Genomic DNA, 251,139 nt, shown 5'->3' on the forward strand with positions numbered 1-251,139 from the left:
CACCTAGGTGCTGAGCATGATGGGAAATGGTCAGTATGGCTGGTATTGTGTTACAAATCACTTTTGTGTTAATTGCAGGGGTAATAAAATGTCCTTCGATTGTATGAACAAATGGCAGCAGAACTGTGTTTTGCCTGTTCTGATGAAAAATTTACTCATCTAAACAGAACTCAACAAGGGTGGCGTACGGATGCTTGAGCATTGTAAGGGCAAGTATGGAGGGGTCGGGGAATTTTTTGCTGAATTTTGCTGAATTATTTTGTCTTGGCAAACAGCTACCCTCAGGCATGGATTGACTATCTCCTCCCACTGTTAAAAGGTAGAATTAATGAGTCTTTTGTTTTGTTAAAAGCAGGGATATTGCTCCTGTGTCAGTAGGTTTTCCCATGAGCTGGAAGCTGAAATTCACTAAGAGCTGAAATCACTAAAGGAACTGGGAAACCTTGAATAACCAGCAGAGAGGACCCAGCAGGGCCTACACATGGTGGGAGTCAGCAGAAGGGACTTGATGAGGCCTGGAGGTGTCAGGAGCCAGCAGGGTTGGTGCCTGCAGATGGCGGGAGTCAGTAGTGGAGACTTGGTGAGGCTCGGAAGTGGCAGGAGACAGCAGTGGAGGGGGTCCCAGGCGGTGGGAGCCAGCAGCAGTCAAGGCCTGCAGATGGCAGGAGAGAACGGCGGAGGGGACTGGTCAAGCCTGTGTCTGGCAGAAGCTTGCAGAGCCCCCCAACCGAGAGGTGAACACTGCAACTACGACGGTCAGTAGGGCAGGGGAAAGCGAGAAGGGGGGAGGCGAAGGACATACCCCACGTACTCTGGGGTGAGGTGGGTTCTGCTCATTGTGTTCATGAATTCTGTTTGCACTGTTTTCCCAAACCAGCGCTGTGTACCTTCCTTCCTTTTATTAAAAGATTTACTTTCTACACTCAGACTCTGTGCCTGCGAGAGGGGAAGTGTTGCCTTTTGCGGGTGCCCAGAAGATAGTGTGTGATTTCCCAGGTGCCTGGGAGGGGGCTTGAGCTGGTTTGGTGGTGTATTATTGACAGAAACCCCTCAATATAGAACCCAGCCCTTTGCTGCTGCCAGCTCTGCCTGGTAGAAGGGTTACACATACATGTGGCTGTATCTACTGAATAATAAAATTAAGATTTACTGCATCTCCCACTGTAAACTGATGTATATAGACTATCACCTTTCATAAAAAGTATGTTGTGTGGTGGATATAGATTGATTTAAACATATATATATATATATATATGCAGGCATCTTTAAAACATGAATTACAATATGGGCCAATTGTCATGGTGCAAGAAACTTGGTTCATTTAATAAGGTAGTGTCCAAAGTCTTATGAAACAGCCCTACAGAATTTGATAGAGATGACACCAGTAGGAGTCTATAGTATTTTTAAAAGATTATGCAGAAGTTACTTCCATGGTGAAATTCAATCCACCTACATAAATTCTAAATATTCAGACTCACATCAAGTGTGGAGCAGATGGTGAAATGAAATCCACCCAATTTCAACATAGGCCAGGGTGTGGAGTTAGTGTAGATTTGCTTCAGTAGGATACAGGCACTCCGTATCTTTAAAAGGCCTGATTCAAAGCCCACTGAAGTCAGTGGAACTCTCCATTGAAATAAATGGACTTTGAAGCCTACGTAGAGCCCTCACTTTAATTTGACCAGCTAGCATATGTTACAAGTACACTACCTGATTTACACTAAACTTTTAGAACGTACTAGATAGACTGTGTTGGCTAACACGATTTAGCAGCACACTTAACCTAGTTTATTCTTTCTCAAGTACCGAACTTGTATGTGAGTAGCTCAGTTAGAGTCAGTGGGACCACTCAATTGCTTAAAGTTAAAAAGGCACTCAATTGCTTTGCTTGTTCAGGGCCTTTATTTACAGCTCTTTTGTTCAATAAAAGGTAAAAAGCATTTTCCTACACTTTTCTCATCCATTTCTCCATACACGGGCAACTATTCAAATTATTCTTCATATGGAATGTTGGGGTGATTAGGTCTATACAAAGCCCTACACAGTTTTATTTTGTTTTATTTTAATGTCTGGGCTACCCCTTGGATTTTCCATCAAAGCATGCCATGTCACAGAAACATAATAAAGAGTGTCATTTCATTTTCTAATAGCGTATTTATTTTAACAGACTTTTTTTTTCCCCAAAGAAAATGTGGATCCAGATGAATTAGTAGCTGTTTCAAGAGCCCTATGGTAATGTGATTATTATTATTTCATTTCCTCTTAGTTTGAAACAAACAAAACCTTTCATTGATATCATATTGATTTTTTTTCAGACTCGGTTTAATATGAGCACATTTAATGCCGTCCTTCAGTTGACATTGATAGAGTCAAACTTTTGCTCAGATTTTACATAGCATGCTTAAAATGCATCAGCCCAGTATTCTATTTATCATGATTTCACATAGTTAGAATAATGTGAATTGCTTTGTAGTAAACATTGACATATAATTTTATTTGATGGGATTTTCTATTGTAAGAATTTTATTCAGCTCTGTAGCCAGGAGGTGTGGCCTCCCTCTGAGATTGATGCAGAGGGAGAGCCAAACCCCTCCTGGGGGTGGGAACCCAGGAAGGCAACACCTGACTGGAAGCAGGTAGGTGGGGCTAGGCCTTTAAAACCCAGGCCTGCTCGTTCAGTCAAGGGCCAGTGGCCGAGGGAGAAGGGTGCCTCTCCCTTGGTGCTTGAGCCCATGGCCACGCCCCACATCAACCCAGAGAAGAAGCTGCCGGATCTACCCACGACGAGGGGCCCTGCGGATCCGGAGGAGCTGCCTGAACCATACGAGCAGAGGGAGACCCCCAGGTCCTACGACCCAGAGGAAGGCCGTCGGGGCTGCCTACTACCTGGGACCCTGAGGACCTGCCATAGCTGCCTACTGCCTGGGACCCTGAGGACTTAGAGGAACTGCCCTCCGCAGAGGACCCCACACAGTTTCCAGACCTGTCACTAGTGGACGGTGTGGGACTCCTGCACGCCATCTACCCCAGCGACCCAGAGGGAGACGATTAGCCTCAGGTACTTCAGGGAGAGGGTAGGAGAAAGAAGCCGACTATGGTCCGGCTGAGCTGACACTCGCTGCTCAGGGCTGTTTCCCGCTGCCGGCCCATCCCTGGCTGAGGACTGGGCCACAGACTGTTTGCACGCCCTGTGGGGCAAGAGACTACTTCCCGAAAGGAGCGGCCTGAACCAAGGCTTGCCCTACTGAGGGCTGGAGGCATCCCCTTTAATTCGGACTCATCGAAGGGCATAGGGGCTGGGAGGTGTGGCCTCCGAGATTGACACAGAGGGAGAACCACCGGAGCTGCCCCCTACAGGGGATCTTCTACAAGCTCATATTCTTATGATGTAAAATCATGATGAGCAGGAGGAGTATTGAAGGAATCTTAATGTGTATTAAGTTTAATTTCAGGCTCAATTCTATATTTCCATTCAAGCTCATTAAAAGAAATTTGCCACCTTGTTACATCATGTTCACTAGGGTCCTACCCCTTCCTATTTCACTTTGTTTACACAGATGTTAGACATGTGGAAGGGGCCCTAAATTCAGAGCTACGTACAATTGTTTCCCATTGTCCTCCCCTCCCCACCCATCAGTCCAGTTTCTGTGTGTTTGTCACAATTTTGCTGTAAAATGCAATAGTATGAAAAGAGAATGGAGGGAAAGGCCCATAGAACTCAATAAAACAGATTCATTTGATAATTTAATAGATTATGCCTTTCATTCATAGATTTCAAGGCCACAAGAGACCATTATGATAATCTAATCTTACCTTCTATATAACACAGACCATAGAACTTCCACAAAGCATATCTTTTGAAAAAACATCCAATCTTGATTTTAAAAGTAAGTGATGGAGACCCCACCAAAAACTTTGGTAAATTTTTTCAATGGTTACTTACCTTCACTTTCAAATATATATGCACCTTATTTCCAGTCTGAATTTGTCTAGCTTTAACTTCCAGCCATTGGATCATGTTTATACCTTTCTCTGCTAGACTGAAGAGCCCATTATTAAATATTTGTTCCAGATATAGGTACTTATAGATTGCAATCAAGTCATCCTTTAACTTTCTCTTTAAGTGAAATAGATTGAGTTCATTAAATCTATCACTATAAAGCATGTTTTCTAATTCTTTAATCATCCTCATAGCTCTTCTCTGAACCCTCTCCTATTTATCAACATTCGTCTTGAATTGTGAGCACAGTATTCAAGTACCAATTACAGAGGTAAAAAAAATTCTCTACTCCTACTTGAGATTCTCCTGTTTATGCACTCCAGAGTCACATTACCTCCTCCAGCTGCTACCAACCTTCTAGCAACTTCCTCCTCCTGTGCTTCTCCCCCTCCCGTTAGGGAAGGCAGGGTTTAAGTACACCTGGACTAGCCCTTCATTGGGTCCAGGTGTCCCTAATTGCCCTGCAACAATCTCTCCCTTGCTTGCAGGAACCAGGGCTTTAGGCATTCTTAGGCTCACACTCTGGCCCTGGTATGCCTTTTTGCAGCCCTCTGGCCTGACCTTATCACACCACCTTTTGACTCCCAAATCTTCAGAGTCTCTGCTTTCTAGAATAGTCTCTCATCCTGTAAGTATGGTCTACAGTCTTCGTTCCTAGATGTAAACGTTTATATTTAGCCATATTAAAATACAGATTGTGTGTTTAAGGCACAGCCCTCAGCAAGGGATGGTAAGTAAGGTGAACTGAATCACTGTGCCTCAGACACCTCTCTGAGACTCAATTCCCTCCCTGCTTCCCCCTTGATCAGGTGGAATAGTAATTTGCTGTTGACCTATACCACTGGCAAATTGACATTCCCCACATCAGTTCAATTGTATTGGGTAGTACTTCAGAGCAGCAGGGCTATGTGAAGCAAGTGTTCTGTCCATTCCCTGTTTGCTCCCCATCACTCAGCAATAGGTATGTGTGCAGGACTTACTTATCCCTGTGTGCTGAAATGGAAGATTCAGGTAGTTCACTGAAGAATGTCAGGAAGTGGTGGTTCTTACTCGCCCTTACATGGTGTGTAGCCCAAGTCCCAATCTAACCTTCAGTTATTAGATAAATAATACTCTACATTTGCCATACTATGTAACATCTTCAGTCCTATGAGCACAAAGTGATTTACAAACATTAATAACTAATGCCTCACAACAACCAGTGAAGGTAGGTAAGCATTACTCTCACCATTTTTCATAAACTACTCTTGACTTAGTCTTGACATAGGATTTTGTTCAAGATGTGTCTGTAATTGATCTGTGAAGTAATCATGATCACACAATAACCAAATTCAATATCTTCATGGGAAGCAGTCAAATAAAAAGGTATAGTTTTTTTTGTTTTGTTAAACCAAAAGGGTAACTAAATCACTGGAACAACCAAACAAGAGTTGTGGTGGATTCTCCATCATTTTAAATCAAATCTGGACGTCTTTTTTTTAAAAAATGTGCTCAATCACAGGTTATTGGGCTTCATACAGGAATTCCTGAGTGCAATTTGATGGCCTGTGTTCTTCAGGAGGTCAGACTAGATGATTATAATGATCCCTTCTGGGCTTAAAAAAATCTATGAAAAACTTCAGAAAGGGGATTTTTTTTTTTTTTTTTAAAGCATGGGGGACCTTAATTAGAAAGAACCTTAAAATAAATGTTAAGGAATTAAAATCCCCAGGATCATTTCAGAAGCTACTGAAGTGTATCTCACTAGAGTTCGCTCTCCTAAACAAAAGGCAAACAAGAAGCAAATACGGAGTCAAGATTTTCAAAAATAAGAATGTAAAATTAAGCATCTAAATCCATAGCAATGTTCCTAAATTAGTTGTCAGATTTTCAAAAGTGTTGAGCACCTAGCAGCTCCCCCTGATCTTACTATCTGGAGGGGCCACACAGGGATGTGGGGAGGAAGGGATGGGGATCAGGTGTCTAGTCCGAGGGCTGGTTCACACTTACTGTGCGATTTGACGGCAGTCCACGGGAGTTACGCAAACTACGCAGAGTAGTTTGCATAACTGACGTCGACTGCTCTGCTTCCCTTCTGCGCGCTGTTCTCACTGCGCTGAGCCGACGACTATGCTACTTGAGGGGGTGGACTTGCTCAATCGATCAGGAAGTCGATTGAGCGGTCAGTGAGACCTGCTCACTCGATCAAGAAAGATCGATCTGGCAGTGGCGATTTTGCCGCCGTCAGTCTGAACATAGCCCCAGTTACATTCCTGGCTAGATACATAGGCAAGTACAGTTATCCCCAAGAGAGTTGCTTACTTTCAAACTGAAAGTCTGTGACACAACCAGGATGAAAATCCATATTTCCAAGCTCCCAAGTATCTTATTTAACAACAGGAGTATTCCTCCATGCTAAATAAGGTTTTAGAGATTTGCTGTAATGAAACCCAGATTGCTGATCTGCTCATGTAAATACATACAGCATTTAGGGATATTTTAAAACTTGCATTATTTGCACAACACAAAGAAGTCCCCAAAATGTCATTTCAAAGAACAAAACCATTTTGAAGTCCTACAAATATAAAAAGCAGTCAACACCAATATATATATATATTTTTTTTTTTTTTAAATCATCAAACAGATTTTTCTGAAAGTATGTAGACATGTAGCATGGATTCCCCTGTGTATCAAATTTTAACCTGGAGTGAATTTTTACAGCCAAATTGCAAGGCTTTGAATAGGAGTACCACTATAATTAACCTTAGTTGTCAATAAAAGCAATTCCTCTGTATCATGAATCCACATCTTACAACATTTCTGAATGCTGTAAACTTCTAGCATCACTGGACCACTGGAACAAATCCTTGACACCCCTTCCCCCCCCTCTTTTTAAATCCGTAATTTTGGGAACACAGTCTATGATCTAGAACTCATGTATTATAATTTGTTTTCTTTCTTTGAAATATAGGAGGACATAAACAGCATATAAATCATTTCATTTGTACTCTTCATCTCCCAGTTTCCTTTGTAGATAACCCAATTATCATTACAAAAGAAGGCATCATGGGGCACAGGTCACTTGCTGGTTTTAACTAGAGTAAATGGTAGATTTGAGGACTTCAGTAACTTAGCCAGAGGCTATGGGCCTATTGCAGGAGTGAGTGAGGTTCTGTGGCCTCTGATGTGCAGAACACTGGACTAGTTGATCACGATGGTCCCTTCTGGCCTTAAAGTCTATGAGTTTATAAGGCATTTAGAAAGTAGAACTACTGTTTGTATTGACAATGGTCTTTTGACCTGAAGGTCTGTGTATGCTTCTAACACTTCATATCTGAGAAATATTAAAGCAGTACAAATTTATTTTCAGTAGTACCTCGAACAGAACTACTGTCTCAGTCCCACCCCCCACTTTGCCCCTCTGTGTTCCACTCAAACTACCTCTTTCTCCATGCTCTCTGGGCATTTGTGAGGGAAGCAGTGAAAGTGTGGGAGAGACTCTGCTTGATCTTAGTTCTGGTGCCCGATGCCACAGAATGCTCGCCCCTAGCAAACTGGGAGGTGCAAATGCTCTGCAAGGATGGCACATGCAAAATCTAGTTAGCATGTAGGAATGGTATGGGGCTGGAGCATGCTCAGTACATACAAAACTGCAATTTCCAGATTTACATCTTGGCCAAATTTGAGCAAATTTTCATAAGGATGAAAAAGCCACATCCTTGACACAAAGGCCCCATCCCTGCCCTAGTTCAAGGCCCTGCTCCAGAGTACGGGGCACTACTTCTTCTCATTGAAATGGTTGCAATAATTTTTTTACCATGAGCAAAACAGCATATTTCTCTTATTTTTTGCTTGTAAATGGCTGAACCAGTTTTTTTCTGATGCTTTCTATAAACATTCAGTCTCAGACAGACATCTGGCATGGAGAATTTCTACCTGGCCAGTTAGTGTACAAAAACATAAGTAACTGAAAACAGGGTCAAATAATAGGTAGTGTTAGACCACCTTAACTGTAGGTATTGCTACCAGCTGCACCTTTAATGACTGCAGCAACTAGCAAAGAACTTTTTTTATAATTTTTCTAATTAAAAAGACACATTGTATTTAATAGTGTATCTTAAAGAACCAGGGCTCAAAATCTCCATCAAAATTGAAGTTTTTTCAGATGGCAAAACATTTATCAATTCAAAATGTTGTTATATACACCGCATGCATCAAAAGTATAGTTTTATATTGTATTAGCCTTTTTTCAGCTACAAGCCAAGACTAACAAGATTGGTCTTCTGCTAGGAATGTCCAATGATTCTGCATTGAAGCTTCTGGAGAAACATCTTGAGAAGCCAATGGGCAGTCGAATTGGGAAAAAAGTGGAAGACAAGACCCCAAGACAGTAAAGTTATGCTTTAATTTCAGGTGGAAAACCCACTGATCAATTAGCAAGAGTCTCTCTAGTTTTCCAAATCAGTGATTTGTCGTCAAATTACAAAGAGCAGACTCATTAACAGAATTCAGAACAGATTTTGTGAGAATTATGTACAGTTCTTTATACACTCAATAACGAAATAGTCCTATTGAACTGTGACACCTTCTTTACCGTGTTCTGGCATGCATTACCAGATATCTGTGTTGCACATAATCTTCCAAGTGCTTTTTCAAAGCATAAGAGTAAGATTTTTGTCTTAGAAGAAATTCTTCTGGCTATGTTAGTTTTTTGGTGCTACAGGATTCTGAATAGAGGAGCTGTAGTGAGCAACAGGAGATTTTGCCCTCTGCTTTTGGTCTCTGAAAGTTCTTAAGGCAGAGTTTTTCTTTAGGAACTGAGCATTGGTTTTGAGCTGAGATTCCTGAAAGAAGGGATGGCCTGTATACTGTTTGACCAACTTTGTCCTAGCACTGGTGCTTATGTGTAGACAAAGCATATTACACATACAACATATCCAGACTCTGTATCAGTGATTTCTTCTCCACTGGAAAGTGGACCTGCAGGGCCCTGACATGTGCTACCACTCAGCAGAGGGTCAACAATGGTGCCAGAGTGAGACTTTGGTGTCAGAAGAAGAAACAACAGTAATCCAAACTACCTATATAATAATATGAAGAGGTTAAGTTTCTAGAGGAGAAGCAAAAGCAGGTGGAACTGGGCTGGGAAGTATGAAAACTGTTCTATACAACCTTCTTCCATCCCATGTTGGTTGATTTTTCAATAGTAAATTGGTGCAGCACATACTGCTCATTCCAGCACCTTTAACTCTCCCTCCATGTCTTCTACCTTCTCCTTTAAACAGGAGTGTGGTACAGACTTTTTGGAGAAAAGCCAATGGCTACATGGTTCCTAAGTACACCTAGGGGAAGGGAGCTGAGGGAGCTCATGAAGACATGAGGGGAACCTGGATTCCCTCATTGTAGGATGTACTGGCTCCATTCTATAACAGATGAGAAACCTCTGCAAGTTGAAGATTACTGAATTTCCTGAATTCTTCTTCTCCTTCTGTGGACTTTTTCTGCAGGAGGGCATAATTGGGAACTTAACTGTAACAGTGTTAGTTATTTTTAGTTCAGGAAGATGATGAATATAATCTAACATATTTAGAAAAAACAAATCAGATTATTCAATGGGATAATTAAAGGGTCATATTTATTTTATGATGGTCATGAGAAGACAGTAACAATAAAAATTATATTTTTATCTTCCTGAATTTTGAAATACCAATTCACACTGCCACTTGGGAAAGAGAAGCCCAATCGATGCTATATGCATTCTTCCTGGCCAGGTTCTATAGCACGATCCTTTACTTCCCCAAAAGTTCATTTTGTTAGTATTCTTTATATTCTTATTTAAGGTATAACCCTTCGAAGCTGGGTTAGTTCCTTGTGCTTTACTGCCTGTCCATAACCTAGCAAGGCACTACCACTAACATGTTTTTCTACTTACACTGTGATAAACCTCAATAACTAGGGCTGTGCACGCTCACAGAGAGAAGAGGTAAGGGACTGGGGAATCTACTAATTCATTTTTCCAGGGGATTTTAACAGGGGTTTTCTGAAACCCCTTGAGTTTTCCTAGGTTGAACTATGTTATGTCCACTCTCCTTATTCTACTTTAAAAAGAGTAAATGTAATCCGTGGATTGGTTATGTCATAAAGCTTTTTGGCATTAGGTCACCAGTTCAAATCTAGGCCAGAGGTTACCAGGATGAATTAAAATAAATATTTGTATTAACATAGTTTTAAATGTAAATCAGATGTTTACTGTAAAGTACATACAATTTTATTTTTAAAAATAAACCTACTTAAAATTACATTTGAAATATGACAACCTATATGAAGACCTAAACTTGCTATAATTTATTAAAATAATTTAAATTAAATAAAAAAGCAGTACCTGCTTCCTACTGAAGTTTTCAGTGAAGTTCAACCACTGAACTGGAGGAAGTCACTGGCTCAGCACCTGAAACCAGAGTTTGTGTTGAAAGCACAGATCTTCCAAGTTCTTTAGGTGCCTAATTCCCAATGATTTCCCTTTGAAGATCTGGGCTAAGGTGCCTAATCAGCTTTTGATAGTACTAGCCCTTTCTGCAGGTAGAGAGAGAATATTTTCTTCATTTCAGTTTATTCTTCATTCTGATAACCAGCTCATTCAAAGCTGAGAAACAGACTAAGAGTTGAAAAAGCAGAAAAGCTTGTTTTCCTCTTCCATTTGATGAACAAAAATGATGCCCGAGAGGATGACATCTACTAGTTTTAAAATCTTGAAGAACATGGGCCCAGATCCTCAAAGGTATTTAGGTTCCTAACTTCCAATCTATTCACTAGCTACAGATAATAATTCCTTTGTTTAATAAATAGTTATTTTAAATGCAAAACATGTTTTGATAAACTTATTTTCCCCCTTATGCGTCCAGCACATTTAAGATATTTCTATTTAACTAATAACATTCACATGTTGTTTTTGTGCATTTTTAACTGAATTCCAGTTCCCATCAAATGTAACTTGACACAAATCACAAGTAAAAAAAAAATCTAATAAATAAGAAATGAGTCATTCATCATTTTCTAACATAAAAACTAAGAATCTGAATAAATGTGTGGTAAGCTATATAATTACTTTAATGTGTATAAATATAATGTATCTTCCTGGTTAGCTAAGGGAGGTATCTAATTTAGTACAAAGGCTATATTTATTTCCAAATCAACGTTTTAAGGGTTACCAGCAAATGAGAATCAACTTTTCTTTAGGAAATAACTAAAAAGTACAGATGCAAAACAAGATTAAAATCAGTAATTTAAATCAAGGATTCCTGCTTGCAGATTTAAATTATTATTAAAATCAGGGATGCTATTGTTTAACCTGCTTATGCCTAGTACTGGCTCTGATTAAAATCAGTGATTTAAATCACTCTGATTTAAATCAATCCACCCTGGAAGTTATCATCATCTCCTGGCTATTGGGTGACCTACATGAAACTGAACATGAATCCATGTGGCTGTTGGGAAACCTACGTTTGGTGGTCTTAGTCCAGTTCCCAGTGCCCATTTTGCAAAATCTCTGGTGAGAAGTGTTTATCACCTTTGTTGCAGATTTAACAAAGACTGAACTAACTTTTCAATGATACAAGTGCCTCCTCCAGATCAGAGTTGAGCTCTGTTGCACTGGCAGTGATGTAGGAAAGCTTACTCTACCACATCCTGTTCTGTGGATAAACGGAGGACAGGAGTCACCAGGGGTGTTAGTCTGGCACCTTTCGTAAACATGACATTCACCTTAAAATAGCACGATCAAAATGTGATTTTGAGCAGGTGGGTTTGGAAAAGCGTGAACTGTGTTGCTATACAGGAGCATCTCCAGTAGTGGGAAAATGCCATGGGCCATACTGCTCTTGGCTGCAATGGTGTAAATGAAGGAAGAACCTGATCCATGGAGAGCCGATTGTTGAAGGCTAAGGGGCTGCATAGAAAGGTTTTGTGAAAGCAATTTTTATTTCATAGTGTGACTATTTCTGTAAAGTAATTTAACGGTAGCAACAGCACCATGAAAAGTGTCAGCCAGAAACTGAATGTGGTAACCTTCCAGACACACTGCAAAGCCTATTATTTTCCAGATATTTTGGAAATGGATGGGCTGAGAGAGATGAGGGGTCAGGGCTGATCAGATGCTGGGTAATTATTATTTTATCTTCTTGTTGGACATTTTTAATTGTACATACATCTAGGTTTTTTTATATTGCATGCTTTGCATTTTGTAAAACACCTAAAGCTTTGGTTAAAGAAAATAATTCTCAATAAATAAAATAATTATGCAAATGTTAATAATGTTTACTTGCAAAGAAAGTACAAATCTATTACCCATAAAAAGTCAATACTTTATCCTCACTACATTATTTAACAAATGAAATCTAGATAAAACAGAAATACCCTTAGACTAAGGAAGTTTGGGGTAAAGATAAATGTTGACATTGCTATCTAATCCCAACACCATGCTATTTCACGTGCAAACTCCCTCAGATCATCCTTCTACCCCATCCCACGTTCCAAACAGCAGCAGTGCAGCTCAAGATTACTTTAAATGAGTCATAAACTGCATTACTATGCAAAACCTCATTATTGGATTTTGCAATTTCTATTGTTGATAATTCTTTAAAGAAATTAATCCCAACTGTTTATGACAATATACAATTTTATGGACTCAGAGTCCATACCCTTTTAGAGGTCACAAAACACTGGGGTTGATTCTCTTTTCTGATAAGTTTTCTTAATTATACTCTGGTGACATAAAGAGCTCCAATAAATCGGAACTGATTATAAAATATATCAGAGGAATGGATGGGTGAGGTTCAGTGGCCTAGGATGTGCAGCAGGTCAGATTAGATGATCAGGATCGCCCAATCTGGCCTTAAAAATCTACAAGTCTCCGAACTGGTGCCTGATATCTCGCTGTAAACATAAGGGGTTTTTGGTGGTAAAGACATACTCGCAGCCTAAGAGGGCTCCCCCAGTGGTACGAACTGCTTAGCACAACATAAAGCCTCTTCAACCGAGCCTTTGGCATAGGGGGAATACAGGGTGTAGGGCTGGGACAGGGTGTGACACAAAGGGAGGGGAAGAAAAGGGAGGGTGTCTGGAATATACAGTGCTTTGTCCGGCGGTTCTCCGTTTTCCATGGCCCAGATAGGCAGGGTTTAAGGTGAGGAGAGCACAGCTCTCCCACATTTGTTGCAAGAAGAGGGTCTGGGTAAAGAGCTGCAGCATAGCTCATAAATGATTGTTATTTTGAACGCCGAAGTTAATGAAATCAACATTGAGCTAATTTGTAATTATCCCCCCATCACTAATTAAATACAAAGCTACCTACAAGCCCTCCTCTCAAAATCTCTGCATGGCAGTTTGCATTATTTCCAGAAAAAAGCAAGCAAAACAAAGATGCTTTTTTTCTTGCAAGTTCAAGTGTAAAATGAGATGCCTTAAAATAACGAACACACCATTTTGAATCCGCTGCTTGTGAGAGTGCCTAGGGGCTAACACGCCTATAAATCCTCCCCTTGCTATGTTCCAGGATGGGAGCTCTGATGCATGGACACAAAACAACTTTGCTCAGTGACCTGTGGGTGAAGGGAATCCTTGCCAGCTCAGCAAATGACCCAGCACTGATACTTGCTGCTGTAACTGTTCACTCAGCAACCCTCCTCGTTTCCGTTATGCATCCTGACCATTTCTGGACCCACAGCTGGAGCCCGATCCCAGACAGGGTGATCAGACTTCTCAGGGAAATTCGGGGCTTTTTCTTGCTTATTACCCATCCGTCCACCCACGAGTTTTCACCCTGGCTCTCTAGTCCCAGCCTTTGAAAACATCTGCTGATAAATGAGGCCGCTGGTTTGCAAACAAACAAAACCTCCCTAACCAATAACAAACAGAGGCTCAAACTTCCTAACTGGCTGTTCAAAGAGCAGCTTGGCGATGGCGGGAGAGGTGCAAAGCCAAAGCAACCAAGCGCCGGGGCCGCCAATCTCCTCTCCCAGCAGGTGGCTCAGCTCGGTTGCCTCGCATCAGACAATGGATGCGATCGGCGCTTCCTACCGGTGCCTGGAGTTTGTTTGTTTCTCTTGCACATTCGTTTCCCTGGCGAGGAGGAAGAGGGGGCGGTTTCTCACCCACGCCCCCCCCCCAGCCCTTTCCTCACTCTGGTTTCTCCCCCATTACAAAACCACGACATCAAAGCAAGTTACCGGCCGATTTTTATTATTTGTTTGTCGTCTGGTCGTGCAATCCGCAAGGTGCCAGATAATTTCCCATCCCCGCCCCCGGCAGGGCTTAGAAGAGCTCAGCCTACATTTGCAAACAATTCACACCCGCCCCCAGTGACTCCCCTCTGGGTGCAGCAAACCCTCTTCTCTCGGGCGGCTGCTGCTGCCCAGCCTGTGGGCGGATGATGCCTGGTGGGGCAGGGCTGAGCTGCTGCGGGTAGTTGGGTTCCCATTGGCCGTACGGCCAGCGGGGAGAGACAGGGAGGAGAAGCTGCCAGGCGCAGGGAAGGCGCATACAGACACACACACACGCGCACACGCCGAGAGAGGCAGCGGCTGCTCCGGCTGGCATTGTTATCCTTGTGCGAGCGGAGGGGCTGCTCCAGGGGAGGGGAGGAGTGAGAAAGGGACTGGAACGGAGCATGCAGCAGAGCCGGAGCAGCGGCGCGGCCAGTGCACGGTGGGCTACCCGCTGCGAGGAGACCTGCCCGCCCTGAGCTCAGCTGCAAGGGAGGCGAGACGAGGACGCGCTCCAGGAGCAGGGGAGGCAGCGAAGGAGCCGCGGCAACACCCAGCAGCACTTCTCGTCCCCCCCTGCCTTTTGTTTGCCCATTCCCCTCCTCCTCCAGCCCATCCCCTTCTCTCCCTGCACCAAGGACGGGGACTCAGCGAGGGAGGGGGGGAGAAGCAGAGGAGCAGCCGCCTGACCCGCTGCTGAGTTTAACCCAGCCTCCGTCGCCTCCCCGCTGCACCCTGCACAGGAGCCAGCTAGAGCAGCCCCCGCAGCCGCGCCACGGGCTCGGCGCTAGCCCACGGGGGCCACCAGAAGCCCGCAGCCGCCCGTCCTTCGCCGATCCCCGGACTTGCTCCGCAGCCCGAGACCGCTGGTGGCTGCCGCTCTCGCCCCCGCCCCCCCGCAGCCTCCATGTGCCGGATAGCGGGAGAGCCGCCGCGGAGCTTGCTGCCGCCGCCGCTGCTGCTGCTCCTGCTGCTGGCGGCCCTGCAGCAGGTAAAGGCGGGGGCAGGCGGGGAGGGGGGCCCCGGGGTTGTGGCTCTTTGTTCCCCTGCTCGCGGCGATGCCGGAGAAGGGGCGGGGAGGGGGGCTCCGGGATCCGTCTCCTCTGCGCCGGCAAGGGGCTGCAGGGAGCAGGTGGCTGGTGTGAACGGCGAGCCGAGGGGTAGGTAGAAACAGGTTGGGGGTGGGGGGGATGCGAGCCGGGGTCCGAGCCTCCGGCGGGAAGAGAAGCCCGCGCCCCCTCCCCATGCCAGCCCGCCTCGCACGGGGACGGCGGAGGAGCTGGTGGCCCCTAGGGAAGGGATGCGAGCTGGTGGCTTAGTGCTTGGGAGAGCGAGAGCTGGTGCAGCTCTGCCGGGGGAAGGGAGTCCCCCCTGCCTGGGGGCTGGGGGCAGGAGCGGTGGTCTCCTGGGGTTGGGGGGGCGGGAGGGCAGGAGCTGGGGTCCCCTGGGCTTGGTAGGGCCGTGAGGGGAGCGAGGCATTATTGGGGGTCCCCTTGTGTTTGGTAGAGCTGGGCTAGGAGCTGGTGCCCTCTTTGCTGGGTGGAGGCTGGGTGGGGAGGGGGACTTTGTCTCTTCCCGCTGGGCTTGTCGGGGGCGCCACCCCCGAGGTGCTGTCGGTAGGGGGCAGTGCGGGAGCTCCGGTTTGGGGAGGGGTCTCCGGGGATCGCCCCCGGGTGGGCGTTGGGCTCTGCTAAGGAGGAGCGGGCGAAGCCGCCGCCGCCTTCCCCTCCGTGCCCGCTAATCCCTTCCCGGGAAGAATTAAATCAGCCGCAGCCTCGCCTGCCCCCGCCGCTGTTAAGGGGCGATTTCCATCGGGACAGGCCCGGGCTGCTCAGTGTGAACGCATATGGCGGGCCTGACACCTCTCCCGGGGGGGGCGCTAGCGCATGGGGGGCCGGGCAGTGTCTGCGGGTGGCAGAGGCGCCCCGGAGTGGCCAGGGCAGGATGTCTCTGGAGTAGGGGTGTGCTGTGCCGCGGGAGGGGGTGTGGCTCTGGAGCAGGAGTTGAGCTGTATTCCTGGGGGGGGTCCTGTGCAGCTTGTGTGGGGGGGGGGAGGGTGAGTTTGGGTGTCCCTAGAGTGGGTGAGTGTCTTTGGGATGGGGCTCCTCTGTGTGTGTGTTGAGCTGAGGGGGGATATCCTTTGGAGGTAGAGGGTGGAGTGTGTACTTGGGATAGGGTGAGCAGTGTGGGTGGCTGGGTCCCTAAACTGTGGGGTGGGTGTCCCCGCTGTATGTCCTCCTCAGTAAGGGTTTTGGTTGCTGCTGGCTCCGTAGAACTGGGTGGGTGAGCTTCAGAGTTAGGAATGGGAGTTCCTGAGGTGGGGTGGGGTTGCCCAAAGTTTGTGCCCTTGCTTGAGTAGGAGAGTGAGGGTGTCCCTGGGTGAGGTGTAGGGGATGAATGTTATCTGGGTTGTTAGCATTGCTGTGAGTTGAGTGAGTGTGAAGCTGCAGTGCAAGGGGCAGAGAGGGCAGTAAATCTGAGGGACAGATGGCACAGATCATCCCCCTTAATGGTATTTATGGTTGGGGCATTTCTGGCTCTCTGGGGGAGGGGAGCGCAGTGTGCAGGTACGAGGAGAAAGGGGTGTCATTAGCAGGTCAGTGTGTGCATGTTTGTGAGTGGAGCATGCTGTATGGCTGGCCTCCCCTGGTCATGCAGGGGCTGGTGGCTGGGTAAAAGGAGGCAAAGGCATAGCAGCAGCAGAGTCACTGTCCATGGTGCAGAGCCTGTATTACACCTTCTTTCCCTTGCTCTGCGCCACTGAAATGCATTAAACTCCCTTCTTGTTTTTCACGTAGTTCTCCTCTCTCTTCCCCCCAGTTTTTAGTCGCTTGTTTCTGCCGCCTCCCCCACATTCTCTACCCCTTTGCCCGAGTTTGATGGCTGCACCCCGCAGGGGAGGTGCTGAAACATTGATTCTAAACAGCTGGGGGATTTTCTCTAGCTTAAGAGGATGTTAGTTTCTCTCGTGACAGAAAAGTGTCTGACTGGGTGCCAAGGTTCCTTCCGTGTGAAACTGCTGCCCTTCTTGGAAATTTGTTTTAATATGTCATTAAAAAGGTTGGTTTGTTTTCTGGGGGGGCGGGAGAGTCTGGATGGCGGTTGTTTCTTTGTTATTAACTTGGCAGAACCATACCTGCAGCTTCTTTATGGGTGTTTTTGTGTGGCCTTTATTGTAAGTGCTTCTATTTCTGCTTCTGTTTGTACACTTTTATCTATTTATACACATATCACTTAGTACATTTTTAAAATATAAATTCTGATGTAGACTATTATTCCATCATCTTTTCACCCAGGGCTGATTTTTAAATTAAAACACAAACTATGAATTAAAGGACAGGAACTAGCTTAATTGCTTTTGTGTATCACTCAGCCTCAGTGGTATGTTACGGTTGGGAAATCCAATTTCCCCCTTATTTGGGTATCTGCTAATTCAGGTTAGAGCTGTTTTTAATAGGGTATAACAAAATTGGAATTTAGGTATGAAATCAGTTTCAAAAACTTGTCTGAACAAAAAAACCAAACATCCCTCCCCCCCACTTATGTACTACTAAGAAAACCTACAAGTCAGAGATACATTATAACTTCTTTTTTTATATTGACTGCTTTTGGTCAGTAAAAGTTAATTTGTCAGAGATTATTCTGAAATGTCCAGGATTCCTATTTCCTTTTAATTTGTTTATTTTGTCATTTCAAATCTTTGTTGTATTGAAGGCATATAAATTATTTCTACAAGTTATTGATGACTTCATTTGTCAGTGGTGTAGTGAAGCAGCCATGATTGAATTATTTGAAAAATCATTAGAACTGGAAAGATATAAGGAGTCAGCCCTGTGTAACTTCAGTTTATTTTTTAGAAAGGGGGGATTTAAGAGCAGATTCTAAACTCAGTTTTTCAGCAGCACATGCTTTCAGAACATTTGAGATTAGAAACTGGCCCTAAGTCTCTGCTGATGACCTATTTTAACACATCTCTAGCTGCAATGCAAAAGCTTCACATCAAAGAAAGAGGAAAAAAGAGAGGGTAAAAGAGAGATTTGCTTTACTATCAGAATCATTGGGGGAGTGGTAAATAATCAATAGGACAGGTCACTGATATGGAGTGGTCCGGATCACTTGGTAAACTGGGCAGACAAACAATATATGTTTTAATATGGCTGAATGTAAATGTATACATCTAGGAACAAGGAATGTAGGACATACATAATGGGGAACTCTGTTCTGGGAAGAGGAGACTGAAAAAAATTAGGGGTTGTGGTAGATTATCATCTGAACAGGAGCTAATATGATCCTTGGATGCATAAACAGGGGAATCCCTCAAGGAGGACTAGCGAGGTTATTTTACCTCTAAATTTGGCACTGGTGTGACTGCTGCTGGAATACTGGTGTCCACAATTCAAGAAGGATGTTCATAAATTGGAGAGGGTTCAGAGAAGAGCCAGGAGAATGATTAAAGGATTAGGAAGCATACCTTATAGTGATAGACTCAACGAGCTCAATCTATGTGGTTTAACAAAGAGAAAGTTAAGGGGTGACTTTGATTATTGTCTGTAAGTACAGATATTTAAAAATGGGCTCTTCTGTCTATCAGAGACATGTATAACATGATCTAGTGCTGGAAGTTGAAATTAGACAAATTAAGACTGGAAATAAGCACATACATTTTAACAGTGAGAGCAATTAACCATTGGAACAATTTGTCAAGGGTTGTGGAGGAGTCTCCATTGCTGACAATTTTTAAATTCAGATTGGCTCTTGTTCTATTATTTTTGGGAACTTCTATGGCTTGTGTGATACAGGACTAAGTCCCACTGATCCCTTCTGGTCTTGGAATCTATGAAAGCATCACCTGCTACCATTATGCTAAAACTGGGGATAAGGACAAAATTGAACTAGAAATAGGCAAGCTGGACATGGAATTTAAGAAATAAAGTGAGGGAGTGGCACTGTTGACAGGAATATAGCTAATCTTCAAACATTTGTTGGGAAGGGGATTAGCAATTAAGTACTCCATAAGGGGAACAGTCATGTTTAGTATATGAAAGTTGATTGGATGGCTGTGTGAATGGTGCTTAGACACTATGGTGCTGAGCATGTTAGAAAAAACAGATTTGTAATAATGGGCTATGGAGTCTTTCATCCCTAAGTTGATGGTTTGAACTCAACCTAGAATAACAGAATGGAAAGTTAATACTGTTTTAAGACCGTATTGGTTTTATTCCATTTCCTAGTAAATGTATCGTGGCAAAACTACCACCATAAGTGCCATCCCTATTAACCGCCTCAGCGAGATCCCAATGTTTGAACTCCTGTGTGGACTGAACTTCCTTCTTACCTCTAGCAATGGTCTCTTTAGGTCAGATTTAAGGCACATTGGTAGGGTGGGATAAGGAAGTGGCTGCTGCTGTTGTGTGTATTGTGTTTTTGGTTTTGTTTTGGTTTTTTTGTTGTGTATATATATATTTTTGTTGTTGTTGAAGGACTTCAGTCTCCAATACTGGGGCTGGTATATTTCAGAAATATTACTTCACTAACAATACATTAAAAGAACATGGTCAAAATGTGATTTGTATAACCACAAAAACTGGCTTGAGGTTTCAGGGGCAGGAGGAATGCCAGTAACTACTTTGAACTCATTTTTTTAAAAACTTACTAGACTTCAGCTGCATTGCTTTGAAAGTGAACAGAAAGCATTTTTCAAAAAACATTATTTAAAAACTCATTGAGATTCTGAATCAATAGTAGAATACTTGCCAGGTATAGACTTTCAAGATTTCCAGGTGGAAGGTTCTATGTAGGTGCAAAGCATAATTATTACTATTCCAAGTACCTCCACTTTTAAGGGTATGTGGAAAACTTTTAACTTGGTAAGATGTGATTTCAAGATTTGATTTTCTCCTGTGGAAGTTAGTAACATCACTAAAACCTATAATAATCCAGGGAGCTACAGTCCTTGCATGGTCTAGGTGTTAGTGATGTCATGAGCACTTCTTGGGGGAACTCAGAACTCTGCTTTTGGCAGAAAAGTAAAGGAAGAATCTGTTTTCTTTTTACAGTGTCTTATTCTTACCATTAAAAGATGTTTTGAGAAATGATTTGGGATCTGTAGCAGCTTTCTTCATTTATTTTACAGTACATAAGGTTGTCTTTAAGTCTGAAACTGACTTTTTGGAGATAAAATAATTGGGTATTGACACAAATAAATAATTTTGTACCTTTATGAATCCAGTTCATTTTGTCTTGGTGTTAAGATGATAGAGTTACATTGGCATTGTTTATGATGTTTATATTATATATGTACAGGAAGTTACAAGTAAGCTTATATAAATAAACCAGACATTTTCAATCTGTTAAAGACATAATGTTGTTTATAAAGCTTCTCTCTTCTTCCCTCTTCTTTCCCTTCAGCCCCCATTGTCACTCCCCCATACATACACGCATGCATGCTCTGGTGCTGTTTTGAAATACAAGCCAATGAATAAATTCAGCTTAAGATGTCATAATAGAAAATATGTTTGGGAACCGAATGAAGTGGCCTTATTTTAAAACTGCAGTTAATTTAAAACTGCACAGGATATGTATATCCAAACGTTTAGCTTCATCTCTTCATTGGGTTCATCTGGCTATTACTCAAGTCAATGGCAAACTCCCAATAACTGTATTGAGAGCCATGTCAGGTCCCATGTTAATACAGGTGATTTTTTTTCTTGAGCAAGTGAAACTTATAGAGCTCTTTAATTATTTTTAAAATATTTTAAAAGTACATAAACTGGAAATGTAAATTATTTGTAAAAACGTATTGTATGGGTATAAGAATAGCTTGAGGAAGTTGGGAGTAAAGCTATTTTTACTTAGTAGAGATGATCATGCATAAGTGACTCATGTTCTGCTTCTTTTCTCATCTTATGATTTTTTTGTGCTCATTTGTGAAAATGAATTATTCCCCCATGTGTGGTATAGTCTTTTAAATACCATATGATATTTTCCCAGTTTATATAGAGAATGTGGAATGCAATAGAATGTCTACAAACAGTATTTTGGATAAATGAAAGGTCAATAGCAAAACTGGGAGGTGATTTTAAACCAATCAGTTAATTTACGAAGTACAGCATCAAAGACTTTTTTAAATACATCTTGCTGAATAATGCTATTTTTTCATGTTCTGTTAATTTATATATAATTTTGAGAATTATATTTATATATTTGAGAATTATTATGGTATGTCTTTGTCCTCCTGCTTTCTTCTGTTAAAAATCAAAATACTTATTGATAGAATATTTAAGACTCCAATTCAATAAAGACTTATACACATGTTTAACTTGGTGCATGTGAGAAATCCCATTGGGACTATGCAAAGATGTGAAGTTAAACGTGCATAAACGTTTGCAGGATTGGAGCCTAAAAGTGATACTGTCAAATTGGACAACTCCCAAAGTACTGCATATCAATTTGTCCCTGTAAGGCTAGCTGATCAGCCCAGAGTTATTCATTTCCTTTTTTTGGGAGGTGAGGGAGTGGAAGTCAGAGGTATTAAATGACTTCTCTGACATGGCAAGATTTTAGTTACATTTCCTTTTGAAAAAGAAACCCTTTACGAAACAAGCCTGATATTATATCCATTTAAAAACTCATTACTAACAGTTTCATGAGTGCACAGGACCCCTGATTAGGATGGAGGAGGCTTCATTGTTCTCAATAAACATATAAAAATAATGGTCCTTTCTTCAGCCTGTGGTGCCCCAATCCTGCAAAGATGTGTTTAACTTAATTTTAGGAGGAAAAGATAGTATCCTTACTTATATACACGTAGTCGCATTAAACTCAGCGTGAAATTACTCGTGTATAAGTGTGGGATGTAAGAAGACAAGTCACAGATGAAGGGAGTTGTGTGTGGAAGGTATACCTTTTTTGCTTTAAAAATAATTATTATAATTAGATAAATTTAATTTCAACTATCCCCCCTCTGCCTCTCAGCCTAGGCTTGTTTAATTGGCTGATTAAATATTGGCCTTACTGGAGGGTTGGTCTTGAGGGAATATAAGAGGAAGGGGTAGCGTCCTTACATATGGATCAGTTCAAGGAAAATGTATATTGTATAAAAACCAGCTACTGAAAGACATTTTAGTTTGTCACTGACCTGAGAGGGATCAGTTTTGCTCTGGGTGCCACGATTACTCAACTTCACTTTACAATTCTTTTATCAATTCACAAGACAACACTGGAAACAGTACATACATCTACAAGCTAATCTGTATGATTAACAATTGTGTCTTATCCTGCTCTTCTTACTCACGTCCATCAGAGTTTGGCCTAAGTGAAGAGAGAAACTTTAGGCTTTCAATTTTTATAAATGATTTATGAGAACAGGGTTTGCAGCTTCCAAAATGGCAGGTCCATCACTGTAAGTCTTTTGAATGTTTTGCTTAAATTAGTGTTTAGTTTCAGTCAATATTTATGGATTTGATTTATAAACACACTCATAAAAGTCATATTTATCCTCTCCTCTAGGTGTGACTTGACATATTTAAAAAATACATTTATACAAACAGACTCCTCCAGGTACTCGACTTTTTCCCAATAATATATAATCATCACCCAGCAGCTGAACATAGTTCAGATCCTGTGATCTCCTTCTAATCCCTCAAAGCTAGGGAAAACAAATAGGCCTTGCCTATGCCCTTAAGATCAATTAAGTAGGACTATTTTAGATTTATACATTAACAGCAAAAATTTTTATTAGGGGGACATTATACATAATTACAAATCAGATTTAAGAAGTGGGTGTTTTTTCCTTTTAAAAAGCCAAACAAACAAACTGTGAATCAATTCAAAATAGTAGTTTTGTCTTTTACATTCTTTTAAGATATATAAAGATGGCCTCTAGCTTTTCCAAAAGTTGTCTTACTTTTTTTTTTTTTTAAATTGAAATATTGGGATCTTTAGTCTCTCTGTTTGAATGTGACCTTTGGCCTCTTTGGTGGATCAGATGTTTTAGAAGTTTCACCCTGTTCTCCCAGTTATAGGAAGGGAGAGCTGCAACTCGGATAACAGTCTCATGCTGCATTAGATACTCCAACAATGCACATATGCTGTGGCAAAGAGAGTGAAGTAAGATCCTGGTGTTTCTAGGGTGAAGGGGGGAAAAAGCAGGAAAATGGTGTTTGGAGTTCATTATGAATTGTAAAGCAGTAGTCAATGACTTTCTTTTTTGTTTGCATTCACTTTACAACAGGGATGGGTGGAAAGCAGTAGATGTTTTTTGTCATTTGGGGAAAAATAAGTATTTTCAAGAAAGTTTAATTGTTGGTTTAAGAATCAATTTTTTCTGATTTTTAAATCCCCTGTCTTAATGAGGTACAACACCAGATTAGATCTGAAGAACATTGATTGAAAACCAAATCAGCAGCATTTTAAATACAGCCAACTGACTGACCATGAGGAGGTTGCTCTGAAGCGGAATTTGGAAGCCTTGAGCTTGCAAAATAAAAACTTGAATGAAAGGAACATTTCTTCCACCAACTCAAGCCAACAGTGGAAAACAATGTCCTGATCCTGCAAAGAGTTATGCATATGTTTAGGTTTGAATTTATGAGTAGTCCCACAGGATGAAATCTTGGCCTGCATTAAAGTTAATGATAACATTCACGTTTATTTCAGTGGGGACAAGATTTCACTCATTGACTTTAATGGGACTGCTCACTTGTTTTGAAATTAAGCACATGCATAAGTGTTTGCAGGATTGGGGCCCAACAAATGTCTGGCCACAATTGCAAATTAATGTGTGATTATTAAGAAGAAAGAGCAGAAATACTTAATTGTTTGCTGTGTCTTACATTGCAACTTCCAATAAAGCATGGAAACCAGAAAGTGGACTTGATTAGAAACTAACCATATAGTTAGGGTAACGAATTATATCTGCAGTTAGCTTAGTAATGCAGGTTTTTATACCCAAGCTGTGTCCTCACTGTTTCTGCACTCACCTTTGCGTGTCTTGGGGCATATCCCATTTGAGTGACTTAACCTGCATCATCAGTGCAAAGTGGTGGGTGGGTTCCAGTTTGAATTAAAGTGGAACTCCAGCTCTAACCTATACTCCCAGCTGAGTAAGCTAGCCTGGACTTAAAGCACCTCCAAATCCTAGTAAAAGGTTTATGTATGTGGGTAGTGGAGGGGGCTGGGCTAAAGCCCAGATAAGAAGCTGGGTTAACGCTGCAGTGATGATACAGCCTTTGAGGCAAATTTTCATAGTGTTGCCTTTGTTCCAGGCTTTATAACGCCTCTAAAAGTCAGAAAGCTTTGTGCTGGTAACATGGTGTGTCATTTCTTTCTGTCTTAAAAGGTAAATTTTTCAGTAGTCTGATAGATGAATGTACAATTAATATTCTGCTTGAGATGGTCTTCAGGACTGTGCTAGTCACAGAAAAACCCTATAAATTACAACAATATACCTTATAATCTCCCTTACCTTCTTGCTTTTGGCCTAGACATTATGGGGAGGAAAGCAAATTTCAATATGGTCTTTATCATAAGATTTCGTACTTTTAGTTCAGATTGCTTTTCTGGGAAATATCATCTTTAAAACCCAACAATGATTTTCAGTACTCCTGGGCTGAACTTGATATGACCCAGATCTTGCCATGGCTCAAGCTTTAATGGACTTTATTTAATTGAAAATGCACAACACAAGTTTTGTTAAAAATTAGAAATCTGCCTCCCCTTGGGGTTTTATTCCCAAATAATGTTTATAGTGGACTGTGTTTGGGAACGGAGCTCTGTCTTTTGTTTCTGAATAAATTGAGGGGTTGCAAATGAAGGAATAAAGAGGCCTCTTTATTCATGTCCCCAAGTCTTTGTTTCATTGGGCATTGTTTCACTTTATAAGAGCTGGTTAGTACATATAGCTTGTTGGAAAGGCTGAAGGATTCCCAGGCACATAAGAGCAGACTTTTTTAAATCCAGTTATCTACTGAACTGCCCACCCAGGATTTATTTGTTTCAGGGATACCATGAAAAGCTATTTTCCTTTCTTTCCCTATTACATTTGCTTTGAAAGCACCTTTGCACAGTAGTTTAACAGTTCCTTTTTTAAATTATGGAAGCTATATGAAACCACTGTTTGAATTATAAAGCTGGGGAAATGGAAGATTCAGTCATAATTATTTTTGATTTACTAGTTTTTCAATATCTTAAAAAAACTTTATAAATCTGACACTTAGCTGAGCTTTCAGTACAGGTCGCTCAGCTTAGAGTTATAACTTTGTTTGCAGTCTTACATTTTATATATATATATGCATTTGTCATTTACATTTTGTTGTAAGCTCCATTTTTGTCTCTGAAGTGTAAAAGCATTTAAATAATTGTACATAGGTGGGAAATCTGCAGTGCACTTTAAGTCACAATTAAATCCAGTCCACAGTTTAAAGTTAATTCAACACAGATACACTTGACGTCTAGAAGCCCTCTTACAGGTGCTTACCCTGATGAAATGTACTACCTCACAAATGGATGGTAGGCTAATTAAAAAATAAAATCGGAGTATGCTGACAGATTTGCTGTTCTGGTACAACTCTTGAAATGAACCAGAATCAGCTGGAAGTAGGCTCAGCTGAATATTTCAAGAATTTCTCCAAGTGATACAATTTCTTGTAATAGGAGCTGGAATGCTTGCTACCAATATGTGCCAATGGAAAGAAGACGGTAGTACATTTATTCCAACTAAAGTGTGAAAAGACCTGTGAGACATAAAATGTATGAATATATCTGAGTCTGGTAAGACTAAGGGGAGTCAAATGTGTTATTCCATTATGATCACAAACACTTCTTATTTTGTTTTATATATTATTTTTTAACAAAGTAAGTGCTAGGATCATACAGAAGGTGGCCACAGTGGCTTAAACAGCATGAATGTTTTTTACCAACATGATTATGTGGCCACACGTAAACTGGAATTTGGCTCTGTGTGCCACTAATGTAAAAATTGAACCAAACAAAAAACCTAGTTCTTTACCTCATAAAATTGTATCTGGTTACTGATGACTATACAGAGTTGATAGGTTAACTCTTCAACTTTAAAACCTGCTTAGAAATAAAGGAGAAAGGTCTAAATGAAAATACCCATTTTAAATGTCTTTTGTGGAAATTATTTCCCCCAAACTGTGAAAATGATGTGTGATTTGGAAAAGGCTTTATTTTTACAAGTGAGATAGTAAACTCAGTTTCAGTGGTTAATATATTTTCCTGCTATGCTGATTTAATAATCGTTACTTCTCTCTTTTGATATTCCTTTAACATTGAAGGTGATGTAGAAGTGTGTGGCTTTTCTATGATCTCTGTTTAAATGTTAGCGTAAGTATAGGTTCAATTGATTAAAATGTTGCACTTGTGATTTTTTTTTTTACCCTAGCTATTTATCCACTGAGAGAATGCAGACTTTCAGAAAAGCACCCACCACCACACATTTTAAACTGGTGGTTAAATCTCTCCTCTCAAAAGTAACATATACATGTCTGAAAAAGTTGATGATCAGTTTTGTGCAAGGTTTATTTCCAGTGGAAGGAATGTTTTTGTTCCCTCTGTGATTCCACTTCAGTTTCAATGACTGTTTTAGTTGAAATGTTCAGTTGTTAGAAGAATCAAGATTGTGTGTTAGTTAGATCTTACGAGACAAGTGGGATTTGTTCCCTCCATTCCAGTTATCAAAAAGATTAACCCTTTGCCCTCAGAGTTCTAATTGCAGCTATTTAGAAACAAAGACGTTGGAGTAGCAAAATGGGGTTTATGCCAAGTGGAATGTTTCTCAGCTGAACGGGAGTATTGCAAGTATTACATAAATTTTGTCTTGCATTTCAGGCACCAATAAAAGCAACTTGTGAAGGCATATTATGCAAGACTGGATTTCCTGAAGACGTTTACAATGCAGTCATATCGAGGGGGTTAGACGAAGGACAGCCTCTTCTCAATGGTATTGTTAGAAGAGACATTCTGTTGTCTTATTATCTATAATCTTGAACATAAATTGGACTCAAGGGCTTTTTTAAACTTCTTAAATAAGATCAGAACATTTTTTTATTTCAGCTATATTACTTGAATTTTTTCTTCAACTTACTGTAATGAGACTTGAGGGAAAGTTTGTTGACCTTAACGGTAACTTGTGAGCCTCTCACTGACAATAATTTGGAGATATGTGAGTTCTTGCAAATCTTCCCTTGAATCTCCCCTAATGTACTCCTCAGCAAGGAATTCATACTGAACTGTATTTCTTATATATTCCCTCCCAATAATTACACTATTAGCATATGTCCCCACTGTGTTACTAGAACGGCCCTTACATGAGTGATCAGGGGATGGGGAATAAGGAGCGTTCCCCTTCCACTTTGCATGACCCATGAAGGGGCATAACTGCAGTCCCTGTTTTCAGGGTAGCACTGAGACAGTTCTCTTACTATTCCTTTGGAGGCCCACCTTGTTCCAAAGTGGGTGGGAAGAGGCACAGAGAGGGCAGAGCCATGGCTCCGTCCTTCTGTGTGTTGGCCAGTGGAGTTTACTGATCACATGGACATAGGGGAGTACGCTGTATCCCTTTAAGAGTTGTAGCAGTATGCCTGCTCCCCCCTGTGCACTGGGTCTCTGGGAGGAATTCTGTCAGTGTGGCTCCCCATTGCACCAACACAGAGCTAAGTCTGAATGTCACATGAAGCTAGCAAAGTCCTAATCTCGCAATGAGCTCTGCAAATGCAGACTCCTGTGCCTATACAGAATTCCATTAAAGCTTTCCATGGTCCTAGAGATCTTCTGGACTGGACTGGAAATTTAATATGCAGTTCTTTGTGTCCTGTTTTTTGGGAGATACCGATGTTGTTTCTTTTTTTAAAATGTGAAGTGGCATATTTGCTAAGTCTTTTAGTGTATAAAATTAGTTACATTTAAGTGGAATTGTAAGTGTCAGTAGATAGTTTCAAATTGTAAGAAAGACATACAAATTTTGCTGTTTTATAATAAGTGAATATCAAAGAAATTGCTTTTAGCTAATTTTAGAAATTGTGGAGTTGATCAATAGGATTAGTTTCAGGCAGTTTCAAATACATCTTAAATAAGGACTAATTTAATTCATTTCATTGTTTCTCTTCCATATGAATATGGCCACACAGATCAAAACATTTAAATGAAAAGATCTCTCTTAAATTAAGCTAAAATACAAATTGTTGCTTGAAACAAAAGCATTAGTCTTGATTTAGCAAACTGTATGTAGCAGTATCTCCCCATAATTATATTTTATGGACCTTGTTTTGTGTTTTTTATAACTATAATGGAAATTTGAATGCAGAAATCATTGATTAGCTTTAATGTATTAGAAACTGAGTTATTAAAGTATTCTGCTTCATTTCAAACAAGTAAACATTCTCCAATGCAGACTTTATTTTGTTAAAAGAGTAGCTTTGAAATTAATTTAATATATTGAAGTAAATATTTTGTCAAAGTGGGGTAATCTGGTATGAGTTGAGGGGATTTTTTTTAATTCCCCCCCATATGGGAAATGTTATATTTTTATTTATTACTTAATGCTTATTTTACAATAGCACCCACAGTTGTCACTGTGCTAGGTGCTGTACAAACACAACAGACAGCACTGTCTCTGCCCTGAAGAACCTACTGTTTAAGAAGACAAGTGCTTGTGGAAGGTTCCAATTTGGAAGCACTGGGGACAGAATGCTTCTAGTTAATTGTAAAACACAAATCACATAGACTATGTATTCTTCCCTATGCTGCCTTGGATAATTTCCTTGGCCATTCAGTCTTTACTCTCCTCTGAAACTTGTGACAAAGACTTTTCCTTTGATTTTTTTTTTTTTTTTTTTTTTTTTTTTTGGTAAGTTTTGGATACCTGTCTACTAAGAATTGAACTGAGATGTTGAACTCATTTCATAGCAACCATCTGATGGTAATGACTTTGTCTCAAATCCTGCATAGATTAGTAGTGACAATGCTATACAGATGAGACTTCCCCATTTGTTACCAGCTCCATTAGCCATTCAGTACACTACTGATTTTTACTTTTTAAGTGAATGTGTGAAGCGATATAGCCAATCTTCCCTTGAAAGATATTAAAATGTATGACATTTTAGGGAAATAAAAATTGAAAATATGTACAATGCATACAATATGTATCACATTACGAGATAGCATGAACTAGTTGAAAAATGACCTGGGGAATTTGTCTTAGTAGAATTATTGTAATGGTTAATTCTTTTGAAAATTTTGACATGTTTAAAAGCATATAATTTGCTGGTTTCACATAAACATACAGTCCATCATTGTATGGCTTTGACTTAAATGTAATTATACTTTCAATTTGAAATACTATTGTTATGAAAAGCCCATTTTCTGATTATTAAGTTAGATGCAGATGACAATTGAAGTTAAGTACAGTTGCATGACATTTGCTTCCTAAGGAAAACCTATGGATCTGATTCTGATCTCACTAGTAAATAGTCTCATATCAATAACACGGTTTTGGACTTACTAAAGATTCACTCTGTAATTATAAGTTTCCTATACGGTTGTAGAAATGAGAACATAGACAATTTTTTGGCTATGCACATTGATATCACAGGCACAGAGACTTTATTATCCTCTTAGCCAGAAGTAAAATAGACAATGATTCCTCAACTGTTTGTTTGTTTTCTTTCATAAAAATGTTGACTCAGAAAATTAGTTTAACACTTTTTTTTCATTCATTCTCTTTTGTCTTAATGGTTAGACAGCCAACATCTGTAAGGTTTCTAGTTTTAGAATATTATGTTCCCCTCCCTCCCAAAACTTAAATGAAAGTCAGACTTATGTGAATGTTGAATAGAGATTCTTGCCTGAGAGATCTTTCAGCTGCACATTCAGTAAGATACAACAGATGCAGGGAATCTCTTTTAAAATATTTATACATGGACATTTACTATACAGGATGTTGGGTGAGGTTCCACAGCCCATGAACCCACACTGGGGCCTGTATTTTCTGTATGGGTTTGTTTTGCCCCCTCTCCACCTTATTTCTGGGTTTCTTTACCTGTAGTCTGTTGTAAAGAGGTGGTAGGGAGATATTTGCAATATTGAATTTTTGTTTCATCTTTAAAAGTATTTACATTTTCCAGCAGATAGGCTTCTAATATAGTGTTTCCTAACCTGTAGGGCTGTCACAAATGTCAGACTGGTCTGAGATGTATGTGCAGGGGAACATGGGGAAGCCTGGGCAGAGGAGAAGAGAGGCTCAGTAAGGGCAGAGATGGCTGCATAGCTCTGCGTCCACTCCATGCTTTCACTGCATATGTTTTCTGTGGCAAGCCACCGATGGTGTAGGTGAGCTCAGATCAACTTCCTACGTCTGCAGAAAATTAGAAATCTCTGTGACAACTAAATGGTATAAAGAGCCTCTCACTCTTCTTCCAGTCCTTATTATGATTTGGCTGCAGTCAAAGCTGTGCGCTTTCTTGATAGAACTCGAGATTCACCCTAGAGCTTCTCTCACGACAATTCTCTGGTTTTCAGGGGCTAGAATCTAAAATTGATTCTTTTGAGGCTGTGTGATCTTTTGGCTAATAAGACTTCTTTACTGGAGGGCAAAACTGGGGTAGTAAAGTAAAAGCTAGAAACAATTCAAAAGCAATTCTAATTTGGAAGTTAAAGGTTAAAATAGTTAGAAAAGTTTGATATAAACAAATGAAAGCAAAAACCAGAGAGAAATAAAGTTCTACCCTGAATTTACTGCCAGCTCTGTCCTTGTCTTGACCCTTCGTGCCTGCATGCTGCAAGGAAGTATAATTAGTGATTAGGTGATATAACATATGCCTTGGACTACTTGGGGCAAAAGAGGGTAAGTTAAGGAGGGAGATTGATTTTAAATATTAATGTCCTTGCTAGTGGTGATTTGTCACATGAAGGTTTTTTAGTTTATCATGGGGAAAAATTAGCATTTTGTTTATTACAAATACATTTCTAGCCTGGTTAGCTAAATCTTTTGGATTCTATCCTGCAAATTACATGTGTGAGTAAAGTTGCATTTCCCCCGAAGTCTTTCATCTGAGTAAAATTACCTGGGTTCATGTTTTCAGAATCAGACCCTAAATTTACAGATACTTGACCTGTTAGTTTGTGTAATGCTTTTGAAGATACTTTATTTTTTGTCAGTCCTGTTATTGCACATGTACTCTAAGTTCCATGCTAAGAGGGTTCTTTGTCTAATCAAGATATTTTATGTGGTTTGTGTACTTATAATAATTTTCAGACTGGCACAGTTACAAAATGGTTGAGAAGAAGATATCATATTGTTTCATCTCAGTGACCAATGGTGATTGAGTGGATAAGATTATCTCCGTTTGTTTCTTCTTCAGGACATCATTACAGGGTACAGTTAAGGTTGTTTTAAGATCACAAGAATGGCCATGCTGGGGCAGACTAATGATCCATCTAGACCAGTATCCTGTCATTTGACAGTGTCAGGTGCCAGATGTTTTAATGGGAATGAATAGAACAGGGCAAAGTATCCAGTGATCCGTTACCTGTCGTCTAGTCCCAACTCCTGGCATTCAGAGGTTTAGGGCCATCTTGGCTAATAGCTATTGGTGGACTTCTCCTCCACTATCTTATCTAATTTTATTTAAGTGAATTATACTTCTGGCCAGTGTTACACAGAAAAGTTTTGTTTGTATATATGTGTGTGTTAACTAATGGCCTTTTTAAATAGGGGGTCTGAATTGTATAGTTGACTATAGCTAGTGATTTCTCTGAGTTTTAGTGGGGTTTTTTTTGTTTTTCTTTAAAATGTGTATAATGGTAAACATTGTTTGTGCAAACACTTCAGTTTTAACTGTTACTAACAAAGTTTTTTTTTTATTTTTTGTTTTGACATTTCCAGGTGTTTTTTTGTTTTTTTTTTTTATTTGTAATTAACTACTGAAAATATAAGTGTTGTTTTAAAAATTGGTTGGAGAATGGTAGATCAGCGTTATGAAAGAGGCTTTTTTTCTGTATGGTAACTTTCATTCTGCTCTACCCCTTTTTGGGAGAATCCTGTTACTTGGGGGCTGTTCCTTCGCTGTTGTTGATACCTCTCATTATCTCAGACTTTGTATGAGGTCCATGTTATGGAGCCTGGAAATGAAAGTGGAGGAGATGAATATAAAGAGACAGTTGGTTGCTGGCCTTATGCTCTGCTCCCATCACTTCCGGAAACTAGAGAAATAAACCAATTTGGGGTCCCTTGGAATTTCAACAGCCAGTCATGCGTTCCTTTGCAGACTGGGGTTGGAGTGAAATCCTTAATGCCATTTTTTCATTCCCCTGCTGGCTGAAGGAACACCTGCTGATTTATTTTCCTACTACTGCATCCCTCAGCTTTCCCATCTCAGACAAAGAGCAGCTACATTCTCCCAAGGTTCCTGAAGAGGATCCTTTTGCTGTTTTGAGGAACCCTATTTGTAGGCCCTCTGTGGAAAATATCATAGAGCATGGGGGAGTATGCCAATCAGTTAAAGGAAGAATCCAGTTGGCATGCAATTAAACAGCCCTCTACCTGTTTTCCCCCCACCCCAGGTACCCAAACAATGCAGTGTGATGAATCTGTTGAGCAATCATAGGTCAGCAGAGGGGCTGTGTCATGAACTGTTGTTGGTGAATATCCTGGTGCTCTTCTGTCTCCTGATTGCAGGGATATAGGTTGCCAGGAGGGCAAAGGGTCCGTGGCACTTGATCCTATACATCAATAGGACAGGGAAGCAGAGTTTCTGGATACCTTGAAAGGAGCATGGTAGTTGGAGTCAGCTGGCAGAGTGTGTTGGGATTCACGAGATGTCTAGACCTTTATTTATATAGTATTTGGAGCCTCTGACATCTAGTGTACAGTGACACCCATCATTTAGAAGGACCTGATGTCCCCCTGTTCCCCACCAGGGGCCAGAGATTACAGTAATCTTCTCTCTCTGGTTATAGGATTACTTGACATTTTTGGTGCAGGTGTATGTTCATTGTCTTTTATGCTGTGAACGAAACTACTCATCAGTAACTTTAGAAGAGAGAACGCCTTGTGCTGTGCTTAAAATTGGAGCCAATAACCCTTCTGTTAAGGCTTATCTTTACTTCTTTAAACAAGTATTCTCTTGTGAGTAGCATGTACTATTTTCCTGTGTGTTCCATCAGACTTAACATTAGAGCTGGTCAGGAGTTTTCTGTCAGAATAATTTTGCAACAGGAAATTCTATTTTCGCAGAATCCAAATTGTCCATGGGAAAATTTTAATTTTGTCAAAAAAATGTGTTTTCCATCAGGCAAATCAAAATGAGACTGCCTGCCTGGTAGGCTCTTGTCTATTTCATTTTCTGCCTATAGGGTGAAAGCGAAATTGACAAGAGCCTTCTATGCTGTTAGCTGGGAGCAGACTGCTGGGAGGTGAAGAAGCTGAGCACCATGGCTCTCCCTCTGCACTGCAGCCCAGTTGCCTGAGAGGCTGAGTGCCCCAAGCTGCCTCTGCAGCCTCTCAAAGCTTTTAACGTATTCTCAAACAGTTGACCTCTGGAAAACACGATATTCCCTTTTTGAAGCCAGAATTTCCTTCTTGTCCATTATGATGTGGTTCTCTGCTCTCATTCCAACCACCTTGCTTGACAGTTAAATATAAAATATATCCTAGAATATGTATAAAATATTTGTTCACCTTATTGAACAGCTGTAAAATATCTATATAAATTCAGCATTTTTTTTTTTTTTTTTTTTTGCTTTTAAGTTTATTTAAACTTTTACATCTATTTAAGTTTGGGTGTCAACTTTTCATTTCTTTACAGTACTAAACTGTTCATTGATGTCTTTTAATAACTGATCACAATAAAAGTAGAGAATACCATAGTACACAACAGTAATTAAATACATCATTTTGGATATACACAGTGGGATAAAATTAAGTCTTCATTTAAATTAATGAAATCCTATTGTCTTCATTGTGGCTTCTGGTTGTAACTGGAAGCTAAAATTTGGTCCTGTGAATTCATCCAATGTGTAAAGGGAGTAGTCATCTCTGTAATGTAGTAGCCCTTACTAACTTGAATTCTGAATAAAGACTTTTTGCCATTAGAATTTAAGCTCAAATATTGAACATTTAGCTTTCCTAAAATTCCAGTTTCATTGTTACATTTACTTGACAGAGAAAGGTAAATACTGAAAATAAAGAGAGGATACGAAAAGATGAAATGCTCTTTTCAATGAGTTATACAAGTGTCACATCAATCAGAATTTCTTTGTTTTCCTTGTCTCTTGTGAAATACCTGAGGCTAGAGACAGAAGTATTTGTTTAACCACATTTACCGCAGCCCCTTCTCTCCCCCCCCCCCCCCCCCCCCCCCCGCAAAAAAAAAAAAAAAAAAAACGCAAAACCAAACCACACTTCTGTTCCTGGATTTCAGTACGGTGGTCCATTTTGATATGATTAAAATATATTGATAGAGAAATAAATGTAAATCCTTTATTGTTGCAATGTGTTAGAATGTGTAAATTCTTATTAATTAAATTATTTAATTAAATTAATATTATTATATGTAATTATAAAATTAAATTATTAATATTAAATTATTAAATTCTTATTCATTAAGACTGGTTTTTTTTGCTTATGGTGAAATTATTTGTGGGGGGGGAAATGCTTCACGGTATTTAATTTCCTCTTTAACTGTATGAACAGATGCTTTTAAGGATCTAAAATACAGTGTTCTTCATATGTAAGAAAATATGACGTAAAAGGGCTAAATCCTCGCCTGTGCCCAATGAGCCCTGAGCACAGCTCAACAGGGGCCTGGAAAGTTGTTTGACTGATCTAAAGCCAGCTTTATACTCTTCCCAATGTCATTTAGAGCAGCCGAGGCTGCTCTAAACTATGCCAGCTGGTAATGGCTCTCAAAGGACCATTACACCTCCTGGGATCACTGGAGTGCAGCATTCTTCAGCTATCACCTCTGCGTTGGGGAAGGCTGTGTCTGTCAGAGTTTTGCACAGAAGTCAGAACACACAAGGCTGAGGATTTGGTCCTAAAAGTGGCAAATTTAATCATGGAGGCCTTCATTTAAAAAAAAAAAATATTTAAAAATAAATTAGAAAAATCCATTGTATTGGAAAGTGCCGAGCAAAAATGTAAGTAATTATGTATTCATATAATTCCTATGTAAAATCCTATTGATGTTCATATTGTGTGTATAATTATACATTCAGTTCTATCATGTAGAACTACAATGGCATCTTTGTTGTCTTGTCATCTTTCTAACAATCCAGGAGACAAACTTACTAATGCTTCTTATTGAACTGATAAGGAAATATCCTGTATTGCAGAACATATTACCATACTAAATATAACTGAATTCCAGTCGTAGCTAAATACTTAGTAACTAAATTAAATAATACTGTTACAATTTTTGACATCAATCAACAAAGAGAGTTATTTTGAGCCACTCCTTCAACTCAGTGGAGTGAGCCAGATTCATTCTTGGTGTAATTCCAGTGACTTCTATGGAGTTATACCAGAGATGAATTTGTCCTACTGTACCTACTACACATGTTGTACAGGCCACAGTATTATGTTGCTCTCTGTCATTAAGTTTCACATTATAGAATTTTTGTTTTACAAATTTTCTTTAAAAAGAAAAACTAGGAAACTCCATACAAAGAGCAACGTTAACAAGAAATTAAAGTTGAAGATTAAAGCATGCATATGTAAGGCAGTGTTAATATTGTGGTTGAATATATTTTGTTGATTTCCTTTTACGTATGCTTTATGATGCAGTCTTTAATTATATGTTCACACACTATTTTCACAGGACCCTACCTGTGCCAGGGCCCGATCCTGCAAATACTTGTGTGTGTTTTATTTACTATCATGAATAGGAATCTGGATGTCAATACACAGATTCATTCAGACAATATGTACTAAATGAAACAGGACTTGTCTAAACCAGTGTCTGATTTTGAGTCAAGTTGTAATTGCAAATTTCATAATGTAAATATGGAATAAATCTTTTGAAAGCTGTGGACTTTGAATTTACAGGGCTATAACTGAGGTTAGATTTTTGTCACTTATTATAGTGGCTAGACTTGGTGTAGTGAATGAGACCAGGGATCCACTCATTGGACAATGAACGTAAAAAATAAATATAATTAAGTTGCTTCCTTCACTGATTGCTATCCAGTTTATGCCCTATGGAAATAGATTTATATAACCATGTTGTTAAAGAATGCATTGTAATGCACACACTGTGTGAGACAGAGTAAAGGTTGCCTGGGAAAATTTAAAACACTGACAACTTGAAATTTAGTAATTTTTTAAAAATACAATAAAAGTAGTTTCAGGTAGGACGCCTGGTTGGGCCCCTTGCCAGTTCTTGTGGTTTTAGTCACATTTTATTATTTTTTAAAATGTTTTTTTGTCCTTTGTGCTGTACAAAATACCCATACAAACAGGGAGGACTGACTGACAGTACAGAGAAATTGGCTATAGAAAATGTTGTCAAATGTAAAAGTAAACTGACAAAAAGCACTTTCTTTAGTATTTCAGTATAGTTAGATAATGATACTGTTCAGATAGTGACTTGTGCTTAAGTAGATTGTGGCCTTTTAAAAATTATTTTAATGTATTTTTTATATAGCTGATAAATGTTTATTACAGAGGCAACTAGAGTCCTGCTAGCAGAGTAAAATGCAGAGTAGTAGCTGAAACTGTGAATGTGCTCAGTGTTAATGACTTGGATCTTGATCCTGCACCTTGTAGGTCAATGGGAGCTTTGCCATTGACTTCAGTGAGAGTAGGATCATGTCCTTGAAGAGCCATGGCCAAGTAGCTTAGGCAGGTAGGTAAAAGAAGAGCCATGATCAGTTGTGTTGAGATTATTCAAACCCCATTTAAAAAAGAAATTGTTCTTACTATTCCTAATCCATTCTGAGAGAGGTGGTAGGACTCCAGGGAAACTCATTAAACTGAGTTAACTCTTTCCGGGAAAGAGACACTCAAGATAAGTTGCACCACCCCTCGTTTGGAGAGATACTCGCAAGACTCAGGTCTCTTCCCAGACCTATTTAATGTTTAACATATATCCACTAGGAGAAACCGTGGGACTTCATGGGCTCATATGGCAAAACTTTGCTCTTACCTGTCTCATTTTTTTGCAACCTACAATATCAGCATGGAGATTTAATTATCCCATTATCTGGCTAAGATCAACAAGTCCATGAAGAATATGTGGTTGAAGCTGAATCCTAAGAAGACGGAAGTTTGCTTAGAGACAGAAGGGAAATAGTTTGAAGAACTTAGGGCCATAGTATTGCCTCCACTGATTAAGGATGCATAGCCACAAATCACTGTTAGGCTGCAGTTCTGGACTCGGCTCTGAAACTGAACTTTCACATACTAGTGTCTGTAAGAACTAGCTAGAAAACTGCCGCTTGTCAGTGCTGCTGATGACCTGGCTTCAGTAACATATACTTTCAGCGCATCATCTAGATCATAGCAATGCAATCTACCTCAGTATGAAAATATCAACTTTTGATAAAACTATAGCTGGTACAGAATTCAGCAATACGTTCTGCAGCAACCCAGGACGCTACAAGATATACATTAATTTGTATCTGCCATTAACGTGGCAGGAAGGGAAAAATATTGCAGACAGGCTAAGCAAATCAGTGATGGACTCTCATAGATTGTCCCTGGACCAAGGAGTGCTGCACCAGATCTTCTTCCAAAGGGCGATCCCAAAAGTTCAGCTGTTCATCAGTCACCTTGTCACAGGGCACTTCTTCAGCTGCCCTGTGTGCTGCACTGCCTTGACTTTTTCCATTGCCTCATAGTCAAAAACGTGCACAGGTGGTTTCCCTTTCACCACGCGTACTATTTATTCCACAGTTCTTTTGGAAGCAGAATGTGACACAGGCATATTGCAGCAGGAGCTTTCTGCACAGATTACTCACTGATCTCCTCTCTCCTGTTGCCTGTTCCTCCCACTTATGTCCTCCCAGTGACTGCCAGTTGTTTCAATAGCCTAGTAATTATCACCTGGGTGCCCCCAACAGAAGGTGGTTAACTGGTTTCACCTGACCTTGTAATCATCTCCATGGTGCAGCAATCTTAGTGACCAGGATGCTACAGCTAACACTCTGTCACACCCTGAACAAAATGCCACTCATTGTCTGCCCCTAGTGCTGAAAAGAGATAAGAGTTGGTGTAGGCCGTCTTCTCTGTCTCCTGTGAAGGAAAATTCACGTTTCATCTTCTTGCCATGACTTCTAGTACTGAGGGTCCTAACCAAGTTCAGGAGATAGAAAGGTTAGATCATCTTAATGGTCTCTTACTGGCCAATAGGAACAGAGAGAGGATTCAGCCATTACACAGCGCAAAGTGAAATGACACCAGCTAGAGATTTCCCTTGGAGAACTTCCTCTCTGTTGGGGGAATCTCCAGCCAGTGTAAAGCTGCCAGAGGCACCTCTCCTGCCTGTTGTGGCCCTCCTCTTCTCAACTGCTGCTGTCTTGGCTACAGATGTACCTCTCAGCAAAAGAGGAGGAATCTTGTTGGGGAAAAGAGGCAAGTGAGGGAAGGAAGGCATGGCAAAGTGAGGCTCCACTGTGGCTGATTCTTTGCTCGCATGAAGTCTTCTACTAGCACTATAATTTAAAACTGTCTCCCTGCAGCTGTAATTGATGCCAGGCCTGGACAGCTGAGGATTTGGAAGACATGATTTGCTTCCTGTCAGTTCTCAGCTCTACACGACACTATATTAAGACATAATGGAGAATTAAATCCATAGTTCTCAATTTTGTTGCAAATGGCAGTAACCAGTTCAATTACAACCTGAGTCTGGCTGTAGAGAATCTCTGAGAACCAAGGCACCTAGTCCATCACCAGGCCGGGATCATTCTTTATGATGGCATGGCTGATGAAAGGGGATAGATCCAGCTCTTAGCTGATCCAGCAGAATGAAACTGCTCTGATTCTTGTTAGCTTCTTTGTTGCCCACAGGGTTTTGTATAGGAACAATAAAAACGTAGTTTTCAATTTGCAGCCCTTTGGAAAAGCTGTGAGCAGAGAGAGAGATTCTTGAGCTGTCCACCTGCAGACTTAAACCTTGTCTTCAGAAGAAAGTTTTTTCTTGTTTGCAGTATTGCCTTCATAACCATAAGGACTACATTTTCTTTTTTGTTTTTAAATGAACGTTTAAACTCTGAAGACATTAATGACACCTGCCTGGGAAAGATTTCTATTTGCCACAGACAGGCAGGATAGCCAAGTCCTGTGTGTGTTTTAAATTGTGTGTGGTTTTAAAAGAACAAAAATCTCTAAAAGGCATAATTTGTAACAGAAAAGCTGACAGTAGCAATGGGATGTGTTAAATACAAAAGTGTTTAAAAAATTTGAATCTTGCAGTTAAACTATGAAACAAATGTATACTAATTTTTTTTCAGTGGAGATGAAGATAATAAACAGGCTTCAAATATTAAAGGCTAGATAGCCTTTGGTTAGAAAGCACTGCAGCTAATGGTGGAACACTACTTTTTCTATAATGTCCTCCAATTAGCTTTGTTCAAATACAAGTAAACTGGCAATCAAATGCAGGCAAAACATCCATCTGTAAAAACTTTGGGTTTATGCCTTTACATACCTCTGTTAAAATTGAAAAATATAGTTCTTGGTCATATTCAGTGAAATAATGGTCTTGTTAATAATGGTCTTGGAGCTATATCAAGTTGTTGCTGTAAAATGGGCTAATGAAAAGATTACAAAACTTGTCTTTGACTAATCTGTGAATGTTAAACATCACTAAAAGTCAAATCTAGAGACTGGGTTTGGATTTTTTGTTTGTTTGTTTGTTTGTTTCCCCAGAGCTTAACTTCTGGTTGTGCCCAATAGGGTTTGAGCCAAAACCGCACTGAAATAAATGGGAATAAAAATAGTAAAATTTGTATTCCATTTTTTTTGTATTATATCTAATGATGTTGTATAGCCTGCACATGGAGTAATTACTACAATAACTATAGACTCAACAAAATGAAACTTGACACTTAAAATGTCACCTGATATTTATGATGGGAGGTTTTGCATTGCAGAAGGAACACTGCTTTTGAATCTGACAATTTAATGTATAGTTGTTTGTATAGGTAGTTTGCAAATGTAGTTTGCTACAGAACAACACCTTAGAAGAAATACAGTGAGGGGAAGCTTGTGAAAAAAGGTAAATAAAGCTCTTGCAATTAAAATTTGGGTTTCAATTTAAAAAAAAAAAAAAAAACTTTTTTCAGTCCTGCTCTGCTCTGTGAGAATCATTGGCATGTTTTTCAGTCTTTCCTTATTCATATGCACATTAAGTTTGTTGAAAAAATAAAAGTGCAAGTGCGTGACAGTGGCAACTAACCATTAATTATGTCCCTCTTCTGCTCTGATTTATAGTCCATAGCATTTGTAATTCAACACTGCTTTCATAATAGGTTATTTGGAACCTAGTTTTATAAACAGTTCTTAGAAAGTGGTGTTATCAATGCCATTTATTATTGTTTGCTTCTTATTAGAATTAACATACAGTGTAATGCTTACTATTTAGACTTGCAAGCTCTTCAAAAATAGGATTTTGAGTCTATAGACTATAAAGCAATTAGCATGTTTTTGGTTTTTTTTTTTGGTGTTAAGGAAATAATAATGCCAATCAAAATCTGTAGTTCTCTAACTGAACATATGCCCTAATACTCAAAGAACAACACTTTCATTTCTTTCGTAATACAGTGCTGTAGTGCACACTTGCTTTTATAAAATTGATTAATTCAGTTCTCAAGAGATTGGTAATGGGGAATACAGCTTTCATTTCTAGGTCACCAGTTCAAATTCAATCTGTCAGTTGTATATGAAGGGACTTACTAACTGATGACTCTTCAGTAGCCTCTGTGAAAAAGTTTGTTGGTCTCAATCCAGTTTCTGGTAGACGTGTGTCCGTACCTCAAAAGCCACCATCCGTGAATTAGATGAGTATATTAGTTGTATAACTGAGTTCAGTGGGAAGTGGGATTGCATATGTGAGTAAGGCCCACTCACATGAGTAAAAAGTTCCAGAGGGGTAGCCATGTTAGTCTGTATACAGCAAAAACAACGAGAGTCCTGTAGCACTGTAAAGACTAACAAATTTATGCGGGCTTAAGCTTTCGTGGGCTGCAACCCACTTCATCAGCCCTGATTTGGTTTACTCTCCATATTTGGAAGGTTCCCGCCCACCCCTCCCTCCCCCCCCACCACATTAAGGGATAGAAATGTAATTTTAAAAAGAAACTTAGCTTCTCTAATATGGTTTTGCAGCAGTGTCATGATGATGAAAACACCTGAAGTATGCGATACTGTTCTTCCCTCCCAAAGCTCAGGGGTAGTTCAGTGCAGTGTGTGATGACGCTTCAGGATAGAGTGCTTCAGAACACATGGAAAATGGACAGTACTGACTGACTGCCTAATGTAAGATGTAAAGATTTATAAGATAATGGCGTAGCTGCTTCTTATTGGGGAAGAGTGTTGATATGCTGTCATTTTAGGTGCAATAGATCTGCAAAACTATGGTGAATGACTTGGTACCTCAGATGCAAACAGGATGACCTTTCCACTACCATTACCTTTTAATGAATGTGTAAATCACAGTTATTTGACAATCAGTGAACATCCTCATATGAAATATGAGACCCAAGTGTTCCATTTTAATCTCTTGAATGTTTTTTCTCCCCCAAAGTGTGAGCTTGCCTAGATTTGCACTGCAGACAAATCTGCAGTCTGTTCAGATTCTGTGCCATACCTCTAAAAGGTAAAACACAGAACTTGCAACCCATTGGGAAGCTAATGGGTTGGGGGTTGTATGGTGGCTTTAAGCTACCTTTTCACCCGCCCAATCCTGGGCTGTTCCAGAGGTTGAGAGGTCCGCAACATAATTTAGGTAGCTCTGGGGACCTGTCTAATTTATGGCAGCTTTTCGTGTTGCACAGTGGGCCTCAGTGACACATCTTTGCCCCAACACTCTTCTGACACCAGGGCTTTTGAAGGAGGTCTTTGAAAGCGCCTGCAGCTGTCTTCTGCAGTTCTGTGCTGGGGGAATATGGGGGTTTTAAGGCACAAATAGATGGATGCAGGCACCCAGAGTGTTTTGTAAGTAGTGAATGGCAATTGAGATGGGAAGATGAGTGCTTGAGATAACTGAATAGCTGTATTTTAGGAAATGATACGATTTATAATCAGTTTGAGTTTCTCTGAGGTTTAGAGCAACAACTAGAACTCTTCAGTTTTTCTTTTTAATTTATAGTCTTTAAAAATACTTGGAAATTCCTAGTATGGCTTTTTTTTTTTTTTAAGTAGTCTTAAAAAAAATCCTAAACTTTTCTTAATTATTTACTGTACATACCTTTACACAGCAGGACCTGATTCTTCTTTCACATCAGTAGTCTATAAAAGAGGTAACTCTTGAAATGTAAAACTGGTGTAAGTGAGAGGAGAATTAAGACCATGTTTTAAGAATAGTCTTATAAGTCAAATCAAACCTGATTATGGGACCAAGATTAGACACAGTGGGTTTCTTGTGCTTAGTTTTTTATTTCTTAAGAAAATTGCCTAACAAGGAAACACAACTTGCATAGAAAAAATATTCTGAAATAGATAATGTAGATGGTTTTACTATGTAATGTAAACCACATGTGTGAATATTGTATTGTATAAAGGACACTGATGCTGTTCTTTGGTTTGTTCAAGGATGAACTACATCGATTGTCTGAAGCTCTTGTGATTACTGCACTTGTGCGTGCATTTGAATATAGAATATAATAGATGTATATCCTAATAAACAGATTTTTTTGTGATACCTCTTTTTATTTTATTTTAATCTGGACCATTACCTCTACAGTCAAGTGAACTATTTCTTCCTTTCCTTTTTTAATCTCTGATGATAGAATAAAATCTCTTTATGTGGGTTTTCAGTTAATTGAAAGCTAGATATTTAATGAAATAGTATTGTTAGTATTGGAGTACTGATGTGCAACTGCTAATGTGAACATAAGTAACATTAGGGTTTCCTAGTGGTTTCCATGGATTTTTTTTATTTGTCCTTGACTTGTAATGAGCCTATCTCAATGCCAGTGGGCAGATCCCGATTCCAAAAGTAAAAGTTGACAGCTGTGGCCAGAGGGGCCTTTCTTGTGCGTATACTGTAGCTGTTGCCAATAATTTTAATTTCCTGAACAGATTTTTTTTTAAATTTGATTTTCATTGATGGGACCAAAATTAATGAAGGTAACATTTCTCTTTAACTCTTATTTTCTTTTTATTTACATGGTTTTGAAATGTGTTTTAAAATCCTGGGCTATACACCTTTAACACTGCAACAGGGACATAAATCAACCATCTTTTGACATGTGTTAAAGAATGGTTTCTGATGTGAATTAGTGACTGGCAGGCTGACCTTGGAAAGTTAATATGGGCCAAATTCCTAAAAGTGGTTTCCTATTTTGGGTATCCAGCTTTGGGGACACAGGGCTTGATTTTCAGAGGTGCTGGCTTTTGAAGTCTGTAGGCGTTGTTGGTGTTCAGGACCAATGAAATCAGGCCAAAGTGATTACATTTGGGCACTAAGGGAAATGGTGATACTCAAAGTTAGAGGCCACCTTGTAAAATATCTAAAACACCTAATACCTACAATATTATGTAAAATACCTAAGTATCCTCCCTCATGTAGTTTGCAGGGATTGATATTTGTGAAGCACTTTGAGAGGTGTTGTGTAAAGGTATTATTAACATTAAAATTGCATCTTTTGGCAGGTGAGGGAGGAGGAGGCCATGAAGAAGAAGAGATTTAGTAGTCCCCGGTGGTTCCCATAAAAAACCCTTATGTTGTTAGCTTCACCAGCAGTAACTTTTTTAATGCAGTTACAAGCAATAAAATACATTTTTTTAAAAGACCAAATATAAAAGTTTGTTATTCCTCAGTTACCTTTCATTGCTGATTGTTAGGAGTTTTATAGTTACAAATCAGTTTGCTGTTTTTGTCATCTTTATTGCAAGCTGCAATAAATTTGAGTAAAAGTGAAGCTGATTTTGTTACATAATTATTCAAGACATCAATAACAATTAGGTTATATTGGCTTCACTTTCATTAGGATTTCAGTTTTTCTTTCTAAAATAATTGACATAGCACAAAATGGTAAGAGCTCATTACTGACTGCAACTGTGTAGTCAGCACAAAAAATGTGATCAGAGCTTAAAATGCATTGTATTTTGTAGAAATTCATACTTAACACTGAAGGTTTGTTCCATACACAACATTGTTTCCCTTCTCTTTGGGATTGGCATAATGGTGCACTTCACTTGCCTTGGTCTTTGTCCATCCCTTTTTGTTCTCAGATAAGTTCTTTCTTTCATGCACCCGCCCACCAACAGTCAAGAAATTATGACCAAATTTGTGGTACCAAGTGCCACATTGACAAGTTGCTAGAAGCCTGAAGGCTTCAACTAAGTCTATTCTGCTCAGACTTCACCACTCATTCTAATTTACAAGTGTGCTTGCCACTCAGCAGAGCACAACATGGTGAGCAGAATAGACCTAAAGTATGGGAGCTGCCAGGTCCCTCCCAAGAAGAAAAGAATGAACCACATGAAAACCCCCTTTCAGAGAGAGCAGCACCCCACTAGCAGCCACTCCCTCCTTCACCTCACAGGAAGAAATGTCTGGCATTCTACGCCACAGCAACAAATGCCCATAACCATTTTTGTGTCTGAAGAATCTCCAGGGGTTGCTTGTCACTTGGAGGGATGATCAGGGTACTTGTTACATTTGATGCAGGGAAGGTTGGTTGGGGGAGGGGTTGGTTGGGTCCATCAATGGCTATAAGCCAGGATGGGCAGGGATTGCTGTTTCCCAGAAGCTGGGACGGGATGGAACTTCTCCATCCTGGAATAAAGGAAGTCCATGAAATGCCTTTTCTCTGCTTCTTGCATCTGAGCGTAATCTGCATGGTTGAGTGGGAACACTTGTGTAAAAGTGAGAAAATGGGCCCTGCAATGTGACAGTGTCTGGGTCCCCTTGTGCAAAATTAAGCGATGAGGAAAATGTTGAAGGCTGCACATAATGTGTGCAGGTCTGATGCTGCCACTTTTCCTTCACATTTAAGAGATCATTTTACTGTCAAGTTTGTGTCATTCATAATTGCATAATAGAAAAATTAAATTAGCAAAAACATTCAGAGTTTTTTCTTCCACCCCTCATATCCAACATGGTTATTAATATTGATATCTTTCTTTAAATTTGTGTGTGGGTTTAAATTACACCTTGTCTATATTTCGAAAGAAGGGAAGTATGACTTCTTGGGAAGTCATATGAATATTCATACTATTTTTTAAAAAAGTTAGAAGAAAGCTTACGAATTCACAGGTAAATTTTCAAGCGGCTATTCATTTTGATTGTCTGTTCATGTTTGGTCTGAGTTTGGGTGCCCAACTCAAGATACATAGAGCTTGATTTTCAAAGATGCCACAGAAGTGCTGAGAATCTGTAGCTGTATTTGACAGAATGAAACGTCTGAAAACCATGCTCAAAGTGTTTCAAGTTGGGTATCCAAAACTGGAGACACCTAAAATTAGTGGCCCCTTTTTGAAAATGTTGACCTTTTATCCACTATTTGTGGGGCAATGCAGTTGTTCCTTTAAATAACTTCATTTTTAAAATATTTTTTGAGTAACCCACTTGTGGTTTTTAAGTGTAAATATTGCATAGGTGCAGTAGCTCGAAAGGGTGCTCAGTGTGTTTTGTATTGGCACAGTGTTAAACAATAGGCCATTATAAAGTCCAGTGTAATGACATTCTCCATAAAACAGGGTGATATGTCTGTCTTTGACACCCAGCTGTAAGTATCGTTTTCCACAGATGCAACTGATAACATTCATTATAAAGATGTTACAATACATATAGGAGGTCAGCACATGGATGAAAGGCAGCTGGCTCAAACTCCACATTTGCCCTCCTGTGCTCCATTTGTCAAGGTAGTACAAAGCCTCAGCATCAAGTCATCATTAAGCATAAACAATCAGGTGTAGTACTGGTGGCAAAAACAGCCTTCACCTTGCTAGGAAGCGGCCCTTTTTACCATGAGGAGGATTTGGACACATCTGTCATGTCCTGATTGGACTACTGTAATTCACTGTAATTGGGGCTGATTATGGAAGCAACGTGGAGACTCCAGTAAATGCAAAAGGGGCAGGTTGCCATGAACCTTGTACTCCCATTCTCCATTTCCTGCACTGGTTCCCAGTCTGCTTCTGGTATCATTTCAAGGCCTTGATCCTGATCTGCAAGACCATCAGTGGATTAGGACCAAGTTACAACTGTAACCACACCTTCATCCTGAAACCACCTTAGGCTGTGACCTTTTGGGGCAATGCAGTTCACAAAAGCCACAGACAGCCTTGTTATTCATAGGGATCCAGTTCTGGATTAAGCTTCTGAAGGAAATTGGACTGACTTTGCATATAATCACTTTTCAGGCACAGTAACCTCTTTGAAAATTCTTTTCTCTCATAATAGAATAGAAAACCGCAGCAGAATCCCCTCACAACACCCCAAAACAAAATCCAGCTACAAATTCAACTGAAGCATAGTGTCAGAGGAAGAACAGAAAATCTCATGAAAACAAGAGGTTCAGAGTTCAACTGCTACCTCTTACATTTATATCCAAACGTTGTTGATTTTGATTTTTTTCCCCCCAACACCCAGTTTATAAGCAAAGAGTTGAGGATAACATTTCAACATTTGCCTGGAATTTTCTAGCTTATGTAGGCTTAAATCAGACCTCTAATAGTTTTTTTTTGTGGGGGATAGAGTTTGTGTGGTGACTGATACCAGTAAATGTCTATCTACATGAGTATGGTGTATGTGATTCTAAAATCTTTAATATAATTTGATTATTTTAAATATAACATATATACTTCAATTGCAGATCTATAATAAAGTATACATGAGAGAGTACAGCACAAATGAAGAGATAAATAAATGAAAATGCTCTTTGAATATTAAACATTAATACATTTAAAACAAATTATCTAAAAGGAGCAATAAGGAATCATAAACAGTGTGGTCTTTAGCTCTAGCTATCATCTTGATCTTTGTCAGATCTAGGGGGCAGAGAGAGAGTGTATGCGCGTGTACAGCATTTCCAACGGTCATTCTGCTTCAGCTATGCTGAGGTCATTAGCTCACCATGTGGAATTCTTCAAATATCACTAACTAGCTTCTAGGACAATAAAGGCAGAAAGTGGCTGTGGTTTATTTTGGTTCAATGAGTTTGTCTGTGGCCACATAGCAGAAATATGAAATAAGCAGGCCTGCATGCTTCAGGGAACCTGTAGTGGGTGTGATTTAAGAACTTATCTACGGGTGACAAGGCTTTCCAAATACATGTATAGATACTGAATCTCGTTTCTGCTATATCTTTTATTAGCTGCTAACAGCTAACCGTTTCATACATGCTATAACTTTAGTTAAAGTTAAATGGTAAAGGGAGGAAAACACATCCAATCTCATGTATGACCTAAAGCAAAGACCAAACTAAACTCAAAATACTTTTTGAAAAAATTGGCATGAGTATTAAAGAACATTAGAAGGAAAAAAAACAAACCCTTAAATCTTTGGGTTTTTGTGGTGTGTGTTTTTTTTGTTTTTTGTTTTTGTGTGTGTGAATATCACATGTATACAATTGCAGGATGAAGAGTCAGGGTCAGATTCTGCCACCCTTGCTTGTGTTGAGTTGTTACTTACTTTGCTGCTAGTTCCCTTGAGATCCATGAGACTGCAGAGTTGCATACTACTCATTGTGAGTAAGGGTGACAAAATCAGGCCTAAGAGAATAAAATACAGTTAAAGGAAATGACATAACATACAGAGGAAATCTCCACAACAAGAACATATATAATATGTTCCCATTTCTTTTGTCAGTGCCCATGGATAAAGCTACAATATAGATCTATTAATTTCGAAAAATGAGTAGAATAGTAAGATTATTATTGTGAAAGAATTTCAAATAATTTTTACTTAATGTCAGGTGTAGCCAGGTAGACCATCTCTACACATTGCCTTCTAAATGAGTCCTGCCATTAAAATGACCAAAGAAATATTTAAGGGGAGGAGAATATTATACTGCAGTCCAGCACATTTGACAGTGGAGAAAATATCACTCTCAATTTTAATTTTCAGCTAGTGTACTTTCTTCAAGAATTGAAATTGTTGATTGTATTATTAACTGAATGGTTTTCTCTTCTAAAGATTCACACTGGCTCATACAAAATTTTAAAAAATAAATGTAAGAAATGCTTTCCTTGGTTCATTTATAGGCTCTGGATTTTAGTTTTTTCTTTGAGTGAATGCATTGCTCATGACAACTGCTGGTTTAGGTATACTGCAAATTGATTTCTGTGCCCTGTAACTAACACTTAATGAACAGTGTTTTGCCTCAAATCTGCCATGGAGAAACCATCCAAAGGCGTGAGAGGGCATGTCATTCTTTATGCTTTTTTGACAGTTGACCTTTCTGCTGAGATTGGCTAACAGGGTTCCCAAAGGGATGTGTTTTTTGCAATATGCATATTCACAAATAGCTGGACTGAGACCATAAATTCACTTCAGACAGGCCTTTTAACAGTTGTTAACTTTAGGTTTCTATTGACACAGGTTGGAGCTGAACCAGTGACTTGCAGGAGAGAGATTCAGGCCCAGTTTGCCTCTGACTAGTTTTACACCAAGGTAGCATCATGTGATCCTCCTGATTTACCCTGATTTAAGTGAATGGAGAATCAAGCGCTCAATTTTCCACTTAACAGTCCTTTGAAACCCTTGGCTCATATGGAATTCTATATAATGTGGATACTTTTCAGTCTTGATTTATTCTTTATGGGAGTAAGTGTGCTGTTTCAGAGCTTCATTTGAGACATTTAGATAGCACTGGAGTGAGGATTGTTCTTACAGGGAACAGAAACTGAGCCTATCACTACTGGACAGGGAGGAAGAGCAGAAACAATAGGGGGAAACTGTCAGGACATGGAAGAAGCTTACAGATCTTTCTGGGCAAAATACCTCAAAAGGATTTTGTGAGGATAATTTTTGTTTGCAAAGTGTACAGAAGATGAAAAACACTATAGAAGTGCTGAGTACTATTATTTCTATCCTTGGTCTATCTGGTACACAGTATACACATCTTGTGAAGTCTGTTATCTTCTGGCCAGGGAACGCTGGTGAAATTCCACTAAGTGTTTGTTACATGTCAGCCAGATTCTCTTTAAAGAGCTGATGTTGCTTCATGGAAAATTTTGGAAGATGTTCTCTAGAGTGTGTTGTTCTTTACCTTGTTTTCTGTGTTTTCCTTCCCTTTTTCTACAGTAGAACCTCAGAGTTACAAATGCCTCGGGAACGGAGGTTGTTTGTAACTCTGAACAAAACATTACGGTTGTTCTTTCAAAAGTTCACAACTGAACATTGCCTTAATACAGCTTTGAAACTTCACTATGCAGAAGAAAAATGCTCCTTTTAACCATCTTAATTTAAATGAAACAAGTACAGAAACAGGTTTGTTACCTGGTCAAATTAAAAAAAAAAAATCCTTTTTTTTTTTAGTAGTTTATGTTTAACACAATACTATAGTGTATTTGCTTTTCTTTTCTTTCTTTTCTTTTTTTTTCCCAGTCTCTGCTGCTGCCTGATTACCTACTTCCAAATGAGGTGTGTGGTTGATTGGTCTGTTTGTAACTCTGAGGTTCTACTTTATATACAACTTCTCATGATAATATAACAAAACGTGTTTCTCAGAATGTATCTGCCCCCACTATTTGTTTTTCATTTGAAGGTCCAATAGTTTGGATATCATAATCCTCTGCATAACCATTAATTGAGAGTCGATTGAGCCTTTAGGCTCAGTCCTGAGTATGGGGTGTCACTTAACTATGGAAAAGTTCTGGGAAGAAATTATGACTGTCACAGTTCCTCTTCTGCAGGAAGTGGTAGGAGGGAGACGTTAGTTTTTCCCTTTTCAGGGTGCTGCTTGCTTCCCTTCCCCTTTTAAGGTACCTGGTTAAGTATTTTGGCCAGTGTATAGATTCATGGCTTCTCTCACTCCTTGCTTCTTCATTCATGTGCTGCAGAAGTGATCATGGATGGACAGCTATTTCCCTCCCCCCAACCTGCCCCTGGGATCTCCAAGCCACAGTGTGAGAGAGCTCTAACAGAGCTGGGGGATTCCAGGGATCTTTACTCTTCTGCACAGTTACGTTAGGATTAGTCAAAGCTTAGCCCTGTAATGTCAGAAACTGAGACTTTGTGATGCTATACACTGGAGCAAGGACTGCCTTACTCTGTTTTGGAGCAGGGATCGTCTTATACTGTTTTGTAAAGTGTTATGTGTATTTAGGTGCAATGTAGATTGTCTTTCAGTGAGAATTTAATTATTGAAATAAAGTTACTGCTTAACAAGAAATAAAGTAACTAACTTCATGTGAACATCTTATGTGATAAAATAAGGAAAAAGAAATTCTGAGATTACATAATAGAGGCAGAAATGATTCTAAAGTAATTGTGAAAAAGATTCTATTGCAGACGTCATTTGCTGTCTAAGGATCTGATGCAAAATCCAGATTTGCTTTTTTTGTCATATAAACCCCATAATTTGTCAAGTTACTTAGATGATTGTGGGTATAATTTTGTAGGAAGCCCTTCCAGAAGATACATAACTCAGAATTATATTCATTCTCAAAGCAAAATTGTAGGGTGGAGGGAGATATTGTCAGCTGTTTATATACTTTCTAATTTGTGGTAATGTTAAAATTAGATTTTGTTTCATGTTAGCCTGCATTTTGACATCCAGATATATTGTCTCAGAGAACGTTGAGAGGGGACCACGTGTCTTATGTAGCCTTTTGGAGGGGTCTAGAAGATTACAAGCTTTGGGTGGGTTCACTTTAATCAAAGCTAACTAAATAAATATATTATAACTAAACCAGTGTGCAGACGCTCTTTAAGGTTTTTTGGTTTTGGTTTTTGTGAGGAGTGGAGAGCTACGGTATAAGCTACTCTTCAGAATTGTGCTGATCACCTCACCTGCATGCATACTAAATATAAAGCACTGTTTGCTCACAGCAGTGCCCTCCTTTGGTTGATGCTGTTGGTGGCCAGGAGCTGCAGCACAAACTTCAGTGAGGTCAGGAAAATACTTTTGCCTGCAGATGCTGGATACCCCACCCGTAAATACAAGCCATTTGGTTCATAATACAGTTCTGTCTCCCCCAAACCACTGCATTAACTCTTGCTCACATCTCAACCTTCAATTTTTTTCTAATTTTAAATTAGACTTCCAGGGAGGAGAAGGGTGTGTAATCTACCAAACCATTAATATTTAATGCATGTGTTGCTTTAAGAGAAATAGAAGACAGGTACAGGAAAAAAAATGGCTGGATGTGAGTCCTGCCACTTTAAATAAGATTTTTGAAAGCTTACCAGAAGATTTTGGTCTTTCACAAATGGCAACCGGAAATTTGGGAGAGAGAAGGGATTTGGGGAGTTTGTTTTATCAAATTTATTGTCCTGCATAGCTATGTCGTGGTGTAGTGGTTTTAGTTAAAATGTAGCCTTGCAATGCATGCACAAGTTTTGTGAATTGCAAGATATCCTTAATGTTTAAAACAAAATTGATTCTGATAACCCTGCATTTGGCTTCACTGCTGAAGTTGACTCTTATAATGGGCTCAAAAGAGTCCTGTAGCAGCTGTGTGATTAAAAACTGAGCACCAGCCTATCAGGATGTGTTAGAATTGGCAGGGTCCCAAGTGTGTGTGATTGCATTTAATCTGTTTGGTATCTCGACAGCTGGACCTGTTTAGCTGGATACTTGTGGTTTGTCCTTCAGTAGTGGGCTGAAAATTCCAGTGACTTAGATTGCAATTAGAAGAAAAAAGTTAATTGGGGCATATGCTAATAAGGGGTAAATGCTCTAAAGAAGTTTATATTTATAGATGTGTTGAGTGTCTGGTAACTTGCAGTACTTCATTTCATTGCAGGGAAAGGACACTTTGTTCAAATGCCAGACTAAAATATTAGAAAATGAGTCCATTTGTAATTTTTTTTTTTTTTTTTTTACAGTTTATGCTCTTTGAACACCTACTCTTTTAACACATAAGTGAGTAGTTCTCACTTCTCAAAATCAGCAGTCTTTCAGATGCAGAAAAAACAATTGATAGGCTTCTGCTTTATTTGCCTCCCAAAAAGAGTGGGGTTGTGGGGGTAGGGTGTGTTTAATAGAAACTGTAGGATAATTGGGCTTAATTTGTAACAGGAGAATATTTGTATTGTAAACAAGCAGTTCTTTTAAGATAAATCATGTCAGTAGCTTCAGAAAGGATGCTAAAGAAAACAGTCTTTTATGGCCAGGAGTGGGAGGGCTTTTCTTTTGCTAGACAACAAAGTGCTAGCTACAGAAGGTGTTAATTGGTAGTCTTCACCTGCTTCCTTTTTTGCAAAATGGCTTATTAAAATGCATGAGGAAAGTTTTACGTATCCTTTTCAAGGAAAAAATATTTTCCAGTAGCTTCATTTGCAGAAACTTTATTCTTTCCTTACTTTTGTGGTTGGGTTAAAAGTAAATTTTTTTTTTTGCGGGATGGTGCGAAATTTTGGGACCTCATCAATAAAAAAATCAATGTGCACATGTATATTAATAGCACTTTTCCCCATTATTTGCTTGATACTTGTATAACTAGAAATTTAAATGAAACCTCCTTCCTAACATATTGAAAGAACAGTTTGAGTCTCATAAATGGAACTTCTTTGAACACTTACATCACATGCATATGACCAAAAACACAGTACTCCTACCAGTCAGTTGTCCCTTTTTTAAGGTAATTTGCCAGTGAAAATGAGATTCAGTTATGAAAAGGCAAGAGTCTCCATGCTTTAATGTTTTTTACTTCCAGAATCTTTCCCCTTAAATTTCTGGATATGCAAATCTAAAAGCATGACAACTTTTTTGTTTTTGGATTATTTTAAATATTTTGTTAAAACGTTTTACATCAGTGAAAAGTACTTTGGTATTACACTTTGTTTGTTTTTTTACCAAGATCTCTCTTCTTCCTTTTTTCTCTATTTTAACCCAGGAGGTAACATTGAGTGAAAAATAAAGTGTCAAAAAGAGTATGGAATATTTTTAGTACCCTCTTTGCCCTTGGAGGAAAGTAGCCTGGAAAAAAAATTACATCCAGTATGTTTTTTAACATATAGCTCGGGTTCAGCAATCCTGATTTCTTTTTTCTGCCTCTAAGTTGAATAGCCAAGAAAGGAGATTTGCCTTCTGAAGTTCTCTCTCGCTCTTTGATTTTCTCCCAGTTTTCGGTTATAAATGTAGTAAATGATACAGCTATTTATAAATTATTGTATTAGTTCTCCATTGCTTTTCATTAAACGTAAAAACTTGTCCAGTGAGGTATTTGCAAAAAAGTCTTGATGAATCCTCTATGTAGTTGAACAAACCAAAGGACCCCCTGGGAGTTTCAGGCAGTGGCTACTGAGAAATGTTGGAGGCAACAGTGAACTAAGACAATGAATCCTGTGAGTGGGAGGTGACTGGCGTCAGGAAGTCGAGACTCTCGCTTTCCTGCATCTTCAGAGGTTTACAGCAGGGCTTTTAAACCAATAAGTGTGCCTGAATTTGATTTTGCTAACAAGCATCTTCTGGCGCAATGTTGCTGAATTTGAATGTGGCAAAGATTGCTGTTGAGTGGTAGCCAGGCTGTACAAAGGGTTCAGAAACAAAATCAAAAGAGCAGTTAGCTGAAAAAAGTACCAGCCAATTGGTCTAATTCTAGGTGGCAGTTTGTAGAATCTCTAGGATTCCCTATTCCAGGAACGTAGCGAAGAAATAGCATTTGGTAATCTAGATTATCTAACCCTAAACAGTGAGATGGAATGGGGGAGAGTGGGAAGAAGAATGACTTAGATTGTTGAGCTCCCTGAAAATGGTCCTTATCTGGGATAATAGAAGAGGTGGGGGAGACAAGGGAAAAGTTCTTCAGAAACTGCAGAGGCACTCTGATACTACAATAATGGGAGTGTGGTTTAATAGAAGAACCATGGCTATTAACTGTTTTGAAAAAAAAAAAATCCCATAATTTTATCTTAATTTTCTATGACTCGTGCATGATGATTTTGAAACTTAACATGACAAGCCCTATGTAAAAATCCACTGCTATTTTTAAAGTATATTGTACAGAGAATAAGCTAGGCACATCTAGTGTACCAGGAATAGTTCTCTTCTCTCCATTTCCCTCCAGATTCTTAAATATTTTCTTCTTTTGTAATTAATTCTTTAAAAGTTTTATGTAAAATTACTTTGTTTTATTGATTTGAACTTCTAGATCAATATTTTAGGAAGAGAGTAATGATTCGGGGGTACTTCAAGATTTTGGTACCCCACTTGGTACACCTTAAGGAATTTAGTTAGCAGCAGTTTCTGAAAATCAGGCCCTTTTAAAGTGTCAGATAACTATAATAAGGCCAAGTGCATTATAAACCTTAAAAGAACAAAGTTTTTTGGGGGTTTTTAAAGTAGAATTTATACTATTTCAGGCCCTAGGATAGGCAATTTACATGGCATTGCCTCCATTGTACATAGCAGTTTCCAGAGCACCTACTTTTCTACTCAGTCCCATTTCTTGATATCAATAATTGGTTTCATATGAACATAAAGTAAAGTTAAACCAATGCGTTCAATATATTTTGTGAAATATATACACAAAATATGCTGTAGAATATTAATGTGAATAAATCACAAGGTTGGTTATAGATTGTCTAAAGATAAAATTCACCTTAGTGTGGAAGATCCGTGCAAGGTCCTTTATACCACTTAATCTACCTGACAGCCCCCCATTGGGTATGCATGGGCACAGAATAGCTGTGGTGGATGGAAATGGGGGTTCTAAAACCCACAGAATAAGCAGTTGGTGGCAGTTTGGGAGCAGATCAATGCTTACAAGCATCTTCTGGCACAATGTCCACCTACATAATGAGTGTGCTTGGCCTGCCCAGGGATTGGGAGTTGAATTACTTGGGCTTTGTATGGAGAGAAGTTGTTGTATCTGTCTACACACCGTTACACAATTCTGCATCAGGTCACATTCAGAAATTATTCTGAGAAGTAATAATTTTTTAATTCAAAGGCTATTTCTTGTTTACGAGAGGGGTTCTTAATGGGCTTTATTGTTTGACACACAGTCACTTCTGTCTTTCCTTTATTTGTAGTGAATAATTTTGCATTTTTTCACTACTTTATTACCCTATCTATGTGGTTGGTGAATGATGGTCAGTGCCTTCCACTTCCCATGAGATATGACTTCTGTCCAGAACAGTGGAGCCATACTAGGAGATACCAAAATTACAGGTAAGAGAACTAATTTTGCCTCTGATTCATATAAATGAATGATCACTACAAGTGACTGACACAGTAACTGCCACCATTGTGGATCTTGTGAGGGATTATAAGGAGAACCTACTTCAGTAAAGATTTGTTCTCTCTCTGCAGGGGTATAAGGTTATGGAAATTACAGATTGGGGATTGGAAGATTTATTACAAACTTTCAGCACACTTTCCCCATTGCAGCCAGCGTAGGATTTTCCTACCCTCCTCCCCACACACACATAGACACACACTCTTGAGTTTTAAGTATGTCCATGAAATTGAACTTCCACTTCTTCTCTTTGGACACAATTGCACAGCCAAGTGAATCTCACTTTTAAGTGTTTTTTCTTAGTCTGTTTCCTTTTTAATTTTTTTAAACAGCCTATTGCCCTAGATATACCCTCTTGACTACACTGCCTTATAGCATTCCTTGTCTTCCTTTATTTTTATGTTCTTCAGATACTTTGCAGAAAATTGTGACTCCCCCATTTGTAGTTTAGCCAAGATATATACAACATAAGTAGCTCTTTTAATCATCTCTCTTAAATCAGTCTCTCCATATCCCGTCTTGTTTTTGTCCCTCAACTTCCTCCAATTTCTCCTGTTACTTAAACCTACAAAGAGCAAAGTCTAGGGAATTAGGAAAGGAAATGAGAATAGAACAGGTTAACTGAGGCATGCTCTCTGGGCCTCCAGGAATAAGGATGCTAAAAAAACTAGAGGGAAAGGATAGGAATGGGGCTGGATTAAGTCACACATGGAGGCATAGGTGGTGTGACCTAGTGATTGGAGCAGGAGTCTTCCCTAGTAGTTGGAGCAAAATCAGAGGGCACGATTAAAGGAATGGTCAGGAAGCAAGCCAATGGTCAGAGCCAGGGCAAAAACAGAACCAAAAGGCAGGACTGGAGTCGTGGTCAGGAGACAAGCTAGTGGACAGAGCCTGGAGTCAGGAATCAGGAGTTCAGATATATACAAGGACTAGTCTGGAGCAGAGCAGGCAAGGATTGGAGCAAGAGCTGGACAGGAAGGAGATCTGGCATAGCTGTGGGCATGGAACTGTGCAGTTGTGGGTACAGGTCTTAAATGGTGATCTCTTGGCTCTTCTGACCTATCAAGGAGCACAGTTACTTAATGAGGGCTTATTGGGCCCTGCTGAGCTCATTGGGTTGCTAGGTGACCAAGCCGGAAGGTAGCTGACAATATCTTAGGCTCTGGCCAACCTGCAGTACCAGAGAATAGAGCAATGGGGTTAACCACTTTGTGCTTTGAGGACAGCTGGAGTCTGAATTAGAACCTGATAAAGGTCAGAGTATCCCCAGGTCTACTTTATCTTATGCCAGCTGGTAAGGGTCCCCTTGGGACTGTTATGCAGCTGAAAATTGTCAAAATGTAAGTTGCTGTTGTCAGGCCACTGTTCCTTATGCCAGGGAGAATGAAACAGGTGTCATAGAGTTGGCCTACCTGGGAATCCCCCACACCGATGAAATCTCCATTTGCCATGGTAGGTAAGCTTTTTGGTCCTCTTACACTATGGTGCGTATCTATTCTTAGAATAATAAGAAGAGGCACACAGACCAACCTTTAAATTGTGTTGGCAAGGAAGAGAGAGAGAGAGGGTTGGTTTTAAAAAGGAATAATACTCAAAATGAGGATTTTCTTGTTCAGGGTGAATGAATTTGTAGCAGCTTAGAACCCTAGTGGTTCTTTACTTATGAAAGATTGTTACTTCAGATAGCTGCATAGCTTTGTTCCTTGATCTGGTCACTGACAGTCATTTGGTTTGGAAGTGGTGATCTCTGTCTTCAGACACATGAAGAGATGTGAGTGACAAAGGAATAATTAACAATGAATGGAGAATGTTGTGCATTTAAATGTCAGGCTCCTAAAAGGGCTACCACTCTGCTGGAAGATTGATGAGCTAGCTCTTGCACTGTAAAAGAAAAGATCTCTGAATTACTTCCAGACATTTTAATGCAAACAGGTAAGACTATTTAGGAAAAATAGGTCTCTGATTGTTTGCAGTTTATATATATATATTGCAGAAATAGAGGGAGAAACATAAGGAACTGCACTTAGTGTTTGTTGATTTAGAGAAGGTTTATTACAGAGTTTTTAAAGAACTTGTTATGGTGGGGTCTATGGCTGTGCAGTCTTCCGGAGACAAATGTTCAGACTCTCATGCACATACATGAGGGTGACATGACTGTAGTGAGAAGCAGCAGTAGTTACAATGACTCATTCACTGTGAGGGTAGGTCTGCTTGAAGGATCAGCCTTATGCGTATTCCTATTTGTGACTTTAATGGACATCTTGACACTGGAGATTAGGAGAGAAGCTCCATGGACCATGCTTTTTGCCAATGATATTATGTTGTGCTATGAAGATAAATACAAACTGGAAAGGGATCTAGAATTATGGAGGGCTACATAAGGAGAAAAATGGCTTATAAATCAAATAAAGCAGTTGGTGTGAGTCGACAGAATTTCTCTGCAGTAGGAATATGGCACGCAAGCTAAAGAGTAAAGTGTAGAATATGATGAGTTGGCCAGCCATGATTTATAGGTTGGAATGCTGGCTAATGAGGAAGAGAAATGAACAGCTACCACTGCCAAAATGGGATCATTCAGGCAGATGCTGGGTAAAACAAGAGCTGATAGGCTATGCTGGGAAATGGGTATGAGCCATGATGTGGGTATCCCCATCACAGAAAAACTGAGGGAGTGTTGACTGGGATGGCTAGGTCATGTGAGACAAAGAAATGTGGAATATGTTGCGCAGAGAGTACAAAAACGAGTATTCATGGCACAAAGGAAGACCTAATAAAAGGTTGTTTGAGATGCTGAAGGAGCACATGAAGAAAGTTGGTGTCAGCTTGGAAGACACACTGGACAAGAGCACTTGGAGATGAAGAACAAGACCCTTATTGATGGGACAAGGTGAAGGCAAAGAAGATGTGTCTGAAAGTGAAACACATTCAGAAGGCAAATCAGTGTATAAAATTAGTTCCATCTGGCAGTTGTCTTCAAAAGATCTTTACAGGCAGTGAGGTCCCTCTGCCAGAAATGTTGTCCAAAACTTATCAGCTCTATCTAAGAAACATGTTTGAGGTGCCTTGTCTCTGGACTGAAAGCAGCCATAGCAAGGACGGGAATACTGATTGCTATGCCTGTTGCAGGCTGAGGCAACTGAAATGTTCACACTCGTGGAGTTCTGGTCCAATAAAGTTTCCACTTCCTTTGGTTTTCTTTTCTCAGACGTTTTCTGAGATGTTCCTCAGAGTGTCTTCTGGCAAAATCTGAAACAAACAGATTTCCCTTCTTTGATTTGTGATAAATCATATGTTGTTTGGTAGCTGCTTACAAATTCTGAATATTTATGTATTTATTTTTTTAATGATAACCACTTAGGTATTTCCTTACAAAGAATAAAATATTTACAATTTCTCATACATTGTCTTTTATATGGAAAGTATTTTTAATGGAAACTGGAACTGAAAGATTCCTCATTCATTTTTCCTAATTTGGTTATAAGTTTGACTGATGGTTTATTTATTAGTCCAGTGGTGGAAAACCTAAAAGGAGTACTATAGTCTTGCTGGCTAGGTACAGAGTCATTTTGCTACAAACTTTTGCTACTGTAAAGCTTTTGAAAGTTCATATGTGATGGCTCTCAAAAGTTATGTGGAAACATCTATGAACTAGAGCAGAAATTGTTGATAGACATTCTGAGAGATGCTGATCTGGATGGATGGCTACAGTTTCTCCAGGGTTATTGTTTGTTCAGAGGCTCGTGATCAAGCAGAAGAGCTCAGCTTCTGAGTAATGTTTTTGAAACCATAGTTCTGTTTCTCTCCTGGTTAAGATCTGAATATACAATCAAGGGCATATCAGTCTTAATCAAGTCTGACAACACTGACATGGTACCCTGCAAAGGGAATCGAGGAAGAATCAAGAGCAGAAACTTGCAACAGAAGCCCACAGACTATTCTCTGTATTTCAAAGACCCAACTTCAGTGCACCCAACTGGCTAACTATTTAGAAAGGCAAACAAACTTATTAGACATTGGCCTCATCCTATAGGGATGGTGCTTCACTCTGAGATCTTCAAAGACCTGACTCATAAATGGGACAGGCTGGGAATGAACTTCCAGGAATCTTGCCAAAGCAACCTAATAGTAGTGAGACAATTCTATGATAAATATTGGATTACAGTCTATTACCATTTTCCCAAGAGTAGAAGTCATGTTTACTCGCAGGTATTCAAACTTAAACCTTACCGATTTCTTCTCACAGATTTGTGAATATTTTTATGGTAATTTTGTTTCGGCCAAGTATAGTGCCAATAGGTGATGTATGCAATCCTTCCCTTGTAGCTCTGCCACGAAACGTCAGTCTTATTCATAACAGGTATGATATTCTTGTCCTAGGCCTTTTGTACTATACTATATCAGGCCAGGTGATTTTTGTCTCCTAGGAACTAGAGCGAGACGGCTAAATGTTTTTAGTTGTGACCTAAGCCAAGATTTATATACCCTCATCTATGAAAAAAGTGTCTCAGTGTTAAAGACTTTTAGTTCTAAAAAATCACATAATTATGGCAATGATTCCTACACTGAGTTGATTTTCACAGTTAATCAAGGCATATGACGTTAAATATGTCCTGTGTTTTACAGGAGGTCAATTTAGATGATCACAATGGTCCTTTCTGGCCTTGGAATCTATGAATCTATGAAATTAGGCTCCTTATAAAAAGCTGTTTTATCTGTCTGTTTTCTTTCAAAGGTGAAAAGTGAACAAAAAATGCAACCTATCTACTATTTAAGTCCGAAAGTGTTAAAATCATGTGTCTTCAAATTCCTCTCTCTATTATTGCATTTCAAATAAGTTTTTCTTCCTGAACTAAATTGTAGGAATTCCAGCAGAAATCAGGCATTGATGGAGATACTCAGTTTTGTTTACCAGGGCCTTAGTAAGGGCTGACATTTTAGCACCTTCCAAGGGACATTTAGGGTTAGGATAGACTACAACACTGATTTCTTTAACTATTTGCTAACATGTAATGTGTTCAGGTGAACTTTTTTGATCAATATTTTCCACAGAAGTTCAGCAATTTTGAGTGAGAGTTCTTAGGGGCAGTTAGGTACCTCTCTATTAACTACTGAAATATACTGGTTTATAATTCATTATAGTGGTGCTTCATGACTCATGTTATATTCTCATACCTCATACAAGAATAGTGCAGGACATTTTTCTCTTTTCCCCCCAGCAATGGAAGAAGGCATCTGCCATGCAGTTCTGATCTCAGCATCTGTGTTTGAAAGTAACTTATTTCTAGGGTACTAGTGTTGTTAGCTCCACCGACTTTATTGATGACTCTAGAAACAATTTTTCCTTGGAAAACTACATTTACAAGTTAATAACATTATCTCAATATTAATATTTACAAAACGAGGAACAGTTTATGCACCGTTTGCTATAGTTTGTGGTTGATATCTTTCTTTTTTATATTTCTCTGGGAACAGTGCGTAACAAACCATTACTATCACAGAGAGAGAAAAAATAGAATAGTAAATTAACTGAAAGTTCTTATCAAAACTACAGCTTTGCATATCTACATTTTTTTAAATGATGCTTTAACCAATTGAGAATAATTAGGGATTTTTTTCTAATCTACTGTCAATTTTAGCTAATTTAGCTAATTTTAGCTATTTTAGCTAATAGGGAATCAGTTCTTTTGACAAATCTAGAATATCAGTTTTATAGTTTGGGGTGGTTTTATTTGTATGTGTGATTTACACAATGTGCCCTTACAAAAAGAAAAACTAAAACTTTGTAGGCAAGCTTAAGCCTGTGTTCAGTTCACACCATCATAGCTGTTGTTCCTCTTTTCCAGTACTTTTACGAGCAAAGTTTGGTTATTCTTCGAGTGCTTGCTCATGTCGATTCCATTCTAGGTGTGTGCACGCCTCCATGCACGGTTACTGGAATTTTTCCCTTCAGCAGTACCCGTAAGGCCGGCTCTGGTGCCTCCTGGAATCCCACACATATGCTGCAGTATATGAGGCACCACCAGCCCTGCACCCCCTCAGTTCCTTCTTTCCGCCTGTGACAGTTGCTGGAACTGCTCTGCTTGCTTCGCAAGTACTTAGTACCTTCAGTAGTTTCTATAATTGTTATTCGTTCTGTAGATAGTTAAATAGTTGTTAATAGTTGAATAGTTAGGTTAGGAATAATCCCTGCTGGGACTTTGGTCTCTGGGTTTCAAGCCCTGCGTTTCTTGCAGCAAACACTTGTCTTTTAGTGACCCCCACGATAGTTGCTGGAAGTGCCTGGGGGAAGGTCACAGGAAGGAGAAGTGCAAGATCTGTAAGGCTTTCAGGCCGCGGACCCAAAAGGAGAAAGAGATCCGCCAGAAGGTCTTATTAATGGAGCCAGTGTTAAGACTGGCCTCCGAACCAGCTCAATCCACCTTGGTGCTGAGTATGACATTGGAGCACTGGACTTTTTCCTCTTCCCCATCAAGGAAGAAACAGAAGCAGCAAAGGATGGAGAGAGGCTACTACCCCACACCAAGAAAGTCCAGAGAAGCAGGGTGAACGTGGGGCCCATTCCAGATCATCTGGCCGAGGGCCAACAGGAGAGGGGATTGCCGTCGAGTAATGTGACCCTGATGAGAGAGCCACACCTGATTCCTGGGAGCAGAAGGGGGCCTGTTTTACTGATAGTGTCATCAATGCCGGAGGCGTTCCAGATGGCTAGGAACTTGATGGCCCTGCCATTGCCACCTTCTCCTTGGCTACCATTGAAGGAAAAGGCTCCAGTCTCTAAGGTTCCCCTGCAATGGCCCCCCCACTCCCCCGAACGGAGGTGCCCATCCCTGGCGCGCAGGGAGTCAATGTCGCAGCACTGGTCCCCTGAGAGGGTGCTCCTGATCCCGATCACTAGGCGCTTCACAGCACCGATCACAATCTCCAGCACCGAAGAGTTCACCCATACAGGCACGGCGCAGAACTCCATTGCCAGAGAGAGAGTCATTGCCTAAGGGGAGGCAAACGACGCCGCAAGTCTTCGGTCCTGAGGTGCCAATCTTTGACACGGCCCCAGTCCCGCTCCTCCACAGGCCATGGATCCTCAGCAACCCAATGTCGGTCAGACGAGCGGCACTGCTGGTCATCCTCCTCGCGCTCCCCAACGCCACTGCAGTGGTCATCTAAGCAACATGCACCCGGGGCTTGGTGCACTGCCACTCCACAGCACCGCACCGCAAGGGAACCAGCTACTGCCCCCATGGTCATCCAGCAACAAATCCGTCTCCTCAGAGGAAGACAGGCCACCTGCTGCCCAATCAGGGCATTACTACCCCCTACAGGCTCAGGAGCAAATCCCCTATTCTGCACCTCCTGGTTGGCTCCAAGGCTAGTGGCCAGTGCAGTGGCCATATTGGGGACCCTAGGGGATCCCAGTAGCCCCAGGACCTCTCTCTTACAGGTCCTCTGGGGCACAGTCAGTGCCACTGGCACGCATTGAACTGAGTGGTCACAGTCCCTCCCCATGTCCTGTCCTGTCCTCACTGGATTGGTGGCAGGACCCTCACTCAGTGCTGTGGGGCATGCTGTTCGAGGAGCTAGCCCCCTTGGTCACATTGGTTTCGGACGCCTCAGATGTGAGGTGGGGAGCCCATATCCGCTCCAATGGCAGCACGCAAGGGGTTTGGTTGCGGGAGGAGAGAGAGATGCACATAAAGGTGAGGGAGCTACGGGCAATATGTCTAGCTTGCATGGTGTTCCTTCCTTTTGTGGCGGGCAAGGTGGTGCAGGTGATGATGGACAACACCGTGGCCAAGTACTATATCAACAGGCAAGGGGGGGCCAAGTACTATATCAACTTTGCAGGGAGGTGTTATCTCTGTGGAACCTGGCAGTGAGCCACAACCTTAGAGCCTCTCACCCGCCGGGCATCAGGAACGACACAGGAGATTGCCTCAGCAGGTCCTTTTTATCCCACCACAATTGGCCTCTCCCCCTGAGGGTAGGCGCTATGATCATCCAGAGGTGGGGCTGTCCCCAAGTGGACTTGTTTGCATCTGGTTGGAACAAGATGTGTCTGCAGTTCTGTTCTCTTCGTGGCCCTGAGGAACATCGCTATCTGACGCCTTTCTCTTAAAGTGGAAGAGGGTTCTGATGTATGCATTTCTGTCCTTTCCACTGCTGCACAGAGTTCTCCTGAAAATCAAGAGGGACAAAGCAAACATAATCCTGGTCACGCTGACATGGCTCTGCCAGCATTGGTTCAGGACCCTGCTGGAACTGTCAATCACCCCTCCGCTGGAGTTGCCTGGGTGGCACGTTCTCCTCTCCCAGGACCAGGACCGCTTGCTGCACCCAGATCTGGAGTCTCTGCATGGTGTGGAGACTCCAGGGCTGAACCTGGAGGAACGGGCTTGTTCGTCGCAGGTTCAGCAAATTCTGAGTAGGAGAAAACCTTCCACTAGGGCAGCGTACCTGGCCAAGTGGAAGTGGTTCACCTGCTGGGCAGCATCCCATGTAGTTCCACCTGAATGGTTGTTGAGCCAGACAATTTTAGAGTACTTATTGCACTTTAAGCTGCAAGGCCTGGCTATGGCTTTGTTGAAGATTCACCTGGCGGCCATCTCAGCCTTTCACCCTCCTCTAGATGGGTAAGCATTTTTTCCCATGCCATGACTGTTAGATTCCTGAAAGGTATAGAGAGGCTTTACCCTCATGTTTGAGACCTGGTGCCTCCTTGGGATTTGAACTTAGTCCTATCTCAGCTCCCAGATCCCCCCTTTGAGCCCTTGGCTATCTGTCTGTTGCTATTACTTCTTGGAAGGTATCCTTCCTGGTGACAATTACTTCAGCAAAATGAGTCTCTGAGATTAGGGCGCTTACCTCAGAGCCCGCATACACAACCTTCTATAAGGACGAGGTCCAGTTGCAGCCCCATCCCGCTTTCTTACCCAAGGTGGTATCCCAATTTCATTGTAACCAAGATATATTTCTTCCAGTATTCTTTCTTTCCCAAGCCACATAGCTTGGACAAAGAACAGAGGTGACACATGCTTGACATTAGGTGGGTGTTAGCCTTCTACATTGAGTGTACTAAGTCGTTCCAGAAATCTACACAACTCTTTGTTGCAGTGGTGGATTGAATGAAGGGCTTACCTGTCTCAACCCAGTGCATTTCATCCTGAATAACTTCCTGCATCAAGTTTTGTTACAAACAGGTGAAGATGTCTCTACTGGGTGTTGTCACGGACCACTCCACCAGAGCGCAAGCATTCTTGGCAGCCTTTCTGGTGCAGGACATCTGTAGAGCTGCTACCTGGTCATCGGTGCACCCCTTTACGCCTCACTATGCCATTGTCCAGCAGACAAAGGATAACACTGGCTTTGGCAGAGTGGTGCTGCAAGCAGCTTATCTGTAACTCGGGGCTCACGTCCAAAGTATTGCTTCTGAGTCACCTAGAATGGAATTGACATGAGCAAGTACTCGAAGAAGAAAAGACAGTTACTCACCTTGTAACCGTTGTTGTTTGAGATATGTTGCTCATATCCATTCCATAACCTGTCCCCACTGTCGGAGTTGACAGCAAAAAGGAATTGAGAGGGGCAGGGCTGGCGGTGCCTCATATACTGCGGCATGCATGTGGAACTCCAAGGAGTGCCAGAGCCAGCCCTACGGGTACTGCTGAAGGGGAGAAAAAGTCCAGTAACCATACATGGAGGTGCACATGCATAGAATGGAATGGACATGAGCAACACATCTCGAAGAACAACAGTTACAAGGTGAGTAACCATCTTTTCTCGTATAAAGATTATGTGGAAAAAGACACAGAAGGCAACTGTGAATTAAACAGCTTAGCTGTTGTATTCATTTGTTACTATATGTAAAATATTTGGCTTTTAGTGTTACAGACCAGTCTAGAAATATTTGGGCTGTGAATAATACGATCCTTTTTATTGGATTACTTACACATTAATTATTCAAAATCTGAGTTCCAAAAGTTTTTTTATGTAATCCTAATATTTACATTTTAAGATTGAGATTTCAAAAATTTGCCTCCATTTTTACAGGCACAACTCTGCAGTGAAACGCAGACAAAAAATATTAGTAGATTGATTATTTACACATTTGCAATGAAATAATCTAGTTAAGCATTAAAAGGATTCTGTCAATTTAAAACCCTACTTAGAAACTCTTAACTTGTTGTTGTTACAAGTACAATTAATTTAATATAACCAAAAAAAAAATGATTAGAAAGAAATATTTTCTTTTTTTCAGTTTGTATATATTCAGTTTCCCTGTTATCCCTGTAGAGTCAGTTTGATAGGGCTCCAATCCTACAAAGTGACCTGGGTATTTTTGAGCCCTTTTACGCCCATCCAAATCCCTACTGAAAGTCGTCAAGAATCTGTGCAGGCGAAAGGGTCTGTCCTAATAGACTATTTTGCAGGATCAGGACCTTCTTCAGTTGTTCATGGTTTTTTTGTTCTTTCACACAACAAAAGAGAGAGAAACATTTTTTTTTAAATAGAAAAAAAGATGTGATTGAAGCACCACAATAATTGTTCTTGAATTAGGGATGGATGTAATACCTGAAACTGCTCTTGCATCATTTTTCAATTACTGGATTTAAATTTGACAATGTACCTTTTCAATGAATATTTTCATTCATTGTTCATTGTATGTGCAAAAAATCCAGGCTGGGCTGTTGGCCTGGCTGAATATCTGGCTCTACGCATACACTTCTTTTTATTTCTGTTTGTGCTACTATAAATATATATTGGAGCACATGATGGCAAAAATACAGTAGTTCAAAATATAATCTTGAGTTGCATTTTGGTATGAATGATGTTTAGTATCTAATGGGAGGGTTAAATTTTTTATTCATTCTGTCCCAGCAGTTAAAATCAAGATATACCTAATCAGTAATGTTTTTCTCCTTTGTGAGATGGAAGTTCTGCTACTGTTTCACTTAAAACGTTGTTTGTGCTTGTTCTGGCTTTCACTTTCTTTGCAATCTTGTATTTTCATCATTACATCTTCGTTCATCATCATGGATCAGTGGTAGAACTCCTTTATCATGCTTTTCTTTACACAGATGCACAGCCCTTTGTGTGCTTGGCTTCTAACTTGTCTTTCATCCTGCCTTTTGTCTCTTTTGCATGGAAATTGATCCCTCATAAAGAGTGCTATCAAATTCAGCAACTGGTAAAAGAATACCATTTCAAAGGTAGAGTAGAAATCAACAGATTCTGAGGGATGAGACAGTGAGCTTGCCTGCTTCAACATGGCTGCATAGCTAAAATATTAAAACCGGTGGCATGCTGTTAAATCCCTTTGTGCATACCATCTTAAGAATTTCTCAATGTGGATAACCTCCAGCCCTCTGACTGTATGCAAAGCAGGAAGACTGAATGAGAGCATTGTGTTGCAAACACTTAAAATGAGACAGGACTAAAAGCCCAATCTTACTGGTTATTTTGGACACTTAACATTCAGATCATGTCTAAAAGAAAAGAGCTCATTATGACTCAGTTCTGTTAATTAGATGTAAATTGCCATCTTTAGTGCCTTAACACAAAAGTAGGTAACAGGAATTCTACAAGACCAGAGGATACGGACATTCTAATCTGATGAGACCATAGGCTAGGAAACTATAACTGAATACAAAGCCCCATTGAACTTGAGCAAAGCTCTCATCATCTGTGTGTGTGTGTGTGTGTGTGTGTGTGTGTGTGTGTGTGTGTGTGTGTGTGTGTGTGTGTGTGTGTGTGTGTGTACTGTATTGAAAATAATTACTACTTAAACTTTCTCCCCCTTTCTCTTGATTATACACTCAAGTTTGTATTGACTGTAAATAGTGCGATGAACATCTACAGTTCATCCCAGTACAGATTGTGTGTTCTACATTATGGCATGAAACAATTGTTCAGTCTAAAAAAAAATGAGATCATTCTTTAGAACAAGAATCAAAACTAGGTTTGAAGAGAAACTAAGAGTTCTTAACTTTTCATAGTCTTCAGATGATAGGATGACTGACTGCTCCTATTAACTGTATGGCTTTGAGCCTAAAAATAAAGAGTACAGATTGCATTGAATCTAACATACACTGATTTTTAGGATCCTGTGTGTCCTTCGACAAAACAAAAATATTAAAAACATAAAGGTGTGTGTGTGTATGCGTGCAGCTTTTTGTGCTAATATTGGGATAATTGTTATGAAATATCATGCCTATTCCACTATACATTTGTTTTTTTTTACCTTTCTTGAAAAATTAGGAAAATAATTGTAGGTATTAGGATAATTAGGAAAAATAGGAAAATAATTGTATGTTTATAAAAATTATTTACAGAGTAGAGCCTACTAAAAATAGATCAATTATATACACGTCAAGTTTTCATCCTCCTCTCTTGGGATTTTATGAAGTAGTAGCTTTTGATAAATCTCTGTGTGATAAATAATCTTTCACAGATTTGTCCCCCCAATTAAATTCAGAAATAGAAAATTAATTTGCAGGAATGTTTAAGTAATCAAAGGCAAGACAATGGAATAATGATGGGAGACTAAAAGAAAGTAAAACATTTCAGATTCACTTGTTGGGTTTTTTGTTTTTGTTTTTTGTTTTTTGTTTTTTTGTTTTTTAATGTGGACCTCTAATAAGGAATAACGTAGTTCTGTAGAAATGAGAGGTGATGAGGCAAATTATTTTAAAGAAATTGACTGTTTTCCCCCCCCCTTTTGTTAGATTTATAAAGACCAAATAATATTATTCTGCATTGCTGTGTAGTTATTTGTCTCTATTCAATTAATAAATGTTTTTATTTGCAAAAACGAAAGCCAACCTCTTTTTTGTAGCTTTGTTTATTCCCATTATGTACGTTTTCCATTTGTCAAGGTGATGTCCTCTACCACCAAATATCTTGCTGCCTTCTATACCTACATACTCAGTTAGTTGGTTTAACTGAGTCTAAAAGAGAAGGCCAGTACCGCAGCATGAACAGATACCTTGGAGATTGTATGTAATTAATTATGTGGCTTGGTTTTCAGAGTTGGTGAGAGAGAGAAAGGGGGGACGGGACGTCTTGGGACTCCCCCATGCTAGTGGAATCCTTAGCTGCCCCATTAGGATGGCTCTTCTGCCCCTTTGTGTCTCCAGAAGGGACTGGACATTGAGTCAGGAGAAGCTTAGGCCACTGACTTACGGTTATTATTTTTTGTCAGTCCAACTAATAGGAGGAGAAAACATACCGATTCAAAGGAAGTCTGAAAGAAAAAATAGGAGCCATCAACAGCTTTGAGAATCATGTCACTAGTGTACAGCATACAATATTGTTGCAGACAGGTAAAGGGATCCCCTGATTACCAAGCACCACGCTGAGAAAACAGTTTCTTAACTATTTACAAGTTTATTTGGGGCAAAGGGGATGTGGGGTTTTACAAGGGGAAAAAGGAACAATACATATAACAGAACTATCTACTTTCCTTAACAGGGGGATTTAAGCAGATTAGAAGGAGAACAAGACACAAAGTACACTAGATAACGATTATATGAGTTTCAAAGGTATAATCAAATTAATGTTACTAATACCCGAAAACTATGACAAGAATACTATTTAAAATCTTATCACGAGGAACAGGGTCATGACGCCTGACCAATGGGGGACACGAGAAAAGCTCGGGTTCAAAACTCGGACCGGTTACACTCGACTCGACTCTCGCCCAGCAGAGGACTCGGGGGTGGGAAGAGGTAGCAGCTCCAGGGGATCAGTCTGGCGGGCCGACAGCTCTTCTGCCAGGCCCGCCGAAATGCAGCAGTTATTATGCACTCGGGCTATGCTTGGTACATGAGTGGTGTGCAATATTCGTAACAGCTGATGGCTGCCCCTGTTCGTGGGAAGTGTGCAGTATTCGTAACAGCCGATGGCTGCCCCTGGGCTTTTTGCAACGTCCCATTGTTTGCCATTTCAGACGTGCTATCTTAGGTGTGTCAGTAAAGGTTCCGATAAGGTCAGGTCTCAGGTCTACTGTAATTGCCGAGTGGGAGGGGGTGAGCGGGGGCGAGTGCCGGTCACTAGATATTATACTGTCGCCACAAATATAAAGCACTACAAAAAAAATTTAAGCCCATAAAAATCTCCAAGTAAATATGAATAAAATGCAAACTTAGAGTTACTTGTAAACTGTGAAGGAACATAAAACTTATAAATGAATCATTTTTTAAATTCAGAGTACTGACACCTCAACCGAATTATAGACCAGGAGGATATGGTTTCTGGGATAGCACAGCAGTTTAAAAACCAAGAACTAGAAATGTTACTTTTTTCAAAAGCTTGCTGACATTTAAGAAAGCTTTTTTTTTATCTTCTTTAGATCACATACATGTGAATTTAGTTGGTTTAGTGGTTTTGAATTGTTTTTAATTAATCATTACTAATTTTGAATTTCTCATTGAAAGTATTTTCTTAAATAATGACTTATAAAAGTACAAAGATAGAAACTCTTACACCCTGAAAGCCAAATTATGCCAACATATATACATGTAACTTTAGGCAGAATTTTATCACTGAAAATGCTAATCTAGAATCTTAAAGAGGCTGCCCTGCTTTTGTGCTATTAAAGAATTATAGAACTTGTCCTCATGTCTTTTTTTTTTTTTAAATTATTTCATAAATTGATTTCTTTTGTCCTCATCTATTGAACTATTTGGTTTGTGGATCTTGTGTTAACCTTCAGTTACTTCAGAGAGGTGATGGGAAAACACCAGTCTTTATTGTACACCCCCATTTGTTATTAGTAGGTTCTGTAAATCATCGCCTTCCTCAGGATTTAGTTTAGTCTACCAGTTGTAGATGGAAAAGATTGCTTTTACCCATGCAGTTACAGGGTTCAAATGATATAAGCCAAAATCACATCAGAACACAAAAGGAGTTAGAAGACGTTAATTTTATCAACCACATTTGCATGTCATATGCATCCAGTTTATAATCATACATGCTGTACAAACACAAAGGGCCAAATTTTGCATCATTAGTGGTCTAAATCTGGAGTAACTTCATGGGTGTTAGTAAAGTTACTCGAGCTTTACCTTAGTGAAACAGCAGAATTCGACCCAAAGATTATTCCTAATCAAACAATGTTGGGAAGGAGTAAAGTGCTTATTAAATAACATTGTAACCTATATTAGTCATGCAGGAAGCAGGTCCTGGAGCAAACTTAGGAATCTAGCTATATCAAGTTAGGTCCTTTTCTTCTCCCTATTGGCATCAGGCAATTACATATCACAGTAATGGACACAGTACAAGAACCTAAATAGTCTTCAGACTTGTGCCAGTGGCTAGACCAGTAAATTGCTTCCCTCAGCATCCTGGTGTGTTTGTTAGTCAACTTAAGAAAGACTGTAAAGGGGTTTTGTTCAAGCCATTGACTACCAAATTAGTTAAAGAAATGAGAAAATTATTAGCAAATGTTTATTTATTTTTTATTTTTGTTTTTATCATTTTGCAAAAATAGAAATGGTGCTAATCCCCCAAAACGTATCATTTAGAAGGATCTCATTTACAGTGGAGAGTCTTTGGTGAGTTTGGGAGGTGTGGAGTGTATGTGTTTCCAACTTCTGTGACCATAGGTGCAAATTTTATGAAAGCTGCTGATATATTATTCCTTTTCTCTGTCTGCACCCTACCTCAAAATCATAGAAGGCCTCAGAGGAATTAAAACTCTCTTCATTTAAGAAGGAAAGAGCTATCCACATAAGTGCACTGGCTTCTTCAGAATTGAACTTACAGTTGGGTGCATTTGAAAACCCTAAGTCTATCTTTCCATTGGTCCCAGGCCCTATTATTCTTCAACCAGTACTTTTAATAATAATAATTAATATATATTAAATTAATAGTGTTTTGGAGCCTGTCTGGATACTGATTGGCCAAAGTCATGTTCTGATTGTCACAGCTATGTTCAGGCTGGTCACTTGGGACTTAAGGTGAACTTCAAAGTGCAAAGCTAGGACCTCCTCAAGACAAGGTAAGGAAGCCCATATATCCATTAGGTTAAACAGAATTTTTTTTAAATAAATGTTTTTAGTGTATTTCCCCAAACTTAAAACTGTTTTTTTCCTTCTCTACTCACAAGTCCCCTTCTTTTTCCACATCGGCTGAACTTTGCATCTTAAGAAACTGAATTGGGAGCCTTAAATCACCTTCTAATTCAGGTTTGTTCAGTATACTTTTATCTTAAAAGCACTCCTGGAGCCTCTGTGGCACTGCTGTGCGCTGCAAGGCTGTGCTGAGAGGGAAGCAGAGAGTCTCTTTGAAGCACATTGTTAGTGTTCTTTTTGCAGAGGTCTGTCAAAGGAAAATGGATGCTTCTCAGCTTAGCTGCAATGCTCAGCAGCATGACAGGTTTCAAGTTTAAAGAATGCTGTTGAGATCTGAATAGGGAGTTGGTTTGGGGGTCACAAATCAGCTTCTTGAGCTGCAAAGTTCACAAAGTGGAGAAAGGGGGGAGCTTGACGCTTTTAAACTGCCTGCCTCTGTCTGAATTACGCTGCCCTTTCAAGCAGAAATTTGTGGTGCTTTGGTCGCTTGCTGAGACAGGAAAAAATGAATTAATCCCCCCCAACATTTTATTTAAAAAGCCATAATTTAATTACAATAAATCATTAAGGGTTAATCATAAAGCATTAGACACTGAGGCCAAATACATCTTAGGCCATGCACCAGGAACCTAGGCATGCACATTCTGAGGTGAGTCACTGCTCTAAGTCTGAGCTCTCATTTCTGCGCGCTCCTCGCACTAGCTGCTGCCTGCTTCTGACACTGGCACTATCATTCCATGGATCCATTCCTTGCCCCATCGGATACAATTGGCTTACATCTTGCCATCACAGTAGTCTACCAGGTTCATACTTAGCTCATCTACTTTTTCTTCAATGCCTGTATTAAAGTTTCCCTTTGGGTTCTTTCTGCACAGTTGGAAATAGTTTGGCAATGTATGGGAGGCTCTTTGTTTGTGCCTGTCAACTCCATTTTCAAGCCAGATGAGAGCATTGCTCTTCCCCAAGTGGCAGTGCTAATTGCAACCCAAATTGACCATATTGTTAAGGCTATTTTGGATCCCTTGTTAGCAGCCTTTGCCAGGTCAGCCTCTATCCATGGAAGGTCAGGTTAGCCTATGAATCTCTAAGGAGCAACTGCACAAGTTATTTTTTTTTTTAAATCTAGCTACAGTTCACTGGAAGGGTTGTGTCAGAGCAGAGATTTATGGCAGACTGGTCATCCTTAGATGCTGATTATAACATCAGGCAATCCTCAATCTCAGAATTGTAAACAAATGTACCTGTAATTATTTTCCTTCTGGAATCAGCGTATATAAACCACTTGTAATCTGTACTGACTTTATCAGAATCACTGGCTGCAAACAGACTTCCCCTTTACTCCTGTTTTCCTTCGTAAGAACAAATCAGTCTCAGTACTGGGCTCTAACAGAAAAATATTAATTCTCCCCTGCAGAAGGCTGTCCACTGAACTTGAAGTACCTCTATAGATGTACTAACTCATTTGTGCAGCTTTAGTGTTTTTTGTAGCCTGTGTCAATGTGATTTGATATGCCTAGCTATTCATGTAGTGGATCATTTAGAGTACTTTCATTGGTGACTTAAATTCTGACCTACAAAAGAGCAAACTTACCAAACCTATAGGGATTGGTTATGACCAGTGCCAGAGTTATGAGCAGAGAAACTCACTATAGGCAAACACAGTTTAAAAGTCTGTTCTTATGTATAGCAAGCACAGCACTAGGGGAGTGGAGAGGTAGCATAGTCTAGACTGGCATGAGTACAGAAATATACATCAAGAACTTCTGAGCTCTAACGTTGTCTTGACTATCAACTTGCTGTGTGTGGCATTAGGCAAGACATTTAACCTTTGTGTCTTTTTCTCATCTTTAAAATGAGAATACTCACCTTCCTCAAAGTGCCATTGTGGGAGTTGTACAATTCTTTGAAGATGTAAAATGCTATTTATAGTCCAGGCTAAACATTGATCACTATCTGTCAATCTTCTGCAACCTTTAAAGATGTTATTGCTTATCTGAGGATCTATTATAACAGTAAAACTGTAATAGTTTGAGCAAAATATGGGTTTAACTGATAAACTTTGGAAGTCCAGTTCTTGGATGATCAGCTAGAAAGAGAAGGCGGTCCAATAAAAGATATTACTTCATCCATCTTGTCTCTCTAGAAAGAGGTACATGTCAGTTCCTCCTTGGCTATCAATGTATATGGAAAAGTTCAGCTGCACAGTGTTAAGAACTTTTTTACAGACAAATAGGTGGTGCTTGTCATTAGTTGACTAGGATAGTTAAATATCAGGGTGGGTTTTAAAAAAAAAAATATTACTTAGACTGTGCTCCTGCACTAGATGGGAGGATTGCTATCCAACGACAGCCAAAAATGCCTCCTGAATTGGAACCTGAAGAGAAGTTATGCCCTTTTTTAAATTTTTGCAATTGATTCTTGAGCTACTTGGGAGAATCAAGGATGTCAGTATGTAAATCACTCTGATAGCACCCTTTTGGATAGAAGTTTTTATAATTCATTGATATTTTTGTTTGTTTTTTATTTTCCCCTTGAATTCTGCTTCCAATGAGTGCCTTTCTGAATCTTTGGCCCTTATATGTATCCGTATTAATGACAAAGGAGAAACCAAGGTCTTATGCAACAGATAAGCATTGGATGTGATATCTCTTATTCTTATAGCGGCAAATGCCATCTGCTTAGTACAGACTGACCCTTACAACCATTTGAAATGGTTGATTTGGAGAGACAAATAAAGTTGCAATATTCACACATTGTGGCTTACATTTATTTGGCTAAATTGAAGACATGTCATATGTCCCAAATCTCAATCCTCAAAATGAGGACAGGAAAAGCAAAGAGAGGAGTGATGGATTTTCTTTATCTTGGTTATCTCTTAATACTATAAAAACACTCTCTAGCTCACAAACATCCATGTTATTGAGAGAATATTGTATGGGCTTAAGTGCACCATCTCCTTGAATAAACCGACATGAATTAATTTAAGTAGCCACTGCCTTATCTCTTTGCTTGTGTGAAGTTTTACTTTTCATTCTGAAACTAAATGTATTGCAATGTAAAAAAACTAAGTTTGTGCTTTGAAAAGTAAATAATTTATAAGCCATACTTGCTTTAAAATGTCTCAGATGTTTATTTGTGGAATGACTGATATGTTTTGGAGTTTGTGTTTGTGGAAAAATATCCTGAACTCCTATAAAGATCTAGAGAATGAAAACAAAACCAAATCCGTTGGTTAGGTTATCAGGAAAAAACATATGAAATATACTCTTTAGATTTTTTCTTTTATTTTTTTATTGAAAAAAGTGAGGATTTTTCTGTTGAAAAAGGGGAGAATTCTAAAGAACTTCTAAACTTATTTGTCTTCACAAAAGGGAGGAAAAATAATCTTAACATGCACTTTCTAATATGAAAATGCAACTCCATAACTTTTAGAATTTGTTTGCTCGTTCTTGCACATCCTTCCCACCCACATACTGCCCCATACCCACTGACAAGAACTTTGCAAAAATCTCCTTGCAGCATTATAGTGTCTATTCTCCTCCACAATAAAGCCTTGGCAGTGGTGTCAGTGGAAATAGAGTGAAACTGACACTGTACAAGCCTAGTTAGCTTCCCTCTGCTTTTGCTGAAACAGAGCTGAAGTACAGGCTCCTTTGCCCTCTCTGGGCTTTTTTGCCTCTGTACAGTGGAATAATTGTCTGAGGGACCGAATACAGAGGGTTGAGGAGAAAGGGAGAAAACACAAGGAAAGGCTAGGTGGAACTGAGGTATAAGCATAAGGTAAAAATGAACTGCAATTCAGCATTGCCATCTTGGATTTAATGCACTGAATAAGGTCAAACTCTTTTGTCTCCCATCAATCCCTCACCTGCTAGGTTCCAATCTCTCTTCCAGCGGCAGAAGACAAACAACATATACTCTTCCATTGTAGAATTTTTTGGGAGTGGAGTAAAATTTGGCTGCTTCAGTTAACATCAGGATACAGAGATAATTATAATCCATGGCCCTTATTTTTAAGCACAGGCCTAAATTGATGCATGTATGTAGTTCCATTGACTTCACTGGGGATTACTCAAGTGCTTGAAGTGAGGATGTACTTAAGTAGTTTGCTGAATCAGGGCTTGACTGCCCAATCCTACAGTGCTGACCTCAACACAATCACTTGTATGAGTAAGAGTTGCAGGATCAGGCTGTTAATGTTTTTGTGTACATTATTTAATGTTAGATATTCTCACCTGTACCAACTGATTTATTTTCTTCATCCTCTTCCATCCCTTTATTCCAGCAATCTCTTGATTTTGAAAACGTTTTGGAGGTTTGGCTTTAGTCTGGAAATTTCATGTCATTACAAATATGTCAGAGGGGTGTTGAAACTAAATTTTGAAGTTCAAACTCCTCAAGAAAATGTTGGCAATGTAAATGCTAGCTAGCTTTGGAATTTTATCCATAGACTAAATAAAATCTAATTCTGCAGACTGACTAAGAATTAGAATTCCCATAAAACATTTTAATGGAAACTAGTGGCTACTGTCAAAGAAAAAAGAAAAAGAGGGAAGACCTGTTCCATATAGTGTAATAAAAGTCTCAAGACTTAAGTTTGCAAATATTTATCTTACTCACTAGTTTTGATAAGATTCTGTAAATTGGGTAACTGATTACAATTGTTACAAAGAGCATGCAGAGTCTGCTAATCTAAATGTTAATATATTCATAGTGTTTCATTCTGCTCTATGAAAAGAGAAAGTAGGGTGGCGGAACCTTTTTGATTCTAGCTGTTAAAATTGTCACATTTTTGTTTTTTGTATTTTCTTAAATTAGCTTGTTTTGGTTTTACTGGAGTCTGGTAGGTGGGTTTATAACTTTAGAATTAGGCGTTCCATGTAGCTCTGCCACACGCAGCAAAAAGCCTTTGGAAATTGAGCATTTCTATAAATTCTAATAAAATAACATTATATATTTCAAACTGTGAAGAAAGAAATGATAAATATTTAGGTAACCTGAAGATCACCGTTTCTCCATTTTGCAATGGTGAAATTAGTTTTTATAGACTCTCTCTGGTGTGACGTAAATACAGTGGCACAATTTAGCAAGCACTAGAGCTACTGAGTGTCTGCTGACTATAAACAGAGATAGTAGAAATTCTGATTCCTGGTATAAGTCCTTGATAGACTGTCTGAAAAATCAGGATTAGAATTTTGGCTTTTCTGGAGGCGTGAGGAAGGAACAGACTTTTTTTTTTTTTTGATTGTTTGGGCATGGGACGAGGGAACAATTAGAAGAGGGTTTTAAAATTCTCCACGCCTCCTTTGAGGAGAGTTTGCATTGAAATACTGCAATAATGTAATAAGCAAAATTAAATACTGATAACCTCTAACTGTTTAAACACATTTTCATGGATTGAGCTGACATTATGCTGCAACTTCACATGGTCTAAATTTGAACAATTATTTGAAGATATTCTCCAAAAAAAAGGGGTACACTGGTGCGTGGCTATCATATGTTAAAAGAAAACTTGTAATCTGAAATGGCATGTATATTTTTAATCCTACAGCTGCTACTGCTCCTGCACATTAAAATGTGCATATGATCTCAAAAAATATTGTAATATGCACATTATTGCTATCTGTATTTCAAATATTTATTTAGTTTGTTGACAAAACTTATTATTTCAACAAATGTTATAGAACTAAGGAACAGTATCTTATATTTTGTTCTCCCTTATAGATCATCAACAAAATTGTCATGTATTTTCTGAGTTCAGTCTTTATTGTTGATGTTGATACATGAAAAAGGGAGGGCACAACCTGATCATTTTAATTCTCCTAAACTTCACAGCAGGAGTCTGGATTTTATGTTGCTGTGAAATGCCCCTTTAGCCATCTTAGAGGATCTCCCTGTAGGAGCAAGATCGTAGTCATCTGCCACTGATGTGGATGATCAGCTTATATTCTTAGGTCTTCAACGTTATGAGGTGGAGGTGTACTATTTGTTTTTCATAAATCTCCCCAAATTGCCCCCTCAAGTATGCTTTCAGGTACAAAATATGATTGTGTGCTACCAGATTTTTAAATGAATGGATTTGTTCCAGGTATTTATACAAAGGAGAAGTCAGGATGGATCTGTCCCATCTGTATTTCAGATTCCATCAACTTGCTCATTGCAAAAAGAATTCAAAATGGGGTATGCCAGTGCAATTTTACCTCTGCTAAAGGAAGGTGATATACTGAGACACTGCACTCATGTTCATGTTCAGGCTTGCACTGGCACCACATGCTTTTCATGAAATGCTTCAAGGCCATAACATACAGAATGGGAGTGAATATATTCCCCTTATCTGGATGATTGATTGATCAAGGACTGCTCTTTAGAAGGGATCCAAAGCATCTCTCCGTGCCATCATCAGAGTGCTGGAGTCACAAGTGTTCGTTCTAAACTTCCAGGTACTTGGCTAGAACCCAAGAGACAACTGGGATCCTGGTAGACTTGGTTTGACTCAAAACCAGGTCCATGACATTGGAAGTCTACCGAATAGGATTTGCCAGAGTTAACTAAGAATCATGATCTAGATGACAGGCTGTATGGCTATAGTAGCATATGTGATATCTATGGTATGCCTCCATGTAAAAGCATCCCCCAGTGGATTTTGAGGATTTAGTGGTGAAAAAGCACACAGAAGCAAACACCAACGTTGGGTAATAGATTCCTTCCAAGATTCACTGGCTTGGTAACAGTGTTGTGCTTTACCCTGGGGAAAAGATTTCCAGATTTGTTGTAGCACAATAATTGCAGATGCACCCACCCTAAAGAGGGAACCCACATTCAAGAAATTTGGCCCAAGATTTAAAAAACTGTCTGCCATATTTGGGTTGGGAAGGAATTTTTCCACAGGTCAGATTGGCATCTTCCTCTGCAGCATGTGGAATGGGTCACTTACAGGTTTAAAATAGAGTAATGATGGATTCTCTGTAACTTGAAGTCTTTAAATCATGAATTGAGGACTTCAGTAACTCAGCCAGAGGTTATAGGTCTATTACAGGAGTAGGTAGATGAAGTTCTGTGGCTTGCAATGTGCAGGAGATCTGACTAGATGATCACGATGGTCTCTTGTGGCCTTAAGAATGACTCTGTTTTTGTCTGCCTACTTCATTAACTTTAGTGACTGAAGATAAGATGTGTGTATAGCTAGACTCATCCTCTTCAGTCAAGAAACTATCTATCTACTGTAAGATGAGAGGGAAATAACATGAAGAAAGAGACTATGCTGAGGAATATAAGTGAACAGTTGTTTCAGCTCACATTTCCCTCTTCCTATACTTAATCAGAACTGAATGTGGATATATTGAGCCAAATTTCTAGTGTAGATACAGAATTTTAAAATGAACATACAACAAATCAGCAACTTTTAAAATCATAACATTTACAAATACAAACAGAAATTACCCAGTGCAGGAGTAGAACCTAGATCCTCTTTGTCAGAAATGAGTACAACTGTACTAGCACCTCTTCAAAACAGTACAAAGCAATAGCAAGTTTCTCCAGCTAGAAGTTCAGATACGGGGATAGGTAGTCACTATGAGATCAACATCCTTATAGCACATGAGTTCAGGCAGATGTCATGCAAGTCAGATGACAAGATTGGCACTTAATGCTAGTACTACCGGCAGGATGACAGTGTGTATCTGAAAATACTGATATTAATTACCATGGTTGTCGTGGTAATACTATGATTTTTAGCCTCTTTGTTTAAAACAAATGACAACATAGGTGGTGACAGCTCTTTAGTTCAATTTTAACTTTTTTCAATATAAGGCAATTGTACTCAATAAGACTTAGTTTTGAATTAGATGATCAAGAAAAATGATTGAAAAAATAGAAACAGTTCTTATCCAGCATGCACTAGGTAGAATCTCTCAGGAGTGGGCCAGTTAAATTGAATGCTACCTTATTGCTGTAGTCATGTCTAGCAATTGAAAGCTACAGAACAGTTACTTGCATGGGATGGATCAGATACTTAAAGGTGCAATATGCTAATTAATTGAACAGTTCAATAGAGAAGTTACTGGATTATGGAGTTGTGGTAGCAATTCAATAGTTAGAGTGTAATGAATTCTGCAGTTCTAACTTCTGTCTTCATTGCACTGTAATTTGATTTTAAAATTCCCTCAGAGCTGAAATTTTTCATTCTTAGTCTTATCCAAAGGTGAGGAGGATTTGTAAAATTTGATACTTTGATATTTTATTTGTATGGTGAAGCAGAAATGCCCATTTTTTTCAACCAAATCAGACCATTGGAAATAAGTAAATGAAGTAAAATGGTTGCTATTTGCCAATAGTAACACACATACCACAGCTCTTTCCTATTGTATGCATAGGGGGAAACTCCCTGAGATAGTGTGCTTTACCTGTTGGCAAAAGCTAATTTGTTATGGTGTCCACTGTATCATACACACACACACACACAGAGGTTGTATAGCTGAATTGCTTCCAGCTGTTTGGAAGGAATCTCTAAGAAGAGCATTCCAATTGAATGGAAATAGTTCACAGTTTGATTCCAAAAGGCCTGTGTGAATCCCTTTAGACAAGATGCTAGACACTGCCTCCTTTATTTGTCAGTCTGGGTCACAGACCTCCTCCCCAAGAGTACATTTTGCAGCTAGCTGGGTTTCTCACAATCATGTTTAAAAGTAGACCAATTTATTCGCAATTACTGACCATCAGATTCATGAGAGGCTAATTGCAATAGAAATCCCCCATTCAAAAAAAAATTCTTGTCATGGGAAACTAATATGGGCCTTACAAAGCTGATGGCAATTCTTTTTCAACTACTTGTGAGCTTAAATTTCTTATATGGAAGGTTTAACACTTCTGCAGTGTTAAAGTCTCCAAGTGAACCATCTTCTATCTCTGTCAATTGACCTACCAGACACTACATTCTCTTAGGATAAAGTGGTGCTGTGAACCCATCCTAAATGCCATCCAAAGCTAGTGCTACCATTCAACCTGAATCAGTCAGTCATCCTGCCAGCATTCTTTGCATACCCATCTTAGTGAGGTCCTTCTCCACAAAATCAACATGAAAGGGAGCAGACTAAAAGCCTTAGAAAGTGCACCAGCTTTTTGTTTCTTTTGTAACCAATACAGTAGGTTCTGTTATCTCCAAGGCCAACCATGTCTAAAAGGCTGTCTGACTACATCTCTCATTACTGCTCTTAAATAGGCTTGCTGATGTCTGCTTCTGCAGCCAACCTCCAGTCAAGTTTTATACAGGACAGTCACATGAGTGCATAGGGTACCTCTCTTGCAAGAGCAGTGTTGCTTGGAATCAGGCTTAACAAAAAACTTTAAATGTTTTGGTTTATTGGTGTTAAAGAAATTATGTCTGGGTCTCCCAACTCTTCTGTCTCCTAATTATTTGGTGGCTCGACTGTCTCAACTGTTTGTTATAACAGTATAAAATTTTGGACCATTCTGAATTTAAAATTAAGTAGTTCTGCCACTGAATGAAGGGACAAGGTGGGTGAGGGAATGTCTTTTATTGGACCAACTTCTGTTTTTAGGAGTCAAGCTTTCGCGCCTACACAGAGCTCTTCTTCAGGTGATTGTAGACACATTTTGCCATTTATTCTGCCTGCTCTTTGCTGCATGTAACATGTCTTTGTGTTTTTCTTACATCTTTGCAAGTTTCAAATTTAAGCTTAGACTTTCAAAACATATGCACGTCCATGCTCATCTGCCCTCAGAACTGTCCTCATGGCATGTTTTACCAAGTTTTACTCAGAAAGAGCAAATTGTTGAGAGCGCAAGGGTTCCTTTGGCTGTGCTTCAGAAGCTTCATGCACTGCCCCTTGTGAAGTCAGTGGTTTTGAAACTTTAAGCTATGGAAGTTTCTTATAGTCTTGTAACAGGAGCCAAATACAAGAGTGTTGATCTGTTATAGCAATAGGGAACAACAGTTAGAGAAGTAAATATCTCTGTTTATTATCAGTAGCAATATGTCATATGATGCATCACATAATATATTACTGTTTTAAGTATGTAAAAAAGATATAAACTGTTCACAAATTTTTATTGAGAATGTTTAACAATGTTATGTATGTTGCAAGGACAACATACAAATAGATACTGAAATAAGTATAACGAACAATTAAATCAATGTAGAAACTATTTCATCATGGGCTTTTTTTTTGGCAAGAATATCTGAGGTTTTCTTCTTCGAGTAGCATTCTATAGGTGTTCTGTTGTTGGTGTTCTTGTGTCCCTGGGCTGTTGATCGGAGAACTTTAATAGCAGTGTCATTTCAGCACTCACATGCACTGTCTCTCCTTGTGCTGCACCATGAGGCTAGTCTGCGCACGGAGGCTAACCCCCTTCAGTTCCTTTTTCAATTCTCAGTTCCTTCTAGTCCCTGCCTAGAGATGAAGCCACTCGCAGTCCATTCAGATGATCACTTTAATTTGCATTTCTATAGTTAGTCTCCTAATTGTAGTTCTTTTTTCTTTCTTCTTTTACCCTTGAAACCCCCCCAAAAGACTTCAGTTTCTTCCCCCTGCGTGTGTGTCGTCCTCCTCCTCCCCCTCCCCCCCCCCCCCCACGACCTGGTTTGCCAGACTTCAAAAAGTGCTTCATTTGCAAGAAGGCAATCTTGATTGCAGACAAGCACTCACAGTACATTAGCTGCTTCGGGGAAGGCGACATCCAGCTAAAGTGTGGTCTCAGCCAACAACTCCGGCCATAATCTCATAAAGACAGAGAGCTTTGACAGAAGATCATCTTCATGGAGGAGGCTCTCAGGCACGAGTCACTTGGCAGACATGAGTTTTCCCCATAGCCCTCTACGTCTAAAGGTTGTGGGTCAAAGAAACAAGCTGCAGACCCCTCTCATAGGTTATCTAAGAAAAGAGCGGACAGTCCCCACAGTGAACCCCAAGATAGCCATAAATGATCTCCATCTCACTTGGTATGTTTGGCACCAAGACCATCTCAGTCCGGTGCCCATGGTTCAAGGAGACAGACAGCAGCCGGTACCACTGACATGCCCACAGACCTGATGGGCACAGGCACCGAGTCATTTTCACCGAGAGACAGGATTAAGCACTCCTCTAAAAAGACAGTACCAGTATGCGAGTCATTGGTACCATCATCAACGCCTCATCCAGCACTGACACTGGGATGGTCAACACTGGCACAATTCCACCATTCCCGGGACCTCTGCATGCTGTATGTATCAACGTTCCTACCTCTCAGTACTGGGACCTTCTCATCAAGCCTTCACCTAGCATGGGAATCCTCCTCACTGCCATGTCATGCCCCTCACCCCCGCCCTCTAAGGAGGGTTCTGACAGTGAACAAGAGGAGGTAGCATCACAGTACTCCCCTCAGGCCCCATATGATGCTCAGTACCAACAGAGTCCAAAACTATACCCGCAGATGGCCCACCACCACCATCTTGGTATAGCCATCCATGGGCATGCCGCTGGGATCTATGTCACGACCCCAGTGGCCATATTGGAACCTTTGGGCGGCATATCACCCATATGCTGCTTGAGCTTCAAGCCTTGCCCAAGAACCCTCAAGACACACCCCTATATAGAGCTTTGGAGCCTTCACAAGACATCATGGAGGAACAAGAGGACAGTACCAAGGAAGAAGTGATGCTGAGGACTATATCCTCCTCCTCCCGAGATGAAGCCATCATGCCTTCCCACCATCTTTGGCAGATGACTTTTGTCTTTTCCAGGAGTTGGCAAAGAGATACCAGATACTGTGCAGATATCATTGGAAGAAGTCAAGCACACTCGCCATTTACTACTTGACATCCTCCACAGAGATTGCCCTCTCTATTAATGAGGCCATTTTAGACTTCACAAGAACCATATGGCAAACCCCAGTGTTGGTGTAGCGACTACCTGCAAGCAGGAAGACAAAAAATACTATGTCTCTGACAAGAAATCTGAATTTCTTTTTTCCCCACCCACCACCCAACTCCATCATGGTGGATGCGGTCAACTCCCTTAGCTGACATCAGTTGTGATCCACTCCCTATGACAGGAACTGGACTTTTTTTTGGAAGAAAAGCATACTCTTTGGCCACGCTTCAATTTCATATTACCAACTACGAGACCCTCATGGCAAAATATGACTATATAAACTATTCAAAACTGAATGATTTTATTGAATAAGTCCTGGAGTCACACCATGACCAATTTAAGGCCATTTGCCACTAGTGAAACCTCCTGGACAAGACATCACTGCAGTCTGCCCTCAACACGGCTGATACAGCGGCTAGATCCATCTCCATGGCGGTGGTGATGCCACTGGGCAACTTGGCTCCACTTGTCGGGCTTCCCAAAGGAGGTTCAGTCTCCGGTGGAAGACCTCCTGTTTAAGGGCACAAAGCTTTTGGCAGGTGAGTTGAGGCACCATTAGACCACTCCCCCAAACCAGTTCAGCAGACCATAACTTTATACCTATTTGACTACCGACTGACGGCGTTCCTCAGTGCCTGGGAATGCATAATGTTGGACCGATGGGTCCTAAAGATCATCTCTGTCAGCTATCTACTGGAAGGGATGACATAAACACTTGCCAATGGGCAACGGAGGAATATTGGGTTCATCATGGATTTCTAATTCACATTCTGAAGGAGAATGTTCTCTAGTGATGGGACACTTCTGCCCCTACCCCCACCAGCCTGTGTCCTTAATCTCCTATCCTGTAGCATGTCCTTTGATTGTCCCCTTCTGTCTCTGCTGTGTTTTGCCCCTTTTGCCGCTGTCCCATCCCCTGATCTGTGCAATTTACCCTCTTCTTTGGTCCCTTCCCCCCCTTCTCCTATCCCTTCTTTTTCCCTTCCCAGATCCGCACCCTTCTCCATTCAAGTTAGGCTGCTTCCTCCTTCTCCCCCCTCAAAATGTGGGTCCAAGGAGAGGAGAATTGAGAACACGGAAGAGACTGTTTCCCTTCTTTCAATTCTGGTGTGCAGTGCCCCAAGAGTCCCCATCAGCCAGGAGGAGCAACTGCAGAAAAAATCTTGCTCAGTCCCAGGCCGGGGAATGCTCAATGAGCTTTGAAGGGATGGAGCAAGCTCATAGTGTGTGCAACTCTGTAGGAATGGAGCATTCTCAGTGGGGATGGAATGTTCACACAGAATTTTGTTGCCAGCCTCTATTGAGCATGTTACAAGTATAAATGTCAGAAGTTTATAATTTAGTTGGATTTTTTTCAGGGAAGCAAGACTCCGCTTCAACACCACGGTGATTGCTCTGCCAGATTTCAAATCCCTGCTTCCAAGCATAGTGGAGCCCAAGCTTAGAGGAGCCTTTTAGCTCAACAATTGTAAGGGACTTTTTAACACTGGCAAAACGATTTTCCCTAACCTCATTCTCAGGAGTAGTTGAAGCATTTTGCAGAAACTTTAAAAAAAAAAAAATAATGCAAGGGCAGATCACCAACATGGAAAATTTGAGCCAGAATCGTTGAAGTTTAGTGAAGTTTTATATGCAACTGTAAAAAGGTGGGCCTTTTATAATAGAAGGGTTAGGGAAACCTTAACTAAACGTGATGCTACCAGCTGTGCCTATAGTATATATACTTTCATATCTGTCTGAGGTCACTAAATTGGTCTAAACCCTGTTGCAGACTATTAATATGTTCAAACTTCACGCACTGGCATCTTCAAGGTAAATTGGCTCCCACTGACTTTCAGTTTTGCATGTAGATGGAAAACCAAGGCATTTGTTAGAATATGTTAATGAAGCTTTTGTGCTGTGTACTACTGAGGAGAGCAAAACATGATCTTTGTGGGTGTGAACATTACCATAAATAACTTGGCAGAAATTTCCCATTCTTTTTTGCTTTCAGTTATGGAGACCAGCTCTTGTACTCCCTAAACATTGTCTGTTAGGATTTTTTTCTAAATTTTTCTGCCAATTTTACCACCAGCTCCACTGCACCCACAAGACCAGTGGTGGGACTGCTAGCATAGATAAGAGACAGCCTTGGTAGCTGGTGATTTAAGAACTGTCATCTAGACTTGTTCTGAGCAAGGTTATATGGTATGGTGCTTGAAACACCGGTGTTGGCTTGGTCCTCTGTCGATACTAGTGCTCCCACCATCACTGGCGAAATGGTGGGAAATTTTAGAGAGAAAAAGACTAGGGACAGATCCTCAGCTGGTGTAAACTGTCCTATCTCCATTGACTTCAGCTGAGAACTTTCCCCCTAATATAGACAAATAAGGGCCCATTCTTGTAGTCCTCATTGACACAAAACTCCCTTTGAAGTCAGTCAGTTGGAGTTTGAATAGTCAGTTTGGAGTATTTGGAATATTTTCTTGCTTCCCTTTAGCATTTTCTTTACAGATCCAGTGACTTTATTCTTTAGTAGTGAATATATTTCCTCAGAATTCTTTGATTGTTGGCATTCATTTATTTAGCTTTTAAACACAAAGTTGTTCATTATGATTGTAATCCAAAGATATTAGTATAACTTTCAAAATGAAGTCACAAATGAAAATTAGCATTAATTATTATTATGTCAGTATTCTCTTAAATTATTTCTCTCGTTTAGAATTTACAGCAAGCATAATACCAAGAACCCTCTAATAGTTTCAGGTTTTGATTTTCAGAAGATAAAGTTAAATAAAAAAGCAAGAAGATACTGAGTATACTGTCCAAGAGTTTTAATGGAACAGTAAAATGATATTTTGTCTGAAGTCTGGCTTTCTTAATTTAAGCTTTATAAGCTTTTAGATGTTTTCAAAATTTTGTATAAACTTTTGAGAATATAAGGTTGATTTGATTGGACTCCAGTTTGCTTCCCTTTCATTCATTAACCATGATATTGCTATTTGGTTTGGTTTAGAATAAGCTTTTCTGCCTTTGCATAATTTCACACTAATAATGTGGCTGCCCTCCATTAGCTGTTCAGTTGCACAATAAATCATTTGTTTCATGTGTATGTGCTGTTTTTAGTAAATCAGCTGATGTTGTGAGCATAGAGTTTACATAATTATGAAGACCTTGAAACTATAATTAGTTTGCATCCACTGTGAACTATCAAAATAATGAAAAAGACAAAACTAAGGCTTTTTCTCAGAGATGATGTTGGTATTTGAGTTTAATAATTTAACAGATTATGAACTGTGATTAGTCATGTCTGTGTTTCATGTTAAACAAACATTTTCATTTGGAAAGGTTGATTGTTCCTTTCTGTAAATGGACATTAGATCAATATTTACTAAAGTCACCTTCTCAGTCTTGAAGAAATTCAATGTTTTACGTTTCTCATTTCATACAGTAATTTTAGTAGTTTTGATCAAAATAGCTCCCTTGCTTAAATAAGATTTGAGAAAGAGAGAAATTGATATTCAAGGTTATTATTGAAGTTCCCCTTTGCCATCAGCTATGTTATGATTTCCCATATTTAAAATATGAAAGCAATGTAATTTAAAATAAATTACCAATAAACAATAAAGAAATCAATCTTTATTATTACTACTCCTATTATTAAATCCGTACCTGATAGCACAGCTATAAAGTTCTGTCAGTTTACAAATAAATAATTTTTCAACAATTTATCATTTCTTTTTAACTTGCCATACAAATTCTCAGCCTACAAACATCAGAAACTTAAGAATTGGTTATACTGGGTCAGACAAGTTCTTCATCTAGCCCATAGCCTGACTTCTCACAGTGGATAGTGCCAGAGGCTTCAGAAGGAATGAACAGAACCGGCAATTTCAAATGATCCATCCCCTGTCATCTAGACCTATCTTCTGGCAATTGGAGGCTTAGTGACAGCTGGAGCATGGACTTGCATCCCTGACCATCTTGGCTAATAGCCATTGATGATCCTCCATGAATTTATCTAATTCTTTTCTGAACCTACTTATACTTTTGGCCTTCACAACATCACATGAAAACAAGTTCCACAGATTGACTGTGTGTTGTATGAAGAAGTACTTCCTTATGTTTGTTTTGACCTATTCATTTCATCGGTTGACCCCCGAGTTCTTATGTTATGTGAAGGTGTAAATAACACTTCCCTATTCACTTTTTTTCCACACCATTCATGATTTTATAGACCTGTTATATCCCCCTTTAGTTGGCTCTTTTCTAAGATTAACAGACACAGTCTTTATTCTCTCCTCATATGGAAGCTTTCCCATATGCCTAATCTTTTTTGTTGCCCTTTTCTGTACCATTTCCAGTTCTAATATACCTTTTTTGATGTAGGGTGACCAGAACTGCCATCAGTATTCAAGATGTAGGCATACCATGGATTTATATAGTGACATTATTATGATATTTTTATTTCTATTGCTTTCCTAATGTTTCCTAACATTCTGTTAGCTATTTTGACTGCCGCTGCACATTGAGCAGATGTTTTCAGAGAACTATCCAGGAGGACTCCAAGATCTGTCTTGAGTGGTAACAGCTAATTTAGACCCCATCATTTTTTATGTATAGTTGGTAGTCTTTTTTTTTCCAATGTGCATTACTTTGCACTTATCTGCATTGAAATTTCTTTGTGTAAAATCTAAATGTCATGTTTTTTAAAAAAAAACAAACCAAGAAAAAAGATTTGTTTAAACTGCACATCTTCGGGAAAGGGAACTTGTGAAATTCGTAGTCTTTTATTTAGATCTTTAGTAAGATTCTGGTCATATGACTTGAAATAAAGTGAGAACAAAATGAAAAATATTCAAATCTCTTACATGCAGTAGAAGACTTGGCAGATTTGATAAAGAAGCAAATCTAGAACTCTCCATCTCTGATTTCCCTAGACACCAGTCAAGCACAAATGCTTTTATAGTATTGACTGCTCTAGGCAAACCAGAAAGATTACTTCTCCTCCTAGTCAAAAGTCGCTTGCACAGTAAACAAAATAGTCATTAAACAATGTGCTGCCTCTGATATTTTGTTTCCCTGGATGACCTCTTGTTCTCCATATATGGAAGAGTTGGCCCTGGAGCAACTTAAGGATGGAAAACTCACTGGTTGAAACGTTTCTGTGGCATTTACTTTTCCACTTCAATTGTTATCTACTAATGCTTACATGACCAAGTATGAATTCATATTCCAGAGAAAGTGGAATCTTGTTTCTTTGTGTGGAAAGGAAAGAGGAGTTCTTGATGTTTTAAGGAAGTGCGGAAATAGTGTACCACTGAGATCAGAGAAATATTGTAGGATTTGTGTACCTGTGTGCAAGCTGCTTCTTCAAGTGCTTGCTCCTGTCCATTCAGAATTAGGTATGTGCGCGCCGCATGCACCGGTGCCGGAAATTTTTCTACTAGTGGTATCTGTAGGGCCAGCTCTAGCGCCCTCTGCAGTAGCGTTCATATATAGGGTGCTGCTGGCCCCCCTCCTGCTCAGTTTCTTCTTACCGCCCGTGATGGTGCTGGAACACTCTCTTGCTCTTGCAGGCTTCAGTATTTCTAGTGGTTCTTTGTTTTGTATAATGTACATAGTTGTTTCAGTGTTTATTACTTACTAGTTAGTAGTTGATTAGTTAGTAGTTTTCCCAGGGTTGGAGCATGCCCTGCTCCGGGGTTTTAAACCCTGCACTTTGTGCAAGAATCCTATGTCAAGAAACCCACACCAGAGCTGTTTGAAGTGCCTGGGGAAAGCCCACCTTCGCAAGAAGTGTATAATCTGCAAAGGGTTTCGCCCTTAACCAAGAAGGACTGGGACATTAGGTTCAAGGCCCTTCTCATGGAGTCGGCACTTAGACCAGTGTCGGAGCCACAATCGGACTCTGCGCCCAGTACAGTGGCATTGACTAGAAGTGCTCCTTTGGTGTCGGTGCCCACACGGTTCGACATCACCAGCACCGAAAAAGAGGAAGGCACATGCCAAGAAGGAGCCGAAGTTAGCTATGAATAACTCAGGCACTGTGGAGAAAGCTGATTTGGCCCCATGAACACCTCCGCCCATAAGGGTATCGGGCCCAGCTCTGGTATCACTGCCAACTCCTGGGAGTAGCAGAGGCCCACGATGATTACTGGTACCTTCTACACCTGAGGCATTTCTGTGGTGGGCCCCTCTCACGCTGCCCCACAATTACAGGGCGCACCAAGACTTGTTAAAGCTGGTGGCGGCTAACTTGAGCCTCAAAATAGAGGAGCTTTCTGAACCAGTGGATGAACTTTTTTTGAAGTCCTGGCATTTGCAGCGCCTTCCAGAGTAGCCCTCCTGGTGCACGATGGGTTGCTGAAGCTCACCAAAGCATTGTGGCAGACCCCAGCCTCCCTGCCCCCCACATCTAAGTGGGTGGAGAAGAAATATTATGTGCCCACCAAGGGGTTTGAATACTTGTAAACGCACCTGTCCCCTGGTGGACTAATTGTGCTGGAGGTTAACAAGCGTGACAGGCAGGGACAAATAGGCTCTACACCCAAGAATAAAGAGGCCAAGAAATGAGATTTATTTGTCCGCAAGGTGTATTCAACAGCGAGCCTGCAGCTGAGGGTGTCCAACCAACAGGCACTCTTAGGCTGTTACCACTATAATATCTGGCAGTCACTGGAAGAGTTCACCAGCTCGCTCCCGCAGTCCTCCAATCAGGAGTTTGAAGCAGTCTTGGAAGAGAGGAAGGCAGTAGCCAGAACCTCCCTGCAAGCATCATATGATGCAGCGGACTCGGTGGCATGGGAGATGGCTTCAGCAGTGTTGATGAGGAGAGCATCATGGCTACAATCATCCGGTCTTTCAATGGAGGTCTGGCGGATCATCTGTGCAGGACCTTTTGCTCTGACCACGAGTGGTCCCTCTACCAGGAGGTAGCTGACAGCATGTTCCAGAGGTGGGGAACTCCCCAAGTAGACCTATTTGCTACCAGGGAGAACAGGAAGTGCGCCCAATACTGCTCCCTCCTGGGATCGGAGGATGCCTCTCTGTCAGATGATTTTCTCCTGTCATGGACGAGGGTCTATTGTACACTTTTTCCCTGATACCTCTCATACACAGAGTCCTCCTGAAGATAGAGCACGGGTCATCCTGATAGCCCCAGCATGGCCCAGGCAGCATTGGTTTGGAATGCTGTCAGAACTCTCGATGGCTAGGCCATGGTCCCTCCCGTTGAGACGAGACCTCTCTCAAAACCAAGGTTGGCTGCTGCACCTGGATCTGACTATTCTGCATCTGATGGTGTGGATGCTTCATGGTTGAGCAGGGATAAGCGCCACTGCTTGGCCCAAGTTCAGAGGATCCTGTTGGAGAGCAGGAAGCCGTCCATGAGGGCATCTTAGTTAGCCAAATGGAAACGTTTCACCTGCTGGGCGACAGCTCAAAACGTCTCGCCTACGAAATCCCCTGTTCAGATAGTCCAGGATCATCTGCTTCATCTGAAGTGGGAGGGCTTGTCCTTCTCATCTACCAAGGTGCACCTGGTTGTGATTTTAGCCTTTCACTCTCCAATCAAAGGCAGGTCAGTTTTCTCCCACAGGGTGGCGACCAGATTCTTCAAGGGCCTGGAGAAACTTTTTCCGCTGATACAAGACCCAGTCCTTCAGTGGGATCTAAACCTCGTCCTCTCAAGACTTATGGCACTGCCATTTGAGCCGTTTGCTTCTTGTTCCCTCGCGCATCTATCCTGGAGAGTGGCATTCCTGGTGGCAATCATCTCGGCATGTAGGGTCTCTGAGTTAAAAGCCCTGACCTCAGAGCTGCCATACATGGTTTTTTTCAAGGATGAGGTGTAGCTTTGTCTTCATCCATCCTTTCTGCCAAAAATAGTCTCCCACTCCCATGTCAATCAGGACATATTCCTGCCGGTGTTCTTTCCAAAGCCCCACAAATCCAATGAGGAGAGGCGTCTTCACTCTCTCGATGTGAGGAGGGCATTGGCTTTTTACATCGACAGGACCAGGTCCTTCCACCACTCCACGGAGCTCTTCATTGTGATCGCCGATCGGATGAAGGGACATCCGGTGTCATCTCAATAGATTTCTTCCTGGATTATGGCCTGTATTCAGACCAGCTATGAGCAAGCAGGGGTCACACCCCTGGCTTCCCTGTCCGCCCACTCCACAAGGGCACCGGTGTGTTCAGCAGCCTTCCTGATACGTGTACTCATTCAGGACATCTGTAGAGTCGCCATGTGGTCCTTGATACACACGTTTACGTCCCACTATGTCCTCACATAGCAAGCGCAGGACGATGCTGGGTTTGGCAGAGCGGTGCTGCAGTCATCACATCCATGAACTCCTGCCCACCTCTAGAGGCACTGCTGGTAAGTCACCTAATTCTGAATGGACATGAGCAAGCACTCGAAGAAGAAAGAACTCATAACTGTTGTTCTTTGAGATGTGCTCATGTCCATTCACAACCCACCCTCCTTCCCCTCTGTCGGAGTTCCAGCAAGAAGGAACTGAGAGGGAGTAGGGCTGGCAGCACCCTATATACAAGTGCATACACACACCACGACAGAGAGCGCTAGAGCTGGCCCTATGGATACCACTAGGAAAAAAATTTTCGGCACCAGTGCATGCAGCGTGCACGCACACCTAATTCTGAATGGATATGAGCAACACAACTTGAAGAACAACAGTTACAAGGTTAATAATCGTTCTTTTTCGACCCAGATCAGAACTTGGTTATTAGTGGTTTCTATAATATGACTAATCCTCTGCTACAATAATTGTAATAATAATGAATAATAATTGTGGGGGGGCAGATTCATGCTTTCCCTGAAAGAGAAGCAAAATCTCAGTCATTCAGTGAGAGGATTGCTGGGGGCTGAGCTGAGTACTTTCCTTTAAGGTTCAAATACCCTCCCAGTGCATGACTATCATGTCCAACTACAGTTTTGATCTGTTGAGGCTAGCAAGAGGGAGTATCTCCATTGGTCAGGACAGAGAATATGGGTGAAAAAACCTATTTAATGTGTTTTAGATAAGAACATGGTTATTGTGTACTATTCAGCATAACCGTAGCTGGAATGCCTGCATTTTCTGAAGGTTATTTTATTAATTTATTTGCTTCTTGTTCATTCTGGTTCAGATTTCCTTTCTTCTTTTCACATATAGCCCTTGACTAGTTTTGAACTCTGTAAAAAAAATTTGATATTTTTTCCCTACCACTGCTTTATTTGAACTAATAACACAGAGCATGGTACTCAGTATAACAGAGAGGATTAGGAAGATGTCTAGACTAGGTCTAGTCTACACACACTTTGTACCAATATAACTATTTCACTTATGGGTGTATTTTTTTAACAAAAAATGTAGTATTAATGTAGGTGAAACACAGCTTACTCCCCTTCCTGTATGGGAATAACTAAATGGATATGAATACTTTTATAGTGGTATAACCAAGTTCACCCAATGTGGGGTAAATACTGCTTTACCAATACAGTTAAAGTGGTACCACCTTTATGTGTAGACAAAGCATTAATCCTAATGAATGTAAACACTAAAAATAGGAGATAATTGGATGGCAGCTAAAACCTAGTTAGTTCTATTTTCTGTTGGAAAGTCCTCCAAATTTCAGTGTGCACTGGATGATTGGATAAGAATCAGATGTGACCACAAGATCAGCTGTTCCTGAGGAATCATGCCTAGTTTAGAACTATTTTTTATTCCTTTGTGAAAGGGTTTTTGAATACAGTTCTCTCCCATTTGGTCTGGTTCAGGGAAATAATCGTGAAATTCCTGTAGGAAGCCTTTATGTAAATGGGATAGGTTAAGGTTGTTCATTATCCCACGTTATAAGGGAATAGTATTTCAGAGATGTTTTTTTTCTTTTCATGTTCTATATTATACCCCTACAGCCTTCATTAGGAAGAACTGACTGTTTTCCTATTCAGAGCTGTCCTCCCTTCTGTAATGAAACTTTGAAAAAAACAGCTGGACCTTTCATGTCCCTGCTTGCTGACCGGAAAGCACTAGCCTACGGAAAAGAGATGGGAAACTGGCCCTCTAACATGGTGAAAGTTGCAGGGGTTAGTGGCTGAGAAAAACTACTGGTTGGCTCATAACAGGTGCAGGCTGATGTAGCACCAGCATTGCCCCACTTAACATGGACATATTGGATTTCATGGTAAGGGCAGTACCATTTTTCCAGCTAATTAAATATCATTTGAGGGATTTTTTGCCCTAAAACACAAAGGTGAGGCGGTGTCATGCACAGGGAGCAGCATGAGGAAAGATACGGAATCATTTGTGAACTGCCAAAGCATGCTGATTTGGCAGAGTACAGAGCAAGAGCAAAGAAATAGAAAAACCGAAGCTGAGACGTAGCAGAGGCAGAACTGTGCAGTATCTTGAAGATGAAGAGAATGACTGTAATTTGGAAACAGATAGAAAGCCAGTACATGCATTCCTTAGTGCATGCTGCAGATACTGCACACTTATACCATTTATACATCCAAACTTCTTAGGCTATTTAGGCAATTTCTGTGGAATTGTTGGTACAAATGAAAGAGCAATACTGGGGGGGGGGGTTTGGCACCACTGCAACTGAAAAGTGAAGTGAAAAGGTAATCACCTGTAGGCGGACAAGAAGTTCTTGAAAATTGATTAACTGCATTCATAATGGGCATAAGCCTGTTGTGGGCACTAAAAGACACATCTGTCCATTTGAAATGAAATGGGTCATGACCTTTGTCAAACGTTGCTAATGAAGAGCAGCAGCCATTTCATGTACTTGTGGGCTAAGAACATTGTTAATTTCACTAGCTAGCTGCTGACCCAAACGTCTTTCATCAGGTGCCGGGTATTGTACATAGCTCAGTTATGGCACCTATGGGATGTACCTTAGTTGATTTCCTGATGTGAGACAATGAACCTGTCGGGACTTTCACATTGACATTATGACTTTGTGATATCACAGTCTGTTGTCTTTTATAAAATCACCAATTTGTGTTCAAAGAATTACAAGGATTATTTAATAATAGATGCTTGTTTCTGGATAGCACTGAATTTTCAGTGGATTCAGGCATCCCTTGGCAGCCTGTCAAAGCAAATGACCAGCGTTTTCGTGCCAGTATTTTAAAATCTAGCTCAAATGCTTAATGTAGGGCCATAGCTGCTCAATTTCATGTTTTTAGGGCTGCTTCTGTCTCCTACTGCCACTGACTGCTTTTGATTTAAAGTGATGCATCTCTCACAGAAGGTGAGCTTTAAAGACCGTATTTTAAGCTATGAGAAGAGAATCTGAACAGAATATCAATCATTCATATGTATTGTAAGAGTTACAATTTTGGCATACACCATCGTATAAGGCAGACACAGTATACACAGATAAGATAATTTTAGCTCTGCTACTATCTCATCTGTGTGTTACATGCCTATACCCCATGTCATTGTAAGTTTTATGGTGTGGACATGCAGTAAGTACATGGTGTAATTGACTGACTTGGTCAGATTCATTTCTCATCTCACTAGGGCCCTTATTCATGCAATTCCGTCCCTGTTCAGGATGGCAGTTAAGCATATGATTAGGCCCTGATTCAAGAAAGTACTTAAGCACATGCATACCTTCAATGGGATTACTCACATACTTAACATTATGACCTTAAATACCTTGCTGAATGGGGACCTCAATTTTCAAACTTGTCTTTTCCCTTAAGATGTCCCCAAATAAAGCAATCACAGTGGAAAACTCTGCATTAAACAGTATGATACAATCAGAAAGCAAGTGTGGTTTTAGTTTTTTAATCTCTCTCACTCCTAAATCACACAGTCTTGTTCAGAGAGTGAAATAGACCCCACATAGCAATCAAGAGTTTGAATATTGTCCTGGTGTGCAGTAAGTAGATTTGCAAGGCTTGCACTCCTACTGCCATGCAGATGGTATTGTCAATTTGCTCAAACATACATGGGAGGGGAGAATTGTTTTAGCTGCCATTGATGAACATCAAGCTCCCGATGTCTGATGACAGGTTGCTATTTCACGCTCTGCAGTTTTGTTTCAACAGAAATTCAGTATGTTTCGCTGAATGACTTTCTCTAGTCTAGATAGCTGAAACTGATGCATTTATGGACCAGAAGTATTCTCATATGCATATAAAAACACATCATGGTTCTAGTAAGTGCCTGAGATTTATTAGAGGTGAACTGCACTTCATACACTGGAAGAAAAAAGAAGTGTGTCATGAATAACTTTAACAATAGATCATGAATCTGCTTATATGAGCTTTCAAGATGCCACATTTTACATGATTTTATACAAGAAGTTCATAATAATGTCCTATGTATGGGAGAAAAGCACCCCAGCAGAGAAAGAGAACATTCTCATTAAGTAGTCATTCTGGTAGGGTGTGCTAGGCAAGTATTTTCTCAAGTACAGTAATGCTTTTAGTCATAAATTCCATTTGAAAACTGGAAATCTTCTCTTGAGGCAAAAGGAGACAAGAAACACAGAAATGTAGGTCTAGAAAGAACCTTGAGAAGTGCCAGACAGGACCAAGTAAACCTGACAAGTGTTTGTCCTGACTGTTCTTAAAGTGATGAGGATTCCTGAACCTCTCTTAGAAGCCTAGTCCAGTGTTTCACTATCTTTATAGTTACAATATTTTCCCTAATATCTAATCCAAATCACTTGCTGCAGGTCAAGCTCTGAAAATATTTGAAGACTGTTATCAGGTTCCCCCTCAGTTGTCTTTTCTCAAAACTAAATATGTCCAGTCTATTAACATTTCATGGTAGATCTAGTTTTCTAAACCTTTTATCATTTTTGTTGCTCTCTTCTGGACTGTCTCCAATATGTCCACATCTTTTCTAAAGTGTGGTGCCCAGAATTCAACACAGCACTCCCGCAGAGGCCTCTCCAGTGCTGAGTAGAGCGAGACAATTGCCTCCTGTGTCTTATAAGACATTTTTGTTAATATACCTCAGAGTGATATTAGCCTTTTTCCATCTACATCACATTGTTGACATAATTTGTGATCCACTATAACCCCCATATACTTTACAGCAGTACTACAGTCTAACCAGTTATTCCCCATTTTGTAGTTGTGCTTTTTTCCTTCCCAAGTGCACTTATCTTTATTGAATTTCATCTTGTTGAATTCAGACCCATTCTCCAATTTGTTGAGATCATTTTGAATCTAATCCTTTCCTATAGCATGCTTGCATCCCCTCCCAGCTTGGTGTCATCTGCAAATTTTGTAAGCATATTGTGCACTCCACTATCCAAGTCAATAATTAAAATATTTATTATAGAAATGCGTCATCCACCTCCTCTTCTGATTTTTCTGGTCTACAGTAGACTCTTACCATGACTTCACCGATGTTTCAACTGGTATGTGTCTCATCTCCTTCTGGACCTCAGAAAAAGTATCTATATTTTTATATGTAATGCAATACCTCCTTTTTTAACCTGCCTTTCTTTCCTGAACAAGCTGTACTCCTCTATACTAGTATTTCAGTCATGAGACTTGTTCCACCAAGTCTCAGTGATGCTAGTTAAGTCACAATTTAGCTTATGTAATGATGCTTCCAGTTTTTCCTGTTTATTCGCCATTCTCCTTGCATTTGTGTATAGACATTTAAAATGTTGAGCAGATAATCCCTTTGATATCCCTCTTGTTGTTCCTATGACCCTATTGCAATTTTCCATGTCCCCCCTCCAACATCAAGTTCTCCATTAAGGTCATCTTTTTTAATGCTTACCTGTGGTCTTTTGTTACCTGCCCCCTTTGATCTTAGTTTAAAGTCCTCTTCACTACACTGATGAGTTGATTCTCAAAGATGCTCTTCCCCTTCTTGGTCAGGTGGTCCCCAGATTTTTCCAGCAACCAATGTTCCTGGGACAGCATCGCATGAGAAGAAGCTGAAGCCCTCCCATTGGCACCATCTATGCAGCCTGTTCTCTCCAGTAGAAAAGATCATATGTGCTTTTTCTACAGATTTAAACCGTTGTGAGAAACTGAGAAGAAACCAGTTCTAATAGCCATCATGTTTGGTTTTTGGTTACAGATGTGGCTTTTCATCTCAGTTTCTTTTGGCATAACTATTTGGGAAATCATCAGGGTGAATGACTGTTCACTTGTATTCAGATAGCCATTAAAGGAGTACAATTTGTGTCATATAAATATAGGCTCCATGGCAAGGTTACCCTGATGAAAAGTAGGAACAGGTCAATCAAAGCTTGTAGAACCTAGTGGGAATAGCCAGACTAGCGGAACTACTGCTCATTCTAGGAGACTTCAGTGCTCATACCAGCTCAAGTTGATCAAGCTATGAGCAGATACTGGGACAGTATGAATTGAGATTGCAGAACACAGAGGGTGTTGCACTGCTTGACATGTATTTAACCATCAGTCTGTGATTGCCAAAATGTAGTAAGAGGAAAAAAGTCATCTTTATACATACCGAAGTGGTGGAGTAAGCATGCAAATAGATTTCTAGCTATCCTGAAAGAACCAGAGGAAGTTGGTTAATGATTTTAAGTTTATCCCAAGCGAGTCTTTCGCACCCCAAATTAGAACAGCAGAAGAGAAGTGGTGTGTCTTCAAGAACATATTCATCCAAAAAGCTGAGATGCTATGTGGATGTGCTAAACTGGGTGGACCACAATCTGGTAAAGAATGGTGGTGGAAAAAAGTGGTGCAGAAAGCAGTAAGAAATTAAAGAGATGTCATAAAGGTGATGGAAAATAAGCCTTCAGAAGAAGTGGTTGCCACCTATAGAGCCTCCAAGTAAGTAACAAAGTAAGCAGTCAGAAAGGTGAGAAACTTAGCTTTAGGGAAGCTGTATAATAAGTTTAACAACTACCTTCAATTTGCCAAAAAGAACATATGTGATTACATGGACAAGAAACGAAAGAAAGGAAGATAGAGTGAAAATGCATTCCTGAAGAACAAAGGGGGCAAACTGCTTATGACAGAGGACATGGTATGTAACTGATGGCAATTAATACTATGAGGATCTGCTTAATAAGGAGAACACTTCATATGCTATATTACCATTATGCGAATCAATAATTATGGATGTCAGAGGCAGACGTCAAGGCTGTACAACTTAAGATGTTACCTGGAAAGCAGCAGGTCCAGATGACATCATGGTGGAAATAATCAAAGCCTTGAGAGAGTGTTGGTGTATGCTGGCTCACACAAGTCCTGCATGCAGTTTGGAAAGGAAAAAAATCACAAAAGAATGGAGAAAGTCTATACTGGTACTGATATGCAAACAAACAAGTGTCATACATGACAATTAGAAGTAATGAAGAATTAAGCTGTTGTCTCACTGCATAAAACTGTTAATGAGAATAAAAGAGAGCTGCATTTGTTGAAAAGTGGAGCCCATTGTAGAAAAGGATCAGTTTGATTTTAGAAAAGGAAAAGAGATGACAGATGGTATGTTTATTGCTAGACAGCTGGTGGAAAAGATTCCGAGAAAGCATTCAACAAAGTATGCAGGCAACTGCTGGTGCCTGTGCTATGATTCTATGGAGTATTGGAGGACTTTGTCCAGATGGTGATCGGTATGTATGATGGTTCCATGACAAAAGTGCAGCACCCTTCAGTGTAACAGAGGGTTGTGAGATGAAGGTTGGGCTTCACCAAAGATCAGCGCTTATTTCATTACTATTCTTAATTGTGATGGACTTCATAAGTAAACAAATCCAACTGGAAGGTGGTAGAAGTTTATCTAGGCAGACAATATTATGCCAATGGCCATTAGTGAGGAATATTTGCTCCAGGTGATTGAGGCCTGGAATAGGGAACTAATGAACTATGGCTATAAAATGAGTAAAGAAAAGACTGAAGTCATGTGGGTGACTCTCACGTAACCAAGACAGATGAATATCAGCACCAAGGGCCAGCACCTAAATGAGGTTTCTGTGGTTACCTACCTTAGGAGCTGGTTAGTGGAAAATGGTGAAAATGACAGAGAACTGCAAGCAAGGCACCTGAATGTGGGGGAAGTCTGGCTCATGAAGTGTAGTTATTTATGATAAACGGAGGCCCAGCCTACTTAAGGAACAGTTTCAAAACCCTGGTTAAGACCAGCTCTTCTGTACAGATCAAAGACATGGGTGACCAAAGGGAGGCACTTGAGTAAACTTGAAGCCATAGAAATGAGTGGGAGGTGACATTGCTGGACCACATGCACAATGATATCCTCATAAGTGAGACCAAGGTCTCTGGTATCATAGAGAAGTTCAAGGAAGGAGGCTGAGATGGTATGGGCATGAATGAAGGAGGAATCCTGTCCAGGAGGAATTTGAGACTAGAGTTTGCAGGCAGAGAACAAGAGAATTGCCAAGAAAATGGTGGATTGAGTGTGTATGAGAGGAGGGAGCATATATGGAGTAGGCAACCTGACCTCAGATAGCTGGGAAAAGAGGAAGAAATAGAAGCAAGACAAGTAATAGTGGTCTTTAGGGAAAACAAACATCTTATTTTCTTTGTAAATTACCAAAAATTGCATTTCCATCATCCAATGTTGGTACATGCATGGTACAACTCCTTCTCTTATGGTAATTATTAGTATTATTTATATTTCAGTGGTACCTATTTCCATCAAAGATCAGGACCCTATTGTGCTAGTCAGTGTAAAGCACAGGATCTCAAACTTTTTTTGTTGGGACCCCCTTTGAAAATATTCGAGGCTGTGATGACCCACCTATGCCATGACATCCTTACTGGCATGCGCAGAGGCTGACAGCTTACAACCTCCCTCCCCATAATAACCTTGTAACCCCCTGAGGTCACAACCCACAATTTGAGAACCTCTACTGTAGAGTAAAGTAGACAATTGCAGCCTCAAGAGTATACAATCTATGTAGTGGGAGGCAAACAAGTTCCTGATGTGTTTGAAAAGAGATGTTACACAGTAGTGTTTACTGAGAAATGCGAAACTTTGCAGTATCGTGACCTAGTATCCTCATGGATTCATAGACCAAAATATATTGCTGCTTATCAAAGAGAATTCCTGGCAATACGCAATAGCAGGTTAAGAACTGTTTCTAATGTGTTAATGAAATCCTTTTTAGGAAAAACATCTCAAGTAAGATTTTCATTGTGGCACATGTAATCGGGGGTTTTCAAACTCTTGCAATTTTGTTCATCCTGCAATATATTTCAGAAAGGTAATAATCTACCTTTTTCTAAAAGTAGAATTTTATCTGAACTTTCATCAATCAACCTCCCTGCTATTTTTACCCAATATGCCAATCCAACACGAGGTGAATCTCAAATACCCTGTCTTCTATTTTGCATTTAGCAAGACCCACTGGAAAGTCCATACAAAAATTTGCTTCATTTGTCACAGGAAGCACATCTTGAAATATATCAAAATGTCTGTTCATTTCCCTTTTTATTTCTTCAGTGGGTAGAAGGAATCATGATGGTTAAATTAAAGCATATTCAGCCAGGTCTCGGGCAGTTTGTTCCCTAACAAGATGTTACCTGGAATATATTGCATACATTTGCACAAGCATTGTCTTGGTACAATCTTTTAAAATACGTCTTAATTTGGGTTGCATTTCACATCCAAGGATCCTTCTCCCTTCCTGTATTACCATATGTATTCATGTTGTATAGCTGTTGCACTCATCTGCATTTCAACAAGAAAACAATTATATCAGTTATTTTTATTAACATAACACCTTTTTGGTCTAGTTTTGGTTACTCTCTGTTTATGCTATTTCAAGAGGATTATTTTTGAGCCTTGCAGTTTTGTAGTCTCCTAGATTGGATAGTTGTCTTTGAAAAAAAATAATTATCACTTGTAGTTTGACTTTTCTCAAACAAAAACACAATTACCTGTTCTTCACATTTTCGAGGGCTTGAACTTTATGGTGTAGTTAGGCATGGAGATGAAAGACCCGATATAATTGCTTTCTACAATCAGTATTTTTATCTGTTTTACTGCCAGGTGAGCCTTGTGTAAAAGAATTCAGTAATTTAACATATTTTGCAAAGAAACCTGAGTCTAAGGCAAAAGTGAACTAACATGACAATCTCAAAAATATGGCCTTCAAAGAACTCTAATTAATATGAATAACAAAGCTGGTCTGGTAACCTAGTGGTATTTCTTTGTGCTGACACACCAGAGACCCATATTTTTCTTCCTCTTCTTTCCTGCTTACTGGGCCAGCAAGAAGTGGGAGTGTTGCCCTTTTGATGTCAATGAGGATGTGATACCCTTTCTTTCATAGATAATCAATCATCCATGGTATTCATAGAGTGCCAGTCACTGCAGAGTGTTTAGGCAGTAGATTTCTTCTAAAGATTATACTTTTTCTTTACCATTTTAGTTCAAAAGAATTAAATTCAAAATTAAAAAGCACATATTCAGTATTGCCTAATTCTAAAAATGAACACAAGGCTGTTATTCATCCATGAGATTCTGCAGTGGTTTATAAAACATAGCTGAGCTTTCATGATTTGTGGTGTCAGGAGAGCCCTCCAATTAATTTTATTCATTTGTAATGAATGTGAGGCCTAATATTAACTCTTCTTTGTTTATTTCTAAGAACAAGCAGGTTCGGTGAACCATCACAACAATGAAAAAATCTAAATACTAACGGAGGTTCCTTCCAATATGAGAACCTTATCAATGCCTTTGGTATCATTATACTTTTTTTGTTTTTATTAATCACTACATTGCAGACACACTCTCCTTAAATTTACTATTATAAATGGCTATAGCTATGTTTTCATTCGCGCGCGTGTGTGTGTGTGTGTGTGTGTGTGTGTGTGTGTGTAAAGTATATTCAAGCAACTATGAAAACATAATTGATACTCTTCAGATACAAGCAATTTCACTGTCAGTCTAAGTACTGCTAGTTCTCTTATCTTTAGTTTGTGTACTATGAAATACATTTGAACAATTTGTTTGAAATTTTGCAACTGTCTATGGCAGTCTGTGTATGTGAAATGTACTGCATGAGTTTACCAATTTACTGGATGATTTTTATGGGTAGATATCTGTGCGCAAGTGTTTAATAAATAAAAAAAATTCCTCGTGGTAGTCTAGGTAACATTAAGCATCCACCAAAGCTAGTTTTCTGCCTGAGATAGACTGGGCATGATCCATTGACAGTATAATCCTTAGTATTTATAATTTTTATTGCTATCTCTCTAATACTTCAGTATAAATATTGCTAGATTGTCACTGTTTTTCTTCCACACTGCACTTCCACATTCTTTGTCTTTTGAATATAAAATCACCGTGTTAAATCAAGTAGTATATTTTTGTACAGTTAAGGATTTTGTGCTGAGGTAATAAGATAGTGCACATGTGTAAAATGTAGACTGCAAAATTGAATTTAATCATCTAGATTTCTATTTCACTTAAATTCCGTCATACTCACAGTTTGACTGGAAACACTGATGCTCATGCATAATACCAAGTACATTATATACTTACATATGAGACAGCCATGTCAGTGTTCCCCATTAATTAAACTTTCCAGGAGGTTCACCAGACTCTCTGAAGAACAATATACTATTTATAAACAAAACTTAACTTCTGGGAATTAAAAGCATCACCAGAACACTGTTGCTCTGTATTAAAGATTAATAGAAGCCACTGCATTGTTGTTATAAATATTTAGAGTTCCTAAAATTTTGAGCACAGCATGTTTGAGTGTCAGTGGCAGGTCTTTTTGGATTGTGCCAAATTAGGCCAGGGTGGGCATGGGACAGCAGACAGAGAGGCACAAGTCAGGTGGAGAGAACAACATGACCTCTGGTTCGTTGCATTCCTCCATCACAAATATGCACCTCAATGAGGTGCAACTCAATAAATATAGACAGAGACGGACAAACACGCACACACAGAACAACTTGCAGAACCTTGGGATAGGGACTGTGCTTATAAATGTAAAATGCCTATATAAAGTAATGAATTCAAGGCTGAAAACTGCACTAAAATGTATATTTTAGTGTTCATACAGCCGTGGATAGTAGGACTTATTTTGTTGGTTGCACGAAGGTTGGTTAGGGCATTGGTGCTGTACTGACTACTTTTTAAGGGTTCTACAGAACATTTGCTTCTGACCTGGACAACCCACCTACTAGTCACAGGCAGAAGGATCTTCAAGTTAACTTGGTTGGATTGGATTTTTTTATTTTGTTTTTTGCAAGAAGGGAGGGGCCAACACCCTAAATATGAAGTACACTGATTGACTCTCTCCTATAGCGGAGTTTTTCAACCTGTGGTCCGCTGACCCCTGGGGGTCCGCAGACTATGGCTAAGATTTCCAAAGAGGTCCTCACCTCCACTTGAACTTTTGTAGGGGTCCGCAAATGAAAATAGGTTGAAAATCACTTTCCTAGGGTATGTCTACACTTTGAGCTGGGGGTGTGATTCCCGGCTTCAGGAGACACACTCATGCTAGCTCTCATCAAGCTAGTGCAGTAAAAATAGAATGTATGTGTAACAATGCGAGCTGTGGGACAGACAAGCTGCCTCAAGTAGGTCCCATTCTAAAACCCTAGACATTTGTTCAGGACGGCCACTCTATCGTGCCACTCACACTGCTGCAGCTACACTCTATTCTTAGCGCACTAGTTTGATGAGAGCTGATGCAAGTCTCTCACCTCAAGCTGGGAACCACCCCAGCTCGAAGTGTTGATCTATCTCTGGTGCTGTAGTGCAGTATTTCCCCCACATATTAGTGTGTCCTTGAATACACAGGCGATCTAGTCCAGTGGCAAGTGTCTTAATACAAATAATACAAAAAGCATTAGAAAAGTGATGAAAGACACACTCAGTCACTGTTTCACTTTGGGCAAGTCATTTTGTCTCTAGCCCTCATACTCCATATTTGTATAATGAAGATGATGATATCCACCTTTCTTTGTTAATTGTTTTGAGATCTATGAATGGAAAACTACTGTATAAGAATGAACTATGGTGATAATGATTAAATGTTAAGCAGTCTAGAAACTATAGAGAGAAAGTGAGAATGTCCATATTTCAGGGCCCGTCTCATCATCCCTGTCAGTTTTATACAGTATCTCTTTTTTCTGTTTTTTTTAAAACCCCTGCAGGCTGACCATCTGTGAGAGCTGCCAGCCAGCTGTGCTGGTGAGATTAGCATAAGAATGGTCATATTGGGTCAGACCAATTGTCCATCTAGCCTTGTATCTTATCTTCTGACATAAGATAGTGCCAGATGTTTCAGAGGGGGTGACCAGAATAGAGCAATTTATCGAGTGACCCAATGCCTATCATCCAGTCCCAGCTTTTGGTAGTCAGAAGTTTAGGGATACTGAGAACACGGGTTTGCTCCCTGACCATCTGGGCTAATAGCCATCCTCCAGGAACATATCTAATTCTTTTTTTAGGCCTCTTACGCTTTTGGCTTTCACAACATCCCCTGGCAACAAGTTCCACATGTTGACTATGCATTGTGAGAAGAAGTATTTCCTTTTCTTATTTTAAACCTACTGCTAATTAATTTCATTGGGTGATCCCTGGTTCGTGTGTTATGTGAAGGGGTAAATAATACCACCTCATTCCCTTTCTCCACACCATTCATGATTTTTATAGATCTCTATCATGTCTCCCCTTAGTCATCTCTTTTCAAAGCTGAACAATTCCAGTCTTTTTAACCTCTCCTCACATAGAAGCAGTTCCATGCCCCTAATCATTTTTGTTGTCCTTCTCTGGACGTTTTCAAATTCTAATATATCTTTTATGAGATGGGGCGACCAGAACTGATGGCAGTATTCAAGGTGGGCGTACCATGGATTTATATAGTGGCATTATGATATTTTCTGTCTTATGATTTCTCTCTTTCCTAATGCTTCCTAACATTCTGTTAGCTTTTTTGTCGGCTGCTGCACATTAAGCAGATGTTTTCAGGGAACTAGTCACAATGTGACCCCAAGATCTTTCTTGAGTGGTAACAGCTAATTTAGGCCCCATGATTCTGTATGTATTGGGATTGTTTTTGAGTGTGTATTATTTTGCAATTATCAACATTGAATTTTGTCTGCCATTTTGTTACTCAGTCACTTCAGTTTTGTGAGATCTCTTTGTTATTCTTAAGTCCAAAGCAGACTACAATCTTGAGTAATTTTGTATCATCTTCAGACATTGCCCCCTCACTATTTACCCTTTTTTCCAGATCATTTATGAATATGTTGAACCGCACTAATCCCAGTACAGATCCTTGGGGGATCCCACTGTATACCTCTCTCCACTTTGAAAACTCACCATTTATTCCTGTCCTTTGTTTCCTGTCTTTTAACCAGGGACTGGTCCATGAGAGGACCTTCCTTCTTATGCCATGACTGATTACTTTGCTTAAGAGACTTTGGTGAGGGACCTTGTCAAAGGTTTTCTGAAAGTCCAAGTACACTATATTTACTGGATCACCTTTATCTGCATGTTTGTTGATCCCCCTCAAAGAATTCTGATAGATTGGTGAGGCATGATTCCCCTTTACGCAAAGCTTGTTGTCTCTTCCCCAACATATCATGTTCATATTTGTGTCTGATAATTCTGTCCTTTACTGTAGTTTCAACCAGTTAGGCTTACTTGCCTATAATTGTGAGGATCACCAGTAGAGCCTTTTTATAAATCAGTGTTACATTAGCTATCCTCCAGCCATCTGGTACGGAGGATGATTTAAGCGATAGGTTACATACCACATTTAGTAGTTCTGCAATTTCATATACGAGTTCCTTCAGAACTCTTGGGTGCATACCATGTGGTCCTGGGAACTTATTACAGTTTAATCAGTTTGTTCCAAAATCCTTGATTGACCTCAACCTTGAATAATTCCTCAGATTTGTCAATGGCCTGCCTAATTATATTTTTACACTTGACTTGCCAGAGTTTATTTTCCTTTCAATTTTCCTCAGTAGGATTTGACTTCCAGTTTTTAAAGGATATCTTTTTGTCTCTAAGCTCCTCTTTGACTTTTGTTTAGCCATGGTGTCATTTTTTCGGTCCTCTGATGGTTAATTTTTTTTATTGAGAGGGGTGTTCTAATATGTATAGTTATAGGCTCTATTTTGGTGTTTTTAAAAAGTTTCCTTGCAGTTTGCAGGCATTTCATTCTTGTGATTGTTTGTTTTTGTTTCCATTTAACTAGCCTCTTCAATTTTGTGTAGTTCCCCTATTTCAAACTAAATGCTTCTGTGGTGATTTTTTTAAATTATTATTTTCCTCTTACAAGGATGTTAAATTTAGGTACATTATGGTTGCCATTTCTGAGCAGTTCAACTGTATTCACTTCTTAGATCAGATCTAAGGACTAAGAATCGCCTCTCCACTTCTGGGTTCCAGGACAAGCTAAAGCAGTCATTAATGGTGTTTAGAAATTTTCTCTCTGCATCCCATCCTTAGGTGACATGTTCCCAATCAATATGGTGACAGTAGAAATCCACCACTATGATTAGGTTTTCTTTTTTTGTAGCCTCTCTAATCTTCCTGAGTATTTCACAATCACCGTCAGCATCCTGATCAGGTGGTCGGTAGTATATTCCTTCTGCTATCCTTTTATTACTCAAGCATGTGATTTCTATCCATAGAGATTCTGTGGTACTATTTTCTGATTTAAGATTTTTACTATATTTGACGCTATGCTTTCTCTCTCATATATTGCCACTCCCCCACCAGCACGACAGGTACTTTCTCATTCCTATATATTTTGTACCCTGGTATTACTATGTCCCATTGATTATCATCATTCCACCAAGTTTCTGTGATGCTTATAATATTAGTATCCTCATTTAATACTAAGCTCTCAGGTTGACCCATCTTAGTATTTAGACTTCTTGCATTTATATACAAGCACTTTTAAAAATTGTCGATATTTAGTTGTCTGCCTTCATGTGATATAACTGAATGGGACTCCTTTTCATTTGACTGTTTCTCTTGAGATCCTAGCTGTACTTCTATCCTCTTCTCTTTACCAGTACACAGAGTATCCCCTTAAATGAATCTTCCCCTACGGGATGTGTCTGTCCAAATCACGTGCTCCTCTGCACCTCTTGACTTTCCCCCAGCCCTTAGTTTAAAAACTCCTCTATGACCTTTTTAATGTTATATATTGGTGTTGGTCCTCCTTTCTCAAAAGGTTTCACAGTTCCTAACAAACCTAAGTCCTTCTTAAGAATACCATTGTCTCATCCACGCATGAGAAGCATGTGTACCAACCAAGGAGCAACACGAGGCCTCTCTCATACTGCTAAGCCTGCAAAGCCCCACTTCTCAAGCCACCCCTACCCTATACTTAGAGTCAGATCACATGAAGTGATAGACTCACTCTGACTGCGCATGATTGAAAGGTGCAAGTCTACTGGCAGGACAGCAACAACACTTCCATTTAGAGTGGAGAGTGTGTAGATTGAAAGATGGGGCAAAGAGAGGCTATGTGATGATAAAAAAACAAAATCATAAAATACGAAAATAGGAAACTGAGGGGGAAGGAAAAAGTATGAGACCAAAGGACGAGAAGAGCAAAAAATAAAATAGTACTCGGAGCCTGAATATATAGAGATGAGAGAAAATACAGTGAAGGAACTGGAACTAGAATTAAATAGCAGAGGGCACAGACACTTACTCTCTCCTTCACCCTGGGCTTTTGTATTTGGGGGCATGAAGGAGCTGTCATTTGCATTTTCTAGGGATAAGTAAAAAGAAACAGAAAGCATTGGTTGTTTTCCTTTTATAATTTAATATGTAATTATTTTTATTGCTATTAAACTGCCTTCTAACTTCTACAGTGTGGTGACAAATAGTAACATCTCAAGTTTCTTTAGCCACACAAAATTGCCTTAGAAAAGAAGCCATTATTCTAAAATGTATTGAAGACAAAGAAATGTCCATTCCTAGTGTCTAAACTCTGAAGCTGGTCTATTTTCTGCTGGCAATGTGTAAGGCTACCCTTTCCCCTCAGTCTCCTGGTCTAACTGTTCAACAGATATTCTTTAATTACCAAATTGGATTTTAGCTTTTGTAGTGAATTGATGCATTGTGGGTACGTGAGATTAGTGTTTAATCCTGCTTTTTATTACTGTCTAGAATTGTATACTTGAGAAAGTATTGCAGGTGTATTGCACACTCTAGAGTACAAAAATGATAGTTATTACTGAGTTTTCTTCCAACTAGCACCATTTAGAAAAAATTCCAGCAGAGCTCTGCAGTGGTGTATATGGTCATATTTACCAACAGTGTGTTAAATAATGTGAACTGATGGACTGCAATCTCTAAATATGTATATATTTTAAAACTAATGTAATTGTCTAATTATAAACATTTTCCCTCTTCACCCCAAGATGTTTACTCTCTTCTATTGTATTCGATTTTTTTCTGAAATGAAGACAAAAGGGATGTCAGAGCTCAGAAAGATTTTGTGTTAGTGAGTGGTAGGGAAAAGAATTGAAAAGGATCAGTGAATCAGATGTAATTTGGGCTCTGTTTGAGATACCAAATCTGTGTTTTGCTGACGGCCAGTATTCCTGTTTTGAAAAGCTGCATAGGCATTTCTATCAAACAGAAAGAACTTTATCCCTATTTTCATTCTGGCATGCCGATTATGACTTTGTTCAGCAAGCAAAGAGGATTATGGGAAATGGAAAGTAAGTGACATGTTCTATTAAAGAACGGTGCAAGTCTTTCACTGTGAATTTAAGGATTGAACGATCTTGTGATAGTATTTTCTTTCCCAGGTAACTTTAAAAATAAAGGAGGAAACAAAGTAGCATTGAATGTAAAAATTTGATTTTAAAAAGTGATAAGTCATGCTTTAGCTTCAATATTTCTCATTTACGTTTTGCAACACAAATATTCAGTACAGCTGAAAGTGTATTTTTTTAAATTAAAATTAAAAACTGCACAGAGAATAAGAAAAATAAAGGTGAAACTTCTCTCTGTCTCTCTCCCTCTCTCTACATAGATACCCAGATTGTGTTGCAAGTTCATTATTTTAGAATAACCATATACCACGATGCCTGGTGCAGTGCCATCAACTGTGGGCACTCTGGCTGGCACAACAGTCCTTAGTATACTGTGCATGTTTGATGATGATGCATATACTGTTGTGCATAGAATTGTTACTTGGAAACAAATTAGCTCTTGTACTGAATGGAAAAAATTACAAAAACCGGCACAAAGTATTTTTGTCTGGAGATTGCCCTTAAAATTAATCCACAGTGTAAAAGTGAACAAATTTCACAGAGTAACACTTGTGTACTAGCAGTAGGTTTAAACTGATATGTACCTCAAGTTGTTTTTAAGCCTTTATTTTAGTACAGTTTTAACTAAAGGATTAGTGAACTGGGTAAGGGAACCTTACAGCATGGAGATGTGGAAAGCTGAGCTACTAAGGATCAGATTGTGAAACCCTTAAAATTGATGAGCAATAACTCAAATGAATGGTACAACTGATTTCAGTTTTATTGATTGTATGAATAACTACAAATCATTGTGAGTAATGGTTTCACAGTCCTGCCCTGAGTTTGCACATATTTGCAGAGCATTATGCGAGAATAGAGGGCTTGCAATCAAAGACCTACATATGGCCCTTAATAAGCAGCTGAACTTCCATTGTATCATATGTAGTGCATATGACCAATTGAAGTTAAGTACTACTCAACATAAGTAAAGGTGTTAGAATGGAGCACATAAGCTATGTCTACACAGAACTAGACACTCACAGTTGGCCTGTTCTAGCCAACTCGGGCTCATTCGGTTCAGGCTGCAGGGCAGTGTAGACTTCCGGGCTTGGGCTGGAGCCTGGGCTTTAGGACCCTTTTACATTTGCTTTTATCTTACAAGTGAATACACAAAATTTTTATAACTTCAATTACTGCAGCTCATCCTGTTGTCCAGAAACCAAACTTGTGTTTTCTGCTGTGTACATCATCGGTAATAAAGATTCTGAAATCTGACCTTAGCTGGAAGTGCTGTGTTTGATGCATAAGGCAGGCTAGAATATACTTCTTCACAACTACAATAATCCTACAATAATCTAACTTTATCTATTACATGAAAGTTACCTCTATTTGTACTGAGGGATGTCTCATGGGCATTTCTTGTATCAATCTGGAGTACCACGAGTTGAAATATGAGGGGTTCTAGTCACATGCATAAATTGGGAGTAATAGATCTTCTTACAAATAAAGCGGTAACTAGTCTTTGTGACAAAATACAATATTATAAAGCAATAGATTTTATTTTTTTTTTAAATATTTTTTCCAGTTTTCCTATCCACAAATGTAGGAAGGTCTACTAAATCGCCCTTTCTTTTTGGAAATGGTACAGTGTTCAGATGATAAAAATCTGTAGACTGTCAGAAATCTAGGCAGAGTGTTCCTAAATGTTTTTTTTATACTGTCAAAGGTAAAGAAAGGTGACTAGAACTGTGCAGACTAGGTAATTGATATGTAATTGTATCATGGTTACTTTTTTTGCTATTTGTTTGATTCACTGAGAAGTGATCCTAGGTGGATTAAATATATCTGGGTTTTCCATTTTATGACATATTTTGTTTGCTATTTTTGCGAAATACATGTTTAATAGCATTTGGAAATTATAATTACCAAAATAGCTACTATGTGGACATTAGCTCTGAGGACAACATTAGGCTAAGATAAGTAATATATTTTTCTGCAAATGAAAACAAACGTTGAACTATATTACTGCCTTTAGACAGCAGGCATTTTAAAGCTGAAAAATCCAAATGGCAAAGTAACCCTGACTGTCTTGGGATGAACACAAATAAATGAAGTTATATATTAATGTTTTGTTTGAAAGTATATTTATGATGATAGCAACATAGCCCATTTCTTGTACTCTTTTGCTCAATCCTTAGTTAAAACTCCCATTGATTTCAATGGGAATTTTGCCTGAGAGAGGATCGCAGGAGCAGGCTGTCAAATTGCAAACCAAAATGTTAATGGAGCAGCTGAAAGTATATTTCAATTAACTAGCATTATTCCTTATACAATTAAAGGTTACTAGTAAGGTACATGAGAGTAGAGATGTATTTTACAGATATTATGAATCATTCATTTCATTAGACAGGAGCGTGTGAATGGTTTAGTTCTCTAGTGAGTAATACCTTAAATGAAATTGCATGTTTAGTAGTACTTCAGGTTTTGTACACTACACATTAAGACATGTTTTTGTTAATTGCATACAAGAAAATTTAATTTGAGAGCTTTATTTAATACCATGGAGATGCAGGAATTCAGCTTATCTTTTTGTGATTGCAGAGGTTCAATTTTTTCCCTTTTAGGCAACAAATATATTTGTTTTGGTTGTCATACAATAAAAAGCAATCCCCAATTAAAAGATTTTATTTACTGTCTAAGTTCAAAACTGTCAGATTGTCTACATTTTAAAATACTTCACATTTAACAGTAAAACAATAACAATTCAAATAACAATAACATAAATATAAATTTTGCTCTGGGATTAAGGCCTATATCCTGCAAATACTTACGCACAGGAGTAACTTGAAACTCATGAGTAGTCCCATTCACGTCAATGGAAATATTCACATAATTAAAGTTAAGTATGTGTGTAAGTGTTGGTAGGATTGTGGTCTAAGACTTTTTGAAAATTAAATTTCAGTCTTTCATAATTAATTAATCTGCTTCTTATAATTTGCAGAGATTTATGTTTGATTATTTATGTGGATACCATTAATAAAGAATTCAAAAAGACTATGTAAACATCTGTTATTTTTGTTGGCATTGAAACGACAATGTGCTGTAAAAACGTAGCTGATAAATCTTTTAAAAGTGAAAATATGCATTATGGGTTTTTTTAAAATTACATTGTTTTGGAAATATGCATCCCTTTCAAGGTGTTCAAAACATGATTAATACCAGCAATGTCTATTCTCAATGAAAAATGTTTTTTTACTACTTCTACAAAATCCTCACTATTAAGTATCATTGAAAACAAATAATTATGATTCCATCATTGTTGATACCAGTTGAGCACTGAAAAATGAAGCAAACTAAACTGAATCAAATTTACAAGACTGATAGTCATGCATTAGAGGAAAAGGTAGCTAGTGCTCAAACGGTATTCTGTCAAGGTAATTTAATTATGAATAGTTATACTTCTGTGTAATTTGTTAATGTGTGCTCTTTTCAAGAGAATAATTCTGCCAGGGAACTGATAATTTTATATATTTTTCGCAAGGTGCTGTCAAAAGACAAGGGTTTTCATTGAATTTCATAACATATAGTTGCCTGGAGGAAGAATATCAATGAAGGTTGTAGCAGCTTACTTATTTATTTATTTTTTTAAGTTATTAAAACCTATTTGAGAAAAGGTAGGGAAAAAATCCTTCAATTTCTCATGAATTTTGGTATATAAAATTGGATGCATCAAATCAATGAAAAATGCTTTTAAAATATTATTTTTTCATATAATTGATACCTTAATAGTTCATTTGACCCATACTCATTGCAGTGTTCAAGTTTTACTTTTAAAAAAGAAAAAAAATCAAGTTACAATTTACGTTTCCCCACTCCCCCACCCCCCAACTCTCACTCATGCCCCTAAGATCCACCGATGAATCTCATTATTCCCTTTCCCTTGCAATAGGAAACCCATGTTAAGTAGCGAGTCCATGGAGTAGCCACAGCTGGTGGGGGAAGGCTGACAAAGACTCATGGGTCATGTTGTGCATGGTTCTGACTCCTTGCTGATCCTTTCAAACTTGCTGTTTTTAATGAAGTGTCTTACATAGCTTCCTCCATACTGTGAGAGCTGCATCTTCATTGGAGCAGAGCCAGCATGAAGATGTGTTCTTAGGTTCCCTAGCTTCTGTCCCATTCTGTTTTGATTGCTCACTTTTGAAATGGTTTTTTAAAAAAAAATTGAGAAGATCTTCACAAAGTTTTACTTTCCATAGAGCCCTACAGATGAACTGATTATTTGTAAATTGGATTCACAACTACTCTTAATGGCATTGTCTAGAGCTGAATGTTGATTATTGTTATCTTAGTTTATTTGAATGCCGTTTTGAGGATATTGCAATAGATTACAAAATAATTAAGACGACTCATTCTGGGCACTTTTATTCTTACATTTCTATAGTTAATAGAGTCTAGTGTGGGGTTGTATTCTGGTTAGAAGGTCAGAACACAGAAGCATGTTTAATTAGGACTATAATGATTTCTTTATAATGACAGAGTTGCTGTAGCCAATTATTTTGTTTGATTTAGAATACATGTATTTCTTTGGCCAGCTGTTGCAATTCAGAATATGACCTTGCCTTGGTAAATTGGGGTAAGTAACGAAGTAGTATGGTTAAGGGAATAGGAAGTTACTAGCTTGGCTCAAATCCTGGAAGGGAATCCTCCATATGTGGCTTTCCTCCCTCCCATGCAGAATGGGGGCTGTGTTGCCCTATGACACTCCCCCTTCCAGCTCTAGACCTGGCAGAGCCCTTTTCATAAATCTGTGGATCCATGTTGGGGAAGGGAATGGCTGTATTTTATGAGGTAGGTGGGACCCAGGGAACTTGCCTAGAAAAAATTAGTGGAGCCCAAAGATGTGTGAAATTTTTGGTGGCGCACCCACACAAACAGCATGGGATCTGTGTTGTAGCATTGTCAGGGAGCCAGGCAGGGATAACGGGCCAGAACTACTGCAGAACTAGGGCAAACTAGTTCAGGGCTTCTGCACGAATGGCCTTGTCCTTCCCCAGATTCTGAGAGATCTGCCAGGTTCGATGGACATTCATGTGCCTTTTTCCTTGGAGGAAATAAACTTTGCCCCCTAATGGAATGATATGGTGGGAACTTGATATATTTCTCAATGAAATTTTTTTCTTCCCGCAGAACAATACAAGCAGGTTTTACTGCTGGAAAGGGTTATCAAGTCCTGTTTTACATCACAGCTCACTGCCTGTTCTTGATTAATTTTCCTTCAAAAAGCTGACTTTTTAACATTTCCATTGAATGTTGCTGAATTTTTGAAAAAAGAAATAAAGTTCTATTTATATATATAATTTTCTAGTCGTCGAAGGGAGATGTGTGAGACCCTGGATAACACAAAAGGATTTGTGAGGAAACTAATTTTATCTGTCATTTGAACATCAGTCCCAGTCCTTGGATTCAAGTACCAAAAATTGTAATCTCTCTTCTCCCTATCTTCTTATAACTATAGCATTAAAAAAAAAAAAAAAAGCATATGATTTGTAGCATTTAGCAGGGATTTGTCTTGAGGGGAACCTTTAGATTTATGGAGACTTATAGTTTCTGCATCATTCAGTTCAGTGTAAAAGTCCAGTCACTGAAATGAGGCTCCAGGATAGGATTCATCTTCGGTATCTATTTCAGCCCAGCCTTCATATTAATGTTTTGCACTTCTGTTGCTCATACAATCTAAAGGTCTTAACATGCTCTGAAAACATTAAAGGAAGATCATCAATTTTACAGCCACATTTTCATCTGATATTTATTTTTTACCTACTATTGTTACAAGTAACACTGAAGATAACTAGAAATGAAGGGAATTGGAGAGAAAAAAAATCTGTTTTCAGTTGTACTTTGTGCATTTTACAGTACTGTGTATATATTCTGCTTCACTAACTGTTTCACTGTGGATCTTTCACATAGCAAAAGAGGAGAGGAAAACATTTGTAAATAGGCAAATATTTTTAAATAGAAAAATATGATTATTAAAGGGGGCTAATAGTCAACTGCTTTTAATCTACTTTTTTAAATTGACTGGATTTCCAGTGAATTGCATCCCTTTAAGACTCGCAGCATTCCCGTGGATGTACGCGTGTATTATTATTCCCCGTTTACAAATGGGGAAACTGAGGCACAGGGCTGTCCACAGTAATACAGCATGTCAGTGGCAGAGACAGGAATAGAAAGTACGTTTAACTCCCAGGGTTGTGTGCTGACCTCTAGGCTGCTACATCACTATCATTAGCACTGGAGGTGCTGAAATCTAAACCAAGTTTGTGATAATGATTGCCACGAACTAGAAATGGCCAGGGCATTATTTTAGTTCATGCTAGCAATTTGACTACTTTCTCTCCGCTCAGTCCTTTTCACTAGTTCAATAGTTCATAATGGGAATAAGACAGTTTCAATTTTCAAAATGCATGTTCTTTTGTGCTCTTGTTTTTCTCATTCTCTGCAGAAAGTCTAATGGGGTCACAGTGAAATCTAATTCTGGATATGAAAAAACTATCCTTTTTTAAAAAGTTTTGAATATGAAAAACTTCCTTTGATAGGAGTTCATCTGTGTCACTTAGAAGAGCTCCACATTTTCTTCAGTTTAATAGTCTAATGCCTTTGCCCCTTGAGTTCAGCTACCATATATATATATATATATTTATTAATGAGAGTAATTCCAGTCAAGGTCAAAGAGGCTGGGACTGTATTTGGAACTAATCAGTTCTGCCCCTTTGTGTGGGATGTGGTAGTTGTGGAGGACAAGGCCTCTGCAGTGGAAAATAGGCAATCTGACAGAGAAATAAAACTTGGTCTTCCCTCTCTGAAGGATGCCACTATTTTATGGGCTGACCCATAAAATATGTTTTTTAATTCCTAAATAATGTGTGCACTTAAAATGATAAAATGGCAGTGAGTTTTTGTCTGCAGAGAATGGGGCTTTTTTGTTCTTGACAATGCTAGCTGATGGTTGAGTTTAAGCAGGCTCTGTCTTTTAGAGTTCTTACATTCCCAATTGTTTTTGTGTTTTACAGTGAGGTTTAGAAGCTGTGACGAAAAGAGAAAAGTACAGTTTGGAAGCAGCAAGGCAGCAGATTTTAGAGTAGGTGAAGATGGTGTGGTATATGCAGCCAGAAGCTTTCAGCTTTCTACAAATCCCACAGAATTCATTGTATACGCTCAAGACAAGGAAACCCAGCAACAGTGGCAAGTGGTGGTGAAGCTGAGCATCCAGCCAACGTTTGCAGAGCACTCAGAGAAGGTAAAATATTTGCCTTTGGAAATGTCTCTGAAAATAGGTTTTAGACACCTCCACATCTAACTTACTGCTAATGGGTAACTAGTGCAAAAATAAGTGTACAGCTGTAATCTTTAAAAATAATGTTCCATAATCTATCACAAGGGTAGTCAATTATTTTTTGTCAAGGTCCAAATTTCTTGGTCAAGGTCCAGACTGTAGAGAAAATAATAATAATAATGATATAAATAAATAAATACAATAAATCTAGGGTCCATTCAAAAGTGTCTGGTGGTCTGGATTTAGTCCACGGTCTGCCTATTGACAACCCCTGATGTATTATTTTGTAGTCCTCCTAAAGTCATGGAAACCCATATCAGTTTCAATATCCAGAAATCATTTGTATTTGAACGTTTTGTTTGTACGGTTTGAGATTTGTATCTGAATTTAAATTGTAAGTAGTCATTTCTTTATTTTGAATTGCTTGAAAGCATTACAGTATTTATTCCAGCAGTTACATTTAACCGCAAAATAAACAATTCTCTGCTAGAATTCCATCCATCAAGATTATATTGGAACTGGAGATTTACAGCAGTAGCAGGAAAGCATTCCTGCCATAGGGTTTTGGGTTTGTATTGTCCCTTAATAATCAAATTGGAGACTGTAAATTGTTTGATTCTAGCTCTACTTTTAGGGAAGATAGTCTCCCTCTGGTGGAAACCAATATAAGCCAAAACGAAGTAACATAATTTTATATTGGTAGGTTCAATTTTAACCTAATAATCTCACTGTAGTAAAATATTATGTGATAATTATACTACACTCACCCCCTTATGCTACTGCCTACTTCTTTACTTTCTTTTACAAAACATCTTTTAAAAAATTAAATATTCTTCATAGATTGATATAGCCATAATAAAATAAGAGTTACATATCAAAGCTTTAAGCCTCTATTTCAAAATAGATTGCATTTAGTTATGCTAGATGTTTTTGTAAAAATAAGCTGCTGTTCTGGGTTTTTTAGGATATATAAGGCCAAGCTTTAAGAAAGAGGCATGCAGTGGTTCACATTAAATAAGCACACAAGAAACTGTGTATTCAAGGGGAGACCTTGTTCCTTTCAGAGGATGTCTTTTCTGTGAAGAAAGTAGTATTCTTAGGTTTGATTTGCTAACATGCGTTAGGTAACTCAGTTTAAAATAACAGTGAAGACAAGACAACTCCGCTTTTAACATGGGTTCTCAACTCAAGTTAAAGCCTCTAAGGTAGCCTGGGCTCAAAATCCAGCTCTTAATCAGGGTTACAAGCCAAGCTGCTGTGTCATCACTGCTATGTTACTGCAAGTTACCTAACCTAACTTAAGAAGTCACATTTTTGCAGTGAAGACAAACTCTTTGGGCCCAGTTTTGTTACTCTCAGTCACACGACTCACCTAGTACCTTACATGGTGAGGGTACATCTACACTGCAAAGAGAAACCCGCTGCACCAAGTCTGAGTCCAGGTCAGTGGAGTTGGGCTTGGGAAGCCAGGCTAAAAATAGCAGTGTCGGGGCTTGGATTACAGCCTGGACTCTGAGATGCTCTGCCCCCACTGGGTTTCAGACACTGGGCTCCAACCCAAAGCCCAAATGTCTACACAGCACTTTTTAGCCCCACAGCCCAAACCCTGCAAGCCCAAGTCAATTGACCCTGGCGCTAACACTCGGCACCATTGTTTTTTTTCTTTGCAGTGCAGACATACCCTGGGTAGTCTCAGGGGCTATTCACTTATAAGGCACTATTCATAGGGAGTGAGGATAGCAGAAACTGGCCCTGAGGTTACGCCTGCGTTTTTCAGCTCCCAACATATTTAGTTGATTAAAAATAAGTTCCCCCCTCCCCCCCCCCAAAAAAAAAGTAACAGAAGAATGTACTTTGGGTTTTTTTCCCTATCCAATATGTCTGTATGAACATGGTCATCAAGAGCTAAAAGACTGCAGCTGTAGAGAGGAATAGAAAGGCAGTGTTGACATCCATCAGAGATTAATGCCCACTGTGCAAAGTGGGTCATCTACAACATCCATCATAGGTGACATAGGTTTAAAATAATCACAGCATTAATTCTATGGGATTTAATAAGGTCATAAATATTTCAGACATTCCTTGCCAGTATGTATTAAACTTCTCTTGGAACTCAAATTATATTTTAGCACACCCAGATCTATATTTAATATACAGCAGTACATTACCTGAACTGTAGTTCCAGCTAATTCTGCACAATATTAACTACTATCCACCTGGAATATAGAAAATACAAAGTAGTTTACCCAGCATGTAATAAATTGCTTATAATTCCATTTTCCCTCCAATGGCATGCTGAAAAATAAAGGAATTGCTAATATTTTGTAGGAAAAATATAATAATATTGCTTATTTCCATATCCTACTGTGAATCCAATAAACAGCTTCGTAAACATGGAATGAAGAGTGCCTCTCAGGCAGTTATGTAATGGAATGAAAACCATTCTTCAATATTCACATTTTTACCAATTCACATTCTAATGTCTGTTTTAAGGACCAAAAGAAAATTGAAGAAATAGTATTTCCACGGCAACAATATAAGCATAGCAGTCATCTGCAAAGACAGAAGAGAGACTGGGTCATCCCTCCAATCAATTTACCAGAAAACTCTAGAGGGCCTTTTCCTCAGGAATTAGTTAGGGTAAGGCAATTAACAACTAAGATGGTAGAGGTGTGATTTCAGAATTCCTTGGAAGTGAACATCTGTTGTCATTGATAGTCTTTCTGTTTATCAAAGATTTAAGGACCAAATTCTCTTGTTACATCTATATTTAAGACCAAATTATGTGGTTTGACTAGCTCTTTGTTCTTCTTACATTGCATAAAGTGAATTTAAATTAGATAGCAATTGCCCTGAAGCTGGAGGAACCTTTGCTGGTGCAAAAGATGGCAATTGTAGCTCAACTAGAGCTGCTGCTTCCTGCACTGGAACCTCCCCTGTGTGTGTGTGTGTGTGTGTGTGTGTGTGTGTGTGTGTGTGTGTGTGTGTGTGTGTGTGTGTGTGTGTGTGTGTGTGTGTGTGTGTGTGTGTGTGTGTGGAGGTGGAGGTGGGAAACAGATAAGTAACAAAGGAGGGGAAGGGATGTGGCTGAGTGAAGCTACACTGCATCCTGTGCAGGAATGCAAAGCAAGTATCACCAGGTATTCCTGCATAAGAGGCAGAGGGGAGGTGTTGTGTGGATGGGGTAACAGGCATGGACATGGTTCTGCCCTGTCTTTTCACTTGCAAGTGACATTCCAAAAGGTGTAGCAAAGGCTACCAGTGAACATGCTGTACAATCAATTTTAACTTTGTTAGCCAAGACCTCCATTCAAAGTTCAGTATTTCCCCTGCAATAACCATGAGATCACATGCGTGTAATGGTTGCAATGCTACCAAGTACGATGAAAGAAATGCAGAATGCTGAACATGGGTCTTGAAAGGTAAATGAAAGAGACTGATTTTTTCACACATCTGACAGTATATTTTAATGTTCACAAATATTGTGTACTGTTTTGGGATTGAAGCAAGTGATTTAAGGATAAGAGTATTTAATTGCTGTTTAGTAATATAATTCATCCCATTGGAAAAATTCAGGGACTGTTTTCTGACAAAGTATTATAAAATTGAAATGGCCAAGCATTGTTTTAGTGTTCATGCCTCCTCCATTATTCTCTTGTAAATACAATTTCACCCTAAATGTTAAAAATGAATGCCAATCTATTGTTCCTTCACTTTCAGTTCCAATTTCTTGTTCTGTTTAACTAACATAAACCTCATCTTCTTGACACTTAGATTAGGTCGGATCGTGATAAAAGTCTTTCACTGAGGTACAGTGTTACTGGGCCAGGAGCTGACCAACCTCCAACTGGAATCTTCATCATCAATCCCATCTCAGGTCAACTGTCAGTGACGAAACCTTTAGATCGGGAGCAGATAGCTTCATTTCATGTAAGATTTTAATTTTTCATTAACCGAGATTGTCAAATCAAAGATTAACATCTGCTTCAAATTTGATTTGTAAATCTGGCACTGCTTTCTGCAAAATGTGATTTAAAGAGTTTATATTGGATTGGTATTTGTTTATTCTACTTAGTATACATAATACAGGGAACTCCTAGCATGTTTAAACAGCTTAACAAATGTGATTTGGTGTATTTAGATAATTAAAGAAGGCTGAAATGTGAATGCTGTAGTTTATTTTTCTGATTTATATCATTGATTACAAATTCTACCATATTGTTTGTTTGACAGACGTTTATTTTTAATATAACACCCTAACTTGGGCGTAATTACACTGGAATTATAGCAGCTAAATGGATGGGAAGAGAAACTACCAGTTTTCATTTTCAGGGCCAATCTAAACATTTTAATGGAATTATAACTGTAAATTAGGTCTCTCTGTTTATTAAAGCTATGTGCTTTGCTCTTGAGAAAATGCAAAGTAGAGCAAATATCTCTGCAACACTAGTAGAAAATAATATTTAGTTGCAAAGCTGGAAACCAAGGGTTGACTTGAAATGGGCCCCCACTTGAAACGATAGGGAAGAGACTCAGCTCCTGGAGAGAATTTCCAGAGTAGAATGGTTTTAGTCCACTCTTCTTTGACCCATCTGAAGAGCAAGTGTAATCCTATTTTCTGCATAGAGGTTGTAGCATTTGTCATTCATAGAAGGAGTTAGACCATGTTAGGGTGCAGCAGCTCTATAATTCATGGGATTTTTACCAAGAATTTGGATTAACCAATACAGTTTGTTTTAGCTCTTTCCCTTTCAGTTCTAGTTCAAGTATTAATGACCAAGGAATTTTCTGACAGTCTCCTAAAGCCATTTTCAGAACTTGGTAGATTAATCTCACCCCTGCCTCCTATAGGTCTGAGTCAAAACTACTTCTGAACTATATTTACAGGTCTTTAACTCCCAGTTCTCCAATTTAGGGTACATCTATACTACAGCATTTACAGTTGCACTAACACAGCTGTGCCGCTGTAATACTTGTGATGGAGACGCTCTAAGCCGATGGGCGAGAGGCGGTAGCTATGTCATCGGGAGAAAACTTTCCTTCCAACATAACGTTGTTTACACCAGCTGCTTTAAGGTCCTCAAGTAGGGCACCCAAAATAACTTTTGAAAATGTAGGCATAAACTTTAGACTACCAGGCGGGTGGGGAGCTCAGAGCTTCTGCCCTGTGGCAGGGTGATGGGGCTAAAGGATTCTGCCCAGCAAGGAGGGGAGACTCGGTGGGTTAGTAAATTTAGCCATCCCTGATATTTAAAGACTTTAAATTAAGAATATTGTCTCAGTTCCTACCTGCCCTTTGAAATATTCTTACAATACAGTTTCCATAATGTAATTTAAAAATGTATGCTAATGAAGCAATGTTCATTCCAAATGGATTACCAACAAAAATTTACTAATGAAAGAGAGAAGACATCCATGTGGATAGTGCAGAATTGGGTGTACCTAGAGACTTTGCTGACAATCAGGGTTAAGAGGTATAAAAGGCTATCAAACATTAGGCAGTATTATTAACTCCAGAAGTAATTTGGAGTGCGTAAATTAGGCTGTGGGGAGTCTGAAACGTGTTCCCCAGAAACGTGTCCCCTCTGGGTAAACTATTCAGATTTCTTTTTCTTTCTCAACCCAAGAAATTTCCAGAATGAATAAAGGTCTTCATAAATAGAAAAAGGAAATAATTGGTATCCTTCCTTAAATGTAAGGGCTCGACTTTTTGCCCCCTGTTACACATGTGCAATGCCTATTGAACTCAGTCTACAAAGGCTTCCTCAATAAACTGAAAATTGAAGTAATCAAGATAGGATGGAAATAAAAGATACTGAAATATATCAGGCTAAAAATAATTAATATAAAACTTCCTGTCTTGTGTGCTAATATCCATGTATGTTCATTTGTTTTGCAAACTCACATAATTCCCAATGGCTTTTGCAGCTGAGAGCACATGCAGTGGATGTAAATGGAAACCAGGTGGAGAATCCTATTGACATAGTCATTAATGTTATTGATATGAATGACAATAGGCCTGAGTTCTTACACCAGGTTTGGAATGGGACGGTCCCTGAAGGATCAAAGCCAGGTAAAATATGGCAGGTTTTCTGAGTGAAAATAGATGTTTGTTAATTTTGGAGAAAAATACATTTAGAAGTCATAACATTTTTGAAAGATGACTTATGAGTGCAATCGACAAAAATCTCAGGATGCTATTTTGCAGTTACACCTAATTTTTAATTTACATTTTTGCATGTAAAAAAAAAAAATGTAAAAGAAAGACTTCATTACACATGTAGGGAATGAGTAAGGGACAATGCGGAGAGAAGGAAAATGGGGAAGGACTACTTTATTTGGGCAACATATAAATATTTATATTATGGTAGTACCCATTGGATTGGAGTCACCTGATTGGTGACCTTTTAATACACCTATTCCTGTAAAATATCTATCTTCCCTGACTAGTTGGCTTTTGAACAAAAAGAATACCAAGGGACTAAAAATAAAAAAGGTGAACAAAATTTACAGTAATGATACTGTTCATGGTTTGTGGAACAAATTTTTCTATGCTTATCCTGTAACAATTTTGGGTATTCATACATCCTGGAGATTTTCATGTGTTGTACTCTTGCAGTCTACTTCAGTGTCCTTTTCAAAGGAAACAAGAAACCAGTGCTCCAATATCAACATTTTAAAGACAAAAGTTACTATATAACTTTCTTGATAGAAAGGAAATGCCACGTGATATTCTTGGAGAGTTCATATAATTATATATACAGTTTGAGCCCATTCTGTTTTGTATATGAAATAAATATACCTAATATTGTGTGTATTATATAATATATTATGTGATATGTGTGATATAATTTATTTAGGCCAAGACTTATAAAAATGAGTGTCTAAAGTTAGCAGCTATACCTATATACAGATGCAGTTATGCAGTTGACAGTGCACAAGTGCAACAGTCCAGTCCATACCATTAATTGCAGGATTGGGGCCTGTATAACCACATAATAGGCCTGGATGTGAATCTCTGTAATTCTGGGAAAGTTTGGATTTAGAGCCAAACTGTACAGGCTAGGAATTTCTTCAGAACCAGAATTGTGTGTCTGAACACCATCACAATTGGAATAAATTCAGATTTAGATAGATGCAAATTTTGTGGCTGAAGCCACTTTCTTACCACTCCAACAATGCAATTTTTAGGAAAACTGACTTGTCCCTTCAGTTCCTTGCAAGACTTATTATGCCACGTTCCAGTGCCAAGAACTAACATGATTTTAAACAGTCAGGATTGCAAATGGAAAGAACTGGTATCTAGAAAAGCCCTTTTTTAGTTTTCGTTGATTTGCATTGATTTTCATACACAATTAACACATTCCCCACATTTGAAACATAAATAAACATGTTTTGATTATGAAATGTTTCATTTAGCCCAGCAATTGAGACTTCTATTTAAACTTTAGAGCCTACATTTCTAATTAAATATGTTTATGGCAGAATTGTACGGTTTGATGGCTTGTGGAGCTTTTTCAGTAATAAGCAAATTTGATACTTTATAAACACCAGTATTCTTATCTTCTGTTATGTATCTTAATTGCTTCATTAATCGTGGGTCTCAGGACTACTCAGTTTCCTTTGGGTAAGAGAAAGAATGCGTAATGTTTATCAAAAGAAGTAAATGTTATGACCATTTTTTGTGCTTGTAAGTGACCTTGTATAATTCAAGTAAACTGTTTATTTAACGCTAATTATTTATTGTGCTGTTAGGAACCTATGTGATGACTGTTACTGCTATTGATGCTGATGATCCCAATGCACTGAATGGGATGCTGAGATACAGAATCTTGTCACAGGCCCCAAGCACCCCTTCCCCAAGCATGTTTACAATCAACAATGAGACTGGTGATATTATAACAGTAGCAGCTGGACTTGATAGAGAGGTAAGGCAGGCTTGAACTTTATAGGTTGTGTGGTTTTAAATGCTGTACATTTTCATGCACATGTAAAATGTTTTGTATATAACTTACACATTTTTTTCAAAAAAAATTTTTTTCCCTGGCAAAGCACTGCCTAACCAGTACTTCCTTAGAGCTGGCCAGTCTCAAGATGTGAAAACCTGAAATTTGGCAAATATCCTAGGGGTAAAGGACATTATTAAAGCTTCATTTTGCATAGAATGTAAAGCATCTGGTCTCACTCACATTCAGTGGAGTTAGTTCAGAAAGTGGAAAGGCTCTTAGAGAGGAGGAGCGAGGAAGATGTGGGGTCTTGCAGTGGGTATAGTGAGGGTGAGAGGATGAGAGGGACTGGAGGTGAGTTTACTCGGCTCTTGTCCCTCAGTCTAGAAATAGATTCATCTTGAGATTTCTAGCAAAAAAAATTCCTTACCATAAATTGGATAAAAAGCACTGTCCATACCATTTACTAAGCTTAACTAGTTTAAAGGTTTAATAGACAATATATTACCCACCTTAGTTAAGCGTAAAGCAAATAAAGCAGGATAGTGTTGTGATCCCCTGCCCAGTCTCTGGGCACAGGTAGGCTGTTTCTGTCTTTATCAAATCCACGGTGGTCCAATCTGGTGTATGTCCTGCATTGCTTCAGCCCCTTGCCCCAGCCTTTGTTAAACACACATTCTTTATACCTTGTCTTTTAACAGTGCACAGGTGCAAATTGTTAAAATTACCTCAATTATAAACATTCCATTCTAAATATATTTTCTAATACAGTTTTCCTTTAATCTGTTAAAACTCTAATTGGTACTTTCTTATTTATTTGATTTTATTTTTAAACCATTGCTTTATGTATTAATTATATTTTACAACAGTTGTTTTATTGTTACTTATCTGCTTCTTATGGCCTTGGAGTTGCTGGCTAGTTCTGTCCAGCCATTATCCATCTTCCCTAGTCTGTGTTGCTAGGGGCATTAAGTCCTGGCTGATAAATTGCTTATTGTTCAGTTCACTTTGCTCTGTCATCTACACAGACCAAGAATCCACTGTCGATAAGACAAATTGACTTTCTGATTTCTTACAGCCTTTGAAAGCTGTGTCAACAAGACACGTATAGAAAGCAGAAAAGTTCCCTTTTAGATTTTCTTATAATATTTACTACTTCAACATGATTTAATATTTATTTATTTATTTAACACAGTTTCTTATGCATTTCTTTACACACAACTCAAAACTTTTTGTGAACTGTCCTGTCAGTTCTGGTATCCAAGAGCTTCTGAAATCTTCTAATTCTGGCTCTTACAATAACTCCTCCTTGTGGTCTTGGAAAATTTAAATTCACTTGACATAGCCCCTTTAAATTAAAAGAAAGGTTTGGGTTTTCATCTACCTCTAGTTTTGGAACCCTGGGATCTTCTTTGACATAAGTACTTTCAGAAGGACTTACAGTCTGTATAAATGATATCTGTCTTCTACTACATAGCAACTAGCACTACCTGATTTATCACAGAAGAAATCAGCTATCATATAAGGACTTTCCTGTAGGCTCTCAAATTAACAATCGGAGGCCTTCTACACCCCCCCCCCCAGTTTGCCATTAATTCTATTCACTTATCACTTTATTGCCATCCAAGTGAATAATTGTTTGTAAAAGGTGTTGGGGGGGAAAGTGCTTTTGACATCTTTGTTGAATATTGTTTTAAAGTGCATGAGAAATATTCATTTAAAACACTAAACTAGACAAAAATAAGATAAAGGCATTTTAATCCATAACAGATTAAAAGAACTTTTGTGAATTTTCCAGATGATGTGAGCCAATGGTATGCACATTTGGAAATTTAGGAGTAAATTGTGGCTGTTCTAAAAACTGCCCTGGAGTGGAGAGGATATAGTGTCCCTTCCCAAACAGAGGCAGCCATTGGTTGGTTGCTTTTACTAAAGGAGATCATATTGAAGAAGCCAGATTGTTTGCAGTTCTAATAGTGCTGTCAGAGGCATCTCTCTCGGGAGGCCAAGTGCTCATTCACTAGCCAGATGCTTTAACACCGAGTGGAGAAATGCATACTGCATTGTTACAGGAGCTGCCTGTGAGCATCCTGAAAGTGCTAAACTGCACCTGTATAATGTCTCATCATTGCATGTCTACCCTGGCTTGGGTACAAAATCTTGTTTCCCTTGTAAAAGCTTTAATCTGGCCCATAGAACATTGGACATATACCCATTCTTTGCAAATGTCTGAATTACATGGGCCAGGTTGTTTAGCCCTGTTTACAGAGTAGTAAGGGGCATGTTCACCTTAGGTAGCTTGATAAACCAGCTGCATACCAAGCTGACCCATGTCATGGAATGTTGGCCTGGTGCGTGAAGGGGAAAAGAGGGAAGCCACATTCATTTCCCATGTGAAAGTTGTGGGTGAAGGGAATCCTTCCCTTCCAGTCATCTTGCAATAAAATTCCCTTCATGACTCCCGGTTTTGTCTCTTCACCTGCCCCTCCCCCCGAGCTGGAGCTGTGAAAATTTACTTCACCCCTGTGGCCATAGAATCCCTTATGGGATGGCTTGGCCATGTCTACACTACAGTGGCACATCTTGGGTGTGGCAGCAGTGCTGCTGCAGCGTAAACAGTTCCTACATTGACAGAAGGAGTATGTAGGGGGAGAGACGGGGTGCCTGGTCTACACTAAACGTTTGCTTGACTTAGCCACATTGCTCAGGGCTGTGAAAAATCTTGCTCCCATTGCGATGCAGTTAGATCAACCTAACTCTCACATTAGATGGGAGGACTCTTCTGTTGACCTAGCTACCACCTCCCAGAAAGGGGGATTACATACATCGCCAGAAAAACCCCTTCTGTGAGTGTGGGAACTGTCTATGCTACAGCAGCTCTACTGCCACAACAGAGCTGTGCCGCTGTAATGTAGACATGGCCAGTCATTCTTATCTTGTGTCTGAGTTTAGCTAGGTCGAGTATGCTCGTTTCTCTTACCAACTGCCTCGGGTGGGAGTGGAAAGATTTCACTCCATGGGACTGTCTTCTCTCCCTAGCAGACAGTTCATTTTCAGGGGTATTACTGTGACGTTCCTATAGAGGCTGAAGCATGCTGGGCTGTTCCTTTGCAGCTGCTCCCCGACTGTCAATAAGCAAGGAGCCAGCCCTGCTAACCCCTCCACCCCCCCTCTTCTGGAACATAAGGGGAAGTATTGTGTGTGTTCAGTGCCTCCCAAAAATCTCATCTAGAATAGTTCATCGTTCATATATGAGGGTCAGACTAAGCAGAATACTTAGATGGCATGCTTATTGGGATGGGACCCTACGTTTGCTTGCTTTGTGGGGTGCGTGCGCATTTGAACTGTCAAAAATAAATAAGAAGATTCTGTAACAGAGGATGACTTGGATAGCCATGTAATCATAATACAATCCTCTAGAGCATCAGGATCTGTGACTTCACAGCCAAGGTGGGTCATAGAGCTCCTGCTATCTTTCTGCCTCATCATAATCCAGGCCAAGGATTTGGGCTGATATTTTTGTCATGTTCTTTGTTTTTGCAATAAGCAATGCACAGTTGGTCCGTAGTGTAAAAGTAACAAATGTATTCCTTTGATTCTTTCATCACTACATGTCTTTTGTTCATTTGTCATGAAGAAACCCTTAAGAGGATTTTTATGCCTTTTGAATGCCACATTTTACATGGATTTTCTTGAAGCTGAATCAGTTTTATATATAAAATGTATTGTTTTATAAAGAATGACTTGCCCCCACTGGCAGGACCCTAGTCCAGAAAAGGATGGAAATACATGTTTATGGAACTTACGTGCTTCCCTGAATAGGGATGATTTCGTGAATTGGGCCCTGAATGTTTTGCATATGAAACTCAGGTGCAAGTGTGCATACACTTATAAGTGTGCATGGTTTTAGAAATTTCAGCCAGTATGTATATATCAATCCAAGATTTGAAAGCAAATGAGAAATTTAACTGAATGGACCCCTGTTCAATTTTCTTAAAAATAATTATTTTATGTTGATTTCTGTCTTGTAACTTATTACCTTGTGAAGTGATCAGTTTCATACCTGCAATTCACAAGCAATCAGAATGTGTTGGGGAGAGGATGTAGTTTTGTAGGAAATTTAAAAAAACAAACAAAAAAAAACCCTGTGCTTTTCTTTAAGTATTCTTATTTTGACAGAAACATATTTATTTAGTAATAAACCAGTCATGAAAGTAATATTTCAGAATACTAACAAATGCTCAGGTTTACCAGTTTTCTGCTGGAGGAAGAATTGAACTCCATGTACTAGTATCATCCCGCCAAGCTAGGTAGTGCTAATGCTGAAATTGAATTGGTAAATAAAGTAAAAATGTAAAACTTTATTTACATTTCACAATGTACAGAAAATCTTCCTAATTTTTAAAGATATTTGCTAAATTTAGTAGGAGAGGCCTAGCTAGTTCTGAGATCTAATCTGTCAAGCAATTCATTTTCATAGAGCCAATTCTGAGCCTCAGTAAGACCTGGCATAATTCTGGCAATGACTTTAGAATACAGATTCTCCGTACTGTGTGCTGTTTTTAACAACATATAAAGCAACTGACACTGGCAAGTTGGGAGAAGGAAGGGATATCTCCTTTAGAATGTTTAACATTTATGGAAATAATTGGGGATGCAGTGGGGGAGGGGTATTCCAGTTACTTTACTAGTTTCTGTTAGCCTAGACAGCTCCAGTTTCCATAGTGATATCAAGAAGTTGCAGCTACATTCTAATACTTAGGCTTTGCTACAATAAAGCCTTGGCAGTTGTTGTCATTTGGCCAAAAATATTCCCTGGCTCAGATCTCGTGGCCCTTTTAGGACTCTTTAATTAGGTCGAACTATACTTTTTTTTCCATTTAAAACAACAACAACAAAATGTAGACAAAATTCTATCTCTGTGGTAATAACAGTAACTTGTATAAAGTCCTTTCATTATTCATAGTAAAAGTATATCATGCAATCCTCCCCAGTCACAAGTGATGTATGAAAAATGCAGGCAGTTTAATATATTTAGATGCAAACCACTGCTGTACTTCTGGTGATGTAAACTCTGCTTCAGTTAGTTCAAGTGATGTTAACTAGACTAAACAGTATGATAGGCTCATTGCGTAATAAAGCACAATTTATGGAACACCTGCTGTCCAACTGGAATGTTTTTGTCTATAACTTATGTTGGTGTCATTTTGTGTTTTAGAAAGTACAACAGTATACATTAATAATTCAAGCTACGGACATGGAAGGAAACCCAACATATGGTCTCTCAAACACAGCAACTGCTGTCATCACAGTGACAGATGTCAATGACAATCCTCCAGAGTTCACTGCTATGACTGTAAGTCCTGTACAGAAGTAAATGAAGGATACGAATGTTATGGCCATTATTAAGGAATTTTTCACATTATATACATAAATTGAAAATATTTGTTACTTATCTAATAGCCTGCTGTGTTGCAAGGATTTAATTTAAGGGATAATCTGTCCCTTAGAACATACCATGCTTAATCCAAAATACAGAATTTTAGCTAAGGAATCAACCCACTACTTTTCTAGGTGGTTTCAGGTAGTTTTTAGTTTGCTAGTTCACATTTTACTGTTTGACAATGGTCAACTGTCAGGTTGTGTTCTCCTTTATTATAAAGTATTTGTTAGATCTCTTCCCCCCCCCCCCCCCTCAAATTAATGGATCACAAATAATTTTGGTTAGATTGACTAAAGCAAGACATCAGGAATCCTCGCAGTTTTTTAACCCTGGAGGGCAAATCCTCAGATGGTATAAATTGTCATAGCTCCACTGAGGACAATTTATACTAGCTAAGGATCTGCCTCTTGGAGTACAATTGGACTAAGATGAATACCAGTCTCTGTGATCTGATAATTATTGCATAGTGCTATTATACACTGATGTATACGTGTAAAAATGTATGTTTTTCTTTGTTTTAGTTCTATGGTGAAGTACCTGAAAATAGAGTGGATGTTATAGTAGCTAATCTAACAGTAACTGATAAGGATCAGCCACACACTCCTGCCTGGAACGCATTGTACAGAATGACTGGTGGAGATCCTACAGGTCGATTTACTATTCTGACTGATCCAAATAGTAATGATGGGTTGGTAACTGTTGTGAAGGTAAGTGATACCCACGATTCATTGAATTAAGCAGAGACAGATAAGTGGGAGAGCACTAAGAATAAATATCTCCCTGCTGTATAATCCTGAGGCCAGTGTGAGATTTGAAATTAAAATTAATGTACACCATGCTCGTTCACCTTTTGGATTGTCCCCCTACTTACCTTATTATGAACAATCTAAATTCCCAGTTCTAAAAATACGGTTAGCTAATTTTAAAATGACAGAATATAAAACCTTTATTTGCCAGAAGTAAAAATTGTCCTATGATAAAGCCACTTGCTTATTGGTGTCATCAGAACTAGCATTAATGGCTGTCTGTTGGAGCAGTAAATAAACTGCTTTCTACCTTTTTGTCAGCATTGGCCCTCCAGGCATAGGGATGCCTTTCCCCATAAGGATGATGCCAGTATGTTCCCATTAGGCAGCTGACACAAAATAACCAATCAGGACAATATCCGAGGGGAAGGAGAGTGGTGTTAGTGATGGTAGGAGGCTACTCTTACTCTTTTTAAAGGATGATGCTATTTTTAAAACTTTTTTCAAAAGCCTTGTATGGAGCAGGTTCTGTATCTTCATTCACGAGCCAAAAAAATTCCTGGGTTGAAGGAGTGACTTGTTCTTTCAGTGATGATAAAAAGGCAGCACTACATTTAAATCTGTCAAGAAGTAGTCCCCTTTCCTCTCATCTGTCTGATAAGTGTCCTGACTCTTAGTTTGTCTGTTTCATTTTTGGACCATCCACTCAAGTGGGTGATATGATATGAAATACAGCACTCAGGCTTGAAATGTCTGTGTTCCAGTCTGGAATATGGTGGAATTATTATTATTTATTTATTCTTTCGGTACCTTGGGAAAACAATCTGTGGCTTTTTACAGCAATCTAGGCTACATATCATGTTAGGGGGTCTCCTCTCCTCCCCCCCATAAGTCCCTATACTGTATAATTGGCCTTTCTCCAAAGATACCAGTTATATTTGCTTCTGTCGACAAGACACACTTGACTGTCTGCATGCTTTATATTAGGCACATATAAGTCCATTTCAGATCTACTGACAATTACACACTTGAAATCTCTGAAAGAGCAAGCAGAATGATACTCAAATCAAACCAGTATAAAGAGAATCAAATTAAATTCCCAAGAGCATAATCTGCTTGAAAAATTTCAAATTAGATTATTTTTCAAAAGGTAAATCTAGATAAATAAATGATACTCTGAGGATAGCCCCCAGAGAAACTCTAACTTCTTATTAGGTCTAAGGTGGCTTAAGGACTCTTGAAGTGGCAGCAGTTAGCAGGAGATTCTTCACCAGCCACCGTGAAAAAGGAACATGCTCCTGGAGGTACAAAGACTGGCTGAAACCACTAAGGAGGAGTCAGCTGTGCTATCATTGCCCCTTGAATCTCTTTAGCTCTGGATGTTCCTATCTGCCGTTGGCACCAGAAGAGCTGCTGCAAAATTTTTCCTTAAGTGCTGCAGAATTCCATGTTCTAGAATTATATAGAAGCTTCATATGCAGTGGTGTTGCAGTGGTTCTCTTTTGTTTAGGCTCTGTGTTCATCTAGCTCAATATAAAGATTATAAAAATAGAAAAACTTTTAAAGTAATTTTTGTTTGTGTGCTAGTCACTACTATGTACAACTTTTCCCCCCTTTTGTTTTTGCCAGCCAATTGACTTTGAGACCAATAGGATGTTTGTACTTACTGTTGCTGCGGAAAATCAAGTGCCTCTGGCCAAGGGAATTCATCATCCTCCTCAGTCAACAGCCACTGTATCCATTACCGTCATTGATGTGAATGAGAGTCCATATTTTGTCCCAAACCCTAAGCTTATACGACAGGAAGAAGGGCTTCTTGCCGGTAACATGTTAACTACTTTCACCGCTCAGGACCCAGATCGTTACATGCAGCAAACTGCTCTAAGGTATGGTGTAAAGCACAACCCTGTCTCATCCCGTACTGGTAATCTCAAAACTGGGCCTAATCCACCAGCCCTCTGCACAGGCTCTGAAGACTTGAAACACTGCAGAAATGCTGTATTTCTCTTTGGGGTTGGCAATGAAGTGAAGAGCCCATTTATGATTTCTCTGTTTACTACAGCACCCCAGAGGAGGAATTTTGGGTGGGCTGAGGGAATGGTGTGGCAAATAAGTCTACATCTAGTGCACATCTACAGATACAGCAACTATGGCATCTTCTTCTACTTATAGGGCTCAGTTCATCAAGGTACCTAAACACATACAGAACTTTAAGCATATGGGCAGTCCCAGTGAATTGAGTGGGGCTAGTCTCATGCTTAAGATTTATCCTCATGCTGATATGTCTTGCTGAATCCGGGTCATAGGCTGTGATAGCTGTGCCTCAACTTTATGGCAGCCCTGCATCAGATCAGGATTCAGTATCCTGTCCCCAACAACTGTATAATTCATGTAGGCAAAAAAAACCCTTGTAAAATGAGGCTTCATATAATTTTACTCTTTTTGTATTATTTTGGGCTGGTCGACACTAGAAAATTATATCAACCCAACTTCGTCACTTGGGGTGTGAAAAATCCACACACCCTGAGCGATGTAATTCAGCCGACCTGTGGACAGCACTAGGTCAACACAAGAATCCTTCCTTCAACTAGCTACTGCCTCTAGGGGCGGTGAATTTACTACAGTGATGGGAGAAGTAAGCAGCTGTGCCACTAGCGTTTTAAGTGTAGACATAGACTTACTTAGTTATTATTGCTGATGTTTGCTCATTTTTGGCCATAAAAGTCATATATAAGATCTATAATTTTGTAGCCTATTACTGTTGTTTTTATTTTTAAATATCACTTGAGCTAAGATAGATTGTAGTTTATTTAAACTAATAATTGACACAATGGCAACTTCTTATAAGGAAAGGTGGTTTTGAATGACACTATTCTTTCAAACCAAAATCAGAGAATACAGTAAAATAGCTGGATACACTGAGGCATTCATAGAAAACTAATGGTTTGCTGTTGTCAACTGGGACTGAAAGAGCTAAAATAATGGGGTCAGTTCTGTCAACTCAGAATCTCTCTCATCATCTATCTCATCTCTCTCTTTGGACAGATACATATACCTGGTTAACAGAATTGAGAAGGGTGCATAAATGGCTCTCATGCTGTAAATCAAGTCAGAATACCTATTAAAATAGTTTAATCATGGTTGAATGTGAAGTCTGAATTCTTATGGTGAATAAGTCATATGCAACTTAAGAAAATTGTGCATTTTACTAATTTATGAAGTGTACGTTCACTTTTCAGTGGATATATATATATATATATAACTTACGTAAAAAACAGTTATATAACAGCTTACTTACATGGCAAGGCTTTTAAAAACATTTGCTTTATTAAAACAGTACCTGTATCCAAAAAATATCAGGAATGCAAGCTAATAAACCGAAACTCATAAAATAATGTAACAGTATCAGATACATACATCTTCAGAATACGAGTTAAAATATATTTGTTTTATTTCATTTTTAAAAAGCCTATTGGAAGATAAATAACATTTCTTTTGGTCAAATATACAGATACTCAAAGCTTTCAGATCCTGCAAACTGGCTAAAAATTGACCCAGTCAGTGGACAGATAACTACAATTGCAGTTTTGGACAGAGAGTCACAATATGTGGAAAACAACATGTATAATGCCACTTTCCTTGCATCTGACAATGGTATGTATTCACATTTATATGTATTCAGGAAGTTTTAATTCTGTGTATTTGAATGACATTATATCACACTAGCACAGAAAACAAAAAATGTAGGAATAAATTATTAGTTTTCACCATAGCAAAAGGTTAACAGTAGGTTGTCAGAAGGTTGAGTACTAAGATTGGAGTTAATATATTGATCAGATATCTGGAAAATGGGTTAATCCATGGGGTTCCAAACTTCGCAGATGACACACAATTATTTAGGACAGTCAAGTCCAGTGAAGACTGAGGCCCTAATCAAGTTTGGTGAATGGGCAACGCAACAGCAGATGAAATTCAGTGTTAAAAAATGCCAAGTAATAATGCATGTCAGAATGAAAAGTGAGCACTCTAGCTTTCTAGTTCTAAACTAACTGCATCACCTTTGGGAAGAGGCCTGGTAGGCCATCACTGTGGATTCCTCAGTGAAGACCTCTACTCTATGTTAAGCTGCAGTTGAAGAAGCAACAACATTTTAGAATGCACAAGTAATGGGATGAGGACTAATTCGGGAAATATTACAATTCCATTAATCAGTGATTTGCCGTCATCATTTAGTAACCGTGTAATTTAGTAATTAGTAACTGTGTTACTTACTAGTCACCTCATCTCAAAAAAGGATTTTGCCATTTTAGAGGTGTATATTTGGAATGTGGGGAAAAAATCTTGTATGAAGAGAAAATTTAAAAGTGATGACTAAAATTGACATCATAAAAGTATATAAAATAATAAATAGTATAGGGACGGTAAATCGGAAACTTCTGTTCTCCTTGTCTTGTAACATAAGCACAAGGAGGCATTTCATGAAATTGAAAAGTGTCAAGTTTCACACAAAGAGTAATTATACTGTGGAACTCGTTACCACAGGATGTCACTGCAGGTAGAATTTAGCAAGATTTAAAGAAGTATTAGACAATATATGGATAAAAAGACTATCCAGATTTATAAAAGCAAATACTTAAAAAATGAGTTTTGGAAGAGATGTAAAACCTCATGCTTAGGGACTTAAGTCTTAATTATTGGGGGCTAGGTGGAGAGGTCTCTGGAGGCTGGATTATCCCAGATCTGCCTACGATAGGGATGTTAGCATCTTTTTTTGCAGCATCTGGTGTTGACCACTGTTGGAGATAGCTTAGAAGACTGGATGAACTACTGTTCTAATGCAGTATGACAATTCCTTTGTTCCTGTATTCACCAACGATGGCCCTAATCCTGCAGACACTTGTGCCTTCAGAGGCCAGTCCTGTGAAGCCAGTAAGACTGCTCATGGACTTGAAGTTAAGCATATACATGTTTGCACGATCGAGGCCAAACACCAGATTTTGTTTATAAAGCCAGAGCCCCAAAACAGAGGTATGTGAAAGTGCACTGCCCCAGCATGAACTCCCAGAGGCATTGTGCTTTTGAGGACAGGCTAGAGCAGCCCTTGCTCTATGCTTACAGAGAATGCAGGGTCTGACAGGTATTCCAGTCCTGTTCAGTTGGCTCCACTCTTATCCTCAGGGAACACTGATATTACTATCAACATTAGGCTCAAGCAGTTCTTAGGCAAGCCCAGTCACAGTCTAGCTTGAAGTGTGCACTGTCATTTCAAAAGTATGTGTAAGGTTTATTAATAGGTGACATTCTGATCCTAAATTGGAAAAAAAATTATAAAACAGTTTGGTACATTGTGAGTAATGAGGGGTAGAAGAAGTGTGCTTTATTGTTCTTGGTGTTTTAATTATCCTTTCAAATCAAATTTCAGTTTACATTGTAACTGAACACACGTACATAGGTAGCTGTGAAATATGTACGTATGAAATATTGTAAATAAGTTTCTAATAGGAAGCAGATCACGATACCAATTTTTGTTTCTTTAAGGAATTCCTCCTATGAGTGGGACTGGGACTCTTCAGATATATTTGCTTGACATTAATGATAATGCACCCCAAGTACATCCTCAAGAGGCTACAACCTGTGAAACGCTACAGCCCAATGCAACTAACATCACAGCAACAGACCGTGACATTGATCCGAATGCAGGACCGTTTGCCTTTGAACTGCCAGAAAATCCTCCTAGTATTAAGAGGAATTGGACCATCATTCGTATTAGTGGTAAAATTAATTTACACAACAGAAATTTTAATCATTTCAAATGAACTACTGCCTGCATTTTCAATTGTTTCATTTTATCTGGTGGTGGTAATTTCCCAAGATGCTTAGATTTTTTAGATTAATGTGAATGAAATGTTACCAAATGCCATTAGTGTGAGCTCCCTTGTGAATGAGGGAAAGATATTTTAAAAGTTAAATTTAGAAGCTAACGATGTTCATGGTAATAAGAATTCTGTGGCACCTTATGTGGCATTTAGAACATTCAGTAACAAAAGATTAATACAGAGTTCAGAAACCTGTAAATTTTCCATCGTTGTTTAACATTCACATAAGCAGTAAATTATATTTTTACACCTAACGTGTTTTCTCATATAGGTGATCATGCCCAACTTTCATTAAGGATCAGATTCCTTGAGGCTGGTATCTATGATGTTCCTATAATAATCACAGATTCTGGAAATCCTCCCAAATCCAGCACTTCTATTCTGAAGGTGAAGGTTTGCCAGTGTGACATAAACGGAGACTGTACTGATGTAGATCGGATTGTTGGTGCAGGATTGGGCACAGGTGCCATCATTGCAATTCTGCTCTGTATCATCATCTTGCTCAGTAAGTACATTGGTCTTTCAAAAATTGGTTCTTTAGCTCTTCTTCTAGTATTTCACAAGAGCAAACCTAAACAGGTAACATGAGTTTTTTTTTTTCCATAAGATTTTTTATATGTATGGTGATAGTTTACCCCTCAGCCATCCAAGTGCTGGTACATAGATTGCAAGGCTAGAAGGGACCATTGTGATCATCTCGTCTGACCTCCTGCATAACACAGGCCGTAGAACGTCCCCAAAGGAATTTCTAGAGCAGATCTCTCTGCCATGAGCAGGACCAGAGAAGGATCTTACCTCCTAAAGAATTGCCCATATTCAACTTTCTTTCTTTGATGCAGTATTAAAATTTGGTGGTGATTACTAATACAATATTAAGAATCTGTGAGCCAGATGGCAGCTGGCCCTTGCGTGGGCACTTCAGCGTTGCGGTTTAAGGAGCTGCCCCTTTATGCTTACCACACTCCGTTTTCATAGGAGTTCAAGACTCCTCCCTCTACATGTTCATCAGAGGAAGGCGGGGGACATGCATTGCCTCAAGTGGGTGGAGAGGAGGAGAGGCTATGGCCCTCAGAGGCCTAATCTCTCCCCAGGGTGCTGCAGAGGCGCTGTGATTCCACATCATCCCAGCAGCTATCAGTGCCTGGAAGGCACAATTTGGCTTTATCTCAAACACAATGGAATTAAGTAGAGTGGTTTATGCTTTGGGAAAGTGGTACATCACAGTCCCTTCTAGAAGGCCTGACCAGCAGCCAGTCATGCAAGTATGTGTTTGTCTAAGTGCTGCATAAAGCTGAAAGTGATATTCTGTTTGTATCAAGTGCATTTGATGAGGGAAATGACTAAACACCATGACTGTCTGTCCAGTGTAGTAAAATTTAGACATCGTAGCTCTCCTGTGTATATGGCTAACTGATTTCTGATTGCAGTGAAAACACAAGAAAGGGATTAACCTGTTAAAAGTACTCAGTGCACAAATTCAGAATATACAGAATGATGGAGTGGAGTCATAAAGAATAAACTTTCCATGCCTAATGAAGAATTGTGTAGTAACAGTTTGTCCAGGAACAGCAGGCTGTGTACAGAGATGATGTATTAAATTTGTTTCCATGTTACTGAGACATTTAAAAATGTTAGCAATTGATTTAATGAAATGCTCTCATAATTACCAAATCAATTACAAGTGTTCTTCAGACAGTTACATGGCAGATGAATTGAAATTTCTTGCCATGAGGATGCTTTTTAGTTCTAATTGGAAATGTACATACTGTACTAGGAATGAATTCACTCACCTCCTGCTACAAGAATTACCTTTTTATAACGACTTTAGCTTATAAGCCAACAAAATAACTGAAGTTTGAGAATTGCCAAGATTCAAATAAAAAGAAATCTAAGCAACCATAAAATCTTACAACTGTAAACCCAACTTCCCTTTCCAGTCACTTTTCTAATTCCCAGCACTGCACCTGGAGTGATGCAGCTCCATAATGCCTTCAACTTATGTTGAAGTCACAGTTGAGTCCTAACTACAGAAAACACAGAAGCACTGGGGCCCAGGAGAGGTACTATTTTAGGTCCTATATTCTGAACTGTTACATCAGTTCAGTTCAATGGACTTCAACTCCATTGGAAATGAAAATAATTTGGAGATAGACTGATGTAGATGAGAGCAGAATTTAGCTCTTAGAGTGTTTTCATGTTCAACGACTATTATCTGTTTCACAACATTTCTACTAATCTGTCACGAGTGAATTATCTCCTCCTGGAGAGAGACTAGGGATACTCCAACACTTGGAGAGGATACCTAGGACTTGAGCCCATGAGCCACCAGCAGCGTGCAGCCATCTTTTGTCGGGAATTTGGACAAATTATTTTTAAACATTTTTGAGAGAACAATTCTCAATTTCAGAAACCAAAACCATGCACTATGTCCCTTACACATAAGATTAGAAAGGGAAAATTCTTTGTTTCCTGAAACATCCCAACTTTTGAGTGCTAAACTTTGCAGCCCTAACAATAGTCTTTTTACACACATTTTCTTTGTACAATAATTAATATAATATGGAAACCCTACTTCTGTGCTCTCCTGCAGCCCTTTTACTGTGCTAATTCAGCTAGCAAAGAGGGGCCAGAAAGGTAGCTTAATCATCTCCCAGCGAATACCGCCTATGAAGGGCTCTTCACCAGGTCACACATGGCTAGTTGAACAGTTACACACTGCCCTCACCCCACACCACACCAAAAAGTAACTCAGAACCCACCCCATCTAACATCCCTTCACAGGCCATTGGCATATCTACCACCAGTAGTCAAAGATCAGTAAATTGCCAAACGAGGCTATCCTATCATAACATCCCCTCCATAAATGTATCAAGCTCAGTTTTGAAGCCAGTTAGGTTTTTTGCCCCCACTGCTCCCCTACTCCAGAACTTCACTTCTCTGATGGTTAGAAACCTGCATCTCATTTCAAGTCTAAACTTCCTGATAGCCAGTTTATATCCATTAGTTCTTGTGTCCACATAGGTGCTGAACTTAAATAATTCCTCTCCTTCCCTGGTATTTATCCCTCTGATGTGTTTACAGAGAGCATTCATATCTCCCCTCAACCTTCTTTTGGTTAGGCTAAACAAGCCAACCTCTTTGAGTCTTCTCTCATAAGACAGGTTTTCTATTCCGTGGATCATCCTAGTAGCATTTCTCTGCACCTGTTACAGTTTGAATTCATCTTTCTTAAACATGGGGAACCAGAACTGCACACAGTATTCCAGATGAGCTCTCACTAGTGCCTTGTATAACAATACTAACATCTCCCTATCTCTACTGGAAATACATCTTCTGATGCATCCAAGGACCACATTACCGTTTTTCTCAGCCACATCACATTGGCGGCTCATTCAAAGCCACCATAAATTAGAATAGGCTATAGGTTTAAAGTTACCTCTGACTTAAAACTGCTTTTGCCCCCTTTTCCTTGGCTGTACTTCCAGAAAGGTGCATCTCGGAATCAGGTCATTATGTATGCCTCAGATCCAGGATAATTACTATATGGATTGTGAGACGCAGTGTTTTTCAGCTACCCAAATAATTCAGTTAAATCTCCTACTTGAAATCATGCCATCGGGTAGAATTCTGTCTTAATATTCAAGGGATGGTTTAATATGTGTTTTCATAACCTGTAAATTATCGTATAATGTGTAGAATAGTAATGTTTTCATTTCTGGTCTTCCCCTTCTCCAATCTAGTTCTAGTTTTGATGTTTGTAGTATGGATGAAACGCCGTGACAAGGAGCGTCAGGCCAAACAACTGCTGATTGACCCAGAAGATGACGTAAGGGACAATATTCTGAAATATGATGAAGAAGGTGGTGGAGAAGAAGACCAGGTGAGAAATGTCATTAGTGCTTCTAAAGTGCAGGTGCAGATCTGAAGGTGCAATAAATCTTCTTTTCCATTACCACATCATATAACATAGCCTATACTTGCAATGAATTATACACATGCTGAGTAATACAGAGAATCATGAAAGTAGGTGCTGCTTTCCAGTGAGGTCTAGTCAGTTTTACTCATCGGGTGTCAAACTCCTGCCTTTTGCATGACAGGTAAAACCAATATCTTGTCCACTTATAGGCATTAAGCTTCCCATCACATTCTGGTCAAATTCCAACATGGGTAATTACATTTAAAAGAAAATTAAAATACCCTCTCATTTCAATTTTTGAATGTTGTTCTTCACTACCTCTCTTAAAACACTGTTGTGTAGCATCACTGATGAAGAATGGCTAATGCATTCCACGCTGAACATCACTGTATTTCAATGGCAAGTGAATGCTTCCTATATTTAAAGTCTGTAAAACTCTTTGGGGTTCTTGTGAATGAAAGGTTCTTTGTAAATACTAGCTATTCAGAGGTTGGCCAATGCTGGAACAGCAGATTAGAAACCCTTTACATTTCAATTGGTATCAAGGAAGAGGGCATTGGGTGTAGTGGTGTTCCATCCCCAAAGGAGAATGCTGCCCGATGATATGTTTGCAAGTTGACACTTGTGGTCCGCCGAGATGGAGGGTCCATGCTTTGAGATCTCGGTAGTGAGAAAAGAGCAGCCGGACGAGCACTTAACCACACTGTCAGTTTATTTAAGCTGCTAGTTGCTGTTACAATACTTCAAGCTGTTAGAATCATAAATCAGGCGCTTAACCACAATAAGGGAGGGGAAGCCCATCACCCCCTGTAAGCAGTCTGCAACCAGGGAGCAAACCTGCCACGCAGCACCCGCTGGATCCTCTACGGGTCTGCGGAGAGCTTCGGGGCCGGGCAGCACCCAGGGGGTCCCAATATACTACTTCCCCCCACTTCTAGCAATAAGCTCATTGGTTATGTCTCAATCCACTTGGGGATTGGGTCCTAACATTTGTTGTTCTCTCTGCTATTGGCATTTAGCTAGGGACCAATCCGCTATAAGCTGTGGTTACTTGTGTTCGTCTCTAGCTGCTCTATTTCAAGCTCATATCTAGGTCATGGTGCGGTTAACATATTTCCTGAGTTTATGCCCAGGTCATGAGGCACCTAGCTTTGCTTGAGAGGCATACCTTTGCTCATGGGGCCTAACTGTTATTACTTATGCTAACTCAGGCCTAGCCTTGTCACTATGCTGCCCCCGTGTCATAAAATTCTTCCGCTTTTTACAACACTGTATGCATCCATCCTCCCTTCCATCTCTGGAAGCACCATCATTGGAATACCAGGGTGCTGGGATAGGTAGACATAGAGTGTCATCTTCCTTCCTAACTGGAAGGATTCCTAAGCCGAATTAGCTCTTTCCCTCCATCTCACCTCCTCCCTCAGTTGCTGGTGAGCCGGTATGCTGCAGATGCAGGGGGAAGACATCTTAATAAGGAAATAATGCTGATAGGGAGAGGTATCTTTTCCCCAGTGAATTCTTAGAATCGTGGGTTGCAGCCTAACCTAACCATAAAAATTAGGGCTTTGCAAGGTTTCCAGATCACACTCCCCATCTACACCATCAAGTTAGAAACCCAACCTCCTGAGGGAAAAAGCATGAAGAAACTGTGAGGGAAGCTTTCACGATGTTACTAGTGGGCTTTGACCACTACACTGGGTTCTTCCACATGAGAGGGTGATTGCTCCCTATGTGCTTCAGTTTTCCATCTGGGAAAGTAAAAATAGTTAGTTTGAAGGGGGTTATGAGATTTAATGATAGTGAAGTGCTTGCTATTATTGGATTAAAGCAACAGCAATGTGCGAAATATTATTAGTAGTAATGTCAAATGAACAGAGCATTGTCTGTGGAAAACATAGTTGATTTTCCAGTGAAAAGCCTTTGAAAATAAAGATTACTCACTCCCCAACCCCTTCCTGCTGCCAAACATTTTTTGTGGAGTTCTATAACAGTGTCTCTCCTCAGTGGCTCATATTTGCATGATCCTTTTTCCCCACAGATGCTTTCCATATGCTGAGAGGCCCCTTTAGCGAGTTCTGTGCATCTTGGGCCTCCCCAGACACTTTCCTTAATCCCTACCTGTCCGAAAATTACTTTTTTAAAATCATTTTTTAGCAATTTCTCAAGCAAATATCAAGTTCTGAAATCTTGAACCTTTCCTATGGTACCAAGGGTTTGTCTACACAGTGAAGCTAGTGTGCAGTAAGCTAGGGTGTGAATTTAAAGCACACTAGCTCCCTTTGTAGATGCTTTTACTCCACTTAATGTATTAAGCTAGACTGCCCTTCAGGCACTCTTAGTGCACAATAAGAGTGAGTTTTCGTGTGGGGTAACTAGTGCACATTAGCTACTGTAGGCATTTTCTTCATCTGTACAGCTTGCTAGGCAAACCTGGCATCTGCTAGTGGCCGCCTCTTGTTTTTCAGATGTCTATAGCAACTAGATTAGCCTGTGGGACAGGACTACATGTCCTAAATCTCCTCTTTCCCAGTAGCTGCATCTCTCCTATGTTTCTGTGGAAATCACCCAATGTTGGCTGCAGTTGCCCTCTTTAATGTTTGCTGAGGTTCTTGGTCTCCAGGGCTTTGGTTGTAACGCTTTTATTTTAGCTTCCTAAGTAAAGTATACTTGACTTCATCAAATGCTTATTTTCCCTGCTACTGGGAGAAGGAAGAGGAGAAAGAACTTGGGTTACAATCATTGTCTTACTCCAACTTGTGCGCACACACAGTTTGCTCCATTTAAAGGCGATGGCACCTTTTAGATCATTTTTAATGTTAATATATTGGAAGAATAAATTAAATCCAGCTATAGGAGATTATACATATTCTGATCATTTATATACAGATAGTATCAGATTCTAGTCTAAAATCGTATCTAGTTTAGTATCTAGTTTTCATGATTACACAGATAAATTGCAAGTTTGAAAACAGCACACAAAAAAATCAATCCTGATATGCACTAATCTTTATAGTCATGAATTTTCAGCTCTTCTGCACTCACAATCCTTTGCCATTCTTTATTTAACCTTTTTCATGTTTTTTAATTATAGTCAGTCATCGTAAGATATAAACATAATATATATGGGATATATGCTATGGTTTTGGGAGTCGGAAATAGGTGGAAGTAAAATATTGGTATTGATTGTTTGTAGGTAGGAGGATTTGTTGCTGAGTGGGAATCCTAGGTGCCGATGGTGTTTGTGGCAGCTGGGTGGGGTTGTTAAATGAGGGACAGTTGAGAGTGTTGCATGAGTGTCCCAGCCTTTACCCTACACTATGCTTATCTGTGGTGAATGTACTGTTTTTAAGGATGGTATAGAGTCAGCTAAGCAGTACAAGATGTGGGGTCACGTAACTGTGGCAGCCACCGAGAACTACTGCATACCGTCCATAAATGGAGACTTTTTACCAGTGTTGAGGACTATACATGTGGTGGAAGAAGGAGCTGCAAATGTGTGGGAGGAAGTGAGAGTCTCCTTGTCTCCCATTGAGTCCAGCCTTCTGCAAACAAGAAGGCTGAGGGGTAATTTTTATAAAATTGAGGAATTTTGGCCATGACCCCATGGACACCTGAAGATAACCTTTGGGGTTATTCTTGAGAATTTTGGGATTATTCTTGTTCTAATTCAGTGACTTTCAACCTGTCCAGATTACTGTACCTCTTTCAGGAGTATGAAGCCAAAGCCCCGCTGCTCAGGGCTGAAACATATCACTTAGCTTCCTGGGGCCCCCTGTGGTGTTCAGCCCGAGGCAGTTGACCTGCTTACCACTTCCTAACTCTGGCCCTGTACTTGTGACCCCCCAAGCCCATCTTGCGATCCCCCAGGTTGAGAGACACTGATCTAGATGAGTTGACATAATCCCTGGCAGACCTCTGCGTACCCCGAGGCATACTCCTGGCTGAGAACCACTGTTCTAATATCTCATATGGCTCAGTACTCAAATCCCTGTCACTATTAAGTTTCATTGAGTAGGGGTCCATAATGGGGTTCTTAAGCAAAATGTACACTCATACTGAGGGATTTTTGGGAGGGGTCCAATAAAACATTTTACTCTGTAAAATCTAGAGTTTTCATCTGAGTTTAACTAAGTAATAAGCATTCCTAGTTCTTTTTATACAGTGTAATGCAAAATATAGATACCGAAATGCGTGTTTGTAATGTCCCAACAAATTCCCTGCAAGTAGCAATCATATCTGCCACAGACACGTGGCTTATCAGGGTATTGCAGATGCAGAGTTACCTATACAACATTCTAAGCTATAGACATCAGCCATTAGCCATTTCTTAATGTTTGTGTCTTTGTTACAAATGATAGTATGAGAGCTCTCTTCTGCTAGCTCCCATATTTCCAGCACTTCCAAAATAGCATTTGAAATTGCAGTTGTAGTCTCTTTTCAGAATAAGGACTCCTAGCAAAAACTGCAGATCTTTTATTACAATCACAGTCAATACAGTGTGAAGTTAAATCAAGGAAAAATTGTATTGTTACCCTGCATCTACAAGTGACTAGTGAATAACAGAGAAAATGCTTTTTATCAATATTAACATGAGGTCAAATAGGTCAGCTTAGACTGAGCAAAATCTTTGGTGGAAAGCAATGCATAATATGACTCCAGAACACCGAGGAATCAAACAAAACCTGTCTTCCACCATAGAGTAAGGTTACATATTCAAAGCTTCTGTAATGAAAGCACTGCATATTTTTACAACAATAGATGCTTCCCCAACCAATGGCTTTTTAACATTATATTTATTTTTGCATGCCAGTCATTTAAAGCTTGTTTAAGCTGTGTACTTTTTTTCAACAGCTGTTTAATGATGTACCTGACATTTTCTTTGTTTTGTTGTTTTCCCCACATGGTACCTTGGGGCACTTGAATTACATGTGGTTCATCTTAGCACTCAGATATGGTGATTATAGTGCCATAGAAATGTCAATTAATTCATTAAATAGTTGTTGTAGTGCAATCTGAAATTGAATTACTGTGAGATGATTCTTCTTTTATTTCCAGTCATGCAGTTATTTTTTTCTGAGCTATTATTGCAAACTTTGAAAAATTCCCCAAATGGGTGTGTCATCTTCTCGCTCATGGTCTTTCCACAAGGAATCAAAATGGAGTTTTCATTAGCATGATTGGCTGCCCTTGGATGTTGTGTGTCCAGTTGCCACGCTCATTCACAAGTAATGTGAATGAATACCTTATCCTATTTGATGTTTGAGATTTTTAGAATGTTTGGTAGGCAGCATTTGAATACAAACCAAACATTGGTTCTTTCTCTAGTTAATAGTAGTCTCTTTCAGATTAGCATTGAGGGCAGCATCATGTCATTTTCAGTTTCACATCTTCTTCATAATGGTGATGTTCTGGGGCAATATTTGGTCATTCTGATTTTTGAGAGAGGCAGCCATAGCCTCTATTACAACCTGTATTACAGATTCTGCTTGTATTGCACTTCCTCCATGTCTTCCATTACTGGCAAAGGACATGGTGTGTGTCCCTTTAACACTGACTTGGCCTGTGTAGTCTATATTGTCCTGTGGTAGGCAGAGGGCTAGAGATGAGTGTGAAACGTACTATGGTCAGTTCATCAACAGAGATATCCTTCTGATGTCAGACAATATCACCACTGTACCATATGTAAATAAATTTATGCAGTGCAATCTCTCTTGTTAATCTAAAGAGGTGATATTCCTTTTAAACTGAGTAGAAAGAGTCCCCTAAGTACTGAAGATAGCTGCTGACTCTCGGGGTGTTTTTTTTTTGTTTCTTTGTGTTGTTTATTTTCCAATGTTTGTTAGTATGGTCAGTTGAGTACAAGACAACAAGCCAGATCATCAACTGGTGTAAATCAGTATAGATCTGTCAACTCAACAGCTGAGGATTTGGCCCAACATTTTTATAGGGAAAGAAAATCATTGCAGTCTGATTATTATCTCATACTTGTCTTCTGAAATGTACATATCTAGTTTAGCTCTGGGACAAGTTCTGTAGTCATCAATGACAGTACTGATTATCAACAGATTACATGATTTGGAGGTTGCCATCGTTAGTAAATGTGGTAGGTGTAATAGACAAATGACTGACATTCTAATGCTCTCCCTTGACGTGATGTGCACTCAATTTGTAACCACTACAGTCAGCTCTAAATATCAAAACCTTATGTTGACTCAGTGTTAATGCACTTAACACATGCATGCAACACAGTTGATATATATAGCTTTCACAACCAATGAATATCACTAAATCATTTTATGATATAAATCAGGATACTGATGTGATTTACATGGAACTACTGGAATGTTTGACATGGATGCCAAAGTAAATGTTGACTACATAACATTGAAATGTTCCCTTCTTTTGTCATTGTATTATGTATGTTGTTTAACAATTTTTCTTTAAGAAGTTACGGAAGTTGATACTCAAAATCCCCTTTTAACTCTGGGGCTAATTCTTCAATCCTTACTTTTACTTATGCAGTTGGTCCCATTGAAGTCAGTAGGACAGTTTCAGAGAGTAAGCGCTACGCATCATACCTGTTGCAGGATTTGAACCTATTGTTTTGGACTTATATTTTCATCTTGCCTACAAACCTCTTCATTCCAAAAGTTTCTAACTCAGTGTTAAGAGTTTTCTCAGTATATTATCTCTTAAGAATTTAGTTCTCTACATAAAACATTCTTACTCAAAACTATTCAGCAAGACTGTAGCTCAGATTTTTGTCATAGTTTTGATAAGAATTATGTTGCGTATGCGTGTGAGAAAGATAAATCAGTCATTGGCATTATTATATTTAATAGCATTTATTTTAGAGGTGATAATCAGAATATTAAAAATAAAAACAGAATGGACTTGTACAGGAATGGATCTAATTTCCTAATTGCACATAAAGTATTTGGCATGTTACAGAATGATCAAGTTCATTTATAATACCTGATGATTAGAAGAGTAAATTTGTTCCAGCACTTGTGTAGTGAAATATGCTTGATATTTGAGAAGCCCTCTGAGTTTATCCAGCGGATCTTTGACTCTTTCTGCTCTCCCCTTTAATATACCAAAAGAAAATGTACTTATGGAAATTTTAATGTAATCTCTTCATAGATACCTAGATTTTAAGACCTGGTGAGTTTTGTATTGTGGATCCTATATATATATATATATATATATAAGGATATTTCTTATTTACCCTGTCAAAATGTAAACTCCTACTATCATGTTTTATTTTCACCATCCTATCAGACAAGTAACATAGAAGGGCTTATCAGATAATTTTCCCTTATTGTTTAACCTTTGTTTTGTGTTATTTAGGATTCACACTCATTTTATATTGAATTCTTCATGATAATGAATGATCTAATTGGATTCCAGTAGGAATCTTCATTATTATCATTAAAAGGAAATTCTTAGTGGGATCAAGTTTGCGTACTAAAAAAATTTATTTTGTTTTCTGAATGACTACATATAACGCTCACGTGCAGGAATTATTTTCATTCCTTGGTGAATCATTACCTCATTATAGAAAAGGTAATGTTTTCTTAATTCCATTACAAAATCAATTGCAATATATTTTATCCTATCTAGAATATGTGGCCTTATATAAAGCTTTATCTGCAGCTTGGGTTTAATGTTCATTTTTTATTATTAAAAAAGATAGCTGGTTTCTTGGTTATCTTAGGAAATTATTAAGTTGTAAAGTCCCAGATTGATGATAAAAACAAATGGGAAAAACCAAGGCAACAGAAAGTAACAGAAAAATGAGTGGCAAATAAAAAACCCAACTACTATTGGTGCAGATGTAGCTGTCATAAATAGCAGCACCCCTGCAAAACTGCACCTCCTCTGTAGATCAATCAACGCTACTGTGGCACTTTCCACACATTAAGTTTTTGATGCACCTGAATATCTGGGAATATAGCCTTATACTTTGCTTAGTATTATAACTATATAATAGCTCTATAATTTAAGTATGCATGGTAGCAGTTCAATATTTAAGTTGAGCGCTGATACATTGTAATTGGATTCCCTTCAAATACATCTGTTTGGGGATTTTTATTAATGCTCTGGTAAAATTTCTCCTGTCTGTAAATCATTTTGAGGTGCTTAGTATGAAGGATGGTCCATAAAAATACTTTGCATTGTGTTCATGATGCGCATACTGAAACCCAGTTTCCAGTTATATATTCCTTTGCATAATTAGTTTTTTCCCACTTGCAGCCATGTCACATGCTCATTAGAAGGTCAGTTGCTGTTCCTTAAAATTACATAAGAGATTGTTCTTGATAGTATTCATTGCAGACTGCTCCATTTGTTAAACTGAACCACTTCCAAACATTTGTCATTGTTATCAGACATGGACAATTATCAGACAGTTGTGAGACAGAGAATCTATATGTGCATTGTATAGTCTCTTTTTTTCTCCCCTTCATAATGATAGCATCACAGACTCTGTTAACCATCAAATAAGTATTTATATGTATGTTTTTAATTTAGTTTACAGTACTTTCCTGATTTTAGGACCTATTAAGATAAAATATAGGTGGACTTCTATATATAGATGAAATGTTACACATATATTAGACTGCCTGCTGTCCAAAGAAAAATAAATTAAAAAGGCCAGAAGTATCTGTGTGGTGGCCACTGAGCACCCCTATTACTGATTCCTGGTCTGTCTCCTCATCTCCTGCTGGGATTCTGCAGGAATCCAGTGGTGGGAGAGGGTGTTGCTTTAATAACCACCTTTCCTGCCCCCAATTAGTGACAAAGACCTCATCCCACATTGCTGTTATAAGAAGGGAAGCTTCATGTGCTCAGTAGGGAGTTGCTCCTTTCTCTTCCCTTCACTCCTATGAGGGGAAAGAGCCTTCAGTTTGAGCCTCCCCCAACCCAGTCTCCTGTCCCTCAGTGATATTTGTAATGAAGACATTAGCCAGGGAGAAATCACAGTGACAGCGCTTTCTTAGGCTGCTGAGATGACTACAGTCTTCATGTAATTGAATTGCTGAAGGAGAGTATATTGTTGCTCTGGGAGAAGTTGAAACTTTTTTTATTTGTATACATATACTTACCCCTTTGGAGACAAGTGGGCATATCCAGGGGGCCTTCTCCAGTTTCCTACACTCAGGTTTTGGTACTCACTGACCTAGTTCATTGGAAGGGAGGTTGGGATTGGATTACAGCTATCCTACACCATGAAAGGGGAAGATTTTCAATTTAGGAGTAAGGACTGTTGGATGGCACATGTCAAGGGGATATTGGATGGACCTATCAGTTTGGATTGGGGTATATTCTTGGATGAGTGTTTTGTGAGGATTGTAAAATAGTCTTTGTATCTTAGTCTGGTAGTTGAGAAATTTGGCATGTGCTTCCAGGTGCTATGGAGCTAGAGATCCAGAAAGGGATCGACTTGAGAGTCTTGGACCCTTTTAACCACCTCTTCATTAGGAAGTGGTTCGTTTCTAGAACGTGGCCAGTTGGTTGACATTTACTGCCTGTTTCAGCTGGAGACTCGGTTCAGGAATGCAAGGAAGAATCTAACAAATCTTCACTCACAGCTGTCCAGTGCAAAATCACCACCATCCACGATTTAAAGAGAGATTGTCAACTTTATGTTTTTTTAAATAGCGTAATTAAAAAATCTCAAGTTTCTGCTAGCGCCCCCTTTCAATAATACGTCCTGATTTTTTCTTTCTTTCTTCCTTTCTTTAAAAAAGGAAAGGAGAAAAATTAAGGTTTTTCTGCTTCAGTGCCGATGTTTACAAGGGTCTTTTTAGAGAGGCTGTGAAACAGTACCAAAGACAGTCTGAGCTTCCTGTCTCATATAGCTACAAGACAGTGAGAATACACAAAGTGCTGCCGAATGCAAGTGCCTCCTTCCCTCTTTGATTGGAGGCTTGATCTGGAGCTCAGGCTTTGAAGCCTGCCCCTTTCCATGGGCATCAGACCTTGAGCTCCAGCCCAAGCCACAACTTCAAAGTGCTGTCTATAGAGCTATTCTTAGAGTGCTAGTGCGAGCCCTTCAAGCCTGAGGCTGTCAACTGGGCTGGGCGGCTTGCTGCCACAGGCTGTGTAGAGCACCCTGAAAAATTTGATAGGCATTGCCTGCTGCTTTTGGTGATTGTCTTCCAGCCTTTATTCAGAAACGTTCATAATCCTAGGGCCAAATTCTGCTTTAATTCACACCATGGTGTCAAACAAATGGGAGAGCAGAATGCAACCACTAAAGGAAATTGTAGACTTGAGTGTGCTTTGTAACCACAGGTAGAAATAGTGGTTCAGTGCTTTTTTTCCAGCTACCACAGCTTGATATGTCTTTTCTTTTCTCTCAGATGTGCCACAATTCTCCATGAATTTGTCACCCCCTGGGGTTAACTGTTTTAGCCTACCCTACTTAGGAATACCCTTGAAGTCTGCTCACGAGCTAACGTAGTGCAGAAAACGATGGCTTATCTATTTAGTAGTGCAGTCAACATTTAGCACATAACACATGCCTCATCTCTTGCACTGGCTTCCTTTTTGAATCCCACAGAGTTGATATTCATCTAGATAGCTAGAAATATGGTTTGGGTCCTGACTATTTAAATCATTTCCTCTTTCACTCTTTAAACTTGCAGCCAAATCACTGTCCCTTAATTCAAAAAAAGTGGAATTGGTTTTAGATAGAATGTTCTTGCTGTTGGGTTCTCCGTTCTGGGATTCACTTCTGTTATCTGTTTTTCAGAACTCCATGTCAAAGTGTAAGGCCCATCTCTTTTTCCAATCTCATGGTAAAGTGTTGCTGTCTATAGCAACAGGCTGGACAAGCGGTTGGAAATGCTGCTTGTGTGACCTTAGGCCAATTTAGAATTTTTGGTGGAATGGTTAGGATCCTGTCGATGGCTGAGGGGGGGGGGTGTGTGTGTGTGTGTGTGTGTGTGTGTGTGTGTGTGTGTGTGTGTGTGTGTGTAACATATGCTGATAATAGGCACAATATGTACATTTGGTGAATGTTCCGTGCCTTCCCTGACACTCTTGTGAGACCAATTTCCACAGCTGGAAAACAAGGCGTGGGAGTATCATAGACTGAACCCTGGGAACCAACAAGTCTAGGGGTGTGTGTGTAAAGACAAACTTGGCATTAGTAGTACCCACATGCAATAGGGAGTAACCTCCAAAGCTGTAGAGCCCAGGAATATTTACAAACTTACAAAAATGAGCCCTAAAATATTGAAATGATTATGCCTGACTTGTTTGATGTTGCATTTCTGTATGATTGTTGTTCAGAAAATGCCCTTTTTAAAATCATTATAAAAATTGAATGATCAGAGAGGGCCTCACAGCTGTACTAAATTGGTTATTAACCATATTTGCTTGAATGCGTCCCCAAGGAAATGCTTAGTACAAAAATCAAGGCATTCTTTCATTCTTCTTCGTTGGTGTTTTCCACATTTGTATTTCGTGAGGGTGTGGAAAATATATTTAGATTTTATTTTCATGATTTCTAAAATTTAAATCTAAATTCTCCTTTGTCTCTATTTGAATTTTCTGATCGTGGGATGTCACTAAACTATTTTGGCTTATTTCTCTTAATAGAAAGAGGGAAAGGATGAATAGCTCTTTCTTCTGTTTTGTATATCTTTCTTCAATTCTTACATTGTACTGGACTCACATACTGTTTAGTAGGGGCCGCCTTATTATTCTGTTTTATGTATTGAGTGCCTTAAGGAGGATGTCATGATCCCTGCCCCAAGGAGTTTACCAGCTAATTAAAAAAAAAAAAAACATTTTAAATGTGTACAATTCCATTCCCAGAGCTCATCAGGGCTGTTCCACCTTTTTAACGACCATATATGGCTATATTTATGGCCATCAAAAGGTCTCAGTCCCAAGGCTGAGAAACAATAACAAATTTGGGATGGAAAGTGCAAATGCTAATCTGTTACAATTCTCCCAAACAGATCTTGCTGCTATCAGCAGACCTGCCCACCCACCCATCTGCACAACCCCCTTTATTAGTCATCTTTTGAGGGCCACACAGTAACATTTTCAAAAACACGTATGTCACATTTTCTGAAGTGTCTTTAATGAAACCCACTACATACAGAGGAAACTACTTCCAGAGATCTCAGACATTAGGTAATAATCTTTACTAGACCATCTCTGTGTGGAAGATTAGCCATGTTAAATGATATTACGGGATTTTTAACATTTCCAATAAATACAATTGGTATATTTTAATTCCTTACATCTTTCTCTGAAAGTACCTTCAGGACCAAAATTTTAAAAAGCAATCTTCATATTTAATTGAGATGATAGCCAGACATGGCATAGCCATAAACCTTGTGTAAAGATTCATGGGCCTGATCCTGATCACCACTCTAGTGGTGCAAAGCATCCAGAAAGCCATTGGATCCAGCTCCATGAGGAATTCATCTACATAAGGGGGGATCTCTGAGAGCAGAGGACTACTATAGCAGCTCCTGCGCGCCCCACCACCCAAGTCACAGCATAGGGGGCAAATCTAAGATAATATGGGAGAGGGAAGGGGTGGCCAGGTTGACCTCTGGCTGCGGGAATGACCTGTGGGGCTGGGGCCAGCTAACGTAACACAGAGCAGCCATGGGGGTATTCTATTTATATGCCAGGGAGTGGCCTGGCATCCAGCTGCTGGACAGTATTCAGATACAGCCCAGGATTGGGGTTTATATCTTAAATCTCTAGATGTTCAACTAGTAAAAAATATTTTTTGTCTTCTGTTGACATAGAATTCGTAATGCTATGCTAGTGTCATCAGTCAGCCAGAGTTTTGAATCTGCAGAATCAAGTACTTAATGATCAGATCCAAGAGTAATTTCCAGAAAGTGCTTAGAATTAAGGCCAAATCTGAGAAGCTTTGTACTTTTCATGACATTTTTTCCCCTTTAGCTTTCATGTTATGGAAGCCACATGAAATCAGCAAGCAGTCTTAAACTCAGTCTTTGAAGGTATTATAAAACTGCAGCTCTCTGCACTTGCGTATGTCTCAGAGTGCGGGTGTCTGGCATTTATTTGGTTTGAAAAATGCAAGTCAGATTTGGCATCAGTGCTACATGCTGTAAATCAGCATTTACTAGGCAAATTGTTTAGTCGCTTAATAGTACTACTGCAAACCTTTTTTTCCTCAATGGAAAAATGATGAGAGAAACTACAAAGCTGATGGCATATAGACATTTGATATGGTACTGCAAAGGTAGACACAGGGAGTATAAAAGAAATGATGGTTTTATTCATCATTTATGAATGTAAATGGCAAATTTCCATTAGGATACCTACAGAATCATTCTCAATAAATGTTTTAATTCTCAAGGTGTGTCTTTTGCTGAATGTGTGCTTTTTATTTTATTTCCCCTCTTTTTTTTCCTTTAAAAATTGTTTAAAAAATCTCTGGACCGGTTGTCTTTCTTTCCTTTTTCTCAGGACTATGATTTAAGCCAACTTCAACAACCCGATACCATAGAACCAGATGCCATCAAACCTGTTGGGATCAGACGGCTTGATGAAAGACCAATCCATGCAGAACCTCAGTACCCAGTCAGATCAGCTGCTCCTCATCCTGGGGATATCGGGGACTTCATTAACGAGGTAAAGGAGAAAAAAGAGTTTCCTTGCAGGATCAGTTAGGCTTTTATATGTTGCTAATTGAACTCTGCATGAATAACTGTTACATTTGGAACATAACTTTTTAAAACTTGCTTAGACAATTAAAACGATCTTGGTAGATAGAAATAAATATGGCCTTTTTAAGTGCAGACAAATTTAATTAACTCATTCAAATAGAAAGGGAAGATATATCAATTAACTTTTGTACATTTGTATTAATTGCATTCATAATATGTTATCAGCCTTAGCCACAGTATCTCCAAGAGGGATTATACCATGGGTTCCAAGTAATAAATAGACTAACAAAATTATAATTTAGCCTAAATTAATTTATTAATGCAGATTAATTTAATAATGGAAGAAGTTCATTTTGATTTTCCTCACACATTGCCCTTTGAATCCAGATAATAGTGGAAATTCAATACCTTCAAAAAGACCAAAAGAGTTCCATCAAACAAGATTAGTGAGTAGGGCAGCTAAATTAAATGTTATGTAAGTGCTTTAAGTACTTTCCTTGTCAGAGAGCTTTTATGAGGCTCTGTGCCTCTTTGATTCTTGCAAAGTAACAAAAAGATAATTGACAGTGAATGAAAATTCAGAATTTACTTTAAAAGATATTTTTTGTTATGAAAGAAATATTTCCGTACAAACATTTTTTTTAAATTAATTTTACCATTAACCAAATGTTTAGGTGTGTTTAAGACATTTGTTTTGTGGAATTTAAAATGTTAAACATTTTAGTGTGTTCTTTATGCTTATTATTTTGGGCAGAAGAAATATTAAAGAATAATGTGCAATTTATATTCTCTACTTTTCTCAAGTATTTCTTACCTGACTTAGCAGTTTAAAGTGACTGGAGCTGGGCAAATATCGCAAAACTGCTCTGAATATTTGTTTGTGAATATTTTTTTTGAATTTGTAAACAAAATCCCTCTAATGTGTCCATACATCTTTTGTGTTTCTAGAATATTTGTTGAATACAACAAGTATACTCCCAGGAATGTACACAGACCCCTCCATTTCTAAGTGACCATTGAAAGAATATTAGCAGAAAGCAAATTTAGTATTCACTTTCAATGAGCATTGAAAATTTGATTCTGAAAGTAGCATTCTTCAAATCGGGACGTAAATTTACCATGAGACATATTTAATGGCCAGTCACACAGCTCACATTTCAAATAATAAACATTTGAAAAGTCACAATCTGGTTGTGGACAATATGGAATCAAGGGGAGGAAGGTGAAGTTCATCATTGGCCAGAGTAAGTGTAAAGAGGCACAATTCACCCCTTGTCTCCATCCCCCCCACCCCCCAACACCCCTTTCTTTGTTCTGCAGTGGGAATAAATGTCTTCATCTCTCTCTGGGTTTCCACATGGAAACCGCTCTAGTTAGTGAACAGTGGGGAGAGCCAAGACTCATCCACATAATCCTGCTCTCAGTGGGAATTATTGAACAAGCAGACACTGCTCTCCCCACACTATCACCTCGCTTGGAGTCACAATTTAAGTATATTCAGCCAAGCAGAGGAGCAGGAAGGGGGAGGGGCCTAACTTCCTTGCACAGCCAAACAAGGGCTAGAGATTGTCCAGTTCCATTTAATTTATTTGTTAAGAATTATTCATTCAGCTGTTCTTGTGGCATAGTTTCTGCATGCTCTACAATCATGTTATACTATCTAATAGTGATTTGTTGTGAATGTGGACATGCTGGGCCATGGAAGAGAGAAATCAAGGCAGGGAGCTACCTCCAAGGCACCTTCTCTTTGTGGCCAGAGGTTGGCTCTGCAAATGGTCACCTGTCTTGATTTTCCTATTCTGATGTCCTTTGCCCAGGGGTTGATCGCCTGCCTGTATCCTCTTTCTGAATGGCCATATGGTGGTCCTGGGTGGGAGTCCCTTGCAGCAGGCCAGGGCATGATGGAGTCCCCAGAAACTCCACGCAAGCTCTTCATGTATAAATAGCTCTTCCAAAGTTAATTTCTTTCCTGGGTAGGGTTCCAGCTCTTGTCGAGAGATACCAGCGAGCTGTGACCCCTCCATCATTCCCCAGACTTCAGCCATCTCTGGCCCTCCAGCTTCATCTCTTTCGCTGAAAGAGCCAGCAGGCATCTCCCTCTGCTGCTCTCTGGCTGTGGGTCTCTTGTGTGGGGACATTTGTAGGTGACCGCCTGATTGCCTTCATGTCTTCTGCTTTCACTTGCCTGAGCTGGCTCCACTGCTTAGCCAAGGAAGTCTCCCTTGTCTCAGGGGCATCCCCTCCTTGAATCTCTCAGCTCTACTCTGCCCCTCTGCTGAGCTCTTTCTACTCTCTCTCTCTCGGGACTCAGCATTCTAAGCTCTCCTTTGCCTTTGGAGTGTCTCTCATTTCTAATTCCCAGGGACATTGCACCAAACTAGGGTGCACTTGGATTGGAACAGAAGAGCTAGACCCAATTCCATTCAAGTGGACAGCAATCCTCTTACAGTTATTCCTCACTGTTATGCTTTTTTTTTACTTTGCAAAATAAGATTTTCCAGCAAACACTTACGTAGCAGTCTATGGTATTACTTACATCAGTAAAAGTCAGGCAGGTGAGTAAGGAAGTGTTGGTTGATAGATCCTTGAATATGTAATACATTTCATATTTTATTTTATTATTTTATTTATGTCTTTATAACACTTACCTTTCTAATGCTGAAAGGGCTTTTTAAACTGTTCGGACTCATGTTTTCAACACATTTCTTCTGCAATTCTCACTCCAGTGCATCATTCTAGCACATGGCATTCCCCCATCAGCCATAAACAATGAACTACGCCTTTTCCTTCTGGAAGCTGGAGACAGTACACTGTTGTTGCTGGGGTTCTTAAGACTAAACCAGGCCCCTCGCTACAACAGGTTTTGCCTGTTCAACAAGTTGGAAGTTTGGCTTCTCCTGAAAAATTGTATTATAATTTTAATTCATTTTTCAGTGGTCATGACATCATTTCTACTCTAGCCTCTATTCTCCCTCTCCTCAACTGGGGAATCACTGGAGCATTGAGGTTCCACTCATCTGACTCCTCCAGCACAACACCCCTCCACCAGGCTCTCTGCCCTTACTTCTTCATTTTGCCAGGGGATGGGGCTGAGTTGGACAGGCATATTTGATCCTGTGGCATATATCTGAGTCCAAGGAACTTGCTGAAATCCAACCCAGTTTTCACTCCAGACCTGCAGATATTTGCTACTGAAGCAAGGCCTGCAAGGTGGGGGAATGCATCCAACAAACCAGAGCTGTGAACAGTGAACTTCACCGGCACAGTTTTCCTAATTCTCCTCAGAGGATGCCACCACCTTTTCACCATAACAGCTCTACAAGGAATATTTCTGAAGAAATAGGAAGTAACCATAAGTTCAGAGTTCCACTCAGAACCAGTGGAAATGTTTTGGACAAACAAAATGTCAGGAAACTCTTAAGGCAATTCACGTAAAGGGTACATTGAACTGAAAGTAAGAAAAGAGAGACCAGTTCATGCTCCTGATTCCCCACTGCCCCAGAAGGCAGAGTTTTCAGATATGATAGAACTAACCAAAGGACTTCCACTATACCTTCTGAACTAACCAGACCTCTTCTATCAAGGCCCCCCAACCCAGACCATCTGCAATTGACAACTTGTTATTAGTTGAGTAGGGATGCTTCTTTAGGATTATTTAGTCTCTTTTGGTCTCCAGACAGGAAAAAGCTTATTCATTTATCTGATAAGTTTTCATTTCTGGTGTGAGGGAAACTCCAAAGTTCCTGACCATACTAGTCTCTCCAGATGGTTTGGACAGAGGCCTATGACCAAGCACCATAGCAGGACAAGTATGGGCCTCAGTGGCATTCTTTATGGCAGATTCACAGGCTCTTCTATCAAACAGCCTCTAGTGTCCAGATTCTCCAGCTTGGCCAGACTACACAAGCCTGCAGTGAGCCCTACCTTTTTCTGATTATCCAAGCCCTTATGTTAGCACATTTTGAACACATGACATCTACTTCTGTCCATCAAGATCTACCTTCTGATAATCTCCAAAAGATTGACTCCAGAATCAGCCTCCCTGTTGGTATTGTATCTGTCCAAATGAGTGTTGTTGGATTTTTGAAACAATGTGGTGTCACTTCATCCCTTTGGATACTCCTGATGTTCAGGTTTATGCTTGACTGACCAGTAAATGTACACTATATCTGCAGGACAGGTAAAATTCTTCTAGAGACCAGAAATTAGAGAGGCAGGGCTTAGTTTTAGAGGCCCAGATTTTTAAAGGTGTTTAGGTGTTGCTCCACTCAGTTGCAAGGCCTACATGATTTAAGCATCTAACTCTTGTTTTCAGGGACTTAGGAACTTAGTCTCATTGGAAGCAAATGGGATTTAGGTTCCTAAATCAATTGGCATTACAACACTGAGCAGATCAACAACCAAATAGTTTTAAAAATCTGGGCCAGACACCCTAGCAAAAAAAGAAATCCAGACCACTCTAGCAAATGGAGGAGTCAGCCAAGGTGGCCTCCATGTTTCGTGGTCAAAGACAAAGCTACAAAATCTAGGATCAGGTCCACCCGGGAACTCTAATCTCTTTGAATAATTAATCAGTCGAAGCAGTCTCCAGCTTTTGCTGTTTGGGTTCTATACTCCTCAGTTCCTCCAACTCTCATATGGAGGTTCTCCACCAGATTGGTGTTGCTGTGTCTGCCCTAGGTCGTTTACAATGAATATGAAATCTTGGCCCGACAACCACATTTAGGATCCATTCGAGCTGTGTCCTCTTCTTACTGTTGTACAGTTGTGAAACATGGAGACACAGACTGGGCAAAGTTAGAGGCTTTCCACACAAAATGCCAAAGTCGTATGTTGGGCATAAAGTGGAATGACTTCATTTGTAATGCAGATGTTTACAATTGCTCCAGACTACTGGAGCCATTGTCTGCAGATGGCATCTTATGCTTTTGGATATGTTGCGAGAATGCCCCAAGACGTTCCAGCAAATGCCATTCTCCAGGTGCCTTGTACATCTGGGATAAAATTCTACCAACCAAGGGGGTAGGGGCATCCCAGAGGCAGACCCCCCATTACATGGATTCATCAAGTCTGTTGCAATGTTGGACACTTGTCCCATCAAGCCCTTTTGGCCATACAGAAACAGACTAAATGGTGAATGATCTCTGCAGCCAACAGTTTGGCTAAGCATTGAAGAAGAAGATGACGACCATCTCTTAATATTCCCCAAAGAAGAGACATAGTCCATTTGTTATGGAGAGGGGGGGATGATGCTACTATTAGAAAATAATCAATAGGGTGAAAATTTCTGTTTTGAGGATACCCATTTCTATTACTGAATTGTGGAAATTGAAAATGGAAAAGACCTATAGAGTCAACTTACTCCCCTTCCCCTGCCAGTGCAGGATTGTTCCCTGTGGTATATTATTTTGTGGTTGTAATCAGTTGCATTAAATCTACCTAACTTGATGAGAAATATGTAACTGAGTGTGCTATACTGTCCCAATGACCTGTCAGTTGAAACAATTGTTAAAATAAGCAATATTGTTAAAACATCCTAGCATTTTGAAAATATTTATACAGTTTTGGTTAATATGTACCCACTTCCAAAAAAAAAAAAAGAATTCCATTTGTGACTTAGTCATAATATGGTTTGCAGGCATAAACAAAAATTACCCCAGCGACTTGCTTGCTTTGTCTGTTTCAGTGGATAGATGAGTCTCTAATTTTAAGGAAAAAACTTCTTTTCTTCGAGTCCGGTGTACAAACAAGTTGGTAAGATAAGTCGTGTGTTATTAGTAACTCTTTAATGTAGACATTATGCATTCTATTTTGAGTTTTCAAAAAGTGGAACATTATTGACACTTAGAATACTTATGGATGTGCCTGGCAATGTAAATTAAGCATCCACTGCAATAGCTTTATTAAAGCTAACAGTACGTTTTCAAGTGTCAACTGCCCCTGAGCAGAAATAAATTGTTTTGTAGTAGAGACTTTGTGGGTAAAGAACATTTCTAATCAACACAAGACATCCTGAGGTAAATTTAAATTTAAATTACAAGCTAAAGGCCCCATCTTACAAGATGCAGAGGACCCTCCACTCACTCTGAAGTAAAAGTGTTATTGATGGTGTTAAGCTCTGTGCAGCTTTGCCTTCAATGTACTCTCTCTTCAAAAGCCAACTCTTATTCCCCATGACCCCATCCCAACACCACCAAAAGTCTGTCATATCTTGTAAAGAACTAGAATTTATGAAAATCAAGAACATTGATTCTGTAATGTTCCCCATTCCCATTCAGGATTAGGTGGTTTACCCTTTCCTGTCATTTGGTAACAACAGATAATATGAGAGCATTATGTGTGTTAATTTATGTAAACGTAAGGTTGCTGAACCTCTTTGGTCAACTCTGGATGCAAACTCCCCTTTCTCTTTCATGCCTCCTGTTAGAAGCAGGGGCAAAGGCATGGGGAAAAGGAGTAGACAGAGAGGAAATTTGCAGCCAAATTTGTCTGAGTGATGTTTACATCTCCACTATTGAGGCAGCTGATTCATCTGACAAAGATCCTGTGGTTCTTCAGATCAGAAAGCTCAGTCCAAATGACCTTACCAGCTCTATTGGACAGGACTCCTTCTGGTAATGAACACGTCTGAGGAAGGCATGGAGAGCTAGCTAGTCATAGAAGGTAGCACCAGATAACAGAAGTAGATGGCAGATTGGGTTAGTGTGGTGATTGCATTCAGCAACAGAAAGCCGAAATTGTTTCATGTTAAATTTCCTCTGCAAAAGTTAGTAAATATTTTGCCAAAGATATATTGTGGAAAATTCAGTTGTCCTCTCAAGAGTTACTGTGTTAAATTTGGAGCATTAGAAGATGAAGTAGAGGGATTCTTAACTTTGCTTTAAGTGCAAATGTCAATTTAACTTTCACCATTTTGATATCTCCATGATGCTGCCTCTTGGTGCCTTTCCTCAATGAAACTGTTTGCACATGAAGAGCAACCTCTGGAACAGTGAATTTTTCATTGCAGTTCTATCCTGTAAACTCAGTGGTACACCACCAGTTTTATTTCATCCAATGGATTATGAACCAGGAAAATCCAAATATCAACTGGAAAATCATTAAGAGATTGTTCAGTTCGTAAGTCTAGCTTCATGCTGTAGAAGGCTGGTGCATGGCAGAACTTCTGCAGTTGTACGGGAGAACTATTTTTGTTTAGAGATACCTATTAAGCTAGTATCCCGGAGTCAGACCCTGTCTACACTTACCTCCGGGATTCAGCAGCAGTCGACGGGAGTTACGCAAGCTACACAAAAAACTTGCGTAACTCCCGTCGACTTCTATTCTCCTCTTCCGTGTGCCGTCTTCACTGCACTGCACCGTTGCCATCGACGCAGCGCTACGCCACTTGTGAAGGTGGTCTTAGTACATCAATTTCTGGATCGACTGAGCGGGTCTTTACTAACCGCTCAGTCGATCCAGAGCAATGTAGTTGTAGCCTCAGACTTCCAAGCTGGTCATCCTGAGAGTGGATCAACTATGAAAACTGGAGCAATTTCTCCAGAATTTCTGCTCCAGGCCAGCGTTGTGAATGGCTTTTAGAAGATAGCTCTGATACTTACCATATAACCTCTTTGGCTGAAATAGCACTTCTCTTCCTTCCCCCTTACCTACATCCAAAAGGATGGGAGTCTGTAGCCCCGAGCAAGCTTAAGAGACTGGCAGAATATTCAACAATGTAGATCCAGCTATATATAGTTCAGTAAGTAATGTTGTGTTGTTTTTTCAAGAGCAGAAATGAACAAAAAAGACTAGCTCTTTGAAGTTGGACCAGATAAGACACTGCACTGCAACGACAGACATTTAGGATGATCTCTCTCTCATTTGTCGTTATTTTAGCTGTTAGGATGGAAAACTCAGAAAAGAAATATAACAAAGGCTACCAATTATCCTGGTTAGAGAATTCACAAAGATGACTGTAGTGCTGGCTACTAATTACCATCTCAGTGACGTCGTACTACCTGAAGCATTTATTTAAATCCAAGAAATGTTCTTGGCTGAGGTTATTAGTATCGTAAATATCCAAAAACTAAATATCCTGGGCCAGGTTCTTTGCTGCCTTGTGTGGTCACATACACCCATGCAAAGTGGGCATAATATGCTATTAAATCACATTGGTAGCATATTACATCCATTCTGCATGTTTGTGAATGGTTACACAAGGCAACAGAGAGAGACTCAGGCGTGTAGTTTAATTGGTGTTTCTCTTCTTATGCAGACATGACATGTGGTTTAATTAATTGATTTAGCTATACTGGGGTGTTTTCTCGAAAAATCAACGCCCATGCAATAGGCAGTTCGTCACCTAATTACACCTACAGCATGGCATATGAAACATAAGAAATTGAATAAATTTTACTGAAAAGGGATAATCTCCAAGGAAACACTCAAACTTGCAAATAATCTGTTTTGTCAGGAAGCTGTTTTCAGAGAAGTTTATAAGTGATAATTTAAGGGTGAGAGCCTTGATAGGGGCCTCACTCTTAAATTCTTCACTAAGCCTTCTAGAATTTTGATTGACAATGTGTCTCTGGACAATGGCTGCCAAAGTAGATCCTTCAGTGAAAGGCCTTTGGAAAAAAACATCCAGGGGAAGAAACTGCAGGGTTGAAAACCCATAAAGGTGGTAGGACCCTTATATCGTCTTCCAGGCTTCAACCCTCTTTATTGAGCCTTTGTGGCCATTCCTTTCAGCATCTCTGAGATTCCAACACAGGGTGCTCATTTAACCTTCTAAAATCTCTATGGCTAGACTGATCCTTTAGGCTTAAACCTGTGTAGAAAGTGGTGCAGGGAGCACCAGGAAAGAATAGTCTCAGCGAAGAGAGAGAGCAGGAGAGAGAGAGAGAGATTTCCTTCCCTGTTTAGTCCTTGGCTATAGTCCTTTTCAGCAATGGCTCTGTTAATCCTCCCACCCACTAGCTGCTGGGGAGAAGTGTCAGGCATGTAGCCATGATCTCCCAGAGCCACAATGTGAGGCAGTCCCAGAGGGTGGGGAGTCTTTACTTCTTTGTAGATGCATAACACTGGGCCACAATTGAACCTTGAGTTTACAGCGAGACTGCCAACCCCGTAGAGCAATTATTATTACTCTTGTCCCATCAGGACCAGATAAACTCCCACCGTTTCTTGCCTCTCTGTCCCAAGCTTCTTTACTGCCACTCAACATTCATGGCAAGAAATCAGAGATTCTTTGGGGGGGAGGGGCGGAGTGGGAGACTTTATGGGCAGACTGGTGTGGAGGTTGCTAATGGGAGACTTCTCTCTCTCCTTTTTCTGTTCACAAGACACACTGCAGTTTACAGCAGCAATGCTTGCTTCGAGAGCCTGTGGTAATGGGTCCACTGTCTCTTGAAGCTCCACATTCTGTCCTAGAGCTGAGGATTATAGTCTATCTGTCCTGTAACGCAGTGACTCTCCACCTTTCCAGACAACTGTACCCCTTTCAGGAGTCTGATTTGTCTTGTGTAGCCCCAAGTTTCACTTCCCTTAAAACCTACTTGCTTACAAAATCAGACATAAAAATACAAAAGTATCACAGCGCACTATTACTGAAAAATTGCTTACTTTCTCATTTTTACCATATAATTATACTGTACTTACATTTCAGTGTATAGTATATAGAGCAGTATACACAAGTCATTGTCTGTATGAAATTTTAGTTTGTATTGATTTTGCTGGTGCTTTTTATGTAGCCTGTTGTAAAAGTAGGCAAATGTTAGATGAGTTGATATACCCCCTGGAAGACCTTTGCATACCCCCGAGGGGTACACAGATGCATGATTGAGAACCACTGCTTTAATGCATCAGATTGTTTCACCAAAATACAATCCCTTATTAAAAGCCAGGTCCTGGGATGTGCTCCAAACCCTCAGGATCTTCCCCTAAAAATGGAATCCAAGTCAATTTCTTTTTCAGGACAAGCTATGCGAGTGATCTTCTAATCCATCTTCAGTATGTAGACGACTGAAATCCTTCATCAACAAAAGAAAACAGAAGTCATGTCCAGTTCTCTATTTATTTCAAAATGTCCTCAGAAAATGAAAATATTATCATCCCTCCAAAATAAGATTGGCAGCAGCTCTGCCTTGAAAATGAGCCCCACCAACAAAGCAAACCCAGGCTGTTGTATTTACCAGACCTGTCTTATTGCTGCTACTTCACCAAACCTTCCAGCTCCATTGATAATTAGGGTTACACCCAGGTGCTGGGCTTCTTTAGTTTGTGTTGCTCAACTTTAGAAGTGGATTTTTAAAATTATTATAACCCTCCTTTTGACTGACTGGCTGATAGATTGAAGACTTTGAAACAAAGATTACAATCACAAAAAAAGCAATAATTGGAAAAACCATTAACACTTATGTCTAGATTTTTATCAGACATGTAGCTTTGATCTCTTGTGAAATGTATCTATTTGTATTTGTGAAGTGATGCACGAGAGCTCGTGCGTGGTCGCTGTAAAATTCCTAAAGCCTAGGCCATTATGTATTAATTAATTAATCTTTGTCATGGTCGGGCTTAGAGGTAGGTGACCTGAGTGCTGAAAACTAGGGGTCAGTAGTTGTTAGATATCTCCCAATTACTTATTTATGGAGCTACCTAATTGTGGCTTGCAGCACGTGCAGATTAACCAAAGGCCTGCCGTCTTCCAGTGGTTAGGCTGGGATCATGTGAGACCACTGTTGTAACTAATTTATACAAACAAACCTCTCTCTCTTATAACCTTTCCTTTCTTTACCCCTCCCCATCACTGACTCCAATGGTTTGTCTTTTTGTTCGCATACCACAAGCTGTTCATATCTTCATTCTTCTTCTGGTGGTGATCCTTATTTTATGTCTTAGATTGTGAGCTAGGGTGTCTATATTTGGTTGTACAGCATCTAATCCTCTTTTGATTGCCACTGCAAATAGAAATAACAGTCATAATAATAATGTTCTCTGAAGATGTACAACCACAGTCAATTACATTCAAAATCAGCTAGTGCTGAAAACTTGACCATAAAAACAGAAGTCTCATTATTTATAGTTTTGAAGTTTCAGACATAGGAATGCTGTTTCATTAGTTGAAATGTAAGGAAATGCATAAGAGCAAGAATCTGGTTTTCTCAGCCTGCAGTGGTCGTGCGAGAATTGAGATATTCTTGTTACATTTTTGCTCTCGGTCCCATTATAGAATTTTTGTCTTTTTTCTTTTCTCCGTATTTCAGGGACTCAAAGCAGCTGACAATGACCCTACGGCCCCTCCATATGACTCCCTCCTAGTCTTTGACTATGAAGGTAGTGGCTCCACGGCTGGATCTTTGAGCTCTCTTAACTCCTCAAGTAGTGGTGGTGAACAAGACTATGACTACCTGAATGACTGGGGCCCACGCTTCAAGAAACTTGCTGATATGTATGGTGGAGGTGATGACTGAACTTCAAAGTGAACTTTGTTTCTGGACAAGTACAAACATTTCAACTGATATTCCCCAAAAGCATACAGAAGCTAGGCTTTAACTTTGTAGTCTACTAGCACAAGTGCTTGCTGAAGGCTTTGGCATAGGCTGCAAACCCATTTGGGCTCAGTGGGAATATCCGTAATCCAATGCTGTTTGGAAAAAAAATATTGAGCTCAGTTACACTTGAATTTTACAGTACAGAAGCACTGGGATTTTATGTGCCTTTTTGTACCTTTTACAGATCAGAATTAGTTTTATGTTAAAGGCTTTAATGGTACTGATTTCTGAAATGATGCATTTAAAGAGACAAAATATGTTGGGGTGGGGAGGAGTAAGTTAAATCACAGTATGCTTCAACATGCTTTTGTTACATTGCATTGCTTTTATTAAAATAAGGAAATTTAAAAAAAAAAAAACAAAAAAAAAACCCAACTCATGGAGCCATTTTATTATCTGGGGGAGAAGACCATGAGATTGAAAAATGTACATTACTTCTAGTTTTAGATGTTAGTTTTTTTCACTAAAATTCTAAAACTTATGCAGCTGGTTGCAAATAAAGGGAGTTTTCATATCACCAGTTTGTAGCAGAATTGATTTTTTTTTCTTATGATAGATGTTAGACACATTTTGGTCTTAATCCATGTACACTTTTTTTAAATTTCTGGTACTTTTTTTTTTCCACATCACTGTAAAAATGGTATGTGTACATAATGTTTTATTGGCATAGTCTATTGGGAAGTGCAGAAACTTCAGAACATGTGTATGTATTATTTGGACTATGGATTCAGGTTTTTGCATGTTTATATCTTTCGTTATGGATAAAGTATTTACAAAACAGGTTGCAAACAAGTGACATTGATTCAATTGTTGAACTGTAGTTAGAGTACTCAATTTTTTTTAAATTTTTTTGTTTGGGGAGGGAAAAAAGTTCTTAGCACAAACGTTTTACATAATTTGTACCAAAAAGAAGACAGGGGTGGCCTGATACTGGTGGTACTAGTAAATATACAGTATGTTGGAAAAAGGAGCTTTTGAACTGGAGATAACTTCTGACGACAGCTTTGTCTCTGTATTGTGTACCAGAATATAAGTGATACACCTCTGACCCCAACGTTCTGAATAAAATGCTAATTTTGGATCTGGTGGCTGGTTTGAACTTCTTTTGCTCTTGAGCAACTCTGATTGTAGCAAAAAAGAAAAAAAATGACAAGATACTACAGCTTTATCGAATAATAGTGGAAAAAGTGTGTGCAGTTTTTCATAATTCAGTACACATGAGCTGTGAATGAATTATATGTAGGCTAGAAGGAAGGCTGAATTTTGTTATAAGTTTGGAAGGAAAGTGCCAAAATGAAATAGAAGTAGGCTATGGTGTTACTATTAAGGCAAAACCTTCAGGACTCTAGTTTCAAATGGATGGATGGCTTTTCAGTTTTAACATATGTTTTCCAAAGAATCAAATTGGCATACTTTCTGAATGTTTTCTGGTTTAATAATGGGATGATTACAATACTAGGTGATATAAATATAATATGTTGGAAGGGCTTTGCAGTTCTTAGCAAATCACCCAGTGCCTCACCCTGCTTATGTTGAAGTCAGCAGCCTTACTCCCCATTTACGAGTGAGGTCAAGCCCTTCAAATTGTTCCTTACTATCATACAACTTTATCAATAGAACAATATTTTTAAAAGTGCTATTTGTTGGGTAATAACTACGAGATAAACTTCTAACCTGACATAATGATTGATTTACTAACCAACTGAATATAGTAGACACAGAAATTAATTCACTCACTGCCCATTTTTAATCTCTACTTTTTCCAGATAGTAAGGGCCAAATTCTGAAAAGCACATGTGACTCAAAAGTCAGCAGAAACATCGCATTTTCTCTGTGTGCTGAGAGAGTCAAGTAGTGGAGGTCTCCACTTCCTTAGATGGTGTGGCAGCTGTCTGCTCTAGCATATGTGAATCAGCTGTAGCCTATGGGTCTCCACACATCTACATGTGGAGGCTGAGGATTCTGTTGTTCAGCCCCATTGCCTTGTAAACACATTTCCTGGGTTCATAGGCCATTCACAGGATTTAGACACAAGTTCTAAATGTGTAGCCGGCAGTCTAAGTAATGGAGCTTTAGTTTTAGCCTTTCCTACATCACTGAGATTACCAAACAGACTATGTATTTTCTTAAATGGGCTTCTCATGAACCTGTTCATTTTAATGACCCAATCCTGCTCCCCTTGGCATAGACATCCATGCGATCAGGATGGCTCCCTTTAATGTCTCCATATTCCATGCTATTTTATTGAGGTGTTTTGTATTATTTGTAATTATTCATAACTAACTCTGAATGTCTAATTTTTAAACAAGGTGTGAAAGTTAGCAGCGAGCTTTTTCCTTTATTAAAAATGTGTATATATTTACTGAGAGATAAGGAAAGATGTATGAACAGTTGAAAATGAGCAAATGAAGAATTGATTGCGCATGGGTAAGTGAGCAAAGTAGTCATGATTTAGGAAGCTAGATTTATACATGCAAATGATACAGGTAGGCAAAAGGCCCCTATTAACATATGGCAGTCTTCACTGCTTTCTCAGCAGCTGTAATCTATGCAGAAATGTATTTAACTATAATAGCCAATTTTTTGGTCTGCTCTTCCAAGTAGCTAAGAAATGGAAAGGTAGTCAAAGATGTTCACCTTATTGACATTAAATACAAGAAGAGGGGAGAAAATTGTGAAGTGTTCAACCTTCTACCCCTCACCTATTCTGTATCACATTTTTCTTTTAAAATATGATGGGCATCTTCTCTTTCTGAATGCACAGCTCTTAATGAACAGCAATAAGAGTTACACTCATCCATTTATCTTGATCAGAGTAATCACACAATTCAATCTAGAGTTACTTTGGAATTCTAGCAGTAATGGATATAAAACTCATTGTTCCATCTACTGGTCAAAAGAAAAGCCCTGACACTTATGGCCATTAAAAATATAACATATTTTACAACACAAAAGTTTATTGATTCTATTTTGTCTGAATACATTTCCCCTGAATTTCAAGTTTATTCAAGTTTATACCTCCCTAAAAGCATGGTGCTAGATTATGTTCCCATGAGTCATGCATAGATCTCCATGATCTGTGATTTATCTGCGGAGGGGGGTTTGGTCATCCATCTCTCTAACACCATCCCTTCCTCCAGGCCCTTTAGAGGTACTCCATAGGGTTGGGATCTGGGAAAATGAGAATGGGCAGCCTTGTTTTATGTGGTGGGCATGCAGCAGGACATATTACACTCACTCACACACACACACACCCCTTTGAATATTCCTGGCAAAAAGTAAGGCCATGTGATCTTCCCCACGTCTGCCTCACCACAATGGATATTCTCCTTAAAGGTGGGGGTCCCTTGTAGCATGGGTCTGTTAGAGCCAGGGAGCGGTGAGGAGTGAGGGAAACCACTAAGAACTTACAGCCAACATGGAGTCACAGGGCCTGTGCATGGATGGATCTGGTTTCCTTTAGATCCTCTGAGGTCCTTAGTGCTTGGGGATGAATTCTGCTGTTCATTCCACAAAGCAAATTATGTGCCTGTCTCATACCCTCCAACAGAATGCCATGGCAGAATGTACATGAAGGGATCCCTTAGCCACCTCCTGCAGGTTTCACCAGAGCAGGTGCTGATCCAGCTCATGGCAGTGCAGTGTTGCTGTCATAGGATGGCTCAACATTCTACACCAGAGATGGCTACACTTGACTAGTGAGAGAAATGATGGCTGAAGTTACCATATAAATCTGTTCTGTCAAGATGTTAAGTGCTAAGCACTTACAATCCGGATTGTCCCCTCTCCCCACCCCCTTCTCCCCCAGTTCCCAGGTCTGGCATTATCTTTATAAAATGTTAATACCTTCCTTTACATTTTAAACAAAAAAAAGGGTTTAACTTTGTGCTTGAATTGCACTAGTTTGAGAGGAGGCAATGTTTCTCTATTCATTGTAAATTAAAACATTTTAGACAGCTGCTTATTTTCTCTTACTTGACCTGTTGCACTTTAAGGGCAACAGGGTTGCTTTGGTGTTAAGAGCCATTTGAAATTGAGTATTGCTCCTGCAGATGGCTGCTTCATTTTGTTTTATGTTTGTTTGTTTTGTCTATGGGGCCCCAGAATCTCTCACTCAGCCTAACAAATATTTACATTTGCAACCTCTTGATCACATCCACTTCAATGGCCCTATGAAAGCAGTCTTCTGGGAATTGGATCCAGATTCCCATCAGATTCTCAAACCACTCTACTTTATTCAGGTGATCTACGTGAAGCACTGACACTCCTTACTTTAGGAACAAAGGGTGGGTGTAAAGGGTCCTATTCTGCGTGGGAGGGTGGAACCTTACCTTATAATTGCCAGGCTGGCCTTGATTGGCTGGGAATGGAAAATGAAGTCGCTTAATTGATTAGTTTTGCCCAGTGGTGAACTCACCCATTGTATCTAAGCCAATTAGAATGGATTTGTTAAGTACAATTTAGCGAGTCACTCTGAAATGCTAAACTCTATGATGGTATTTCCCACAACTGCTCATTTTGTAATTCTGTCAAAGGTGACCAGGTTTGGTATGATTTCTTCTCTATGTACTTGTACCCTTTACTGTTCCTGATTCTGTTGGTCTGCATGATAAAGGATGTGGGGTTGTGCCAATATTTATTTAATAATGTATATTCATATACTTATACGTATCATATATTTAGTATCTCAGAACTATTGTCATACATACTGTAACCTCTGACTTACACAGCTATCTATTCATATTGCTATCCTTGTCCTTGCTTACCATTTCCCTCCTCTTGTTTGTTAAATCCATTTATCAGGTAGTCTTAGATTATAAACTCTTTCAGGGAGGAACCATACCATCCTATGTGTTTGTATAGGGCCTAGACTATGAGGCTGTCGTGACTAGGTTTGCTATAATATAAACAGTAATAAAGAGGTGGAATTCACTCTTACACATATACAGCCCAATGGAGGGGGGATTGGGGGATTAAAGGAAAAGAGAATATACCCTTCCAGCCTATGCACATGCTACAGGGACTCAGCAGTGCCCTTCCATTATTGTTCGTCTGGTCTATGAGCCAGAATAAGAGGCATTACTTCTTTGCTCACCTGTGCTCCCATTCTGGTTTAGTCAACGTGATCCAGATAAGCATAAATCTAGCAGCCCCCACTACTGGCCTGCCTCTTCCAAAGTTGCCTATTTGAGGCTTTCCATGTGATAAGGGGTTCAAAGACTCTTCTGCAAAGGTGTATTAGCCATGTGTTTAAGTAACGTGCTGAATCAAAGTCAGAATCCTATATTTGTTCCTATATTACGTTAAAGACTGAAGACAGATGGTAATTGCCAGGATGAAACTCTTCCTTTTTTGAAGTTTAACACCAAAATTACTTTTCTTCCTATACACTGGTACCTCTATAGATCTCTGTGCCTGGTAAGAAGAAGAGCAAGTGCTAGTAATTCACTAAAGCAACTGCTTGATTCCTTTCAATGCTGAAGCCATATTCAGATGCTATTTTATTTTGATTATTTTTTGTTTTGTTTTGTCACAGATGTGCATACACTGATGTTGCAAAAACAGCATTAATACAAACCCTTAAGCTCACCCAGTCATAACCTTCTATAGAGCCCCCTGGTAGGAATAATCTGAAATGAGGTACTAGACATGCACTGCCCACATACTCCTGAATGCTCCATATGTAGCTCTCCCTGTGGACGACATCAATAAAATGAACTCCTGGGGTTTGGGAGGGGCCCAGAATGGTGTACAACAGCTGCATCTCTTTAATTCCTAAGTGCACAGAAGCCACCTGTATCTTGCCACCTTCCTAATATTTTTGTAGATCAACAGCTATATGGACAAAGTCTTAATTATTTCTCTGTATCCTTTATTTTTTTCCTTGTTAAATGCTGATTTTAGAAAAGCATTTTAGGATCATAGTTGAATTTTTTTTCTCTTCTGCCTTAGTAACACAAGATATTTCTCTCTACTCCTTTTTATTTTTCTTTGCTATCATATTTGTAAAACCCTTTTGGTTTTCATTAACTCCTTCAGCTTTTTTGCTTTCCTTATCTTTTCCTGGCAAGCCTGACTTCGTATTTTTATTTTCTTCCTTCCTTTGATTACAGGTTCTTTTATTTTTATTCTCAGATCTTTTGTAAATCAACCAAGTTATCCATGTCTTTTAACTGTTTTTAATGGGATGCATCAAATTATGTTGCTTCTAGAATTGTGTGTTCTTGTTTCCATTTAGTGTTTTTTTTTCCTATTCCACCATCTTCACTGGATTATTTTTAAGTGTTTTTTAAATATAGCATTCTTGTAATGCTGTTTTTTTTTTATTAACTCATGCTTTAGTAAGCCACATGTTGGCATAATTTTATATAATTTAATGAAATTACCTTTAAATTGTTCACTCCCTAATTAATAGCCTAAATATTGATACTGAAAGAAACATATTTTTCTCTGGGTATGAATAATGAATAGGAGCATTGTGCAAATTATTTTTATATCCCTCCCTTTGAAGATAAAATTCCTTGATGATGGGGTGCGGGGGGTGTAGACAGACAGATCTCTAGGCACACCCCTTTTGAGTGCCATGTTAGACATTTGATTCTTTTATTACATTTGTTATCTTCAATACAGCAGGATGAGCTTATAAAAATCCAGCTGTCTGTGAGCTCCATAAATCAAAAGTAATGGCCAGATAATCAAAATTATGTTCCAATTCTAGTGCATTCATTACTGATGGTCTTATATAAAGTAGATATGAAAACCAGCACATTTTTATTACTAGGTTGATTATCTAGAGGGAACTACCCTAAAAACATATAGTCATTACTAGTATATTGTCGACATAGAGGTATTGGGGGGCTGTTTGCCCAACAGGTTATCTTAAGAGTGAATTATGAATCAGACAAACAAAAAATAAGCCGTTTTAGCACTGCTATATGATGTAAAACCTAGAGGGTTTTGGGTTTGTTTTTTTTTCCATTAAGTGATTAATTTACCTTTTTTAGGTGCTTGTTTCTCTCTTTGTGCCCGGAAGAATTTTGCCAGATCTTGGAGGACCTATCTGGTTGATCCCACAGAAGGTCACCTGAGCCATCAGTTGGACCCCAATCCAGCAGGACACTCAAGCACATGAGCATGTGCTTAAAGTTACCCACCTGCTCCAGTGAATTGGGGCCACTGAGGCTGGGACGTGAACTGGAGTTCAGGTTTCATTCTCCTGTCATGTTACTACACAGATACTCCCAAGATCTTGCCAATGTCCTCCAACAAAAAGAGGACAGGGAATGAAGGCGTGACATTTCCAATATAAAACCCAACAGGGAAAAAACAAACCAAGACTGTGTCTGGTTACATAAAGATGCCATGAAAGGAACCAAGAAAGCTGGAGGATAGTGGTGTTTACAACTGATGCGAAGAATGTGTAGACGTGTGTGTCTCCCTCTGTGTGTCTGTACTAATCTCCCTTCAGCCCATGTTGTCCTGTCAGCTATTTCAATGGCTTTAGCTATGGATTCAGATAACTGAGCTATGTGACCGAGGTCCATAAAGGGACTTAGATGCTTTAGCCACCCAATGGAATCCACAAACCCTGAGTTAGGTGCTAGGCTCTCTATACAATGCGTGGGGAGAAAGAATTGCCTAAGAATGGTACTCTCAAAAGCTAACATACCAGGTGGAGAGCCATATACTGGAGAAGAGGATGTGTCATAAGCTCCCTGGGACATAGGCCCCTATCTCTGGTTGGGTCCAGGAACCCTCTCCTGGACTCAAGCACCTAAGCCATTTCTAGCAAGAACAGTAGCCTCAAAGCCTAACTGCAGAAAAGAGGAGGAGATGGGAGCCTCCCTTATGAGTTTTAGTGAAGTAGTTAGGGAACTCACCAGGATGTAGGAGACCCCTTTCCTCCACCAGCCAATTTGTGTGGAGTTAGGCTTTCTCAGACCACATCTACCAGGTCGGTTTCTGCAAATGACATAGCAAGGCAATGCCTATCTTCATCTGGCTTGAGAATCACTCTGGGGATTAGGCATGAGGCAGACACCTGGAAGCCTGCCCGAGGCAGTAGTACACATTCTTGGAGGCAGAAACATAGACTGCTACAGGATTAAGCTGCAGCTGAGTGAGGATTATGTGGATCACACTGACACCTAAATTTGGACTTTTGGTGATTTAAGTCCCTTTGTAGCTCTGAGCCTGTGGGACTACCCAGGTGAGGGCTTTGGAATGAAACAGTTACTCAACATGACTCTCTGCATTTGGTTTTCAAGGAAAGATTTGAATCACCTCAGGGCATTTCCCTTCATCCTTGCAGCTTCTTGAAGGTGGGACAGTAGTATTTGGTGCTTAGCATCAAATGCTGCAGACAGGATAAAAGGGGACTGATTTTCAGGGATGCAAAGTGCCCCTAGCTCCCATTGACAGACCAAGCATGAACATTTTTGGCCAAAGTGTTTAAGGAATTAACTGCCAGTTAATTCTGAACTGAATAGTGGTCGCCTAACTTATGTTTTTGTGAAAAATAAGGCCAGACTCTGCCACTCTTACTCACATTGAAATCAGTGCAGCTACTCAGGGAGCCAGGTGCCATTTAATGTAAGTAAGGGTGACAGACTCTACACCTTTGTGTTTTGGGCCTGAGCCAAAGCCCACTGATGTCAGGGGAAAAGCTCTCATCAAGTTCAGCGATTTGGATCAGGCCCAGAGAACGCACGTTATAACAAAGAGCATATTTATTGTTCTATATATGATGCAGTATGGGATGATAAGTCTTTCATCATCCCATTGAATAGGCAGGAGTGTACATGTGGGGAACAACAAACATAAATCAATACAATGATGCCAAGTTGTTTTAAATCAGGACTTACCTTCTTTTGCAAAATGGCTCTGTAACGACTAGTAACAGAGAAAAAGACGTGTTAATTTTATTAAAACTCATTTTATCCACGAAGGCACTTTGTTTGTGTGCCTCTGACACAAACTGTAATTCCAGACAACACTGTGCAGACTGAGCTTTTACAGAATTCCATTTCTGGACAGTCTATCTGGATAAGACCTAAGCGTGCAACTTTGCTGGTTGCCCATGTCACAATCTAAAAGAACATTAGATGTTATGACCTTTAGTAACTGCCACAAGAAAATCAGATTTGTAACCATTCTGCTGGAGGCGGCAAAGTTCACTCTAAAAAAATGACATCTCAACACTGCCTCAGTCAGAGATACTATTGTAAACTAACATATGAGAAAATGCATAATGCTGGCATACAAGATATATATTTATTTATTATGGGATTGTGTGTAGCATCCAATAACAAGCCCATCTTTCTATATCTATATAGATAGGGATTATCATATATATAACTGCTGCATAGTGATTATGATACTACATAAATAGGATTAATAGATACTGGAAACTCCATCATCATGCTGCTTGAAGAACTCCATAAAGATGTAGTGTCCCCCCCTACTTCTTATGAGTAACTCACATTAGTGTATATGGCATATTTACACATATTCGCTTTTATTTTCTACTTCTGGAACTGAATTGATAGTGTGTTAGCTTTTTGTTGTTTACATTATTTCATCTATATATAATAATACTGTGTGGGGTCCTCCAACAAAAAAGCATTTGCAAAGGTGCATTTTTACTGAACATATAGTGGAACATATAGTTGAAAATGTTCAGGCTTTCTAATGATGCCCTGCTTCTTGAATATTTTAATTTGGTCATTGTTTTATATGCAGTTTATATATTAAAGGGATGATTCTTGGGTTTTATTACACACTTTACCAAAATTTAAAAACATACTATGGAAGGGGTTCATTTTGGAAACAGATAAATGGGCAAAGAATTAGTGTTTCTTCTCAGTCCATGAGGATTTGAGACCTGAGGCCCTCAAAGATATGAGATTTTTAATGTCAACCCATTCCCTGGTGGGCAACATCTCACACTGATAGTATACATAATTCAACTCAACTGACAGTCTTTTGAAGACAAGTTGGAGACTGATATGTTATGGCGGCTAAATTGCCTCATCCTTCTGGAAAAAAATGGTCTCTTGCGGCCAAGGTTAGTGTTTAGTGGTGGGGCAGTTGTGACACAAGAGGAAGCTTGCAGTTAAACCTGACTACAACTATAGCTGGTGTGATGATACATTTAGTACTGTAGCAATGCAGTCACGAACAGCTCACACTGAAATTGCTGTTGTTGCAGGACGCTCAGCAAAATCTCTTTCTTGCCACAGAATGTAATAAAAGAAACTAGAGTGCTTTACTCTTATTGAATTTTGCATACATAATACAAGAAGTATTGTCTGCACTATTGGCTGGCATACTGCCCATGCTAGCTCTAATAAACAGAAAAGAAAATTAGATTGTCAGAATTTTGCATTTTTCCTTTCCTACAAGCTCGCCTACTTTGTCACTGAGTGACGTTCAGGGCCCCAGCCCTACTCATGCAGAACTGGGAGTGCCAGTTCAGGCCTGTAGTCACTGCTCAGTGACAAGGGCTGGAGAGCAATCTGAATAGAGTCATAGGAATGTAGGGTGGAAGGGTCTGTGACAGGGTGCAGGGAATTAACAGGTGAGCTTGCATTCTGATCACTCTGACATTCACTAGTTAGTTCCCTGGCCACTAAAGCTGATTTGGGCAATTAAAGGTAAATTAACTAATCAGGCTGGTGGACTGAATGAGATACTGAGCCCATCAGCTCAAGACTGTTAAAGAGGCACAGGAAGAAAGTGCCAAGGAGGAGAGGTACAGGGCTAGCTGATCCCATTGTCACAGAGGTCTCAGGCAAGGGAGACCTCTGCTTCCCTCAGGCCCAGTAGAGAGGGCTGAAAGCATAGGGGATATTGTAAATAGTACCCTTGCATGGCCCGGTCAAGGTATTATCAGAGGAAAATCAAATACACAGCACGCTGGGGACACAGCCAGTGGAGTCTGAGCTGGTTTCTGTGAAATCCAGGAGCAAAGTCACTACACTTTCCTTCATCTTTCTCTGCTCCTAAAGAACCCATTCTTAGTGCCTTTTATGTCCCTCGCTACATATGACTCATTTTGTGCCTTAGCCTTTCTGATTTTGTCCCTACATGCTTGTGCTATTCTTTTGTACTCCTCTTTAGCAATTCATCCATGAGTCCACTTTTTGTGGGATTCTTTTTTGATTTTTAGGTCTTTAAAGAGCTCCTGATGGACCCATATTAGCCTCTTAGTATTCTTCCTATCTTTCCTTTATCTCAGGAGAGTTTGCAGTTGTGCCTTTAGTATTGTCTCCTTGAGTAACTGCTAGCTCCCCTGAACTCCTTTGCCTCTTAGATTTTCTTTGCAGGGGACATTTCCTACCAGTTCTCTGAGTTTTTGAAGTCTGGTTTTTTTCCAATGGTCTGCCATTTCTCATCTCATGTCATTTGGAAGCTTGGGAGATAGAATTGCCATCCTGGATCAGAGCAGTAGTCCATCTAATCTATTATTCTGTCTCTGACACTGGCCAATACCAGATACTTCAGAGGAAGGTTCAAGGAAACCCTACAGTAAGTAGTGTGGAATAATGTACCACAGGGAGTCATAATCGCTTCCAAAACTCTTGGTGGTTGATTTTTACTATTGTAAGTCCAGCTATCCTTGTTATCCATATAAATGTCTTATCCTTCTTTCAAACCTCACACCAGGACAAAGAGGAAAGACCTGTCTTTTACCTGCATGTCCTTGAAATTCCTTCTGTGTTGTACGTTTTTATTGTGGTAAAGTACATAACAAAAATGTCCCTGTTATTTAGGAAAAATTAACAATATTGAAAACCAATATTTCCTTTTCTCTTTATTAGAGTTGGTGAGCAATACATGCAAGCCAATAATGCAGACAATACATCCGCTATATGCAAAATTCTGTATGAGTAAGGAACTCTATTTTTGCAATCTAATCAGATAATCAGAGGTTTTGTCACAGTCTCTCACTGTTTAATATAAAGTTCGTTGACTGATGATATGACAGCTTATCTGTGGCAAATTTAACAGGCTGACTGTATGCATGCTGTTGGTTTGGTTTAATTGGGTGTCCTGAGAATTACTACAAGGAAGGAAATATTCTCTGTACACCAGCAAAAGGCTACATTTATTCACTGTCCTCAATATTGTAACTAAAGACTGATTTTCCAATGGATTCTCTCTCTTCCCCAGTGATGGAGTCTACCAAAAAGAGGCATAAATTGATCCCACATTTAGAAATGAAAACATTTCTGCAGACTGTGTACTATGCAAACACACAAGCAGTCCAAATGGCATTCCATGCAAACATGCGGGTAAGAAAGAAAACTGCATTTTGAAATAACATGAATTTTATTGGAATGGCAATGAGTTTCCTGCCCTTTTATTTAGCCTTTATGATAGCAAATCAAACTGATTTGGCTTGCCAGTCAGCCCTAAAACTGGGGAGAAAAAAGGCCCTGAATGTAATTTCAAGTCAAATGACACTTGGATAGAATACAATGCAATTTATTTTAATATGGCATCCTTCACACTGAGTATATCACAAAACAGTTTACAGGGAGCGCCAATCATCATAAGTTAAAGGGAAAGGAAGATTTTAAGAGAGAGAATAATTCAGTAGCTGAGAGAAAGTGTGTGAAGGAGAGAAGGGCGAAAGCGTTCCAGGTAAACCCTGGTATCTCTTTTGTTCCTTTTAGTACCAAAATACTTGGTTCACTTGTGTCAGAGAATCATGTCTCATTGTTAATGGCACTCCCTCCAAATGGCTCATTTGGCCAAAGGTGCGTCAGTGATGCTATCCAACCTCAGTTCTGTTCCAGTCCAGTTCTGCACTGTAGCCACATGAAATTTTTGCCCGCAATAATAAACGTTACTGCCTGGGTACAGAATCACATAATAAATCCAGGTTTGGCCTGTTCTGGAAATTGGAGTGATTCAATTTGGTTTAAATTTGATTGGGTTGTGACTTTTTAAAATATATTATATATATATGTGTGTGTATTTACCTGTGGTAAATCTGTGCAACTCCACTAACATTAATGAAGCTATGCAGATTTACACTAGTTGAGGATTTGGTCCATTACGTACGTGTGTGTGAGAGAGAGCATGTGTATATATAGATAAACAGTTCATTGTGCATGATTTTCTTAAGTAATATCTGAACCTTGTATGAAAAAAATAGTATTCAAGAATGGTCTCATGTTTTTGATGCCTCAGCACTCTTCCCTTGTCCCTCCGACCTCCAGAAACCTTGCACGACGCTTCCCTGTCAGCAGTTAAGAAGCATCAGTAGGGTGAGGAAGCGATGAGGTTGGCTAGGCTTGGTGTCAGGGTGGACATGCATTGTCCCTCACACTCTCCTTCCCCATCACCCCCATCAACACATACCCACCTTGTGTAGAATCAGCAGAAAAGCTGCTTGAGTCTGTACTAACTTTCCTGTGCTGTCCTGTCTACAGTAGTCAGAGGCATTGGTAACTGAAGATGCCCCAATCCACATAGGGCCAATGGAGCAACACGACCAGGAAGCCAGAGGACAAGGGTTCCTGAACCAGTGTGGTGGCACAGGGCCTACACACAGACTGGCATGTCACAGAATATCTACTTCTTCCACAAACACTTTTCTGGTCGCTCCTTAACTTACTGAATGCTTGGAGAGAAAGGAAAGGAGAAATCAACACTGTTCTCACCCTTATCCAGTCTCATATCCAGTCAGAGTCCTGGACTACACAGGAGCTTCTTCATGGAGCATGGAGAGCTGCATGTAGCTCTAGTGTCTTCACCTCAGTAGGCAAGGTTTTTGGCCACAGAGTGCTGCATACAGCTGCTTTTCAGTAATTTTCCCATTCATGCACGTCTCTTTCTCTGAGTTCCAGAGTAATGTTACCAGGCTGCAGAAAATATAATTTTTCCTAATGTGTCTGTTCTGATTCCCCAGTTAGGAATGACAGCCCTGAAATTGCTGATAATACTAATTTGATGGATATTTCCATTGCTATCACAGCAGTAGTGAGAGCTTTTGTCTGCTGTTTTACATAATCCTTGTAAGGCGCTCTGATGAATATACCTCTTTATTTCTGAGTCCTATTGAAGTTTCAGCTAGGTTACCTGAGAGAAGTGGACCAGCATCCTTTGCTGTAACCTGGTAGAAGCATTTTTGTCATTCTTGTGATGCCTTAGTATGGCCACAGAGTACCAGAGAAACATAACTTATAGGCTAAAAATTGACCATGTCAATCACTTACTGCTGTTCAAACCTTTCAGAACCTTGTGTTTGAGGCATCCTGATTAAGAGTCCAATGTACGAGTGTGATGGGAATAATGGACCCTGTACTCTGAGGTCAGGGAAGGGGTTAACTCAGGTTCAGGAAGAGGCAAGAGGTGAACCATCTGGGTCAATTACAATTCAACTATAAACAAAGGGAGAAGGGAAAAGCACTCTAGATGTACAAGCTGATGGACTTTGCAAGGAGGTGAGCTAGAAATAAGGGGTACTTGGGATGGGTAAAACAATGGGGCTGGATAGAGTAAGCCACCCCATATCTCTCTCATTTTAGGACGGCCTGCAGACGCCCTCTAAGAAAATGTGATGTATGTGATTGAAGGGGATGATTTATAATGCGGTTGAACAAATAATCAAATAAGTTCTTCTTCGAGTGATTGCTCATGTCCATTCCACTATAGGTGAGTGCACACCACCGAGCATGGTTCCCAGAACTTTTTTCCCCTTAGCAGACCCCGTAGGGCCAGCTCTGGTGCCCCCTGGAGCCCTGCGTACATGCCGTGGTATATGAGGCACTGCCAGACCTACACCCCCTCAGTTCCTTCTTTCCGCCCCTGACAGTTGCTGGAACTAGCCTTGCTCTCTGCAAGTACCATTCCCCATTGTTTGAACTCTTTGTTATTCGTAGCTTTAATTAGTTTTAAGTAGTTGTTAAGTAGTGTTGAGTTTAGTTAGATTAGAAGCCCCTGAGGGGCTTAGAGTAGCCGGGCTATGCCCCGGTCACCTGGATTTAAGCCATGTACCTCCTGCGGGAAGGCTTTCCCGCTCAGCGACCCCCCACGATTGGTGCCTTAAGTGCCTGGGGGAAGAGCACAGGAAAGACAAATGTGAAATATGCAGGGCTTTTAAACTGCAGACCCAGAAAGACTGGGAGATTCGGTTAAAAGTCCTGCTGATGGAGGCAGCGTCCGAGCCGTCCTGATCTACCTCAGTTCCGAGCGTATCCTCAGTGCAGAGCGCGCCATCGGCACCGACATCGACTTGGCACCAAGCGACATCCCCGGTGCCGAAGAAGAAGAGGCAGCACACGAAGCGAAGACACTCCCCTGTGCCACCAGTAAGGGCGGGGTCGAGTGCGGAGATGCATCAAGTACGGCCCGTAGAGTCTTCTCCGGTGCCAGCATTTCCAGGTAGGGAGCCTCCCCCGACTCCTGGGAGCTGGAGAGTGCACCTGCCAGTGCCATCGACACCGGTGAGGGTGGAAAGGTCGCCCGTTGGATGGTCACCGGGGGTAGAGTGAGGACGCTCCCCTAGCAGTCACTCCAGGTCGGCGTCGTTGAGCTGGTCTGTGTCGACTCAGGATGAGTCCCCCTCTCAGCACTGAAGTCGATCCCCTACACCGGAGGCAGCGCAGACCAGAAGGATGCACCGGTCGAGGTCTGCCAGGTGGCACCTGGACAGCTCCAGTTCCTGATCCCTGGCACCAAGGAGTTCGCCTGCACCGAGGCGGTGCAGAACTTGGTTGCTGTCAGAGAGCCTGGCACCGAGGAGTTTGCCCACACCAAGGTGGCACAGAACCCGATCACCTTCAAAGGAGCCAGCACCGTGGAGTCCCTGACGTGGAACCCGGTCACCGGAGTCTGGTTCGGCACCACAAATCTCCAATCAGCCCCAATCCCAATCACTGAAGGGCAAACGGAACTGTAAGTCGTCGGTGCCAAGACAGAGTTGAAGTGTATCGAGCTCTTCGGAGCACACCTCCGGCACCGATCGTGGAGACAGAGGCGGTTCTCGTCGTCCTCTAAGTCAGAGGCGTCGAGCGGGCGGTCCCCGGCACAGAGCGGCACCAAGGACCGAGGGAGGGCTCGGCACCGCTGCTCCAGTGGCTTGGGGTCCCGTAAGGGGGGCAGTCGTCGGGACAGTCATGGCCCCAGGCGCATCGGCAACCAAGGCCTCCGCCTAAGCCCTTCCAGCCCTACAGGAGCAGGGATAGAAATGGGGTTTAGAAGGCAAAATCAGCCCCTTAGCTTGTCCTCAGCCCCCTAGCAGGGGGCCCCCAAAGGGTTGGGCAATCGGAAAAGGCAATTTTGATGGTGCTCCCGAGGGTGGCACCCCTACTGCCCTCCTGGATCCGCCCTGCCCCTTCCTAGACAGATTAAGGCCCTTCTACGCCGAATGGGCAAACATCACGTTGGACCATTGGGTCCTTGGGTAGTCCTTCGGGGCTACGCCCTACAATTTACATCTACTCCCTCCAACAACCCTCCCCCCTCATCCCTCTTCAGGGACCCCTCTCACGAGCAACTCCTCTTGCAGGAGGTTGACACACTCCTCAACAAAGGGGCAGTGGAAATGGTCCCCCAAGACAGAAAGGAGAAAGGGTTCTATTCCAGGTATTTCCTCATCCCCAAGGCGAAGGGGGGTCTGAGACCCACATTAGACCTGCATCGTCTAAACAAATACATCAAACAACTCAGGTTTCACATGGTCTCCCTAGCCTCCTTTATCCCTTCCCTGGATCTAGCAGACTGGTATGCCACCTTCGACCTCAAGGACGCATACTTCCATGTGTCTATCCTCCCCAGCCACAGGCATTTCCTCCATTTCACGGTGGCTGGTTCCCACTACCAATTTACAGCCCTACCCTTTGGCCTCTCGTGGGCTCCCAGGGTGTTCACCAAATGCGTGACGGTAGTGGCTGCCCACCTGAGATGAAGAGGTGTGCAAATTTTCCCTTACCTGAACTACCTATTGATCAGGGGCAGGTCCAGGTTCCATGTGCAGGACAGTGTGACCCTCACTTGCTCCATGTGCAGCAGGCTGGGACTGCACTAACCCCAGTTCAGCGCATAGAATTCATTGAGGCCACCCTGGACGCTTCCCAGGCCAGAGCCTTCCTGCCTCAGCCACGTTTCAAGGCGATGGTCTCTATCATCTCCCAGCTGCACCGATGTCCCACGACAACAGCCAGGCACTGCCTACAGCTGTTAGGCCACATGACAGCCTGCACGTATGTAGTGAGACTAGTTGCCTGAGGCTCAGACCACTTCAGGCGTGGTTGGCCTCGGTATATGTGCCAAGCAGACACCCGCTGGATTGGGTGGTCACAGTTCCCTCGCCCATCCTAGCCTCCCTAAACTGGTGGTCTCCCAAGGGCAGTGTTGAAGGGTGTTCCATTCAGGGAACTGGTCCCGTCAGTCATCCTAATCTCCAACACCTCGGATGTTGGATAGGGAGCCCACATCAGCGCCAACATAAGCACTCAGGGGCTCTGGTTGGGGGAGGAGAGGCACCTGCACATCAATGTGAAGGAGCTGAGGGCCATTTGCCTAGCATGTAGGGTGTTCCTCCAATTCCTGACGGGCAGAGTGGTGCGGGTGCTAACGGACAACACAGCAGCCTTGTTTTACATAAACAGGCAGGGGAGAGAGCACTCCTCAGCCCTTTATGAGGAAGCTATCGATCTGTGGGACTTTGCCGTGAGGCATGATTTCCACTTGACTGCCTCTCACCTCCCGGGAGTGAGGAACGATGAGGCGGATCGCCTCAGCAGGTCGTTTCTACCCTGCCACAACTGGTCATTGCATCTGGAGGTAGTGACTACAATCGTCCAGAAGTAGGGTGTTCCCCAACTGGATCTATTCACGTCAACCTGGAACGCGAAGTGCCTGAGGTTCTGCTCGTGAGACAGTCAATTTCTGATGCGTTCCTCATCGACTAAACGAGGACCCTCATGTATGTGTTCCCGCCCATTCTGCTCCTGCCCAAGATCCTGCTAAAAATAAAGAGGGACAGGGCGGACTTTATACTCATCGCTCCGGCCTGGCTGAGACAGCACTGGTTCAGCATGCTGCTGGACCTTTCGATCGCCCCGCCCATGGAGCTCCCGAGGTGGCATGACCTTCTCTCCCAGGACCATGGTCGCCTGTTGCACCTGGACCTGGACTCCCTGCACCTCACGGCCTGGAGGCTCTGTGGCTGATGAAGGGAGCGAGAGGCTGCTCTGTGCAGGTCCAACAAGTCCTGCTGGGCAGCAGGAAACCTTCAACACAGGTTGTGTATTGGGTTAAATGGAAACGGTTTACCTCTTGGGTGGAGTCCTGGGGCATTCCACCCAGCCTCTAGCCTGTACAGGCAATCCTGGAGTATCTGCTCCAGCTAAAGCTCCAGGGTCTGGCGCTGGCCTCGTTGAAGGTTCACCTGGCAGCCATTTTGGCCTTCCATCAGCCGCTAGAAGGGAGATCCCAGTTCTTCTATCCCATATCAGTCCGGTTCCTCAAGGGGGTGGAGAGGCTTTATCCTCGGGTCCGTGACCCGGTGCCTCCCCGGGATCTCAACCTGGTCCTCTCGAGACTCACGGGGCCCCCCTTTGAACCCATGGTTTCATGCCCCCTGCTCATGCTTTCATAGAAGGAAGCCTTCCTGGTGGCCATTACCTCGGCTAGGAGGGTCTCCGAGATTAGGGCCTTGACCTCAGAGCCTCTTTATACAGTATTTTATAAGGATAAGGTGCAGTTGAGGCCTCATCCAGCCTTCCTCCTGCCCAAAGTGGTTTCCCAATTTCATTGTAACCAAGATATTTTTCTCCCCATGTTTTTTCCCAAACTGTACGGTTAGAAGGAGGAGAGGAGATGGCATTCGCTGGACGTGAGACAAGCCCTGGCCTTCTACATCGAGCGTACAAAGCCGTTCCGGAAATCGACGCAGCTCTTCGTCACAGTGGCTAACCGGATGAAAGGCCTTCCATCTCCACCCAACGCATCTCCTTGTGGATTACATCATGCATCAAGTTCTGCTATGAGCAGGCGAGGGTGCTGCTTCCAGGAACCATCACTGCGCACTCAACCAGAGCTCAAGCCTCATCTACAGCCTTCCTGGAGAGAGTGCCCCTGCAGGAGATCTGCAAAGCCGCCACCTGGTCATCGGTGCATACCTTCACGTCCCACTACGCCATCGTCCAGCAGGCAAGAGAGGATGCGGGATTCTGCAGAGCCGTGCTGAGGGCAAGTCACCGGTAACTCCAACCCACCTCTAGGGTGTTGCTTGTTAGTCACCTATAGTAGAATGGACATGAGCAATCACTCAAAGAAGAAAACAAGGTTATTCACTAGTAACTGATGTTCTTTGAGATGTGTTGCTCATGTCCATTCCACAACCCACCCCCTGTCCCCGCTGCCAGAGTTGGCAGAAAGAAGGGACTGAGGGGGCGTAGGGCTGGCAGTGCCTCATATACCGCGGCAGGTGCGCGGGACTCCAGGGGGCACCAGAGCCGGCTCTACAGGGTCTGCTAAGGGAAAAAAGTTCCGGGAACCATGCACGGTGGTGTGCACTCACCTTTAGTGAAATGGACATGAGCAACACATCTCGAAGAACATCAGTTACTGGTAAGTAACCTTGTTTTCTCCCTCATTAACCCAAAACAAAGTCTTGATATTATTTGTTAAAAGGGTAGATCCAGTAAAAGAAGATATCTGCTGGAAGGAGTCCTCTACAGCTACCCACAAAACAAGATTCCTTATTATCATGTGTGAGTTGGAGTTCACTTTCATTTAACTGGGCTGAAATACATTGTAAAATATTACATGTATGCTATAGCCCTCACTGTGTAATTATAAGAGCACTATCTAAATATTAAATATCTTTCCATTCATGCCATTTTCCTACTAAAAGTTAATGTTCAGTTTCCTCCTTCTCCTTTCACCTCCCCTCACCTTGAACTCACTGGGATTCTTTTCCTTCACACATTTTCACTTAAAATTATGTGTGATTGTTGCAAATGTTTGATGCACTTAAGAGGCTGAAGGCTAGATCCTCACAAGGATTTAAACATCTATCTGTAATTTTGTGTTCCTAAATCCTCATTAGCTGCCACCTAACCCTGGAGGCACTTGAATTTGCTAAGGGCTAGGCCTACAAAGAAGGCATAGACTCAACATTGCAATGCATAATGTTTAGGCATCCTGCTACCTAGAAGAATTCACAGCCCCAAGTTAGGTGCCCAGACTCCCTGTGCAACATATGGGGAGAACTTAGTGCTTAAGAATGAGTTTCACTAAAGCCAGCAAGCTGATTGGGAAGCCACCTAAGCTCAGAATTTCACTTCTGGCTAGGAGAGAGGTTGGCTCAAATCCTTCCTCTTAAAGGGAGTTAAGTGTCTAACTTGCTGGAGGAAGACACCTCTCTCCACTTGGGATCTAATGCTATGAACTCTCTCCTGATCAGTCCTTCCCACAAATAACAAAGAAGTGGTGGTGGTGGTAAACCCCCCACTCCCTCCCCACTTATACTCAAAAACATAATGGTTAGAGTTTTCACCTATGTTTCCTATGACCCCTCTTCCAATCCCCCTCTCTCCCTGATTCAAAGAAGGGACTTGAACCCAGATGTCCCCTCCCAGATGAATGCCCTAACAAGTTGGCTGTGGGTCTCTCAATCTCACTGGTTGAAGCTGTTCCACTTTGTATGAAATACTTAGTCATTGGTGCAGGGACTGGAGTCTGGGTTTCCTTGTGAGTACACTAACCACTAGGTTATAGAGTCAGTCTCTCTCTGGCCCAAAGAATATTCAAGTATTTCCTACAAAGTGGAACGGCTTCAACAGGAGCAATTCAGAGCCATTGCCTCATGGCTAGGACTCTCATCTGCTGGGTGGAAGGCCAAGCTTTGAGTCCCTGGTCCACATCAGGTAGATCGAGGATTTCAACCTGGTTCTCTCACATGATGAGTGAGTGTTCTAACCACAGTACTGTGGAGTGTGAGGTGGGATTCTTCCTCCTTTCTTTGCTTTAAAAAAGGCTGGCCTGGCTTAGCGGCCTAATTCCAGGAAAGGGGTTCACAGCTGAAAATCCTAAATTAGGGACCTACCCCCCACTTTGAGGTACAGGCCTAGGCTGCACCCCTCTCCTCTGAATTTCCTACTGGCCACCATTGACAGCTCCATGCTCTGCACATTGGCTTTGGAGAATCCCATTCTAAAGAGCCTAACTCTCCCCAAGCCTAACGCTCTATCCAGGGAGCTTAGGCACCTAACTGGTGGCTGTAGCTTCATCTAGGCTGCAGGTATTCAGCCTTACAATGACATTGCTGTGTCAGAGTTCCCTTCATGAATCTCACCCTAAGTGTTTAACTGAACAACTGTAATAGGAGAGTAACACACAATGTGTGTATTGTGGACCTCAGTTAGAACTTCCCAAGTGAACTTAGCAACTTTAGTTTATAAACCTAAGGCTGCCAGTGTTTTTCTCTTACTGCTGCCAGGATCCGCTCACTAAGAGTAAGGACACTCTAATAAAAAAGGAGAGAGAAATCTCAGTTCTCTTCTCCCTGCTTGCTCTTGTGATGTTCCTGCCTTCACTTCTCTCCCCATCACAGGTTACTTTGCTCACTGGGCTTGGAGTCTGGCTTTTTCTGAACTTGTAGCTTTTTCTGACAAACCTACTAAGTCATCCTTGCTAGACGGTCTGTCTCCTACGCCAAGGAAAAATTGATGATCCTGCTACAGCCTGGGCTAAGAGAAGTGGTCTTTTAGCTCAGGTAAGGAGAGGCTCATGTGTTAAAATCCAAAAGTCCCATGTTCAATTTAGAAAGATTGGACATACACAAGTCCATGGGGCCAGATGCAATGCATCCGAGGGTGCTGAGGGGGTTGGCTGAAGTGATTTCAGAACCATTGGCTATTATCTTTGAAAGCTCGTGGCAATTGGGGGAGGTCCTTGATGATTGAAAAAAGGCAAATATAGTGCCCATCTTCAAGAAAGTGAAGAAAGAGGATCCAGGGATCTACAGACCAGTCAGCCTCACCTCAATCCCTGGAAAAATCATGGGGCAGGTCCTCAAGGAAATCTGTTTTAAGGCACTTGCAAGAGAGGAAGGTGATCAGGAACAGTCAACATGGATTCACCAAGGGCAAGTCATGCCTGACCAACCTGATTGCCTTCTATGAAGAGGTGATTGGCTCTGTGGATGTGGGGAAAGCGGCCAACGTGATATACCTTGACTTTAGTAAATCTTTTGATACAGTCTCTTATTCTTATTAGCAAGTTGAAGAAGTATAGGTTGGATGAATGGTCTATAAAATGGATAGAGAGCTGGCTAGATCATCGGGCTCAATGGCTAGTGATCAATTGCTCCAAGTCTAGCTGGCAGCCGGTCACAAGCGGAGTGCCCCAGGGGTCGGTCCTGGGACCAGTTTTGTTCAACATCAGCAAGTTTGCAGATGACACTAAACTGGGGACAGTGGTAGATACCCTGGAAGGTAGGGATAGGATACAGAGGGACCTAGACAAATTGGAGGATTGGGCCAAAAGAAATCTGATGAGATTCAACAAGGACAAGTGTAGAGTCCTGCACTTAGGATGGAAGAATCCCATGCACAGCTACAGACTGGGGACTGACTGGCTAGGCAGCAGGTCTGCAGAAAAGGACCTAGGGGTTACAGTGGTTAAGAAGCTGGATATGAGTCAGCAGTGTGCCCTGGTTGCCAAGAAGTCTAATAGCATATTGGGCTGCATTAATAGGAGCATTGCCAGCAGATAGAGGGAAATGAGTATTCCCCTCTATTCGGCACTGGTGAGGACACATTTGGAGTATTGTGTCCAGTTTTGGTCCCCCCACTACAGGAAGAGTGTGGACAAATTGGAGGAAGTCCAGCGGAGGGCAACAAAAATTATTAGGGGGCTGGAGCACAAGATTTATGAGGAGAGGCTGAGGGAACTAGGCTTGTTTAGTCTGCAAAAGAGAAGAATGAGGGGGGATTTGATAACAGCCTTTAACTACCTGAAAGGGGGTTCCAGGGAGGATGGAGCTAGGGTGTTCTCAATGGTAGTAGATGACAGAACAAGGAGCAATGGTCTCAAGTTGGAATGGGGGAGTGTAGGAAGCCGCGGTGGCCTCCCATGGAGCCAGAGCCTGGGGAAGGGCCCGAGAGCTCTGATTGGCCCAACTCACACCCTGCCCCAGAGTCTGCCCGGCAACCGGGGACCTGGGCCGTGATAGGGCCACCCGGCCAGGCCAATTGGCAGCCCCGGGGCGGAGCCCCGACAGGAAGGGGAAATACAAAAGCCTGGCCCCTGAGCTCAGTAGGGCCCAGACTGCCGGCAGAGGCAGACGTGCTGCCCCGCCAGCAGAAGCTTAGGCCGGAGCCTAGCCACCGCCGACGAACCCCGGCCCCACCTGGGCCCGGGGATTGGATAGGGCCCTCGAGGAGCTGGACAAGGCAACCCGGCCAGGACGACTGGGCCGAGTTACCCCGACCCCGAGCCCGGGGCCGTGCTCTGGGACCACCAGACTGGGCTGAGACCCCAGAGCAGCCCGAGTGGCGGGCACCCCCGGAGGCCGGGCTGGATTTGGAGGAGCTGCCGGCTGCCGAGCCCCTCCCTGCAGCGGGGCAGGACTTGGAGGAGCTGCCCGAGGCCGACCCGCTCCCCTCCTACAACGACCTGGAGGAGCTGCCCCCTGAAGAGGAGTTTCCTGCCTTACCTCCGGTCGACGAGGAAGGACTAACAACGCTACCCCCGGTGGACTATCCTTGGGACACGGAGGCAACAGGTACTAGGGTCAGTGGGGAGGAAGTAGCCCAGGGACAGCCACGGCCTGTGGCTGAAGCCGCCGTATTGCCGGTGTGTTGCGGCGGGAGCCCCGCCGGCACAGTGGCAGCCGCTTCTGCCACTGCTAGGGCCCTGGGCTGGGACGCAGTGGAGACGGGTGGGCCTGCGTCCCCCTCCCCTTCCCCTTTTCCCTAGCCACCCCAGGAGAATTGCTCTCCTGACCCCGCCTGAAGCCGTTGCCTCCTTTGCTGACCCTGCCTAAGGGTTAGAACCTAGACTCCTTGCTCGCTCGCCCGGACTGAGGGCCTGAGCGATCCGCCTCTGCTCACCCTACCTAGGGGTTGGAGCGATAGACTCCTTGTTCACTCGCCCTGACTGAGAGCCTGAGCGATCCGCCTCTGCTCACCCTACCTAAGGGTTGGAGTGATAGACTCCTTGCTCACTCGCCCTGACTAAGGGCCTGCGCAACTAACTGCTGCTCACCCTGCTTAAGGGTGGACGACTAGAACTACTCCCTCACCAAGTGCGAGCTATTCCCCTGTGTAGGAAGCCACTGTGGCCTCCCACGGAACCAGGAACACTTACAGGGAGGTCTAGGTTGGATATTAGGAAAAAGTTTTTCACTAGGAGGGTGGTGAAGCACTGGAATGAGTTACCTAGGGAGGAGGTAAAATCTCCATCTTTAGAGGTTTTTAAGGTTTGGATGGAATGATTTAGCTGAGGTTAGTCCTGCTCTGAGCAGGGGGTTGGACTAGATGACCTCCTGAGGTCCCTTCAACTCTAATATTCTATGATTCTATAATTCCTGCTGCCAATGACCCAGCAAGGGGCATCAGTGTTACAAGTGGTGGCCTGTACAGAGACTTGACCTAGGAAGCCTATGGAGCTTGGCTCTTCCCTGCCAGGGAAAATGGACCTGCCATGCCTCTTTGGTATGGCAGTCTGTCCCCTCTAGTGGGCAATAGGCCAAATATCAACATTGCACTAGTTAAAGTAGTTCTAATTGAGGAGTTTAAAAATTTAGGCTGGATTGTGGATCCCTTACTTACCCTGGAGATCATTTACCCATGTGTGAAATCCCAGTGAAACCACTGTGGCTACTCAAGCCAGTAAGGGCTCCACAATCTGGTCGATGAGGTTAGAATGCCATTATCCACTTTAGACTCGGCCTACTCTGTCTTGGTGCCAGCAATATGGGCAGCTCTAACATTAAGAAACTAGGGCCTGGTCTGTACAGTCAGTGGCGTAGCCAAGAGATACACAAGCTACGTACTGAAACTTGTGATCTCCCGTCGACTTACTGCAGCTTCTTCACAGGAAATGCCCTCCATTCGATGCAGCTTTACTCTTTTCAGGAGGGTGGATTTACTGCGTTGGCTGGAGAGCACTTCCGGGACTAATTGTGTGGGTTTCCACTCACTCGCTCAGTCGATCCAGGGAGCTCGATGCAGAGGCTGCAGGGTAGACATACTCTGGGTTTCTAAAGGTGTTCTTCATGCTCCTCTAAATTCCTGGCATCTGAAGTTTATAGCACATTTTTTTTGCAATCTGTATATCATCCAAATAAGATGACTTCTGAAAGCAAACATCTGAATCGTAATATTTGCATGTTTGCCCAGTCCTAATAGCACATACATCCCTTAAAAACAATGTGAATCTTGTAGCACCTTAAAGACTAACAAATTTCTGTGGGCATAAGCTTTCGTGGGCTGCAACCCACTTTGTCAGATGCAGCCCACAAAAGCTTATGCCCACAGAAATGTGTTAGTCTTTAAGGTGCTACAGGATTCACGTTGTTTTTACTGTATACAGACTAACGCGCTATTCCTCTGGAACTTTTCATACATCCCTTAGTTTTCTTTTTTCTGTAGTTGTAAGTCTAGAGCCTGTAAGGCCAGTATAATGGGATACCAGTTATTACAGAAACCAAAAACCTGGAAGAAGAAAGTGCAAGAAAAAATATAGTAAAAATGATGAAGACAGAACCAAAGGATCAAATAGCTTTAAAACAAAATAGTCAACACTTTGGAGCAGTAACCAGGAAAAAAAGGCATCAGTTCAAAAGCAAACTTCTCTTGCCACTGTCTGTGGCCCATTTAGAGGCTATTCAACATCTCATATTAATACATTTTTGTAGCAAATACAAAAAACAATGATTGCTTATTGTAAAAGTCACTGACCAAAACCAAATTACACCAGAAATGGCATATGGATAATGAAGCTTAGTGAAAGAGAAGTGAATAAACAGTGCTGAATAAAATATCTGTGTGACTGCTTTTTATCCTTGTGTGTGCTTGTAAAGCACTCTGCTGGCAGACATAAAGAGCATCAAATAGAAGGGAAAACACTTCTCCCATTTGATCAACACTCCTCTTCGGACTTTGCCATTTCCCACCCTTATTTTAAAAATAATTTTTGGTCTGATAACTGTGCCAGGCATAACAAAATCATTGCCTGGTACTGAATTGCAAGAGTGCTTCTCCTTAGGGAACAGAACAATTCAGAAGCAAAAATGAACTGGTTTCACTGAGCAAATTATGTTTTCCAGCAAATTCGAGCACCTATCAAATATCACTTTGTGAAAGGTAAGGAACAACTTGCACTCTCTCTGGAGAAGCAAAGCATAGAATGTTGCCTGCAGGGCTTATGTACTCCTAAATTCCTTTTACCTTAAAGAGACACTTTTTAAGAAAGTAGTTTTGATCCTAAACTGGACCTATACATTCTTGTGCTAGTTACATCCAGCATTGGGTTGTCCTAGGAGCAATGTAAACCAATGATCCTAATTCAGGTATTGGATAAGGATGGGTTCAAAGCCTTCTTAATCTGAATACTAATAATGGAGGCTGAATAGTTCATTGTACACATTTGGATGATTTTTATATTCAAGGATCCTGCAGGAAGTATTTAGACCCCCTAATAGCAATGCACTCCCAAGCCAAACAATCCATTTTTCCCCTCAAGGTACCCTCTGGTCACAGCTCCTCATTCTACCACCTTTGCCAAATATATCCACAAACAGCTCATCTTTCCCTTCAATAGGCCACTGTCCTCTTACCTCATAATACCATCACCACCACAAACATAGACACACAACTGGCCAGGGCTCTTCCCCTTTAACCTGGTACATTTTTTGGGGGAGGTCTGGTCTCAGGAATGCCCACCTCTGACATCTTCAGTGTATGAAACCCCAGCCCCTGCCATGACTTTCAGGGACAATATTCTTAGTCCCAGAATAGATATTCCTTTGGATATTAGATGACCACTAACAAGACACTGGTGGGTTTCTAATCCATCTCAAAAACACATTTTGCCCTGTTGTATGGTTGAACAAGAATTAGTCCATAACCTGTCCTTGGATACCATGACACCACATGGAGGTAGGTAAAACCAATAGAATAATGGCCCCATAATCAATCTCTCCAATTCTCTCTTAATGCATGTATAGTACTATCATTACTCAAATGGGCTGTGTTTCTTGGATGGGTTTGGTTATCTAAGGCCTGGTCTACACTACACAGTTAGGTTGATGTAAGGCAGCTTGCGTTGACCTAATTACTTCAGTGTACACACGACGCCTTTCTCCCACCAATGTTAGTGCCCTACTACACCGACATCATAACTCCACCTCCATGAGAGGCTTATGTTGGTGTAGTTAGGGCGACGCAGTATCTGTGTAGACATGGCATTACTTACATCGGCTGTTGGCTGTCTTTCAATTTCTGGGCTCCATGCTGGCCAGGCACTTATAGCCTGGCTTGCTCCCACCCCCCACCATTCCTGGTGGGGAACAAGGAGTCAAGAAGCCCGGGTGGCTGCTCCCTGTTCCCAGCCAGGAGACAAAAGCCCAGGCGACAGCTGGTCTCCCAATGGGGAGCTGCATGAAGATGAGAATCCTGGATTCCTCTTCAGTCAGTGGAAGCACGGCTGGTGAGGATGCACACCACTGACGTAGGAGGGTAGTGTGGCTATTGGCCACCGCAGTAGTTACTGCTGTGGCTGCAAGTCGACTTAACGTACTCTGTAGTGTAGACATAGGGAACCAAGGGGTTGGGCAGAGTTGGGAGCTACTCAGGATTCTGAATCCTTAAGACTAGCACGTGGGAACCATCGGCTGTGTACTTAACAGTGGAAGTTCTCATTACGCCTCTCTTGAAATGAGAATTGGTGGTTTCCACTAAACATAAAGTAATAAATTTCAGAGCACATGGCCTTTGGGGCCTGTGAGTGATAATAGACTGGTAATCATCCATGTATTTTGAGATCCTAACACAGGGTTTAGTGCAAGCATTTTGTCTGGTAAGTTTTAATTGGGTAGTTTCCAGACTGAAACGGACAATGACTTCTAGGCTTGTTTGCTTGATTTAAATAATTGTATTGAGTCAAGGGAAGAAAGAGCTATTTCCAGAGTTGTGCTTTATTATATTATTTCCTGCAAAGGTGAGATTGTACAGATCGTACTAGTACTCTGTTCTTGAAACCCAGTAAGTCTTCATTGTGATAGCAGTATTATTGTAGCCATGTTGATCCCAGGATGTGAGAGAGACAAGGTGGGTATCCTTTATCGGACCAAGTTCTGGTGGTGAAAGAGACAAGTTTTGAGCTCCCCGGAGCTCTTCTTCCTCAGAAACCCACCCCAGGCACCTGTTACATGCTTCCCAAAATACAAAAACAAGGGAACCCAGGGAGACCCATCATATCTGGCCATGACACTCTTAGTGAAGGAATACCAGCATAGAAACCATCCTCAAACCACTCACTAAGAGTGTTGTGGCTTGCCTGAGCCTTGCTGTACAGGGTTGGCATTGATACTCTCCCCCTCAAACATTCCTCTATGCCTCACTGTGGGGGGCACACCTCACTTTTTTGGCAAACAGGGCATTTGGCCCGTTTTCTCTTGCCAACTGATGACTAGTTGGCAAGAGCAAACGGGACAAATGCCCAGTTTTACCAAAAAAAAAATTGGGATGTCCAGGATAGGGCTGAAAAAGGGGAATATCCTGGCCAAATTAGTCTATATGATCACCCTACTCACCCCACAAAAGGGCAAATTTCCTCCAGGACATAACTGACTTCTCTGTATCTTAAAGTCTTTAAACCATGATTTGAGGACTTTAATAACTCAGTCATAGGTTAGAGGTTTATTACAGGAGTGGGTGGGTGAGTTTCTGTGGCCTGCGTTTTGCAGGCGGTCAGGCTAGATGATCAGATTGGTCCCTTCTGACCTTAAAGTCTATGAGACTTCCTCATGAAACTCTGCAACATCAACAACCTCCCTCAGAACATCACACGTGCCATCATGGATGTCACCTTCTTAAATAACAACATCCCTCACCATCACTGTATTGCTGCTTGCCTCAAATATCAACATGACAGTTGGACACCACTCAGCTATCTAATCCAACCACATCACCAAATTCAACCGTTTCATCCTGACCCTTAACAAATGTATATTCAACAACCATCACTTTGTCCAAACCAGGGGAACAGCCATGGGTTATAGGATGGCTCCCCAATATGCCAACCTCTTCATAGACCACCTCAAGAAAGAATTTCTGGACAAACACACAATGAAACCAGTGATCTACCTGAGATACATTGATGATATTTTCATCCTCTCTATGAGCTAAACTCCCCCATAGATTTCCATCAGAACTTCAACAATTACCATCCATCCACCATGCTCTCTCTAGAACTCCCACGCTAGCATCAATTTTCTGGACAGCACAATCAGCTTCAGCAATGGAACACTACTGGAAACTGTATACAAGAGACCCCTGGATCACCACAGTTACCTCCACAGATCCAACAGGCACCTCAGACACACCAAGAAATCAGTTAGCCACAGGTAGGCACTCAGATGCCACAGAATATGTTCCGAGGAAAGAATCTAGGATACACACCTAAAACCACTTTCACAAAACAAGAAGACTCCACTAGAGAAGTACATCACCTAATAGAATGGGCCACCCTAATTCCCCGACAGAATCTGCTTCAATACAGGAGGAAAAAATGGACTGCACACACCTAGTTGTCACCTACTGCCCCACACTGGAACCCCTAAAGTGTATCATCAAACAATTACAATCCATACTTGATGGGGACCACATCCTTTAAAAATATTTCCAGAATTGCCACTTCTGGCCTTCATTTGACCCTTCAACCTTGCCAAGCTCATTATCAGAAGCAAACTCCCCACAGATTAGGATATATCAACTCAAAGCGGCACCAGATCCTGCCATAATAACAGATGCAAAACCTGCAGGCATTTCCACTGCAATGTATCCCCAACACCACACCTCACTTTTCAAGGTCCATGGGTCCTACAGACGCCTATCACAAGCTTTGGTGTACCTCATCCAGTGCCACAATTACTATACAAGTGAAACTACACACTCACTAAGCTCTTGAATGAACTCATGTAGAAAAATAAGACAAAAATACCCTACTGCAAATGGGCGAACACTTTTTTACAAAGCGATCACTCCACCTCTGACCTCTCAATCCTCATCCCCAAAGGAAACCTGCACACCACCTTCAAAAGATGAGCTTGGAGGCTTAAAGCATAACTCTACTAGACACCAAAAATCATGGACTCCACAGAGACATGGGTGTTATGTCTCATTACACCAAGTTGTAACCCACTACCTCTCCTTTTGTCCTACTGCTGCAGGGGTGTTTATTTCCCACTTCACTTGGAATGGTTTCTTGCAATATGTGTTAACACCTTACATTTAAATCTGTTCCACCTTGTCTTTAGCTGTGACACGCTGATTACCTTTCCCAGACCTGAAGAAAAGCTTTGTGTAAACTTGAAAGCCTCTCTCTGTCATCAACAAATGTTGGTCCAATAAAAGATATAACCTTGCCCACTTTGGTGAACCATTCTCTAAAATGTTCAATGAAAGGGCAGTCCACTGTACATACCGTAATAGAGGCACATGTTTCCCAGCACACAACTGAAGTGTAGTGTCTAAATGGCCTTTAATTTTAAGTATGTTCTTAAAGCTATTTTTATTTTGGTTTCACCACATTAAGATGCAAATATCTACATACATGCTTAATTTCAGCCTTGATTTATCCATAAAATTCTTGCAAATCCAATTAATAAAACATCCCATCATTAATTTCAATCTTTTCAACTTCCTTCTTCATTCACTCAATGTCTCCTTAAAAGATTATGTGTTCAAAATGATGACAACTTTCTATAGGTTCATTATTTGTACTGGTTCGGGATCCTATTGTACCCCCAGGAGGTTGTACAAAAACAGCCTCCACCCCAAAAAATCTTAGTTAGGCAAAATTCAGTGGTTTTTTTTGTTTGTTTTGTTTATAATTTTGATAATATAAAATGTTTAAAAATAAAAATAGATTTTTATTGATTTGAAATTTTCACAATGGTGAGAAATTATAGGAGGGGTCAGACAATGGGGGGGGGGGTAATTAAATAATGACAGTAGATGTTGTGATTCAAGAAGCCAAAGCTTTGTAACTGTTAAGAAACAAATTGTCAACACCACATGTCAAAATATACAAAGCAAATATACTTAAATCAAACTCTTAAGTTCTCAAGCAGCATTTTTCTTACTTTGTCTATCTGTAAAATTATTGATGGAAATATTTTTTTCATTGATTTGTGTGTGTGCGGTGAAATCAGTGTTTATTGACATTTATCAATAAAAATCTAATCCTTCCAAGCCTACTTACCATCTATTTACATGACTTGCATTGCATGTCCACCATAACATGCAAAACCTGCATTGTCATATCCAAATTGGCAGCTACATATGAAAACTGTATAACTGGACATCTAAGACTTCTTTACAGTAACCAAGTGTACATGGGAACAACATCTAAGCACAATGTCAGAATCAAAGGCCTTTAAATATTTTTTTCATCAATTGTTTGATAATTAACTAATTTAAATTGCCATGGTGGGTGCCTCAATCCTCTTCTCTTTTGGTCCCAAGAGCTTTGGGGCTAAGGCTGTTGACCCTTCATGCTTTGGCTGTAATGTCCTTGCACCCAAAGACTGCCCCTGCACCTAGCCCCTCATGACTCAGGCTGCCCTCGTGAGAAATCACATGGTGCAGCAACAAGGAAGCAAACTAACTCAAGCCACAAAATTTCTGTTCCATTGAAACACTGGGGGAGTAATCATTGTTTGTAGGATGAAAGAAAATATGAACAGTAGAATAAAGGCTTTTTATATAATGCTTCAAAGAAGGGTCGCTCCAGACACTGATGAACAAATTAAATGCTATTAAAAATACAGTGAAACCAGCACTGAGCACCGCCTCCAACAGCAACCCGCTGCCTTAAATAACCACTTTAAATGATCCCCATGTGGCTTTCAGTACAATTTCATTTGACCTTTATTTAAAGACCACCAACAGGGCAACTGATTGTGGTTGGTCACCTATGTGACTCAGCTCCAACCTAGATTCAGTTCTCTTTATATCTTTGCCTGCCTTTCTTTCATTATATATTTTTCTTTTTAACTTTTTTTTTAACTTTACTAAAATTTACTGCACTTTTCTCTTGTTGTGATCATTGTTCTCTCATTTTGTTCTCTCTCAGGCTTTTGCAACTAACCCATGGTATGTGGGTTTTTCTTTGGGTAAACCAGCCTTTAAAAATCATATACATATATTTGTCAGCTGTCCTAAAAATCAGACTTCTAACTATTCAAAAGATATAGAACCTGATTAACTTCCTGGGTGGCACCAGCTCTGCTGTCATGGTCCTGGGGAAAGGATTTTTCTTGTGAGATGCTCCCTAGAGCACTGAGGGACTATCTGGGTTAGGATTTGGGTCTATTTGTGTTATGGCTATACTGACATTTGCTTTATAAAGGTGTAATGGACCTAACTGCCCACTGCTTTGTCCTTTGTGTACACATGTGTAGCTGTGAAAAGTGAATGTAAAATGCCACCATATCAGAATTATATACCCCTTTTGTGTATACTTTGCACAGGTGTAAATAGCTGCACAGAGGACAACTCATCTTAACATTCAGGGCCTGATCCTATGCACCTTGTTGGGGCAGAGTTTAGTGAGTATTGCCTGAGCAAGGTGCACAGGATCGACGAGTTATACTGGAAACGCAGACACAACCTGAGAATGACCTTTGGCTTTCAGACAACCATTCAGTGCCTTGATTTCACTCTCTGTGCAAAACAATGCTACTACCTCCAATATAAAGCACATTGAGCGCCTTGGAAGACAAGCACTGTATATGAGTGAAGTAGTTTAATCTTTAAGCTTTCCTATTCCTATTCTCTGTTGAGGTTGTCAACCACCATCTTCTATTTGTCACATCTTTGGATACCATTCCATCTGACATTATCTCCAGTGTAACTGGCTTTCTATCTTCCTCTTTTTGGTTAACCTGTGATCCTGCCTGATAGTCTGAGTGCTGGAAGTGAGTTGCTCTGTGATTGGTGAGCTTTGTGTCTACAAAAGAGATGTTATTATTTTTCCTAAGGTCTCAAGTAATGATGTAGTTTTCAAATTCTTCTTTGGCATCACCTCTTCATTCATAGTTTTGGTTATCCAGCTAACTTTTAATGTTCTTCTACAATGTCCAAACTCAAATATTTTAAGGCTCCATTTTAAGTGTCCAGCTTAACTTAACTGTAGCATATAAAAAAATTCCTTAAAATGGTTGTGTGAAAGGTAGCTATTTCCCTGCTTCTACTTTCCTACACTTAAAAAATAGGGACATATAAAGTTTTTTGTTGTCAAAGAAGTGAGGGTTGTGTTTTTACCCACATCTAACATATGCTTTAAACATCTATGAGATCTTTTTTCTGTTTGAGGGGGGAGGCTTTTCCCCCCCCCCCTTTCCAAGACATAATTTAAAGTGATTGAAAAATACTTCTGCTAAACATAGGAGCAAATCTTAACTTAAAAAAACAATATCAGTCAAAACTAACTGGCAGAATACGAAGGAGTTTATCCCATGATTTTGCTCTGCACTGTCTGATAGAGTTTTCCTTGATTTGTTTTTATGGATTTTGTACAATCCCTGATGGCATTCCACTGTACCATAAATGCCAGTTCATTTCCCAGTAAAGTACTGGAGAGGATAAGCAGGTGATTCACTATTCATTCCCACATTGCCGACATCTCTGGTATCGAGGAAAGGATATTATCAGAGGCCACAGCTTTTTGCAGTTCCATAGCTTTTCCCATTTTAACTTTGTCTGCAATAACATTAAACTCTACAAGGATTCTATGATCTTGTGATTTATGGACAATCTTCACCTTCTGATGCCTGCAAGGAAATAATGTTTTTGGAAACTAGGTCTTTTAGAATAATAAATTAGAATTATCTGCTAATGGAACTGAAGCAAAATGCAGGCCCATGAGGTTCCCAGTTGTTTTGGGTATTCCATTTTGCAGAAGGATGTAGGGTGTTGGTAGTGAAGCAGTGATGACTGATAGACAAGCAGGGGGATCCTGAAATTGCAAGCCCATTAGAAAGAATTTTTAATTAATCTGGAAATTTAGGGGTTGTACTGTATAACTGGAGAATTGCTAACATAGTTCCTATTTATCGTGCCAGACCAACCTGATCTTTTTTGAGGAGATAACAGATTTTTTAGACAAAGGGAATGCAGTGGATCTAATTTACTTAGATTTCAGTAAAGCATTTGATACGGTTTCACATTGGGGAATTATTAGTTAAATTGGAAAAGATGGGGATTAATATGAAAATTAAAAGGTGGATAAGGAACTGGTTAAAGGGGAGACTGCAATGGGTCATATTGAAGGGTAAACTGTCAGGCTGGAGGGCGATTACGAGTCTTGTTCCTCAGAGATCAGTCTTGGGACCAATTATATTTAACATTTTTATTATTGATCTTGGTGCATTGGTTAATCACAGGATAACTATGAGCCGCCAATGTGATGTGGTTATAAAAAAAGCAAATGTGGTCTTAGGATGCATCAGGTGAGGTATTTCCTGGGCCCCCACATGCGGGGGGGGGGGGGGAGGGGGGGAGAAAGGGTACACTTTACCGGGGCTCGGAGGCCCTGGGGGGCCTGCTCCAGGCTGCAACCCCCATTACCATGAGGAAAAAATTAAGGCTAAATTGTAGATCATACCTGAGGATATTTATAGAAACTTATTTCCCTGTATCTATTGTCCAGATCTTGTGAGATTTGCTGGAACCAATCAGAAGCAGTGTTAGAACAGTCTCAAGCCCACATTCTGAACAGTGAGTTGCTGGGCCTGCTGGCCCAGCCCAGGCCCTTGTCTAGAATAAAGAGTGTGCGCTTGTGCAGCTAAACTAGGACTTGTAGTTTGAGACTGAGACACAGAGAGATTTGTGCTCTTCTGTGACATGGTCTAGCATATCAAGATCAAGAACTACCAGTCCCAGAGTTCCTTGTGCATAGGCAGGAGGGAGGGACAGCTGGTGGGAGGGGCGAAGCAAAGCACTATAAGATAGTGGGAGCCAGTGCTGCTGTTTCTTCTGGTAGGATCTGCAGGCCCAAAATATATGTGAGTAAATGTCTAACTCACTCAAAGTCACCCGTCTCCTCCCATACTGCCATGTCTGGTGGTGGCTATAAATACAAATCAGGCAGTCAGAAATATAAGGAGGTAAAAAAAGGGAACTAAAAGAAGCTAAAGGACTCCACTTTATCTTCCAGTTTTTCAAATCAGACAAGGACTTTCTGCAGTCAGGAAATATACTAACTAGGGAAGCAGATGAACAAAATCAAGATGAAAATGATTTCAATATAGAGACTGTGTCTGTGGCACTGGCAATTGATGACAAAGAAAAGCTGCCAGAACATGCATCACTTTTTTTTTTTTGCACACCGCCAGTGACTGTGGCCGAAGCTGAAAGAAGTTTCAGCCAGCTAACACTCATCAAAACCTGCAGGCTTTCTATAATGGGGCGAGAACAGTTAAGACACCTAGCTATCTTGTCTATGAACTTGCAAGACAAATTGACTTTGGGTGGCTAATTCATGTTTTTGCAATGAAAAAGGCCAGAAAAATAAAGCTTTAAAGTTAATTGGCCTAATTATAAAATGTTTGCAATCACATTGGTCCATTAGAATAAAAAAAATCAAGACATTGACAGAATATAATACCTTTATAATGTCTAAAAAGTTACAAAATAGTCAGCAAACTTGTAGGACTCTCAGGCTGGATATTACGTTAAACAAAAATAGCAAAGGGGGGACATTTTTCAGAAATGTAGAATATGTAACAGTAATTTCAGAATTCAAACTTTTTTCATGGCTCATGAGATTGTATATGTGGGATGAGGGATTGTGGTATGTGCGTGGGAGAGGGCTCATGTTACAAGTTTGTACTGAGCCCGAAAAAATTATGCTTGGTTTTTCCAGTAGAGATAGGGAGGTGTTAGTACTGTTATACAAGGCATTGGTAAGACCTCATTTGGAATACTGTGTGCACTTCTGGTCTCCCTTGTTTAAGAAAGATGAATTGAAACTGGGACAGGTGCAGAGAAGGGCTACTAGGATGATCCGAGGAATGGAAAACCTCCTTTATGAGAGGAGACTCAAAGAGCTTGGCTTGTTTAGCCTAACCAAAAGAAGGCTGAGGGAAGATATGATTGCTCTCTATAAATACATCAGAGGGATAAATACTAGGGAGGGAGAGGAGTTATTTAAGTTCAGCATCAATATGGACACAAGAAAAAATGCATATAAACTGGCCATCGGGAAGTTTAGACTTGAAATTAGATGAAGAGTTTCTAACCATCAGGGGAGTGAAGTTCTGAAACAGCCTTCCAAGGGGAGCAATGGGGGCAAGAAACCTAGCTGGCTTCAAGACTGAGCTTGATAGGTTTATGGAAGGGATGGTATGATGGGACAGCCTAATTTGGCAATTGACTGATATTTGTCTACTAGCAGTAAATATGCCCAATGGTCTGTGATGGGTGATAATGGTGGGTTAGGAGTTACTACAGAGAATTCTTTCCAGATGTCTGGATGGCATGTCTTGCCCACATGCTCAGGGTTTAACTGATCGCCATATTGGGGGTTGGGAAGGAATTTTCCCCCAGGACAGATTGTCATAGGCCCTGGGGTTTTTTTGCCTGTCTTTGTAGCATGGGGCACGGGTTACTTGCTGGTGGATTCTCTGTACCTTGAAATCTTTAAATCATTATTTGTGGACTTGAATAACTCAGTCTTAGATTAGGGGTCTATTACAGGAGTGGGTGGGTGAGGTTCTGTGGCCTGCATTGTGCAGGAAGTCAGACTAGATGATCATAATGGTCCTTTCTGACCTTATAATCTATGTCTATGAGGAGAGATCATCATATAGTCAGCAGTTGGCAACCAACTGCAGAGGTGAAACTGGATGACAGCTGTGCACAGAGGAAAAGTTACGTGTTGGAAGGGGGAGGAGAGATAGAGATAGCCCTGCAGAGTCACCTCTCTGAAAGTTAGGGCTGCAGCAACAGGAAAAGAGCACTGGATTTCTGTGGTCCCTGAACTGATCCTGACATATTACTTTATTCATCCTACTAAAACTCCCATTGACTTCAAGGGGAGCAGAGGTAGGGCAACACTGAGTGCTTTTGAAAGTCCCACCTCAGACATTTTAATTTTGATGCACTTTAATTTTGAAAATCCAGATGCATATTTATGCAAATCTCTTTGAGCTAGAAATCTCTGATGATGAGCAGTTTTGTTTTGGGGTTGGGTTTTGGGGTCTTTTTGATCAAGATTTGCGGGCCCTCCTGGTTTTCACTTGCTTTGAAATACCAAGAGAATGTTGGTGTCGTCACTTTCTGTCCTCAATAAAAACAAATATAGATGTTAAAAAAAAAAAAAAAAAAAAAAACAGTCTAAGTGTTTTTAACCCTTTAAAAAAGTGTTTGGGTTTGTTTCATGATGTTTTGGGGCAAAGATTCTTATTGCATCTGAACATTTTTTTTTTTTTTTTTTTTGCATATCCTTTTGCTTTTTCCACTGTTTATGATGGCAGACAGGCACCTTAAATACCTTTGAGGATTTAGGCCTCAGTAACTGCCATAGAGAATAGTTTGTTAAGGACCGTATGTATGTGGACAAGTGTTAACTGCGCTGTTGGGAGTGGTCGCTTCCTTCCCATCATGAGCTGTGATGCTGATGCTCTGAGGCTGGAATATTTAGCAGCTTGGTAAAGAGACTGGTGCAACGCATCCTTGACTGATTGTTCTTTGGCTTGAAAATGATGGACCGTAGCCTGGGAATTTCAGACACATCAGTTCTAGAACAATGCTAAAATTCCATGAGGAAGGAGTTATGGGTCACTGTCAGCTGTGATGGAGAATGACAACCTCAAATAGCCAAACACGTGCAGTAAAAATAAATAACGGAATGAAAGGCTGTCAGATTTAGCTAGTGCTGATAGACAGAAATCTGTGAAGCTCTTTCTGATATTGTTTGCGAATTGGTCACTGATTATGCAAAGCTATGATTCAAGGGCTACGTTTAAAGAGTTTCGTGCATGTCTGAAATCTAACTTTCAAGAACCGGGTCTTCTAGGTGAACAGCCTGGTGTCTCTTTTCAGAGAATTCTGTGCAGGTGGTAAACAGGGTGGAAAATGGCCCAGAATAAAATGTGATCAACATCTAGGTACACACACAATTTGGGTGTGCCTAGCACAGGAATTTAGAACAAGGGTTTCAGTGTGCCAGGCAACTTTCAGCTACTCCTAACATTCCTACCCCTGGGCACAGTGTGCCATTCAGCTACTCTTGCCCACCAGAAGACAAGCTCAGATTGCTGCCTTATCACTTCTTTCTACTGCAGGGATATTTTCTCTCGTTTAATCTATAATCCAGTTTAGATGAAACAAGAGAAAATATTCACAGGGAATCCTGAAACAGAGTCCTTCTAGCAGCTTGCTACTTAAGAACAAGTGGAAGAGCCAAAACATACCAAGCAGAGTTTAACCACATACTAGTCACCTATTGGATGAATGTTGTAAGTAATGGAATATGCAGATGGTAAACAGGCTGTTGGAAAGAGTCCCAAGAATATCAACTATAGTAGTGAGCTTGCAACTCCTCAGGAATGATGCATCTCTGGGGTAACTCGTCATGAATAAATACTACTCAAAGGATGTGGACCTGTCTTTTTGTTCTGTATTTGCACAGCTCCTAGCACAATGGGGTCCTGGTCCATGACTAAGGCTCCTAGGTGCTACAGTTATACAAATAATAATAGAGAGAAGCAATTGCTGCCATACTAATGCTATGGCTGGACACATGGTCTTAGTCTAACAATAGACACAGTTGGCTTGTAACATGCCTTTCTGACACAATATATTGTGACCCTAATACCAAAATTCTCTAACATATACTGGTAAATTCTGTAGCATAGCAATCTTATAGAAATGTTTGTCTCATGTGACTGCAGCAGTCATCAGTAGGACCTGAGAAATGGTGATAAATATGATACAGTGGCCAAGTTGTTTAAAGCTGGTGTATACTATGGTCAGAAAGCCCAGCCTACCAAGATGGAATAAAACACAGACAAAAAAACGACATGAAGGCCATATAGACAGGGTGTATATCAACTACATGTGCAATAATAATATATATGAGCCGTAGTCAGATGCAAAAAGTTGTGCCAATATCAAGAGAGCTGCATAGAGCAAGTTGTGCTGTGTAGCTATCAAGTAACTTTCTAGATTTTTTTTAACCTAACCCTCCCCTCTCCCCACCACCAAAAAAATCAAGATTTTTGCACAAGTAACACAGCAGTGTGTTTTGGCATGAAAAGCATTTATGATTTATAACGATCTCTTTGCTATGTGCTGACAATCAAAATAGGAATGGACATAAAGGAGAAGAAGAGAATTTGTTTGAAGTAGACTGCTGAAAAGGTTTTGAACATAGGGAGGATTCATTTGACTGCCATCACTTTTGATACATAATTTAAAAGATGAAAGGTGGCCATCAGATCATAAACCTGATCACAGGGCTCCTCATGTCACTTTAGGAGACAGAAAACCACAGTGAAAGTCATGTTTCTTTATTTTCTTGACAATTTAGTTGGTTTAAAAAAATACATTAAAAATCATCAGGCATTCATTCTAATGGTTGCCAGTGTTTTCTTGTCAAAGTAATCCTGAAACATTAATCATATTTTGCATCTCCCTTTGCCTGTGTCATCACTATATCTTAAATACATTTTTTCAGAAGGACTGTCTGATATTTTAATTTACCCTGTTATCATATTGAAATTTTGCATGGAAAACTAAGAGCCATGTATGATGTCCCAATGCATAGTCAAACTGCAGCAGGAAGGCCATAGTTTTGCTGCAGAGGCAGTGAGTGGTGGTAAAGAGAGCCCCTGCCCTAAAGACTTAACAATCTAAATTAATGGCAAGATGTGAGAAGTGACTGAAACAAATGGATAGATTCTGTATCTTTTTTATGATAGAAGGCTCTATGTTAAACTAGTAGAATGACATCATAAGAACCAAAAAAGAAAGTTGAGCAATGGAGGATAAGGATTTATTTTTAGAGAAGCCAGGTGGGTGAGGTAATATCTTTAAAAGATAGATATTACCTCACTCTCCTTGTCTCTGTAATATCTTGTGACTACAACACTGCATACAGGAGTTTTTTAGTCAGACTGTTATTAATCTTTGTTTTTTGTTAACTATTTAACTTCAATGCCTAATTCATATTATGGAGAAAGGAATTCTTTGAGAAAGATTCAGAGCCTCCCAGCCCTTCAGTTAAGGTCTGAGAACTGTGTTATCTTGTGACACTTGCACTAGTTCCTTCAACAAAACCAGGAATAATCACAGCTGAAATACCTAATAAATGTATGCAGTGGTGTTGTAGCCATGTTGATCCGAGGGTGTTAGAGAGACAAAGTGGGTGAAGTAATATCTTTTAATGGACTGATGAAAGATATTACTTCACCCACCTTATCTTTCTAATATCTAATAGCTATAAGATGAAAAACCTAGACCTTTCTGACCTTCTTTGTACATCATAAAGAAGCAAAATCGGTTCCAAGTCAATTATTTGCAAGTCTCCTTCTAAACCACTATGTAGGGCCTGAAAAAACTCCCATTAAAGTCAAAGGGAAGATTTCCATTAACTTTAATGAGAGCTGCATCTAGCCCCTACTGTGGTGGCCACTAAAATATTAATATTTACCATATTATCACCCAGCAATGCCCCAGGCACCGCAGTACTTCCTATTAGGATAGGTAATAACTAGAGATCTCTATCATCACTGTATGGTAAAGGCGGGAATGGCAAACATGGTAAATATAATTTAAGTATTTAATAAATCCCATCAGATAAAGCACACAGGAAGCCTTTTCTCTGAGGCACTCAAAATGCAATAGGTCTATAATGGTACAGTGAACAACTACTGCACCAACATCCCTCGGATAACATGATTAACTCTACATCGATGATTCAGAATAATAAAACATTGTCACAGGATCAATGTTCAGTGCTTTGGAAAAAAAAATGTCTTGCCCTCACCATGACATTTATTTTCCATAAATACCTGGGCTTTGCCTTGGCATTCTCGTAGCAGCAGGAGACCATTATCCTGTGAGAATGTGCTATTCCATTGGCAATTATCTCTTAATTATTTCTATCCTTCCAATGGTTGCAACACCTTGAGGAATTTTCATTATGAGATGTAATTTTCGCCTCTGTACTTCCTTTATCCTTCACTGACAGGAGCGGATTTGCTATTAACCCTTTAAAATGCACATTAAAGTGAGTTTAGCAATCCAGTGGAGCTTTTGGTTGGCTGCAATACGATGATCACCACACATAGCAATTGCTTGGGAACCAAGCAACTTCCATTTAAGCAGTCAGCTGGGACAATAGAAATCCCAGGGTTTGGAAGAAACTTAACAGATTTAGGCTTTTTCCCACATGCTGGGTTCTCAATAACATAAGCTTTCATTAAAACAAAGAAACAAAAAAAAAAAAAAAAAAAAGAAAGAAAGAAAAGAGTTTCTAGCCTTTCCAGTTGCAAAACCACTGTGTAAATCCCATCACTGGTGTTTTGTTGAGTCTGCAGCCAGACAGTCTGAAACAATGGCAGCCAAAGAGCTGAGAATGCTGCCCCTGCATTTTAATAGACTGTTTGTTAACTTCAAAGCTGACCATTTAAATGCTAACACCATTAGGCAAGGAAGCCAAAACATAAGCACCCAGCTTGAATCATTAGCATTTAATTATCGAATAGTTTCTCTTGTTTAATCTACAATCCAATGTAAACTGGTCCTTTAATTTTTTTTAACACTTTAGCCTGCCTGTTTTTCTCTCACTACTTGGGAATCCACAATCCCTGAAGGTAAAATGAATACTTTGTATTGCATATATTGTGTTTACGCCTGTCATGATGTGAACCATTTTCATAGAGTTATAGAAGGTTAGAGTTGGAAGGGACCTCAGGAGGTCATCTAGTCCAACCCCCTGCTCAAAGCAGGACGAACCCCAACCAAATTTTGGTAGCACATTCTACGTAGCATACTGCTCCCTTTGAATTCTGTAGATTGTGTCATGCTAGTGGTATTTAATGACCGTAATCCTAGTGTCATCTGTTAGGAAAAAGGCGTGATATTCAAAACTAGATATTAGGTTAGCCGGGAATGAAAGAGTTCAGTGTCTCCCCCTCCCCCCCCCCTTTCTTTGAGCAGCTGGAAGAAAAGAAGCTGCCGGTGCTTTTTCAAGGTAATGTAAAGGTCACTGATAATAGCCAACCTATAGATGGTGATGTGTGACATTTAGACTGAATACAAGGGAAGCATGATAAGCTTTAAAAAAAAATCGAATTCCTTTCAAGATAAAGCTGTTTATCAAACATGCCTTCTTCCTCTAAATAAAACGTAACATTTAACTCTATCTCCTGGATCTTACCTAAAGCATACAGCTTGTCTCCTGAATGTGTAATGGGAAGAATAGCTGCAGCTCATGTTGCAAGCACTAATCACATCAAAGTCATTAGCAATGTGCAAAATGTGCCCTGGACAAAAGCAGTCCGATGTTCAGAAAATAATGGTGAGATGGATATTTAAGGTTTGTATCTTTTGTCAATTGGCCTCAAGTTTGGGGTTGGAGGGTGGAAGTTTCTTCCAATTCCGTAAGGAGAGAGTTTGTCATTACAAAGTACCCCAAAATCACTATTTATCATGAAAGGAGACTCATTACCTATCTGAATTGTGGCAGAGCTTAGAGGCACCAATCAGGACTGGGAAACACACAAAATGTTGTACGAGGCCCTGTGCAAGCATGAAGTGAAAGAACAGTTCCTGACCCAAAGAGTTTACAAGATAGCTCCTATTTATTTTCTGTGAAATGTTCGCATGTCATTGAGCACTACTAATAGTTCTTATTTATTATGTAGATAGAACTTACGGCTCTTCAGACAATTCAGTTCAATAATACTTTACTGGCATGACAACGTAGACAAAATGTTGCTGGGGATCTAGGAACAAGAAGAGACAGTAACAAAGGAAGATGAAGGTGGGAACATTAAGATCATGTGGTATGTACTTGGGAATTTGCACCTTCAAAGTGCTGTTCAGACGTTAATTCATCCTCTCCAAGGTAGATGAAGATAGTAAACCTATGTATGCAGAATACCAAAGCGATAGCATGGATTTTAAAAAAAAAAGAATTATTGTATGTGGAGAAGCTGAATGCTAGCATTTACTTTTATAGTATGCTTGTGATCTCTATAATGGAGAATATTACCCCAATACATTTAAAGCTTCTATTTATGCTACCTCAGAAATATTTGAGCAGTTTTGATGGAAAGTTAATAAATGGATCAAATGTAGGCCTTAGGCTTACAATCTGATCTCTGTTCGGACTCTTGTTTCTTTCCCCCACTCTTTATACACTGCAGCCTCATCCCCTTCCCTCTCCCAGATCATTACCAATCATTTATCCTTGATTTTGTCCAGCAGTCAGTCTTGTCCAATGAGCAGTGTTTCTATGGACTGTCCAAAGTGGGGTTAAGTTTATGGGTGGTGTTTCCCCACAGAAAAGAGCCTATAAAAGTCCCTGCTGCCACCCCACTCCACTAAACTAAGTCCCACCACCACATGAGTGAGAATTGGGCAGGACCCCATTCTTCCAGAGATTCCCTGTATATTAGGGCTGGGAAAGCATCCCATACCTTTGTCAGCTCACCACAAAAAGGAGATGGTTGAATGAGCAGCCAGGTGTTACTGAAGATTGCTCAACAGGGGAGTGTGCTGGGCTCAATCCCCCTTCCCAAGTATGGAGCTTCTCTCAAGGGCTCTGTCCTCTTTCCTTCACCGCTGCTAGGGTTCTTTGGTCAAACTATGAATGCTGGTTGAGCTTCAAGCTACGATTCCACAAGGGTTTGGGCTTTTAATATCACACTTCCTTTAAAGACAATAACAATGTTCTGCAAATTGTTTCACTGAACTGCTGTGGTGCAATATTGGAGGCCATCAGCAGATAATGACATATTATATTGTTATGAGAAGACTATTGAGGGATAGACTCCCTGAGAGATGTGGGGGCAGCTACAGCTGGGTCTATGTGACTTTGCAAACATTCTTACTAGTGTCTGAGGACAAAACTCTCTGTCGCTCTCTCATTATTTCTAATTTGGCCTGTTACAATTGGTGGCAGCTGTGTGGGGACTGTTTTTTCTACCAGGCAGACAATTTTGATTGGCACTGATGCCTGAGTGGCTGCTGCAAATTACCTTGGACTCTTCTACAGAGTATGTCCACCTTACAATTTTTTCAGCACTTACTCCCAAGTGGGCTGTTCCCGATTGCTGGTTTTTAGAATTGCAGCAAAGCATATGGTGGTACTAGCCACAGGGATAGTATACTGAAGGTTAGCAGATGAAAAATATTAATTCCCATTGAATTTATGATTGCCATTTACTGGCACAAGTGGTAAGAACTTTCGTACATGATGGTTTTAAATGCTATTTTGCATGCAAGCTAATACAGATTCTACAGAGGGTCTGGCAAACCTGTTACCAGCTCATTTAGGTGGTGCACCACTTAGGATAGCCTCTCACGCAGAAAAAAACAAAAAACAAAACAGATTTCAGCTGCTGATCACCTCTCTGAGGTGATCTTAAGACAGAAAAACTTTGCAAAGTCCCATCAGTGCCCACTCATAGCTATAGTGAATGCCAGGTGTATGTGCAGAAATACCTTAGCTATGTAGCAATCCTGACCCCCAAGGTAAGTTATGTGAAGTTGTGTTATACCCAAATGAATCCTGAATTTGATATTTGGTTTCAGCATCTGGTGCCTCCCCTGAGAATTAGCCAGGAAAGTGAACAATATAAAGATAGTTACTCAACCAGAAACGTCACAGGTAATTGGGTTTCTCAAACCACCAACTAGTGTCCCACAAAGTGACACACTTATTCAAAAGTGTGGGGAGAAGGAGAGACTTGGATTTTGAGGCTAAACTATAAATAAGGCAAATCAGTTGAACACGTCTTTTAAAAATGTAAACTACAGCAACACTGACGTAGTCGGAGTCTGTAGCATGCTGAGTGTGCTTGCCTAGCAGCAGCATGACTTGCACTGTTCTGGATTTGCCTTCCGTTTGTGAGAGGAGTTTCCGCAGCTGGACAGGACTCCTTCAATGCTGTGTCGGGATACGAGCAATTGCTCAAGGTAGAAAAAGGGCTGGTCATGCTAGAGCTGGAATAGAGTGACTTCTCTCGCCTGTTTCCCTCTGAAGTCTCTGTCTCCCAGCCTCAAAGCCTCGCACACTCAGAAAGATCCAGGATATTAAATCTTCACATTCCTTTACTCTACCCTAGCCTTTTGGAGATCCAGTGGTAAAGAGGTAGCTCACACAAGGAAAGATGTTTCGAGTCCTTGACACATACAGGCTGGGGTGAGGTGACAGAGGAAACCCAGGTTACACTTTTTGCACATTCCTTCAGTCTAAATACACATGAACTTGTGGCTTATGATGTACAGTATCTATTGTGGATTGCTGGCCGATAGCAGCAAGGAAAAGGCACACTAAAGGTTCCTTTTCTCTCTGCTTTAGATCGCCATGTCAGAACAACCGACCTTTCAATGTAACTGAACACAGTTCCTTCTGGAGCCCACCAACGTTGCTTTTCAGCTGGCCAAGGAGACCAAGATGGTCCTAGAAGCTGAGTGTACTGATTCCACTGTGCTCAGGAGATTGTTGCTGCCATTTTAGCTTTGACAATGTCCCTCAAATTACAGATTGAACCCAGTTCAAAACTGCAATTCTGATTGCTCACAAGCTGTGGAGACATTCAAACCTAGAAGCAAACACTGTGGCTCAGGCCTACCTTTCCCTTTTAATATCACCTGTTTCTTCCAGTTTGCAATGAGTAATTTTTCAGTTTTCGTTAGTACCATTTTTTTAATAACACAGTTCATCCCTGTAATTTCAGGATTATCCATGAAAAGAAGGCTTTTATTTTACCTGCATGGCATTCACTTTTTTATAACTATTTCCTCTTTGGCACTAACTTGATTACCACTAACTATTGTTCACTCCAACACTCATTGTTATATAGCATGAGTTCTTGTATTAGCAAGTACCATGGTCATATTTTTGTACTGCTCGTCACAATTATACTAATTCTAGATTTCACAGTCTTTTGTCTAGGTGTATAATGTACCTAGCTGAAAGGGTTTATGCTGTTCATTTGTGGCCCTAGGAAAAAAACAGTCCTTTAGATCGAGAACTTGAAACTGCACAGGTGTGATGCCACAGAGGTGAGACGAGCTGCACAAGGTCAATCTAAAGAGGAGGTAAGATAATTTATCGTAACCTGATTTAATGAGAATTGAGCACTGCTTAATGGCTATCACGTTACCCCTGTTTAGAGTAAAACAAAAGGGAAAATGTGTAGCTAAGAGAAGTATGTGTATGTGGAGGATTTCAGTTAGGCATTGATTCTGCAAGGTGTACAGCACAAGTGTGAGCCTGCAAAAAAGATATTTATCTACCTACTCCCCATTTCAGCCTGAGTCTTGCTACTTAGGGGTAATTGGGTGGCCATACAGCAGTCCTTTCTTTTAATGTAGGATCAAGTTCCCCTGCAATCCCATGTTGAGCATCACTTTTAATTTTGCATTTATGCATGCAGTGCTCCACATCTGTGTCATGTAGGATCATTACCTTGCATCCATGAGTCTCTTCTGACATGTTAATTCTCCACCCACTCCCTGACCAGAATACTGCCACCTTGTGGCCTGGTCTACACTGCTGCGTGGGATTGATGGGAGATAGGCAAGGTACATACTTTAGAATACATATCTCCCATCGATATACTTACTCCCCTTACTGCGGCGTCTTCACTGTGCTGCGCTGACGGGAAATGCCCTCTGGTCGATGCAGTGTTACTCTTTTCTGGGAGGGTGGAGTTATTGCATCGAACGGAGAGCACTTCCGGGATCGATTGAGCAGGTCTCCACTGGCTCCTCCATTGGCTGCTCAATCGATCCTGCAGCATCGATCCGTGGAGTCCGATGCAGCAGAATTAGTGTATACATATCCTTAGAGTAAGCAGGCAAACACACACACACAGGAAGCTTATCTTTTCTGCTTAGTGCTGGGGATTCTCACTAACAGTTAACCTTACTTGTCGCCTTTGCTCACAGCTGCACCGAGATGCAAAAATCTTGCACACTGTACTGTGTATCACACTGCGATTTGTAGGATTGAGACTGGTGTGTGATACCTTTGAGATAGAGTAGATTTCTTTTAGACTTCCATTTTGTGGGTACTCCCATGTCCAATTTAAAATTTTCTATATAATATTATTGTCCCTCTGGCCTGAGGAGTTAGCCAATATTTGGGGCCTTGCAGGATTCTTTTGGCTAGGATAAGTAATTGATGATAAATTCAGGAGTAATCTTGTTTCTTTACACAAAATATTCACACAGCCCTGTTTCCCTGAACATGACAGTATGCAGTTTCCTGGCTTAGAAATGCCCAACTCTGCCATGCCCAGCAAACTCTGTGCCCAAGTAGTTCAGTCTCTCTGTTTCCTTTCAGGGTCATGCTCACAACTCCTTCTCATGGCTTTCTTGCCTCTGACACACACAGCCTGCAAACCAATTTTCTAATCTTACATTTGCCACCAAGGAAACCCCTCAGTCCTCACAGCTTAATTTTGTCCTCTCATGTGGCCTGTTGGCTAGGGTGATCCAACCATTTTCTGCAGCTGTCTTTAATACATAAAAGGGCTGGACTGCTCCTTCTGTTGAGCCTAAAAGAGTGCTTGGCACATTGATTGGTTTTAATGAAGTCTGTGATTGTCTTTGGATCCAAGACTCACCTGCTGGCAGCTATTAGCATCAATCAGCATGACAAAATCTAGATTTGCATACAAGGAATCGTGAATTCATCCTCACTGGCATTGCTCAAAAGAGAGACTCTATTTCACTGTCACTTATTGTCTCATACTCTACTTTGAAGCTATACATTTTTCAAAATGGCTTCCCTGTATCACTTTTTGCTCTTTATCATGTCTCCAGAACTCTACTTATTTGTTTTACAGTAGGACCTCGGGGCCCCAATCGAGTGTAAACGACACAGTCCCAGCCTGAAGAGTTTACAGTCTAAATAGACAAGACAGGCAAAGGGTGGAAGAAAGGAACAATTGTGTCCATTTTGCAGATGGGAACTGATTGATTTTGCCATAGGTCTCAGAGGGAGTCAGGGGCAGAAGCAGGAATTGAATACTGATCTACTGAGTCTCACTCCACTGCCTTAATACAAAGCCAGTCTTCCTCAATATTTTCACTTATGTGGTTTCTTGGCAACTCACAATTCCTAGCTTTGTTTGGGACTTTGGCCTAAGCTCATTTTCTGTCTCGCAGACAAGCATGCATTTGTGTTGTTGATCTCGTATCAGATGATTTTCTTCTGAACAGAGCTTACAGCACAATCTTATGTCAGAGTTCTCATTTGTTATTGTGCAGCACCCATAGCTTCTCTTGCCCTGCATGCATCTGTGCCCTCTTGTCGATTAAAGTTGCTCTTGTGCATGTTATCTCTGTCTTGCCTCATCACTTTTAAGCCATCTTTAATTCTCTTACAAAGTATTCCTCTATAAGATCTCCCTGCATAGATATGAAGGATATTTGAAAGTCTGTGACAAAATGATCAGATGTCTCGTGTGCTCTTGGTTTGCAAGTATTGAACACATGATGCTGAAGTATGTATTTATCTTAGGGGTGCAAAAATCTTCTAATATTTTGACTAGCACATAATTTTTTTCACTCCCCTGACTTCAAAAGTGAATACATTATGTTAATCCTGTTCTCCTGCACAGCGTGTGTGCGGCTTTTCAGCTTTTCTCAGCTGGAGTCTTTTTTTCTGCTGTGCTGATATATATTGAAATATTTTATCCAGCTTCTGCAGCATTTTCATACCTTCAAATCTTAACCGCTTGGGTGGATGAATTCCATCCATCCACTAATATCCTTAGTCGACTGTCTCATATCTGCTATATTCCTTCACCTCTCCTAATTGTCATCTTCTCTTTTGAAGTCCATGTGAGATGATAATATGCACTGTCAGTGTACCCCTTAGTGGCCATTTTGGGAGGACCACATAGTATTGCAGCCCCTACAGTGGCCCTAGGAAAGGCACATGCTACATCTCCTCTGTCTTTGTTAACAAAACCTGCACCAGTGCAAGGATGAATCCACTCCTCTATGCCTGCAGCTGTACCACCCCGCAAAGCAGTCTCTTCCATCTCTCAAGCTAAGCAGCGAGCTCAGGCTCCTTTTCCTGCTCCAGAGACAGGATCCTCAAGATCTGCAGCGGAAGACCTGACTTTAGCTCCTCATGGTGGAAAGACTAGAAGAACCCCAAAGGTTGGGTATAGCTCCATTGCCCTAGTCTGAATTTTGGAGGGAGAACAATCCTCGGGGATTCCAAAGGAAAAGAATTTATCAGTGTCTGTCCTGTCCCCAAGACCCTGGGCTGATCACCAAGTCCCTCTTCTCATCTCTACTGCACAGAGCGACAAAGTTTAAAGTCAAATTTCCCTCACCATATTCACCCAAAGCAATTGTATGTGCATACCCAGTTCTGGTTGTGAAGGGTGCTGTCAAGTCCGCATCTGATCCATCTGTTTGTCTCTGTCCGAAGGCTGCAATCAAGGGCTTAGGGAAACTTGTCTGCCTGTTGTGTCCAGCACTGTCTCATCCTGTATAAAATATACCAAGTGTAGTCTACTTAGGGTTTAACTTTCTGTCATCACTACCATAATAGCTCAGCCTATGTCTTCATGGCACAGCTAACTCAGGCTCTTACTTGGGTATTGTCCCCAACCTTGCCCTTCTTCATACACACGCCTTCTTTCTCAAGTTTAATGATATTTCCAAGCTAAGTTGGCTGTCCCATTCTGGACTATAGGCTGAGTGAAACTTTCAGGAGGGGTGGTAACATGACTACTTTTCAGTGAGGACCCAGGCTAAACCACTTGAGAGCTGATAGTCCTTCAATGCCTTCCCATAATTCCCTCTATGTGCCCAGAAGGACAGACAAATTTCACCACAATTCACTGGGAAAGAATCATAGAGTGGCTCAGCTTCCTGCAACACTAAGAACCATGAGAAATGCCCTCCAAAGTCCCAGAAACATACACAGGTGAGTGCAGCACCAGTGATGACACAGTAACTCGGATGTACAGTAACTTTGTAGTGAGCTAGGCTAACCCAGACCTATGTGCTAATCACTAGAGTTAACTCTACAGTGAAGACGTAACTTCACACAATGCAATTGCATCTTCAGATCTAGTTTTAAAAAAGCGTGGACAGGGCCTTTTCTAAATTATATCATTGCCTCTGTGCCAGGGATCTGCTAAGGGTTTCTGAAAGATCAGTCCCTTGCTGTGTCAGCAAAGTCCCATGTCATAAAATATTATACTTCTGGGGTGAATACTTGAGTATTTCTTCACTTTCCTTGAGCACATGGGTAACAAAACTTGCTTGCTTAAAAGCATGTGGAAAGCAAACACAAAAGGGGTTGGAGAACGGCCCGAGCAAATTCTCTTTTGAATTCAAGAGAATATACTCAGGAAATGATTGCCCAATGCTAATCTTCAACCTCCTTTCTCATGAAAGAGGGAAAACGAAAGGAACTTGTCACCCTTTTTTTTTATCATCCAGTGAAAAAACATGGTTGTTTCACCCAGCTCAATAACTGACAGGTCTATGGGATGGAGCAACATCCTTTCTACATCTGCAGATAGTCGTTGCAGGGATGTCGAACAGCCTTGTTTAGTGTTCTCAATGGGTATGTCTACACTGCAGATCGGAACATGCCTCCAAACCCAGGTACACAGATATGCACTAGCTCTGCTCAAGCTGTAGTGCTAAAAATAGCAGCATGGACATAGCAGCACAGGCTAGCTGTCTGAGTACAAGCTCTGGGTCCATACTCAGGTGGCTAGTCTGTGCCATCACTTGTGCAGCAGTCTCCACATTGCTCTTTTCACCACACTACTTCAAGCAGTGGTAGCGTGTATCTGTCTACCGAGGCTGGGAGGCATGCTTCCAGCGGCAGTATAGACCTACCCAACTAGGTCAATCCCACACGTGGCTTTTCAGTCCTGAGCTCCTGAGTCAACCATGCTTCTGTACAACTGTTTTATTCCATAGCTTGTATTTCTCATCTTTCAAAACCAGCTTGTAGCCTGACTAATACTGCAGAGATTTAAAGTATATTCATGAACGCCAGTTGCAGGTGTCAAAGCTCCATTGAAAGAAAAAGAAAATTTAATTGGACAAAATGAATAATACACATCTTTTAGTCAAAGCAAATTTCCTTAAGCTTCAGAAGAACTTATGGTCTTCAGAATCCATAACTGCACTTGTATTTTTTTCTCCAAGGAGTGGAAAGCATTTATATCTTCATATCTGTGTCCTTGCATTATGTCTGGGATTATAAATGAAAGTATATTTCATCTCTGTTTGTTATGCACTCTGGCAGAAGTTGGGAAAGAAGTAACTTTTTGCTTTCTGCATGCTTAAGCATTAGCCACCGGTGTCACCTCTACAGCTTCCTGAGAAGAGCAACCAAAAGTATTGGTTTAAAAAAAAAAAAAAAAACAAAAAAAAGAGAAATTAAAAGAAAAGAAAAGAAAAGAAAAGAAAACATCTTAAGATAAGCGCCCAAAATCTTAGCAAGAGTAATTTGTTTTTAGCATGAAAGGAATGTCTCTCAGTGGCAGTCAGTAATCCCCAGGCTGGATTGTGTACTCGCATTTGTGACATCTGCCTGCTGGAAAGTCTGGCATGCGATGTGAGATCCCACTTCCAGATTTAATTAACAAGAAAAGGATTTCCGGGACCGTAAATGAAGATTGAAGAAAGTCTAATGACTGGAGTTCAATTATTTCTGTTAGATGAAGGACAGGTTGGAGCTGTTATCAAACTGGGGCATTCAAAGCCACTTGTGGAGTTCCAAAATTTTCAGTAATTGAGAAGCAAACTTGATGGGTCTTGGAGTAATGTGACTGCAGGTCATTATCTCCAAAACAATCACAGATCAGCATCTACTATTTGCCTCTGGTCATTCTGTGTCTTTTCAGCATGAAGATCATCAAAATCTTCTACAGACTGCTGCACGCATCAGGGATTTCACAGTTTGTGTTAGGAGTATGTGAACACAGCCACTTTTCAATTTGCCATCTACTTTACAAGTGCGTGGTGTTTTTATCAATTGCTCTTTATCATAAAGTTAGAGACCCAATGGGGCACACCAGATCTGAATCCATTCATACATATATGTGCTTTCATGTTCCTGTGCCTTAGAACTATAGGATTAAAAGGGACCCTAAGGGTATCTAGTCTAACTCCCAGCCAAGATGCAGGATTTGTTGTGTCTAAACCATCCAAGACAGATGGCTATTCAGCCTCTTTTTGAAAACCTCCAGTGAAGGAGCTTCCACAACCTCCCTAGGCAGTCTGTTCCAGTGTCCTACTGTTCTCATATTAAGATTGAAGGCGTCACAGTAAACGTAGATCTTGAGACGTGAGCTGAAAGAGAACCATGGAATCATAGAATCATCATAGAATCATAGAAGATTAGAGTTGGAAGGGACCTCAGGAGGTCATCTAGTCCAACCCCCTGCTCAAAGCAGGACTAATCTCAGCTAAATCATCCCAGCCAGGGCTTTGTCAAGCCACATCTTAAAACCCTCTAAAATGGAGATTCTACCACCTCCCCAGGTAACCCATTCCAGTGCTTCACCACCCTCCTAGTGAAAAACTTTGTCCTAATATCCAACCTAGATCTCCCCCACTGCAACTTGAGACCATTGCTCCTTGTTCTGTCATCTACTACGAGGGTAGAAGAGGGAAGTATCTTAACAGATCAGTTTGGAAAGGACATTCTATCTGTAAAAGTTGGTGTGGAAGAGGTAGAGGCATTGGTGGAAGGAGTGGCCAATTGGGCAGCACAGAGCTGCATGGCTGGCTAAACAGAGAGGGTGCCTGGAGGGGACTTATCAGAGAGATGGAGTTGCAAAGGAAGATGATCACAGAATATTTATTTGAATAGGCTAGTGGGGGTAATGGGGATGTCAAAGAGGCCAGTAAGGGAGACCTTGCAGTAGTCAAGAAGGGAGGTGATGGCCTAGATGAGAGATTTCACTGTGTGGATAACCAGTACTGAACCAATTAACAATGCTATTGCCCTAATATTACTAACTTGTTATTAAGGCTGTGGGATGTGAAGCTAAGATCCTCACCATTTTCTGCAATTAAAGATCACAAGGCACCTCAAGAGATAATCTTTGTATCTTGGCCACATTCCATGTTGAATTGGATCATCTCGCCTTAAAATGTCCTCTGTGGTGTTAATTAGAGAAGATACTCTTTCCTACTTTCCTCCCTAAAAACTGCTGTGCAGAGTTGCTGGATGATCCATAAACAAATAAAAATAGCTTTTCACTGGGTGTTTTGGGCATTACCAATGCTGGAAGCAGAACTTATGTAATGAGGGCTCAAACATCTGTGCACATGCTTTAGGGTAAGAATTGAAAATGGGTCTTTGCAAGAACAATTTATCTCAGTGGGTTTTGTGGGTGAATTCTAAGACACACTACTGCCTCCTCTGTGCAAGTCTTGTGGGAGCAGCAATCTCATATTTCTAGCCTGTATGAACTAAGTGCTGTGAGGATGGGAATGATTTCAGATAAGAAAGAGGCAGCAGAAACCTATGGGTATGAATAGAGAAAACCACACTAACTGCATATATGGAAGAGAGAGGGGCAACAAGATGAAACCCCTCTATTAGAGGTAGGAAATATTTCTGCAAGGAGGAGCGAGGGGCAACAGAACAAAACACAGCCAATTGTTCAAAGCGGAAGTCATTGACTGTGGCACCTGTTCTTCTTTCGTGCCACTGTCCGAGCTGCTGTGCTGTGTCATATGCAGCTGCTGCTGCCAACGACCATCCTAATTTAGAGTACCCACCATGTGCCTGAGCCTGAAATGCTTGGGGATAGGGCAATTCAGCTTCATTTTGTAGGAGACAAAACTCTAGCTGTACCACCTGCTGCACATTTCCTGACGGTCTCTTCTGAGAGACTTCTAAGGAAACTAAGCAGTCCTGGGGTGAGAGGAATGGTTGTGTCGTATATCAGACACTGACAACAAATGGTGGCAATGAATGGTCAGTTTTTAGCATGGAAATAGGTTGAATAGTGGGTGTCCCTAGAATCCATGGATTGGTATTCAATATATTTAATGTTTTGGAAGAGGAGGTGAGGAGTAAGATGGCAAAGTGAATGGCTGATACAAAATTGCTTAGTTTAGACAAGGCAGTTAGTAAGAAACCCATTTAGGGACAAATCATAACCTGTGGCATGTGCTCATGTGTGGGCACGTACTTCCTAGCATGGGCTAATTGCATCGTGGGTCATAGCAGAATGCTGGAATTTAGCATTGATGGGGTTGCCTTTTTCTTCTCCCATGAATGTAGATGGAGAGTGGGCAGGCAGCACGTTAGAGCTTTATGCTACCCCCCAAATAGAGCTGGACAGGAATTTTTCAACTAAAATTTTTTCTTGTAGGAAAATGCTGATTTGTTGAAACTAAAACTTTATGTGGAAACATATCAGGTTGGAGGAAACTTTAAGGTTCCTCAAATCCAGGATGGAATTTCTGGTCAAAATGAAAGAGACCAAACCATCCCAAAATAACCAGTAGCCTGGTTATCTGGTCATCTGGGATGTGGGAGTCTCTCGCTTAATCTCTCCTTTCAGTGCTTTTCTATTTGTATAAATTAAATATTCATTGGGCCAGTGAGAGAGAGAGAGAGAGAGACTCTGAATTAGGCAAAGCAGGGTTTTGAACCTGGTTCTCCTACATCCCAGGTCAGAGCCCAGTTGGGTGTTCTGGAGTGGGTTGGTTAGTCTCACTCTGAAAATTTTTTGAAAAGTCTTGATTTCATTCTGACATGAAATGAAAATAAATTTTGAAAGCTCAAAAGTTTCTGGAATTCTTGTTCATTGGCCATCCCTACCCCAAATGTACCTGTTACCATAGCTGAGTTGGAGTGGAGGGGGATTTCAGCTGTGGCAGGACCAGGGCTGGAGGAACTATAGACTGAACTGTGGCTGAGGCATAATTTGGATCCTGGTCTTCTTCCGGAACAGTGCAACTAAGAGCTCACGTATGCAGTATGTTAGTCTGCACCACTGGGGTGTAAATTCTAATCCGCTCCAGCAGGATACACTGAAAATTCTCTAATGCTCATTAACATAGCACTGTTTGAAATGGGGCTATGTTAACATGCTCTAGGTGACTTCTAGTGCATGCATGCAAGGTCCACAAGGCTAGTTTGTGCATGACACACTGACGCAAACCAACGTGCTGTGTAGACAAGTCCACAGTGCTATCCCTTATTCAGGACTTTGGTAACTTAATGATCTAGCCCTTAGGTTGGGGAAGACAGTGAGGAATTCCAGAAGTACTGAACAAAACTAGCCGGTAGGCAAAATGCTGGCAGATGAAATTCAATGTAAACAAATGCAAGATAATGCAGATTAGAAAGAAAATCCTGCATCACTTTTACATTGATCAGTTCTAAATTAACTGGAAGCATTAAGTAGAAAAAATTAGGCCTCATTCTGGGCAGCTAAGTGAAAACCCCATGCTTGGTCTTAGCAGTGGTTTAAAAAAAACAAATGAGACCTTAGTTTCTATTACAAAAGGGATAGAGAATGCTACTAAAAATATATTATATAAACTGATGGTATGCCCTCATCTTGAATAGTATTTAGAATTCTGGTCACGCCAGTTCAAAAAGAGATACAGCAGAAATGGAATAGGTCCAGAGCAGGGCAATGAAAAAGATCGGCGGCATGGAAAGGCTTCGACTATATGTGAAGAAATTATAGAGGCTAGGACTTTAGAGAGAGACAAATAAGTGATGACATAAAAGAGGTATATCGAATACTGATTAGGACGGAGAAGGTCAGTCAGCAGCATCTTTTGCTCCTATAATACAAAAATAAGGAGACACAATGAAACTAGAAAGAAATCAATTAAAAACTGATTAAAGGAATACTTTCGAACATATTTATCATTCCACTTGTGGTACTCATTGCTACAAGAAAAGGAACTAGCGGGATTCAAAAAAGGACTATCCACTATTCACAGCATATTGAAGTTAATAGGAGTCTTTTCACTGACTTTGGATCAGGCACTTAGGACTCAATTCTTCAAGGTGCGGAACACTCTGGTCTTGATCCGGCAAAGCATGTTCCTAATTTTAGGCATATTTCTAATTTTGAGCCTGTGAATCATCCCATCGATAAAGACCACTTAAGTCATATGCGTAAAGTTGAGCACCTGATTAAGTGCTTTGCTGGATAACAGGGCCAAAGTGCGCAGCACCTTGCAGTATTGGACCTTATTTTATTAATACAAATATCCACAATTACACAGTGAAGGAAAGAAAAGCTAAAAAAAAAAAAGCCATGTTGCTTCATTGGGAAAACAGATATCCAATAATCCAGTTGCCAGACAGCAACAGTAATAATTATATAATAAGATACAACTAGGACTGACTTAGATACTGGGAAGAATTGAGCACCAGCTGGAAATTCATGCTGAGTACTCATTCTACTGAGTAGGAAAAAACAATCCTTTATCTTAAAGCGGCATTTCACTCAGTCTGTCACTTTCTCCTGGAAGAAACGCACAGGCTCTTGTTGGTGTGCTTCATTGAAACGGTCATTTTCTTAAAAACACACACACATCTAGAATGTTCAGCAAAATAAATAAATGAGTCTACACACAGTAAATAGTTAGGAAGAGGAAGTACTGCACGGATAATTGCATAGCAGTGTTAATCTCACCATAGATCAGGTTCCATCTGAGTTCTAGTACCCATCTGATTTTCAACCTTGTGCTCATTGCAAATATCAAAATGTTAATATCTGGAAAATGTTATAGTAAATCTCATTAGACAGGAGAATTTTTCCAGTAGAAAACAATCAGACTGATCAAATCGTTTAGAGGATTGATTCAAAAATGCCTTTTTTTTAAAATGCCTTAAAACTTGTAAAGTGTGTAATTGTGACCCAAAGAGCTCTGAGTGACAGTTGGCAGAGGAAACAGCAGGTACACAGAATTTTACAGGGATCCCCTGGTCAGATATATGCACAGTAATTCACCAGTGGTGGCAAAAGGTGAAGTCTCTACTGAAAGCCAGTAGCTGACTGGCCATCATAATCACTGTGAAATGTATGTACGGATATTTAAGAAGTTAGGGATCTGTACTGAAAATTATGTTCTTAAGGCAAGGAACCAGGAGGTGACATATCTGAAACAAGTTCCTTTCAAACAAGAGGTAACAAGTGCTTATCTCTGTGTCTGGTCATGTGTGTATTGGGCAGTGCATGTCTCTCAGTGGATACTTATCTGCATACTGAGTCGAAAGCTAACCAAGAGATTGCAAAATCTTCAAGAGAAGAAATTGGCAGAGAGAAATAAACAGCAGGAGGGGATCCTATTTACAAGTAAAGACAGAGCATTGTTGGCATATGTCTGAGGGTGCAGAAGTAGACCCAGATCCTTCACCGAGGAGGCAAGCTAACAGTATATTTGTCTTATGAACGGAAGGCCAAAGACAAGTCTGGGTCGTAAATCACTAGAAGAATATTGGGTTAGCATTGGTCTGTAAGACATGAAAGTTTCTAATTAAGTAAGTTTAGGTTCTAGAATGCATGTTATAACTTTATTTTATATGTAACCATTTATTTCCAATACATCTACTTGCTTTCATTTGGATTGCTATACTTTGTTAAATAAACTTTTAGTTTGTTTTCACTATAAACGAATCTGAGTGTTGAGTGTCAAGCGGAGAGGCAATCTGAGGTGAAACTGGTGAGCTGGGGTGTGCTGCTTCTTTGGAAGCAGTGAATCTGTGGATGTTGAGTGTCCAAAGCATATGGGGCTGGATGTGTGTCGCATAAGCAACATCACACAAACACTTGTGTGCAGCTGCTGATGGCAGATCATGTTATTAATATGGGGAACAAAAATACCTTTATTTTATAGAGTGTTTTTCCTTCATAATTCTCAAAGTGCTTTACAAGTCAGGTAAGTAGCATTAACTCCATTTTACAGATGGGGAAATTGAGGTATAGAGAGTTGCCCAAGGTCACCCAGCAGGCCAATGGCAGAGCCAAAAACAGAATCCAGGTTTCTTGAGTTCTGATCCAGTACCCCAATTGCTGAATCCCACTAGTCATAGGAACAGCTATAGTCACTTTTTGCAAGTGAGTAGAGATAAGCTAGCAAATATATAAATAGTAAGAGTATACAAACCAGTATATACAGTCCTTTAAATTACTAGCTCTTTCATACTTTGGTATGGCTATGGTTTTATTTTTTAATTCCAACACTTTTAGGGTTTTGTTTGTAATGTTTGCTGCACTGGGAACTTTAAGTTACAGTTTCTTTGTCCAAGAATCACACAAGAGCTGAAATGCAGATTGCTACCAGAGCATGCAGAGCACGTGGTATTTTGTAAATGAACCCTGCAAGATTTGCATACAAGTATGGGCACATTCCTTCTCCAGGCACTCTAGTTAATGAATCAGATGATGCCTATAATACATTATATTGGCTGTCAGAGGTTAATTGCTCTTGCCTTCTTTGCCTTTTCCCCATAAGGAGCTCAGCCTTTTCCTTCATTCCTGGCAAGTGACAACTCCTGTTGAAAACAGCTTGGTAGTTTGTTACTCTATATCAAGTATGTTATGCAAAGTCTGTCAGGAATAACCTGCAGACATCTGGTGACAGCAGCGTGGCTTGTTCCAATTTAGATGCATTGTACGCTGTCCAGAGGTTAACTCTTCCTGCCCTCTTGGTCTTTCTTCTATGGAGTCTCAGCTTTGTTTTTCCTCTCTCTCTCCCCTGATGCAAGTGACAACATCTGTGTCAGCAGCTGTAGGGTTTGTCCTGTACATCAGGTATTATGGAGGGACACTAATGGCTCCATACCTGAAGCTGCATTTTGACTTGCACTCATAGCTATAAATCGAGAGTATTATCTACTTCGCTGTAATGCGCAAATGGTGCTAGATGCTCTACAGAGGTGCGGAAAGGAGCAGTCCCTGCCTCAAAGAGCTTACAATTTGAAAAGATAGATGAACAGACCTGTCTGGGGAAGATGAAAGTGATACAATGTATATATTATTATATTCATCTGTCTATATAACTTATTCCTAACTACCTTCCCAACTAGCAAAAAAGCTTTTGATACAGTAGGCATTATTAGGCTGCTAATTTCTTCTGGGCATTGTGGAAGAAGTTGGTTCTGAGAGGGGATTTGAATGAGGAGAGAGTGAATGTATAAATGAGAACCTGAAGATCAGATCTGGTGTCCTGTGGAAGAAATCATGAAGGTTGTTGGAGGAGCAAACACACTGGACCCCAAAGCTGGTATAATTAAGTGGAAAAGGTAGGGGGCAGTGTGAGGAGACTGGGGCAGAAAAATAGGGTGGGACTCGGTTATGCAGGGCTTTGAAGGACAATAGATTTGAACTTGAACTGGTGGAGAAGATGAAGTCAATGGAGGGACTCAGAGGGTGATAGAATCAGAGCTGTAATAACACAGTGATAGGCAAGGAAGATGATCTAGCAGCTACATTTTGCATAGGCTGGGAGGTAGGGGGAAGAGTTGTGCATGTCAGGGAGTCCAGCACTTTTTGTTAACAAACTGTGAGGTTTATTTTGAGTTTCAGGTTTATCCAACATCAGAAACTCCACAGTGAGGTCAAGAAAACCCGAAGATTTCACTCACTTTCACTCTCATCTCTGTTCTACAGGGACCCCCCTCATGGGGTAAGATGACTCATTCACTGTCCCCATTTAGTCATCTCCGCTGAGACTGCCAACAGGTGTGCCAATCAGTTATGACAGTGACACACTTCCGTCCACTGGGAAGTGGATGGCAAACAACACAATTACAGGCCACTAAGCAATAGTTCAGTTGTCCTCCACTCATCCAGAAGAGCAGAGGAAGGTTGCTGAAGCAAGTTTCACATAGACAGGTGCACAAGGCAGAGGAGCACCTGTCACGAATGTGGATTAACGACATGGCCGACTGGATGGAATGCAGGATGGCGTGCTTCTCAAGGCTCAAGACCACAAAAGATGGAGGAAGATTGCTGGCCAATGACTCTCGTTCTGTTTATTGTGCATTGCGAGGTGACTCTGTGGTGTTCTGCAGTATAAGAGAAGGTATGAATGTATGTAAGCAATTGTTAGGTAACAGCTTTTGATACCCAATGACTTTGGTTGTGCTTGACTACAAGAGAAGGTCGAAATGTTCAGTATTCCACTACTGGTCTGTACTCCAGTTTTTACAAACAAGCTTCTGGTGAACATCAGTTTGGAAGTCTTTAGTATAAACCAAGCGTAAAATACACATTTTACCATAAGTGTCTGATCCAATGCCTATTGAAATCAATGAAGTAAAGATGCCTCGTGTCTTCATAACTATCAGTGATGATGATTAGTTTGGATACTTGTGAATATGCGAGCTGAGTTAGTACTTTAATACTTATGCACCACTTACTGCCACTAGCCCTTAGGTTTACATCTGGAGCAGCAGGACGAGGTTACTGAGAAGAAGCCAGCTTCTTTCTCATGCCTCAGAAACCACTTCTGCTGTTCCTCTGCTCTCTTTACCACCACTCAGCACTCTTAGGAGATATTTTTATTGGTTTTAATGGTAAGAAGGTCACATTCCATTATATTTATCCAGTTAACTCCCTCCTCTTTCCCCCCTTCAAACCTCCTTTAAATGAGAAAAGGTTGTAAAATTGATCAACTTTTTTCTCCCAAAGGATATAGATATAGTCATTTTAAGGGTGACGAGAGGCTTGAGTGCTAGAGGAGAGATCTTTACTCCCAACCAATTTTTGTAGCCAGAGGCTTGAAGAAAGGGGTCACAGCAAGGGAAGGGGAACGCTTAAAACAACTTAAAATCATTATCTGCTTGTCTTTTTTCATTCCTTTTTTTTTGTGCATTTACTTTGAGACTTTTGGGCTTGGTGATCTTTCCTGACTGCATCTGAAATGAATATTACATCAAACAGCCCAGCACAGCAGAGATCTCACAGCATTGTCTGATATTCCCTCTGTGCGCCAGGCAGGAGGAGATTTCATTTCATGCATCATTCATAAACCCACTGCTGGGATTCCACACGTCGCTACATCTCCCATTTCTATTGCAATGGCTTAACACAAAAAAGACAACGATATGCTTTTCTTTTGTGAAGGTTGGTCAGAGATACCATCTCATGCAAGGTATAGAGGAACTGTTTATTATTTGATTGGTTGCTAGAAAGTTTTGCTCAGGCACATTGTGTAGTGTCTTGCAGTAATGTTTCACAAAGGTGCTGACAGAGGAGTCACATGTAGCCTTAATATAAAGGAAAGGAGAAAACAAAATCTATTTTGGGGCGTGAAAAGTTGCTGCTTGAGAATTTTAGTGCATAAACTTAATCTTATAGTCAGTCAAAACCATTTATTTTACCAAATTAAATCCATAGATGACAACCTCCTCTCCCTCAAATCTTGCATCATGCTGTATTCTCTGCATTTACTAGACTTTTTTCTGTCTCCATTCCCTCCTTGTCTCTCAACAGTGGGTGATAGATCCTTCTTCCACGTCCCTCCACCATCTGGAGCAGCCTTTCTGTCACTAATTGGTTCAGGCTTTTTCCATATCCACTCTCAAGAGACATCTGTTCTCCCTGGCCTATGTTTCCTTTTCTAATAAAATAATTAACTCTTACCCCTTGATCTTTCTCCATTTCCCCTATCAGAGTAGAGGTCCCTGAAACTTGGCTGTTTTCCCCATCTTCTTCACTCCTGCCCTACCATAAGTTCAGGTGTTTTCTGCATAGCCCATAGTAACCAAGTACATTTGTGTTTGTAAGTATAGATTGTAACCTGCTGGGCAGTGTTCTTTGATGTTCTGTAGGAATGACGGTGTATAAAATTGATTGTAATTGTTTGTATTTTGCAGCTGGGCTTCAAGCTGGGCCGTAAATCAGATTCCCTTTGAGCCAGGGCTGGATGAGTTTATAATGAGACAACTCTCCTCACCTCAGATATCTTCCCCAGAAGCTGCTTTGCCAGCCATGGTAGGCAGAGCTTTCACTGTACTCCCCAGAGTGAGGGGACTAGCTATGAAGTTCCCGATTGTGGGATCAGTTCAGACACATGGAGCAGGAGGGAACTGGATAGAATCCCTTCCTTGCAGGAAAGTTCTTCTCCTCCCTGCCTAAATGTAACAATCCCTAGCTCCTCATTAAGTGCCAGGATTTAGCAGTCTTTGAAGACAATGGCAAAGTTCCCATTGACTTAAATGGGAGTAAAAGGGAACTCGCTGCCTATGCCAAACACTGGTGGTTCTCCACCACCACCTGTCTTTCCCTCTCAGTTGTGTATGCAATAAAGTTTCGGGGGAGTCAGGATCTCAACATAGCTTTGTGTATCAAATTTAAACTCTATTACTAATGATTTCCTGTGACAACAGTCATAGCATTTGAAATGGGCACACCTCATAACACAAGTACACCAATCACACAGTTACAGTACAATTATCATTTTTGATACCTGTAATTAACTCTAATTTATATTACTGGAAACTTGGGATTAAAGTTAGGGAAACTTTTCCATTCACTGAGGCCAGGACTTCACCCTTATGCCTAAATAACTTGCTGCTACTCCTTTTGTGTTATGGGTAATACATGTACATTAACAACATGGGAGCAATTGCCCTAGGCACTTTAGCCGTTCTGTGCAGGCCAGAAAATCCTTGCCTTGCAAGATTAAGAAAATTCTTAATAACAGTAGTAATCAGTTGAAGAGGCTGTTAGAATTCTTCGGGGGCTCAGCATCTCACACAGTGTAACCGAGGCCTTATCTACATTGGCAGCAGTGTGTACCGTACATGTAGTTACACGCCACAGCAAAAGGCAGGTGACTTTAACACGTCACTGCAGTGTGTTGCTGCACATGGCAGTGAAAGGCTTTGGCGTGGGGAGGCAGCGGGGCAAGGCTCCGGCAACAGGGAGGTAGTGGGACACTACAATGCTAAAAATGGCACTGTAGACGAGCAAGGCACTGCTTTGATGTTTAGGAAGCTGTGTCAGGTATAATACCTCAAGGTTCTGGTATGTCTCAACTCTGCTCCCCTAAGTGGTGCCTCACTGTCTACACTGTTGTTCGTACCAGTGCTAGTGGGGCATGCAGTGTCTGTGCTCTACATGCCACCGTTAGTGTAGACGTACCCTGAGCAGCTTTTGAACTAACTAAAACTTGAGGAATGTGTCAGTAAGGCTAGGAAAGACATCAGGGTCCCTACATGGGGGCAGGGGAAAGGGTACATTTCACTGGGGCCCGGAGGCCCTGAAGAGCCCGGCCCAGGCAGTAACCCCAATTACCATGAGGAAAAGATTTTTCATGGCTCATGAGATTGTATGTATGGGATGAGGATTGTGGTATGTGTGTGGGAAAGGGCCCGTGTTACAAGTTCATACTGGGCCTGAAAAAATTATGCTTGGGCTCTGGACATACTTGCCCTCTCTCTTACCCCACTTGAATCCAGGTTTAGTTATGAGTCTTTGGTCACTTGGAAGCTAGCGGTAATCAAACAAACAAATAAACAAACAAACAATAGTACAAGTATTACCTTTGTGCTACCATGACCCAATATCTGCACCTCTTGCTGCAAAGTACAGAGAGCTTTGAAACCAACAGGATCATCCCTGCCAAAGTCACATTGCTAAGAAACCAAAAGAAAAAGTCAGGAGCACAATTAAGAAGACTTTTCCTCTCTCTCTCCCTTTTCCTGCTATCACTGCTCTGTTTCATGTGTTTTGTGAAGATTTACTCATACATGGTATAATGCTGGTTTGAATACAGAAGAGACAAATCTTGTTGCAACTTCAGTTAGTCATTTTTTCAGGTCAGATTGCTGGATCTGATTATTGAGGGAGGGTAACAAAAGTTGCTCAGAGACCAGAGGTATAGCATTTCAGTACCCCTCTTTCTGTCCTTCCATTACATTATACTGTAGCAGAGTTGTTACATTGTTTCTTATTTATAAATAGTAACAGTAAAATCCTAAATCTTGGGGATATTCTGCATTCTCATTAAATTGCAGCTAAAATTTGGTGTTTGAGATGGAAGTAATGATCATCAAAGAAAATTTGGGCGTAAGATGTTACGATATTAATAATATGGTTTTTCTTGTTCCCAAACACGTCACAATTCATGTTGCCAAAGATGTGATGGAATTTCCTCCATGCAGCAGTTTATACACAATGTAATTTTACTGCTATCGCAGTTCACCGAGGGGGGGAAAAGTGCTTTGAGCAAATTTGTACAGAAGAAGTCATGCCTATCAATTGGTGAGATCCTTACTCATAAGTTATTAAAGATGTGGAAGGTTTTCATGTGATGGTGGATCAAAGCCTTCTGCATTCTGTGGTCCTGTAATTGTAACTGCTTGTGCAGTGTCCTTATAGGTTTGTGTGAAGTGTAGCATGATGTGTGTGTGTTTTTCTGTAAATGACTACATCTCCCTTGGCTATTACTCAGTGTTCTGTAAAATTAAGACATTTGACACTTTTCACTGAGAATTGAATGACAGCTTTTCATTCAGGTCACATGGCATTCACCCAATGAAGAGTGAGTACAAAATGCTACCATTCTGATTTGCACTCACTTTGCATGGGTGTGAATAACAACGAAAGGTGGAAGACTGTCCTCTTCTTCCTCCCTCTTCTCCCATCGATTTCACAAGTTTTATCTCAGGGCAGGTCTACACTTAAAATGTCGCATTGGCACAATGCACCGATGCAGCTGTGCCACTGTAACACTTTAATGAAGACACTCTAAGCCAATGGGAAAGAATTCTCATGTCGGTATAGTTAATCTACCTCCCCGAGAGGCAGTAGCTATGTCTATGGGAAAAACTCTCCTGTCAACATAGCGCTGTCTACATGGGGGGGTTGAGTCAACATAAGTATGTTGCTCAGGGGTGAGAGCCGTAGCTATATTGATGTAGCTCTGGAGTGTAGACCGTCTCTCAATGTTTTCTTAGGCAGGTATTATACATTAAAGTCATTTACCCATTGCCTTTTTAAGATTTACTTCTTGTGTGATGCCTACAACCAGTAAAGCGAATATTATTCACGTATATTTAGAACTGAATTGGATGATCATGACGGGGAATAACCCTCATCCTTCCTCACCCCATCCTCGCCCATTTAGCACACATGGACCATTGGGTTGCACAGAGCCCAAGGGTAGCTATTTGGCTGCAGGGAATTAGACAGCACATGGGACGGGACCATTACGGCTGTCGTCAGTGCCTGCATACCCAGTTGTGGGAAAGAGAGGTCAGTTGTGATGTTTTTCACCTGCCTTCTGACCTAGCTGCTCAGGCAGATCCCCTGTACCTGTAAAGCAGCCTAGCTGCATTGAAATCAAGAGAGCTCTCTCAATTGTCACCATCTGAGAATCCTATATTTTAAGATACAGAATGTCCTTTGTGAAATAACTTGCATTTGGGAGTGCTCCACCCGCAAAGAACCTATAATAGCTATATGCCTGGCATTGTAAAACACTGAGGGAACAGTAAAAGAGAATAAACAGGATCTGTATGAAGAAGAGGAAAGACAGGATGAAACAAGTGCCATACGAAGATATTTGATGTGTTAAACTGCATTATTTTTTGAGATTTACTAGTTTGGTCTGAAGTCTAGACAAAAAATCTACTGTAATAGTAAAGGAATATTCTCTATTACAACTGTAAGAGATAAATAAAGTAAAGCTATAACATAATGCTGCTGCTTTCTTGCTCTAGGGACTGAAAGAAAAATCTGCTTTGAAGAGCTAAGCCTTCGATGAGGTGAAAGAGAAAACAGACAAGGACTATGCAGAAAAACCTCAGGCTTGGAGATGGGGCGAGTCCTAGGGGAAAAAAGGCTTTCACTAAAGTTCCAAAAAACAGGTTCCGTGCTACTTGGGCTATATATTTTGCTTAAAACGATGAACAACCAATGAGAGAGGAACTAAGAGGCAAAAGTGCAAGTGTCAGAAAGACAAAGTAAAAAGAGCCCTTGAGAAAGGAATAAAAAAAGAAAAAGAGATGAAAAAAGAAATAGTAACTAGAAATTCTCTTTCTTTGTACAGACAGTAGCCTGCAGACTCTTTCTACTGCAATGGATAAAGTGTGCTGAATGCTGTGAATTCTGGTTATCAAAGGAGCTCGAGCAAAAAGAGACACAAGGTGCTGTACCCTGCTGATAGTTGGCCACAGGTGGGATTTTGAGTTGTCATTTGACAACCCATAACAATGAGACCCAAATAATTAAAAAAAATCTGCTGGATCTTCAACTGTCTTTTGTTCTAAAGTTAGCAAGTTACATGTTGAGAAGCAAGGTTAACTATTCCAGTCCATAATATTGCTATTTGTCCTTCGGTTGTTTGTTTCTGCTGTTTAATTTTTCTGGTGAAGATGTTAATAACTATAAGTGGAGCTGGTCAAATAGCCAAAAAATTGAATAGCAAATAAAAACATAGTGTTGTTCACCATGATTTAAAAGGTTTCATATTATTCCAGAGAATTTGGACAACTGTCCTGGATTCTTTAAAATATTTGGGAATCCTCAAAGTGTAATGAATTTTAGCACAAATATTTTTCCCCAAAGTGCATTATTTGTAACAAATAATCACTATTAATTACCCTGATTAAAATATTTCAGCCCCCACCCAATTAGTGAACTGAAACAATACCATGTGACTTACGTAACCAATCATACAGCACAAATAATGAAGAGTTAATAGCTGAAGCAAATACTTCATGAGCAACCCACATTCTGGAAACTATTAGTCAAAAGTGCTTGGCTGATACTTATAAATAATAAATACTGTCAAAGAAAATCAGGATTGGTTCATGAATGATCCACTATCCCAAACAGGAAATAACACAGAAAGATATAAAAGGAAAATTTAAAGTAGGTCTTGATAGGAGTGAAGAATTATTAAATTCTGAGGATGGACTAATATTACTTGAGGGGGTATCTAGGAAATAATGGGAGAGCCAGAGATTTAAAAAAGCAAAAATCAGATTATTAAAATAAATATTTAGAGTTAAATTCTGCCTAGCCCTATGCATGTGTGTTTCTGGGCAAAAAGGGGACAAGCCCTCCTCCCCATACCCAGACATGCATAGCAGAGTCATATACTCTGGATCATGCACAGAGAGGAATGTATAACATATACTGACCAGTGGGTAACACAGAGCACCTAGGTAGCTGCATGGAGTTAGGCAGCATTGGAAGGGGACTATTACTGCTGCCATCAATACTAGTATCCGGGGGTGTGGGGGGTGGGGGTGATAAAGCTAAAGAACATGTACTCCACTTGGTGGAGTACAGGCTAGCAAGAGCTGCTTCTTGGTGTGCTCCATCAGTACTAGAGGAAGAACTATTGTGTCTTTCCAAACCTCCAGACACTGTGGCTCTGGCAATACATCCCTTCCCCTGAATAACATGCCATTGTCTCTTAGGAAGCATAATTTTGCCCATAATATATGATATTTTAGTTACACTTAATTTTTTTTCCAGTTGGAAAGGTCCTACTGGTCTGAGAGAGAATGCCTGGCTGTCCTCTAAAAGGGGAACTGTGATGGGCTGTGCAAACCCTGCCCCATATGGAAGGAGTTAAGCAGCTGCTCTGGGTCCAGGCACCCGCCCTGCCACACCTGCAAAGCATGCATGGCTTGGAGGAGGAGCTCAAAAGGAGAGCAGCCCAACTCAGGAGGGTAGCAGCCAGTGGAGGTGAACGGACCTGTACTCTGAGAAGGAGCATTGCAGGAGCTCCTGTGCCCTAGCTGTAGCAATGTTGCCAAACTAAAAGAAGAGACTTGTAAATCACAAAAGATCTGAGACTTTAATTTTGATTCCAAGTACTTCACCTATGGGGAAAGAGGGGTCTGGTAGGCAGGGAGGCAGCAGTATAGAACTCTGGTGGTGCAGGACTTAACAACTTACCCTGGGTCCTGGATTGGAATCCAGGAGAGAGAGTGGGCCCAGGTTCTCCTTCCAACCCCTGGGGGCTGCCAAAGACAGACACTGACCCCTGCTTTGGGGGAGATGTCTAGGAGAGAGAAAGCCTTGAGGACAGAAGAGTCCAGATCCCAAGACTTCAATTTGGGAGGAAGACCTTAAGCCCCTTGCCTAATGCAGAGGGCTACCCTGTTGCTGGACTCCTTATATACCATGAAGGGGCTGGACATAAACATGTAACCAGGCTGGGGAGCTGAGTCTCAGAAGAGGACACAGGACCAGAATGGCTGCCAATTGTAGGAGTGCCAGGAAAGGAGAGAACCTGCCATGCTCTGGCTGACCACCGAGTGGCATCTGTGGTGTGTGACCCCCTTCACAGGAATGTAACTGGGACCAGTCATCTATCTCAAACTCACTACACCCAATAGTAAGTGCTTCAAGGAAACAGTCAAGTCACCTACCCAGCTTGAGCCTGGTTCATGCTAATGTAAACTTTGGTTTGGCTTATACAAACTTCATTCTGTCTTTGAATCAGGGCATGCTCAATCGATGTCCCACATTTCTGTCATGCCATTGTCTCTAAGGCACCATAATGAAACCCAGGACCTAAACATCCCGTACCTCTTTCGGACTTGAGGTCTGGATATGAATTCTGCGACTTCATCCTATTATTAAAATATTAATGTGGTCCAGGTTTGGATTTATTAGCTTTCTCACTCCTGATCATAACCAATGTTGCTGGCTACTTGCTATTCCGAGCAATGGTGTTCTTTGTAACTGAACATGCCATGAGATTCAGCTCTTGTTCTTTAGAGTGATTTGTTGCTTGGTTTTTCTATCCTCTGTTCTGCTTCCAGAATCATCTCGCATTCATATGGAATGTGCGGATTCAAAGTTCTTCTCATGATTAGCCTTTTTTGTTTTCTGATGCGGTTTCAAGTTGAACTCCTCTCTTTAGACCGTGCTGTTACTCACTATTAGTATGATGGACTTGTTAAACATTGCAGCACAAGCTCATTATGTTGGTTATCCAAAACGGCTTGAACGTAGTCATTTTTTACTGTGCTCTTCTACTAAAAGAAGCTTTTGTGGGGAATTAAGCTAATGTTCAGTCATGAAGAAAATATTCAAAAAGTTGAGCCCAGGGAGGCATGGATGATTCAGAGGGTTTAGTAATAGGATATTCTATAGAGCTTTCCCCCTATAGTTCACTGGTTCAAATCCATCCTGGTCAGTAGTGGCCAGAAATTATCACCATCTGACAGCTGTTTGGAAAGGATGGATTGTTTTGTTGTTAACTCACAAAACTGGGGGTGAGTAGCATTAGGTTTTATAATCTGCTCTGTCAGTCTCCTGTGACAATAGCTAAGAATCACAGAAAAAGTTGCTTTCTTATGTTATTCAAAAAGGAACTTTATTCTAATGCTGAAAAAAGTTATCCCTAAAGCTTTTCTCTCAGCGGGTGAGTCAGGGTGGGGAAGGGGAAGGGATTCCTGCACTGTTGAGCTTCTACCTTGAACCTTTCCAGCCCTTCTCTTACACATCTTCTTGCTTTATATTTAAGGAAACAGTAGACACATACTCATGCCATTGATTTCCTGTGTGACACTGGGCAAGTCACTTAACAACCATGTGCCTCTGTTTTCCCATCTGTAAAATGGTATTTTGTCTGCCTCACACTTCGTTGTGAAGCTAATTTCATTAATGTTCTTAGACCACTCCGAAAATGAGGGCTGGAAGTCACTACAGAAAGGCAAAGTCTAATTACAAATCCGTATGCAAAATCTTTATAGAGAAATGACAATGGGAAATAACTGGTGGTTTTAGTTATGCAGCTGCGTGAACAATTTGTATTGAATTACTCTGGGATAGACTAGTACTTTGGGCTAGATGAGGCTAGATTTCGCAATCTGCCTTGAGTAAAGGGCAGCATGTAGTTGTCCTACCCCAGGAGTAGAGCAGTTACTGAATTGTAGCTCAGAGTTCCTCACTTCCTTCATGGAGCAAGGTGTAAGCAAGCTGTACCAGCCATTTCTTAGCCCAGTTTACTTTCCTCTCATGCTAGTTCAGTTGCACTTGCTGACATATTTGGGAGAAGGGCAGAGCTAGGCTCTAGAAATTCCCTGATTCCCTGCCCACCTGCATGGGACAGGTCGCAATGGTCTCTGGGCAGCTACCCTCTTACTCCACATCATGGAACCCAGAGTATCTTTTTTCCCCTTGCTCCCTTGAATGGGTGCATAGACCAGCTCATTATCAAGCCCTCTAAGATTACTGCTTCTTTTTCTGTTTGTGAATTGTCTGTGAACTAATCATAATGTAGTTGAACTTACATGATATTCAAAACTTATTGCTGAGCAATTTCAGCAGATACTTATTGGTCTGTAGTTTATACATTGTAAGTGTTTGAAATGTGTCCTGCTTTGCTTGGATATGTGTGTTCTGTGTTGTTCTATCCAAGTGAGTCATATTGATTAGAATCAGGTTTCCACTGTGAATTTTTGCAATTATGAAGTCAAAATTCCTCTTCTGTGATTCTTCTGCTGTATTTGTGTAATGCACATTGTTTCAGCAAACATTCCCAGTCAAGTCATTTATTATAATATTCCCAGAAAGATAACACAATAGTGATTCTAACTAAACTCACTAGAAATCCAAATAATTATTCTCAGACTCTTTTTACAGTATACACTTGTCATGACCAACAATGATTTCATGGACTGCTTCCATAAGGAAACTACCTAGTTCTGTCTCTTTAGTTTAGAAGATCCTTGAGATATTAGTAGTCTAGCATGGAAGACAGTTGCACTTCCCTGTCCTTATGTAGTAGAAAAGAATAATTCTCTCCACTGAAGGAATTACTGGGTGAAGTTCTATGGCCTGTATTATACAAAGGATCAAACTAGATGATCATACTTCTGGCCTTAAAAGCTATTAGTCTCTGGGAATGATAATCTGGCACTTTGCATGAATACTAAATAATTTTATAAAATAAGTGTTGAGTATTCAACACATTATTGAATAGTCAGACATCTTCAGAGCAACAAAGCAGCATAACTGTGTGAGTGGCATATTTGCACCTTGCAATATGACCTAAATAACAAATTAAGGACTCTTTAAAAAAAAAAAAAAAAAGAAAGGAAAGGAAAGGAAAGGAAAGAAAAGAAAATGTTCCTGTGTTCACCAAACTCTTGAAGCTACATAACAGCAAGCAAGCATTTTGCAAACCATGAATAAGGAGGGCATCACCATCCATAACACTGCATATTTAAGTATTTTCTCAAAACATGTTCTTAAAAGCCTGGGAGTATTTGTAGGCTGCCAGTAACCTATTAATAAGGCACAGTCAAAATGGAAATTAACTCTTTAAAATATGGAGGTAGATAAAATGAAGGTTTCCATGGGATACAATTAGGCAGAGAGAGCATGAATCTCTTAGCAATCTTGCTCATTTAGAAAGAATTGCTGAATAAACATAACCTTTGATTTAAATGTAAGGTGTGCACAATGGCGCATAGGATGGTAATTAGTTCTATGGTACAGGATAAAGTGTTAGCACAGAAGCCAGGCAATCTAAAATAAAAATTATGGCTTTGGTTTAGGAGGATTGGTAAACAGCACAATATCTGAATGCACAAACGGCTTCTGATCAAAAAGCCGAAACATTCATTGGAACTTAATGATCTTTTTCCATTGCCAATCAGGAAGCATTTTTTTAACAAGGTTTACAATACATGCTCTCACAGTTTCACATACCCAAAATATCATCTGTTAAAAGAACATTAAGGCTATAAAACAAGCCCACAGAAGCAAGAAAAATTATAGTTGCAGATTAAACCTCCATGGTTTAATATAAAGGTACACCACAGGAAAACATTAATGTGGAACCTAATTTTGGAAATGTAATGATTCTGTTTATTCTCCAGCAGCTAATAAGAATCATTGCCATTTATTCTAGTGCCTGGCATACTGTAAGATCCAGATCTGTTCAGTGCCTCTGAAATGAAGCCACCATTTGGGTGAATAGGACAGTTGGGATAACTGTTGTGTAGCTTGCTGCAGAAGAGTGTCTGGAGGAAACATTTTGCTCAGAACTTTACTGATGTGGAACGCAGTGGGTCTTCAGGGTGGGATTTCCAGTTTGGGGAGCAGAGTTAAGCCAACACTGAGTGCTTTTGGAAAATCTCACCCTAATGTTTACTCATGCAAAATGGACCTTTGTGTCTATCTTTATAGACTCTTAATATAACTGGTGCTTTGTGAATTTCCTTCATGATGGTTTTTTTTTACTTAATTTTTCAACTGATTATTATGGCAAGTAATTATTGAAAATAGGTTGCATTATCTATTTAGTATAAATTCAATTAGATAAGAACAAGTAGTTTTGACATGTGACTATACTATAAAAATTCCTGTTAGACTTCATGGAAAGAAACCTTCTGTGCATACATATTGGGCAAATTCTAAAATTCAGCATATTAGTCATTTCTCATTTTATTTTCTCAAAATAGCAATAGAGATTAAATATAGATCATATGGTTGGAGCAAATGCCTCAAACCCTGATTTTAAAACAGAAAAGCTGAGGGTGTGTACAATGGTTTGGAGACAGACTGCACTAGCTTTTCACTTCTAGGCTATGAATACTGCATGCTCACCCACAACCATGATGAGCCAAACTGACTTTTACTGGCACAGATATAAGACGTACATTGATGCATTAGTTTGCAGGATGAAGCCTAGAAGTGTACTCGTTTTTCCCCTCTGGATACCGTGCTTCAAATCAGGTCAGAAATGGAGATGAATTTGTTGGCCTCAACTTAATCTCTGGAGGACATCTGTAGGTCACAAAACTGCCACACAGTTTGGCAGGGAGTTTCTCTTCAGGAGAGCTGCAGGTCATGAGGCAGCTGCTTTGGCAGAGCTAGGATAGAGAAACTCGCTCAGTGCCTGTCATCTGGGTGTTGTGATCTAAGCCATCTAACGCCAAGTGAATGTGCTCAGTCTGTAGCATTTGGAATGCTAACGTTTGGTTCAAATGAGTTGTCTACAAGTGAAACTAAGGGTCTGGAAAGTTCTCACTCACCTTTTATTTTTTTCCCTGCTATAAAATGGACTTAATAAAACTGGAAACCAAACAAAAAAAGTGACTACCGTGCTGAGATTTGTATGCCAAGTTACAGTTCAGAGCAAGTTTTTATGACTGGTGTGAAACACAAATGCTGAGAGAATCTTAATTATCCTGTCAACACAGAGCACATTATCAGTTGCCAATAACTACCAGACTGTATGCAAAAATATTATCATCTGGTCCTGTACTTAAAAATGCCCTTTACCTTTAACACTTCTCATTTGCATGTACAGCAAAACCTAGATTTACATTTTATGTGAAACCTGCATGTAGCCTGGATAACATATTTCTTAATACGGTGCTTTACTGCAGCTTCTTTAGCTCCTCAAATAAACTCTTGGGGAGTCAGGGAGAGGGAGGCTGAGTCAGATCCTTCATACTCGTGCCATTCCAGTGAAGTTGACAGCACTGACATGATAAAATCTGAGACACAGTTTGGCCCAAAGATATTTAAACACACTTAATCTTCATGCTTATAAATAGAATCAGGAATCATGTGAACCGAGGTGTACAGCCCTCCATGGATACAAAATTTGTATCCACATCCTACCAGCAAAAATGGTCCGTGGATGTAAAGTGGATATCTGCAGATTTGCAGGGCTTTAGATATAAAATTTGGATCTGCATCCATCCTCAATCCACAAAAATGGTCTGTGGATATGGATATCCATGGATATAAAGCAGATATCCATGGATATAAAGTGGATATCTGTGGATTTGCAGGGCTCTACTGATGTGAAATAAACCTAACTACTGTAAAATGCATTACTGATGAAAAGCAGAAGGTGAAAACCTACTTGGTTTTCAGTACCACTGTGTTAAGCAGTTGCACATTACTTCACTGCTGTATTTGTGACTGTGTAGTCTGAACAGGATAAAGGGTATCATGCAGCATATAGGCTGGAATCCACAAAGCTACTTAGGTGCTTAAACCCAGATTTAGACACCAAAATCCCCCACTGCGATCTACAAAACTCCCATTGAACCCTGTATGCAATTAAACTCACTTGGTGTCAAAGTTTTTCAAAGTAAATATTTTCTAGGCACTTAAGTTTCTGCCTTTGGGAATGTACACTGATGCCTCACTCAAGACATCTGGATGCATACCTTCTGCCTACACCACAGAGCAATCCACAAATCAGGGGAAGAAAGGCATTTGGCCACCTAACAGGCCCAGTCCAATAGGCACCCTCTAAGTACAACTACCAGATTAGGCCCTATTAAAAATCAAGGAGGAGGTGCCCATTGACACGAAGTGGGATTTTTTCATAATTATTGTGTGTGCCTCAGTTTCCCCTATGTGGTGCATGTTAAACTAGTGGGTGAGAACAAGGTGGTTTATTCTTTGTAGCGATCCAGGTGTGATTGTTGCCTAACTGCCTGGGCTCAGACAATGGTCCAGACAGTTTGTAACCCAGCAACTGACGACTCTGGGGCCCACCCTCTCTAGGAAGCCAGCGAGTTTTGGCCAGCAGGAGAACAAAGAGCTGGGGGAATGATCGGGTGACTCTGGTCACCTGGAAAGGAGAACAAAGACTGAGGATGGCCCAGCGGGGATGGTAGAGTGTGGGTTGCTGGAAGCAGGACACACGTTTTTGGACTGGAACTCAGGATGGGTCAGAGGAGAGGGCCTCTGGGCTCATGACTCATCCAGATGGACTTTGCTGTAAATTTTCCAATCTCTGTGCTGACCTCAGGTCTTTCTATGCTGTGTTCCAGACAACTAATAAATCCTTCTGTTTCACAATGCTGGTTGAGTCACTCCAGATTGAGTCAGGGGTGCATTGCTCCTTTTGTGTGTGTAAGTCTCCCCTAGCTGTCCAGTTCAGGTGTACTTACTGAGGGGAACTCATGGCGTGAACCAGGGGTCCTGAAGGCACTGAAGGTCGGACCCAGGAGGTGGAGATACCAAAGGGCTTATTGCAGTGAGGGAATGGTGACCCTAAGGAGGATTCCAGGGCTGTTCGAGAGCATTGAAACTTAGGGAATCATGACACCCATCCTATAACTTTTAGCCCAGTAATAAGAGCACTCACCTGGGACATGGGAGACCCAGATCCAAATTCCCCCTCTCTAGCGGGAGGGAGGGAAGGACATTTGAGCAGAGTTCTCCCACCTCTCAGGAAAGTTCTCTAGCCACTGAGCTCTGGGATATTCTAATGCAGGGCTCCCTCAGTCTCTCCTATTGAAGCTGTTCCGCGGTGTATATAATGATGGAGAGAGCACATGCAAGATTGACTCCGTAGTCCAGAGGCACCCTCCTGGGAAGTGGGAGATCCAGGATGCCAATTACTCTCCCCATATATATTATATAGAGAGTCTAGACACCTCATTGGGCTCTGTGGATCACAGTGTGGGTCCTGTGACTTCCTAAGTGCTGTGATGCTTAGTGTTGCAATGTCTAAGTCTCTTCATGAATTCCACCTTCCTGGCTATTTTTATAGGTCATAGAGTGTACAGACCAATTTTTTATCACAACTGTAGTAAGCACAACACTACTATCCTCAGTGATGCTGCACCAGCAAGCAATTCTGGCTCCTTGTCTGTGGACAGTGCTGGGATTAGGAAGAGAACAGTGGTGCAACAGCAAGATGGGAAAAGAACAACTCTTCTAATGGTTTTGAATTGAGACCACCGATGACACATTTCAATTGCAGCATTAGTTCCTGATGTCAGAGAGAGGTTAAAATGGAATGACTCTTTTTGTGCATTTGGAGCAATTAGAGGTCTGAAAATGTCTTTCTGCAACTGAACTATAATTGCTTCTGAATAGTCTAAGCTGCAGAACCTTTTCCGGATTGGAAGCTATGTTTTTAACTTTGTATTGCTCAGCTACACAGACTTAATTGACTGAGGTTCTAAACCCCAACCCTCTAGTGAGTACTGATGAGGTTTGAGTTATGCTGAACTGCTAGCATTTTAAAATACAGACAAGGAAGTACCGTATGGAAATACAGGCCAGCCAGTAACCTGATTATGATGATTCCAATTTCACAGCTTCATATGAGGCTATACCTGAAGACCACGTTGACATATCAGCTAGTGCAAAGCAGGACTGCCCGCTTATGAAATACAATTTTGCACTAGTCTTTTGCTCAGTTATCTAAATTAGCTTCTAGATGAAGCTTAACGTGCTTGGGCTTTTTTTTTAATTACCTTAAATGGTTTGGGTCCTAGGTATCTTAGACACCACCTCTGGGCCATGGCAATAGCGATCAGTCGTGGTGCTTGGATGCTTCCAGTGGAGGACCTTGTGGCTCACACTTGGGCTTAGTCAATGAGATCTCATGTGTGGACCTTTAGGGCATGCGGCAATGGGAATGAGTGGGAGGGGAATCGTTTGGTGGATGGGACTGAAGCTTGTCCATCCATCTCCTATCTTTGGTCCCGGTTAGCCCTTCACATAACTGATCCAGATCACCATTTCACTCCATGGAGGGCAGGGGAAACAAAGCCGTAAAGGCAGCACTCCCCCATTCTGCTGCCATGTAGTAGAAGTCTGCGGGCTTGCATCCCCTTTGCCCATGAAGATGGGGGAAGAGGGAAATGATCTGGTCCTAGATTATATTCTAGAGATTTTTTACCTCCTGTTCCTCAGACCACAAAACACTTTTGAATGCCACAGCTGGTTCTGATGACCACAGTTATAGCCCCTGTTTGATAAATGTAGGAATTTGTGCCATGCTGAAATGTATAGGAATGCTGACGTTCCAAAGACGTCATATTATGTGGTTGGTGCCATGCTACATACACGTTTTGGACCAGATTCTCAGCCCTTCTCCATGCCTTGCACCACTCAAGTGTCTCAAAGAGAACGGCTGCTTCCCTTGAATCTTCTGTTTAGGATTCTCCAGAGTAGGGGAGTCTCCAGCAGGCACAGAGCTGGTGGAGCCAGATCTCATGCTTCCCTCCTTACAACCTCCAGTGGTGAGATCTTGTCAGAGCCAGGAAAGGAGAGTACCTGGAGTGCCATGGAGAGTCAGGTCAAGTCTGGTCAGCCAGGTGTGACTGGTGCAAAATAGCCCTTAGCCTGCTCTATCCTGTACCCAGGGCTGGGGCCAGGCAGAGAATCAGCTGTGACCACTCCTAGACCGTCCCCCTCATTCCTGTGTCCAGAGGCCATTTCAAATCGCAGACTGGTGCAGAGGTTCATGTTGCATGGATTTGATTAGTGTGTGAGTAGGGCAATCCTCTGATTTCCTGCCATGATGTTTGGGCGCAATATTGCAAAGTCATCGGGGCAGGAGTTCCCGTTAGGAGTATTTAGAGAATACAGGAGTATTTATTGCTGTCAAACCTCTTTTCCTCTTCTCTTCTAGTTTTGTAACTTGCTTTTGATATGGTTAGCAAACTCCAGTGATAGACATGACAACAGTAGAGTACTGACAGCTCTATCAAAAACAGCTACCTGTCCAAATATAATGCTCTCCTCCCTCGTGTCAGACAGAAGAGACACAATGCACATCAGATTGTCTAAATCATCCTTTCTTTAGATGAGATAGAGCTGACAAGCTGTAATAAACACCAGTTTATGTATTCTCATGATTTTCTTCGGGACACAGGGACATGCAGAGATCTAGAAATGTTTCAGCTAAACCTTTAACAGTAAGGGCCAGATCTTCAAAGGTATCTAGGGCTTCTAACTTCCATTGAAATCAATGGAGATAGGACCCTAAATACCTTTGAGGATCTGTGCCTAAAATTTGCCACAACTGTTCAGAACTCCAGGTCAATACAGATACCCACTTTCAGCTTGTGCATGTGGACTAAAGAAAATATGTATTTCTCTATCATTTTAGTACCTTTATTAAATCTGCCAGTTTATCTTCTATTGTGCTAATGAAACCTCCTGAAAGCATGAGTTCTCTTGACCCTGAATGCCAGTTGCTTCATTCCTAGACACTGCAAAGTCTCATTTGTTAGCGAGAGAGCCAATAAATGCTTATGACTAATTTAATCAGCTGCAGCCGATACCTGTTGTGTGTGGAGTAACAGTTAGTAAGAGCAAATTTAAAAAATAACAACTGCATTTTTTTTAATTAAGAGGTAAATGAAAGTGAATTCAATCGAAAGGCTACAGGTGAAAGAGAGGCCTATTGCAGAATTCCACTCACACAATACTCCCACTAGGATATTAGGTGACAATACATTCCACCAATGAAACACAAGAAAAAAACTTAATATCATAGGCCTGGCTGTCATTAGGTGCTCAGTGATCGAAGGGTAAGATACTATTACTTATAGTAACCATTTCTGAGAGTCAATTAATCCTTTTTTCAATGTCAAATACATCATAATATAGTCCAGTTCATATGTTTTTAGAAGTCATAAGCTCCGATTCTTGATAGTGATTCTTGATAACCCATCTTTTCCTCTTTATCATAATTTTCAGCCAAGCAATCTTTACAGCAATTTTCAACAGATATTATAGCAGTCTAAAGCCACAGCAGACAGCACAGATGGCTGCAGCAAAAATCTAGTAATTAGAAGCCCGTAGGTCCAAAGTGGCACATCCATTAACCTATTGTGTGATCTCAGACATGTCTCTTAATTTTCTTGCTCAGTTTAGCAACATCATTTTTTTTAACACCCCTCCTCCCCCCCAAGAAATAAAAAAAGTCTAATGTGAACTTAAACTACCCTTGGAAAAGTATATTTCAAAAAAAGAAACACTAAAAGACAGTGAGGAAGAAGTTGACAAGTGCTAAAATAGAGATAGCAAAGTTGGAGAGAAAAATTTTTTCCTTTCTATTCATCTAAATGCCTTGTTTGTTTACCTGCTTTCTAATACTAAACAGACCTCTTTTTAAACAATTTCATCAGCATCTGTGTTTAAAGATTTTATTTTTTTACTTCCAGATTTGCTTACCAATAAATCTGGCATCCAGGTTCCTTTTAGAATTAATGTAATCTTTAACTTGGGGAGTTAAGAACAAGTAGCTTTCAATGTCTGAAAATCTGGTGGCTTGCTCAAATCTGCATTTGGCAGCTTCAAATGATATCAGTGACTATTCACCTGTAAGAATATCAGTACATAGTGTTATTTTAGCTGAATGTGTGGAAGTTACATAGTGTGGGGATTCTGTGGGCCTAATCTTTATGTACACCAATGCCCTTTTACATCATTATTGCACTGTAAAGGGGCCTGAGTGTAAATGAGACTCAGGCCCTATCTGCCTCCTTCATGATGTGTATTATATGTCCATCGTTTGCTTAGTCTGATATTTTTCTTGAATGACTTTCTCTGTGAATAACCATATTTGTAATATTGCTGCAGTCTACCTCCAAACCCAAAATCAAACAAACAATTAAAAATGTTTACTTTGTATATAGAGCTTGATTATACCTCTTAACTATTTCTCCCTCTGTCCACCCAAGTCCATTATGCATGCCGGCTCAAGGAAGCACAGGTGTTGGGTCTAGGTGCATATTTGTGTGGCATGCACTGAGACTTGCTTAATCTGTTACCCTTCTGAGCTCTGGAACCATTCCATAGTGCTGAAGTTCTCTTGTTGTTCCCATTTGTCTCCTGCCATGGATAAAGCAATGTGCCATGAGTTAGATCAATCCGTCAAAGCTTTTGAAAAGCAGATATGCCCCAGGATCCTACTTACTAGAAGGAATTAGTAATTTTTAGAAGGTAAGTTTCTGCCTTGCAGGGCAATGTCTTGCTAAGGGTATATCTACATTTGCAATCAGAAGGTATGATTGCAGCTTGTGTAGACATGCCTGGGTATAGCTTGGGTATAACACCTAGCTCAGTGGTTCCCAACCTGTGGCCTCGGGGCCAAAAGTGGCCTGTGGGGGCTTTCAAAGGACCCAGGTGGAGTGCGTTGTTGCAGGGCTAAAAAAGCAAGGGGACGGGAATCAGTGCACCCCTCCCCCAGCTCCAGCAAAGAGCATAGTGCTCCACATAGGTCCATAGGTGCTGGGGTCCCTGCTGGAGCCAGAGGGAGGGGAGAGCTGATCTCCCATCCCCCTGGCTGCAGAAGGGAGCCACTGCCTACGGACCCAGATGGAGTGCAGGGGGCAACAGGACGCATGTGGTTTCCCTGCTGCAGGCAGGAAGATGGGAGAGCCTTCTTGATGAACTCCTTTTGTCTGGCTGCAGAGGTGGGGGGATGGGACTGCTGGCGGAGACTCATGGCTCTTCAGGGAAGTAAAAATGATATCTGTGGCCCTCAAGCCAATAAGGTTGGGAACCACTGACCTAGCATTTTTCCTCTCTAGCTCTCAAAGTGCTTTAAAAATTATCCCTGATGGGGGAAGTGAGGCACCTTGTGAAACCCTAGTACAATAAGGTCATAATCAAACAGCAGCAAGCCATGTTAGAGAAGCTTCTTATAGTGCAGCACTGTAGAAGGGGCAGTATGTCACTTAATTTATGTAGCGTGACGAGCTAGTGTACATCCTGGCCCTCACTGGGCTGTGTGGGTGTGTCTTCCTGTTTTATCTTTTCCTCTGGTTGCAGTTAGGTTGCTGCTGTTTTAGCTGTCAAACATCAAGGTGAAGCTCTGAAGCTGGAAGCGGGCAGAAGACCACTATGCAGCCTCTTCCTTTCCTTCACATTTTGTAGAGGCTCTAGTGGTGTCTATTAAAGCAGTGGTTCTTAACCAGGGGTATGTGTACATCAAATCATTTAGATATTTGCCTATTTTTATGAAGCGCTACATAAGAAGCACTAGCAAAGTCAGTACAAACTGAAATTTCATACAATGACTTGTTTCTATTGCTCTATATACTATACACTGAAATGTAAGTACAATATTTATATTCCAGTTGATGTATTTTATAATTATATGGTAAAAATGAGAAAGTCAGCCATTTTTCAGTAATAGTGCGCTGTGACACTTCTGTATTTTTATGTCTGATTTTGTAAGCAAGTAGTTTTAAAGTGAGATGAAACTTGGGGGTACACAAGACACATCAGACTCCTGAAAGGGGGACAGTGGTCCGCAAAGGTTGAGAATCACTGTATTAAAGCACAAAGTGGAATGTATTAAAACACAAAGCTGTCATTCTGGGGTTAGGATGCTGGCTTTAACTTTTGACAGGTGTAGGTGAACAATAGTGTAGGTAAACAATAGTAAGAAACCAGCACATGGCAGCTACTGAAAACAATTAAGTGATTCCATGAAATGGTTCTGCAAAGTATAATAGAACAAGGAGTATCAGACTTGTACTTGATAAAATGAATAGGGACAGGAACCTAATATATGGATTATAGATTTCTTCAATAAAAGTTACATTTTTTTATTCAATTAGGCTGAATTGCCTTATTTTACTAGTCAATCACAGCCTCAGCCTGGCTTCTGTCACTGCAGTAACATGGGGCATGATTCACTCTCAGTACTCTTTAAACGAAATATCCCAAAATTGGATGGCAGATCCAAAGCATTCAGTAATTCTTGCTTTCACTGTACAAGACTGAGTCTCCTTGCATAAGAAGGGGAAAGGTGACATTGGATTTAGTGTAAAACCTTTTTTATGTGACTGGTGCAGACTGAAAATGGTGCTTAACTTATGAAACCTCAATGTCCTTGAATGAATGTGAGGTTATGACCATTAGAGGGCAGCACAGTAACATTTTCCCACCTGTAAATAAAAGGATTTTAAGATGCACTCTCACTTTCCAGTGGTCCAGTTCAGATAGTCATGTCAGATATCAAAGATCCTCACATATTCCCCATTAAGAATGACTGATCTTAGAGGCAAGGGGGAGACAAAAGAATGGGATACTGCCAGCAAAATAGGAATAGGTGGGAAAACATTACAACTGCTTATAAAAATTCCTGACCTTCCTGGCTATATTAGCTGAGTCTTTTGTCTTTTTTTTTGCTACCCTTATTTGGCTTGCCCTGTGTCTTTAGTTTAGAGTTTTGTTTTGTTTTTCTTTGTTTAATATTGATTGGGTCTGATGCTTAATTTACAAATATAGTTGTGATGAGAGCATATTGTACCATCTCGACGCCGGCATAATAATGTGTGTTGTGGAAAGGGCAAGTTTAAACACGAAGAAAACTAATGATTTGTAATAATGACAAATCACCTGGCATGTTATTTAATTTACTGGCATCAGGCAGCATAGAAATTTCTGCGCTGTGAGTGGGAGACAGGATCTCAGTAAATAATCCATAATTACCCGACAGGCCAATGAAGATTGATTTGAGGAGGCCATTTTTTATCCCTCAGAATCTGACAGATTTATTTATTTATTTGTGATTAAGCCACATTACTTGTGACAAGATAAATATGTACAGTAGATACAGTAGCCATGAAAATATTACAAAAATTACGAATTGCTTAGAGTCTGTTATGAGCTAAAACTCATTCAGAATGAAACAACCCTGTCTTCTGAGCGGGTGTAGCAAAGAGACCCAGCTCCAAGAGTGACCTCACGACTGTCATTTCAAAGGCCAATGGACTGGAAATTGGGCTAATGAATTGGTGATCATCTCGCTCTCTGAGCAGACACAGCTTCCCTCTCTGCCGTGCACAAAACCCACTACCAGCAGCACAGCAGCAAACCCACAGAGAACCAGCATTGAGCAGAAGCAAATGTTGAACATCCTGCACCTTGCCATACAGGCGTCAACTATCCTGAGGCAACATAGATGGGAGAGACTTGAGAAGCATGAGGAGAAAATAGGGTGTGCCCAGAATAAAGGAGAGCAAGAAAATGTTTTCACAGCTAATTAGCATGGCATGTTGTCCTACCCTCATGTTTTCGATAGGTGAGATGCTCGCTCTCTGCAGCAGGAAAGGAAAAAGTCTGTGAACAGATGTCTGAGGCCCCCACCACACAGTCAGAAAACAGAAGTGGGGAGGGGAGAAAAAGTATATTCTCAGCAGAGCAGCTGATTGAAGGCTTGTATCATTGAATTAACTTTTAAATCAACCAGGGTATCCAGTAGTCAAGGCCAATGCCTTCATTCTTGTGTACTCAGTTTGACATCCTTTACCCACTCTTTCAAACACTACCAGCTATCACTGAACTATGCTGCAGGGTGTTTGACAAAACAGTGAAAAACAAAAAGCATACACAAATAAAACTTGGCATGATATGTCTTCCTGCCTATCTCAATCAATACCCGTCCCTTCTCTTAAACACAAATATCCTCAGAACAACTTTCCTTTTCAGTAGATTTTAATTTAGTAGATTGCATGCAGTGCAGAGTAGCAATAGCCATAATAATTTAATGTACACATTGTATTCAGTATAGATTATGTTGCCTGATTGGGTAAATGCACTGCTCTAGGCACCATGCTATGCTGAAACAAAGCATCAAGTTTTGGCTTTCTGTAAGCTTCCATCCTGCCAACACTCACACATGTGATTAATCCCACTCGATTCAGTGGGACTATTCATGTGTGTAAAGTGCGTGCATACGTGTTTACAGAACTGGTGCATATTTGTGCATCCCCACTGAAATCAGACACTATCATGATGAGTGCTATAAAAGCACTGAGGGAGAGCAACAGACCTGAATTTGTCCCAGATTTCTTTAACTGTACAGTCAGTGTTTTTTAAGGTAATTTTGAGAAAGAAAAACTGAAATTTAGCAAGGCCAGAATACAGAATGACAAACAAAGATGTGTATGGCCTAACGAATTAAAAAACCTATACACATTTTTGTGTTTGTCTAAAAAAGAAACTTCCCCCCACCCTTCCCCTCCTGGCACATTTCCAATCTCCCTAAACCTGTGTTTTGCTTTTGTTTTTTAACCTGTGTGGCCCCTAACTCATATTGTTCATGTCATTTATAGACAGAAAAGAACTGAAGGGAGGCAAGATGAATGCCGTTTCTTAAGTACATTTCAGGGTCATGAATTTATAATGTTACCATAACAAGTGGAGACTGAATTGCTCTCTTCAGCCACAGATTACAACCCAGGCAACAGCAGTGCAAGATTCCCCACGCTCCTCTGCTACTATGTATTGACCTTGAGAAACCACTTCTAGAAATACATATATATGTCATTTTACCAGATCCAATCAGCCTCCATGCCTCCCTACTGAGATTGCTGACAGGGGCACTGATGGGGTTTTGGTGTATGAGGATACCCATCCATTAAGAGCTAGTCAGAGAGCATTAACTCATACACAGTTGTCCCTAGGTCACAATCTGATGGCAATGGCTTTCATTCCATACTAATCTGGTCTAGATTGGAACTAATGACTCTGGGCCCACTTATGTCAGATATTGAGCGCCTCCTGCGAGGAGGTGAGCACTCTCCATCTCTCACTGAAGTCAATGGCAGGTTTTTACCATTGGAGCAGAAAATGGTTCAAAGGGCATTCTGCTGCCACATTGGTTCCCATAGGAAAAAGTCACTAAAGAACCACAAGAAGCCAGCTGCAAACTCCTCCAGTGCAGGAGCTTTGTACACTGCTCTCCAGCCCATGGTCACCATGTGGGCAGGACGGGCAGCCCATAACACAGTGTGCTACAGAGATACTGGGCTGTGGGAGACCATAGGCAGCCTGGGTAAGGCTGCCATAAATTAGAGCAGTCCATAAGACTGTTCTAATTTATGCTGGTGGCTGAAAAGTTGTCTTAAAGCTACCTTTATCCCCCACCTGACCCAGGCTCTTTCCCCATGAGGTGCAGCACAAAAATCTGTCTCTCTTTGTCCACCTTGAACCAAGCTCATGTCCCTTACTTTGCCTTTAGTATTTCACTCCTTTCTTTTCAGTTTTAACCCCACCCCAGTTAGCTGGAATCTGAGAGCAGACTGAAATTCAGTATTCCCTTTCTATCAAAAATCAATAAGGGGGAGCGGGGGAAGGAAGACCAGGC

General features: G+C 40.4%; 1 protein-coding gene across 3 annotated transcripts; it reads left to right on the forward strand.

The window, feature by feature from the left end:
- The first annotated feature begins 4,583 nt into the window (after nt 1–4,583).
- Nucleotides 4,584–166,925, forward strand: CDH2 (cadherin 2). Of its 3 annotated transcripts, none has more exons than XM_067546279.1 (17): nt 4,584–4,628; nt 13,530–15,229; nt 27,088–27,199; nt 116,448–116,674; nt 119,204–119,350; nt 120,485–120,640; nt 122,639–122,783; nt 124,466–124,638; nt 129,875–130,012; nt 130,621–130,806; nt 132,475–132,731; nt 134,357–134,499; nt 136,384–136,617; nt 136,993–137,226; nt 140,462–140,601; nt 154,111–154,275; nt 165,557–166,925. In XM_067546279.1, the coding sequence occupies exons 2-17, from the start codon at nt 15,146–15,148 to the stop codon at nt 165,761–165,763; spliced, it is 2,748 nt and encodes a 915-aa protein (XP_067402380.1). In that variant the 5' UTR covers nt 4,584–4,628; nt 13,530–15,145; the 3' UTR covers nt 165,764–166,925. The 3 variants fall into 3 exon arrangements, with proteins under 3 accessions (XP_067402380.1, XP_067402389.1, XP_067402400.1); XM_067546288.1 differs by lacking the exons at nt 4,584–4,628; nt 13,530–15,229 and adding exons at nt 17,226–17,298; nt 55,634–55,707; XM_067546299.1 differs by lacking the exons at nt 4,584–4,628; nt 13,530–15,229; nt 27,088–27,199 and adding an exon at nt 52,439–55,707.
- The last annotated feature ends 84,214 nt before the right edge of the window (nt 166,926–251,139 follow it).

This window comes from Emydura macquarii, unplaced genomic scaffold, assembly GCF_026122565.2.
Source record: "Emydura macquarii macquarii isolate MOO-44397 ecotype Brisbane River unplaced genomic scaffold, CSIRO-AGI_Emac_v2 contig_212, whole genome shotgun sequence".
In the NCBI taxonomy this organism is placed as follows: domain Eukaryota; kingdom Metazoa; phylum Chordata; order Testudines; family Chelidae; genus Emydura; species Emydura macquarii.

Bases quoted from the DNA above. Each gene is read 5' to 3' on its own strand.
- CDH2 (XM_067546279.1), top strand. From the start codon at position 15,146: ATGTGCCGGATAGCGGGAGAGCCGCCGCGGAGCTTGCTGCCGCCGCCG. The intron at 119,351-120,484 runs GTAAGGCAATTA...CTTGACACTTAG, and splicing joins TTCCTCAGGAATTAGTTAGG to ATTAGGTCGGATCGTGATAA. The intron at 124,639-129,874 runs GTAAGGCAGGCT...TTTGTGTTTTAG, and splicing joins CAGCTGGACTTGATAGAGAG to AAAGTACAACAGTATACATT.